Here is a 288,358-nt window from a genome sequence, read left to right as displayed (position 1 = left end):
AGTTTCTGGTCTAACATCCAAGTCCTTGATCCACTTGGAATTTACTTTTGTATTTGGTGAAATACAGTGATTCAGCTTCATTCTTCTGCATGTTTCAACCCATTGTTTCCAACACCATTTGTTGAAGAGACTCTTCTTTCCCCATGTAATAGTCTGGGCCCCTTTGTCAAAGATTAGATGTCCATAGGTGTGGGGCCTCATTTCTGGGCTCTCAATTCTATTCCACTGGTCAGTGTGTCTGTTCATGTTCCAGTACCAAGCAGTTTTGATGACAATGGCCCTATAATATAGTTTGAGATCTGGCAGTGTGATGCCTCCAGTTCTGTTCTTTTTTCTCAAGATTGTTTTGGCAACTCTAGGTCTTTTCTGGTTCCAGATAAACATTTGTAGCATTTGTTCTATTCTCCTAAAAAATGTGCTTGGGATCTTGATGGGGATAGCATTAAATTTGTAGATGGCTCTGGGTAATATATTCATTTTGATGATGTTAATTCTTCCAACCCATGAGCATGGAATATCTTTCCACTTCTTTGTGTCTTTTTCAATTTCTTTGAGTAGTGACTCACAATATTCAGTATACAAGTCTTTCACTTCTTTGGTTAGGTTTATTCCTAGATATTTTATTGTTTTTGTTGCTATAGTAAAAGGAACTGATTTCTGGATTTCAATTTCTTCTTAGTGTTTGCATAGAGGAATGCCACTGACTTTTGAATGTTAATTTTATAGCCTGACACATTACTGTATTGCCTGATGATTTCCAAAAGCTTCTTGCTAGATTCCTTAGGTTTTTCCATGTATACTATCATGTCATCTGCAAATAAGGAGAGTTTGACTTCTTCTCTTCCAATCTGTATTCCTTTAATTCCTTGCTCCAGCCTGATTGCTATGGCAAGAACTTCCAACACTATGTTGAATAGTAATGGTGATAGTGGGCAGCCCTGCCTAGTACCTGATCTGAGGGGAAATGCTTCGTTTTTCACCATTGAGTATGATGTTGGCTGTAGGTTTGCTATATATAGACTCCACTATCTTCAGGAATTTTCCATCTATTCCTATTTTTTGTAGTGTTTTGATCATAAAGGGATGTTGTATTTTGTCAAAGGCTTTCTCTGCATCTATTGATATGACCATGTGGTTTTTGGTCTTGCTTTTGTTGATGTGGTGGATCACATTGATTGATTTACGTATATTAAACCAACCTTGCATGCCTGGGATAAACCCCACTTGGTCATGATGAACAATCTTTTTGATATACTGCTGTATCCGGTTGGCTAGAATTTTGTTCAATATTTTCGCATCTATGTTCATCAGAGATATTGGTCTGTAGTTTTCTTTTTTGGTTGTGTCCCTGTCTGCTTTTGGTATCAGGGTGATGTTGGCTTCATAGAAGCTGGCAGGGAGTATTCCAGTGTCTTCAATCTTCTGGAAGACTTTTAAAAGTAGAGGTATGAGTTCTTCTTTGAAGGTTTTGTAGAATTCATTTGTAAAACCATCTGGTCCAGGACTTTTATTTTTGGGAAGATTTTTGATAACTGTTTCAATTTCATTAGCTGTGATGGGCCTGTTCATGTTTTCCACTTCCTCTTTACTTAGTTTTGGAAGTTGGTAGGTATCTAGGAAATCATTCATTTCTTCCAGGTTCTCTAACTTGGTGGCATATAGTTGTTCATAGAAGCCTCGCATGATATGTTGAATTTCTGCAGTGTCTGTTGTGATATCTCCTCTTTCATTTACTATCCGATTTATTTGGGTCTTCTCCCTTTTTTGTTTTGTGAGTCTGGCTAAAGGTTTGTCGATTTTGTTTGCTCTTTCGAAGAACCAACATTTACTTTCATTGATCTTTTGTATGGTTTTCCTATTCTCAATGTTATTTATTTCTGCCCTAACTTTAGTGATTTCTGTCCTTCTGGTTGCTTTAGGGTTCCTTTGTTGTTCTTCTTCTAGGTCTTTAAGATGTGCAATCAGGCTGTTTATTTGTGCCTTTTCTTGTTTCCTAATGTGTGCTTGTATAGCTATGAACTTCCCTCTTAGGACTGCTTTAGCTGTGTCCCAAATATTTTGATAGCTTGTGTCTTCATTTTCATTGAACTCTCGAGACATTTTGATTTCTTCCTTGATTTCCTCTTTGACCCAGAAGTTGTTAAGAAGTGTACTGTTGAGCTTCCACATTTTGGGACTGTTACTAATCTTTTGTTGATTGTTAAGTGTTAGTTTAATTCCACTGTGGTCTGAGAAGATGCTTGGGATGATTTCAGTACTCTTGAATTGGCTGATGCTGTCTTTGTGGCCTAACATATGGTCTGTCCTTGAGAATGACCCATGTGGATTTGAGTAAAATGTGTATTCCAGTTTCTTGGGATGAATGACTCTGAAAATGTCCAATAGTTCTAGTTTATCTATCTCTTCATTTAGCTCCCTTATGTCTTTATTGATTTTCTGCCTGGATGATCTATCAAGTTGAGAGAGTGGGGTGTTGAAGTCCCCTACTATGATTGTGTTACTGTTAATATGTTGCTGTAGCTCTTTCAGTAGAAGTTTGATGTATTTAGATGGCTTCTCATTGGATGCATAGATGTTAATAATTGTTAAGTCCTCTTGATTGACTGATCCTCTGAGCATTAAGTAGTGTCCATTCCTATCTTTTTTAATCTCATCTTTTTTCAAGTCTATCATGTCAGATATGAGAATAGCTGTTCCTGCCCTTTTTTGTGGGCCATTGGCTTGTATGATAGTTTTCCATCCTTTCACTTTAAGTCTGTGTTTGTCTTGTTGAGTTAGGTGGGTTTCCTGTAGACAGCATATTGTTGGGTTTTGTTTTCTGATCCATCTTCCTACGCTGTGTCTTTTAATAGGTGAATTCAGGCCATTGACATTTATTGATATCAAAGATTGAAGATATTTTAATGCCATTCTTGTAGAGTTTTAGAGTGTTTTGATATATGTCCTATTTGTGGTGGTCTGATTGTTTATAGGAGACCTTTCAGAACTTCTTTCAGGACAGGCTTGGTGATAGTTGATTCCTTCAACTGTTGCTTGTCTGAGAAGGTTTTGATGCCTCCATCTAGTCTGAATGACAGTCTAGCAAGATATAGTATTCTTGGCTGAAAGCCTTTCTCATTGAGCACTCGATAGATATCTTGCCATTCTCTTCTGGCCTGTAGTGTTTGTATGGAGAAGTCTGCTGCTAATCTTATGGGTTTTCCTTTGTAGTGGACTCTTTGTTTTTCTCTTGCAGCCTTGAGGATCCTTTCTTTATCCTTATTCCTTTCCATTCTAAGTATGATATGTCTTGGTGTCTTTAGGTCTGGGTTAATTCTGTTTGGGACCCTCTGGGCTTCTTGAATCTTTATGTCTTTGATGTTGTCTAGACTAGAGAAATTTTCAGCTATTATGGCCTGGAAAATGCTTTATTCCTCTCCTTCTCTTTCTTCCTCTGGTATGCCAATTATGCGCCAGCAGCCACTTTTTTTCTTTATTTTTTCTTCCTTTCTATTTTATTAGGTAGGGTAGAGAGAAATTGAGAGAGGAGGGAGATGGAGAAGGAGAGAGAGAGAGAGAGACCTGTATACCTGCTTCACCACTCATGAAGCTTTTCTCCATGCATGCAGGGAGCAGGTGCTCGAACCTGGGTCTTTGTGCATGGTAACGTGCACTAAGTTGGGTACGCCTAGCTCCCAACCATCGTTACTCTTAAATGTACACAACGATGCCTCAAGATCATTTGACAACAGGAAGCAGAGTGAACCCAACTTTTAAGCTCATCAGTTTGGGAGCATGAGTTTCAAAGGTGAACATAGGGACATCAGAACCAGAGCCCTACAGGGCGATGAGAGAATAGAGATAGATTTTACTCCTGGAAAGTAAAAACCACAAGATAATTATTTTAACTTTATTTTATTATTTATTCATTGGGTAGATACAGAGAGAAATCAAGACAGAAGGGGGATAGAGAAAGAAAGAGAGAGAAGAGATAGAAAGAAATCAAGAGGGAAGTGGATGATAGAGTGGGAGAGAGAGATACCTGCAACACTGCTTTACCAGTTGTGAAGCTTCTCTTCTTACAGGTGGGGACAAGGGTCATGAACCCAGGTCCTTGCACATTGTAATGGGCACTCAACTGGATACAGCACGAAGATAATTCATTTAACCCTCTAAGGTGCCTGCAGTGATTCCCTGCAAAGACAGACTTGCACTGACTACAACTGGTTCCAAAGGGACATTAGCAAATATAAAAGACACCAGATGATGAGTGTGGAGAACATCCAGATATGTACCTGTGATTTCTCACTTGGGGCAAAATGACTTATGTCCCCTAAAAATGCTCTGGATGCATTATTTAAATTCTAAATGAGGGGACTGAGTGCACACATTACCATTCGCAAAGACCAGGATTCAAACCCCTGCTCCTTTCCTGTAGAGGGGAAGCTTCATGAGTGGTGAAACAATTCTACAGTATCTATCTTTTTTCTTTCTCTGTCTCCTCCTTCCCTTTCAATTTCATCCTGTCCTGTTTAATAAAATAGAAATGAAAAAAGGGGAAGATGGCTATCAGAAGTGGTGGATTCATGGTGCTGACATCAAGCTCCAGAAAAAATCCTAGTGGCATCACTGGTCACTTTCATCAGAAATGTCATCATAAGCCCTCTTGTGGGCCTCTCCAGGACCATGCCCTCACTAGAAAATAACAATGGTAGGGACTACCCCACTCTCCAAAAGGAGGCTGGATCATACCTTGCCACTCGAGGAAAACTGGTCCTGAAATGAGTGCAACCTACAATGTTCCCAGTTGTGACCATGACCTATGACTCAGACTGACAGGGACTCAAAGATCACACATATTCCTGTGCTAAATACGAATGGATATGGGAGCCTAGGTGAGATAGATGGGGTAAACAGTCAATTATATTTATATATTTTCTTCACATTTGGGAGCTACTCTCTGCCCTAACCCAGCTTTCTAGTCCTATTCTCAACTTTGACACCATCTTCCCAGACAATATTTTTATGTCACCTGCATGTTAGCTATCAAGCTTAGGCCAAAATCACTAAAGTCATGGGCTCATAGGAACATACCTAAAATAAATTTCCCAGTGTCTCTCCACCATAAGATCCCAGCTGTTCCATTCCTACTTTTTGGTTTTTGTTGATTAAACATTTTGTCCTGCTTCATCTCTTACCAACTTTCACCTACCAAGTTGTAGATGCTACTATGATCTATGATTACATTCTGACCTCCCTGGGCAGAAGACCTCACCAATGTGCCCCGGAACCTCACCTCTCCAGAGCACTACCCCATTAGGGAAAGAAAGAAACAGGCTTGGGGGTATGGGTCAACCTGATAACATCCATGTTCAGTGAAGAAGCATTCATAGAAGCCACAACTCCCACTTCTGCACACCATAAAGAATTTTGGTCCATATTCCCAGAGGGGGAGAAATATTAGAGGAAGATAACCAGAGGGCTCTGAACTTCAATTGCATCAGGATCCAGAAAGAGAAGAGGAAAAAAGAAGGGTATTTGGAAGTATTAGTTGTATAGGTGTGAGTTAGAAAGGAAGAAAAGGCAGAACCATAGAAAAATGGGCAAATATATACAAATATAGATAGTTACAGAAATAATAGTCAACTCATATCTGTGACCTTGAGAGAAATACAACAGTTTCCAATGAGGGGAATGGGGACACATAACTCTGGTGGTGGGAATGACATGGAATTATACCTCTGTTATCTCATAATTTTGTAAATCAATATTAAATCAATATAAAAATTAAAATTAAGGAATCCTGGTGGGCCTCTTGGACTCCCACACAAATAATAATGAGCCTAGACCTGTAACGACGGATCCCTCTCTCCACCATCACTAGTCACTTACATCAAGAACTTCATCATAAGCCCTCTTGTTGGCCCTCCCAGAACTTTGCCCTCACCATAAAGTAGAGATGATAGGGATAGCCCCAGTCTCTGAGGAAGACTGGGGTATCTTGCCCTGCTATTTGAGGAAGACTGGCCCTGAAATGAGTGCAGCCTGCAATGTTCCCAAATGTGACCATGAGCCGAGAGCTCAGACCAGTAGAGACTCAGAGATTACACAGGCTCTGGGGCTAAATATAAATTATATATAATGTATATGCATGCCCTGGGTCAGGTGGATGGCAGTAAATAGTTAATTGTATCCACAGATTTTTTTTTTCAAGAATGGGAGCTATTCACTTCCCTAATACGACTTTCTAGCCCTTTTCTCTGCTCTGACATCTTTTTCTCAGACTGTATTCTTTTCCAACTTCAGGCTAGCTATTAAACTCAAGCAAAAGTATCATAATTGTGTGCTCCCCAGAACATGCCTAAGATGGACTTTCTAGTTTTCTTCTACAGAAAGATCCCCAATCCCATCTGCTCTATTGCTACTTTTTGGTTCCTATTCATTAACCATTTTGTCTCAGTTTATGACCTGCCACCTTCCAGACACCAATTTGTAGATGCTACCATGATGCCATCCTGACTTATCTAGGCAGATGACCTCACCAATGTGTCCTTGGAACCTTACCTCTCCAAAGCTCTGGCCCACTGGGAAGGATAGAAATAGGATGGAGGTATGGATCGACCTGCCAACACCCATGTCCAGTGGAGAAGTGATTACAGAAGCCAGAACTCCTACCTTCTGTACCCCAAAAACAACTCTGATCCATACTCCCAGCGGGGGAGAAGTGATAGGATGAAGATAAGAGGGCTCTGAATTCCAGCTTCATGAGCACCCAGAGAGAGAAGAGGAAAAGTAGAGGGACATAGGGAGGTCGTAATGTTGTCATGAGTGACTCGGAGAGGAAGAGAGGATTGAATCAGGTAGAAAAAAGGGGCAATTGAGTATAAATGTAGACAGATAGTTGTAAAGATGATGGCTGGCCCATGTGGTGGCTTGCAGTGGGGCGACTGAAGATTCAGAACCCTGGTGGTGGGAATGAAGTGGATTAATACCCCTGTTGACATGTAATTTTGTAAATCAATATTAAATCACTAATAAAATAAAAAATACCGGTGGAAAAAACAAACAAAAAATCTGAATGAATCTGTAGGACATCTGACTGTGGTGACTAAGAGTGTTGACACATATAGCTAAATTCTTATCATTTAGATACATGAATCTGACTATGAATAAGACCCTGTGATGCCAATCTAATATCATATCCTGTTGAATTTACCATTACCCAAATCAATGGCTACTATTTAGTTTTTGCGTGATCAGAACTTTCTGACTCCATCTGACATGGCTAACTATTCCTTCTAGAAACAGCTCCTTGACTTTCATGACACTATCCATGGTTGCCCCATATTTCCCTCACTATTCCTTCTTGATCTCCTCCCTAGATTCATTTTCTTCTGCCCACTCTCTTGGAAGTTCATCTATCTGCTGTTTTCAATACTGCCTGTCAGCTAAGGACTTTCCTGACTCTACCTCTAGCTTACCTGTTCCACTTAACTTCTGATAGCCAATCATTTGCTGACCCTCCATACCAAATGTCCTTTAAGTCCTGTAAACTGAACAGAAGAGACTCCATTTTCATTTTTAACTTTACTACCCTCACTAGGCCTCATCTTCACTATATGTTTTCCCTTGCTATTTTTTTTTCTTTACCATAACAGCCCTCTCTTTAGCTTTCACATTGTGCTTTCCCATGTTATTTTTACTTTGCTGTAGCCACTAGGAAAGGAATGTTTTCACTGTGTATTTGTGTTTGACAAACCAAGGGCAGAAGACAGATGAAAAGCATATAATACAAGACACATCCCTCAGGGTGTTTCTGATGTCCAGCACAAAGATCTGAAAAACGTGCACAACAGTGTTACCTTAAATTTGATTTCAACACTTTAGCAGCCAGCTTGAACACACTGAACACTCCTGTTAGAGAGATGATCTCTCGAGGCTGACTGCACATACTACAATGCACAAGGACCTGGGTTTGAGCCCCCAGTCCCCACCTGCAGGGGGAAAGATTTTTGAGTGAGGAAGCAGTGCTGCAGGTGTCTTTCTGTCTCCTTCCCTATTATCCCCTTCCCTCTTGATTTTTGTCTGTCTCTATCTGATAAATAAATAAAGATAATAGAAATAAATTTAAAAAGAGAGATGATCACTCTGATGAACCTCTTCACACTCACCAGCAGAAAAGCCCAAGCTCTCCCTTCCCTTCTAGCTCCACAAAGCCCTAAAACTCCAGCTTGACAGCTTGACAGTGAGATGGCTTCTGGAGATATGAGTCTTCCATCTTCTTTGATGAATTTACTGAATATCAATCTAGCTGCTGGCACCTGAATAAGGTTGTTTTCTTCCCACCAATCCTTGTCTCTTAAATATTGACTTTCAAGTGGTGAGAACACAAGCCTTGGCATTCACTAACACTTTGAACATGTGTTGTAAATTAAACAGTCATTTCCTTATAACCCTACTCTATTTCAGTTAGTAGCAATACTGTCTGTGTAGATACTCAAATCAGATCCTGGGACTAATGTCCTCTTAATCATCTGATCAAAGCTATTGATTTACCTCCCGCTTATTTCACCTCTCTTTCTCAACTTTCTATGATCACCTCCCAAAATCTGTAATCTGTTGTTTTAAATTTTGCAGCTGGTTCTGTCACACAGATGGCATATACATATACATACACATACACATACACATACACATACACATACACATATACGTTACCTACAGTGTTATCACTGGGGCATAGAACCTTCACAATAAATCTACTGCTCCCACAAGTCATTCTTTTCTTTCCTTTCCTTTCCCTTCCTTTCCTTGATAGAGACAGAACTTGAGAGGGAAGAGGGAGATAGGGAGAGAGAGAACTGCAGCACTACTTCACTGAGCGTGAAGCTGCCGCCACCACCCTCCCCGGCCACAGCTGGGGATCAAAGGCTTGAATCTAGGTTCTTACCCATAATAAATCATGCACTCTACCCCATGCATGACTACCTGGTCCCTTATTTATATGCTATGTGCTGCCGAGTAATTAATCCAGCATTAGGCTGCATCCCTGGAATATTTTTTTCTCTATATTTTTGAAGAGAAAAAAGAAAGAGACCAAAGTCTTTTTGCATAACTGTTATTCTGTCTCCCAGAGTCAACAACAAATAATTTTTAAACTATTTATTCCCTTTTGTTGCCCTTGTTGAACAACAAATAATTTTTAGTTTAAGTATCTCCCATGCAATATTTGGGACACACTTATACTTTGAAGTTTTCTTTTTTATATACTTACACTTTAAAATTACTTATTTATCCAAATTCATAGCTGAGTTGGCATCCTGTATTTTTTTTCTTTCTTTAATTTCTTTATTGGGAGATAAATGCTTTACATATGACGGTAAATAAAATAGTTTGTACATGCATAACATTTCTCAGTTTTCCAAGAAACAATACAACCCCCACTAGGTCCACTGTCATCCTTTTTGGACCTGTACTCCCCCACCCCACCCCAGAGTCTTTTACTTTAGTGCAATACACCAACTCCAGTTCAGGTTCTACTTGTGTTTTCTTTTCTGATCTTGTTTTTTTTTTTTTTCAAAATCTGCCACCAAGGTTGTTAGATTTTCCTCCTCAGGCTCCTATTGTATGTATATCTCTGAACAAGCACTCACTTTCTGAGAGATCAGGGATTTATTTTGATTTCTGTATCCTCAGCATCATACCAAGGACCTGACAGAATAGATGGTTGGTTGTAGTGGCCAGGCAGTGGTGCACCTTGTTGAGTGCACATATTACAATGCACAGGGTCCTGGGGTTCCAACCCCCCAGACCCCATCTGCATGGAGTAAGCCTCAATAGTGAAGCAGTGCTGCAAGTGTTTCTTTCTCTGTCCTTTTCTACCCCCTTCCTCTTTCAATTTCTCTCTGTCCTATCATATATATATATATATATATATGTATATATAGATATATATAGATGGTTGTCTTTTCTGAGCAAATGAATGCATGCGCACAACACTGCAATAAGCCCTCATTGATCGGTGAAATCTATGTGCTTCTTCTTCTTCTTCTTCTTCTTCTTCTTCTTCTTCTTCTTCTTCTTCTTCTTCTTCTTCTTCTTCTTCTTCTTCTTCTTCTTCTTCTTCTTCTTCTTCTTCTTCTTCTTCTTCTTCTTCTTCTAGCGTTTGCCCTTCTTCCGTAGCCAGTCAACAGCATCAGGTTGAGCCTGATGTAAAGTTTCGAGACCTCCTTTGAATCTGGAGAGGTGGCAGTCGTTGACTATGTGGATCATAGTCTGTCTGGAGCCGCAGGGGCAGTTCGGGTCGTCTCTGGCTCCCCAGCGATGGAACATAGCGGCGCACCGGCCATGGCCTGTTCGATAGCGATTGAGGAGGGCCCAATCATAACGTGCTAGGTCAAAGCCGGGCTGATGCTTGCAGGGGTCTGCGATGAGGTGTTTGTTCTTTACCTCAGCTGACTGCCAACTCTGTTTCCAAGAGTCTGGAACAGAGAAGTTCAGTGTAGGCGTAGGGGACCAGATTGGGTGACGAGACGTCAAGCGTTGGACAGGGTGGGCGAAGATATCTGCGTATATTGGCAGGTCCGGTCGAGCGTAGACGTGGGAAATGAACTTAGATGATGCAGCATCCCGACGAATATCTGGCGGGGCGATGTTGCTAAGAACTGGCAGCCATGGAACCAGGGTGGAACGGTTGGTTCCAGAAATTATCCTCATGGAGGAATATAATTTGGAATCGACCAAGTGGACATGGGGGCTACGGAACCATCCTGGGGCACAGTATTCTGCAGTGGAATAGCATAATGCCAGAGAGGATGAGTAGTGTGGAAGCGCTCGCGCCCCATGAGGAGCTGGCCAGTCTTGTAATGATGTTATTCCTCGCGCCCACCTTTGCTGCAGTTTTTATGAGATGTTTGTGAAATGACAGAGTGTGATCGAGAGTAACGCCAAAATAGACTGGCTGGGCTTCATTCCGGATTCTCGTATCGCCAAGCTGCACATTAAGCTCACGTGAGGCCGAGGCATGGTGTAGATGGAAAACAGATGATACCGTTTTAGCAGTGCTAGGAATTAGTTGCCATTTTTTACAGTAATCAGCTATGATCAGTTTTTACAGTAATCAGCTATGATCAGTTCACAAAGTCAGTTCCACTTATATCCACCTACCCTTCACAACTTTGGAGGAAATGCCTTATGGTTTCCACTTCTGCCCATCAGGGGAGCTAGAAAATTGGGACTCATCTATTGGTTTAGTGACTCCATTATAGGAACAGTTGGGAGATTTTATTTTTCTTTTTTGGAGGAAGGTGGAAATATGGTGGTTTGTGGGTCCTGCCTAACTCAACCACAACTGCACAATTTCCCAACACCTCCCCCTTTCTTTTTATCTAATGGCCATAGTATAGGAAATTTAGAGTGGAGCAGGCTTAATGTTTTTTAAGGAATGTCGGGCTCTGGTGGGAAGATGTAGGATGTTTTTGTGGGGGAGGGAAGACTTACATAGCCGCCAACCTTGTGAGATTTATGCTCAACCCCTCTGTAGAGAGAGAGACTTACCTGGAGGAACTAATCTCATAGGTTGAGCTCTGCCAGGCTTCACCATCTCCTCACAATATTCCTGCATCTTTCCCTTGTCTTCTTATCTAATTGTCACATTTAAATGGGTCAATGTCTGTAAAAGACTATTTCTGTCAGGGAAATAGCAGTGTAGGGGTGAACAGAAACCTTTTGGGCAGAAACCTGAATGATATCATGCAGGCATTTTTTAAAAAGGACTGGAATAAGACAGGGAGTGATAAGTAAGAGTAGCAAGAGATAGCGTGAGACTGAAGAGAGGCCTGGTAGGTGGAGAGGGGCTGTCTGATGGGTAGAAAGGGGGCACTTCCTGATAGGCGGAGGAGTGGGGGCCTGATAGTCTGAGGGGTGAGAGGAGTGATCTGGTGTTGCAGAGCCCCGAGACAGCTGGATGCAAAGTCCATGAACTGCTACAGTCAGTCCTCGAGAAGTCCAGCAGTGTAAGGGGAGTGTCCAAAGGTGTACCAGCAAGTCCTATAAAAGCATCAGTCCAGTGCCAATGACCAGGGGAAGAAATGCCACACGTCTATCTCGATGGGGGAGGACAGCCACTGTGACTTTGCTTCTCTGTAGAGAGTGAGCTGGAACCGGCAAAACGTGACAGGTGAAGCAGAAGCAAGAAGGGCAGACAGCAATGGGTGAGAGAAAGGCAGTAAGAAAGTTCTATCCTTGGAGTCTGTGAATCAGGTTCTTCAGATCATGTCAGGGCACATCATGGGTTTCAGGGGGAGCACTGTAGTCGTACCATCTAGTGGGCGATGTCAGAGTGTGCAGAGGTCCAGATGATTTCCCGGGGATTCCTGTGAAGGAAACACAAACAAATCTGCTTCCCATGGTTAGCAGGGTGTCTCGTTCGAATTTTTTTTTTTTTTTGCGTCACTAGTGGTGAAACAGTGTTGCATGTGTCTTCTCCTTCTCTCTCTCTCCTTTCCCTTTCAATTTCTTGCTGTCCTATCAAATAAATAAATAAAAATAAAAATGGAAATAAGTATATTTCAGTAACTTACTTATTTTTATTTAGCATAATGAGTAAATCTTCCAAGGCAGTTCTCTTCTTTTTAATATTTATTTATTTACTTATTCTCTTTTGTTGCCTTGTTTTATGGTTATTATTGTTGTTTTTGATGTCATCGTTGTTGGGTATAACAGAGAGAAATGAAGAGAGGGGGAGGAGACAGAGAGGGGAAGAGAAAGACACCTGCAGACCTGCTTCACCGCTTGTGAAGTGACTCCCCTGCAGGTAGGAGGAGGTTGAACTGGATCCTTAAGCTGGTCCTTGTGCTTTGCATCACCTGCGCTTAACCCGCTGCACTACCACCCAACTTCCAGAAGTTCTCTTCTTACCAACATATCAACATAGTGATCTCTAGGATTGAAATATGACACAATCCAGGGCCAGGCACCTGGTTAAGTACACACATTACAGTGCACAAGGACCCAGGTTCAAGCTCTGGTCCCTACCTACAGGGGGAAAGCTTTATAAGTGGTAAAACAGTGCTGCAGGTATCTCTCTGTCTCTTTCCCTTTCTTTTTTTTTCTCACTCTTTTTTTTTATTTATTTTTTTTAAGGAAAGGATTAATTAACAAAACCATAGGGTAGGAGGGGTACAACTCCACACAATTCCCACCGCCCAATCTCCATATCCCACCCCCTCCCCCGATAGCTTTCCCATTCTCTATCCCTATGGGAGCATGGACCCAGGGTCATTGAGGGTTGCAGAAGGTAGAAGGTCTGGCTTCTGTAATTGCTTCCTCGCTGAACATGGGCATTGACTGGTCGGTCCATACTCCCTAGTAGGATGGGTCTCTGGGGAAGCTGAGCTCCAGGACACATTGGTGGTGTCTTCGATCCAGGGAAGTCTGGCCGGCATCCTGATGACACCTGGAACCTGGTGACTGAAAAGAGAGTTAACATACAAAGCCAAACAAATTGTTGAGCAATCATGGACCCAAAGCTTGGAAAAGTGGAGAGGAAGTATTAGGGAGGTACTCACTGCAAACTCTAGTATACTTCTGCTTTCTTACTTTGGTGCCATACTCCAAACACAGTCAATTTTTGCTTTGCGTTTCTATTTCTTCTTCTTTTTTTTTTTACATGCATAACATTCCCCAGATTCCCATTTAGCAATACAACCCCCACTATTTCATTCATCATTTTTCATGGACCTGTATTCTCTCCACCCACCCACCCACCCCAGAGTCTTTTACTTTGGTGTAATACTCCAATTCCATTTCAGGTTCGACTTGTGTTTTCTTTTCTAATCTTGTTTTTCAACTTCAGCCTGAGAGTGAGATCATCCCATATTCATCCTTCTGTTTCTGACTTATTTCACTCAACATGATTTTTTCAAGGTCCATCCAAGATCGGCTGAAAACGGTGAAGTCACCATTTTTTACAGCTGAGTAGTATTCCATTGTGTATATATACCACAGCTTGCTCAGCCACTCATCTGTTGTTGGACACCTGGGTTGCTTCCAGGTTTTGGCTATTACAAATTGTGCTGCCAAGAACATATGTGTACACAGATCTTTTTGGATGGATGTGTTGGGTTCCTTAGGATATATCCCCAGGAGGGGAATTGCAGGGTCATAGGGTAGGTCCATTTCTAGCCTTCTGAGAGTTCTCCAGACTGTTCTCCACAGAGGTTGGACCAATTGACATTCCCACCAGCAGTGCAGGAGGGTTCCTTTGACCCCACACCCTCTCCAGCATTTGCTGCTGTTACCTTTTCTGATGTGTGACATTCTCACAGGAGTGAAGTGATATCTCATTGTTGTCTTGATTTGCATTTCTCTGACAATCAGAGACTTGGAGCATTTTTTCATGTGTTTCTCGGCCTTTTGGATCTCTTCTGTGGTGAATATTCTGTCCAAGTCCTCCCCCCATTTTTGGATGGGGTTATTTGTTGTCTTGTTGTTGAGTCTGGTAAGCTCTTTATATATGTTGGTTATTAAACTCTTATCTGATGTATGGCATGTAAAGATCTTCTCCCATTCTGTGAGGGGTCTCTTGATTTGGGTAGTGGTTTCTTTTGCTGTGAAGAAGCTTTTTAATTTGATGTAGTCCCATAGGTTTATACTTGCCTTAGTCTTCCTTGTAATTGGATTCGTTTCATTGAAAATGTCTTTAAAATTTATGCGGAAAAAAGTTCTTCCAATATTTTCCTCTAAGTATCTGATAGTTTCTGGTCTAACATCCAAGTCCTTGATCCACTTGGAATTTACTTTTGTATTTGGTGAAATACAGTGGTTCAGCTTCATTCTTCTGCATGTTTCAACCCATTGTTTCCAACACCATTTGTTGAAGAGACTCTGCTTCCCCCATATAATAGTCTGGGCCCCTTTGTCAAAGATTGGATGTCCATACGTGTGGGGCCTCATTTCTGGGCTCTCAATTCTATTCCACTGGTCAGTGTGTCTGTTCATGTTCCAGTACCAAGCAGTTTTGATGACAATGGCCCTATAATATAGTTTGAGATCAGGCAGTGTGATGCCTCCGGTTCTGTTCTTTTTTCTCAAGATTGTTTTGGCAATTCTAGGTCTTTTCTGGTTCCAGATAAACATTTGTAGCATTTGTTCTATTCTCCTAAAAAAATGTGCTTGGGATCTTGATGGGGATAGCATTAAATTTGTAGATGGCTCTGGGTAATATATTCATTTTGATGTTAATTCTTCCAACCCATGAGCATGGAATATCTTTCCACTTCTTTGTGTCTTTTTCAATTTCTTTGAGTAGTGACTCATAATTTTCAGTATACAAGTCTTTCACTTCTTTGGTTAGGTTTATTCCTAGATATTTTATTGTTTTTGTTGCTATAGAAAAAGGAACTGATTTCTGGATTTCAATTTCTTCTAACTTAGTGTTTGCATAGAGGAATGCCACTGACTTTTGAATGTTAATTTTATAGCCTGACACATTACTGTATTGCCTGATGATTTCCAAAAGCTTCTTGCTAGATTCCTTAGGTTTTTCCATGTATACTATCATGTCATCTGCAAATAAGGAGAGTTTGACTTCTTCTCTTCCAATCTGTATTCCTTTAATTCCTTGCTCCAGCCTGATTGCTATGGCAAGAGCTTCCAACACTATGTTGAATAGTAATGGTGATAGTGGGCAGCCCTGTCTAGTACCTGATCTGAGGGGAAATGCTTCCAGTTTTTCACCATTGAGTATGATGTTGGCTGTAGGTTTGCTATATATAGACTCCACTATCTCCAGGAATTTTCCATCTATTCCCATTTTTTGTAGTGTTTTGATCATAAAGGGATGTTGTATCTTGTCAAAGGCTTTCTCTGCATCTATTGATATGACCATGTGGTTTTTGGTCTTGCTTTTGTTGATGTGGTGGATCACATTGATTGATTTACGTATATTAAACCAACCTTGCATGCCTGGGATAAACCCCACTTGGTCATGATGAACAATCTTTTTGATATACTGCTGTATCCAGTTGGCTAGAATTTTGTTCAATATTTTCGCATCTATGTTCATCAGAGATATTGGTCTGTAGTTTTCTTTTTTGGTTGTGTCCCTGTCTGCTTTTGGTATCAGGGTGATGTTGGCTTCATAGAAGCTGGCAGGGAGTATTCCAGTGTCTTCAATCTTCTGGAAGACTTTTAAAAGTAGAGGTATTAGTTCTTCTTTGAAAGTTTTGTAGAATTCATTTGTAAAACCATCTGGTCCAGGACTTTTATTTTTGGGAAGATTTTTGATAACTGTTTCAATTTCATTAGCTGTGATGGGCCTGTTCATGTTTTCCACTTCCTCTTTACTTAGTTTTGGAAGTTGGTAGGTATCTAGGAAATCATTCATTTCTTCCAGGTTCTCTAACTTGGTGGCATATAGTTGTTCATAGAAGCCTCGCATGATATGTTGAATTTCTGCAGTGTCTGTTGTGATATCTCCTCTTTCATTTACTATCCGATTTATTTGGGTCTTCTCCCTTTTTTGTTTTGTGAGTCTGGCTAAAGGTTTGTCGATTTTGTTTACTCTTTCGAAGAACCAACATTTACTTTCATTGATCTTTTGTATGGTTTTCCTATTCTCAATGTTATTTATTTCTGCCCTAACTTTAGTAATTTCTGTCCTTCTGGTTGCTTTAGGGTTCCTTTGTTGTTCTTCTTCTAGGTCTTTAAGATGTGCAATCAGGCTGTTTATTTGTGCCTTTTCTTGTTTCCTAATGTGTGCTTGTATAGCTATGAACTTCCCTCTTAGGACTGCTTTAGCTGTGTCCCAAATATTTTGATAGCTTGTGTCTTCATTTTCATTGAACTCTCGAAACATTTTGATTTCTTCCTTGATTTCCTCTTTGACCCAGAAGTTGTTAAGAAGTGTACTGTTGAGCTTCCACATTTTGGGACTGTTACTAATCTTTTGTTGATTGTTAAGTGTTAGTTTAATTCCACTGTGGTCTGAGAAGATGCTTGGGATGATTTCAGTGCTGTTGAATAAGCTGATGCTGTCTTTGTGGCCTAACATATGGTCTATCCTTGAGAATGATCCATGTGGATTTGAGTAAAATGTGTATTCCAGTTTCTTGGGATGAATGACTCTGAAAATGTCCAATAGTTCTAGTTTATCTATCTCTTCATTTAGCTCCCTTATGTCTTTACTGATTTTCTTCCTGGATGATCTATCAAGTTGAGAGAGTGGGGTGTTGAAGTCCCCTACTATTATTGTGTTACTGTTAATATATTGCTGTAGCTCTTTCAGTAGAAGTTTGATGTATTTAGATGGTTTCTCATTGGGTGCATAGATATTAATAATTGTTAAGTCCTCTTGATTGACTGATCCTCTGAGCATTAAGTAGTGTCCATTCCTATCTTTTTTAATCTTATCTATTTTAAAGTCTATCATGTCAGATATGAGAATAGCTGTTCCTGCCCTTTTTTGTGGGCCATTGGCTTGTATGATAGTTTTCCATCCTTTCACTTTAAGTCTGTGTTTGTCTTGTTGCGTTAGGTGAGTTTCCTGTAGACAACATATTGTTGGGTTGTGTTTTCTGATCCATCTTCCTACTCTGTGTCTTTTAATAGGTGAATTCAGGCCATTGACATTTATTGATATCAAAGATTGAAGATATTTTAACGCCATTCTTGTAGAGTTTTAGAGTGTTTTGATATATGTTCTATTTGTGGTGGTCTGGTTGTTTATAGGAAACCTTTCAGAACTTCTTTCAAGGCAGGCTTGGTGATGGTTGCTTCCTTCAACTGTTGCTTGTCTGAGAAGGTTTTGATGCTTCCATCTAGTCTGAATGACAATCTAGCAGGATATAGTATTCTTGGCTGAAAGCCTTTCTCATTGAGCACTCGATAGATATCTTGCCATTCTCTTCTGGCCTGTAATGTTTGTATGGAGAAGTCTGCTGCTAATCTTATGGGTTTTCCTTTGTAGGTGACTCTTTGTTTTTCTCTTGCAGCCTTGAGGATCCTTTCTTTATCCTTATTCCTTTCCAATCTAAGTATGACATGTCTTGGTGTCTTTAGGTCTGGGTTAATTCTGTTTGGGACCCTCTGGGCTTCTTGAATCTTTATGTCTTTGGTGTTGTCTAGACTAGAGAAATTTTCAGCTATTATGGCCTGGAGAACGCTTTCTTCCTCCCCTTCTCTTTCTTCCTCTGGTAAGCCAATAATGCGTATATTGTTTCTTTTGAAGTCATCCCATAGGACTCTGTTGTTGTTTTCAGCATCGCTTAATCTCTTTTTGAGGTCTCTTACTTCTTTTTTAGTTGTCTCTAATTCATCCTCAATCTTGCTAATTCTGTCTTCAGCCTCATTGATTCTATTCTCTCTGCCCTCTACTGCTTTCTGGAGTTCATTATTTTGTTGCCCTGCTCTGATACTGTTTTAGCTTGTTCAGCTAGTTGCCTTCTTAGCTCAGCAATTTCAGCTTTCAGCTCTCTAATAACCATGAGATTATTAGAATTTTCTTCCATATTCTCATTTGTTGTTCCTGCAGTTCTGATTACAATTTTTTCAAATTCTTTACTCACTCCTGTTATTATTTCCTTAGCTAATGTTTGGATGTTGAACTCGTTGTTTTGTGCTTTGCCCTCTGGAGGACCTTTAGCTGGACTCTTGTTCTGGTTCGAGTCTCCATTATTTTTTCTTGTTGTTTTAACCATTTTATATAAGTTAACAGTTTTTTCAATCCCTGAGTTGGAGTTCAGTGGTGTAAAAGCCTTTTTTTTTCTCCCCTTTAGGCTATGGTAGCCTGAGGGCTTTTAAACTATCAATAGGCTTCTTGGCTTAATCAATGACTCCTGACCAAGAGATAAAGCAGGGTGTGGCAGAGATAATCCAGTGGTTATGCAAAGAGACTTTCACAGCCCTTCAGCTATGCCACCGAGGTATAGGTCTTCTCCTGAGTTTCCCGGTTAGATCTCTGTGCCCTGGTGTCCCTCCCTGTTGCTGCTCCAGATTCTGAGGGTAGTAGCAATGGAGACTCAGAGTTGTACTTGGTGAGTCTCTGGGGAGTCCTTTCCTCCCTTCAGCTGTCCCCTTGTTGGTGGAGCAGACTGGAGGTGGTGTCTCCACTGACAAACTGTCGAACTGTTAGCAGTCACTTAATCTCTTCTTAGGCCCCTCTCTCCTCTCTGTCACCAGCCACGCGTGTTTGTACTCACGGGTGATTTACTGGGTTTCTGTGGTCATTCTAGTCCTGTCTTGTTTCGGTCCGGGTGGTCTCCTTTGGTATTCCTAGTTAATCCGGGAGAGGAGAGGAGAGGAGAGAAAGCGATCTGCTGCTCATAGCTCCGCCTCCGGAAGTCGAATGACCTGGTTCGAATTTTTATAGATATTAAAAGAGGTTTAATGTAGTTAGTGAATTAGCCAACTGAATATTGGGGGGATGTATCCCCCTTTTTTCTTTACTTAATTGGGCCTAGGTGTTTGGCGGGCCTTCTCAACAACCATTTGTCTTTGGAGTTTGTAAGGGATGTCTGTGGCATAGGAAAAAAGTCTTTAAATTGTTGGCTGACAAAGGCAGGCCTATAGTGGCAAAACAAGATACACCAGTTAAGTGTAGAAAAATATGTGAATGTTGTTGTCAATTTACATAAGTTGTATATGGGGGAACTTCTTATATAGTTTAATATCTTACCATATGAGCAGATGCTTTTTCATGTTAAGGCTTTGACATAATTGTAATCAATTACTTGTGAAGAAAAAAAAACTTTTAACAAGTTAGAAGTTTACTATAATTGATAACTTGATGATTATAATTGGTTTAAGTATCTTTATAATTTTGTTTAAAAGTCATCTTATGTGACCTCGTGTAGCAGTCTCTGTACAGCAGGATCTTCAGACCAAATTTAGTTAAAATATATTGATTTTTAACTATTTTTTACTTTGGACTTTAAACAAACTCAGGTTACTTAGAGAGTTAACACATGTTAGTGACAATGTTTTTGTTTTTTTTTTAAAGAACATTTACAATGTCAGATTGATGCCAGATTTGTTGTGGATTAATTTCCACAAGATTAGTTTACAGGGCACTTTTGGGGGCCCTCCAAAAGTGACCTGTATAGAGAATTTGTATTTTAATTTTGGAGATGAATTGTCATATTAAATATTTAGACTTTTACCTTAAATACTCAGTTACTTTAGCAAATTAATTTAACCTTTATAAGAATCATGTTGAAAACTTCTTCATTTAACCCTTCCTGGTAAGAATGTAGCTTCAAAGTTACACTTTTAACGTTAAAGTAAATGTTTACCAAACTTCAAACACACACATAAACATGTAGTCTTTAACACACAAGAGGAGAAAAACTTTTGTTATGAAGACATATCATTTTAAACACAAATTTATATCTGTACTGTCCTAGTTGAACCATTTCTACTCACACAGTTTAAGACTAAAAGTTTCACATTTATACCAAGACTAAAAAAAAATTCAAAAGAGGAAAAAACAAATTTTTTGGACTGTTTCTGGATGTCTCCAGAAACTATGGCTGCATTCAGCATTTTTATATAAAGTCAATTAAGTTTCAGAGTACTCTGAGCAAAATGGGTCGTACAAACAATTTTGGTCATTCAACTCACTCAAAAAAATTTTTTAGTCATTCAACTCACTCACAAAACACAACTGAAAGCAGAGGGGGCAGACAGCAAGCTTAAGATATTCAGAGAGAGTGAGGGGGCAAGAGAGAAGTGGTAGGGAGGCTTTTTTTTTTTGCTCTGTAAACCAGATTTTTAGATCCCACTATGTCGAATTATGAGTCCTTGAGGGCGTCCTACTTCCAGCAAAAGTGGCAGGGGGAGGGGCTGCAGAAGCAGTGGTGGCCTGAAATGTGTCTGCCAAAATGGGAGCTGCTGAGTGAAATGCAGAGGCTCTGCAAGTTAGAGTCACCCTTCTCTGCAGGAGATACAGGAGGGGGAGTCGAGGCAGTCCCAGGGGAAATTTCCACGCATTTCCCAAGCTCTATGATCATGGTCAAGAGGAACCAATGTGTGGCCCAGATCAAAATGTCCCAGAAATAGAAAACCTGTCTCATGAAAAAAGAGTGGAGGGTTTGGGAAACCTCTTCATAAGGAGGAAGGTCGCCCATGGTGGAGGGGTCTCAGAAAAATAAGAGGGAGAAAAGGAACCGCAGTGCCTTCGTTAAACACGAGGCTGCAGAGAGCCAAGTGGCTGTATACTTATCTGGAGCGCCTTTGTATGTCTGCTGCTTATGTGGAGCCAGTGGTCCCTGTTCAGGCGCCAGATGTCAGGGTTGCATTGTGGAAAAGAGAGACCAGGAACTCATGGTGGAGCGGGAACTCAAAGCTTTATTCATGCGGACACCCCAGAGTTGGATGTGAGCATAGTGGGTTTAGGCCACGTGGAGCTGGCAAAATGGCCGCCTCCCTCTGTGCACACCAGCCCTTCTCCAAGTCTTCTCCAGGTCGGGACGAAGAAGAGAAAAAAAGGGGTGAAACCAGGAACCACAGGGGGGTTTATAGGGTAAAAACGGAAGTGGCAAGTCGCGATGGAATTGGCTAGGGAAGAGGGTGGAGAAAAGAAAAAGGCATTCTGGGAACTTCCTTAGTTACGGTTGCTACAGTTTTTACTGGTGGGAACGGGCAATACTCTGAGGGGATAACGTGGTGGCAGAGGATTCATCTTTAAAACAAGGCAGAAGATTGATATGTAAATAATAATACTCACATGGAAATATGGTGGTTTGTGGGTCCTACCTAACTCAACCACATCTGCACAATTTCTCAACAGAAGGGAGGGAGGAGTAGGAAGGGAAACAATTGACTGCATTCTGCCATTCTGAAGGTAGAGAAAGACAAAGAAGACAGAAGGAAGGGAGGAAGTGGGAGAGGAAGGGAAGAAGATAGATATCCCCCTGTGGTCTGGGAGGTGGTACAGTAGATAAAGTACTGGTCTCTCAAGCAGGAGGTCTTGAGTTCTATCCCCAGCAGCACATGTATCAGAGTGATGTTTGGTTCTTTCTCTCCCTCCTCTATCATTCTCATTAATGAATAATAAAAAATGAGTTTAAGAAAAAAGATAGATAGCCAGAAGGAAGGCAGGAAAGCCAGAAGATAGGCATAAAGGCCTGGGCAGGAGAGCTAGCTGGCACCACAGTGAAGGGGGGAGTGGGGGAGAAGGGATGAGGACATGCTGAAGAAAGGCAGGAAAGTCAGCAGGTAAGAATGAAGACAAGGCCAAGGAAACCAGCTGGCAATAGAGATGTGGCAAACAGGACAGGAGCAATGTGGGTGGGATCTTTCTTTTTCCCTCCAGTGCTCCTACCCCACCCTGTTAGTGGCCCCGGAGCTCAGATTTCTTTAGGCCTCTCATCTCTTCAGGAGGGAGTTGGACTAGTTTCTTTTTTTTTCAATTATCTTTATTTATTTGTTGGATAAAGACAGACAGAAATTGAGAGTAAGGGGGGGATAGAGAGGGAGAGAGGCAGAAAGACAACTGCAGCACTGATTCACCACTCTCAAAAGGTGGGGGCTGGGGGCTTGAACCCGGGTCTTGGCGCATTGTAACTGCACTCAACCAGGTGCTACACCACCCTGCTCCTGGACTAGTTTCTCTAACAGCTCCCCTAGTCTCCAAATAAAGAGGAAAAAAAGGTTCTGGTAACCCATTTTCTTCCATATTCACCCAGGTCGAGTTAGGAAAGGAAGAATGTACAGGAAGAGAATAAAGAATAGAACAAACAACTATGGGGGAGATAAGTCAACCCGAGAGGTGCAGCCACTGCCAGTGAAACCCCATGCCAATTTGAGTGGACAATATCCATAAATTGAGAGAAAGGACATGGGAAGGGTGTCTCCATTCTAGGCAGGTGGCTATAAGGGCTGTGTTTGCTTTGGAGAAGCACCCACTGTAAAGGAGACTGAGTGACCTGAGTTGCTTCCCAGTCCCAAATTCCTCTGCAGTTCTGTGAGCATAAAAATAGTGTCTGGATTCCAGTTTGTTAGGTCTGTCATAATAGCTGGTCAGTCAGTTGCGACAGCGGGGTTGAAGTTTATAAACCTCTTGCTCAGAGTGAGATTGGCCCAATGGTGGGGGCGGGGGGAGGACGGGGCGGAGGGGGTTGTCAAAGTGAGGAGTTCCTGAACTGTCACTAAAGAGGGCTCCAATCTACAGAGAGTCTGGGGGAACCCAAAGAATCAGGAGAAAGGGCTCAGGTAGGAGGCAAGTTCCTCTTTTAGCTATGCCACTTACAGGCAGAGAAGAAAGTTGCCCCTTCTGGAGCCAAGGACTGGGTGGCAAGGTACAGGGCAAGCTCCAAGCAAAAGCGCATTTTACATTCACTTGCCTGTCACTCACAAGACAGTTTTATTGGAGGAAACAGATAGCTAAATGGGAGAATTCATACTAAGGCGTCAAGACAGAGCTCTGTCCCAAAGACCTGCCTGAGTGTGGGAAGACAGGACCCAGAGAAAAGAAGCAGGGCTGCAGGGGGTGGGAACCCACAAGTTGGGCTAGGAGTCATCTCCCCAGCTGGAGGGGTGTGCAGCAGCTGCTCAGGAGTTCTCCACTCCTCACTAGGCCCTCCTACAGGGTCAGCCTGGCTTCTGGGGAGATGCTGTCTGTGCATACCCAGACAGGGGTGCAGTTACAGCCCCTGTGCAGAGAAGAACAGCGCCCAGGGAAGTGAACTAACATTAGCTGGTGTTTGGCAATAATAGGTCACAGAAGTAGGAAAAGGGATGGTTTAGAATCTATAGCTTAGTTGCAGGGTGAGCTAAACAGATAAAATTCTTTTTTTTTAATCGTTTTATTGGGCAGTTAAATGGTTTACAGTACAGTTGCTGACAAATGGGTACAAACTCTCATGTCACCATGATAGGTGTCTGCAAAATACTTTCACTCCCAGTTTAGGTCCTCTTTCACCAACATACACCAGTACCCTATGACCCACCCATTCCTCCTTCTTCCTCAGAGTTCTTTGCTTCGGTGCAATACACCAAACCCAGTCCAAGTTTTACTTTGTGTTTTTCCTTTCTGTCCTTATTTCTCCAATGACTGAGATGATTGGTTTTCATCCTTCTCTTTCTGGCTTATCTCATTAATGATTCCTTCAAACTCCATCCAAGATAAGGCGAAGGAAGTGATTTCATCATTCTTAACAACTGAGCAGTATTCCATTGTGTATGTATACACCACATCTTTCTTAGCTACTCATATGTTGTTGGACAGCTGCATTGCTTCCAAGTTTGAGTTTTTATAAATTGTACTATGAACATAAGTGTACATATAGATCTCTTATGACTAAGGCAGGCTTACAGAGCTAGACATTCCAATCTAATTCAAGAGACTCTGAGACTTAATCAAAGTAATGTATCCAGTTGGCCATGGCATCATGGGGCCTGCACAGTGATTTTATTGGGTTTTTGGAAAAGCCATAATGTATTTTTCTATGTTTTCCTATGCAAAAATACATCATGACTTCTCCTACAACCCAATACATCATCTGTTCTCCAATCCGTTTCATTCTTCCCTACCCTCTTTTAAACCACATACTGTTTTCTTCCAGAAAGCTTAACTTGTGAAAATTAGAGACTGAATATTACACTTGTGGGATCCTTGCTGATAATTACAAAGTATCCTTTCATGTTTGCTCAAATGGAGCTTAAATGAGAATGTTAGTCACTTCTTCCATTCACCAAGCCACCCGTTTATCCTCCTATGTATGTAATCAAAATTTCCAAGTGTCTATTATGTGCCATGCACTGTCTTTGCCTTAAAGTTGTTTTTGTTTGTTTTTTTTTCCTGTGGCTAGTTGCCTGCAATACGAATAAACCATTCCTGGTGGCCTTTTTTTTTTTTTTTTTATTTGACAGGACAGGGAGAAATTGAGAGGAGAAGAAAAGATGGAAAGAGAGAGAAACCTGCAGCACTTGTTTCACCACTTGAAAAAGCTTTCCCCCTGCAGGTGGAGAGCAGGAGCTCAAATCCAGGTAACGTGTTATGATTATATTTTGATATTAGTTCAGCTATGGAAAGATAAAGGCCCAAAGTAGAGAGACTGGTAAATAAGTCAGCCCAAATGGATGCTCTGAAACAGTATAGAGTGACAGCATTAGTAGTCAGAATGAAAGGAAATCAATAAATGGGAATTAAAGTGATATAGGCTGAATAAATACAAAGACATGATGACATGACAATACTTGGAAACAACAAAATTTTGAAATGAAAGAAATTTTGAAACTGCATATGGAAATGTACAATGGATTCATAGTTTTACAGATCAAGTTTTGTAGCTTGCCCTGGTTTGTTTTGCATAATTGAGATTTTTTTCTTTTTTACTTTTATTTAATAAAATAGTATATATCCTATTGAACTCATTTTTTTCTTTTTTGCCTCCAGGGTTATTGCTGGGGCTCCGTGCCTGCACCACGAATCCACTGCTCCTGGAGACCATTTTTTCCCCTTTTGTTGCCCTTGTTGTTTTATCGTTGTTGTAGTCGTTGGATAGGACAGAGAGAAATTCGAGAGAGGAGGGGAGACAGAGAGGGGGAGAGAAAGATAGACACTTGCATACCTGCTTCACCGCCTGTGAAGTGACTCTCCTGAAGGTGGGGAGCTGGGGGATTGAACCGGGATCCCCATGCAGGTCCTTGTGCTTCGAGCCATGTGCCCTTAACCCGCTGCACTATCGCCTGACTATTGAATTCTTAAATGTAGCCCTTATGTTGGTAGTAAAACTCTAAGTCTTTTTTAAATTACTTATTTTTTTTAAACAGTGTGCTTTTTAAAATATTTACTAATTCCCTTTTGTTGCCTTTGTTGTTTTATTGTTGTTGTTATTGATGTCGGTGTTGTTGGATAGGACAGAGAGAAATAGAAAGAGGAGGGGAAGACAGTGAGGGGAAGAGAAAGGCAGACACCTGAAGACCTGCTTCACCGCTTGTGAAGCAGGGAGTCTAACCGGGATCCTTAGGCCGCTCCTTGCACTTCGTGCCACGTGCGCTTAACCCGCTGCACTACCGCCTGACTCTCACTTAATTATTTTTTATTGCCTACAGAATTGTTGCTGGGGCATAATGCCTGCATGACGAATCCACTGCTCCAAGCAGCTATTTTTTATTTGATAAGACAGAGAGAGTTTGAGAGGGAAGGGGGAAATAGAAAGGGTGAGAGAGAGGTAGTATATCACTGCTTCACCATTCATGAAGCTTCCCCCTTGCAGGTGGAGACTGGGGGCTTGAACACCCATCCTTGTCCATGGTAACATGTGCTCAACCAGGTGCACGACTGCCAGGCTTCTAAAACTCCAAGTTTTATAAATCAATTTATTTTTATTTCAATTTATTGAAAATTCAAATTTTCCATTCAGGTTTAATATGCTTTATATTCTCTTTGGTGCCTCTCTTTAAAAAAATTTTATTAGTGATTTCAAATGATTAGTAAGATTGTAAGATAATGGGGGTACAATTCCATACAGTTCCCACCACCAGAGCTCCATGTCCCATTCTTTCCATTGGAAGCATCCCTATTCTTTACCTCTCTGGAGGTATGGACCAAAAAATTTTATGAAGTGCAGGAGGTGGAAAGTCTGTCTTCTGTAATTGCTTTTCCTCTGCATATGGACATTGGCAGATGGATTCATACTCCCAACCTACTCCACTTTCCTAGTGGGATAGTGCTCTGGAGAGGTGAGGTTCCAGGACACATTGGTGAGGTCATCTGCCCATGGAATTCAGGATGGCATCATAGTAGTGTCTGCAATTTGGTGGCTGAAAGGTGGTAAGATATAAAGCAGGACAATTTGTTTAATGGGCAGGAGCCCAAAGGTAGGAATAGAGCAGATGAAATCCGGCGTATTCATGTGGGAAGAAGGCAGAAAGTCTTTTTTAGGCATGTTCCAAGGGGCCCATGACTGTAGTAATTTTTGCGTGAGCCTGACAGCTAACATGCAGATGGGAAGATGGTGTCAGAGTTTTGAACTGGGCTAAAGAAGTGGACTAGGGAAGAGAGTAGCTCCCAAACATAAGGCAAGTATATAAATAAAAAGGCAAGTTTTTAAAAAAGAGATTAATTTATTCATTAATGAGAGAGAGGCAGAGAGAGGAGGCAAGAGAAAGAACGAGAGCATTATTGTGGCACATGGGATGCCTCACATGGAGATCAAACTCAGGACCTCATGCTTAAGAGTCCAACACCTTATCCACTGTGCCACTTCCTGGGACATTGGTGCCTCTCTTTCCTCACTCTCATACTCTATTCTTCTCTATACAGTTGTTTACATTGGACTATAATACTTTGAATGTTTCATTTTTGTTGTTAAAATTTGGAAGCTCTTGCTGGCCGAGTAGCTTCACAGCGGGTAGGTAACAGAGACGTGGAGACAACGGCTGGGCAGGGAAGCTGTATTTCTTTATTCAGGAACAACGATTCATAAACTAAGACAAACTAATCACCAAACAGAACTCTGCTGTCTCTTTGCGGCGGCGCAAGCACTCTCTCTCTTACTCTCGAACTCAGGAACTCTCCAACTCTGGAACTCTGGAACTCTCGTACTGGGGAACCCTCTGAAAACTCTTGCACTCTCGAACTCAGGAACCCTCTCCCGGGGTTCCTTGGGGCGGGGCCAAGCGGGCCCACGAAATTAACTGGACTGATCCAATTCTCTTGGCAGGGGAGGGCTAGAACAAACCAATGTAAAGCATACGACACATTTTCTAATTTCCAAATACAGCAGCAAATGTTTGACTTGACCATAATGCTAATAACATATTCTTTTTTTTTTTTTTTTTTTTTTTTTTTTACCAGAGCACTGCTCAGCTCTGGCTTGTGGTGGTGCAGGGGATTGAACCTGGGACTTTGGAGCCTCAGGCATGAGAATAACTTTGCATAACCATTATGCTATCTACCCCTGCCCAACATATTCTTTGTAAGAGTGAGAATGTCCAACTACATCTTATAGCCAGTGTATAGATGTTCATAGATACTAGAATCTGAATTTTTTTAATGTTTTGCTGAACACTGTGCTTTCCTGTTACTAGTAGATAAGTCCTCATAAACATACACCAATGGCAGGAATTTATTTCTTCCAAGCTGAATTAAAACAGTAGTACAGAATTCTATTTAGTCTTTGATAAAATCTGTCTTTTTATGTGCTCCGACTAATCTTTATCTCATTCTTATGCAGACTAATGAGATACAAGTGCAGTCTATTTTAAACTGCCTTCAAGTTGAAGAGGGATAGTTTCATATTTTTCAAGTGTAACATACTCAAACCAATTACTAGACTCTTTACATGAGAGTGCTTACATTTTGCTCTCTCATTTTTTTGAGAAAACATTTGCCAAAAGTTAATCTAAATTCAATAGCACTTTACAATAAATCTCTTTCTATGAACTATTAGAGTGTATACTGATCTCATTTTTTTAACATGGGTTAGGGAAATAATATTTCTGTGCATACATCTTCTGCTGCTTTGTATGCATCTGTGGTAGAGAAATAGGGAGCTATTTTTCATAGTTGTCATACTATCAATAAAGGATCTCATAATATTTTCACAAAATAAAATATATAAGTTGTGAAAGGTAACAGTGTTTTCTACTGATTGAATAGCTTTTACAGTATTCCTTTCAGTTCTCAAACACATTTAAAGAGAGGCAAACACACACGAAAAAAAATATCCAAAGATATTTGATGCTATATAAAATATAAACAAGGCCACAAAGTAGTAGACCAAGTTGGCAAAACAACTGGACTCAAGTAACAAACTCATTGACAAGATAAATGTTGGGGGTTATATAGCATAATGGTTATGGAAAGAGACTCTCATGTCTGAGGCTCCAGAGTCCCAGGTTCAATCCCCAGCACCAACATAAGTCACAAACAAGATAAATACTGACGGTAAAAATCTAGATTTGTTCCTGCATTTTAATAAACATTTATTTGGTTATTCATCAAATGTGGGTGTGCCAGATATTTTGGGATGACGATTTGGCCATAAAGAAAGTAGGTATGACTACTGCCCTCAAGTCTCTGAGGATAGAGGTGGGTGGTATCAAAGATAAACAACGATGTGCAGTAGTTAAAACAATAAGAACATGGGAGTTGGGCAGTAGTGCAGCAGGTTAAGTGCACATAGTGTGAAGTGCAAGGACCGCCATAAAGATCCCGGTTCGAGCCCCTGGCTCCCCACCTGCAGGAGAGTCACTTCACAGGTGGTGAAGCAGGTCTTCAGGTGTCTATCTTTCTCTCCCCGTCTTTGTCTTCCCCTCCTCTCTCCATTTCTCTCTGTCCTATCTAACAATGACAGGATCAATAACAATAATAACTACAACAACAGTAAAAAAACAATAAGGGCAACAAAAAGGAAAATAAATAAATATAAAAAACAATGAGAACATGTTTTGTTTGTTTTGCAGATCAGGGATTATTTCATTGCTTTTGGTTGCTTTTTTTTTTCTTTTTCATTTCAATAGAGAGATAGGGACAAAGAAGGAGAGTCACCATGGTGCTAGAGCCTCCTCCAGTAATATACCAGTTCTCATATGGTGCCAAGGCTCAAACCTGAATAGAACACATGGCAAGACACACACTCTACCCAGTGAGCTATCTCTCCCTGGCACAATGAAAACATATTTTTTTATTTTTTATAAAATGGAAATATTGACAAGACCTTAGGATATGAGAGGCACAACTCCACACAATTACCACCACCAGAACTCCATATCCCATCCCATCCCTTGATAGCTTTCCCATTCTTTATCCCTCTGGGAGTATGGATCCAGGATCATTATGGAGTGCAGAAGGTGGAAAGTCTGGCTTCTATAATTGCTTCCCCGCTGAACATGGGCATTGGCAGGTTGATCCATACTCTCAGCCTGTCTCTCTCTTTCCCTAGTGGGGAAGGGCTCTGGGGAAGTAGGGCTCCAAGACATATACATTGGTGGGGTCATCTGTCCAACAAAGTTAGGTTGGCATCATGTTAGCATCTGGAACCTGGTGGCTGAAAAAGAGTTAAGATATAAAGCAGAACAAATTGTTGATTAATCATGAACCTAAAGGCAAGAATATTACAGATGAATATTTGGGGTCTCCATTTTGGAAGAAGCTAGTAGTTTTTTTCCATGACTTTACTAGTCATGGAAAAAGGGGCCCATGACTTTACTAGTTTTTGCCTAAACCTGACAGCTAATATGCAGGTGGATTCAAAATATTGTCTGAGGAAATGGTGTCATAGTTGGAAAAAGAACTAGAAAGCTGGATCAGGGAAGAGAGTAGCTCCCAAATATGGGGAAATTATATAAATATTGTTAACTGTAAACCTCAATGATTTGATATGGGACCATAGTCAGTGCAGGAGTCTATGTAACCTCTGCATGGATCATTGTGCTTCTTTCTTCCTTCCTTCCTCCCTTCCTTCCTTTCTTTCTTCCTTCCCTTTTGTTGTTCTTGTTGTTTTATTGTTGTAGTCATTATTGCTGTTATTGATGTCGTTGGATAGGACAGAGAGAAATGGAGAGAGGAAGGAAAGACAGAGAGGGGGAGAGAAAGATAGACACTTGCAGACCTGCTTCACCGCCTGTGAAGTGACCCCTGTACAAAGGTCTGTGAAGGAAAGCAGTATGGAAGGAAAAGCCCAAGAGCGGGAGTGAAGCTTGTGTTCCTGAAGTCCAGATAACACTGTAAGCACAATGATTGAGAGCTAGGACAGGGGAAGGTGGGACAATTGAAGTATGAGGTGTTGGGGCTAGTCAAGGCCCTATTATAAGTACTTATCCTGTGGTTGCACAGCAGCCTCACTGTGAGGACATCCTGATGCAGAACTGCATGGCCCTAGAGAGCGGGGTCTTGTTTTCAAATAACCACAAGCCAAAAAAGCTATCTCCCAGAAGGGCACCCCTGTATAAATCAAAAGAAAATGGTAGCTAGGTACTGAGTTGGCAGTTATTCATGTAGCAGATCAGCTCTGAGGTTGCTGAGAAAGCTGAGGCAGCTGTGAAGCTGTCTCAAAAACAAAACTCCATGAACAAAGAATTTGTCATCTTATTAAAGCATCCACAGAGGCCAAAATGTAAGCATGTTCAACTGCTTCATGGAAATGAAATGGAGCTCTGAAAGGAACTCATCTCTTCACCCCTCCCCTACCCGTTTGTTTCAATGGAGAGTAATGGAAGCTTTATCCCAGAGGGAGGAGTCATGGCCCTGTGGCAGGAAGAGTGTGGGAGGAGAAAAGTGTGTGAGAGGCAGGAAGAGGCCTTTTCTCTCTCTCCTATTTTCCCGATTTGTATAAAAGGCAGCCATTCCTTGGAGGAGGGAGACCTGATTTTAATTAAATGAACTCAGCCTCAGATTGTACAATAAAAGTAGAATTTCCCTTATGTAAAAGGTTAATATGACAATTTGACTTTCTACAGAACTGGGCAGTGACCTTTTGTTCTACTTCAGAGAAGCTGTGGGCACCATTCAACAAGAGAGAGTATAATACATGCGAACACTCTCTTGAGCATGACTTATTCCAAGTGAACAAGCTCCTCTTCCCTCTCCTTCCGTACCCTCTTCGGTCTTCTCTTTCGGGATCTTTCTTAGTCTCTCTCACATTCAGTGGGGAAGCAATTACAGAAGCCAGACCTTCCACTTTCTGCACACCATAATGACCCTGGGTCCATACTCCCAGAGAGATAAAGAATAGGAAACCTATCAGGAGAGGGGATGGGATATGGAGTTCTGGTGGTGGGAATTGTGTGGAGTTGTACCCCTCTTACCCTGTGTTTTTTTGTCAGTGTTTCCTTTTTATAAATAAAAATAAAATAAAATAAAGATTTACTTTGAGAGGAAGTGAAGGAGACCAAAGCACTTGCAGGATTAGAACTCAGGTGTTTACATATACACAGCATGCATTCCACCAGCTGAGCCACCAATTTTTCTCTTTTCTTATTTATTTATAAGGGAGGTAAGAAGGGAGGGTTCGCCTCTATGACCCTGTCTTTACTCCCTTTCTAAGTCACCTACACCTATACCTATTACTGTTTCCAGGTGTCCTTCCTTTTTCCTCTTCTCTCTCATAGAAGAGAAACAGTGGCTGACTTCCTCTGGTGTTTTCTTTTCCCTTTCTGTCACTGTACTCTTCATTCCACTAATTACTATTATAAACTTATCTGGAAATTTCTTGATTATTTTCTGAATTTGTTGTGGCCCTCCTCCATAGTTCTTTTTGCAAAAATGTTTTTTTCTTGCTTTTTTAAAATATTTATTTTCCCTTTTGTTGCCCTTGAATTTTTATTGTTGTTGTAGTTATTAATGTCATCGTTGTTAGATAGGACAGAGAGAAATGGAGAGAGGAGGGGAAGACAGAGGGGGAGAGAAAAATAGACACTTGCAGACTTGCTTCACCACTTGTGAAGCGACACCCCTGCAGGTGGGGAGCCAGGGGCTCGAACTGGGATCCTTACTCCAGTCCTTGCACTTCGCGCCACATTTGCTTAACCCCACTACGGTACCACCCGACTCCCGTAAAAATTTTTTTTTTATATTTATTTACTTTCCCTTTTGTTTTCCTTGTTTTTTTACTGTTGTTGTAGTCGTTATTGTTATTATTGATGCCATCATTGTTAGGACAGAGAGAAATGGAGCGAGGAGGGGAAGACAGAGAGGGGGAGAGAAAGATAGATACCTGCAGACCTGCTTCACCGCCTGTGAATCCACTCCCTTGCAGGTGGGGAGCCGGGGCTCGAACCGGATCCTTACACTGGTCCTTGTGCTTGGCGCCAGGTGCGCTTAACCCGCTGCGCTACTGCCTGACTCCCCCGTAAATATATATATATATATATTTAAATTTATTTTAAAAAGGAGACATTAACAAAACCATAGGATAGGAGGGATATAAATCCACACAATTCCCACCACCAGATCTCTATATCCCATCCCCTCCCTCGATAGCTTTTCCATTTTTTATCCCTCTGGGAGTATGGATCCAAGGTCATTGTGGATTGCAGAAGGTGGAAGGTCTGACTTCTGTAATTGCTTCCCCGCTGAACATGGGCGTTGACTGGTGGATCCACATTCCCAGTCTGCCTCTCTCTTTCCCTAGTAGGGTGGGTCTCTGGGGAAGCGGAGCTCCAGGACACACTGGTGGGGTTGTCTGTCCAGGGAAGTCTGGTCGGCATCATGCTGGCATCTGGAATCTGGTGGCTGAAAAGAGAGTTAACAAAGCCAAACAAATCGTTGAACTGTAAAAGTATTTTTAACTTTATTTATTTAATTTGGTAAGACAGAGAGAAACTGAGAGGGAAAGGGGATGGAGAAGGAGAGATAGAGTGACAGACAGACACTTGCAGTATGGCTTCATCACTCTTTCCCTCTGCAGGTGGGGACCAGAGGCTTGAACATGGGTCCTTGTGCATAGTAACATAAGCACTCAACCAAGTGTGCCACCACCCAGCCCCCATAGATCTTCTAACTTCTGTGAATGTCTTTAGGGCAACAGCTTTGAGGTCTTCATCAGGAGACTATGTTGACTTTGGAGTTTTCTTCAGGCTGTAGGAAAACTACATTGTCTTCCATTACATGAGTCTCTGCAAAGGTGCCAAGGCAGAGGGGTGATAGGACTTTAACCAGAACCAGATTTCAATTACACAGACAAGGGTCTAGCTAGAACCAGGTAAACATCAAGCAGGCTGCACTGGCATGGCTTGAGCCAGGAACAGGCTTAATATGGCAGACACCACTGGTACAACTGGCCCACACAAAGTGGCCATGACAGAATAGGAGCCCACACAGGCAGCAACAACTGAAGCAACTGGGCCAAAGCAGCCAGAGGCGAAGTGATGAGAGCCTAGCAGCAAGATCCTAGTCTGGTGGCTCAGAAACCGAACAGGAAGTGAATTTTAACCTTAGTTACAAGTTCCTCTATTTTCGCCACCTGGATTCTGAGGGTTCCCCCCCCCCCTTAACTTTTGTTGTTAGTTCACCTGAGCTCCAAACTCATTTCTTGGCATGTATGTTGTACTTTTTTTTTTCCTGCCTCCAGGGTTGTCGCTGGAGCTCGGTGCCTACACTATGAATCCACTACTCCTGGAGGCCACTTTCTCCATTTTGTTGCCCTTGTTATTGTTGTCATTTCTGTTGTTGTTGGATAGGACAGAGAGAAATAGAGAGAGAAGAGGAAGAGAGAGGGGGGGGAGAGACAGACACCTGCAGACCTGCTTAACCACATGTGAAGCGATCCCCCTGCAGGTGGGGAGCCGGGGGCTCAAACTGGGATCCTTATGCTGGTCCTTGTACTTTGAGCTAAGTGCATTTAACCTGCTATGCTACCACCCAGTGGTATGTTGTGCTTTTTTGTTGTTGTGGTGGTGTCAGCAAGAACAAAAAGAAGCTGTTAATCAGCCACAGCCTAGGTCAAAGTCTCTGTATTTTCATTTTATACGAATCTGTGCAGTACTTCATGTAGGTCTGGGTTAATGAATTCTTTTAGGTGTCACTTGTCTGAAATGTCCTGTCCCTCCTTTAAACCTGACTGTCAACCTAGTTGGACAAAGTGTTCTTAGGTGGAGGTCTGTCTTTTCCATTCAAAACTTTGAATATATCCTACTAATAATTTCTAGTCTTTAAAGTTTCTGTAGGAAACGCAGATGTCAGTTTTATGGGATTTCCCTTATAGATGATTCTTTGCTTTTCTCTAGCAACCTTCAGAATTCCCTATTTGTCTTTGCTTTTAAGGCCAGTATTCTAGCCACTGTACTACTTTCCAACTTGCCTTTCTTTCTGAATCTTTGGCATTTTTTTTTATTGCCACCAGGGTTATTCATAGTGCCACCACTATGAATCCAGTGCCCCTGGTTGCCATCTTTTCCCATTTAATTCTAATTGTTCTTAGCTAGGACAGAGAGAAATTGAGAGAGAACATGAAGATAGACACCTGCAGACCTGCTTCACCGCTTGTGAAGTGTACCTCCTACAAGTGGGGAACAAGGGCTCAAACTCAGATCCATGCACTTGTGTGCTTAATTGGGTGTCACTGCCCATCCCCCTATTAAATTATTTTTAAAAGATTTGGTTTATTTGTTAACACTAGATATATAGAGAACCAGAATATCACTCTGGCACATGTGATGCTGGAGATTGAACTCAAGACCCCATGCCTGAATGTACAACAGTTTACCCACTGAGTCACCCCCTAGGCCACTGGATGTCATGTTTTCAAGTCTATTCATTGTGCCACTTCCCAGGACCATGCCATTTTAACTGTTTTGTGCCTTGATGAACATAGGTTCAGATTCTTTTTTTGGAGCTCTTTGAAGTTCCTCTATATGGGAGTCTATCTTCTCTAATTTGGAGACATTCTCCCCTAATGTTTCCTCAAATATCTATTCTTCCCTTTCTCTCTCTCCTCCTCCTTGTGTCCCTATGGTATGGATATTTCTCCTCTTAGTGCTGTCCCATTTGTTTTAGTTTTAATTTTAAATTTGGTTTAGTTTCTTTGTTTTTGTTTTCTTTCTTCTTTTTTTTTTAGACAGAGATAGAGAGTGAAAGAGACCACACAGCCCCGAAGCTTCCTTCAATGTGGTGGGGGCCTGGATTGAACCTGGGCTGTACATATGGCAAAGTAGTGCACTATCCAGGGGAGCTATATTGATGCCCTCATTTGTTTTAATGCTTTTTTCTTTTGTTGCTTTTTTTCCCTGGGGGGGTGTTGGGGATGGGAAAATCACTTCTACCTTATTTCCCTGCTTTCCACTTTGACCTTCAGCATCTGTCTTCTTGCAAGTGTTTCCCTCTGCTGTTTGTATTTTTATTTATTTTTAACTCAGCCACTGCACTGTTTCTCTGATCATTGTTATGTGTTTTTTTTTTTTTCTGTAATTTCCCTCATCATTTCCCTAAATGTGCTGTAGTCCTCCTCTATTGATTTTCTCAACATGGTGAGCATCTTTGGGAACACAGTTTTTTGTTTGTTCACTATTATTATTATTATTGAATAGAAACAGAGAGAAATTGAGAGGGGAGGGGACATACCACTCGTGAAGCTTTCTCCCTGCAGGTGGGCGTCAGGGGCCTATACCCAGGTCCATGCACACTGTAATGTGTGCACTTAGCCAGGTGCACCACCATCTGACCAGGACCACAACTTTGGCATATCCATCAGGAGGTCTGTTGACTTTTTTTTCCCAAGCTCCTGCCTTGGTCCATCATAGTAGGTGCCTTCCCATTAGGTTTAATTCTCTGTGAAGACTAAGACAGCAGTCTGTGCTTGAGCAGGTATGGGCAGCGACCAAGGATTCCCAGTCACACATGCCTTGCTAAGGCTATATTGTCAAAGCTCTGGCAAACCTGAAGTGTAAGGTTAAAGGGATATCACTGGTGGGAGGACTCAACCAGTCTCCACCTACCTATGAGATGTTTCTCTGTGGCTCCATTCCCAGACTCCTATTGCTATGACAAATGAGTTTTGCAATAATTGCTTTCACCTTCCTACACTTGCCTTGTTATTTATAGTTTTTCCCCTCTTTCTAGCCCCACCCCCACAAAGTTGTGGACACAGAGTTATAATAGAGGCAGAATAGACCAGGTCAACAGGGGTGGACAGTATTAAAAGTGATTGGGCACAAAGGTGGCAGGGACTGGGCCACAGCAGGCAGCAAGTGTGGAAGTCCTGGTGGTCACTGATAGAGCACAGAACTTACATGTCTGAGGCTGTTGGTTCAATCCCTGGGTGCTGCAAGTACCAGAGTGGCGTCTGGATCCCCTCATCTCATATATAATTCAAATAATAAAATAAATGTTGGGATGGGAAGGCATGGCTATGCAAAAAGTTTTTTTATGCCTGAAGCTCTGAGGTCCCAGGTGCAATCTGAGCGCCACCAGAGTTGAACAGTGCTCTGGAAAAAGAAAAAGAATTATTTCGATTTTTCAATTTTTTATTTTTATGTATTGGATAGAGAAATCCAAAAATTGAGAGGGAAGGGGAAGCCAGAGAGGGTGAGAGAATGAGAGAAACCTGTAGCACCGCTTAACCACTCACAAGCTTTCCCCATTCAGGTCGTGCGGGGGATTGAACCTGGGACTTTGGAGCCTCAGACATAAGAGTCATGTCATCTATCCTCTACAAAAATATTTATGTTATATATTTATGTTGTGGATTGTTCTTTCATTATTTTCTTTTCAAGTGAGTTGACAAATTAAGAGTAAATCACCCTGTTTTATCAAAACTTTACATTTGATCATATCAGATTTTATCTTTTTAAATATTTATTTACTAATGAGAGGGGGTGGTGAACAAACCAGAGCTTCACTCTGGCACATGCGATAGTGGAGGAATCAAACTGAGGACTTCATGCTTGAGAGTACAGTGCTTTATCTACTGTACCACCTCCCAGGCCACCAGATCTTATCTTTGACAAAGCATTTTACTGTTATAGTTGAATCCCCTAGCAGTCTTCCCTAGATGTATGCCTTACTTCTTCCACTTGCCCTTGTGCTGAGTTGGGGGCATAGAACTCATTTCCCTGCATGTTTTGATTTTCAACATTATGTGCATATCTTCATGCATGTTTCATATAATTAAAATATTTTATTTTATTTCATTTATTGGATAAAGACAGAGAAATGGAGAGGGAAGTGGGAGATAGGGAGAGACAATGAGAGACAGACACCTGCAGTTCTGCTCCACCTCTCATGAAGCTTCCCCCCTACAGATGGGGGGACCAGGGACTTGAACCCAGGTCCTCGCATTTTGTAGCATGTGCAATCAACCAGATGTGCCACTGCCCAGCCCCTTGTTTGATAGAATTCTAAAAAATATTTATTTATTTATTCCCTTTTGTTGCCCTTGTTGTTTTATTGTTGTAGTTATTGTTGTTGTTGTTATTGATGTCATTGTTGTTGGATAGGACAGAGAGAAATGGAGAGAGGAGGGGAAAACAGACAGGGGGAGAGAAAAATAGACACCTGCAGACCTACTTCACCGCTTGTGAAGGGACTACCCTGCAGGTGGGGAGTTGGGGGCTCAAACTGGGATCCTTATGCTGGTCCTTGTGCTTTGCACAGTTCATAGAATTTTTATAAACATTTTAAAACAGTATGGCCCTTCCTGAACTGCAGATTGCTTATTAGCTTTCATCATCATATGTATATGTACATGTACATATATGTGTGTGTGTTTATACTTGTATACAACTTTAGACATCTCCTTTATATACACAGTTCTTGCTAGCACCCAAAGGATTTTTTAAAATATTTATTTTCCCTTTTTTGTTGCCCTTGTTGTTTTTCACTGTTGTTGTAGTTATTGCTGTTGATGTCGTCGTTGTCAGATAAGACAGACAGAAATGGAGGAGGGGATGACAGAGAGGGGGAGAGAAAGATAGACACCTGCAGACCTGCTTCACCGCCTATGAAGTGACTCCCCTGCAGGTGGGAAGCCGAGGGCTGGAACCGGGGTCCTTGTGGTTTGTGCCACGTGCGCTTAACCCGCTGCCCTACCACCCGACTCCCTGCACACAAAGGATTTTAAGGTTCATTATTTCCTGGTATCTTCACATATCCCTATTGAGTAGGCAGAACGAGTGCCATTAAACTCAAGAAGAAATGAAAAGGCAGAGAACAAAGAGGGCTTTTCCCCGGCCAAGCACACAAGGGGGTAAAAGCCCAGACTTACAGATTCCACTACAATGCAATTTCTGTAATTTAGTTGTTATCTGGGTGATACTGACAGTGAGTCTTCTCATCAAGACAAATGTAAATAGAGAGCAGGCAAGTGGAAGGAGGAGAGGAGCCTGGGGAAAGGGCAGAAAGGAAAGGTAGGGGAGAAGAAAGATATACAGGGGAGCCAGTGAAGGGTCTGTATAGCTTTAAATCTGCCGGTGAGTCTCCACCCAGGCTGCTCTTAGTTAAAACCTTTGAAAGCTTCAAAAAGCACTGAGACCTGGGACCCACCCCCAGAGATTCTCTTGTAATTGGCCTGCTAGGGGGCCTGAGTAGAAGGAAACAGGAAAGCTTTCCAACTGATATTGAATGTATAGTTAAGGCTGTGAACTACTGACTAAGCAAAGCAATTTGTCAGGCAGTGAATTGGTTGAGGGGGTGATGCTCAAAGCCTGTCTTGTTAACATTAATAAGATCTTAGACCTCAAAGGTTGGCTTGATAATGTAATATAAATAAGGCATTGAGATCTGAGCCTTAGATCTTATGGACAAAATGGGCTAAAATGAAAGAGGTGATAATCCAGTTTCCTCAGCATTGTTCACACTAGTCTTAGACTTTTGTGTTCAGTTATTGGGGTTTTAACTTGAAGGAGAGAGCAGCAATTTTCACAACAGATGAAGTTAACCCCCACAGAGTGACAGAATCCAGTGAACATTTTCTGAGTACCTCCTTTGTGCAAGATCTGCGCTAAAGGGAAGTAAGAGATGGGGGGGGGGACCCAAAAACCCACTATCCTTGTCCTCCAGAAACTCAGACTAATAGGCAACCTAGACAAATACGCAACTGACACAATGTTCTACATTCTAGGAGATATACCCAAAGTGTGAGGGAACACCTGACTATTTGTTGGGGGAAACAAGCATAGGGACTCAGATTGACTGGAGAGGGAAACTGAATCTTGGATGGGAAGATGCTGGGTATGGATGTAACTGGTGTTGGGGATTAGGAGCATTTATAAAGATTCAGGCATTACATGTGGCTACAGAATGGCAGATGGATAAATGTGGGAGAAATATGGTCTAAACATGTGATGGGAAAGAAACATCATGAAGCTGGAAAGATGGGCCTGTGAGCCTTACCCAGGAGTTAGGACAGCATGGAAGAGCATGCAGGTAAGTGTATTGTCCTTCCAGAGGGGGGGATGTGTAAATTAGGCCTTGGGGTATGAGTAGAAATTCGACAAGCAGCAGTGGAGGATAGGGAACCAGTGGAGGTGGAGAGAGGAGGGAGAATAACTTAAGTAGAGGTTTCCAGGCAGAAACAAGTCAGCCATGTGTCAGGTGCAGTGAGGGAGCCAATAATTAGGTAGGAGTGATCAAACCATCTGGGATGCTTTAGGAAAAAGTCATGCTGGGTCAGCAAGATAGCTCACCAGGACAGTGTGCCTGCATTGCCCTGTCCAGGGCCCAGGTTTGAGCCCTGCTCCCACTGCACTGAGAGGAGCTTCGGTGCTGTGATGCCTTTTTGATATATTTTGCTCTCTTCCTATCTAAAAAAAGTCACCCTAGAGGAGTGAAGCCCTGCACCAACAACAAAACTTATCAAGAGAACTTTATTTTTATTTATTTTAGAGACAGAAAGCAAGAGAGACAAAAGGGATAGAGTGAAAGAGATAGAAACTGAAGCTTCTTTCAATATGGTATGGGCCAGACTCCAACCTGGGTCACCCACATGACAAAGCAGAGACCTACACAAGCAAACTATTTATCTACCTATCTATCTATGTATCTATCATATATATTACTAGAGCACTAGTCAGAGCTCATCTCTGACTTGAGGTGGTGCTGGGGAACTTGGGAACTTGGAGACTCAGGTATGAGAGTCATTTGCATAGTCATTATGCTATCACCCCAGTCCTTTATTTTCATTATTTTTAAGTTTTTATTTATTTTGATAAGACAAAGAGAAACTGAGAGAGGAGTGGTAAATAGAGAAGGGAGAAAGAGAGAGACCCCTCAAGCACTGCTTTACCACTTGTGAATCTTCCCCTCTCTATGTGGGGAATGTGTAATGTGAGCACTCAACCCTGTGTGCCACCATCTTGTCCCTTCTTATTTTATTTTTAAAGATATGTTTAATTTATTTCATAATGAGAGAGAGGGGATATATATACACATACACATACACATACACATACATATACATATATATATATATATAGAGAGAGAGAGAGAGACAGAGAGAGAGGCTGGACTGGGGGCTGGACTTGAACCTGAGTTGCACACATGACAAAGCAGCACACTATCCAAGTGAGTTGTTTTACTAGCTCAGAAATAGAACTTTCACTTTATTTTCTACCAGCTATGACTTATGGTAGTTCAGTGGATTGAACCTAGGACTTCAGATCCTCAGGCATCAGAGTCTCTTTGTATAACCTCCACCATCCACTGATAGAACTTTTAAAACACATACAAAAGTAGAGAATAACTGTGAAAGGGCCAGATCAGTCTAAGACCTATGCTGGATTATATAGTAGCCCTTGTTTCATTTTATTAAAGACCCTCCACAGGGAAGTTTTTAAAAATGTATTTGTGAGAAAGAGGGAGGGAGAGAGGGAGAAAGGAAGGGAGGGAGGAGTGGAAGGAACTCGAGCATCACTCTGGTACATGTGATACTGGGATTTGAACTTGGAACTTCATGCTTAAGAGTCAAACACTCTACCTGCTGTATCACCTCTTGGGCTTTAGGAAGGAAGTTTATAAAAATATTTAATAAATAAACAAAAGAGAGGTAGAGAAAACCAGAGCATCACCTTGTCACATACAGTGCTGGGGATTGAACTCAGAACTTCATTATCTAGAGTTTAATTCTTTATCCACTGCATCACCTCCTCTAGTGCCACTAGAGGGGCGCTGAAGGGAAGTTTTAAGATAAAAATAAATAAATGGAAAGCGTCTAATTTTGACTTGAATGTGCAACAGAACAGAAGGTCAGAAGCTCCAATTATTTCAGCAAGAACCTAACAATTTTATGACAGGAATCAAATTAACAATTGTATGAATTCATAAGAAAACTGAGATCACAGGACAGATGGTCACCTTAAAATCTGGAGAGAAACTTGCACCTGCAGGAAGACAAAGTACTGCATTTGTTCACTTGGGACAAAAGCCAGTACATTATATTTGAGCTGAGAAGAATATCAAACTAGAAATTTTGACAAATTACTGGCAACGGGGTGTAGGTTAAGGTGAATATAAAGCTTTTGAGGGTCAAGGTACAGGTTTTTACTCCAGGAGCCCCACTAAATTCTAGGCATCCCCATTGGAAGGAAAAAGGAAAATCTACAGACTGCTCCCTTCTTGCCCTATAACTTGAGAAGAGAGACAACCATAACTCTGGACCCCTTAGACTGTCCCCTTTATCTACAGGGATCAGAGTAATTCTTCTTCTTCTAGCGTTTGCCCTTCTTCCGTAGCCAGTCAACAGCGTCAGGTTGAGCCTGATGTAAAGTTTCGAGACCTCCTTTGAATCTGGAGAGGTGGCAGTCGTTGACTATGTGGATCATAGTCTGTCTGGAGCCGCAGGGGCAGTTCGGGTCGTCTCTGGCTCCCCAGCGATGGAACATAGCGGCGCACCGGCCATGGCCTGTTCGATAGCGATTGAGGAGGGCCCAATCATAACGTGCTAGGTCAAAGACGGGTTGACGCTTGCAGGAGTCTGTGATGAGGTGTTTGTTCTTTACCTCAGCTGACTGCCAACTCTGTTTCCAAGAGTCTGGAACAGAGAAGTTCAGTGTGGGCGAAGGGGACCAGATTGGGTGACGAGATGTCATGCGTTGGACAGGGTGGGCGAAGATATCTGTGTATATTGGCAGGTCGGGTCAAGCAAAGACGTGGGAAATGAACTTAGATGATGCCGCATCCCAACGAATATCTGGTGGAGCGATATTGCTAAGAACTGGCAGCCATGGAACCGGAGTAACCAGCCATGGAATCAGAGTAATGATTCTAGATATTTGAGAGACCACATCCTAGGTATGAAAACTGTTGAAAAACAAAATTCATCTGAGTAAACCTGAGAATCTGATTGATTTTAATATTTTTATTGTTATACTTTATGAATAGGGAAATTAAGAGGAAAGGGAACTAAAGAGGAAGAGAGAAAGAGAGACACCTGCAGCACTGCTTCACTGTTCATGGAGCTTTCCTCCTGCAGGTAGGGACTAAGGGTTTGAGCCCTAGTTCTTGCTCATTGTAACATGTTTTCTCTTCCAAGTGTGCTACTTCCTGCCCCCTGACTGATATTATTAACTAATCATCTACTTGCTAGGATCCAGCAAGTAAAAAATCAGTCTGAGGAGTTGTAAAAAATAGAAAGTTTATGTACGCAGAGAAAGGGTGGGACAAGGAGGCTATTAGCACAAGACTAGAAGATATTGTTTCAAGCAATGTTACCTTCCCTTGAGTGTGTGTGTGTGTGTGTGTGTGTGTGTGTGTGTGCACAGCACGGTGGGGGAGGGGGGTCTATCAGGAGGATTACTTCACTAATGCTGACCCCAGAAATTTGAGATTAGTTGGTTTAAAACTCCACTTCTGGGAAGGGTTGAAACTGCAATTAGATGCTAAGTCTTGATGAGCACAGATGATTCCTTTTTGTATCTGCTATCACTTTTCAACAGATCTTTGAGTTGTTTGGTGATATGTATCCTAGGGTTTACAGTCTATGATCTGCTTGGGATTTTTTTTAGTATGTGAAGGCTTGGAATTTCAGGGTTCATATTACTAAAATGTGAGTCTCTGAGGTAGTTGGGGGGTTACTGACCCATGTTATAGAGTCTTGAGGTATTTGGGAACACTGAAATATTTGTTTCTCTGTTCCAGCTTGTGAACTCCTTAGGATGTAGAAGAGGGCCTGAGTTTCATGGTGTGGGGTCTCTAGGTGATATCTCAGGTTGTGACTTTCTGAATCCCTTAGGGTTCTGCATCGCAATATGTAATAGTGCACACTTGCTAGAATGCACATTCTTAGAGCTGTTTTTTTTTTTCTTGGAATAAGTTCTCTGAATGACTTATGTGTCTGTTTCCATGATGTGAAGTATTTGAAAATCAGTGTCCTTGAAAGGAACCCCCCTGCACTGCTGATGGGAATGTAAATTGGTCCAACTTCTGTGGAGAGCAGTCTGGAGAACTCTCAAAAGTCTAGAAGTGGACCTACTCTATGACCCTGCAATTCCTCTTCTTGGGATATATCCTAAGGAACCAAACATACCCATCCAAAAAGATTTGTGTATACCTATGTTCAGCACAATTTGTAACAACTAAACCTGGAAGCAACCCAAGTGTCCAACAACAAATGAGTGGCTGCAAATGTTGTGGTATATATATGCAATGGAATATTACTCAGTTATTAAAAATGGTGAATTCACCTTCTTCACCTGATCTTGGATGGAGCATGAGGAAATGTTGTTAAATGAGATAAAACAGAAACAAAAGAAAGAATATGGGATGATCTCACTCATAGAAGTTGAAAAACAGAATTAGGAGGGATAACACTAAGCTGGAGTTGGTGTATTGCACCAAAGTAAAAGATTCTGGGGTGTGGGAGAGGGTTCAGGTCCTGGAACATGATGACAGAGGAGGACCTAGTGGGGGTTGAATTGTTATATGGAAAACTGGGAAATGTTATGCATGTACAAACTATTGTATTTTACTGTTGACAGTAAACCATTAACCCCCTAATAAAGAAATTAAAAAAGAAAGGAAGGAAGGAAGGAAGGAGGGAAGGAAGAGAAGAAGTAAGAAAGGAAGGAAGGAAGGAAGGGAAGAAGGAAGAAAGGAAGGAAGGAAAGAAGGAAGAAAATCAGTGTCCCTGACTGAAAACATCTCTTGAGGTTTCTCACTGTATTTAAGGCCATGTTGCTGTTCCAAGGTATGTCTAGCCATGTTACAGATTTCTGAGCTGACTTAACAACTGGGCCCAAAATGTGAAGTCTGTGAGCCTTTTAGTCTCTCTTGTAGACTGTCAAATGTACAAGTATTTGGGGAGTCTGTCTTCCAAGTTGTGAAATATCTAAAACTGACAGGGACAGTTTACCATATGGTGATAATAGTTATTCGGAGCATCTGTTTCCCAGAGTATGAGGTATCTGAGGATCTCTGACCAGGACATGATATGTTTTGTTTGCTTATTTTTGTTTTAAAGTAAAAGTCACTTATTCTAATTTATTTGAGAGAGTAGAGAGAAATAAAGAGAGAGAGAGAGAGAGAGAGGAGAGAGAGAGAGAGACCCAAAGCACTGAAGTATCCTTCAGTGCAGTGAGGGCCAGACTTGACCCTGAGTTGCATGCAATGGTAGCTCACTATCGTGACTGGGTGATAGTGCATCCGCTTGAATACCTTGTTACCTTGTGCAAGGACCTAGGTTCAATCCCTGGCTCCCCACCTGCAAGGGGGACGGTTCATTAGTAGTGAAACAGATCTGCAGGTGTCTATCTTTCTTTCTTACTCCTTCTCTATATACTCCCCTCGATTTTTCTCTGTCCTATCAAATAAAATAGAAAGAAAAAAAGGTAAAAGTGGCTTCCAGGAGCAGTAGATTCATAGTAGTGACACTGAGTCACAGCGATAACCCTGGTAGAAATAAATAAATAAATAAATTAGCATTCTATCTGAATGCGCTATCTCCCTGACTCCAGTCATACCATTTTAAATACTTTACTTACTTATTTATTTATTTATTTATTGGTTAGAGACAAAGAGAAATCAAGAGAGAGAGGGAGAGAGAGATATAACCTGCAGCACTGCTTCACTGCTTATGAAGCTTTCCTCCTGCAGGTGGGGACCAGAGACTTGAACCTGGGTCTTCACACATGTTTGCTCAACTGAGTACACCATCACCTTGCCCCATTACATGTTTTGTGATTTTCTTTAATATTAAAAAATAATATTTATTTATTTTCCCTTTTGTTGCCCTTGTTGTTTTTCATTGCTGTTGTAGTTATTATTGCTGTTGTTATTGATGTCGTCATTGTTAGATAGGACAGGGAGAAATGGAGAAAGGAGGGGAAGACAGAGAGGGGGAGAGAAAGATAGACACCTGCAGACCTGCCTCACCTCTTCTAAAGTGACTCCCCTGCAGGTGGGGAGCTGGGGGCTTGAACCAGGATCCTTACACCAGTCCTTGCATCCATTACATGTTTTTAAAAGAGATTTATTTACTTATGAGAGGAGGAGGAGAAGGGCAATGAGGAGGAGGCAGAAGAGGAGGAGGAGAAGAGAAAGGGAAGCAGAGCATCACTCTGACAGATATGACGCCAGCAATCAGATCTGAGAGTCCAACGCCTTACTACCACTGTGCCACCTCCTGAAAGACTTGGTTTTTATTTAAGATAGAGATACAGAGACACCACAGTACCAGAGCTGCCCTCAACACCATGACACTCACTTGTAGTGCTGAGACTCAATTTTGGATTGTGTGCATGATAAGGCAGGTGCCCTACCCGATGAGCTATTCCTCTACTTATAGGAGAGATTCTTGCTCAAAAGATGAACCTGTTGCAGGTCAACCTCTAGATCAACCTGCTAGTTTATAGAAATCCAGGCCATAGAGGAACATGTTTAACAAGACTATGCAAAGGAATCACTCTGATAATCTAGAATTCCTGCAGGCCTCTGCTGGAATGTCGCCTTACCAGTCAGTTCTGCCCTGATCATGTCATATAAAAGTAGTAAGTCTTGGGGCTGGAAGATAGCTCAACCAGTAGGGAGCACACTTCCTTTCTTTTTAATTTTATTAGTGATTTAACATTGATTTATAAAATTACATGTCAGCAGGGGTATATTTCCACACCGTTCCCACCACCAGAATTCTGAATCCCTGGTCCTTCCATTGTAAGACACTAGAGTTCTCCCAAGGTTGCAGACATAGGTTAACTATCCCCTCTACATTTGTCTACATTTATCTGTCATATAACTGTCTATATTTTTACATAATTGCCTCCCTTTTCTTCTAGGTCCAGTCCTCTCTTCCCCTCTAAGCTACTCATGACTGTATTACAACATCCAAATGTCCCTCCATTTTTCCTCCTCTCTCTCTGGGTCCTGATGGAGCTGGAGTTCAGAGTCCTTATATCTTCTTCCTCCTATCACTGGCAGTGTGAATCAGAGTTGTTTTTGGGTTACGGAAGGTAGAAGTTCTGGCTTCTGTAATTGATTCTCTACTGGACTTGGGCATTGGCAGGTCAATCTACACCCCCATCCTGTATCTGTTTTTCCCTAATGGGGTAGAGCTCTGGAGAGGTGAGATTCCAGGACACATGGTAGCATCTACAACCTGGTGTCTGGAAGATGGCAGGACATAAAGTGAGACAAAATGTTTAATGAACAGGAACCAAAAAACAGGAACAGAGCAGATGAGATTAGGGTGGAAGAAAACTAAGAAGTCCGTTTTAAGCATAAAAGGGGCCCACGACTACTGTAGTTTTTGCTTGAGCTTGCTATCTAGCATGAAGTTGGAGAAAAATATTGTCTGAGAAAATGGTGTCAGAGTAAAGGGTTAGAAAGCTGTGCCAGGACTGGGAGTATGGACCGACCAGTCAACGCCCATGTTCAGCAGGGAAGCAATTACAGAAGCCAGACCTTCTACCTTCTGCAACCCACAATGACCCTGGGTCCATGCTCCCAGAGGGATAGAGAATGGGAAAGCTATCGGGGGAGGGGGTGGGATATGGAGATTGGGCGGTGGGAATTGTGTGGGGTTGCACCCCTCCTACCCTATGGTTTTGTTAATTAATCTTTTCTTAAATAAAAAAAAAAAGAATTTAAAAAAAAAAAGAAAAAAGAAAGCTGTGCCATGTGGTGGCACAACTGGTTGAGCGCACATGTTATACGCAAGAACCCAGGTTCGAGCCCCCGGTCCCCACCTGCAGGGGGAAAGCTTCACAAGTGGTGAAGCAGGGCTTCAGGTGTCCCTTTGCCTCTCTCCCTCTCTATCTCCCCCTTCCCTCTCAATTTCTAGCTGTCTCTATCATCCAATAAATAAACAAATCAAGATAATAAAACAAAGATAATAAAAAAAAGAAAGTTGGATTAGGGCAGAGAGTATTTCCCATTCTTGAAAAAAATCTATGGATAAAATTGACTATTTACGTCCATCTCCCCGACCCAGGGCATATATAGAGAGCACCAGAGCCTGTGTAACCTCCAAGTCCCTATTGGTCTGAGCTCACAGCTCATGGTCACAGCTGGGAACAGTGCAGGTTGCACTCTTTTCAGGACCAATATTCTTCAAGTGGCAGGGCAGGATACCCCAACCTCTCTTAGGAGACTGGGGTAGTCCCTACCATCGCTGCTTTATGGTGAGGGCAAAGTCTTGGGAAGGCCTGCGAGAGGGCTTATGATGAAGTTCCTGATGGAAGTGACCAGTGGTGGTGGACAGTTGGATTCATTAGAGGTCTAGGCCTATCCTATTTGTTTGGAAATTCAAGGGTTCTCTGATGATGGGGCCCCATATGATGAAGTGGTGTGATACTGACCAAAAGGACCATTATTAAATGAGCGAGTCTCTTGTCCTTATCCAAATTTTGTAGTCCTCTCTTTATCTGATGACCTTAGACTTTCTCCCAGTTACTTAAGCATCGAGTGTCATTTGTTGAATCCAACCAGAATTAGTTTTTTGGGATCTGTCTTCTTTGGGCCTATCTGCTAGATTACCAAGCCACTTTGGTCTAAGTCTAATTGATTAGAGGATTTATTATGCCATCTTTAGGCACTTCAACTAGGATACCAGGTTTATTAGCTCTAAGTCTAATCATCAAGGACTACTGAACACTTTTACTTTGAGTTATATAATTGCCCCTTGAGGAACACACTTTTCCATTCTTGAGGGCCTGGGTTTGAGCCCTTGCTCACCACAAAGGAACACCATTCAAAGGGGAAGCTTCATGAGTGGTGGAGCAGTACTGTGGTGTCTCTCCTTTCTTGCATTTCTCTCCTTTTCTGTGTCTCACTTTTTAATCTAAAATTCATCTCGGGGGCCGGGTGGTGGCACACCTGGTTGAGCGCATGTATTACAATGCACAAGGACCCAGATTTGAGCCCCCCGGTCCCCACCTGCAGGGGGAAAGCTTCATGAATGGTGAAGCAGTGCTGCAGGTGTCTCTCTGTCTCTCTCCCTCTCTGTCACCCCCTTCCCTCTTGATTTCTGGTTGTCTCTATCCCATAAATAAAGATAATAAAAAAATTTAAAAAATAAAATAAAATTCATCTCACTCTTAAAATCTAAAATACTTGTACATTTGACAGCCTATAAGAGAGACTAGAAGGCTCACAGACTTTACATTTTGGGCCCAGTTGCTAAATCAGCTCAGAAATCTGTAACATGGCTAAACACACCTTAGAACCTCCATATGGCCTTAAATACAGTGAGAAACCTCAGAGATGTTTTCAGTCAGGGTCACTAATTTTCGTTCTTTCTTTTTTTTAAATTTCTTTATTGGGGGATTAATGGTTTATAGTCAATAACAACAACAACAACAACAAAAAAAAACCACCAAAAAAGAGCGACCCTGGAGATGACACAGTAAAGTACTGGACTCTGAAGCATGAGGACCTGAGTTTAATCTCCTACATTACATGTGTCAGTATAATGCTCTGGTAAAGAAAGAAAGAAAGAAACCTTTGGGTTGGGGGGGGAAGTCTACCAGGGGCAGTAGAAGCCTGCATATGCAAAGTCTCAGTAAAAAAAAAAAAAAAACTCTGGTGGCAAAATAAATAAATAATAAAAGTAGCAAGCTACCACCCCTAGTTCCAACCATCTGATGTTCCTTCTCTCCTTGCTCTGCTATGCACACAATATCATCATCTGCATGTCTTATTTCTTATCTTATTGTTAGTTATGTATATATTATCTTGTTTACTAGTCTTTTCTGTCTTCTGAGAAGTTGGCTTTCATGAAGGCAAGAGACTTCGTTTAGTTGTTGTGTTGCTCTGTCCCCAGCCCTAAGAACATGATTTGGTGTAATGTCCCCAATACCATTGATATCTGTGGAGTGAATGATCTGGTGGAGGGAGTGTCAGAGAAGTATTGAGTCCAGCTCAGCCCCCATGATTATTTTCCCACCTGCTTTCCATCTTTCCGAAGCAGACAGGCACCTTATTGCTAAGGTGTCCATACTCTCTGCTAGGCCATTAAGGCAGAAGTGGCGTTTGTGGAGAGAGGGGGACGGGGTGCTGGTGCATCTGGTGGAGCACTCACATTCCCCATGTGTGCTCAAAGGCCCAGGTTCAAGTGCCTGGTTTCCCCCTGGGGGGGGGCAACTTCACAGTTGATCAGCGTATCAGGTGTCTCTCCCTCTCTCTGTCTCTCTCCCACTTCATTCCTGTCTCATCCTCTGTCAAAAAAAAAAAAAAAAAAACAGGACACCAAGAGTGATGAGGTTGTCATGTATACAACAAGCCCCAGAGATAACTCTGGTTGTAAAATAAAAACAAATTAAACAAAAGCCTATTGCAGGGGCTGGGGAGATAGCTCAGTGTGTTAAAGCACACTATTTGCCTGTTTGAGGTACCACTAATACCACAACAAGGCAGAGCTAAGCAGTACTCTGGCCTGCATCTCTCTCTCTCTCTCTCTCTCTCTCTCAAGTAAATAATCTTATACAGACTATTGTACTCCTTGGTATAAAACATACTTCTTCAATCCTAAGCACAATAAATATGACTTCTAGTTATCTTTTCCTGGGATCAGAGAAAGTGGGGAACTGGGCCTCAAACAGAGCCCATGACAGTGATGCAGTGGTGGGGAAGGGGGTTATCAGGGATGTTTTTAAAGCCCCTATATCCACTGTGGAAGTGGAAACCTAGGCCAAGGCTATAGTAACTACGGTAGTTACAGAAACAGGAATTAGAAATTATGATCTGGGGAGCCGCGGGATAGCGCAGCGGGTTAAGTGCAGGTGCCCCCAAGCACAAGGACCGGAGTAAGGATTCTGGTTCAAGCCCCCGGCTCCCCACCTGCAGGGGAGTCGCTTCACAGGCGGTGAAGCAGGTCTACAGGTCTAGCAGGTCTTTCTCTCCCCCTCTCTGTCTTCCCCTCCTCTCTCCATTTCTCTCTGTCCTATCCAACAACGACGACAACAATAACTACAACAACAAAATAACAAGGGCAACAAAAGGGAAAATAAGTAAGTTTAAAAAAAAGAAAGAAATTATGAACTGGTGCCTTTAAAACATATCTTTTAGGGAGTCGGGCGGTGACGCAGTGGGTTAAGCGCACATGGCGCAAAGTGCAAGGAATGCCATAAGAACAAGAGACACTGATTTTAAAGCAGATAAGTGACTCACTAGAAGGTAAGTGATAGTTCACAGAATCAACAGAAAGGCCTAGAGGTCTACACTTAGAAAAAAAGAAAACCAGGATGCCGCTTGGGGCCCCATGGCTCCTCATCTGCAGGGGAGTCACTTTACAAGCAATGAAGCAGGTCTGCAGCTGTCTGTCTTTCTCCCTCTGCCTTCCACTCCTCTCTCAATTTATCTCTGTCCTATCTAATGACAAAGACATCAATAACAACAACAGTAATAACTACTACAACAATAAAAAAAACAAGGGCAACAAAAAGGAAAACAAATAAAAAACACATCTTTTAAAAAGGTAAATTTAGGAATAGCCTCTCAAATCAGGAATAAAGTCATATTGTCTAGCAGGAAAAAAATATCCAGCTTTATTTTGGATTAAGACTAATAAAAATTCAATTACTTGGATTTTTTTTCTTTTTTGCTAAAATATAAAGTATGAAGTTTGTGGGCCAGGTGGTGGCATACCTGGTAGAGTATCCATGCTATCATGTGAGAGAACCTGGGTTCAAGTCCCCAGTACCCATCCTGCAGGGGAGAAGTTTCACAAACAGTGTAATAGTGGTACAGGTATCTCTCCTCTGTCTCTCAGCCTCTGTCAAAAAGAAACAAGAAAGGAAAACATGGCCACTGGAAATGGTGGAAACGTGCGAACACTGAGCCCCAGCAAAATCCCTGATGGCAAACAAAGAAAAATAATTAATATTGATGTCCTATAGTCTCTCATGCCTTTGGTTCTACATGTTGTATCTGGATCTCCAAGAAGCCAGATGAGTCTGAAAGACCTGTGCCTGGATCACTGAGTTGCTTCCATTTGATGCTCTAGGTAAGGTTCAGGCAAAATCTTTTGAGTTCCATTTGGTGTGAGCTAGAAAAAAAGAGGATAGTTAGGACTCCGGGTGAGATTATTAAAGGGGTGAACTGAGAAACTCAAGTACAGGAGGGACTCAAGCACAAGAACAGTCCCTATATTTCACCGAGAGAAGAGACAACAAATATTGAGGCATGTGGAGATTTTCAGTGTGTGTGTGTGTGCGTGTGCGTGTGCGTGTGTGTATTACAATCATTTTAGTAATTCTACAACACAGTGGCAGGTAGGCAGCATCCCCCCTCAACCTAGTATTATCTACATTAAAGTAACCAAGCAAGATTAAGCAAGATTAGCGTATTTTCCTACCTACCTGCTAGTCCAGTTCTTCTAGGAACTGGGGGTGGGGCATTCTGAGTTGTTCCTGCATCCCTTTTGGCTCATAAAGATCACGTCTCAGGTCCTTGGTGCCCCTGCTCCTCCTCAGAACCAAGGAGTTTGAAATAAGGCCTTTTCACAGAATCAGTTGAGCTGAATTCTGACTGTTGGCTTTGATGATTCCAGTAAGGATAGTGTTTGGATATTTTAGATTTATTTATTTATTTATTTATTTATTTATTTCAATGGAAGACAGAATGAGAGAGACCAACACACTGCTCAGCTCTGGCTTACGGTCTTGATAAGGACTGTGCTGGAGATGGTGGTCTGATTCAGAGTTGACAACTCACTGTTCTCTAGCAAAGCTCATTCTCTCAGTCACCATAATCTGTGGGATCACATTGTTGTTTACATAATTACTTTGTTCCCAGTTTCTGTTGTCCTTGGCTCTGATAACTCACCAGGGTCAGAGAGATAGCTCAGCCTATGATAACACAGACCTTGCATGCCTGAGGACCCAGCTTATGCCAGAGCTGAGTTGTGTGGATATCTATCTATCTTTCTTTCCATCTTTTTAAAAAATTTAAAAAACTTTTTAAAAATTTGATAGAACAGAGAGTAATTGAGAAGGAGTGAGAGACAGAGAGACACCTGAAGCACTGTTTTACAGCTTATAAAGTTTTTCTCTCTATAACTGGGGTCCAAGGGCTTGAACCCAAGTCCTTGTGCGTGGTAGTACTTAACCAGGAGTGCCATGATCCATCACTCCTCTCTTCATCTTATAATCAATGAATTGTATTATATATAATATATATAATATATAATAAGATAAGGCTGATAATAATAAGATAATAAGGCTGCTTGAGTAAGAGGTGTGGACTGGCAGAGGAAAATCGGGAATCTGTTTGCAAGCAACACTGGTCTCTTCTCCTGTAACGTCCCTCCCAACATCATGAGGAGTGCCCTAGAATTTAGCCTGAACCAGGGCATAATTTTTACAATTTTTTTTTACTGTTTATTTAGTTTCCCTTTGTTGCCCTTGTTTTTTTTTTATATAAACATTTTAGGTGAGAGAAAAGAAAAACAGCTGAGCAGATAATCCTACCTGTCTATTCAATTTGTGGTCCTCCCACACCTTAGGTACTTAACCCAATGACAGATCACTAGAAGGATGACTGTAACAAGGGTACAAAAGAGGCAAAAATAACTGGAAGTCAGGTTTTGCCAGAGACACACTCCAGCTTGAGTCAATCTGGTGGCACAGGGAGGTGGAGGGAGTGGAGAAAGAGGGGGCAGGAGACAACTCACCCTGGATAGTATATACTTTACCAAGTGTGAGGACCTGGGTTTGAGCCTCCAGCCCCGACATGGGAGCCCCATGCAAGGGAGAAGTCTGTGATGGCTCTCCTTCTATTTCTGTCTCCTTTTTCTTCTCTCACTCAGTCTGGAAACAATAAATAAAATAGTTCACGAGGGGTAGTGGAACAGCTCAGGCACAAAGCCCCAGTGAAACCCTGGGAGCAGAATGAATGAATGGATGGATGGATGGATGGATGGATGGATGGATGGATGGATGGATGAATACATGGAAAAGGAGGTAAAGGAGGATTACCCAGAGCAGGAGAGGTACAGCATGAAGGCTAAGGAAACCAGGGCCTAGAATGGGGTAGATAGAAGCTGGGTAAGGAGGGTTGGTTCCTGGACCATTAGGGAAACTCCAAGGGACCACTTCACTTCTCCCCCACTTAATTCTTTCTTCCTTCTCTTCCACAGAGGACGCCCTGTCTCTGCAGAGATTCTAGGACAAAGGTGGCAGGTGAAAAAAATAATTGTCAGGCATACCTACAGGAACCAGGACGCAAATTAACTTCCCTTCCTGCAATGTCTCTCTACTGTCCTCTACTGGCAAAGCTTCAGAACCAGTTGGAAAATGAAAAATGATTTTAATGGGCCAGATCCATTTTCACAAAGCAGGCATTCTGACTATGAAGCCAAGAGGCAAAAATCAGTAAGTGGCACAGTCCACCTTTTGACTACTCGGCTTTCACATGCACCCTTCTGCACACATTAAAATCATTGTGCAACAGAACAATTTCATTTCTAACTAATAAGATAAAGTTGATTTTCTCACAAGAGAAGTTACCACTCTTTCCCCCTAGAAAATGAAGAAATACTCATTCTTAGTAGGCATTGTGTTCCTTTGGGCCTATATTAATTATTCCTCAAATTAAGTCATATTCCCAATGACTATCTGCCACCTCACAACTAAATTATAAAAATTAACTTCTAGCAACTATTTTTTTGTATATACCTGTTAGGGAGGAGAGAGAAAGCAAAATGGCTGCATAGATAAATAAACACAAAAGATATAACGAGAAAAATTACACAAGTACTCGTTTTATTTTATTTCTTTATGTATTTGGATAGAGACTGAGACAAATTGAGAGGGAAGGAGATAGAAAGAGAGATGCCTGCAGCCCTGCCTTACCCCTTATGAAACTTCCCTCCTTGCATGTCAGGAGTAGGGGCTAGAACCTGGGTCCTTGAGTAGGGTAACATGTACACTCAACTAGATGTGCCACGATATAGCAGAAATCCAAAAAAAGCCCCTCCCACGGATGAAGAAGACTCATTGGAATATGCAGAGGGGGCTGAGTGGTAGTGCACCTAGTTGAACACATATCTTACAATGCGCAAAGACCGGGGTTCAAGCTCCTGGTCCCCACCTGCAGGGGGAAAGCTTCAAGACTGGTGAAACAGGGCTGCAGGTGTCTCTCTGGTCTCTCCCTCTGTGCCCCCTCATTCCTCTTGATTTCTGACTTCCCATCAAATAAATAAAAATGTTAAGTTTTAAAAACAATATATTTTTAAAAAGGGATACTTAGGGCATGATGTCCCCAACTTCACCAGTTACAGGATTATATTCCCTCACCATCAATGCCCTCCATGCAGCGGTAGACTTTATTATTATTATTATTATTATTATTATTATTATTATTATTACTAGGGTTACTGCTGAAGCTCAGGGCCTCCCAGTGGCCTTTTAAAGTTCTTTTTTCTCCATTTTCCCTTTCTTTCTAATACAGAGGGAAATAGAGAGGGAAAAAGAGAGACATCTGCAGCACTGCTTCACCACTCATGAATCTTCCACTCTGCAGAGAAGGGGCTCGGGGCTCAAACCAGGTCCACAAGCACGAAGCATGGTAGTATGTGTGCTCTACCAGCCTCTAACAGTAGACATCTTGTTTTTTGTTTTTTTTTTCTTCCTGAGCACTGATCAGAAATGACTTATTGTGGTGCAGGGGATTGATCCTAGGACTTCAAAGCGTCAGCCATGAGTGTCTCTTCACATAACCATTATGCTATCTACCCCATCCAACTTTTCAATTTATTTTAGATGTTTTATTCATTTTATTTTAATGAGAGAGAGAGAGAGAGACAGAGAGAGAGAGACAGAGAGAAAGATGCAGGGAGGGAGAGACCAGAGCATTACTCAGCTCTTGCTGGGGATTGAACCTGGGACCTCAGAGCCACAGGCAGGAAAGTCTTTTGCAGAACCATTATGCTGTCTCCCCAGCCCCCAGCAGTAGACATCTTGTGAAGCTGAGAGTTCTCTTGCATTATAGTTCAGCCAGTGGTACGCTGGTATTCTGTATTTGAGTTTTAGCCAGCTCGTTCCTGTAACTACAGGATTTAAGAGTCTCCTTTGTGGCACACACAGAATCTTTCAAGTCACAGTATCCATTTCTGTCTATATTAATTATTCCTCAAATTAAGTCACAGTCCCATGGATATGGTACTACCTAACGACTACATTGTAAAACTAACTGCTAACAACTATTTGGATAGGAAATTAATTTTTATTTACTTTTTAAGATAGAAAGAGAGAAGGAGGGGGCCAGGCAGTGGCACATAAGGTCAAGCACACACAACATCAAGTGCAAGGACCCAGGCTTGAGCCCCAACTCCCCACCTGCAGAGGAGAGGCTTCACAAGTGGTGAAGCAGGTCTGCAGGTGCCTGTCTTATTCTTCCCCTCTAGATTTCCCCTTCCCTCCTCAATTTCTCTGTCTCCTATCCAATAAAATAGAAAACAAAAAAGAGGAAAAAATGGTCACTGAGAGCAGTGCCAGAGCCAAGCCCCAGTGATAACCCTGATGACAGAAAAAAGAAGGAAAAGAAAAAAAGAAAGGGGAGTCGGGATGTAGTGCAGCGGGTTAAGCGCAGGTGGCGCAAAGCACAAGGACCGGCATAAGGATCCCGGTTCGAACCCCGGCTCCCCACCTGCAGGGGAGTTGCTTCACAGGCGGTGAAGCAGGTCTGCAGGTGTCTATCTTTCTCTCCCCCTCTCTGTCTTCCCCTCCTCTCTCCATTTCTCTCTGTCCTATCTAACAACAACAATAATAACTACAACAATAAAACAACAAGGGCAACAAAAGGGAATAAATAAATAAAATAAAATATTTTTTAAAAAAAAAGAAAAAAGAAAGAAAAGAACAAATAAACAGAGTTGGAAATTAAGAAGGAGAATGAGAGGGAAGGGGGAGAGTGAGAGAGAAGTAGAGAGGGAGAGGCAGAGAGAGAAAGGCCAAGAGACTATAACACCAAAGCTTCCTTCAATGCTGAAACAAAAGTACCACGCTATCTAAGTGAGCCCCAACAGAAAGAGATAGGAAAATAAAATGTCATCATGACCTAGTGGGGATTATCCCAGGGATACAAGGTTGGTTTAATATATATAAATCAATCAACATGATCCACCACATCAATAAATGCAAGACCAAAAACCACATGATTATATCAATAGATGCAGAGTAAGCCTTTGAGAAAATCCAACATCCCTTTATGATCACAACACTACAAAAAATGGGAATAGATGGAAAATTCCTCAATATAGTGGAATCCATATATAACAAACCTACAGCCAACATCATCTCAATGGTGAAAAACTGGAAGTATCCCCCCCTCAGATCTGGTACTAGACAAGGTTGCCTACTAGCACCATTACTATTCAACACAGCATTGGAATTTTTTGCCATAGGAATCACACAGGAGCAAAGAATTAAAGGGATAAAGATTAGAAGAGAAGAAGTCAAATCCTCACTATTTGCAGATGATACGATAGTATACATAAAAAAAAAACCTAAAGAATCTAGCAGGAAGATCTTGGAAATTATCAGGCAATATACCAAGGTGTCAGGCTACAAAATTAACATATAAAAGTCAGTAGCATTTCTCTATGCAAACACTAAGGTAGCAGCAGAAGAAATCCAGAAATCAGTTCGTTTTACTATAGCAACAAAAGCAATAAAATATCTAGGAATAAACCTAACTAAAGAAGTGAAAGACCTGTATATTTAAAATTATGAATCATTATTCAATGAAATAGAAAAAGACACAAAGAAGTGGAAAGATATTCCATGTTCATGGGTTGGAAGAATTAACATCGTTAAAATGAATATACTACCCAGAGCCATATACAAATTTAATGCAATCACCAGCAAGATCCCACCCATTTTTTTTAGGAGAACAGAACAAATGCTACAAATATTTATCTGGAACCAGAAAAGACCTAGAATTGCCAAGACAATCTTGAGAGGAAAGAACAGAACTAGAGGCATCACACTCTCAGATCTCAAATTGTATTATAGGGCCATTGTAATCAATACTGCTCAGTATTGGAACATAAATAGACACACTGACCAGTGGAATGGAATTGAGAGCCCAGAAATAAGCCCCCACACCTATGGACATCTAATCTTTGACAAAGGTGCCTGGACTATTAAATGGGGGAAAGGAGAGTCTCTTCAACAAATGGTGTTGGAAAAATTGGGTTGAAACGTGCAGAATAATGAAACAGAAATACTATATTTCACAAAAGTAAATTTTTTTCACAAACACAAAAGTAAATTCCAAATGGATCAAGGACTTGGATATTAGACCATAAACTATCAAATACTTAGATGAAAATACTGGCAGAATTCTTTTCCATCTAAATTTTAAAGGCATCTTCAATGATACGAGTCCAATTACAAAGATGACTAAAACAAAAATAAACCAATGGTACTACACCAATTAAAAAAAAAAAACTTCTGCAAAGCTAAAGAAACCACCACCCAAACAAAGAGACCTCCCACAGAATGGGAGAAGATCTTTACATGCCATACATCAGACAAGAGGCTAATACCAAAATATATAAAGAGCTCACCAAACTCAGCAACAAGAAAACAAATGACCTCATCCAGAAATGGGGAGAAGATATGAACAGAATATTCACCACATAAGAGATCCAAAAGGCCAACAAACATGAAAAAATGCTCAAATTCATTGATTGTTAGAGAAATGTAAATAAAGACAACCATGAGATACCACTTTACTCCTGTGAGAATGTCATACATCAGAAATGGTAACAGCAACAAATGTTGGGAAGGTTGTGGGGACAAAGGAACCCTCCTGCACTGCTGGTGGGAATGAAAATTGGTCCAATCCCTGTGGAGAGCAGTCTGGAGAACTTTCAGAAGGCTAGAAGTGGAACTTCCCTGTGACCCTACAATTCCTCTCCTGGGGGTATATCCTAAGAACCAAACATACCTATTTAAAAGATTTGTGTATACCTATGTTCATAGCAGCACAATTTATAATAGTCAAAACCTGGAAGCAACCCAGGTGTCCAACAAAAGATGAGTGGCTGAGAATGTTGTGTTATACATACACAATACTACTCAACTTTTAAAAATGGTGAATTCACCTTCTCCATACAATCTTGGATGGAGCTTGAAGGAATTATGTTAAGTGAGATCAGCCAGAAAGAGAAAGAAGAATATGGGATGATCTCACTTATAGATAGAAGTTGCTTCAGCTCAGACTGTGTCCAGAGACTCCAGGAGTGGAATGACAGCCCTTCAGCTTCATTACTTGGGTGAGACCTTTCCTTTCATAGTATTCTCTAATTCCATCCCAGGTGGTTCACTTTCTAACAAAGTCCCAAAACCTAGATATAGACCAAGTTCTGTAAGAGAGAGCATATGTTCACACGTATCCATAAAGTACTGCAAAATATATACCTGAAAGCAGAAGTACACCAGAGTTTTCAGTGAGTACCCCCCTAACACTTCCTCTCTACTATTCCAACCTTTGGGTCCATGACTGCTCAACAATTTGTTTGGCTTTGTATGTTAACTCTCTTTTCAGCCACCAGGTTCCAGATGCCATCAGGATGCCAGCCAGGCTTCCCTGGACTGAAGACCCCACCAATGTGTCCTGGAACTCCACTTCCCCAGAGACCCACCCTCCTAGGGAAAGAGAGAGGCAGACTGGGAGTATGGGCCAACCAGTCAACGTCCATGTTCAGCGGGGAAGCAATTACAGAAGCCAGACCTTCCACCTTCTTTAACCCACAAAGACCTTGGGTCCATGCTCTCAGAGGGATAGAGAATGGGAAAGCTATCAGGGGATGAGGGGATGGGATGGGATATGGAGATTGGGTGGTGGGAATTGTGTGGAGTTGTACCCCTCCTATCCTATGGTTTTGTTAATTTAACCTTTCTTAAATAAAAAATAAATTAAAAAAAAGAAGTTTAAAAATAAAAAAAGACAGGAAAACACAAAGCAGAACTTGGACTGGCGTTGGTATATTGAACCAAAGTAAAAGATTCTGGGGTGTGGGGGAGGGTTCAGGTCCTGCAACATGATGGCAGAGGAGGACCTAGTGGGGGATGAGTTGTTATGTGGAAAACTGGGAAATGTTATGCATGTACAAACTATTGTATTTTATCATTGACTGTAAACCATTAATCCCCCAATAAAGAAATAAAAAAAATAATGTTCACCTAATCTCCAATTTTGGAAGCAAAAACAATTTTGTGTATACCTATGTTCATAACAGCACAATTTGTAATAGCCTAAACCTGGAAGCAACCCAGATATCTAACAACGTATGAGTGGCTGAGAATGTTGTGGTATATATACACAATGGAATATTACTCAGCTATTAAAAATGGTTATTTCATATTCTTCACCCAATCTTGGATGAAGCTTGAAGGAATCATAACTGAGATAAGTCAGAAACAAAAGTATGAATATGGGAATGATCTCATTCATAGAAGTTGAAAAATACTACCACAACTTCCCTTCCCTGGGCAGATGACCTCACCAATGTATCCTACCTCCCCAGAGCCTACACCACTAGGGAAAGGTAGAGACAGGCTGAGGGTATAGAATGACTTGTCAACGCCCATGTCCAGTGGAGAAGCAATTACAGAAGCCAGACCTCTGACCTTCTGTGCCCCATAGAGATTGTTGGTTCATACTCCCAGAGGGATAAAGAATAGGAAAGCTTCCAATGGAGGGGTTGGAATATGGCACTCTGGTGGTAGGAATTGTATGAATTGTACCTGTCTTGTCACACAATCTTGTCAACCATTATTAAATCACTAATAATAAATAAAGAAAATAATTTGAAAAACGAGAAAATACAAAGCATAACTTGGACTTAGTTTGATGTATTGCACCAAAGTAAAAGATTCTGGGGTGTGGGGGGTGGGGGAGGGTTCAGGTCCTGGAACATGATGGCAGAAGAGGACCTAGAGTGGATTGACTTGTTATTTGGAAAACTGAGAAACTTTACAAATGTACAAACTACTGTATTTTACTGTTGACTGTAAACCATTACCCCCCCCCCAATAAAGAAGAAGAAGGAGGAAGGAGGAAAAGAAGAAGAAAGAAAGAAGGAAAAAAGAGGAAAGAAAAGAAGAGAAAAGAAAAGAAAAGAAAAGAAAAGAAAAGAAAAGAAAAGAAAAGAAAAGAAAAGAAAAGAAAAGAAAAGAGAAAACGTGTTTCATCTCTAAAGGGTTTGAGTTCCTAACCATCCTGCGTGCTTTCAGTTGCTATAATTCTCCATTAATGTTTACAATTCGGCATGGGAGTACAAAGAGGCACCCCAGGTCAGAATCAGGGAGGCAGTGTATAGAACTACCTGTGAGAAGCTTTCAAGTCATGTGGTGCTTGAGATGGGAAGTGAAACTCCTGATTTAGTTCATCCTTTTCTTTTCTTTCCTTTCTTTTCCTTTTCTTTCTTTCTTTCTTCTTTTTCCTTTTTTTTTAAATAGGGCACTGCTCTGGCTTATTGAACCTGGAAATTTGGAGCTTCAGGCATGAGAGTGGTTTTGCATAACGATTCTGCTATCTACCTCTGCCAGTTCATCTTTTTCTCCTTCCTTCCTTCCTTCCTTCCTTCCTTCCTTCCTTCCTCCCTTCCTCCCTTCCTTCCTTCTTTCTTTCCTTCCTCCCCTCCCTCCCTCGCACCCTCCTTCCTTCCTTTTTTCCTTCCAACTCTCTTGTCTCTTTTTCTTCCCTTTTTCACTGTTTCAAGGGCTTTACCACTCTGGGCCAGTTTTTTTTTTTTTTAAGATTTTATTTATTTATGAGAAAGATAAGAGGCGAGAGAAAGAACCAGACATCACTCTGGCACATGTGCTGCCGGGGATCAAACTTGGGACCTCATGCTTGAGAGTCCAAAGTATTACCACTGTGCCACCTCCCGGACCACTCGAGACCAGCTTTTTCAGAGAGAGAACCACAGCACCCCAAAGCTTCCCCCATTGTAATAGTCGTTGGCTTCAAGTTCACCCTTTTCTTCCACTCCTTTGTCCAGTGATATTAGGAGCAACTGGCCAAGCTCATATTCATTAGTTTTCAAAAAATGCTTGAAAGTATCATATACAGAATCACTCAGCTCTGGACTCATTATAAGTGGTTGATTACAAGTATCCAGTGCAGATATTTTGCATAGCTCTACTGTCATACTATCTCCTGGACTGATGGTGCTCTTTTTAAATACTGGAAATAGTAATTAGCATTTTAAATTTAATTACAGTAGAGAACTAATTCCAGAAACCCCAGAAGCAATTCAGAAAACTCATCCTTAACATTTGTTTCCTCTACCCCCACTCCTGGTACTAAAATCTGATTGATCAGAGTGTTTCAAAGAAATCAAACCCACCTTACATATTTATATAGAAAGATGTTAATTGCAAGAAATCAACATTATTGGAGTCAGACTGTAGCACAGTGGGTTAAGCACACGTGGTGCAAAGTGCAAGGACTGGCTTAAGGATCCCAGTTCAAGCCCCCGGCTCCCCACCTGCAGGGGAGTCACTTCACAGGCGGTGAAGCAAGTCTGAAGGTGTCTATCTTTCTCTCCCACTCTCTGTCTTCCCCTCCTCTCTCCATTTCTCTCTGTCCTATCCAACAATAATGACATCAACAACAACAACAACAATAATAACTATAACAATAAAAAACAAGGGCAACAAAAGGGGAAATAAATAAATATAAAAAATTAAAAATGTGTTTTAAAAATCAGTATTATAAGAATTGGCTCATAAATATTATGAAAAGGGGAAAGTTTCAAGAGCAGCAGCCAGCAAGCTAGAACCCTGGGAAAGCTTATGGTATTGTTTCAGTACAAACCTAAGATCAGGAGAGCCAAAGGGCTCATTCTAGTCTGAGTCTGAGTGTTGAGTCTGCGTCTGAGTCTAAGTCTGAAGGTGGGAGACTATGCTCCAGCTCAGAGAAAGTCTCGGGCACACAGAGACAAAGAGTGAATTCATCCTTAGTCAGGCTTTTTTTTTTTTGGTCCTACTCAGGTCTTTAAGGGGTTGAATAAAGCCAACCTATTACCAGTGAGAACAGGTTCATTGCCCACTGCACAGAAAATAGGTACTGACAGGGGCTTGATCATAGAGGAATATGTTTTTGTTTTTCAGGAGTGTGAGAACACCTCTTCGGTAGAATTGTCTGTTACATACTCTGAAACTGTCATCTCTCTTACCTGAATGACCAGATTTTAAAGAGGGAAGAGAGATAGGCATGTGAAAATCCAGGAATCTCTTTGATTTCTTGGTAGCGGTCACTGTTAGGCTTGCTGGCAATAAGATTTAGGTATAAAAAATGACCTTCAGTAGCCAGTTTAAATTACTTATTATTATCATCAGCATCAACATTGGCAGCAGCAGCAGTATTACCATTATTCTTTTTTTATTCCCTTTTGTTGCCCTTGTTGTTTTATTATTGTAGTTACTATTGTTGTTGTTATTGATGTCGTTGTTGGATAGGACAGAGAGAAATGGAGAGAGGAGGGGAAGACAGAGAGGGGGAGAGAAAGATAGACACCTGCAGACCTGCTTCACCACCTGTGAAGTGACTCCCCTGCAGGTGGGGAGCTAGGGGCTTGAACCGGGATCCTTACGCTGGGTGCACTTAACCCGCTGCGCTACCGTCCAACTCCCAGTATTACCAATATTAGTGTTGTTATTATTTTTGTTGCCACCAAGGTTATTACTTAGATTCTGTGCTTGCACAGCAAATCCACCGCTTCAGCAGTCTCCCCGCCCCCACCCTTACCCCTTTATTTGATAGAACAGAGAGAAATTGAGAGGAGAGAGGATGGAGAGGGAGGGCTGGGGATACAGCACAATGGCTATGCAGAGTCTTTCATGCCTGAGGCACCAAAGGTCCCAAGTTCAATTCCCAGCACCACCATAAGCCAGAGCTGAGCAGCGCTCTGATAATAAATAAATAAATAAATAAATAAATAAATAAATGTTTAAAAAGAAAAGAGAGGGATCATTGCGGTTGTTGCTTCACCACTTGTGAAAAAAAGGCAGCCATTTTCCCTTTTTTTAATTTGATAGGACAGAGAGAAATTGAAAGGGCAGGGAGAGACAGAAAGGGAGAGAGAAAGAGAGACACATGCAGCACTGTTCCACCACTTGTGAAGCTTCCCCTCTTTGGGTGGAGAGCTCTCAACCAAGAACCTCTGGGTCTGTGAATTGACTTTAGACTGGAAATATTGAGAGACTGATTCTTCACTGAAGTGACTTCAGTCATATTTTCTAATACTAGATCCAAAATTTCTCCTTTATATGGAATTTGCCTATTCATCCATGCTGTCTACCTTATATTTGACAGTTAATGCTACTTCTTGTCCCCTACTACTTTGGGATTTCATAATTCCTAATGTGGTCAGAGCATTCTTTCTCTCTCCCCCCCCCCTTTTTTCTATTTTCTTTCTTTCCTTTCCCTCCCTTCTGTCCTTTTTTCCTTCCTTCTTCCTTTTTTTTTTTTTTTTTCCTACCAGGGTTATTTCTGGGACTTGGTACCAGCACAAGGACTCTACCACTCCTGGTGGCCATTTTCCCTTATTTCTTTTTTTTTTATTATTATCTTTATTTATTGGATAGAGACAGCCAGAAACTGAGAGGGAAGGGGGAGATAGAGAGGGAGTGAGACAGAGAGACACCTGCAGCCCCACTTCACCACTTGAGAAGCTTTCCCCCTGCAGATGGGGACCAGGAGTTCGAACCCAGGTCCTTGTGCACTGTAACCAGTGCGCTCAACCAGGTGCGCCACCACCCAGCCCCAATTTTCCCTTATTTTTTTGAGAGATGAAGGTAAGGGGAGAGACTAAGGGAAAGAGAGACACCTGCAGCACTGCTCCACCACTCTTTTAAAATATTTATATACTTTATTTATTTATTTATTTATTTATTTATGAGTTAGATTTATGAGTTAGTTTATTTATGAGTTAGATTATGAGTTAGTTTATTTATGAGTTAGAGAGCGCAAAAGAGAAACAGACATGATTCTGGAACATGAACTGACACAGATTAAACTAGAGACCTTTTGCTTGACAGTCCCATGCTTTATCCACTGTACCACCACCTAGACTATAATATTCCACTACTCTTGAAGCATCCCCCCCTACAGTTGTGGACTGGGGACTTGAACCAAGATCCTTGCACATAGTAATAACACGTGTATTCTACCTGGTGAGCAACCACCTGGCCCCTAGGGAGCTTGTCTTAATTGTTTCAGGTTGCCATAACAGAATAGCATGGACTGTGATTCACTTTACAGTCTAAAGGCTGGGGAGTTCAAGCCTGATTCATAGATATGATGTTCTTTCTGTGTTTTTACATGGTGACAGAGGTGAGGGAGCTCTCTGGGGTATGAGCATTATAGTGAGTTGGTCTTAGCCAGTCAGTAGTAATGCTATCTTCTAGAAATGCCTGGGAGCATTCACCTGGGTTCTGATGAGCATCTCCCAGATATTTCTCCTTTCCAAACCAGTGTTGTTGCTGAATCAGTGTCATGGTTTTTATTATGCTTGCATAATAAAATTACTCTTCAACAATAAATATAAGGAAACTTTGAAGAGAATATGAAGGCTTATTACTGGGCCAGAGAGATATCTCACCAGGTCTCATTAAAAGGAAGCTTAGGGGAGTCAGGCGGTAGTGCAGCAGGTTAAGTGCACGTGGCACAAAGTGCAAGGACCGGCGAAAGGATCCTGGTTCAAGCTCCCAGCTCCCCACCTGCAGGGGAGTCACTTCACAAGCGGTGAAGCAAGTCTGCAGGTGTCTATCTTTCTCTCCCCCTCTCTGTCTTCCCCTCTTCTCTCCATTTCTTTCTGTTCTATCCAACAATGACGACATCAGTAACAACAACAACAACAAAAACAATAAGGGCAGCAAAAAGGGAAAATGAATAAATAAGTTTTTTTTTTTTTAAAAAAAGGAAGCTTAGGTCCTTGCCATCCAAAAGACCAACTAATCAAGAGGCAAGGGCTGGTGCAACTCTGACACCATCTTCCCAGACAATACTCCTAGTCCACCTGCATGTTAGCTGTTAGACTTAGGCAAAAATTAGTAAAGTCATGGGCCGCTTGGAATATACCTAAAATAGACTTCCTAATTTCTTCCAACATGAAGACCCCAAATTTCATCTGCTGTATACTTACCGTTAGGTTCCTGATTAGTAAACAATTTGTTCTGCTTTTTATCTTAATGCTTTTCAGCCACCAAGTTGCAGATGCTACCATGACGTCAACCTGACTTCCCTGGGCAGATGACCTCACCAATATGTATGGAACCCCACCTCCCCAGAGCCCTACCCCACTAGAAAAAGATAGAAACAGGCTGGGGATATGGATCTACCTGTCAATGCCCATGTCCAGTGGAGAAGCAATTATAGAAGCCAGACCTCCCACTTTCTGTACCCCATAAAGATATTTGGTTCATGATCCGAAAGAGATAAAGAACAGGGAGACTTTCAATGGTGGGGATGAGATATGGAACTCTGGTGGTGGGAATTGTATGTAATTGTACCCTTCTTGTCCTACAATATTGTCAATCATTATTAAATTACTAATAAAAATAAATCTAAAACTCCCAAATTTTAATAAGGTTTTAGCAGGCTCAGCTATCAAAAAGTCATCTTATGCTCAACAGGGGTTTAGGGTGAATTTGTGGGGGGTTGGGGTTCAGTCATCATCTATCTAAGTAATTCATACAGCTTCCTTTCTGCCATAAGGCGTCTAGTTATGTGGAACTTAGTCACCTGAGGGGTGGAGAGTAGATAGCACAATGGTTATGCAACAGGGACTATCTAGCCTGACTTTCATGCCTGAGGCTCCAAAGACCCAGGTTCAATTCCCCACATGACCATAAGTCATATCTGTGCAGTGCTCTGGTAAAATAATAATAACAATAATAATAATAATAAATAATATAAAATAAAAAAGAAATTAGTCACCTGAGCTTAGTGATCTTGTCCCCTGTGAAAGCCTAGATAACGTCCTTAAACACTGGAGCTTGATAATCTAAAACTTTGAGATAAAACCTTGAATGATACCTCTCTGAATAGAAACTCCTAGTTTATTATTTTCTATCCCCATAAGACAGAGCAAAGGGCAGAAATACTTTGTCAATCAGTACCTTTTACTATGTGACAGATTCTCACAGAAGGTAGTGTGAGGATAAAAGAAAAGAAACACAAACATACACACCCACTCAAACACAGAGAGAGCAAGATAAAGTCCAATGCTTGTGCACTCATATCGCTTTTCCCTTTGGTGTGGGAAATAAATTCACCTAGTTTTCAGGATGGTTTTGGTGTAGATTTTCTGTGTTAGCAAGTGGAGGTTAATATAGGTTCTCCTTATTTAGTCATGTACCTCATCAAGAAATTTTGACAAAATAAGTATTTAGTACTTACAAGACCTGCAAGTCACAAAATATACCTTGGGAGAGGAAGAGGGAGAAGGTGAGGGAGAGGGAGAGGTGACCTAGAACTGGGGTTCTGCATTTATTTCAGGGTGGCGACATACGGTTTTAAGGGGCTCGATCTTTATTGGTTAATTTAAAAAATTAAAACAAAAATACAGGACAAGGTAAAACCTTAATGGTCAGTTATTAAAAGTAACCAAGATCACTAAAGTAAATGAGCCATAGTGAAGTAGTCAGCCTAGTTCTTTGTAGCTGCCAATGTGTTTATTCCAGGTAACCCTCTTTGAACTGGATGCCTCCCAACAAAAGGTTTATTTTTATTTATTTTTGTATCATTGTCACCAGGATTATTGCTGTGGCCTGATATTTGCACCAATCCTGGTAGCCATTTTTTCTTTCTTTTCCCCATCTCCCTTTTGTTTGCTAGAACAGACAGAAATTGAGAAAGGAGAGGGACTTAGAGAAGGAGAAAAAAGATACCCATAGTACTGCTTCACCAGTCATGAAACTTCCCCTGCTACAGTTGGGGGACCAGGGGCTTGAACCCAGATCCTTGCATCAGTCATCAAAGTTTAAGTCAGGAATTTGCATTATAAAAAGAAAAATCCTTAATTAAACTGTTCCCATGTGTACATTAAACCATTAACTTTCCCATAAAAATGAGAGGGAGAGGGGGAGGGAGAGGGGGTAGGGAGGGGAGGAGAGAGGGAGAGGGAGAGGGAGAGGGAAAGGGGAGAGGGAGAGGGAGAGGGAGAGGGAGAGGGAGAGGGAGAGGGAGAGGGAGAGGGAGAGGGAGAGGGAGAGGGAGAGGGAGAGGGAGAGGGAGAGGGAGAGGGAGAGGGAGAGGGAGAGGGAGAGGGAGAGGGAGAGGGAGAGAGAGACCCTAGTTGTTAGGGTTCACCATAAAAGTATTAAATGTGGGAGCCAGGCGGTGGCGCACTGGGTTAAGCGCAGATGGCGCAAAGCGCAAAGACTACCTTAAGAATCCCGATTGGAGCTCCTGCTCCCCACCTGCAGGGGTCCCTTCACAGAGGGCCCCTTCACAGGCGGTGAAGCAGGTCTGCAGGTGTCTATCTTTCTCTCCCCCTCTCTGTCTTCCCCTCCTCTCTCCATTTCTCTCTGTCCTATCCAACAACAACATCAATAACAAAACAATAATAATTACAACAACAATAAAAACAAGGGCAACAAAAAGGAAATAAATAAATATTAAGTTAAAAAAGAAGGGCAACAAAAGGGGGGGGAATCACATAATAAAATTTTTTTAAATTAAGTATTAAATGCTTTTTTTAGGTTTTCAGGGCCCAGCATGGCACACCTGGTTGAGCATACATATTACAATGTGCAAGGACTCAGGTTCAACCCCCCCATCCTATCGGGAGGGGGGGAGGCTTTACACATTGTAAAGCGGTGCTGCAGGTGTTACTCGCTTTCTATCTCTCTTCTTCTTTATCTTCCCTCTTGATTTGTCTCTTTCTCTGTCCAATAAATAATAAAGTATTTAAAAAGAATGGTCTCAAATCAATGACCTCAGCTTTCACTTTAAGAAGTATGATAGGGAGTCGGGCCGGTAGCCCAGCGGGTTAATCAGGTAAAGCGCAGGTGATGCAAAACGCAAGGACAGTCATAAGAATCTCGGTTCGAGCCCCCGGCTCCCCACCTGCAGGGGAGTCGCTTCACAGGTGGTGAAGCAGGTCTGCAGGTGTCTCTCTTTCTCTCCTCTCTGTCTTCTCCTCCTTTCTCCATTTCTCTCTGTCCTATCCAACATCGACGACATCAACAACAATAACTACAACAATAAAACAACTAGGGCAACAAAAGGGAATAAATAAATACTAAAAAAAAGAAGCTGTGATAAGGGACTGGGTGGTTGCACACCTGGTTAAGTGCACATGTTACAATGCACAAGGACCCAGGTTTGAGCCCTTGGTCCCTGCCTGCAGAGGGAAAGCTTCGCAAGTGGTGAAGCAGTGTTGCAGGTGTTTTTCTGTCTCTCTCCCTTTCTATCACCCCCTTCCCTCTCAATTTCTGGCTATCTCTAGCCAATAAATAAAGATAATTTTAAAATAGAGAGAAGCTATGATAAGGGGTATGGAGGTATCTCAGTGGTAGAAGACCTGAATTACATATGTGAGACTCTGAGTTCAAAAACAAGCCAGAACTCCATGAGTGGTGGAGTAATGCTTTACTCTCCTTCTCTGAGTATCCCTTCTGCCTTTATATCATGCTTATAAAAATAATATAAAAATAAAATTGGAAGGGTCGGGTGGTGGCATACCTGGCTGAGCACACAGGTTACAGTGTGCAAGGACCTGAGTTTGAGCCCATGCCCCGCCCCATGCAGAGTGAAAGCTTCACAAGTGGTGAGGCAGGTCTGTAGGCATCTCTCTGTCTCCCTCTCTGTCTCCCGTATCTTCTCAATTTCTGGATGTCTCTCTCCAATCGATAAACAAAGATAATAATTTTTTTCAAAATAAAAATAAATTTGTAGGTATGTGGTTGTTCAGCATCAGCATACATATGTGAGATTCTGAATTGGATCTCTGGTATCACACTTATTCAATTTTTTAAACTTAGGGGCTGGGTGGCCTGGTGGTAGCTCACCCCATAGAGCACACATGTTACCATGCACAAAGACCAAGATCCGAGTCCCTGGTTCCCACAAGCAGAGAGAAATCTTGATGAGCAGTGAAGCAGTGCCGCAGGTGTCACTCTCTCTCTGTCTCTATTTACCCCGCCTTCTCAGTTTCTCTCTGTCCCTATTCAAGAAAGGAAGAAAGAAAAAGAGAAAAAAAGAAAGAAAGAAAGAAAGGAAGGAAGGAAGGAAGGAAGGAAGGAAGGAAGAAAAGAAAAAGCAAAAGAAAAAAACCATGGCTGGTGGGAGCAGTGAGTTTGTTGTGCAGATATTGATTCCCAGTGATAACCTGGATGGCAATAAAAAAAAATTAAAAAGTTAAAAATCAGATAAAATTTAATAGTTTTTATTTGTTCTTGAGGCAACTGGTTCACAAGTCTATACATGTCTTAGTCACAGTATCCAATGATCATTGCAGAAATCCACATATTTTTCCATCTACTTTCTTGTATTTATTTTTCATTTCAAGCTTTTTGTTGTTGTTGTTCTTATAAATTACTATGAATTTGAAGGTCAGAGATACTGTTCAACAGAAAATAAAATTAGTGAGAACTATGATAGAACATGGGGAAAAAGATAATAACCAAGTATAAGCTAGTTAACCGTGTGTCTGATCTCACCACTAATGCTTAGAACAATGATCTCTACAACAGTGAAAATGGAGGAAGCTATTAAAGGAACCAGTGCTATTAGAGATGTGAAGACTATGACTAAGCAAAGGTCACAGAAGTAGAGAAAGTGTTGTAACTGGAAAACAGTAGGTGATAGTATTTCTGAGGTAGTAATTTGCAAGAAAGTAAAACACTTGCATGCTGATCTGTTAAAAGACAATCCTGGAACAAGTGGTGAGAGAAGTGAAGTGTTAAAAGCCAGTCATGGATGGTTTGATAAATTTAAAAAAGAGAGCTGTTACTCACAGTATCATGAGACAGGGAGAGGCAAATAGTACCAACAAAGAGGCTGCCCAGACCTCTGTGAATAAATTTAGTGGCTATGTAGAGGCTGAGAGTTTTATTCCCCAAATAAGTTTTCAATTGTGACAAGACTAATTTATTTGGGGTGGGGAGGAATGCCTGACAGAATCTCCATTACTCAAAAGGAGAAGGCATTACCAGGACAGGCTATCTCTTGTGTGGGAATGCTATGACAACTTAAAACGAAAGCTTTTACTTGTCCATCACAGTGGAAATCCCTGAGTTTTCAGAAGAGAAACTTTGGCCAAAGGTAAGCAGAATGTGGAAGACTAACAGTGAAGCCTGAGTTCACTGTTCTTCATCGAATGGATGAAATACTTGGTCCCAGTTACTCTATAAGATACAGTTATATATAATGACAAAGGACATAAATTATGGTGATGTTGTGTATGATACAGAAAATCCTAACAATGGGATTTTCAAAGTTAACCCAATTGCCAAATAATTTGATTATAGCAATAACTATCTATTGCCTTCTTAAACCCAAAGACAGCAGGCATCCCGCTTCCTCTATAAAGCCCGTATTTCTCCCAGTCCAGGAACCTTTAGGGTGGAGCTCACTTTCCTGCATGCTTCTCTCAGTTCATACCAAATGATACTGCATCTCCTGATCCCAACCTAATCAACATTAAAAACAACAATAACTACAAATTAAAAACAACAAGGGCAACAAAAGGGAATAAATAAATAAATATTAAAAAATATATTAACCATAATCAAGAAGATATCTGCCTAGCACACAGGTACATGAACAACAAAAGACATAGAAAGTGTAATGTTATCTCTAGGGAGAAAAATATCCCCAGAATGAAAGAGTTGTTCCATGAAACAAGTAATGGTCCCTACCTGTACTTTTCTTACTTGGTGATTTTTGTTTTAATAATCTATGCCTTGATGATTTCTGTTTTTTATTTTAAGGATCTAAGCCTTATGCTTCACTTTGGACTGTGTCCAGAGATGTCAGGCATAGAATGTCAACAGAAACCAGACCTTCCACCTTTTATACCTCATAATGACCCTGGGTCCATATTCCCAGAGGGTTAAAGAATAGGAAAGCTATCAGGGGAGGGAATAGGATACGGAGTTCTGGTGGTGGGAATTTTGTGGAATTGTATCCCTCTTATCCTATGGTCTTGTCAGTGTTTCCATTTTATAAATAAAAAATTTTTTAAAAATACCTACCTCTGAGGATTCTCTTAACAATGGACAATATATCTGCTTACTCTCCAAGCTTGGAGGACAACTTGCTGGAGAAGTTTAATCATAACTCTGAAGTACTTATCCTCTGACACAACTCTGCTTCAGTCCATGGACCAACAGGTCACCTCACACTTAAAAAAAAATTATGCCAAGGCCCTCTTCCAAAAGTGCCTTGAGATAATCTTGAATTCTGAGGTGGCAATGAAAGAGTATTCTGGAAGAACCATTTCAATACCCTTCACTATGTTGTCCTGATAGGTAAGGTTTGCTGCACAGTCTCTATGAACTCTGCGTGAAGGAAACTGTGGCCAGAAGCTGTAACTCCAAGGCAATTTGAAGGCTTTGGGGCTAAACCTAACCCAGTAGTTGAGGACTTTGTATCTCTGTGCAAGTCCATGGACCAGGAGGTCAGTGATAAAGACAATGGAGAATTAGTGGAAGAGCTCAGCACTCAGTAGTTGCAAGAACTACAGAAGAAATAGCAATAGATAGTGTGACTGGGGAAATTTCTTCAGGTGAAGAAGAGAGGAAGACCCCACTGCATTGCTAAAAGAAATTTGATCTAAATGGGGTTGGATTACCAATGTCTCACTTCAGAAATGTTTTGAAATGTAGGCAGAATCAAGTTTCTCTTGATAGGTTTCTAGTGAAACCCCCTATATCTGAGTCTGCAGCAGGGTTCAGTGGTGTTGAGACAAAAAAGAGAGGGATGGTGGCACACCGAATAAAGCACACACACTACCATGCTCAAGGGCCCTAGTTCAAGCCCCTGGACCTACCCTCTGCAAAGGGGAAGCTTCACAAGTGGTGAAGCATGTTTGCGGCATCTTTCTCCCTCTTGATCCACCCCTCCCCAATTTCTGTGTTTATCAAAAAAAAAAAAAAATCAAGCAACAACAAAAACTCCAGAAGCAGTGTATTTATTGTTCAGGCACTGAGCCCTGTTAATAACCCTGGTGGCAATACTAATACTAATAATAATAATAATAGTGTATAGGGAAGAGGAGATAGCATAATGGTTATGCAAACAGATTCTCACAGCTGAGGCTCTAATGTCTTGGGTTCAATTTCTGGCACCACCATAAACCAGAGCTGAGTAGTGCTCTGGTTAAAAAAAAAAAAAAGATTAAATTTAAAAAGAGAAAAAAGAAAAAGACAGAAAAGAGAAAGAACCAGTGTGCAAGAGTCTGATATTTTACTGGAAGGGAACTCTTTTTTTCCAAGCAGTAAGATCCCTCCTCCCTTCCCCCTCCCCCTTCACTTGCCCCTCCTCATCCTCACCATCATCCCATTAGGCTGTCAACTCCTCTTAGTACAGGTAAAGTGAAGTTAAATTTTGTTTTATGTAATTATTATTTTTTCTTTACTTATGTCCATTTTTAATAGTTTGTATCAAAAAACAGCCCCATCAGTTTATACATCTCCAAGTAAAATGTGAAATTTCTGGGATTCTGAAATGGATTACTTAAATAGTGAATATATTCCTTATAAGAAAATTTTATTTGGTACTCATCATTTTTGCCACTGGTTCTTCTAATCAGTTGATGATTACTGGTGATACCACTATATGAAAAAGTGAGGCAACCAATACCAAAGTAAATATAAGAAAGGAAACAATATAGGTAAGAGCAGAAATCACTGAAGTAGAAATAGAAAAAAATAGATAAAATAAAAGAAACCAATAGTTTTCTCGTTGGAAAGGTCAATAAAGTTAAGCCTCTATTTAGAATGATGAGGTAAACAAGAGGGAAGGCCCATATGACTGCTAGGAATGAGATACAGAACAACACTACAAATTCTACAAAAATTTAGCATATAATAAAAAGATGGTATAAAGTACTTTATGGGGATCCAGGTGGTGTTACACCTAGTTAAGAGCACATAGTACTAAGCCCAAGGACCCAAGCAAGCATCTAGGTTCAAGCCCTTGCTCCCCACCTGCAGGAGGTTCACTGCAGGTGTCTATTTTTCTCCCTCCCTCTCTATCTCCCCCTCCTCTCTCAAATTCTCTCTCCAGACTGTTCTCCACAGAGGTTGGACCAATTGACATTCTCACCAGCAGTCAAATTATCTCTGTTTGATCTAATAAAATGGAAAAAAAATGGCCTCCAGGAGCAGTGGATTTGTAGTGCCAGCACCAAGCCCCAGTGATAACCCTGGTGGGGGAAAAAGTATTTTATGCTTCTACATTTGACAAATTGGACAAAACAGACACATGCCTTAAAAGACAGAAACTACTATAGCAAAGGAATGAATATCACTATATTTTTCAAGAAATCCATTTTTCAGTTAATAACTATTCCAAGAAAAACTCATGGCCAGATGCCTTCACTGATGTGCTTGACCATAAAATTAAGGAAGCACACAATGGGGGCTAGGCAGTGGTGTACCCGATTGAGTGTACATGCTATGTAGAAGGACCTAGGTTCAAGCCCCAGGTCCTCACCTGCAAAGAAGGGGGGGGCTTCACAAATGGTGAAGCGTGCTACAGGTATGTATGTGTCTCTGTCTTTCCCTATCCCTCTCTTCCCTCTTGATGTCTCTGTATCTAGCCAACAAATAAATACAATTTTTAAAATTTTGTACACAGGGGGTCAAGTGGTAGCACAGCAGGTTAAGCGCACATGGCACGAAGCGCAAAGGACTGGCCTAAGGATCCCGGTTTGAGCCCCCGGCTCCCCACCTGCAGGGGGGTCGCTTCACAGGTGGTGAAGCAGGTCTGCAGGTGTCTGTCTTTCCTCACCCTCTCTGTCTCCCCTCCTCTCTTGATTTCTCTCTGTCCTATCCAGCAACAGCAATAACAATAATAATAACGACAACTAACAAGGGCAACAAAAATGGCAAAATGGCCTCCAGGAGCAGTGGATTTTAGTGCAGGCACTGAGCCCCAACAATAACCCTAGAGGCAAGAAAAAAAATGTTGCACACAGAGTCTGGGATGGGAGATGTAAAATAGGCCCAATTTCCCCCACACACACACACACACAGTACCAGGGCTTTGTGATTTCACTGCGCTTGTACCAACTTTTTCTTTCTATTTATTTCAAAAATGAAGAGAAACAGATACAAAGAGAGGTGAGGGAGAGGGAGAGGGAGAGGGAGAGGGAGAGGGAGAGGGAGAGGGAGAGGGAGAGGGAGAGGGAGAGGGAGGGAGAGGGAGGAAGAGGGAGGGAGAGGGAGGGAGAGAGAGAGAGAGAGAGAGAGAGAGAGAGACCAAAAATGGTACCAGCCCTTTCCCCAGTTCCATAACACTTTCCATGTGATGCTAGAACTTGACCACAGGTTCCACACATTCTACCCAGTGAGATGTCTCCCAGTCCCAATAAGCTCATTCTTATTGCTAATAAAGTTTAGTCCCACCAAAGCCCCGCATTCTTGGTGTCTGTCATCTAAGGCTATTTCGTCCTGTAGAAGTCATTCATATTCTTTGCCTTGTGTTCCACGACATCTTCCATTCAGGAACAATGTATCAAATAGTTCTTGTTCTTCCTTTCTCTCACCACCAGATCTAGATCTACAGGCTTCATTTAATTAGGTTAGGCCTGAAGTTCGGGAGGTGGTGCAATGGTAAGAGTGTAAGAGTGTGGGATCTAAGAGCATGAAGTCTTCATCCCCAGTATTGTATGTACCAAAGCAATAACTCTGGTATTCTCTCTCTCTCTCTTTAACAAATAAATCTTTGGTCTGGACAGTGGTGCACTGGCTTAAGTGCTATATTTACAAGCGTGAGGTTTTTAGCTTGATCCTCAACATTGTGTGCCACAGTTCTCTTTTATAGTCACCAGGGTTATTGTTGGCGGTTCGGTGCCTTTCTATTTTATTTAATAGGACTGAAAGAAAGGGAGAAGGAGGGAGGGAGGAAGAGAGACACCTGCAGACCTGCTTCACTGCTCATGAAACATGCCCCTACAGGTGGAAAGTGGGAGCTTGAACATTTTGCATGATAATGTGTGAGCTCAACCAGCTGTGCCACTGCCCAGCCCCATCTCATCTCATCTCATATCTCTTTCTCTCCCTCATTAATAATTTTCTTAAAAGAAGAAAAAGGTTAGGCTTGTTCAATCTGGTTAAGATTATCTGATGTGGGAACTTGATTGCATATGTAAAATTTCTTCACAACAATAGCTACATTTATGTTGAATTAAATAACTAGGATAAGGTTATGTATATATCAGAAGCTAAGAAGAGGAAGGAGGAGGAGGAGGAAGAGGAGAAGAAGAAGAAGAAGAAGAAGAAGAAGAAGAAGAAGAAGAAGAAGAAGAAGAAGAAGAAGAAGAAGAAGAAGAAGAAGAAGAAGAATAGGAAGAGGAAGAAGAAGAAGGGGAAGAGGAAGAAGAAGAAGAGGAAGAGGAAGAATAAAGAAGGAGGAGGAGAAGCCCATTCAGTCCCCATCACCATCATAAGCCAGAGCTGAGAAAAAAAAATCTTGGGGCACAATTTGAACTCTGAGAGGACACTTCCCAACATATTCTATGAGTTCAGCATTGCCATGATCCTGATATCAATATTAGAAGAAAAATGCAGCTTCAGGGGTAGATAGCATAATGGTTATGCAAAGAGACTCTCGTGCAATCTCATTCAATCCCCCACACCACCATAAGCCAGAGCTGAGCAGTGCTCTGGAAAAAGAAAGAAAGAAAGAAAGAAAGAAAGAAAGAAAGAAAGAAAGAAAGAAAGAAAGAAAGAAGGAAAGAAAGAAAATGTAGCAGTTATGTCAGTAGCTATCAGCAATCAGCAAACTCATGCTAAAATATATACCAGGGAGGCAAAAGGTCCATAATAGCACATATGATACTGATGGAGAAGATCAGCAACTCTATGAAGCTACAATAATTAAAACAGTATGATATTTACAAAAGACTAGACAAATATGTTAGTGGACTGGAAAAGAGATACCAGAAACAGATCCACGTAAATACTGTCAACTGACAAAGGAGCAAAAGTAATAATGAAGTAATGACAGTCTTTAGCAGGTTCTCACACCTGTCAGGATGGCTAAATAAAGTACTAAAAAGTTTTGATAAGGATATGAAAAAATTGGAATCCTGTACACTATTACTAGGAATGCAAAAATGGTTTTGGTGCCATGGAAACCAGTATGAATGTTCCTCAGAAAATTAAAAATGGAATTATGATGTGATTCAGCAATTCTGTTTCTATTTATCTAAAAGAATTGAATCCAGGAGTCAGGCTGTAGTGCAGCGGGCTAAGCGCAGGTGGCGCAAAGCACAAGGACCGGCATAAGGATCCCGGTTCGAACCCCGGCTCCCCACCTGCAGGGGAGTCGCTTCACAGGTGGTGAAGCAGGTCTGCAGGTGTCTATCTTTCTCTCCTCCTCTCTGTCTTCCCCTCCCTCTCTCCATTTCTCTCTGTCCTATCCAACAACAACAACAATAATAACTACAACAATAAAACAACAAGGGCAACAAAAGGGAATAAATAAATAAAATAAAATAAAATAAAATAAAATAAAAAAGAATTGAATCCAAGGTGGCCCGGCAGTGGTGTACCAGGTCGGCACCAAGCTCTAGCAAGAAACCTGGTGGCAATAAAAGTTACAAAAATAGGGAGTCAGGCAATATTGTACTGGGTTAAGCACATATGGTGCAAAGCACAAGGACTGGCGTAAGGGTCCCGGTTCCAGCCCCGGCTCCCCACCTTCAGGGGAGTTGCTTTACAGGTGGTGAAGCAGGTCTGCAGGTGTCTATCTTTCTCTCCCCCTCTGTCTTCCTCTCCTCTCTCCATTTATCTCTGTCCTATCTAACAATGACATCAATAACAACAACAATAATAACTACAACAACAATAAAAAAGGGCAACAAAAGGAAAATAAACAAAAAAGTTACAAAGAATATAATTGAAGCCAAGATCTATTGTGTTTATTGTAGCACTATTCACAATAACCAAAATGTAGAAATGACCTGAATGTGCATTGATAGATGAGTAGATTAAGAAAAAAATGTGGCATCTACATACAAATGGAATATTATTCAAACTTTCAAAAAGAAAAAGAAAAAAAGTATGCAATATGTGACAACAAATAAAACTGGAATATATGTTAAGTCAACTAAATCAGTCACAAATACTGAAAGATTCCACTTGTAGGAGGTACCCAGATGCTACCATGATGCCAACCTGACTTCCCTGGGCAGACAACTTCACCAATGTGTCCTGGAATCCCACTTCCCCAGACCCCTGCCCCACTAGGGAACAAGAGAGACAGGCTGGGAGTATGGACCAACCTGACAATGCCCATGTTTAGCAGGGAAGCAATTACAGAAGCCAGACCTTCTACCTTCTGCACCTGGGTCCATACTCCCAGAGGGATAAAGCATAGGAAAGCTACCAAGGGAGGGAATGGGATATGGAACTCTGGTGGTGGGAATTGTGTGGAACTGTACCCTTCTCATCCTATGGTCTTGTCAATATTTCCATTTTATAAATAAAAAAAATTTTAAAAGAAAGTCAAAGGAGTTGGGTGGTAGCGCAGTGGGTCAAGCACAGGTGGTGCGAAGGCCAAGGACCAGCATAAGGATCCCAGTTCGAGCCCCTAGCTCCCCACCTGCAGGGGAGTCACTTCACAAGTGGTGAAGCAGGTCTACAGGTGTCTATCTTTCTCTCCCCCTCTGTCTTCCCCTCCTCTCTCCATTTCTGTCTGTCTTGTCTAACAATGACAACATCAATAACAACAGCAATAATAACTACAACAATAAAACAACAAGGGCAACAAAATGGAATAAATATTTTTAAAAAGAAAGTCAAAATCAGGGCAGGGGTAAATAGCATAATGGTTATGCAAAGAGACCCTCATGCCTGAGGGTCCAAAGTCCCAGGTTCAATCCTCTGTACCACCAGGGCTGAGCAGTAATCTGGTTAAAAAAAAAAAAAGTCAAAGTCATAGAATTAAAGAATGGACTGGTATTTGTAAGTATATGGAATGGCGTTTGTAAGCATTGGGAGTGAGAGGGACATGGCGACCTACTAATAAATGGGCACGAAGTTTCAGTCAGACAGGATGAAGATCTAGAAAGCTGGGTTACAAAATTGTAGATAGAGAATCAACAATAGGGGGGCCAGGTGGCGGTGCACCAGGTTAAGCACACACATTACAGTGCAGTGCACAAGGACTCGCGTTCAAGCACCTGGTCCCTTCCTCCAGGGGGAAAGCTTCACGAGTGGTGAAGTAGGGCTGCAGGTGTTTCTCTGTCTCTTTCCCTCTCTATCTTACCCTCTCTTCTCAATTTCTCTCCGTCTCTATTCAATAATAAAGAAATCAAAAAGAAAGAAAGAAAGAAAAGGAGAGAATCAACAATACTGTTGTATACTTAGAAATTTGTTAATATGGCATCAGCCATATTAACAGTTTTTATCACTGGGCATGGAGATAGCTCACCTGGTACAGTGCACTTTACTGTATGAGAAAACCTGGGTTCAAGACTCTGGCCACCACTTTAGAGAACCACATCAAGGGGAAATTTCATGAGTGGAGCACCTTGCACAAAAACTTTATTCAAAATGGATCACAGACCCAAATGTAAATTGTCAAACTACAAAACTTCCAGAAGATACTGCCAAAACTTTTGGCGGTAAGATTTATATGGATTATTCAGTGTTAAGACAACCAAAATTTGATCTTTTAGTTTGGAGAATGTGACAACTCCTCCCTGGGAGCAGACATTCTTTGGTGGAATGCCTTGCTGATGAAGGACCCTAAACCTCTAAATGGAGTTTGAGTTATTATGATCTATTAATGGAAGCTAAGTGACTACAATTAATGTACCATGTTGGTTTTTGCTTGTTTGTTTGTTTTACATTTAGTGACAGGGGATGAACCCAGGGACTCATATATGCATGATATCCCTGAGACACCTTTATTTTATTTATTTATTTTGGACCTTAGAGCCTCAGGCATGAGAGTCTGTTTGCATGACCATTATGTTATCTATCTCACTGGCCTAGTCTTCTTTTTTATTATTATCTTTATTTATTTATTGGATAGAGAGCCAGGAATTGAGAGGGAAGGGTATAGTAGAGTAGGGAGAGAGACAGAGAGATACCTGCAGCCTTGCTTTACCACTTGCAAAGCTTTCCCCCTGCAGGTGGGGACTGGGGCTCAAACCCGGGTCCTTGAGCATTGTAACATGTATGCTCAACCAGGTATGCCACCACCTGGCCCCCTGGCCTAGTCTTTATTCTACATATTTAGAACAAGAAAGAGGGAGAGACACCAAAAAGCACTGTTCCACCATCATTGGTATTCTCCTGGTGTTATCCTTGGTACTCTCACATAGAAGTAGGGCTCAACCCCAAGGCCTCACACATGGTAAAGCATTTACACTACCTGCTGAGTCATCTCCTAGGTTCCTGGTAGGGTATTTCTGTAACACGGGAGGCTATGCATGTATAGAGAGGCAGGCAGGATATAGCTTTTGCTCAGTTGCTGCTAATCTAAAACTGCTCTAAAAACAATTTGTTTGATGGAGTCAAAACCACCATCTTAGTCTTAGATCATACACCATTTCATGGATGGACGTAGAGGACAAGGGAGAGGGAAATAGAAGCTGTGAAGTTTAATGAAGTATAAGCTGTGGGCTCAAGCATTAAAGTTCTCCTCAGTCACTTTAACAACACATATATAAGCATACATAAGCCAATTTAGGACTCCTCAAAGAGTATAAGTAGTTAATTTGTGGCCTGCCTGGAAAAGGAAGCAGCAGCCTCCCTCAGTCTTTCTAGTCCTTCTTGCTGGTCCTTTTCAGTCACTCTCCACAGGCTCAAATTTTCAACCATATATGATTTGTACAGGATTTATTTATTTCATATGAAATCAAGTTTCACATGAGAAAGATAGCACCACTCCAGCACATAAGACTCCAGAATTAGAACAGGAGCCTCAAGCATACAAGTCCTATACTCCATCAACTAGAATTCTCTCTCTCTCTCTCTCTCTCTCTCTCTCTCCTTGTCTGTCTCCCTCACCCTCACTCTCCTGTTGCCCATGTCTAAGATTTTAATCTTTCTGAAATTTTTTAAATAAGAACACAAAAGAAAAGACTGTCACAACTACCTCACTACCCATTTTTTCCTATGGCATGACAACCATAACCTTTACACAGGCACTCCCTCACTTCCCATTTCCCCTTTTGTCGGAAAATTAGCATTAAACAATTCTCCCATGTCCCTGAACACAGTGAAAAAAAGGTTGGACTGCCAAGCATGAGGACCTGAGTTTGATTCCTGGTGTTCCATGTACCAGAGTGGTGCTCTCATTCCTTCTCTACACTCTCTTTCTCCCATTAACAAAAATAAAGTCTCCTTAGCTTTCTTATTTTATAGGAAATTACCTAACTGTTCTGCAAAGTATTTGTATTTTGTTTAAAACAATAATTTTCTTTTATTATTTAATAAATATGGTGAAGGATAATTTAAGTGCCCTATTTCATGGGATGTGAAAGATGCAACAATAAAAATAATATTTTAAAGTAAAAAAATTCCAAATCATATTTTTAACCAGAGTACTGTTCAGCTATGGTTTATGGTGGGATAGGGGATTGAACCTGGTACTTCAAAGCCTCAGGCATGTGAGCCTTTTTGCTATAACTATAACCATTATGCTATCTTTCCCATCCTTATTTTTTTTTCAATTTCCAATATTGTGGATGAAGTTCTTCTTTAAAGGTTAAGTTTTGTTTACTTGGAAAAGTCAGTGATTACATCTTTTTTTTTTAGAATTTCTTTTTTATTTATTTACTTTTGTTGACCTTGTTGTTTTATTGTTGTCATTGTTGGATAGGACAGAGAGAAATAGAGAGATGAGGGGAAGACAGAGAGGGGGAGAGAAAGATAGACACCTGCAGACCTGCTTCACCACTTATGAAGCTACTCCCTTGCAGGTGGGGAGCCGGGGGCTTGAACCGGGATCCTTACTCAGGTCCTTGTGCAGTTAACCCACTGTGCTACTGCCCGACTCCCGATTACATCTTTATAAACAGTTGAGGTATGGGCCGAGGAGACAACATGGAAAAGATTTTCATGTCTGAGGCTCTGAAGTCCCAGGTTCAATCCCCAGCACTACCATAAGCCAGAGCCGATTGGTGCTCTGTTGCCTATCTATTTATCTATCATTTATCTATCTCATAAATAAATGTTTTATAAGTATTGAGATTCTGGTTTTTCTTTTCTTAATGTTCCTTTACTAGATTTTCCAAAATAAAAGATGCTCACCTGCATCTTCCGGCAGAAGGCTTATTCTCCTCTCTTCCTTCCTCCTATACTTCTTTCTTTCTTTCTTTCCTTCCTTCCTTCCTTCCTTCCTTCCTTCCTTCCTTCCTTCCTTCCTTCCTTCCTTTCTTCATGGCTATGGAGTAGCAGCAGCCACGTTTTACTTTCCCCCATCAACTAGAAAAAGCAATGAAAATCACCTGAAAATGCAACAAAATACAGCCAGGATTTATTCAGAAACTCACCAAGCTATAGGTGAGTATAGGCATATGTAGATCATGGACAGAAAAGGGGTGAGGGAGAGATTCCTGGGACTAAATGGCTGTACTCAGGGACAGCGGGCACCAATCTGCGAGAGTGATAGCTGAGGCACACCACTTTCAGGTCTGAGTAAAAGAAACAGCTGCTAAAAAAGAAAGCAAACAAAAATAAAACCACCTAAGCCACAGATGATTACAGACATGGAAAGGAGGTGAGAGAACAATTCCCAAGACTAAAAACCAGTGCTGGGAGCGGGGTGGGGTTAAGCGCACATGGTGCAAAGCGCAAGGACTGACGTATGGATCCTGGTTCCAGTCCCGGGCTCCCTACCTACAGGAGGGTCATTTCACAGGTGGTGAAGCAGGTCTGCAGGTTTCTATCTTTCTCTTCCCCTCTCTGTCTATCCCCTCCTTTCTTGATTTTTCTGTCCTATCCAACAACAACAAGGGCACAACAAGGGCAACAGGATGGGGAAAATGGCCTCCAGGAGCAGTGGATTCATAATGCAGGCACTGAGCTCCACCGATAACCCTGGGAGGAAAAAAAAAAAAAAAAAAAAACAGTGCCCAAGGACAGCTGACACCAAATTGGGAAATTGTACTTTGAGTTCAAGAAACTCATTATGAAGTCACTTCTAGAAATTAAAGGGGTCAGACAGTGGCACACCAGGTTAAACCACATAGTATGACTCACAAGGACCTGTGCAAGGATCCTGGTTCAAGCCCCTGGCTCCCCAACTGTGGGGGGTCACCTCACAAGTGGTGAAGCAGGTCTGCAGGTGTCTATCTTTCTCTCTCCCTCTCTGTCTTCCCCTCTTTTCTCAATTTCTCCCTGTCCTATCCAGCAACAAAGGCAACAAAATAGGAAAAATGGCCTCCAAATGCAGTGGATTTGTAGTGCAGGCACCAAGCCCCAGCAATAACCCTGGAGGAAAAAAAAAACAACTCTTGGAGAGGAAAGGTTTACAAAAAATGAAGCATTTCTCTTTGAAATAGCAGACTCCATCAAAAAGATGATTATCAGGGGTGGGTGGTGGCGCACCTGGTTGAGCATACATTTTACAGTGCTAAAGGACCCAGGTTTGAGCCTCCGGTCCCCACCTGCAAGGGGAAAGCTTTGCAAGTGAAGCAGGGCTGCAGATCTCTCTCTCTGTTTCTCTTCTTAACACCCCCTTCCCTCTCATTTTCTGGCTATCTCTACCAAATAAATATATATATAATTAAATCTTAAGAATGAGTATCTGAGTTATTGGGATCCCTCAGGAAGAGGAGAGAGAGAGAAGTAGAGAACATAAAGAAATTTTAGCAGAAAATTCCCATACCTGAACAATGTCCAAAATATAAAAATCCAAGAAGATTAACACACACCTAAATTTTTGAATTCAAAATGACACACACATCACTGTAAAACTATCCAGAACCAGGGAAAAGGAAAAAAAATATTGCAGGCTGCCTGGGAAAGGAAGAAAGTCACATACAAAGTCAGAACTCATCAGGCTTTCATCAGATTTCTCATTACAAACCATGGAAGCAAGGAAGGAGAGGAATGGCATATTCAAAGTACTAAAAGATAAGAATCGCCAGGCATAAATTCTGTATCCTGATAAATTACCCTTTAAATATGAATAAGAAAAAGATCTTTGCAAACATTCATAAACTCAAGGTATTTGCCACAAAATCTGCCTTGCAAAAATTACTGAGATGGGTCCCACATGAAAAGAAGCAGCAAATGAATCCCAACATTTTTTTAAATATTTATTTTCCATTTTGTTGCCCTTGTTGTTTTATTGTTGTAGTTATTATTGTTGTTGTTATTGATGTCGTCATTGTTAGATAGGACAGAGAGAAATGGAGAGAGGAGGGGAAGACAGAAAGGGTGAAAGAAAGATAGACACCTGCAGACCTGCTTCACCACTTGTGAAGTGACTCCCCTGCAGGTGGGGAGCCAGGGGCTGGAACTGGTTTCCTTAAGCCAGTCCTTGTGCTTAATCCACTGCACTACTGCCCAACTCCCCCAACATTTTTTTTTTAATCTTAGTAATCCCAACTTTAAAAAAAATGATTATTGATTTAATATTGATTTACAAAATTACATGTTAAAGGGGTATAAATCCACTCCATTCCCACAACCAGGGTTCTGAATCTTTTTAATAGGGATTTTCATAAATTTTTATTTTTCCAAATATATTCTAGACAATGAAGCACAAATTCAGTAAGTGTAACACAGTTCATTTTTATTAGAGTACTAAGATAATTTTTTGTGAAGTATTTTATTTCAAAGTTTCTGACTATAGCTTCAGAGTAAATAGTTGATAATACATTTTTATACTCTCATACATTTTAATACTCTTTAAAAGAAATTAACATTCCAATAATTGAAGTATATAATACAATTTGAAGAATTTCTGAATAATATAATAAAGTAAAATTAATACATATAATATTAGAAATAAATGTTTCAAGTTCATACATACAGATAATAAGGAAGACAAGCTATCCAAATTGGCAGAAAGTCTGATATTTTTCCACCAATGTTTTTGCTGGGGCTCAGTGCCTACACAGTGACTCTGTCATTCCTCATGGTCATTTTTTTCCCCTCGTCACCAGGGTTATCACTGAGGCTCAGTGCTGGTGTGTGGTGGCTATTTTTTTTTCCTTTTTAAAAATTTTTATTAGTGATTTAACAATGATTAAGAATGTGGTAATATAACAGGGGTATAATTACTCAAAGTTCCCAACATTAGAGTTCTGTGTCATATCTCCTCTATTGGAAGCTTTCCTACTCTTTTACTTTTCAACTATTTTTTAAAATATTTTTTAACTCAGAAAGCAAGATTTCTTATCATTCTTAACTACATAACATTAGAAAACTTAGAAAATAATTTAGAAATTTAATTCTCCTTGAGACTATACTCCATAGAAATTCCAAGTGAGTTAAAGTAAAAATGTAAACATTTAACAAATTGATGTAGATTAATCTTTGTTTAATCCCTAGATAAATATTTTCATAAATATATAACCTTTAATATATATTTCAGTAAAAATAACAATACATAGTTTTGAACAATTAAAATTACAAAGCCTATGTAGAACCCTAAGAACAAACACTAACATAAACAAAGACACAGTAAAATACAAATTGTAAAACTTAAATATTGACAGATTGACCATAAGGGAAAAAATATAGCATCAATAATGAACCACTTCTTTCTCTTTAAAAAAAAATTTAAAATAGAAATATTGACAAGACTATAGGATATGAGGGGTATAATTCCACACAATTCCCAGCCCCTAGAACTCTGTATGCACTCCCCTCCCTTGATAGCTTCCCTATTCTTTATCCCTCTGGGAGTATGGACCCAGGATCATTATGGGATACAGAAGGTGGAAGGTCTGGCTTCTGTAATTGCTTCCCTGCTGGACATGGGCATTGACAGGTCAATCCATACTCCCAGCCTGTCTCTCTCTTTCCCTAATGGGGCAGGGATCTGGGGAGGCAGGGCTCTAGGACACATGGTGAGATCGTCTACCCAAGGAAGTCAGGTTGGCATCATGGTATCATCTGGAAACTGATGACTGAAAAAAAGTTAAGATATAAAACAGAAAAAATGTTAATTATGAATCTAAAGGCAAGAACATTGCAGATGAAGGTTTGAGGTCTCTGTTTTGGAAAAAGCTAGTAGAATACACTTTACGTGTATTCCAAGGAGCCCATGACTTTACTAGTTTGTGCCTGAGCCTGACAGCTAATATGCAGGTGGACCCAAGCTATTGTCTGGCGAGGTTGTTTCATAGTTGGAAAAATGACTAGAAATATGGATCAAGGAAGAGAGTAGCTTCCAAATATGGGGAAAGCATATACATATTGTTAACTGTAAAACTCCATCAATTTGATCTGGAATCCATTTTCAGCACAGGAGCCTATGTAACCTCTGCATCCCTGTAGGTCTGAGCTCACATTCTGTAGTCACGGCTAGGAATATTACAGGCTGCACTAATTTCAGGGCCCATCTTCCTTGGGTAGTAGGTAGAATATGTTATCCAACCTCCCTTTGAAGAATGGAACATTTCCTACCATTGTTTATCCACACAGAGGGCAAGGTCCTATGGGGGACAACAAAGAGGTCCATTATGTTGTTCTTGGGGGAGCTGACCAGTGGCAGTGGAGAGAGAGGGATCTGTTAGAGGTCTAGACCCATCATGTCTGTGTGGGGATACCAGGACTCCCTGTCTAGGGTTTCAGGTGATGGGGTGGCCTGGTAGTGACTAAAGAGTCATCATTAAAGTATGCCAGTCTCTTGCTCTTATTCAGCTTTTGTAATCCTTACTTCGTCTGACAACGTTAGCTTTGGAGTGATTGAGAGATGTGTAATAGGAGGTATGTGAAGAGGGTATCTAGGTCCAAGTAGAAACTGTTTCATTAGGTACTTTAAAATCTTTATTTATTTATTGGATAGAGACAGCCAGACTTCAAGATGGAAGGCGGTGATAGAGAGGGAGAGAAACAGAGAAACACCTGCAGCACTGTTTCACCACATGTGTAGCTTTCTCCCTGCAGGTGGGGACCAGGGGCTTGAGCCTGGTTCCTTGTGCATTGTAACATGTGTGCTCAACCAGGTATGCCACAACTCGGCTCCACTTTCCTACTCTTTATCCCTCTCTGGGAGTATGAACCAAAATTTGTTTTTGAGATGATCAGTATTAGAATAGAACCAGGAACACAAATAACAACAGTGAAACCCAGACACAGCAAAGGGGAGAGCAAAAAATAGTGTCATGGTCCAATGTTGGTGAACCAAGGCCAACAGACTCTTGTAGATATTTTAAGTTAGAATATTCATGATAACTACAAAACAAACTATAGTACAAAGACAGATAGGAGACATATATACAGTAGGCAAGACCATTATAGGAAAACATAGACATAAAAAAAAAAAAACAGGATTCGACTTCCGGAGGTGGAGCTACGAGTAGCAGATAGCTTTCTCTCCTCTCGTCTCCTCTCCTCTCCCGGATCAACTAGGAATACCAAAGGAGACCACCTGGACCGAAACAAGACAGGACTAGAATGACCACAGGAACCCAGTAAATCACCCGTGAGTACAAACACGTGTGGCTGGTGACAGAGAGGAGAGAGGAGCCTAAGGAGAGATTAAGTGACTGCTAACAGTTCAGCAGTTTATCAGTTGAGACACCACCTCCAGTCTGCTCCACCAACAAGGGCACAGCTGAAGGGAGGAGAGGACTCCCCAGAGACTCACCAAGTGCAACTCTGAGTCTCCATTGCTACTACCCTCAGAATCTGGAGCAGTGACAGGGAGGGACACCAGGGGACAGAGATCTAACCAGAAAACTCAGAAGAAGACCTATACCTCGGTGGCATAGCTGAGGGGCTGTGAAAGTCTCTTTGCATAACCACTGGATTATCTCTGCCACACCCTGCTTTATCCCTCGGTGAGGAGTCAGTGACTAAGCAAAGAAGCCTATTGCTAGTTGAAAAGCCCTCAGGCTCCCATAGCCTACAGGGGGAAAAAAAGAGGCTTTTACACCACTGAGGTCCAACTCAGGGATTGAATCAACTGTTAACTTCCACCACTGTGAACCCTTTAATTAACTTACTTAGACACAAGTCAATCCAGGCAATAGTGATCAATAATTTGAAAATTACTGATAAAGGGAACTCATAACATAATATATAAAATGGTTAAAACAACAAGAAAAAATATTGGAGAATCGAACCAGGACAAGAGTCCAGCTAAAAGTCCTCCAGAGGGTGAAGCACAAAATAACGAGTTCAGCATCCAAACATTAGCTAACGAAATAATAACAGGAGTGAGTAAAGAATTTGAAAAAAATTGTAATCAGAAATGCAGGAACAACAAATGAGAATATGGAAGAAAATACTAATTATCTCATGGTTATTAGAGAGCTGAAAGCTGAAATCGCTGAGCTAAGAATGCAACTAGCTGAACAAGCTAAAACAGTATCAGAGCAGGGCAACAAAATAGATGATCTACAGAAAACAGTAGAGGGCAGAGAGAATAGAATCTATGAGGGTGAAGACAGAATTAGCAAGATTGAGGATGAATTAGAGATAACTAAAAAAGAAGTAAGAGATCTCAAAAAGAGATTAAGAGATGCTGAAAACAACAACAGAGTCCTATGGGATGACTTCAAAAGAAACAATATACGCATTATTGGCTTACCAGAGGAAGAAAGAGAAGGAGAGGAAGAAAGCATTCTCTAAGCCATAATAGCTGAAAACTTCTCTAGTCTAGACAACATCAAAGACATAAAGATTCAAGAAGCCCAGAGGGTCCCAAACAGAATTAACCCAGACCTAAAGACACCAAGACATATCATACTTAGAATGGAAAGGAATAAGGATAAAGAAAGGATCCTCAAGGCTGCAAGAGAAAAACAAAGAGTCCACTACAAAGGAAAACCCATAAGATTAGCAGCAGACTTCTCCATACAAACACTACAGGCCAGAAGAGAATGGCAAAATATCTATCAAGTGCTCAATGAGAAAGGCTTTCAGCCAAGAATACTATATCCTGCTAGACTGCCCTTCAGACTAGATGGAGGCATCAAAACCTTCTCAGACAAGCAACAGTTGAAAGAATCAACCATCACCAAGCCTGCCCTGAAAGAAGTTCTGAAAGTTCTCCTATAAACACCAGACCACCACAAATAGGACATATATCAAAACACTCTAAAACTCTACAAGAATGGCATTAAAATATCTTCAATCTTTGATATCAATAAATGTCAATGGCCTGAATTCACCTATTAAAAGACACAGAGTAGGAAGATGGATGAGAAAACACAACCCAACAATTTGCTGTCTACAGGAAACCCACCTAACTCAACAAGACAAACACAGACTTAAAGTGAAAGGATGGAAAACTATCATACAAGCCAATGGCCCACAAAAAAGGGCAGGAACAGCTATTCTCATATCTGACATGACAGACTTGAAAAAAGATGAGATTAAAAAGATAGGAATGGACACTACTTAATGCTCAGAGGATCAGTCAATCAAGAGGACTTAACAATTATTAACATCTATGCATCCAATGAGAAGCCATCTAAATATATCAAACTTCTACTGAAAGGGCTACAGCAACATATTAACAGTAACACAATCATAGTAGGGGACTTCAACACCCCACTCTCTCAACTTGACAGATCATTCAGGCAGAAAATCAATAAAGACATAAGGGAGCTAAATGAAGAGATAGATAAACTAGAACTATTGGACATTTTCAGAGTCATTCACCCCAAGAAACTGGAATACACATTTTACTCAAATCCACATGGGTCATTCTCAAGGATAGACCATATGTTAGGCCACAAACACAGCATCAGCCAATTCAAGAGCATTGAAATCATCCCAAGCATCTTCTCAGACCACAGTAGAATTAAACTAACACTTAACAAGCAACAAAAGATTAGTAACAGTCCCAAAATGTGGAAGCTCAACAGTACACTTCTTAACAACTTGTGGGCCAAAGAGGAAATCAAGGAAGAAATCAAAATATTTCGAGAGTTCAATGAAAATGAAGACACAAGCTATCAAAATATTTGGGACACAGCTAAAGCAGTCCTAAGAGGGAAGTCCATAGCTATACAAGCACACATTAGGAAACAAGAAAAAGCACAAATAAACAAGCTGATTGCATATCTTAAAGACCTAGAAGAAGAACAACAAAGGAACCCTAAAGCAACCAGAAGGACAGAAATCACTAAAGTTAGGGCAGAAATGAATAACATTGAGAATAGGAAAACCATACAAAAGATAAACGAAAGTAAATGTTGTTTCTTCGAAAGAGTAAACAAAATCAACAAACCTTTAGCCAGACTCACAAAACAAAAAAGTGAGAAGACACAAATAAATGAGATAGTAAACGAAAGAGGAGATATCACAACAGACACTGCAGAAATTCAACATATCATGCGAGGCTGCTATGAACAATTATATGCCAACAAGCTAGAGAACCTGGAAGAAATAGACGATTTCCTAGATACCTACCAACTTCCAAAACTAAGTAAAGAGGAAGTGGATAACATGAACAGGCCCATCACAGCTAATGAAATTGAAACAGCTATCAAAAATCTCCCCAAAAATAAAAGTCCTGGACCAGATGGTTTTACAAATGAATTCTACAAAACCTTCAAAGAAGAACTCATACCTCTACTTTTAAAAGTCTTCCAGAAGATTGAAGACACTGGAATACTCCCTGCCAGCTTCTATGAAGCCAACATCACCCTGATACCAAAAGTAGACAGGGACACAACCAAAAAAGAAAACTACAGACCAATATCTCTGATGAACATAGATGCGAAAATATTGAACAAAATTCTAGCCAACCGGATACAGCAGTATATCAAAAAGATTGTTCATCATGACCAAGTGGGGTTTATCCTAGACATGCAAGGTTGGTTTAATATACGTAAATCAATCAATGTGATCCACCACATCAACAAAAGCAAGACCAAAAACCACATGGTCATATCAATAGATGCAGAGAAAGCCTTTGACAAAATACAACATCCCTTTATGATCAAAACACTACAAAAAATGGGAATAGATGGAAAATTCCTGGAGATAGTGGAGTCTATATATAGCAAACCTACAGCCAACATCATACTCAATGGTGAAAAACTGGAAGCATTTCCACTCAGGTCAGGTACTAGACAGAGCTGCCCACTATCACCATTACTATTCAACATAGTATTGGAAGTTCTTGCCATAGCAATCAGGCAGGAGCAAGGAATTAAAGGGATACAGATTGGAAGAGAAGAAGTCAAACTCTCCTTATTTGCAGATGAAATGATAGTATACATGGAAAAACCTAAGGAATCCAGCAAGAAGCTTTTGGAAATCATCAGGCAATACAGTAAGGTGTCAGGCTATAAAATTAACATTCAAAAGTCAGTTGCATTCCTCTATGCAAACACTAAGTTAGAAGAAATTGAAATCCAGAAATCAATTCCATTTACTATAGCAACAAAAACAATAAAATATCTAGGAGTAAACCTAACCAAAGACGTGAAAGACTTGTATAATGAAAATTATGAGTCACTACTAAAAGAAATTGAAAAAGACACAAAGAAGTGGAAAGATATTCCATGCTCATGGGTTGGAAGAATTAACATCATCAAAATGAATATATTACCCAGAGCCATCTACAAATTTAATGCTATCCCCATAAAGATCCCAAGCACATTTTTTAGGAGAATAGAAAAAATGCTACAAATGTTTATCTGGAACCAGAAAAGACCTAGAATTGCCAAAACAATCTTGAGAAAAAAGAACAGAACTGGAGGCATCACACTCCCAGATCTCAAACTGTATTATAGGGCCATTGTCATCAAAACTGCTTGGTACTGGAACATGAATAGACACACTGACCAGTGGAATAGAATTGAGAGCCCAGAAATGAGGCCCCACACCTATGGGCAGCTAATCTTTGACAAAGGTGCCCATAGTATTACATGGGGAAATCAGAGTCTCTTCAACAAATGGTGTTGGAAACAATGGGTTGACACATGCAGAAGAATGAAACTGAATCACTGTATTTCACCAAATACAAAAGTAAATTCCAAGTGGATCAAGGACTTGGATGTTAGACCAGAAACTATCAGATACTTAGAGGAAAATATTGGCAGAACTCTTTACCACATAAATTTTAAAGACATTTTCAATGAAACGAATCCAATTACAAAGAAGACTAAGGCAAGTATAAACCTATGGGACTACATCAAGTTAAAAAGCTTCTTCACAGCAAAATAAACCACTACCCAAACCAAGAGACCCCTCACAGAATGGGAGAAGACCTTTACATGCCATACATCAGATAAGAGTTTAATAACCAACATATATAAAGAGCTTGCCAGACTCAACAACAAGACAACAAATAACCCCATCCAAAAATGGGGGGAGGACTTGGACAGAATATTCACCACAGAAGAGATCCAAAAGGCAGAGAAACACATGAAAAAATGCTCCATGTCTCTGATTGTCAGAGAAATGCAAATAAAGACAACAATGAGATATCACTTCACTCCTGTGAGAATGTCATACATCAGAAAAGGTAACAGCAGCAAATGCTGGAGAGGGTGTGGGGTCAAAGGAACCCTCCTGCACTGCTGGTGGGAATGTCATTTGGTCCAACCTCTATGGATAACAGTCTGGAGAACTCTCAGAAGGCTAGAAATGGACCTACCCTATGCAATTCCTCTCCTAAGGAACCCTACACATCCATACAAAAAGATCTGTGTACACATATGTTCTTGGCAGCACAATTTGTAATAGACAAAACCTGGAAGCAACCCAGGTGTCCAACAACAGATGAGTGGCTGAGCAAGTTGTGATCTATATACACAATGGAATACTACTCAGCTGTAAAAAATGGTGACTTCACCGTTTTCAGCCGATTTTGGATGGACCTTGAAAAAATCATGTTGAGTGAAATAAGTCAGAAACAGAAGGATGAATATGGGATGATCTCACTCTCAGGCCGAAGTTGAAAAACAAGATCAGAAAAGAAAACACAAGTAGAACCTGAAATGGAATTGGCGTATTTCACCAAAGTAAAAGATTCTGGGGTGGGTGGGGAGAATACAGGTACAAGAAGGATGACAGAGGACCTAGTGGGGGTTGTATTGTCAAATGGGAAACTGGGGAATGTTATGTATGTACAAACTATTGTATTTACTGTTGAATGTAAAACATTAATTCCTCTATAAAGAAATAAATTTTAAAAAAAGAACAGGAGAGACGACAGGACCATAGAAAAACAGGGCAAATATATATAAATACAAAGAGTCATAGAAATAATAGCCAACTCACATCTGTGACCTTAGGGGAACCACTGCAGTTTCTAGTGGAGGAAATGGGGCCATGGAACTCTGGTGGTGGTAAAGGTGTGGGATTATACACCTGTTATCTTATGATTTAGTAAATCAGTATTAAATCACAAAATATTAAAAAATAAAAAACAACAAAAATATTGTTTAAAATTCAAAAAAAAAACAGGAAAATAGTCAATAAGAATACAAAGCCTCAAAACAAAAACGAGAATGGCTATAAGCAAAGAACATTTATCAATAACCACCCTAAATATGAATGGCTTAAATTTTCCAGTCAAAAGACTCATAGCTCTTTACACACAAAGACCCCTAGTTTCATCTCTATTCCTACCTTTGGGTTCCTGTTTATTAAACAATTTACCCTACTTTATATCTTGCTGCCTTTCAGTCACCAAGTTACAGGTGCAACCATAATGTCATCCTGACTTCCTTGGGACGACTACTCCACCAATTTGTCCCAGAACCTCACCATTTCAGAGTCCTACCCTGTCGTATGCTTTACATTGGCTTGTTCTAGCCCTCCCCCTCCAAGAGAATTGGATGAGTCCTGTTAATTTCGCGGGCCTGCTTGGCCCCGCCCCAAGGGACCCTGGGAGAGGGTTCCGGAGTCCGAGAGTTCCTGAGTTCCCCAGTGACCGAGTTCCTGGGTTCCGGAGTTCGAGAGTGCGAGAGTGCGAGAGTGCGAGAGTTTCTGAGTTCGAGAGTAAGGGAGAGGGTTCCTGAGTTCCAGAGTAAAAGAGAGAGTGCTTGCGCCGCCGCAAAGAGACAGCAGAGTTCTGTTTGGTGATTAGTTTGTCTTAGTTTATGAATCGTTGTTCCTAAATAAAGAAATACAGCTTCCCTGCTCAGCCATTGTCTCCGCGTCTCTGTTACCCACCCATGAAGCTAGCCGGCCCGGCAAGAGCCCCGGAAATTTTAACAACAAATGGCGCCCACGTGGACCTGACCTGTGCATCTCTCAGATAAGTAAAGACAATTTGGCTACCTATGTACTATGGCCTTCTCTTCTGCTTGTGAAGAGATCTCCAAAGGCCTCTGCTCTTTCTTCACGAGACTGTTTTGCTGTTTCTGGAACATTTATCTCTGGACCACTCTGTGGTTTCCACTCGCTCGAGCGAACTCAGAACAGCCAGCGGGAAGAGCCAGCGGGCGGGAGGCAAGGCGCGGAGCTGCTGTTTCCACCTGGTCAAACAGCCAGCCAGCCGGCTGCGCCCAGACAACCCCGCGCACCGCGCCAGCAACCCCGCAGCCCCGCAGCCCGCAGGAGGCCTACGCCACCATGCAAGAGCCCGATGCCAGCCCGCTAGAGCCCGATGCCAACATGCTGGAGCCCGATGCCAACATGCTGGAGCCTGAGGCCAACATGCTGGAGCCCGATGCCAACATGCTGGAGCCTGAGGCCAACATGCTGGAGCCCGATGCCAACATGCTGGAGCCTGAGGCCAGCCCACAGGAGCCGGCTCTCCACCGCGTGGTGCAGGGCACTGGACACGTGATCCCTCCACGCTGCTCGGCCACTGCGAACAGGGCAGCAGACATGGCAGGGCCATGGGGCAGGGCCGCGGCGTTCTATCATGGCCGCCACCCCTGGGCACCTAGGCTCACGCCTTCTACAAAGATGGCCTGCCTGCCCTCTTTCTATGAATTCTGGAACCATCCCGGGCCTCCCGGACCCCCGGGCTCCCTGCCAAAACTGGGCACAGGAGATCTCCAGCCGCCGGTCCGGTCTGAAGACAGACAAGCTGGAGTACGCAGAGACTTGTGCAGAGATCGCAACCTGCAATTCCTAGAAGTGGAGCTGCTCGAGAATGGAGCTGCGCGGGAAGCCACCTCCGGATGGTGAACCCCCCCCCCCAACAACTAAGACAGTACAGACTTAAATTCGTGTTTAAAATGACATGTCTTCGTAACAAAGGTTTCTCTCCTTGTGTATTAATGACCATGTTTATGTGTATGTTTAAAGTTCGGTAAACAGTAGCTTTAAGGCTAAATTCTTACTAGTCAAAGTTAAATGAAAAAGGTTTTCAATATAATCCTCATAAAGATAAAAATTAACTTACATTTAAAGTCTGAGGTAAAATTTAGTTAACAATCAATATATTTTAACTAAGTTGGTCTAAACAAAAGGTTAAATAGACTTGTTGATATGTAAAACACTACCTTCTCTATTCGAAATGGTAGATCGCACAATGGCTATGCTAATTATTCTCATGCCTGAGGTTTCCTCTCCGGCCCACACCTAGGGTGTGTCTCCATCTTGAATGGGTGTAACAAAAGGTTAAAAGACGTTGTTGATATGTAAAAGTCTCAAATTCCTTCTCTATTAGAAATGTTAGATCGTGCAGTAGATATGCTAATAACAAGTTTTGTTTCATAGTAAGTAAGTTGCAGCCAGCTGCCTTTGGGACCCTAGGCCGTTCCCCGCCCCCATGCAAATGCCCGTCGAGGCAAGTAGCCCCCCAGAGGCAAGAAATGTTTTTTTTTTTCAGATATGGCCCCCTCAGGCCTTCCCTTGGCAACATGCTGGTTTTGGTTATATATGTTTCTGTTCACCCCACACCCTTGATACTATAGTCATTTAGTTAAAAAGAAAAGGGGGAATTGTCGTATGCTTTACATTGGCTTGTTCTAGCCCTCCCCCTCCAAGAGAATTGGATGAGTCCTGTTAATTTCGCGGGCCTGCTTGGCCCCGCCCCAAGGGACCCTGGGAGAGGGTTCCGGAGTCGGAGAGTTCCTGAGTTCCCCAGTGACAGAGTTCCTGAGTTCCGGAGTTCGAGAGTGCGAGGGTGCGAGAGTTTCTGAGTTCGAGAGTAAGGGAGAGGGTTCCTGAGTTCCAGAGTAAAAGAGAGAGTGCTTGCGCCGCCGCAAAGAGACAGCAGAGTTCTGTTTGGTGATTAGTTTGTCTTAGTTTATGAATCGTTGTTCCTAAATAAAGAAATACAGCTTCCCTGCTCAGCCATTGTCTCCGCGTCTCTGTTACCCGCCCATGAAGCTAGCCGGCCCGGCAAGAGCCCCGGAAATTTTAACAACACTACCCCACTAGGGAAAGATAGAAACAGACTGGAGGTATGGATCAACCTGCAACATCCATTTCCAGCAGAGAAGCAATTACGGAAACCAGACCTTCCACCTTCTGCAACCCATAAAAAATGTTGGTCCATATTCCCAGAGGGATAAAGAATAGGGTAGCTTCCAATGGAGAAGAAGGGACATGGAACTCTGGTGGTGGGATTTATATGAAATTGTACCCCTGTTATCTTAAAATCTTGTTAATCATTATTAAATAACTCATATTTTTCAAAAGAAGGTCTCTTCAAAAGATGGTGCTAGGGAAATTGTACAGTTACATGTAGAAAATTGAAACTACTCCACCATGTAATACCATACACCAAGGTCAAATCGAAATGAATTTAATATCTGGGTATTTGACCGGAAACTCTAAAATTTATAGTAGAAAATGTCAGTGAAACTTTGCAGGATCTTCACAGCAAAGATTTATTTGGAGATTTAACCCCCTGGGTATGGGAATTAAAAACAAGAGTAAATAAATGTGATTGCATGAGACTAAAAAGCTTCCACAACATAAAAATCAAACTAAACAAGTGGGAGAAGATATTTGCACATCACACATCAGGCAAATAATTGGTGTCAAATATCTATATAGAACTGGTACAGATATGCAAAACTAATTTAATAGAATGTGGGTTGAAAATCTAAGCAGTTTTCTAAAGAAGAAATACACATGGCCCACAGACACATGAAGAAATGCTCCACTTGATTTATCACTTGAGAAAGGCAAATTAAAACTGCACTGAGATACCATCTCACACCTGAGAGAATGGCTTATATCAACAAACCAGGAAATGACAGGTGCTGGAGAGGTTGTGGAGAAAAGAGAACTCTGCTATGTTGCTGATGGGAATGCAAACTGGTACAGCCCCTTTGGAAGACTGTATGGACAGTTCTTAAACAGATAAAAAATGGAAGTACCTTATTATCCAGTAATACCACTCTTAGGCATTTATCCAGTGACACTAAAACACTAACTGGAAGATATAGCTTCACCTCTATGTTCATAACAACTCTATGTTCTGCATTATTCACAGTATCCAAAGAGTGGAAACAGTGAGTGTTCAGGTCCTGGTGGAGGACAACCTAGGTGAGAGGTTAGAGTGTTTTGTGGAAAACTGAGAAATGTTACACATTTACCAACTACTGGTATTTGACTGCTGACTGTAAACCATTAAACCCTCCAATAAAGGGGAAAATGAAGATAAGTCAATGTAAAGGTAAACATATATGCTTACTATAAAATATTTATGTGAATAAACACACATAAAGACGAATAATTGGAAAAAAAAGACTGGAAGCAGCCCAAGTGTCCATCAACAGATGACTGAATAGAGAAGTTATATGACTGAATAGAGAAGTTATGGGATATACATTCCATGGAATACTACTCTGCAATAAAAAGATGATATTGTATCTTTTGGGACAAAATAAATGTAACTGGAAGTAGTTAGGCTTAGAGAAATAAGTAAAGAGATGAAAGATAACTACCAGAAGGTTTCACTAACATGTAGAATCCAGAGATCTAGTCTACATGAACTTGGAGGGGGGGAATCTAAACAAAACAGAAACAAGCAAACTGTAAGACTTGTGAAAACTATGGTGATTATCTTTGGGAGGTTGGAGGGTAGGGATACAGAACTTTGATGGTGGGTGTGGTGTGGAATTATACATTGTAATCTTATAATCTTGTAACAAACTATTAATTTCAAATTAAAAATTATTTAAAAAAACTGGAAACTCCAAAAAGCATGCTATACTACTTCCACCTGAACCAGTTGCACTAAAAATTTGTTTATCAATGCTTTCCAGAAGTGTAGGATCAATATAATTATGTTTATCACAGGTTCCAACGTAGAGCAACACACTGAATGCTTTTGTTTGGGGTCTTTCAGATTAAAAAAAACCAACAAAATCCCAGTCATAGACAGAAGATGAAAAATAAGAACAGAAGAGAAAACACAAATCAGAATTTGGACTGGCTTTGGTGTATTGCACCAAAGTAAAGGACTCTGGGGGGTGGGGAACATGATAGTGGAGGAGGAACTGGGTTGGGGCTTAGAATATTATGTGGAAAACTGATGAATGATGCACATGTATCAACTACTGTATTTTACTGTTGGCTGTACATCAATAATAAAAAGAAAAGAAAAAAGAAAAACCAAACAACAACAACAAAATGACTGTTCCACTAGGGCAAGATAGAAACAGGCTGGGGGTATGGATTGACCTGTCAATGTCCATGTCCAGTGGAGAAGCAATTACAGAAGCCAGACCTTCCACCTTCTGCACCCCATAAAGAATTTGGGTCTATACTCCCAGAGGGGTAAATGTTAGGGGAAGATGACCAGAGAGATATGAACTTTAATTCCTTCAGGACCCACAGAGAGAAGTGGGGGGGGTTAAGGACACTCAAAAGTAGTAGGTGTGACTTAGAAAGGAAGGGAAGGCAGGACCATATAAAAATGAGCAAATATATATACAGATAGATAATTATAGCAGTAGTAGTCAACCCATATCTGTGACCTTAGGAGAACTACTGCAGTTTCTAGTGGAGAGAATAGAGACAAAATAACTCTGATAGTTGGAAAGGTATGGAATTATATCCATTACTGTTTTGTAAATTAATATTAAATCACTAATAAAAATGACAGTGTGGTCATTTTCTTTGAAGTCAAGGTATGCTTTTATATTTTCTTTTTCTTTTTTTTAAAATTTTTTATTTAAGAAAGGATTAATGAGCAAAAACATAAGGTAGGAGGGGTACAACTCCACACAATTCCCACCACCCAATCTCCATAGCCCACCCCCTCCCATGATAGCTTTCCCATTCTCTAGCCCTCTGGGAGCATGGACCCAGGGTCGTTGAGGGTTGCAGAAGGTAGAAGGTCTGGCTTCTGTAATTGCTTCCCCGCGGAACATGGGCGTTGACTGGTCGGTCCATACTCCCAGTCTGCCTCTCTCTTTCCCTAGTAAGGTGTGTCTCTGGGGAAGCTGAGCTCCAGGACACATTGGTGGGGTCTTCAATCCAGGGAAGCCTGGCCAGCATCCTGGTGGCATCTGGAACCTGGTGATTGAAAAGAGAGTTAACATACGAAGCCAAACCATTTGTTGAGCAATCATGGATCCCAAGCTTGGAATAGTGGAGAGGAAGTGTTAGGGAGGTACTCACTGCAAACTCTAGTGTACTTCTGCTTTCAGGTATATATTTTGCAGTAGTTTATGGATACGTGTGCACATAAGCTCTCTCTCACAGAAACTGGTGTATATCTAGGTTATGGGACTTTGTTAGAAAGTGAACTACCTGAGATGAAATTAGAGTGTACTATAAAAGGAAAGGTCTCACCCGAGTAATGAAACTGAAGGGTTGTCATTCCACACGTGAAGTCTCTGGACACAGTCTGAGGTAAAGCATGTTGAGGTGGCAATTGTTGCATTGGTTAGGTTGTGATCGGCGGATGCAATATTATTTGGTTTGGATTGGGAGATGCATACGGGAAAGTGGGCCCTATCCAAGGGTTCCAGGACTGGGGGAAGTAGGGGCTCTATAGTGGAGATGTGAGGTTCCTGCTGTCTTAGGGTTCAAAAAGACAATGGATAGTTAATGTTATCATCACATTATTTGTTAATTGGGTTAACTTTGAAAAGTCCTTTTGTTATGGTTTGCTGTACAGTATCCAGTATCTTGTATATAGCTGTACTATTGGATGCTTCTAATCTACTTGGTCTAGGCTTTTGAGAGAGTCCGCGTATCAAATACACAGCCTATATATTAAAAGGATTCAGTTTGTGTTTTGAGAAACTTTGAGACATACAATTGATTTTCCCCCTCTCATATTAATTAACTACTGATTTATATGTCTACATTTTTCTAGGAGTGTACATAAACACCATTCCCTCCACCAAAGGACTGTGACCCATCCCTCCCGCCCACTCCCACCCCCCACTGGCCCAGGAAGCTACATGTCTACCCCTCACCACTGGGTTTTTACTTTGGTGCCCTACTGCTTTTATATTTTCTTTCTTTCCTGCTGGCAGTCTACATACACCACCCCCAACGCAACCCCCAGGATCTTCAATAAGAGTTACAACACTTTCAGACTTGCCTGAGACACCGCGGTGCTGCCCTGCTGCAGCCTGTGATGTATCTCGCCTGTGTATTAATTAGAGAAACTCCCCTTTCAGATCAGGGACCCATAATGCAAAACCCACTATCTTTCCAGGCTCTGTGCTGTGGCAGGCAACTGGTGCTGTGGTCGCTTATTTCTTGTTTTCCTTTTTATTTAATAGATAAATAAATTCAATATTAAATTTCCCACTTTATTGGAAAATATTGATTTATAGGACTTGACCCTTCTTTCAGTAACACTCAGAGACCTTCCTCTGATCACCTCAGCTGAAGTATCACTTTGGTCCCCCAACTTGATTCTTTCACTTTTCTTCAGAAAAGATTATTTCCCCCATTCCCTGGAACATTTTATTTTCTGCTTTCCATTAACATGTCAGTCTCGTGGGGCCTGTCATTGGTGCACCCGGTTAAACACACATAGTTTTAAGTTCAAGCACCTGCATAAGGATCTGGGTTCGAGTCCCCGGCTCTCCACCTGCAGGGTGTATGCTTCACAAGTGGCTAAGCAGGTCTGTATATGTCTATCTTTCACACTCTCTATCTCCCCATCCTTCTCTCAATTTTTTTCTGTCCTAACCAATAAAATCAGAAAAAATGGCATGCCAACAATTGTCCTACAAACCATTATTTCCCTAATAAAATGATTTAGGGGAAAAAAAGAAAAAGGACAGAAATGGTACATGCATGGTAAAACATGAACTGGATATGATCTTTTGCAGCAAAGTAAAGGACTCTGGGAGATGCAGGATGGGGTAGGGAGGGTGTTGGGGATCAGTACAAAATGGTGGAGAACACTGCCACACGTTGACAGCAGGACCAGTCTACAGATACCTATTATGGGGAGATAAGAAACTACTTATGTGACAACTGTCTTGTTGATCATTATCCCCACCCCAATAAAATTATTTGAAAGAAAAAATCATCCCACTGGAAAAAGGGTATATATATTAATAAGGAGAGGGGATGTTTGTTTGTTTTATTTATTTATTTTTGCCTCCAGGGTTATTGCTGGGGCTCAGTGCCTGCACTATGAATCCATTGCTCCTGGAAGATACTTTTGTTGCCCTTGTTATTTATCATTGTTGTTGTTATTACTGTTGCTATTGCTGTCATTGTTGTTGGATAGGACAGAGAGAAATGGAGAGAGGAGGGGAAGACAAAGAGGGGGAGAGAAAGATAGACACCTGCAGACCTACCTCACCGCCTGTGAAGCAACTCCCCTGCAGGTGAGGAGCCAGGGGCTACAACCAGCATCCTTAACGCCAGTCCTTGTGCTTCACATCGTGTGCGCTTAACCTGCTGCACTACCACCTGGCCCCCGTTTGTTTAATTTTTAATGGTTTAGACAGTGTATTGCTTTCAGGCAGGATTATGGAGTGATTACACTTTTGTCTTAAATCCATTATAGTCACCGAGTGGACTTGTTGATGATCTGTGAAATTGTGTTGAACAGGAAAGCACTAAGATGAATGCTAAATTAGCTATGAGAAGTAAAAGGTTGCTTTTCTCATCCTTCGATTTTCTTTTTAATCCTATGCCATCTGGGGTAGTGGTGGTGCAGTGGTAGAGCTTTGGACTTCCAGCAGAGGATCCTGAACTTGGTCCCAGCACCATATGTGCCAGAGGGCTGCTCTGACTTCTTTCATGAAATGCATGTTTTTCAAAAAAGAATACATCAGAAAGATGGTGTCAGGGGCCTGGGCAGTATTACTAAGTGCAAGGACCCAGGTTTGAGCCTCTACTCCCTACCTGCAACGGTGAAGCAGGTCTGCAGGTGTCTTTCTCTCCCCCTCTCTGTCTTCCCCTCCTCTCTCGATTTCTTCTATCCAGCAACAACAAAAGCAATAACGACAATAACAATAATAACAAGGGCAACAAAAATGGGAAAATAGCCTTCAGAGGCAGTGGATTCATAGTGTGGGCACTGAGCCTCAGCTATAACCCTGGAGGGAAAAAAAAAGGAAGGAAGGAAGGAAGGACGGAAGGAAGGAAGGAAGGAAGATGGTGTCAGTTTCTCCAATAGTGTCAAACAGTGCCTGTTTCTTCATTCTCCTCTATTTGCCACAAATACGCATGCAAACATATTTCTGTTTTCAGTGTGGTTTTCACTGTGCTTGCTTATTAGAGGTAATGGTTTTGTATATATATACTGATAAAGGGTGAGATATAGGAGACAGACTCTAAGTATAGGAGAGACATCTACAATACTGCTCTCCCATTTGTGAAGCTTCTGTCCTACAGGTGGGGATCAGGCTCTTGAACCTGGATCCTTGTGCATGGTAATATATGCCTTCTACTGGGTGTGCCACCACCCAGCCTCTTAGAGGGGCTTTTGTACCCCTTAATTCATGGGAGAAAGCATCTTACACACGTATTGCTCATTTGTATTTCTTTTGTGAATTAACCTTTCGTTTCTTTGCATGTTTTCCTATTGGGAAGTTTGTCTCTTAACAATTTGTAAATAAAAAGAAAGGGGGGGGCAGAGATAGCTCACCGCCTATATCGACTCCTCTAGCACCATATGGAAGATTCCACGGTATCAGAGGAAGAATCTTTGTTTCTCTTGCTATGTAAATGAAAAAGCATTCTTGGAATGATAAAAATCACAGGTGATGTAAGGGCCTGGCTAGGCAACAAAACACCCACCCTGCCCCTGCCCAGCAAAAATTTGCATGTAGGTGCACGTGCACACGCACACGCACACCACACACAATCTCATCCCTGTTAGAAATACATTTTTCAACCTAGATTGTCGTTGCTTTCCGATTTTATTCATGCTGCTACAGGTGGTGTCTTGTTTGCAGGCTTAGATTTCCCATATACCAGATATTACTCGTCCCTATTTTCATTTTGTGCTTAAACAAGTTCACATTTCTCATGCTTGAATTTTCCATTTGGAATTTATTTAGTGTATAGTGCAGAGGAAGCTTTTTTAAAAAAAATTTCTTTATTGGGGGATTGATGTTTTACATTTGACAGTAAATACAATAGTTTGTACATGCATAACATTTCCCAGTTTTCAACACAACAATACAACCCCCACTAGGTCCTCTGTCATCCTTTTGGACCTATACCCTCCCCCCACCCACCCCAGAGTCTTTTAATTTGGTGCAATACACCAACTCCAGTTCAGCTTCTACTTGTGTTTTCTCTTCTGATCTTGTTTTTCAACTTCTGCCTGAGAGTGAGATCATCCCATATTCACCCTTCTGTTTCTGACTTATTTCACTTAACACAATTTCTTCAAGCTCCATCTAAGATGGGCTGAAAACAATGAAGTCACCATTTTTGATAACTGAGTATTATTCCATTGTGTAAGTATACCACAACTTGCTCAACCACTCATCTGTTGTTGGACACCTGGATTGGGAAGCTATTTTTTTGATTAATAAGACAAAGGAGACAGAAATAACCAGAATATCACACTGGCATGTTCAGTGTTAGGGACTGAACTTGAGACATCCTCTACCCAGTGGGCCACTTCCCAGGTTACTAGAGCAAAGTTTTGGCAAGGTTTCCAACCTTCACACTAACAAACCCATTCTTTCTCCAGCTAGCTTTTTGGAACTTTTTTTTTTTAAATACAGTAAATAGCAGCTCATTAGATGTGCATAGTGAGGCCATTCTGTCAGGTCTGCCCTTTTTAGCTCTCACCTTAATGTCCTGTTACCACAAAGTATCAAGGCTATCTTTACTTGTATTTTATGCAAATGAACAGTCTCTTCATTTATTTGTTTCCACACATCTTGAAGAGTTTTGCACTTTTTCTTTTGCAGTGCTCGGGTTGGGATCTTACACACATCTGATCACACTGCCCTGTCATGTTTTTCATTCTTTTTTAAAAATCTTTTAAAAAAATATTTATTTCCTTTTTGTTGCCCTTGTTTTTATTGTTGTTGTTGTTGTTGTAATTATTATTGTTATTGATGTCATTGTAGTTAGATAGGACAGAGAGAAATGGAGAGAGGAGGGGAAGACAGAGAGGGGAGAGACAGAAAGACACCTGCAGAACTGCTTCACCGCTTGTGAAGCGACTCCCCTGCAGGTGGGGAGCCGGGGTCTCAAACCCTTGTGCTTTGTGCCACGTGCGCTTAACCTGCTGTGCTACTGCTGGACTCCCGTTTTTCATTCTTTTAGGCAGAGAGACACTACACTACTGCTCCCAAATCCATAGTGCCAAAATTTGAACCTAGGTCCTTCAACATGGTAGGGCATGCACTCTACTGAGTGACCTGCTTCCTAGCTGATAGTTTTTCTTTTTAATAATGATTGGTTTTTCATGAGACACAAAAGGGCACCAGGCAGGGACTGAATCCAGAACCTTTGTAACCTCAGGCATGCAAGTCCGGTGTGCTACCCCTATACTTACTCTAGCCCTTATAATTTTTAAAGATGTCTTTAAGAGTAACAAAATGCTTTGTCATATGCAGTGCTGGGGGTTGAACCTGGGACTTCATGCATGCAAACTATGTACCGTACCTGTAAGTTCAGCAGTTTCTTCATGTTGAGTTCCAAGCATTACTTCCTTTCTCCCTGTATTTAGTGTTGTGAACATAATATTTACTGTTGTTTCTTTCCTTTCACCCTCTCCTCTGCACTCCTGTTTTATTTTTTTATATTTATTTATTTTCCCTTTTGTTGCCCTTGTTTTTTGTTGTAGTCATTATTGTTGTTATTGATATCATCGTTGTTAGGATACAGAAATGGAGAGAGGAAGGGAAGACAGAGAGGGGGAGAGAAAGACAAGACACCTGCAGACCTGCTTCACTGCTTGTGAAGTGACTCCCCTGTAGGCGGGGAGCCGGGGGCTCGAACCGGGATCCTTACACCGGTCCTTGTGCTTTGCGCCACCTGCGCTTAACCCGCTGCGCTACCGCCCAACTCCCGAGGCCATTTTCCCCCTTTTGTTGCCCTTGTTGTTGTAGCCTTGTTGTGGTTATTATTGTTGTTGATGATGTCGTTCGTTGTTGGATAGGGCAGAGAGAAATGCAGAGAGGAGGGGAAGACAGAGAGGGGGAGAGAAAGACACCTGCAGACCTGCTTCACTGCTTGTGAAGTGACTCCCTTGTAGGTGGGGAGCCAGGGCCGCAAACCAGGATCCTATGCTGGTCCTTGGTCCTTGTGCTTTGGACCATGTGTGCTTAACCCACTGTACTATCGCCCAACTCCCACTCCTGTTGTTTTTTTAATTGGCTATCCTTTGCATTTGTGAAAACGTTTAGCCCTGATATCACTAAGAACCCATTTGTGTACCCAGTCACTCTTTTTGTTAAAGTTTCCTTTTCAGTGAGTTTCTGAAAAGCAAAAGGTTTTTTTTTTTTCTTCCAGCTGTCAGTACATAATGAGTGCCAGGTTAAGATTTTCAGTGTTTGTATTGGTTAACAGTTGTTCCTGCAGCTCAGACAGCTTTGCATCATAAGCACAGTCATACACTATTCGATTTACTTAGATCTGTGGTCAACATAATTATTGTGCTTTTCCCACCCCAGAGCCATGGTCTTTTATATTCTTGATTTCACTGCTCCTGGACCACATTTACATTAAGATAGATTGAGGGGGAGAAACATGACAGGATCGGAGCTTCCCTGGTGCCATTATGGTTCTGGGTTTTGAACCTGGGCTATGCACATAGCAAAGCACACATACTACCCAGTGAGTTTTTGACCCTTTTAAAGAATTGATTAATTTTTAGTGAGGGAGGAGAAAGGGAGAAAACTAAAGCACCACTACTCTGGCACAGGTAACACACATAGGGGGACATATTCAGGATCTCATCTCTTTTTCTCTTAAATTTAAACAATATTGGATGATTGCCCTAATTGTTTTATTTATTTATTATTGGATAGAGACTGAGAGAAATTGAGAAGAGATAGAAAGAGCAAGACAGAGACACCTGCAGTTTGAATCTGGGTCCTCACACATTGTAATGTGCTCCACTGCCTGTCCCTTTTATAAAAAATATTTTTAAATTTGTCATTGGATAATGTCAGAACTTGATAGGGTTGGGGAGATAGTGAGATACCTGCAGCCCTGCTTCTCCAGTCATGAAGTTTCTCTCCTGCATACAAAAATATTGTAGTATAGGTGCAAGTTCTTACAAATCAAAAGAAGGTTTGTGATGACCCCACATTGAGCCACTTTCCCTCTAAAGTGCATGATTACTTCATGTCCATCACATACTTATGAATATTACTATATAATTTTTTTAAATTAAAAAATTATTTTTGGATAGAGCTAAATTGAGAGGAGAGGGGAGATAAGACATCTGCAGCATTGTTTCACTGCGTATGAAGCTTCCCTATTGTAGGTAGGGACCAGGGTCTTAAACCTAGGTCCTTGGGCACTATGTGTGCTCTCAACCAGGTGTGCCAGTCTGGACTCTTGTTACATACATTATTCTTTTTCCTTATTGCTTTTGGTTTTTTAAATTATTTTTAATTGGGGAAGCTTACAGTAAATACAATTATTAGTACGCGTGTAAAATTCCTGTTTTTTGCATAACTCTAACCCCTCCCACACCTAGGTCCTACTACACAGGCTACAGAATAAGATTAATTTATTGTGAATAGCCAACATATTTATGTGACCCATTTGTTGTGATCTGAAACTGAACCTGTACTTTCAAATGTGGCTGTATAGATGACATTAGTAAAACAGCCCTCATCTTAGTAAAACATCACCTAACTAGTTGAAGCCTAAGGTGTATCTCTTCCCAACTGAGTCCCCCTCTGTCCTTCATAGCTTATCCTAAACTTCATGCATCAGTCATATTCATGCACTTCTTTTCATTTATATGTAGGCTTTCATGCTCTTGGCACTTGTCTATGTAGTCTAGCAACTGTATTGTGTTTATACCAGGTCCTTGTGCATTGCACTCAGCCCATTATTTCAGGCAGGTGTCCAAGCAGGTGAGCTGTTTCTTATAGCACACTTGGCAACTTTTTAAAACAGACCTCATACTTTAACAATGAGATTGCATATATTGCTATATGCAATGAATACTTTGTTTATAATCAAGCCTCTATGGGGACTCAGTTTTAAGTTTTCTACTCTACTGACATAGTTAGAACTGGCAGAAGTGTTAATGGTGATTAACTGGCCACTTTATGCTCCCAGAATAATGTTGGTCTGGAGTAACAGTAACTTTAAAAGTATGTTTATATTTGGAGTGAGAAAACTGTAATAGGAAGCAGGTGAGGAAGGTATCTAAGTCTAATTAGATACTATTTCATTAGGAACTTTATACTGACTCACTGCAGACAATTGCGTACTTTTGCTTTCAGGTATATATTTTGCTCTAGTTTATGGATACGTGTGAACATATGTCCTATCTCATGGGACCTGGTCTATACCTAGGTTTTGGGACTTTGTTAGGAAGTGAACCACCTGGAATGGAATTAGAGAATACCATGAAAGGAAAGGTCTCACCCTAGTAATGAAGCTGAAGGGTTGTTCTACACCTGGTCTCTGGACAGTCTGAAGTGAAAAAGCTAACCTTAGCAAAGCAAGGACTGCAAAAGCTGAATAAGGGCAAGAGACTGGCATACTTTAATGATGACTCTTTAGTCACTATCAGGCCACCCCATCAGCTGGGGACCTATTCAGGGAGTCCTGAGATTCCCAAACAGATATGATGGGCCTAGACCTCAAGTAAATCCCTCGAACCATTGTTACAGGTCATCTCTATCAGGAACAACAAAAAAGACCCCTTTGTGGGTCCCCATAGGACCTTGCCCTCAACTTGGATCAAAAACGGTAGAGAATGTTCCATCCTCCAAAGGGAGGCTGGACAACATACTCTATGCTACACCTGAGGAAGATGGGTCGATATTGGGGCTCCTTGGAATGTTCCTACTCATGACCACAGAATGTGAGCTCAGATCTACAGGGATGCAGAGGTCACATAGGCTCCTAACCTGAATATGGGCCCCAGACCAAATCAAATGGATGAGGTTTATAGTCATTATTTATACCCCTTCCTCATATTAGGGAGCTACTCTCTTCCCTGATCCAGCTTTCTGTCCCTTTTCTAGCCATGACATCACCACCTCAGACAATAACTTGGATCCACCTGCAGGCTCAGAGGGAAAAAAATAGTATAGCTACAGGCCCTTTAAAATATAAAATATGCCTACTAGCTATCTACAAAATGGAGGACCCCCCAACACTTCATTTGCACTATTCCAGTCTTTAGGTCCGTGATTGCTCAACAATTTGTTTGGCGTTGTATGTTGACTCTTTTCAGCCACCAGGTTCCAGATGCTACCATGATGCCAACCAGAATTCCCTGGATAGATGACCCCACCAATGTGTACTGGAGCTCCGCTTCCCCAGAGCCCCACCCTACTAGGGAAAGAGAGAGGCACGCTGGGAGTATGGATCGACCAGTCAATGTCCATGTTCAGCAGGGAAGCAATTACAGAAGCCAGACCTTCCACCTTCTTCATCCCACAATGACCTTGGGTCCTTACTCACAGAGGGATGAAGAATAGGAAAGTTATCAGGGGAGGGGATGGGATATGGAGACCTGGTGGTGGGAATTGTGTGGAGCTGTACCCTTCTTATCCTATGGTTTTGTTAATCTTTTTTTTAAATAAAAAATGTAAAAAGTATCTATATATGTGTATTTATTTTCTCTTTTTTGTTGCCCTTGTTTTCATTGTCGTCGTAGTTATTACTGTTGTTATTGATGTTGTCGTTGTTGGATAGGACAGAGAAATGGAGAGGAGGGGAAGAGAAAGAGACACCTGCAAATCTGCTTTACCGCCTGTTAAGCGATTACCCTACAGGTGGGGATCCTTACGTCGGTCCTTGCACTTTGTGCCACGTGCACTTAACCTGCTACACTACCGTCGGACTCCCACTTTAACTACAGAAAGTCTTTCCTGATCTTTTCAGCTAGAGAAACTTTAACTCTGGGCACCCAGAAACTCTTTCTTACACCCAACACAGATTAATTAACCCCTGCCTTGACTAGAGAAGCTCAATAGCAAGGGCAGAACAGATTCAGCTGTCTTCTTAGTCATCAGCAGGGCCAGACACAAGTAAGTATAGATACTGAAGGAAAAAAGAAAGAGAAAAATGTCTAGTAGTATTGTGTATGAGGTTAAGGGCATATCACCATTTTCCAAGATCCATATTTTGGGACATGATCAATGGGAAAATAGAATGAGAATGAGAAAAACCACACAAAACAAAGCACCAGTTGTTTATTTTTCTAACTAAATTTTTTATTAAATGATTTTTTTTCTTTGAAGGCTAGAACCGTCAAAATCTTTAAATCAAGTTTAAGTGGAGTAAAAACCAAGAGGCGATGTGATCTGTGAACAGACAGATGACAAGAGGGAGAGACAAAACAAAATTAAAGAATGAAAAGGGCACCCCCCCCGAAAACTAGTAAAATATTTATTAAAATGTTAGAAATGAACTAAAAGAATGAAATAAACATTTTGAAATGAGTCCCAAAATTCGAGACTTATGTAGGCTCAGCAGAGAAGAACCACTGGTTCTCAGAATGTTTTGTACAACCTGCTGCCTTATTTCCTTTAAACAAGGCTGTGATATCTTAATACCATACCATCACTGTGCCCAAATGCAGATCCCATTTTAAAAGAGTAGGCCACCCCCTTCTGCTGATCTTTACTGACTGTGGGGAAGTTGACTTTAAAGTAGCAGTGGTAGCAGAGATGGCTTTCTGGAGAGCTCATTTGGATCTATTCTTCAGACAGCTGTCATGTGCACAATCATTCATTTTTTAAAGCTTGAAAGAAACTCCATTGTGAAAAGTGAGTTATGAAGAGTGCTCTTTATTTGAAACCTCCACAACACAGACGCCAATCTTGTCTCGCATTGAATCATTAGCTGTGCACATCAACACATTCCAAGCACAAATTAAGAAATGCAAACAGAACAAAAAAATATATATATATATAATTTTTCCCCTATCCAAAGGTTTCAAGTCTCAATGCAGCAAATCCTTCTGAACACAGAATCTGAGGAGCACACTGTTCAAACAGTTGGGACAAACAGGTCCCTGCAAAGGCTACTGCCTTAACACATGGGGTGGGGACCATGGACGGCATGGAATGGGAGAGCTGAGGAAAAAGGCGCAAGGAGAATGAACAAGAGAGCAGGAAGAGGGATGCGCTGGGGAAGATGGAGCAGCTGGGACACACTCATGGTTAAGTTGGTGGATTTCATTTATTGGTTTTTGACATTTTCTTTCTGTTTCTTTCTTTGTTTTTAATTTCCCCCTTCACCAGGTCCAACAATGGTAGAAAACCCCCACAGTAGTGGGTGGGGCCTTATTAGGCCAGGCCAAAGCCTTCAGAGCACTCCTGGATGGCCAATAGTAGCATGTGGCGGAGTTTCTCAAAGCTCTCATAGGCAGGTAGGTCCAGCTGATTAAAACTATGGAAAGAAGAAATAACCAGTTTCTGACAAAAGATGACAACCTATGTCCCCATGGTACCCATTTAACTTCTCCCTTAAACAGAACTTTTCTTTTTATTGACTCCCAACTGTATCTTAGCATGGTCTGGCTTACTCTAATCTGGACCTAGTACTGGCCCCCCCATCAGGGGCCAAAACCATAAATCTGACCCTGCCATTACTCCATAAATAAATACCATGGCCCTCCCTATGGCTAACACTCAACCTCCATGAAGCTCCATTCAGAGTCACTGATCTAATCTCTACTAAGTTCTTTTTTTTTTTTAATTTTTTTTACATTTATTTTATTTATTTATTCCCTTTTGTTGCCCTTGTTGTTTTATTGTTGTAGTTATTATTGTTGTTGTTGCTGTTGGATAGGACAGAGAGAAATGGAGAGAGGAGGGGAAGACAGAGAGGAGGAGAGAAAGATAGACGCCTGCAGACCTGCTTCACCACTTGTGAAGCGACTCCCCTGCAGGTGGGGAGCCGGGGTACGAACCGGGATCCTTATGCCGGTCCTTGTGCTTTGCGCCACCTGCGCTTAACCCGCTGCGCTACAGCCCGACTCCTCTCTACTAAGTTCTTTAGCCATCTGTTTCCTATTCCTTGCCCAGTCATGTTGAACCCTTAAATATACTGTGTTTCATGTGTGGTGGTTTTTACCTGCAATGTCTCCCCTGGCCCCATTCTGAATCTAGATCTGATTCTCATCTTATGAGCTAGCCATGGTCCAGGGTAGCCAGGGTCAGATCTAGCAAATTTACAAGCTTATTCTGAAAATAACTGCCTTTCTTCTTACCATGTGTGAGCTGAAGGTAAGCGATCTGTCGACCTGTCATCTCGATGGATCTGAAACTTCTGAATGCCATTCATGCCTTCAAGGGCAGCAAAACCTTGTAGGGGCACTTTGGAAGTACCCGTGACAAACTGGAGGAACTTGGCACGGTCAGCTTGGTCAAAAGAACGCAGTGCTCTCCAGAACCACTGAATCTGTAGAAAGGGACATAAGAAGCCAACATCAGGTAGGGAGCAGCTAGAAGGAGAGGTGATGAGATCTAATAATACGATAGACTTGGAATCTTAGGCCAGACCATTAACTGAAAATATGCTCCAGAAAAAAGAAGTTAGGTACAGATTAGCTGCCATCTAGACATCCCTTCTCTTGAAAGTACTGGTTTATTTAGTATCATACCAACTACCACCATTATTAGGGATATAAGGAGGGTTTCCAGCAGTAACTCACCTGAATAGAATTGGATTGGTACTTGTGGTATTCGGTGTTGGACTTCAAATCATCAATGTCAATCGTGGGTAGTCCTGATATGAGCAGCTCTAACTCCTGCTCCGTGAAGATGGAAATGAGGCGCTTTGGAATGATCTCATAGAAGCCTTCTAAGAAAGCTGCCAGTTGTTTACGGATGGCTCCTGGGGAAGAGAACGAACAAACCACTTGGCACATGAACTCATGTAACTATTAAGGTTATAGTGAGTGGCTTTACAGTGGCTGCTAGGATGCTGAGTGGTTGGTCTACTGTCTCATCTACCACCCTGCTTCAAGGTCTGTGTAGGTGTAGGTGAAGGATGTTTCAGGTTTTTAGAATTCTTTAAAAAATCATCTAATTGGGGAGGGAGTATACAGTTATTGATATGGGTGGGGGTGGAGAGGGGCTTTGGAGTCCTGATGCATGATGGTAGAATCCTTTTGTATATGGCATTTGTGTCTTGGAACAAGTGAAGAGAAGAAACAATGTATGTGAAATGAGTAAGGCAGGCCTCTTTTCATACTGAACATAGGGTCTAAGGGACATTTCCCTTACCTGTCATTCTCATCTGGCACACTAAGTGTACATACTCCTTTTTATTCTCTTCTGTTACCAAGATGTTGGCCCCATTGGGTTTGAGGTCACGGACTTCACAGACTCCAAACTCTTGAACCTACAAATCCAAAATGTCAGCCATACAAATAAAATTTGCTCTAGAATAGAACCAATATAACCTGGACTCTTTGCCATGTCTCAGAAAGAGGAGATAGCATAATGGCTATGAAAAAGAAAAGGAAATGACAGACTATATGTAATACAATCTTCATGGAGAGGGGACACTAGTATTAAAAATCTTCTCAAATTATCTCTATTTGTAAACCTTTTTTTAAAAGATCTTTACATACCATTGAGATCATCTTTTATTTTTATTTTTATTTTTTTCCTTTTGTTGCCCTTGCTGTTTATTGTCGTTGGATAGGACAGAGAAAAACAGAGAGGAGGGAAAGACAGAGAGGGGGAGAGAAAGACAGACACCTGCAGACCTGCTTCACGGCCTGTGAAGCAACTCTCCTGTAGGTAGGGAGTCAGGAGCTCGAACTGGGATCCTGATGCCAGTCCGTGCACTTTCTGCCATGTATACTTAACCCGCTATGCCACTCCACTGCCCAGTTCCCTTGTATACCTTTCTTATAATTACCCATCTTTGGGAATGAAGACTATTATATTGAAGCACTTTACACCCCCCTTTGCCAGGGCTTCACTAGGACTTTGTGTCAGCACAATTCCATCATTCCCCGTAGACCACTATTTTCTTCAGATAAGAGGATGAAAGGCAGAGAGGGAGAGAGGGGAGATACCACAGTACTGCTTTCACCACTTAAGAGGCTCCAACCAGAGTCCCAGAGGTGATACCAGAATGGGTTTCTTAGATTAACTAGGATGCAATAATATCTAGGTTTTCTGACCTACCTCAGTGCTAAAGGTGAGATCATAGCCTAGTGTAGAGACATCATTCTCTAGCAGATAAACTAGGCCCTGGTAGAAGTGGTAATCTTCACTCTCCATATCGGTATATCTGGAAAAAACACAATTAGAAAGTGTTATGGGTTTATACCAAAGATTTTCATGCCTGAGATTCTAATGTCCCAGGTTCAATCCCCAACACCATCATAAAGCAGAGGTGAGTAGTGCTCTGGTAAATACAAACAAACTTGATTCTCAGAACCGTGCCATATCCTTACCTGACAGATTTGCCCAGTATGTGTTTGTAGAAGGAACGAGTAAAGTAGCACTCCAGGAGACGGTTATCATATACAGCTTTGGCCACAATGCGTCCAACAAATTTAAAGTAGCTAAGGTGATTGGGGTTGCAGTGGGAAGAAGGATTGATGGTGTAGGTGACCCGATCACCGGGTGAAGTACGGAACAAGGCATACATAGGGTTAAACATCTCCCGAGAGATGATCATATACCACTCGCGCAGGAGCCCTCCAGCATCCTGCCCTTCTTCTCCTTCAAACACTATATACCTGCAAAAGAAAGCAGGACACAATGTATGCAGGGATTTCAGGGCAAATCCATTAATCTACACAGCATGACTCCAGTGAAGGATTGAAACAGTGGTTAGGAAGAGCAAGGACAGAGATGAAAGAAGTACTGGGAGGGAGGGAGAGAGAAAGAGAGAGAGATGTGTGTGTGTAATCATTGGTAAATAATGTCCTGAAGCATCAAAAGATGCTGCCCAATATTCCAGAAAACAATGACAGGAAAAGTAAAGAGGCTTCAATGAGGAGTTAGGAAAAGCAAGGAGAGGGTGATTCAGGTGATATCTAGAGAACTAAACTTGAGCATCAAACTTCGATAGGTCTATTATCTTTATTGCTTCCTATGACACTTAGTATTTAAAACTTACTGATTATCTTCTAGGTGGTTTCAGAATCAAGTGTAAGATCACCTATTTGGTGAGGGGTCACTCACAGAAGTGTGGTCTCCTCTAACCTAACTGCAAAGTCATTAGACTTCTATCTGCCTGGGAATTATTGGGTACCTAAGGGTTGGTCAGCCAGTCAATCAGAAGATGGGTCTCAAGAGACTAGACTGAAAAGATGGGAGACAGTTCAGTGAAATTATGAAAGCCAGATTCCTATTGGGAACTTTTGTTGTCTAGGGCACATTTGAGCCTCAGTAAGCCTTCACTACTATGAACAAAGACATGTTCCTCCACCCATCCTGTCTTCTCTTACAATCGATTCTTCATTTCCTCAGGAGATTTCCGATGCAGCTCACGATAAGAGTCTTCAAACACATGGTCCCGGCGGACATGCACAGCCATGTCTTCTTTCCGAAGGCCCTCATCCAAACGTTCCAGCTCTTGGCGGAAATATCTTGGGAGGTAGGAAGAAAAACATGATTGGGGATAGCAGAACAAACTTAGTTTTGCCTGTTTAGGATGAAGATTCACAATAATGCTCCCCACCTGTTTGCCTGGGAAATATCTAGTAGTCGAGAGTTGTCATCAACTCACCAACATTTCCCTTTTCCAATGAACCAGGGAATAAAAATTTCTGCAAGAGCAGGTATGCATGTGTTTGTGGACAGTAAGGGAGGACTGTAGGGATGACAGGAGTGTTGTAGAGTAGCCCCCCACCCCAAGTTCTGCTGTAAGAGAATGATGGCAACTTGCATTTCTTACATTACTCCAAAGGATTAAAGCATGTTGAGAATCATGCAATTCAACAAAGATGCTCATTTATCTTATGAAGAATGGAGACTGGGGTGGAAAAGGCAAGGGAGTATTTAAGTACAATGCCTGTCAGTGGCACAGTTGAGTTTCTTCCCTTACTCCCAGCACCATCCAAAGAGGTGCCACCAAGGGGAACTTCTTTTCCTGAAGACACAGCTGGAGGAGAAACTAGACATTTTTTGGGAAGGGTAGATACCATTAGGAGAGTTTTTGTCCCCCTCAACATTCAATGCACATACTTGCGCTTGACATCAAAGTCGAGGACACGAATGTAGTCTACTAGAACAGCAAAAGGGCCATCAGCAAGGTGGGTGGTGGACTGTCGTAGGATCTGGTTTAACACAGTGCGATGAGTCTCTAGAGGAAGAAAGGACAGGAGTAATAATTAGCACATCATGGGTCTTGGGAAATTGGATGATAGTCAGTCAGTCAGCAAGTGTTTCTCCCTTGTTTAGGGGGGAGGGCAGTAATGTGACAAAGGATTTCTAGACCTTTTCATACCTCACTAGTCTTTCTTTCTAGAACACTCTTTCATTATCCCTGAATCAGCTTAGGATAAAATGCTATTGCCTGTGAAAATGAAGCTTTTTATACTTGAGAGCTTACCTGCAAATCGAAGGAACTTTTGTGTGTCAGGGGGTAAGCTTGAGGAGATGTGCATAGATGAGGGTTCCCGGGAGAAGAATGGGTCAAGGGAGGAAGGAGTGGCTGGGGTCAAGGGGGCAGGGGAGAGTGGAGGAGGTTCATCTTTTATGTGCGCCAGCTGGCTTTCACGGGTGTCTCGGACAGGAGGTTTGCTCTCCCGCTCTGTGGCATGGACCAGAAAGAAGGCCTCAACAGCAGGCTGTAGCACTAGTAGCAACAATGAAAGAGAAGTGAAGTTTTACTTTATAAACATCAACACACAAACTTCTCCATAACTAAATTACAAAAGTATGATAAATATTAACTTGTAGAAGAAACTAATGACGGAACAGAAAAAATGAAGTCATAGAAGAAAACATAAAGAGCTTCCTTGAAAACAAAGGGAAAATGAGAGAGTCAATTAGTTCTAAAGATACCCTAGTCTAAAAAAGAAAAAGATACCAGTTACTGAAAAACCCAACAGACTGATGGGTTGAGACCTTGGCCTCTAAGCCACAGCTCACCTAGCACTGCATGCTGGTCATGGGATTCTTCCAGTTCCTTCAGACACTCTCCCAACATGTCCCACAACTCATCCAAGCTTAGCTGCTCACTGAGTAGGGGTAACTCAGGTGGCCTTTCCTCCTTCTCTTTCTCTCCTTGTTGGGTCCCATCTAAATGAACAGGACACAAAGAGGATAGAATCAGATAGACTTCAAAGCTTTTCCTTCTCTTAGGTTTTATTCAGGCTAAATGTGCAGGTCATTAGATCAAGTAAGCTGGTTGGCTGGTTACTAAGTGATATTTGGAATGAAACTCTGGTTTTATATTGAATGAACACCAATTTTTTTTTTAAAAAAAGGTTTCTCACATTCAATACCCATATTTTAAATGTTCAATAGTCCAATGTGGCTAATGGCTACTGTACCAGAGTTCTGGTGAAAACACAAAGTTTTGACAGTTGCTCTTGGAACTAGGTTGCTGTCTATTTTCTTTTCCAATGACCAAAAACCAAAAGCATATCTTTCTGAAATGAAGCTTGATAATTTTTGAATTTTTAAAACCCAAATAAGTCATGGTGTAACATAGATCCCTGATGGCTAATACCCACTGAAGGCTTATTGTAAACTCTGCTTGGAAGTCAAGAAACAAGATTCAAGCCATATCATTTGGGCAGGGAAGAAGCAACCACTTCCTGGCCAGTCTTTCTTTCTCGACACCTGACCCACTTAGGCTCATTTCTGGTGTGTGTGTGTGTGTGTGTGTGTGTTTGATCTCGCCACTCCTGGGTCACTTTTTCATTTAGATGGAGAAATACCACAGCACCAGAGTTTCCCCTAAAACCATGGCACTCACATGTGATGGCAGGGTTTGAACTTGGGCTGTGTGCCTGGTAAGGCAGATGCCTTGCCTGGTGAGCTACTACCTCTTTGGTCCATGACCTTTGCTTTTCATTCTCTATCCAATCACTATCCCTCAAGGTTTTGATAGCACTCGATTTAATTCTGGTTCTGACATTTGTAACCATAGGTAAAATAATATGGGGTGGTGAGTAGGTAGTAACACCTATCTAAGTCCTAATGAACAGTAAATTAATATATTTCAAATATGGGATGACTTATGACAACACTATGGGAAACTGTTAAAAGGGTGCCAGAAGTATTCTGTGTACAATTAATTTTCAAAAATACTGCAAACAGAGTAATACTGTATGCTAGATACTGCTCAAGTCATGAGCATGCGTGTCTGTGTTTGTTTATGCAATCCTAACTATAAACATCTCCATGTTAATTACAAAAACTTGAAGCAAAAAGGTTCACCTCAAGTCCCCTTATTAACGAGATTGAATAACAACCTTTTAATGGATAGTATCATAGTACTTTTTTAAATTACAGGAAATGCAATGTGTGCTACACATTTCCAAGGGCGGTGAATCTTCAATGTGGTGATGAACAGTTATTGTGGATAGGAAAATACCTATTGTTGGAACAAACTGAAAAATTCTGAACTTATGTATGGTGAGGTCCTTGGATCTAGCAGGCATTCCAAGAAGATTGACTCCTTGTTGCTGGGTTAGAAACAGAAAATAATACTGACCAATGGACTGAGTATCTTGAGCACTGGGAGATGGCTGATCCACATCCATGGGTGACTCCTCCCTCCGGACAGATGCCTCTGACTGGTTTGACTCCGACTGGATAAAAGGGAGACAAAGTCACATAAAGGGTGCAGTTCTGCTTTCTTCAGGGATAGGCTAGAAGTTGTCTCTACCACTTCTTACATATCATATGCTTAGAAAAGAATCTTCCCATATCTGGCCAGGAAACCTGGCAATTCTCCAGAATAAAAAGAATAATCTTCCCATTTCCTTTGGTGTTTTCAACCCTCAGTTTGCAAGCTTTTCCAAAGAGCTGCCTGAATTCCCATATTTCCACTCTACTCTAGATCTATGTCCAATCAGACATTAGTCTTGTGGATACAGAATTCAACACTCTTCTAGGGACAGGTTAGGTGTATGTATGTATGTACGTACACACACACACACACACACACACACACACACAAACACACACTCTCTCTCTCTCACACACACACACACACACACACACACACTCAAATGGGTAGAAGTAGGTTTGCGCTCTTGGGTTTCTGTTTGCTCACAAAAAGGGGTGGTGTAGACTATGATGGGTAAAGATTACTTAAAATGCTAACATATGTCTTATTAAGTTTGAGTATGAGATTAGGCAGAAAAATAATTATCTAGGATAACAGCTATCTTCCCTTTTAATCCAGCTACTCAGAGTTTCCAAATTCTGGGTTATTCCTAGCATGCCCAATAGCATTTTTTTTTTAAAAAGTCCCAGGATATATCTTTGTTTCCTGGATTTTGGAGAGCTGATTTGCATGTTGAAAGGACAGAAACGATGAAAGGGTGCTATAATGGTATACACGCATGTCAGGTATTTCCTGCAGTTTCCCTGGGAACCTGAAGATTTCCTCCTAAAAGCACCTAAAAGTATCAAGTATATAGAACAGAGGCAGGGGCCAGAGTGGAAGTATTGATCACAGACAGGAGGCTGTGTGGGATGTGTAAGCATGGGGGATTTTCAAAGGCAGGATCCCTGAGGTATGTATCTGATGTACTTGCACTATTCCAAGAGACTGAAAATTTTTCATCTCACATGCCCTCAGAACCCAGACACTCAGCATTATACAATTTGCAAAAGCGATACTATTGATTGGTGGACTGGGAGTGAGGTATGATGGCCAAGCTTAAACCAAACCAAACCAAACCAAACCAAACCAAACCAAACCAAACCAAACCAACAAACCCACGAATAAACAGTAACACACAAACAAAACTAGAAAATAATCCTATTGTTCAAAAGCATTCAAGTAGCAAACAATGCAAAAGCATATAAGGGTAGTAAAGCCCACTGGTGGTGTGGTGGGGAGAAGGGGGAAAGACAAATGAATGAGGGACCACAGGCATCATGCTAACCGTTGCTGCTTGTTGCTGTCTCCGCGCCCTTTGACCCTCACGTACCATTTGTATAATGGCATCAGCCTCAGCCTCCAGCTGCCGAACAGCTGCCTGGATGCTGCTAGCTGAGCCTAAACCGGAAGAACCTGGGAGAAAGGAAAAAGAAGGCCAGATATAAAATACAGAAAGACATGAGAAGGTCAAAATTCTCTCCTGCCTCCTGGGCCACCACAGGGCATCTTGCTGAGGTCTGAGTTTGAGCTCAGGTAGCTTCAGAATGGCCATCACCAGGCACATAAAGTACCTACAGTTAGAAAGCAGGTGGACAGTGAGAGAGTTCTGTGGGAGAGGAGGGTAGAGATAGGGTTTGGTAGGCCACAACTGCAGTAATATGACCACCATGTTTTAGTCAAGAGTGATCAAGGAATCAGAAAAGAAGGCACATTCAGTGAGTTAAATTTTGTTCAATAAAGACCCACCCCAAATTTCCTTGCCAGATTTCCATTCCCCCTTAATTCCTACCACTTGCCCTAGTGAATTTCCTATGCAGACAGCTTGAGATACAGAATGCAGCCATCAACATTTTAAGAAAGGATCATCATTTCCTTTTGAAAAGGTTAAACAAGAAGGGGACATGACATTAAGTCTTGTCCTCCAGTGACTCTGGGTTTTCCACCACCAACCCTGCCCCTCAACTGGACACTCCAGTTTCATACCTAGCCTGCCTGTCTGCTTGGCTTTCTTGTTAGCTCGGCGTGTGTCGTCTCGGAGTTGGATGATGACCTGTAGTACCCTCAAGAAGAACTTCTGGGTAGATGTCTTGGATGTCAACATGGACATAGAAGGCAGCTGGAGCTCCCGGCCACCCAGGGGTCGCTTCTGAGATGCCACAATTACCACATTCTCAGCCATGTCAAACCTGGATAGTGTAGAGGTGGCTTGCGTATACTGACAGCATAAAAGCACAAACTCCCAGAGCAAGCAGGGTTATCTGGTGTCAACCAGAGGGGTAAGGAATCTCACAAGGAAATCTTACAAGCAGGAAAAAGTAGATTCAAGTATGTATAGGGCAGAAAAAGAAAACCTGCCCAGAGAGGGGAACCAGCAAGAGTCACCTTTCAGAAGGTCATAGAATCCAGCCCCACAAATGGGCAGCTAGCACCCACCTGCTTTGCATTTTGCCTTTCAACTTGGTGGTCTGTGGCTGTTCTTCAGGAAGCCCATCAGGAGAGAGGGTCTCAGACTGGGCTCGCCGCTGCTGTTCCAGGTTGTATTCCCGTAATTCAGCCAGAAGGGTACCTGGGCAGGCAGAGGAACAAGCAAATATTCAAATATTCACTGGTCAAGTGGATGAAGGTTAATGTTTCCAAAAAGCCTTTGTAAGTCATCCTCTTTGTCCAGCTGCAGCTGGAGTGAAAGGACTTACTCTCTTCTCATCTACTTGTGCTATTAGATCCAGGGATTATCAATTTACCTGGCCTAGAAGAAAGTCCCCTTCACCCCATGGTTAAGCCCTGCAAATGACCAAAATCATAAACACCTATTCTCTGCACGTAACAGTTTGGGGGTGGTAGGTGGGAGCAGGGGAGAAGGATCCGTTTTGGACCCTGTTTAATGCTTATACTTCTGAGGTTTTTGTAGGTGATTTTAGGCAAAATGTTTATCCCTCTCCAAATGCCTTATCCAACTTATTAATGTTCTAATACTGTCCAATCTCAAAAGGTTATTGAAGATAAGAAATAAGCAACAATAGTCGGGCGGTACAGGTTAAGCACACATGGTGCGAAGTGCAAGGTCCAGCTTAAGGATCCCGGTTCGAATCCCTGGCTCCCCACCTGCAGTGGAGTCGCTTCACAGGCAGTCTGCAGGTATCTGTCTTTTCCTCCCCCTCTCTCCATTTCTCTGTCCTATCCAACAACGACATCAATAACAACTACAACAATAAAAAAGGCAACTAAAGGGAATAAAAAAAAAAAGAAATAAGTGACTACAGTAGGATATACACCAAATTTACATGCTTTACAAATCTCATGCAACAAAAAAAAAAATCCTGGATCATATAGTCCAGCTTATATTATTATCTTAGATTCAGAGACATTTGTGAGAATGAACTAATAAGGTAATGAAGAGCTAGGAAGAGTCCTGATTGATATGGATGTAAGAGATACCAAAGAGACTCTTTATGTTGAAGGAATTCTATTTTTTCATTAAATCAATCAACGTTGGTGCCCTGGATCTGTTTTCTTCTTGGTGAAACAGGAAGATGAAAATGAGATGATTTGTCAAGTGATTTTATATGTTCTGCACCCTCAAAATTGTACAGAGAGGGTAATACTTGGATTTCCAATTCCTGAGTCTGCATACAGTACAGCTTTATCTCTGAGGTGTCAAAACTGCTTCAGCAAGCTCATCTTGGGTCTCTTAAGTATGTCAGAATGGAGAATAAAGAGGGTACCACGGGCTATATGAACACTTGTTTCCCTTCAAGCATTGGGGATATAGTCAGAAAACCCATCTTTTTCAGAAGGGAAAACTCTATAAACAGAACTTGGACTGGAGTTAGTGTATTGCACCAAACTAAAAGACCGGGGGGGGGGGGTGTTGGGTCCTGAAACATGATGGCAGAGGACCTAGTAGGGGTTGCATTGTTACGTAGAAACATTATGCATGTACAAAATACTGACTGTAAACCATTACTCCCCCAATAAAGAAATTTAAAAAGACCATCTTTGCTCTTAAAGAACAACTGAACAAAAGTAAACCCATTGCTAAGTAAACCCAGCACTATGACAGAAAATGTATGAAGGCTGCTCTACAAAAGCACTTAATACAGATTGGGTGAGTTCAGGGTTGGGTTCTAGAAAGAAGCAACACATAACTAAGAGATTTACAAAAAGTAGGAGATTTCATTCCTATCATTACCTATCTGTTTACAGAGAGTATAGCCCAAATGGCGGGCTCCATTCAGTAGCAGCTTGAGAACAGTGTCCCGGGTCCCAGAGTCCCCTCGAGAGAGCTGTAGTAATACATTGGCAGCATCTTCTAGGCCTTCTTCAGAACAAGAGTGGGATGTCAACACCTAGTTTAAGAAAAAAGGTGATAGGAGTGGGTTTTAAAGCCATCTTACCCATTTACCCTTTTTCCCCCAAACCTTGGACGGTCAGACCTGGTCTTACCTCCACAGAGAGCTGTAGTTGGTTTTCAGTGAGGCCTGATGATACCATCTTAAAGTCTGTACTACTGCTGCTCCCATCACCAACCTTTGCTGGAGACTTGCTGACCTTAGTAGTAGAAGCTTTGAGGAAAAAGATACAACACTATAATCTACTGAAACTCACATGCCAGAGATTTAAGTGACAGAATCAAGAACTCCTATGTTATTCAGGACTTTTAAATGGTAAAAGTAATGAAAACAAAAATCTACAAAACAAAACCAATTGACTTGGGAAAACAAGTACTCTCAAGACTGTACTGCATTTTTGGTGATGCTGAGAACTCATATATGCATGATCCCACTGCTTCTGGGCTGACTTTTTTTCATATATACATACACAGGCGGGTGGGGGGTGACTGACAGGAGGAGACATACAATACTGCTTCACCTTCCATGAAGCTAGGCCTTATGCCATGGTGCTAGTGCTCAAACCCCAGATTAAAGCATATGCTTAGATCTACTAGGTAAGCATCTCTCAACACCATAATTCTAGCTTGTAATATGACAAAAATCCCACTCTCTCCGTTACTGACAGAACCCCCTATGAAGAGACCCTCTACAAAACTTACTTCTTTAAAGAATTTTAAACTAGTCTGTTACAGGATTCATTGATTTTACTTTCAGGAATGGCTAGGCTACTCTTTCCTACTGATTCACACTATATCCTGTCCTTTCCTCTGAGAATTTGGTTCCCTCAACAGAGTGGAAAGATGGGGAGCTCTTTGAAGGCAAGGACTTTCTTCATTCTTTTTGGTGGTTAGCCTAGGGTGGCCATTTATAGTGAATACTTGCTAGTCTCTTGTTTGTGTGGGAGAGAGGGAGTGGAGTAGGGATGACTGAGACTGATTAGGGTGAGAACGAATACATTTAGCTACTACAGACAAAACAAGCTGATTGCTATCATTTAGAAAGGAATATTTGGATAGGGGTAGATACGGGTGCACACACCCCACAGTGCTTAGCCTGTATAACTTACTTGAAACAGTAGTGGTAGCAGTTGTGGGGGTAGTCACTGTGGTCGAAGCAGCTATAGTAATGGTGGATATAGCTGTGGCAGCAACCAGGGCCGGAGCACAAGTGACAGGGGTGCTTATAGCAGAGGGAGTGGGCGTGGTAGAGGCGGCAGTGGTAGTTGTGGTAGAGGTGGCTGAGGTGGCAACAGTGGTAGAGGAAGCACCACTGCCAGAATTTGTCTGTGTTTCTGACACTTTGTTTTCTGGGAGAGCAATTGAGATGAGAGAAAGGAGTCTGAGAAGTTTTTCAGTTAATAGAGAGCTCCGGCGGATGACTGGGTGTGACAACATGTTCATAAGCTGCCCCAGTGGAGAGGCTTCAAGGCTGTATGGAGAGGTTTCTCCCTCACCACCAGCGCTTACTGGCACTGACTTTACAGAGTTCTTGCCTTTCCGGCTGACATTCATGTTGTCCAGTTTTACCAACAAGTCCCAGAAGTCTGTGCAAATGCCACTGCTGCTGGACTGCGAAGAGCATGGACTGCAGGCCTGCTTACTGCCCTTTTCCCGATCACTTTCACAGTTTGTTTCTTTGGTCCGCTGCTGTGTGAAGTGGCTGGGAAAAACCTGTGGGGTAAAGGAACAGACTTGATCTGGGGGTGGGGGTTTCCTACACAGATATAAAGGAAAAACATCTAGTTCCTATACTCTTATATCCTTTGGTAGTGTGAAAGACATGGCATATAGGAGTCTTATGTAATCAATGGCAGAGAAATCTAGAAAAATGAACAAAGACCGTAGGGAGAGAGAACTTTTCTGAGCCTCAGCCTTTATAGTTTAAAACAGCAAGAACATCTACAATGCCCTACAAACTCTTGAGATTAGAGATTATTTAGCATAATGCCTGGCACAAAGCACACAGTTAGTTACCTTTTATCAACAAATACTCAAAAGATCACTGAACTAAGTCCTATATCTAGTTCCACAACACGTATAAGGCACCAAAATGTTGTGTCCCAACTTCGATTTTTTATTATTTTGACAGAAACAAAGAGTGAAAGAGATCATAGCACCAAAACTTCCTTCAGTGTTGTGATGGGGGCTAAGCTTGAACCAGGATTGTGCACATAGCAAATCAGTTCAACAATCCAAGTGAATTATTTTGCTGGCCCCTGTGTCACAACTTTTCAAAAATCTACAAAATATGACTCATGGGGGGGGGGCGCTGGGGAGTAGTGTACTGGGTTAAATGCACGCAAGTTGAAGTACAAGGATCTTTGCAAGGATCCTGGTTTGAGGCCCCAGATCCCCACCTACAGGGGTATCACTTCACAAGTGGGGAAGCAGGTCTGCAGGTATCTGTCTTTCTCCTTCTCTATCTACCCCTCCCCTCTTGATTGTTCTCTGTCCTATCCAATAAAAAAGAAAAAGAAAAGAGAAAAAATAGCCTCCAGGAGTAGTGGATTCACAGTGCAGGAGCAATGAATGCATAGTACAGGCACTGAGCCCCAGCGATAACCCTGGAGGCTAAATAAATAATATGGCTCATGCAAACCACTGAGGGTTGATTTGATGTCCAAATGAGATAATGCATAAACATTATAAAGTCAAGGTAAAAACCCCAAAGTTATTCATTATATAACTCCCCAGGAACACTAGATTTGGCATTGGTACCAAAGCAAGACCCTGACTCCTGCAGCACTAAAATTTCACCTAGGCAGTGTCTGCCACCCCTCTCCTATCCCCAGGAGTTGAGCTTCTTTAGGTTCCTCACCTTGGCCAATTGAATGAGTGTGTCCAAAACGTGTCTGCAGACCACGGGAGCAGCTTGGGGGTGGATGTGAACAGTAGAACCACTACTTGCATGCTTCTCAGTATGCTTGCGTCCTCCTGAACGCTGAATCTGAAATATATTAGTCCTGCAGCCTAGGGCTGCATCCATGGATACTGAGAGCCAGGAAAGTTGATTGGAGCTTTTAGATTCCATCTTGTGTAGCAGATCCAGGGGGCGGTTCTCATGGCTGCTTGACCCAGAGCTCTTACTTGACTTTTTGCCCTTTTCCTCACTTGAGGTGAGTTTGGGTGTTTCAATGCATAGCTCACTCTCACTACTGCGCTGCAGGATGGACAGCAGACTACGGATGACCCAGTGACGAGTCTGGGCATGGTAGCAGAGATTTCTCAGTACTCGGTGTAGACGACTAGTATTAAGTTTTGGCTCATCCACAAAAAGTAGGACCAGGAGACAAGACAGGGCCTCATGGTCCAGAAGGAGGCGTCCTCGAAGGCGAAGGAGAGTGTCCACATTACTGCCTGAAGGCCTGGAACAGAGCATGGTTCCTGGGTAACACTTGAACTAGAGCTTTGGGATCATGGATAGGATTAGGGGAGGGGAATGAGTGGAATGGCTATAAGAAAGTTTGAGTAGGGTGTTTAGTCCAAAAAAGGTAGCTTTCTGAGTGCCTATTTACCAGGTACTCTACAATGTTTATAACAGCTTCATCATGGGGCTGCTGTAAAGACCAGAGACAATGTGTATTTGTCTTTTCCAGACTGTCAGCAGGCTGTCTGCTTTATAGAGACCAATGACTCAATATTACGGCATCCTAGGCTCACTTTGTTTCAGCCTTCAACAAACACTACTCCTCCAGTCTAGACACTATACAAGGCAAGTGGATTTCTTCCTTATTACAACCAATCAGTGACTGTTGTCTGACTGCCTTTGTGATTATGGCTTGTCAGTTAATTTGCCTCTGAAGTTTTCTGAAGGTGAGCTCCAAAGATTTGTGCCTCTCCCCCATGACTCAAATCATCTGAGAGTTTACCCAGCCTTTTCACTTAGAGATGAACGAAGTAGATGTGAGAGGTGGTATGGCAAAGTGACTAAGGTACCTGTTATGGCTACTGCCACCCCCCATCTGGAAGGTGCCACCTCTCTGCACAGCAAGGCGAGTGTACTGGACACCACGGTTGCCACTCAGGCGACTGGTGAAAGCTGGAAAGAAAAAGGGAATTGAAATTAGGGAGTGGGGGTAAGCTGGGCTCAAGTAACCTACCAAAGGAAAACAGAGCCTCATCTGATTCAAACTGGATTATTTCCAAGTCCTTGCACTTGCCCTCCTCTGTACCTGGGCTTCGAAGAATGGCTGACAGTGCAGAGGTGCTGCTGTGTCCAAAGAGGCGCTCATGCATAAGCTGCCGCTGCCTGGCTTCCTGTTCTCGCCTCAGGGCTTGAGCCTCAGCAGCAATGTCAGGAGGCATCACAGCCAACACACTGTCCTCCATATCCTCCAGGACACTACGGCGTAGGTCTGAGGGCAGAGTTTGGATAAACGTTACAGGGTCCATGGGGGTATCTGAGCTGGCATTCTGTGCCAGTTCCCGACGTTGTTGCTCAGCTCTCTGCTGTGCCAGCACCTATGGGACAGAAAAAAAATCAATAGAGATAGACCCACAGCTAGGCAGTCTGGCCCCACTAGCTCCCTGCTCACATACTTCCTCCTGGATGGCTGGAGGCAAGGCAGCCAAAAACTCAGGGCTCACTTCTGTCACACCAGGATTTCCCACCACTGTAGGAGTTGAGCTATTCGTCGAGGGAGCAGTTCGAGTTGGTGGACGGATGCCCAGCTGGTTCTGTAGGACTTCTCGGCGGATATCATCAGGTAGAGCAGCCAAAAAGGAGGGATCCACACCTTCAGGAAGACTGATACCTGAGGAGAGATGGAGGGTGACAATAAACTCACACCTTTACAAGTGCCAAAGATCTATTTGGAGGGAATAATCCATAGTTTTGCTTAAGTAAAACCAGCTTGGTTTATTCTCTCTGCATGCAAAGGACATAGGAATCATAAAGAAGACCCAAATACCCTCCATAGGCGTAACTTTTACCAAGAACCAATTATATAGCTACTATTATCTTCCTCAAAAATATTAGAGAGTCAAGTAGCAGTCCCAGTTCCTAAAGGCCTTAGAAGGTGGTAGAGGGGAGATTTGAGCTAAAACCAGTTTTAAATACAAATACAAAGCCTGGACTCATTCCATTATGCTTGAATGGCAGACATTTCTAAGTCAAGGGTTACTAGACACCCAGACAATCCCAGGATGGCCTGAAGTCACACAAACTTCACCTGCAAGGGGATCTTCTTCTTCACTGCTTGTTGAAGGCAGTGGCTCTTCTAGGATACCTCGGGAATCTGCTCCAGAAATGGCCACAGCAGAATCTCTGGTGGAAGAACTCTCAGAAGATGCAGGGGGGGAGCTGAAGGGAATCATTTTTAGGTTGTTCTCTGTACTGGCTTTTCATTTATGAAATACTCCTAAAATCATCCCTTTTATAGAAGCCAAGTTGATTTCCCCCATGCACCCAGCAACATATCTTGCCCTCCTCTTTCCCACACACTGCTTACCCATCCTCAGAGGGCTGGGTAGGTTCCACTGACCCATCACTCCTGCCTTCAGTCACAACTGGTGGGGCATCCCCAGGAGTGGAACTGCCTGCTGGGGGTTGCTCAGAACCACCAGCTGCAGAGGTTTCACCCACAGCCTCCTCCAGGGTACAGGAAGCCAGGCTACTGGTGTCCATAGGAGAACCTTCTAGTTGACTGCTGACAGCTGTTAATGCATCAGAATCTTCAGCTCTCTCTGGGGAAAGAGAGGCTAGGAGGAAGTCATATGAAGAGGTTAGATCTCTGCCTGGAAGATGGGGTTGAGTTAAGAAGCAGCAACACAATAGACAAAGTCCTTGATAGGGCTGCTTATTGAATGGCAGTTAGATCAAACCCTTCTCATTTTTCCACCCTTATTCTAGAATAAGGTATTTTCTTTAATCTCATGTGCTTTATAAGGCTTAAGTTCTTTCCATCATCCGTTGGATATTTACAGTGTTCTAGACGTGTCTATGAAATACTTTCTCTAAGCACCATAAGAAAGAAATTTTGCCACTTTGATGCCCTGCAGGCATCACTTGAGTGTAAATGTTCTATTTATGTATATAAACAAGGATGTTTGAAGAAAAATATCCCCCACATCTAGCTTCTTCACAGTACATCCACAGGTAAATTAGTATAGGAGTAAGGACAGCAAATAGGTTTCAGTTTATCCAGTTGGAACAAGAATTTTGAGGCCCCATTTCAATCCACTGGGAAATAATGCCATGAAATAAATGGTGTCTGCCAGGATGGGAGACATGGAGGCTCATGCACTTACCATCCTTGGAACTGAAGGAGATGAAGCTTTAGAGGCACATATCTGAAGGATAATCTCAGATCAACCACTTAATGACTGTACTGATTGACCCTGGACTAATCAATTCACTTTTGAGTAACTTCTTTTGTAAAGACAACACAATCTACTTTGGAAGGCTGATTTAAAAGAAACAATGTAAGTCTGGCTCAGGAATAAAGTAACTTAAGTCAATAAACTGATAGCAAAATCACTAGATCATTACACATCCACTTGAGAACACAGAAGAAACCACAACTTTAGCTAAAAAGCTAACAAGCAAGTCTACTCTGAAGACTTGAGCTTCTACTATTTTCTCTAAAAGTCAGAGAAGAATGAGAAACTACAAAAGATGGTCATTCTTTCTACCCACCAACCTAGGAATTCTACTCACTTATAGTGGGAGCTGGGGATAACTCCATTTGAGTGGTCTCTGCTTCTCCACTTGATCGTGTAGGACCCAATTCGTCTGGTTCTACAGGCATCAATAGCTGTGTAGAGCCACCCCCTTCTGCTGTTGGGGACTGCAGCTCTTGAGGAATCTCTCCCAAGGCTGGTGGGGGTGGAAGTGTTGGCTGCTGTTGTGAGGGCTGCAGAGTGACAAGAGTCTCCTTGGACTCAGCGGTGGCTCCATCAGATGAAGATGGGGTAGTTGGGTAGCTCTCAGGTATAGGAGTCCCATCTTTTGGGGAAAGAATAACAATGAGGATATTAAAAGGCAGTTAGCCAAGGTCCTGAGGAGCCACCCAGTTAACACATGTAGTTTAGCAAATATCCCACCTAGCCAGTGATGCAGGACTTTCCCCAACCACCAACTGCTCCTAGGAAAATCTTGTATAGTCTCACATACCTAGGATGAGGGCTAAGGCACACTGTAAGCTTAGTCCCAAAAACTAAAGATCTGAATTTTTTAAATTTAATTTTTTATTAGTGATTTAATGATGATTAACAAGACTGTAAGATAACAGGGGTACAATTCCACATAGTTCCCAACATCAGAGTTCTGCATCCCATCCCTTTTATTATTTTTTTAATTGTGGAATTAATGTTTTACATTCAACAGTAAATACAATAGTTTGTACATGCATAGCATTCCCCAGTTTCCCCTATAACAATACAACCCCCACTGGGTCCTGACTTTTTATAGCTTCTAGAATTAAATTTTGGTGGCACTGGGGTGATTCCACAGCTCTTAGGGTTGACTTTTTCTTGCTTTTTATCTCAGATAATTCTGCCTTATAGAGGGACTACTGTCAAGACTAAAGTGTGAATATGCCACACACCAGGGAAAGTAGTAAGTTGTATAGTTATCTTCTAATTGGGGTCTAAAATCCCTACCCCACAACAATACAACTTACTACCTCACCCTGACATGAGCAGAATTCTTTAGCAGGGATATCAGGGAAAAGGGAATTTTATCTAATGACAAACAATTTCAAAGATTAACAGCACTAGGTCACCTACCCTCTTTCACTGCTTAAAAACAAAACAAAACAAAACAGAGTAGGCTTTGGTACACTCATTTCCAAACTCAACTGTCAAAGGTATAGGGATGCAGATGAAAGTTCTGAGGACAGGGTGAGGATGAACCACAAAATATTATGTGGACTAGTTCTTACAAATACAAAATGGCTATCATTTAGATGGATAGAGAACAATAAAGCATATAGTAGTAATATCATTTAGCTCAGTTACCATCCCCAAAACAGGTTGCTCAAGACAAATTTTCCAAGACTTTCATACAGAAAGGGGGAAAAAAGCCTATGAATATCACTTAATATAACTATTTTGATATTAATCAGGATGAATATAATCTATAAATGTAAAAATATCCTTTAAATATTCAGCTTTCTGAAAATCTCATCAAACAATTCTTATTTTATTTCTACTGGAAACCAGTATTTGGAAATGACTATCACAGTGTTCTCATAAAACACCATACCATGATGGCCACACAAAAGGGACAGGATGCAGTCTTGCTACACATGCCCAAATGGAACACAGCATAATCAGAACAAGAACCTGAACAGAGCACATCGGAGGCAAAGTGTACAACCGTGGGAAAGACAGTAGACTGTATAGTTATCTCCAAGATGGGGTATGACCCTAAAACTATACAATCTACTACCTCATCCCACAGAGCACCAGTGTTCATCTTCAGCCCACTTAAGGCTAGCTACTTGGAAGGATCAAGAGAGAGAACCAACCAATTAGTAAGAAGATAAAAGGAGGAGAATTACCTGAGAGGTTCTGGTCAGTGGAATCACTTGATTTAGATGTAATGCACTGCAAAAATAAGGGAGACTACTGTGGGACATTGGAAGCTTACAGGGTAGAGGCAAAAGGTAATAGTCATCGCTTCACATACATGCCACCTATGAAAGCTTAATGATTTGGATGGAAAATGACAAGTTAATATGTAAATACATCTCCAATTTCCTCTACATATTCTTGTGTTCAAGGATGACTTGAAAAATAGAGGAAACTGCCAAAGGACTTAATGAAGAATCAAAGAAAAAGGCATTTAAATTACTTTAGGTCTGGTCATCGGATGTAACTCCAACACAGTTGTGAAATCAATTGAATTTCCTTTGTACTTTTTCATGTCTGTCTCTGTCTTTCTCTGAATTTCCTTTCCTTAGGCTAATTATGTCCACTTCAGCTTCTCAATCATATGCTAGGCTGCTTTATTTTTATTCTTTTTGAGGTGTTTGAAACAGCATTATTTTCTATTATGCAATGGTTCTATACAATAGTATTTGTGAGGACTAAGTGGTGACACACCTGGGTTGAGTGCACACATTACAGTGCACAAAGGACATGAGTTCAGTCCCCTGGTCCCCCCCTGTATGTGGGGGGCTTAAGAGGTGGTGAAACAGAGCTACAGGTATCCCTCTCCTCACCTCTCCTTTCTCTCTCAATTTGTCTCTATCCAAACAAGTTTTTTTTTCAAAAAAAGTATTTGTACCCCCTTCTTATCCAACAGACTTGTTGATCATAATTTAATCAATTAAAAAAAGCATCTGCTAGATTAAGCTTGTATATCCTTAATTAAGTTTTTCTTTCTTTTTTTTTTCTTTTGTAATTCCAGACTCATGCATATACAATTCCACTGTTCCTGGGCCAAAATAAAGCTGAGATTTCTCAGTATTTTTATTTGAAATAGAAGGAAAGCCACTTTAGTACTGTTCCACCATCCACAGATTCTTCTGGTGCCATCCATGGTGTTCCCATGTGGTGCTGGGGTTTGAGCCCGATCCTCACAAAAGGTAAACAACTGCGTGCTTATTGAGCAAGCTATCTCCCAGTACTTGCATCTTAACTTTTAAAAATATCATTTGTTTATTTATTGGATATATACAGCTGGGGACTGAGAGTTTGAACCTGAGTCTTTGCACATTGTAGTATGTGCACTCAACCAGGTATGTCACCACCCAGCCCCCCCCCATATCTTAATTTAATCTGACACCTTCAGTGCTAAGTAGGATACAATAAAGTCTTTCAATCAAGTATTTTAATTTCTTCATAATTATATCAGCTTATACTTCATGTATTTTAAAGCTACACTGCTGGTGGTCTGGTAGAGGTTTTTACAAACTGAGTCTTCCCTAGAAAATGACTTGTGGTGATGGGGTTTAGGGGAAGAATGTTTCCCCTGATCTGATACCTAAGTCATTTATTCAAGTCATGGAGTGGGGCCATCTTGTTAAGATTTCTCCCATAGTCAATATATGACTGAACCACAATGATCTTAGTTAAGATCATTTTTGTCTAGTCACAGAAGGAAGAGACTCCATAGTATGACTGGTGAGTCAGAAACCACTCTGGTTTTGACATGACAGTAGAGAAATAATTTTCCCACAAGTGCTAACTTCTTTCTCCTAACAATCATGTGAAGTTGTCAGGAATCTTGAATGGAAATTTTTTTAAGTTCACTGTGAACAACGCTAGGATTCTTCAATGACTCAGGGTGACAGGTGCATGCTAAAACTGAATGAAAGTTAAAGCAGACACAAAGATGAATCTGCTCAGTCTTTGAGAATCACCTGTGCACTCTGATCCTTGTTCTCCTTATCTTCTTTGCCTTTGTCAGTTATTTTTGTTTCTTCCTCAGCCAGTTGTTTCCTGCGTTTCTCCCTCCTTTCCTCCAGCTCCTCATCCCTCAGGAATTCCAGGTGATTGACAATGGGCACTTTAACAACTGGATCAAAAAGGCAAAGATCAGAGGCTGTTCTTGGAAGGTGGGAGAGGAAGTCAACAGGCAGCGATTTGTAGCCACAGAGAACCAGAGAAACAACCTTTCATGCATGTGCTCCACCCCTGGAAGGCTCACCATTTCCCTGATCATCAAGCTGCTACACACCTGAAACACAGTCGTGCATGCTCTCAGCATCAAGAACTTTGCATTCCTCTGTCCAGCGGGTCAGGGCTGTGGGGATACTGGACAGGGTCCCTATAGAGGAACAAAGGAGAGTCAAACTCTTGGCCTTGTCTTGTGTGAACGGATCCAAGTCATGGTATTTCTATAACAGAACCCAGTCTCCATTATATGGCTTGCAGATCACAGGTATCAAGAGAGAAATGTTTTTGATGCCCTTGGCTAGGTCACTATAGCTCAGGTTGCTATTTTTTTTTTTCCTTTTCTTTCTAGGCATGGCAGATCCTGTTCTGTTGTCCTGCAGCAGGATAAACTGCACTCGCCTGTTCACCACACAAACTTGCCTGCTTGGCTGGTAGCTGTGCTTTGGTCATGGAAAAAGTCATCCAGCAGTTCATCATCAGACCTGGCAATGATGTGGACGTCATCATTGCCAACCAAGAGGCGGGCCCGGCCCCGGCTTTGTAGGGGAAGACTGCTGCTCAGCTGAAGAATGTCAGCAGCAGCAGAGGGACCAAGCAACCTGTGGGGCAATGGTAGGGTAACACAGTCACTGCATATCCGTAGGGGTCTTGTAATCTGTTGTTGTGATATCCTGTTTGTAATCTTTAGGAAATGCATAATACTATCATGTCCTTTATCATAAAGTATAAGTCTCAGTTACTTTTCAAATTATGTCAGATGTTTGAGAATTTCATTAGGGCTTGTGCTGTACCTTATTCCAGTTTCTAGCACTGTCACTGATAATTCCAGGAACGGTGTTAGGGTATAACACCTGCCTTGTATACTATCAAAGTAGTCATGCACTGACCACTATGATCCCTACATTCTTTCACTTCTACCTCTAAGCTTGAGGGCAGGGATTATGTCCTATCATTAAAGTGTTATGTACTTGGCATATGAAATTCTTAGTAGTGCTGAATACTAAGCAAGAGAATTTGGTATATAATTTAGTATTATTCTTGCAAAAGCTGCATATGTAATCTGCAAAAATAACAAATGCATTATTTATGTGTCTGACTAGAAAATTTATGTGTTTCCCCAAGGACAAGACAAGGCTGAAGTTCAATGAACCCAACAATCTTTCCAACTCACCTCTGGAGTATAAGAGGAGGGTTGGGCTGACGATTCCCAGGGTAGTGAACATGAATGGTGTGGCCGGTATTGGCTGTTAGTTGCCGTAAGGTTCTCTGACTGCGCCCGATGCCCTGCGTCAGACGTGTTGTAGAGGAACCACTGCCCAGTGTCAAGGAACTGTGGTCAGCATGCCGTACCATCAGTGGGTGGGTGGTAGGGATATTTCCTGGGGATGGGGGGATGTCTGCTGCAAGGACAACATGCAAAGGAGTCAGTGCCCAAAACAAAGTTCTTCCTTCCATGGTTGTTCAAGCAGAACCATGTCCCCTGGGCCTTACTTCCTCACACAGAAACCTGACCTTTGTCTTTCTCCCTCTTTCCTAAGCCTCATCTGTGTCACTGACACTAACTTATCTCATGCCAGCATTTCTCACCTAGATGGTGTAACAGTCTCCTAAATGGTACCTTCTCCCAATCCATTCTCAGCTCTATAGCCAGTGATTCTTCTAGATCCCCTAGAAACATGCTGTTTCCACTACCTCCACTCCTTTCCCTCTTCTTTATCTGCTCTTTTTGTTCATGTTTACTGATTCTACATATCGGCTTAATAATCCTCTACTCTGTAATTTTTCCCCTATATAATCTAGTCCCTACTTCCTATAATTTCTAATAGACCATAAGTTTCTATGAGAGAAAAGTATTTTTATTTTTTACTGCACTATCACTAATAATTAGAACACAGTGCATACGCCTCACATTAAATTGCTGTGTAGGCTAAACATAAGACTCATGGAAATTACAAAAATAAAGAGGTCCACAAAAATGAGGTAACTTAAAAATTATGTAATCGAACCCATTTTTTTTTCTTTTCAAACTTTTTCATTTACAGGCGATAAACTGAGGCTCAAAGAGGTAAGAGACTACTTGGCCAAGACAACAGACCAGAACAGTTCAGTGTACTCTGCTTTATCATGCTTGTGATTTGGGGGTCAAGACCTGCCTTCTCAAGAAAGCATTATTTTAAGAACTTGATGCTAGAACTGAACTTTGACGTTGATGGGGGAGGAGGGAAAGAGATTCACTCTCTCTTCTGAAAAGACGCATCCTTGATGAACAGAGTGAATGTGCTCAATTCTACTCCCCAATGCCAAGCTCAATGGTGCTCATCCAAACTCTCAAGATCCATTGTCACAGACATAAGGATTATTGGTTGCCCTGTCACTGTAGAGTGCACATGGGTGCCTGATGCAGTCAACTTGGTCCCCCCCCTTTTTTTTTAATTCACGCAAATCATCAAGTTGTCCAGGTTCTAAAATGGCTGTCTATTTATTGAGGTGGAGAGAACAAAAGCAGCCTCTCACATTTCCTTCTTCTAAGGATACTTATTGAGAGAGATGGATTCAGATATCCCTTGCCCCAGGAAGTCAGCATAGGTAAGGAAGTGCTATCTGTATCAGATTGATAGCTGCTCTGGTTCACTGCTTGGCTTACCCTAAAGAAGGGTATAAGAATTGAGATAAAACCCAGCTGAGCCCCTGTATCTTACTAGCACTGGAGAACATGTTGTCAAACTCAATGATGAGATCATCCTCCCGGTCAAAGCGCTCAAATCGGACCAAGGGAGAAGCGTTCATATCAGGGTAATCCTCATCCAATTCCATTTCAGAGCCATCGTCGTCATCGTCTTCATCTCCCTCTTCACCTTCATCATCCTCCTTAAGGGGAAAATAGGAGATGGAGAATTGCTGGAGGTAAGGGTTTGCTGGAGGTAAGGGTTTGCTGAAGTCTGATGTATGGCCATATTTTTGCATGAGGGAGGGAGGCGCTGAAGCTAGCAACCCAGACTGTTGGTTTTCTCTAGTTGTGTTCCCATGGAAGAGGTTGTCTGAACCAACCCAAACACAGTCCCCCCTCACCTGATCATCTTCCTCATCTTCCTCCTCCTCCTCCTCTTCATCCTGACTATCATCCTCATCCTCGTTACTGCCACTGCTGTCCTCTTCCTGAGTGTGCTCCTCCTCATCCTCAGGGTCCAGGATATTCATGGAATCTAAAACAAAGGGAGCACATTGGAGGACTATACTGAGTAGCTAGAAAACAGGCTACCGTGAAGGTCGGCAGATTGAGTGGGAAGGCAATGGGATATCTGACTCTAGGAGAGGAAGAACCAGATCTGGGGTGATAACAGACTTAGCAAGCCAGCCCTGATTCCCTGAGAGCCAGTCAAGGCAGCAACATGCTGAGCAAGGTGGCTGAATGTGGAGGCTGGCTGGCTATGGGGTGATTCTTGAGGAGCCATGGTCTAGGACTTGGCCAAAGTCTGCTGGTGGCCCCTTGCCTTTCAGCCCTACTTTGCTATTGACTGCATCCTGCTGGTAAGAGGGAATCTGGAACGATGATAGCAGGTAGGTGAGAAGAAAGTGAACCAAGTGAGAAGTGACAATTTTTGGGCAAGCAGCAGTAATGTTATTTGAAAAACTGGCTGAGGATAAAGTGGATGGTGTGTGTCAGCACATGCAGACAGATGCTTCCTTATTCTGCACATGTGGGCAGCTGCCTTGAGGAAAACCCTAGTGTAGTGTCTGTCAAGACGTGCAGGGCAAGAAGGGAGGCCTTTCTGGCCTCGGCACTCTCACCTTCTCTGTTGGCCTGCAAGGTGGAAGCTTGGCTGAGGTTGGAAGGAGCTTCATCCATCAGCACGTCCTCTTGTGATTCATCCTCTCCACTTCTGCTCACTGAAGGTTACAGAGCAGAGCCTTCACTGAACAACAGAGGACTTCCCTTTCCAGATTGGGTGCGCCTAAAGTAGCTATGCACACCCAGCAGATATTCACTTTTTTTGGTTGGATGAGGGGGAAGACCTGGCTGGGTTCTTTGCTGTTGACTAGCTAGGTGAGCTTGGCCAGTCACTTTACCTGTCTGAGTCTCAGTTTCCTCATCTGTAAAATGGGATGATCACATCTACCCTGCCAATTCTCCTAATTGTGAAACCACAAAGAATAGTAGGTGTGAAAAAAAGCCTTGCCAAATTTACAAACACATGTCTACTTTCATGTAGTCTTTGATTTCCTTCATTAGTAAAACAAAAACAACACAACTCCCATTGGAGCCAGGTGACAGCAGGCTGTCTTTCCACTTTTCCTCTGAGTCATAAAAAGGGCCACCCTTAGGGTAATGGTCACTCTTTTTACACTATTGAGATTCAGAGGCTAAAAGCCCCCGGATTTCACTGAAGATCTGAAAAGGAAAGCACTTTCTCACTTTATAGCCTCTACAGCCTGTTCTAGGTCTTCATGACTAAACACTATGTGCCTGACAAATCAACTACACTGATGGCCACCCCCTCTAGTAACACCCCCTCCGCCCCATAGACAACACCAGAGACCCACCACAAGTCTGTAGATGGCTTAAGAATTTCTAATCTGAGAGACCATTCTACATCAAGATAAGCAGCAATCTAGGCTGGCTATGAGCCCTTAGGCAGAGCTGAGCAAGCAGATGATGAGAAAAGGATCCTCCCAAGACAGACTGAGGCAACAGAAGAGGCTATACTCAGTTCTGGGGCTCTCACCTATAATTGTACTGTTCCCAGATCCGCCATCCCTCTCAAGCAACTCATCTATCAGGTCCTCCAGCTCATTCTCAACCTGGAGAGAAATAGAACATATACATGGATGCACACAAGTCTATCATTGTACAAGCACTGAAACCCTTAAAACAGCCAGCAAGGAAATATACCATTCTAGGAAAGGGTGTCAGAATGTTACATAAAATACCATACACTTGGTACTTACAGCACAGTAACTACCATGTGCTGTGAATCCACACTCAAACTTATCCTTCAAATGGGTCCTTATCTGAGACCAGGTCATGCTTTATACTGTCTAGGAATACATGCAAACCACCTTAGAGCTAGCAGGTTAAGGCTGTAGGCCTCATGTTGTTTGGTTTTTAAACCAGTGTAATCCATCTCCAAAAATTACAATGCTTTGATTAAGGGTCTTTTAAAGACTGCCGTTTGAATGCCTCAGTGAGATCACAACAGTGATGTTAAGGAGTTCCATTAATGACCAAAACCAAGAAATCAAAGAACCTGGGCCCAAATGGTGCACAGGCCAGCTTCCTCTATCAACATTTCACCTGTGCTTATTTTCCTGTTTGGATCTATTTCATTTCATTTCATAGTACATGGAATCCTGACCACACCCCCATCCCTCATTTAATACAATTCAAGCATATTTGCTGAACATCTACTAAGCACATCACCTGCACTCCTCTGCAAAGAAGATAACATTGATGCAAAGATCTCAAGTACTCACCCACCCACAACACTTGGGGATTTGGTTTGACGCCGCAATAGGGGTATGCTGGGTGATCTGCCTCCCTACCTGCATCTCTTGTGAACTGAGCACCTCAGGTTGCCCAGCAATCACCACTGAGTCGTTTTCAGCCTCCCCATCCATGATATCCCCATCTGCCACCTCTGTCTGAGTGACATCATGATCCTCCTCCTGCACTTCTGCTTCCCCAGGCTCGCCTGAAAACAATCAACCAACCAGCAAAATAATCAGTGCCTATGTACAGGGCACCACAAGGCAAGCATGAAGACAATAAAGCCCATCCCCCGGGCAAGTTTGCAAGTTCTCAAGAGAATAAATGAATAGGTGACAAAGGAAAAGACAAGGCGACGTGCGAGGCCAGCAAATACAGCTGTGATTTTAAGGAATTCTATGTGGGGCAGAGTTCCACACCAATAAAACAGATCTCTGGAAGGCCAGCAAATTCTCAGGGAAACAATACCAAGTCAGAACAGCTGTGAAGCCATGCCCATAACATATCTCTACCCACCAGTCAGTTTTCTAGTCCTCTGGCTGATTCCCTACCTGGGTCCTGCTGGTTGCTACTGGAGTCCTGAGAGGCTCCTTGGGCATCCTGCTCAGACTTGCTCTTGCTGGAAGCACTCTTGCTGCCAAAAAGGCTACTGGGTTGGTTCACAATCCGGGAAAGTGTTTCCAAGGGCTTCAAAGCAGCATTGACTGTGTTGGCCATGTTGGGACTGAGATAAAGATACAGAATGCACTGAACAGAAACGTACACTAAAAAAAACCATGCTCATCAGAGAAACAACTGTTCCCAGGGATTGAGCATGAAAGGTGTAAGGTAGAGTTTGCGAAATCTTGTTGTAACAGAAGGTGTTAAAAATTACTAGAATCAATACCACAGGTCAATTATAAGTCATCTGAGCACTAAAATAAAGAATGTTGGAGAGGCAGCATAATAGTTATGCAGCTTTCATGCCTGAGGCTCTGAGGTCCCAGGTTCAATCTCTAGCATTACCATTAAGTCAGAGCTGAGCAGTATTCTGACCTTTCTCTCTCACTAAAATAATAGGAATATATATATATATATATTAAAAGGAATGATGGCAATGGAATTATAACACATCAGATATATAAATGTAATCTGAAAATTTAAAAAAGTGTAATCTGAAAACCATAGTAGTACAGAAGCAGGCATAGGAAAGTTTTTACTTTAAAAAAGATTGTCTGATAATAATTGGGAATTTGACAGAGGCACAAAATCAGAACCAGCAATATAAGTGACCCAGGCAAAAATCACCAATGAATGCTTAAAACTACCAAGTTAAAAATCTTTAGGGCACAACATATTCACATAATCCTTACATGAGCTCAAAGCATTATTTCACAGATGATTTATTACATGTAAAGGGAAAATCTACAAGACCAAATATAGTATAACCAACAATGAGGTAGCTTGGTACTGTCTTCTGAGATGATGTAGTAAGGAAGGTAAACATCATCTGTACAATTATTTTAGCCAAACAAATTTAATCTGGACCTAACTACCAGAAAGCAATGAGATAAATTCAGATTATAGGATATGCTTTAAGACGTCTGGTCTCCTGGAGTCTTTTAAAAAGTCATATATCATAAAGACAAACACAACAAAAGAGACATTAACAACCAAATGTAATGCATGAAGTCTGTCTGATGCTGGATCAAAGCACTCTGCCCCCAGGCTATAAAGACACTCAGTATAATTGTATTGAGTATCAGTTATAAATTTCTTTGGATACAGTGAAGGTATTCAAGCCAAGTCGGGGAGTATTTCTTATGAGATATGTTGAACTATTCAGGAGTTATGTATCATAATGTTTGTAATTAAATTCAAATGATTTGGCTGCGGAAAGGAGTGAGGAGAAACTAAAGTATATAGGACAACATGTTACCCAATGGCTGACTTAGATGAGACAGGGTGCTTATAGAGCTGCTGTAAATTTGAAGTTTTCAACATTTAAAAAAATGATGAGGTTGTATCAGAAAGATCAAAGAAGTTATACTGAGAAGTCTCGGGACAAAAGTGTCATTTCAGCACAGCAAAGAATGATGACCATAGCAATCCAAATAAATCAGTAACTGGTTATTAATATAAAATTTTCAGGTGAATACATAAAGGGTGAGCTCACTCATAGATGTGATCTAAGAAAGACAACAAAGGGTGAAATCTCAATGAACTGTGTTCTACTGCAGTAGATCTGGTGAATCAGAAGAGAGAAGGGTGGAGTGCTATGGGAAGGTTAGACAGAACGGGATGATAGTTTGGAGGGTTAGATGTACTGACATCTACCTTGGCAAAATGTGTAAATGTACTCTCATGACAACAATTCCCTCAATAAAGTGATACTGAAGTTGAGAAATAGAAAGTCAGGTGAGGTTTAGGGTCTTCATGTTGGAAGAAGCTAGGAAGTCTATTTTAGGTATATTCCAAGGGGCCCATGAGTTTATTAATTTTTGCCTGAGCCTGACAGCTAACATGCAGGTGGGCTAAAAGTTTTGTCTGGGAAGATGATATCAGAGTTAGACATAGGACTAGAAAGCTGGATCAGGGTGGACAGTAGCTCCCAAATATGAGAAGAGTATATAAATACCATTAAGTGGATACTTCATCAATCTGACCTAGGGCCCAGGTCTATTCATATTTAGCACAGAAGCCTGTATAACCTCTGCATTCCTAACTGTCTGAACTCATAGTCAGTGGTCCTGATTATTAAACAATTTGTTCTGCTTTATATCTTAATGCTTTTCAGCCACCAACTTGCAGGTGCTACCATGATGCCAACATGACTTCCCTGGGCAGAAGACTTCACCAATGTGTCTGGAACCCCACATCCCCAGAGCCCTACTTCACTAGGGAAAGATAGAAACAGTCTGTGGTTATGGAACAACCTGTCATTTCCCATGTCCAGTGGAGAAGCAATTACAGGAGGCAGACTTCCCACCTTCTGTACCCCAAGTAAGGATCTTTAGTCCTTACTCCCAGAGGGATAAAGAATAGGGAAGCTTCCAGTGGAGGGGATGGGATATGTATTTCTGATATGGAATTATATGTATTTCTGTATGGAATTGTATCCCTCTTATAATCTTGTTGATCATTATTAAATCACAATAGAAAAATAGAAAGTCAGATAAAACACATTTAAGCCCATTTTGGACTTTACTCATACAACTGAAGCTAAGAGGAAAATTAAATTTCCACCCCTGCATTTCCATAAGAACACTGTTTCTGGGTGACCCTCTTGGACAGGGGCTATATCACAGAAAAACTCAGTGACAGAAATCAGAAAGTTGTGGCTAAAAACCCATTCAAAGAAAAGGTTTATTAACTACTGTTGTTGACACTGTTGATAAGAAATAAGACACATTATGCAGTGTCAAAGTAATGATACAAGATACTTTTAGGGAAAGGGGGTTGGTGGGGATTATTCTACCATAGAGGTGAACATTCTTCTATTAATGGCAGTTCAAAGACATGTCTCCCCATGATGTAATATGAGGTAGCAACCTAACCAATGTTTTTTTATTTATTTAAAAATTTATTATTCTAATTTGAAAGGACAAAGAGAAATTAAGGGGGGAGGGGAGTCAGAGGGATAAAGAGAAATACCTGCAGCACTGCTTCACTGCTTGTGAAGCTTCCCCTCTGCGATGGAGACCATGAGCTTGAAGCTATGTCCTTACACTTGGTAATGTGCGTTCACATGGTGGCCTGAAACAGTATTAATTGTGCCACTAACCTAAAGCTCTAACTCCAAATTTACAGAAAATAACAGGCAGTAAAGGAACAAGCTAAACTATATTGTAAGGTGAAGCTTTCTTTGGAACAGCAGGTTTGGTTATTTCAATAAGTGTTATGAGCAATAGCAACAAAATGATGATTAAATTATTTAAGAATCTGTTAGAATAATGGAAAATCAGAAAATACAACCAGATGAAAATACAAGATCTGTAATTACAGTTTATACAAAAATTTTAGAAGCTGAATTTGCTCTTCCCACCATGTCACCTATCAGGTTTTCCTTTTAATTTTTCTTTACTACTTTTTGTTGTTGCTAGGGCCTCACAACTCTGGGTTAATCTTTTCACAGAGAAGAACAGAGGTAGACCAGGTATGGGGGAAGCAATAAAGCTTTTCCCAGTGGTAGAGGTCAGGCTCTAACCTGTATTATGTGAATGATAAAGCACACACTTACAGGTATGCTATCTTGTGGTCCCTTTTATTTATTGAACTAGCAAAATAGCTCACTTGGATAGTGTCCTGCTTTGCCATGTTGTGTGTAATCCAGGTACAAGCCTGCACTCAAGGAAGCTTTGTTGCTGTGGTCTCATTCACTCTCTGTCATTCTCTCAAAATATGGATTATAGGGGGGGGGGTCGGACGGTGGCGCAGCAGGTTAAGTGCACATGGTGCAAAAGTGCAAGGACTGGTGCAGGGATCCTGGTTCGAGCCCCCCACTCCCCACCTGCAGGGGAGTCGCTACACAGGCAGTGAAGCAGGTCTGCAGGTGTCTCTCTTTCTCTCCCCGTTTTCCCTTCCTCTCTGTTTCTTTCTGTCCTGTCCAACAACATCAGTAACAACAACGGCGACAATAATAACCATAACAACGATAGAATAAGAAGGGCAACAAGAGGGAAGAAAATAGCCTCCAGGAGCAGTGGATTCATGGTGCAGGCACCGAGCCCCAGCAATAACCCTGGAGGCCAAAATAAATAAAAAATATATATATGCATTATATTTATTAACTCATACAAGAGAGAATCAGAGCATCACTCTGTGCACATAATGCCAGAGATCAAACTTGGGACCTCAAAAACTGAAATCTGGTGTTCTACCTGCTGCAAACCCCCTGGGCTACTACACAGTCTTAAAATAAAAAGGCTAATTTTATTTCTTTTTTTAAAAATATTTATTTTATTTATTTATTCTCTTTTGTTGCCCTTGTTTTTTATTGTTGTAGTTATTATTGTTGTTGTCGTTGTTGGATAGGACAGAGAGAAATGGAGAGAGGAGGGGGAAGACAGAGAGGAGGAGAGAAAGACAGACACCTGCAGACCTGCTTCACTGCCTGTGAAGCGACTCCCCTGCAGGTGGGGAGCCGGGGTTCGAACCGGGATCCTTATGCCGGTCCTTGCGCTTTGCGCCACCTGCGCTTAACCCGCTGCGCTACAGCCCGACTCCCGCTAATTTTATTTCTAATGAGGAAATGTTTTACTAGACTATTATGGTCACAAGGCTATGATTTCACATCTCCCCCAAACAGACTGCAGTTCACATTACCAATTACCAAAATGGCTTCTCCTTCCACTGGGTTCCCAACCTCCTCCCCATTCCTTCCTCCCTTGTGAGTCCTCAGAACTACTGAAATAGACCAATTTACTAATGCTTCACCCCGTATGTTCCTATGTTATGTTTCTTTGATTACTAGTGAGATAATCTGTTATCTACCACTCTCTTAGATTATTTCATTTAGCACCCCTCACTAGTTCCATCTATGTAGCAAAAAGTGACATATAAAAGGTAAATTTCTTTTCTTCTTTCCAGGGCACTGTTCAGCTCTGACTCATAGAAGAAATGGGGATTGATCCTGGGAGCTCAGAGCCTCGGGCATGAAAGTCAATTGCATAACCATTAAGCTTCACTGCAGCACAAAAGGTTACTTCTAATGAAAGGAGGGGAAACTGGGGTGTGTGTGTGTGGGGGGGGGTGAGGTGGGATTTACTGATTTAATCTCTTAAATTTGCACTAAATGAGGCCTAAAGAAACAAAAATGCCTTGCTGAAAAACCCACAATAATAAAAACTCAGGTTTCCTTCTACACTCAAAATATGACTGAAGACCTGGGGTTAGAGGTTAGAGCCTTAGAATGATCTTACCTGGACAGGTCCAGACTGTGAGGCACTCTGGCAAGGTCATTAACCAGCCCCTTCTTCAGAAAGAGTCGAATGATATTGTTCATGCCATTGTGCTGAGTCTTGGCTGTGGCACTGCTATAGAAGCTGGAGGTGGAAGGGCAGGACTCCATGATGGTACTGATGATACACATTACTGCTTGAAGCCTGGGAGAAAATTTTGATACCTCTATCATGTGAATATAGTCCATTTGTAGGACATCTTTATGAAACCCACTCAGAGAAAACTCTGAGTTCTGTGTTTACTTATTTTTTTTTTCTGGAAGTAACAAATGAGAACTCATTCTCTGGGTAACAGCAGTCTTCATTTTCTTTAAGAACAATTAAAAAATACTGAATAACCTGTTTAACTCATTGACTGTCTTAGAAAAAAAAAAAAAACTCTCCTACAAGTTTTTTACTCACTTCCCCAAAATGAAATTTAGTATTAGTATTATATTTTGATACATTAGAGCTGCCTGAAAAAACTAGACAAAATATAAACATTATAAACAGTTTTCTTGGTCAAGTTCAAGAATTTCAAGGAGTCAAGAATGGATTAAGAGGATGCTATCAGTTATCAACACTAAGTCAAGCACAAATTTTACCTGGCATGTTTCTCTGTACTCTCAGTCATAGCCAGTGCCCGTCCCAGGGCTGCTTTTACTTCATTCACTAGGGCCACCTGGGCATCTGTGCCACTGCCTGCAGCAGCCAGGCTTGCAAGGAATAGGCGAGCCAGGGCAGGTGTGTCTTTGTCTTCTGCATTCTGGGTATGTGGGAGTAGGTGGTCCAGGACAAAAGCAAGTACACTGCAGTCCTAGAAAGTTATTAGCCATGACATTTACTCACAAGTATGTTTATTTCATTTACTCACAAGTATGTTTATTTCATACTTAATGTATAGTAACAAAATGCACATATAGAGTTGATCCCTGAAGTAAGTTAGTGATCACCATATTTACTTTTTGATAACAAAACAAAGGTTTTAAGGTACAAATGAGTAGCAAATCCAGATTTTATGCTTCCAAGTTCCATTCACCCCCCCCCCAGCACAAGTTTATATATGTTCCTTCAGATGTTAAACATTTTAACTTGAGATAGTCAACAGAACTATTCACAGTATATAAAATAATTAAGACACATTCATTATTTTTCCCATCTGACAGTTGGGTAGTCTGAGGTTCAGTAGAACAGGATTTGCACAAAGAACTCAATCAATGGAAAACACTGAAATCTTGATTCCTAATTTTGTGTTATATAGTCCTTCTTGTACTGAATTAAATCTTAATAGTCAGTGATAGCTATAATATGTCCAGAATATTGCACTAGAAACTGGTATAAGCCATAGATATTTATATCCAAAACTACTCTCAATGCAGGCTTAATTAAAAAAGAAAAGGTCTAAAAATATGGAAGGAAATTTAATCAGGTTCTTCTTTTATCAAATATTTCTGATATCACTCAAGCAGATTTAGGCCAAAATTCACTGAAAAAAATTTTGGAGCTAAATATACTGGGTATACAGCTATCAATATACTAAATGCCACTTACTTTCTATAAGTTTATATATATATATATATATATATATATATATTAAATAGAGCACTGCTCAGTTTTGGCTTATGGTGTAGGGTTTTGAACCTGGGACTTTGAAGCCTCAGGCATGAAGGTCTCTTTACATACTATTATGCTATCTACCCCCACTGCCACTCAGTTATTAGTGCTTTATTCTAAGTAAACTTTACTTCAGTAAAAGTACATTCAAGAAGCCCAAAGTTTGGAGGAAAATTTGCAATTTAAGAAAACAATATGATCAAGTAGACAGGATTTAGCTTTGAAATCAAGAGACTTGGGTCCAATTCTGTAGCTGTTACTCTTTTAAGAGCTGTTACTCTTTAAGCACGTTACTAACCTCTCTGAGCCTTCTCTTTTTCTCTGCTAAGGGGAATAATACCAAAAACCTTTTAGAGTTGAGATGAGGATTATCAACAGAATTTGTATAGCACCTGTGAGTATCTTGTACTAGTATGTCCTTAATATATATTAAGAGGGTATTGAATAACATTATAAAAAATGTATTAATCCACAAGTATTATTATAAATTATAACTACAGCTGGGAATAAAAGCTCTGAAATGTGGGCCAGGAGATAGCTCACCTGGCAGAGTGCCTACTTTACCATGTGCAAGGCCCCAGGTTTGAGCCTTGGCACCACATGCAAGTACCATGGCACTGAGAAAAGCTCCACAGATGGTGGAATAGTGCTGGTGTCTTTCCCTGTTTCTCTCTCTGAAATAAAATGAAGGGGGGAAAAAAACAAAAACAAAACTCGGGCCTCGGTCATGGGTGGCACACCTGGTTAAGCACACATTATCATCATGCAAAGACCTGGGTTTGAGCCCCTGCTCCCCACCTACAGGGAGGATGCTTTATGAGCAGTGAATCAGGTCTGCATGTGTCTATCTTTTTCTCCCCATCTCAATTTCTCTCTGTCCTGTCTTAATAAAAACAGAAAGGAAAACAACAACTCAGCTCAGAAGCAATACAACTGTGCAAGTCTCAGTCCATGGCAACCACCAGGCAAAACCTCTGGAACACCTAACATTTAGTATTATCCACAAAGGACTTTTATCCAGAAAACATAAGTAACTCAAATAAATGAAAATAGCAAATAATTTACAACATGTCACAAAAGAGATTATTCAAGTAAGCAATTAGACCACTAAAAAGCCACTAAAATGGCGAGAATAAAGGAAAAATATGTTATTAAAAGTGTTGTCTCATATTAAATTTTAATTTGAATATAATTCCTATTAAGAATTTTTCAACAGCTCTACTGATCAACATGCACTGCTTTTACTTATATGATCCACAGATTGCCTGCCGAGTTTACATTTTCTCTAACAACCTCACTCTTCCAATATAAAAGGAATAAAAACCAAGAAATATCTTTGACATTTCCCTCACCTTCCATATCCAATTCACATTCACCTTTATCTTCAAAACTTACCCATTTCACCTGCTACCCGCACGCCCTCCCCTCCCCACCACAATTTAACCAAGATCTGGCATTACTCAGATTACTACACATCAGTTTCTTAACTAATCTGTCATGATGATCTTGCCTTCTATAGCCGCTACTGTTTAGAACAAGTGCTTTTCTATAAAACAAACTGTAGAAACTCAAGTCTTAGCAGAAAGTCAAGTCTGACAACTCTTTATTCTGTGTCTTAAGCAGGTTCTAGGGAGTTAGGCGGTAGCGCAGCGGGTTAAGTGCAGGTGGCTCCAAACTCAAGGACCGGCGAAAGGATCCCAGTTTGAGCCCCCAGCTCCCCACCTGCAGGGGAGTCACTTCACAGGAGGTGAAGCAGGTCTGCAGGTGTCTATCTTTCTCTCCTCTCCATTTCTCTCTGTCCTATCCAACAACAATGACATCAATAATAACTACAACAAGGGCAACAAAAGGGAATAAATAAATATATTAAAAAATTTAAAAAAAGAAGGTTCTGGCTCTTATCCTTGGGTTGGCATGCACAGGTTATTAGTAACCATAGCAGACATTCACATGGCAGTATAAAATCTTTATTACCTCTTTGATCAGCTCAGACTGGCCCACAGTGTAGCTGTAGTTGGCAATCAGCGTAGCAATACCAACATAAGATCTCACTAATTCTGCCAGAAGACGAAGAATAGTAGATGTGGGCATTAAAGGTTTGCTGCCCTTTCCTTTCTGCTTGCCTTCCTCAGAGGCCCGGTCCCCTTCTTTATCTTTCTTCCCATCTCGAGCCTCCTCTGGTGTTGAAGCTGTGGAGAAAAAGCCAAACACTGTTTCAATTTTACATTAGAATACTGGCAAAAATTAAGCTGTAAGTGGAAAGTGGCTACTTTACACCAATGGCAAAATCTCAATGTCTTTCTCACATTTCAATGGAAGGTTAGATTAAGTTAGAACAACTCATCCTGAGACTTTAAACATAGTAAAGCAGGACTAGGCTTTGCCAGAATGGTCACATACCACCCTTCATTTCCCACCTCTATTACATAATTCTATAACCAAGAAACACTGTAGTTATTTTCCAAATACGCCTGGTCTTCTTTAACTTTTTCCTTTACCAAAATGTCTGTCTGGCACACATTTATTATCTAGCTCAGCTCAAATGCTTAACTCTTCCCTCTTAAAAAAAAAAAAATCAAGGGGGTTGGGCAATGATGCTCTAGGTTAAGTGCACAAAGTACAAAGCACAAGGACACACACAAGGATCCGGATTCAATTTCTCTCTGTTCTATCTAAAAAAACAAAGGAAAAAAGTGGCTGCCAGAAGCACTGGATTTGTAATGCAGGCATTGAGCCCAAACATTAATCCTGGAGAAAAAAGAAAGAAAGAAAAAAAAAAAGATTGTCCTTCCTTTCAGCTGGAGCAGCCATCATCCAGTAAACTGCCAAAATGACTAACACAAAGGGAAAAAGGAAAGGAACCCGCTATATGTTCTCTAGGCCTTTTAGAAAACAAGGATTTGCTCCTTTGAACACATATATGCGGATATATAAGAAAGGTGATATTGTAGACATAAAGGGAATGGGCACTATTCAAAAAGGAAAGCCCCACAAATGTTACCATGGCAAACCTGGAAGAGTCTACAGTGTTACCCAGCATGCTGTTGGTATTATTGTAAACAAACAAGAAAAGGGCAAGATTATTGCCAAGAGAATTAATGCTCCCATTGAGCATATTAAACACTAAGAGCAGAGACAGCTTCTTGAAATGTGTGAAGGAAAATGATCAGAAAAAAAGGAAGCCAAAGAGAAGGGGATTTGGGTTCAATTGAAGTGCCAGCCTGCTCCACCCAGAAAAGCACACTGTGAGAATGGAAAGGAACCAAAACTGCTGGAGCCCTTTCCCTATGAATTCATGGCATGATCAATATAAAAGCCTAATAAAACACCTGAACTATAAAAAAAAAAAAGATGCATTTCATGAAAGGAACATATACTACATTATTGAACTGAAGGTTTTACACATGTAAACCCCTCTGTTTTTAATTGCCACTAGGGTTATTCCTGGGGCTCAGCACCTCCATTACAAATCCATTGCTTCCCGGGGCCAATTTTTTTTTGTTTGTTTGTTTGATAGGACAGAGAATTCGAGAGAGGGAGAGATAGACACTTGCAGTACTTGCTTCACTATCTGTGAAGCTTCCCCCCTGCAGACTGGGAGCTTGGAGGTGGGAGCTCAAACCAGGTCCTTATACATAAGGTGCTTAGTCATGTACGCCACTGCCTAGCCCCATCATGCAAGTCTTGTAGTCTACCCACTAAGCCAACTTTCTAGTCTGCTTTTCTCTAGAAATGCTTTCCTGTCTTACCCAGGCATACTGATTATGTACCAATAGCTTATCCCAGTATGCTTCAATATTGAGTAGTCACTCACTAATATGTGTTAACTATTTGTTAATTACTAAACTTTTAATTTATCACCAGGGACTAGTCTGACATTAAATACAATATAGCCTAATTTCGATCTCAAAAGATCTTTCCCTGAAGGGTCTCACTGGAATTTTGTCCACATGAAAAAAAAAAATAAATAAATGCTGTGATCCGGGAGGTGGCACAGTAGATAAAGCACTGGATTCTCAAGCATGAGGTCTCGAGTTCAATTCCCGGTAGCATATGTACCAGAGTAATGTCTGATTCTTTCTCTCTTCTCCTACCTTTCTCATTAATAAATAAAATCTTCAAAAATAAATAAATTGCTCCCACATGGCATTTTTCTGGTTTAAGGCAAATAGCCAAGAGATTCTTTTGACACAGCTTCAAGGCCAAGATCCATCATAGAAGTCTTAATAGCTAGAAGTGTCACTGACACCAAAGCTTTTAAGGCAGCAGAGAAATCACTGAAAGAAATATATGGGGAGACTTAGAGTAGAACTAAAGGATATTACCATAGCAACCACTGCTGAGTTAAGTGACAGTTCCATTAACATTAGCATATATAAACCTTTTATTTACAGAATACTGCACCTCTTACTTAGACAAATAAACATGCCAATTATGTCTATATTTCTCTACCCCCTGCCTAAGACACCCACAGTTTCTTCTATTTGCCCTCTCAAGAAACATGAACAAAAAGAGAGAGAAAAGAAAAACATTACCTTCTCCTTGGGATGTCACAGATGTGGGAGTCTCAGTGGAGGCACCATCTGCTGCAAAAACCTGACTCTATGGAATAAGAAAATTCCTGAGCCATTATAAATTAAAAAAAAAAAAAAAACTGTACCTACTCCCAAAGCAAGATTCCTTCCCAGAGTACTAATTGTGAATGCCAGGTTCTCTTCGGACAATGTTTTAACCAATACTTCTATTGCAGTACTAAAATCTATGGAGTCATGCTATAGGCTATAAACAAAGTGACTAAGTAGTTGGGGAGAAGAAATGGGGAAGATATGAATGAAAAATGAGCTAAGGAAACATTTCTGGTTCAGGTAGAGAAAAGAAAATCCCTGGGACACCGCAATTTCATGGAACATATGCTTGATAACTATATCAAAGCTCTTAACTTCATAATTTAATTCCTTTGCATAACCACAAATTCTGAAAATACAGAGGTATCAGAATGAGAGATGAACGATAGGCGGTTAGAATTTACTTACATTAATGGAAAAACCTGACTGTGTATCAAAGTCACTGCTCTGACGAGTAAGTGACCTGTACTGCTGATATACATCATCACCCATATCTTGCAGGAGCTGGCCAACCTCCTGGGTCATAACCCCAGGTTTAGTATCAGACTTATCTGCTAAAAAAACAAAACGAAACTCTTATAACTATGCAATACCTACGTGTTATATGGTAACTTAGTCAATTTCATTCTAAAATTATCACAGCTCTTCACACAGTGATATTCCCAGGCTTTTATTTAAGAGGAGCCAGTTTGTTACAGTATAAACAAGATAGCCTAGCTGAAATCTCATTCTGTCATGAGTCTTATAGCCAATCTATGTGTTTCAGTTTTCTTATGTCCCTAGTAAACCTAAATGAACACACCTGATATTTATTATGTCTCTTGCAGTGAGAGAACAGTAAACAGTTGCTACTGTTACATTGTGAGGTGGGGAGGAAGGATCTTCCAGATGGGTTAAAGAATTGTGGTTGCAGAAGCATCCAGGAGTTCTATATAGGTCAGAGGAATATAAAGACAAAAAGCACTCAGGATTCATTTTTTCTTGATTAAAGGTACTATTTAGTTTTTAGCAACTCCTTTAAAAATTGTTTGTGACGTGGCCTCACACTGGCGCGATGCCAATGGCTCTGGACCATTTTTTTCAAAAAGAATTTAAGTTACATAGTTTATTAGAATAAACCAGTTAAGACATAGTCATCACCATGAGAAGAGATGGGCAAACAGTAAAAAGGAGCCATCTACCTTACAGGCAAGATGGAGGTATGTCAGGAGAGAGTAAACTGACTTTTTCATGTTTTATTTTTTTTAGATAAAGAGTGAAAGAGATAGCACAGACTTCTCTATTGGTGTTGTGGTATTCCCATAAATTACTGGGGCTTAAACCCGTGGCCTTGAGTTTAGTAGGGCATGTGCTCTACTGAGTAAGGTATCTTCAGGCCCCCACATATTTATATTTGAAAGAGAGGGAGATTAGAGCACTGTTCAATTCTGGTATATGAAGACGCTAAGTATTAAACCGGGGCCACTGGCATGCAAGTCCTGTGCTCTAATAAGCTGAAGTCAGTCATCTCTTTGGCCCAGTGGTTACTTTCTTTAGAATTTATCAGATAAGCATGCATTGACAGAAGTACTTGGTTAGAGTGAAATCTAGGGTTCCAAGTAATTCACTTATGACTTCCAGAACTTAAAAGCAGCACCTTAACTAGGAATAAAGATGGACTGTGATGGTGTTCTCAAAAGTCAGGAATCTACTCATATCTTTCAATATTCCTTTGCACTTCCTTGGAAGTAAAGATACACTGTTTCTGAGATATTGATGCGCCTGATAGAGCACACACATTACTATGCAACAAGACCTGGGTTTAAACCCTGGTCCCCTACCTGTGTGTGTTAATTTCATGAGTAGTGGCGCGATGCTTGAAGTCTCAGTCCCCCCAACTCTCCCTTTACTTTCTAACACACACACACACACACACACACACACACACACACACACACACACACACACACACACACACACACACACACACAAATCAATGAAAGCCTTAGTGATAATTCTGATGGCAGTAACATTAATAATCAATAATAAAAATCAAAGACTTGCATAAATTCAAAAGGACATATGCTCCCACATGATTACTGAGGCATTTTTTTTTCCTCCAGGGTTATTGCTGGGCTCGGTGCCTGCACCATGAATCCACCGCTCCTGGAGGCCATTTTCCCCCTTTTTGTTGCCCTAGTTGTTGCAGCCTCGTTGCGGTTATTATTGCCATTATTGACGTTGCTTTGTTGTTGTACTGAGGCATTTTTATAGTAAAGACATTTAAAATATTTATTTGATTTTTAAGACAGAAAGTAAGGCAGATCAGAGTACTATGTGACATATGTGATGTCGGGACCTGAATCAGAGGTTTCAAGTAGGTTAAGTCCCGTGTTTTACCCAGTGAACCACCTCCTTGATTGCTAAAGTGTATTTTTTTCTTTTGAATGCATGAGAGCTGGTTTTGATCCTCAGCACCACATGTTATATACAAATAGATAAATATATTTGGTACTGCTGATATCATGTATAAGCAAACATTTAAAAAAAACAACTAGAGACATGCTAGTATTTTTTGACATTGCTCAAGATACATGCTTTTATATACAGATGCACACATTCTGAATAGAGTACCACATCTCGGGATACTGTTGGTACTGAAACGGAACTGAACCCTCGTGCATGTAAGTTCTCTATACTATGGTTATTTCAAAAGCCTCTAATGTTTTTAAATCTCTTTCATTCTTACGTCTAAGTGGGACATAATGTCATAGGACAGAACTCTGGTAATTTCACCCAAACCACTAGAGTCTTATTTAAGATAATTAATTTTTTAAAAAATATATTATTTATCATTGAATAGAGACAGAGAGAAATTGAAAGGGGAGGGAGGATAGAGAGGGAGATACAGAGACATCTGAAGCCCTGCTTCAGCACTTGCAGGACTGCAGGTGAGGACCAGGGGCTTGAAGCCGGGTCCCTGCGCACTATAGTGTAAGTGCTTAGCTAGGTGCCTCACCACCTAGCCCTTATTTATTTTAAGAATATTTCCTGTACTCCCCATAGACCCCCAATTAGACACTCTGCTTTATGACTCACTACCACCTTCACATCTGTTATACTGTACTAAGCGTCTTCAGAAGTATACCGTTTCTTATTCATCTAGATTCCCAAAGTATAAGCACAGTACTCCCTAAGCCACAAGCTTTGAAATGAACAAAGAAAAGTGCCCAGCCTTCTGAGGCAAGCTAGTTACATACCTTCCTCTGGAGCATGGTATGCAGCCAGGGCATTAAGCATATCATAGATCACATCCTTGATAGTCTCAGGAATCACAGGCAATGGTGAGGGTTTTAAAGGGGTTGTCTTCACCAGCTGTACAGCATTAGGACCTTTAATTCTAAGATTCTCAAATTCATCATCTGATGCTAAGCCAAAATGAGAAAGAAAAAAAAAAAAAATCAGTTGAGAGCTTGTATAATGTACCAGCTTTGGATGAAAGGACATTTCTAAATAATATCCAAAAAGCCTACAAGAAAAGCTGACTTTTACCTTTCCCAACCCCTAGAGGATTTAGCAACCAATAGTAAGGAAAGAGTGCAAGGCTTAGAGTTCGAAAGACTTAGTTTTGAAATGATTTTTACAGGATCAGATCCTAAATTAAATGAATAAACATAATTGGGTGCTTCTTAAATTTTGAGGATTAAATGAAACTGCAGATAAGAAACACCAAGCATATGGGAAAATTGGACAGCCAATTGTAGAAAAGTGAAACTAGGACATCACCTAACACCATACACCAAAGTCAAATCAAAATGGATCAAAGATCTGGATATTAGACCCTAAAGAAAAATTTATAGAAGAAAAGACGAGTGAAACTTTGCAGAACCTTCACATCAAAGATGTATTTGTAAACTCAACCCCATGAGCATGGGGAGTGAAAACAAGAGTAAACAAATGGGATTACATGAAAATAAAATGCATCTACACATCAAAAAACAAGCTATAGCCCCCACACCTACGGACATCTAATCTTTGACAAAGGTGCCCAGACTATTAAATGGGCAAAGCAGAGTATCTTCAACAAACGGTGTTGGAAAAAATGGGTTGAAACATGCAGAAGAATGAAACTGAACCACTATATTTCCCCAAATACAAAAGTAAATTCCAAGTGGATCAAGGACTTGAATGTTAGACCAGAAACTATCAGATACTTAGAGGAAAATATTGGCAGAACTCTTTCTGCATAAATTTTATTTATTTAAATTTTTTATTTACAAAAAGGAAACACTGACAAAACCATAGGATAAGAAGGGTACAACTTTGCACAATTCCCACCACCAGACCTCCATATCTCAACCTCTCCCCTGATAGCTTTCCTATTCATTATCCCTCTGGGAGTATGGACCCAAGATAATTGTGGGATCTGCATAAATTTTAAAGACATCTTCAATGAAATGAATCCAGTTACAAAGAAGACTAAGGCAAGCATAAACCTATGGGACTACATCAAATTAAAAAGCTTCTGCACAGAAAAAAAAAAAAAAAACCACTGCCCTAACCAAGAGGTTAATAACCAAAATATATAAAGAGCTTGCCAAATTCAACAAGAAAACAAATAACCCCATCCAAAAAAATGGGGAAAGAACATGGACAGAATATTCATCACAGAAGAGATCCAAAAGGCCAGGAAACACATGAAAAAATGCTCCGAGTCTTTGATTGTCAGAGAAATGCAAATAAAGAAAATAGTGAAATACCACTTTGAAATGAGATACCACCCAATTTGAAAAAAAAAAAAAAGTGGGTCAAAGAACTAAACAGTTCTGTAAAGAGGAGATATAGACACATGAAGAAATGCTGCATTTCACTTCTCATTAGAGAATGCAAATTAAAACTATATGGAGATACCATCTCACACTTGAGTGAATGGAATTTAGAGATCTGATATACATTAATTTGCAAACAAAATAAAACAAGCAAAAAAATCAGAAACAAGCTAATTGTTTCAAAGACTTCTAAGAATTATGGTGGCTATCTGTGGGAGGTAGGAGGGTGGAGATGCAGAAGTTTGGTGGTAGGTGTGGTGTGGAACTATATACTGTAATCTTATATTCTTGAATTTACTCTTAATCACAAATAAAAACAATGTATCCATGTGTCAACAACTATACTGTAATCCTTTAACAACACACCCATAAAGAGTTGGGGAAAAGAAGTGCCCAGTACAGAGAAAGATAGTTGAAAGGTCAGTAAAATAAATGTACTTAAGCTTTTCATACAGAACTATGATTTTCTATCCCTAAGTACATTTAATGCTAGAAGAAGTACATTTAACCTGTACTTGCTAAGATTAATGTCTTTCTACATAATTATAACTCAGCATCCAAGAAATTTAACAGGGATGCTACATTATCTAATACACAATTAATATTTAAGCTTCTACAAACATATATCATTTGGATGTAGAATCCCTTCAGGGTTGTTCATGGTTTGGTTTATCTTTCTCTAGTTTACTTTTATCTATTATTATACCCTTGCACTTTCCCCACAACACTAATTTTTAAAAAGACTATAGGAAGGTGTGTTACATCCATATCTCTATCTGTTTCTTTATAATTATATATAGGTCAAACATTGTGGGCAAGAATACACAAATAATAAGGTGCGCTTCCTGTGGCAACATAAATCATAATTCCATGTGTCCCTCCCTCAATTATCACTCTATCTGTAAATCATTCACTGTATTGTATGTTGTCGTCACAGCAAGAACTTTACGATGGTATCTCTGGCAGATTTACCATAGGCATAGCCAGATAAGCTACTGAAATAAGTACCTCTGAAATGACCCATATGATCTCAGTCAGTACCTCAATACTTGAAGACTTTGCAAGTTACACATCTCCTCACAGAAAATCTCTGGGATTTTATCAATCATATACTTTAAGATCAGAAGGTGAAACTAACCAGTTCCTGAGCCTCGGGGGGCTGGAAGGGCAATGCGGATACAACAGTTGGCCACTTCTGTAAAAATGTCTGGATTACGACATGCAGCTGGCCCAAGGACCCGAAGAATGTAGTTAATCTCTCGAGAACCAAGGCTGCCAGATACAACACCAGAGGTAGTGCTACCAGCTCCACTTGTAGCTGCTGAACGAACCACCTAGAGGGAAAAAAATTTAAAAAGGAGAAGCACTGCATATTAAAGATCATTTTCTTAAAATACATTTGTATTCAAGGAGGAATAAAGAAGGATTAAATACTAACCCAGTTCTGCATCAAAAAAGTGGATGACAGCTTTTGATTTTGGGAAGAAAGGCACACCTTCACAAATGTGGCTTATACAAAAAGCATAGCATTCAGTACACATCAAACTATCACTTAGACCAGATGAAATGTGATCTTTAGTGAAACTGGGAAAAGTACGAACACCATTGATATGATCAGATTATGGCTACTGTATTAAGTGCCACCTAAGCCTTCCCAAATGTTGTTACAACTTTAAGAGTAGCTAAAATTCTAAATGTATCCAATACACATAATTTTTATAAATAGACTGAGATAAATATGATGTACTCCTAAGAAGGGATGGTGTTTAGGACATAAACTTGGTAGATGACATCCCAACAGATGGTATAGTGACCAAAGTATAAGGACCTAAGTTTGAATCTTGGTATCGAATGTGCTATATTGATGTTCTAGCTCTCTCTTACATAATTATTTTAAAAATCTTTAAAGAAAATCTGGATGAGGGCTGGGTTGTGGTGTACCTGGTAGAATACACATGTTATTATCATGCCCATAAACCCAGGTTCAAGCCCCTGGTCTTCACCTGCAGGTGGTGGGAAGCTTCAGAGTGGCAGAACAGTGTTGCAGCTGTATTCCACCTCCCCCACAACCAAGCAAGCATCATGTGAGCATTAAGTCCCAGAGATAACTCTGGTGGAAAAAAGAAAACTGATGAAACAAACCTACATAGATAAGAACTATTAATAACTTTTGGGTAGAAAAATCTATATATGTAGCTATGTACCACACAAGAACAAGAGAGAGAGAGAGAGAGAGAGGGTTTGTTTTAAGGCCAAGGAGAACAAGTCATGGTATAAATCTTTAAAAAAAAAAAAAAAAAAAGCATCTGAAACTGAAAAGACCCACCTTCTCCATGGTATGACGAAGCGTGCAGGGGTCTTCAATGATGTGTCTTAAGAGAAGAGTGACCAGGGGAGTAAATCCATTAAAGCCTGAGCTTTGGGTTAAATTCAAGATCATGCGAGTACTCTTAAGCTCTGCAAACATCATGGCATATTTGTGGTCTCGGGTAAGCCTCAAGCAGAGGCGAAGGGTGGCATGCAAAGTATCAGGGTCCACAGGTACTCCTAACATGCTGACGCAGGCGCGGATTAAGACAGTCACCATATCCTCTGTCAGACCCTGGATCAGAATTTCCCCAACTTTTGTTTCTTCTAGGCTTGTTTCCTTTTCAGTATTTGTATTTTCCAGAGCCAGGGGGCTATCTACAAATAGCAAAAAGTTCATATACTTTAACTTAACATTTCCATCCAGACCTCTACCTCCTATGTAATCATTCAAGCACTTGGTTGGTGTTAAGAGAGACATGCCAAACACCAATTCTTAGAATTCATAGACATAAGCAGTAACTGTAAGAAACCAAGCAATTAGAAACCACTCATGACATTAGTGGACAGAGCCATATACAATCTATAAATACATATAAAACTTTATCTAAAACACTCCTTGAAAAGATTCAACTAGGGAGTTGGGCTGTAGCGCAGGTTAAGCGCAGGTGGCGCTAAGCACAAGGACCAGAGCAAGGATCCCGGTTTGAGCCCTGGCTTCCCACCTGCAGGGGAGTCGCCTCACAAGTGGTGAAGCAGGTCTAAAGGTGTTTATCTTTCTATCCCTCTGTCCTTCCCCTCCTCTCTCCATTTCTCTATGTCCTATCCAACAACAATGACAACAATAATAACTACAACAATAAAACAGCAAGGGCAACAAAAGGGAATAAATAAAATAAATATTTTTTTAACTAAAGGTTCATACCATTGGCTTTGATTTCTTTACGTTTAATATCCATCTCTTTACTTTCTTCTAGTGTCTTTTCTAATTCTTGTCCATTGCTATTTTTGGAGTTTTTATTCAGTCGTGGTACTCTCAGGAGAGTTAGCATAACAGGGCGCCTATTCCCTGTTTCCTCATTAACCTAAGAAATCAAGCAGACAAAAACATCTATTACCTCTCCAAAAAAGTAATCAGAAGGTAATGGGATGGAGGAGCTCTCTCAAGTCAAAAAGCTGCAATAGGAAGGATTTCTAACAATTTAACCTATTCTTAATCATTTATAGACATCCCAGAGTTATCTGAAGGAGAATAAACAAGGCTTTCTAATGAATTCCAACAGAGCAGAAATAATCTCTAATCACTACTTAAACCTTAACTAAACATTTAAATCTTACAGGTAGAACAACAAATGGTCAGTGTTTAATGGTGTGGCTACTGACTTCACACATAATACAACTGCTAGTTTAAGAAGAAACAAACCAAAATGCAACACCCCCACACACTTTTTATTGCTACCAGGGTTTACACTGGAGACTGGTGTCTACATGTTGACTCCAGTGCTGAGAGAGATCTAAGAAAGAGGAGGGATACCTGGCAGCACTGTTCCACCACCTGTGATGCTTTCCCCCATGCAGGTGGGGACTGGGGGCTTAAACCTGGGTCCATGTACATGGTATCAGATACACCACAGTTCAGCCTCTTGTTTAATAAAACTTAAATCAACGATTGATAATGTACCTGCACCATTGTAGTGAACTGGACAGTATATCTTCTTCGGCCTGCAGTAAAGCGAACGCTAGTCTCTCCAGATTTCCAGGCAGAATCAATAGTGCTGTTATTACTTGCACTGTAACTACACCAACGCCCAGAGCGGTCATCAAACCAACGCCAGTTGTTGTTGTTAGACTGTAGGTACTAAATATAAAAGCATAAAGTTTCTTTGTATTTATTACACCAGTGTTCACTGTTAAAGATACTCCAGGAGAAGTATTTTGGATACTTCATATATTTTTAAAAGTACGATTTATCCTTACATTCCTGAGTTTCTTCATAGCTAGGCACACTCTAAATAATATATTCCTTTTACCACAAAAAGAGAAAAGTTTATTTTAGATGTATTGCTTCTGAGAAGGCTTTGAGGTAATGTATCATATATGATACTCATATCAGGAGCACCTCCTTTTGGAGAATATGCTGCATACTCATTTCATATAACAGAAAAGCTACTCCTTTAGAGATAGTAATTTATTTAAAAATATGTTCTAATTTGACAGAGACAAAGAAATCAAGCAGGAAGGAGACAGACACCTGAAGCACTGCTTCACTATTTACAAAGCTTTCCTTCTGCAGTGGGAAATGGAGGCTTGAACTTGGATCCTTGTGCATTATAACATGTGCACTCAACCAGGTCAGGTGTGCTACCCTAATAGCACACATCTTTTAACATTTATATTTTATGTATGATTCTTTTTTCCCCCTGTAATTAATGCTGCACTGGTGAAGGAAACCAGGGTCTTATGCATCTAACGATGTTGAGTGGCCTCCATAGCCATTTAAAAAATTCATTATTTTAAAGGGGGTGGGAGGAAGTACCAACATCTGTGGAATTTTGCTAGTACTCATCCCTAGTACTCCCATACAGCTGGGGCTCAAACTCAGGGTCTTGTGCATGGCAAGACCAACTCTACCTGGTGAACTATCTTCTGGCTACCCAAGATAATGTCTTATGCCTTTTAGCAAGAAGCTCTATAAAAAATATCTCTAATTCTCCATCACCCACCCAGAAGAAATATCTAGCTTATCACAATCCATCAGATTTATATCAGTTTTATATTCATGGCTGTCATATTCCATTCTGGGCTATTCTAGTCTCAAGAAGCCAAGCAGTGGGTCAGGAGATAGCTCACTCAGGAGAGTACACATCTCAATATGCTCAGTCTTGGGGTTGAAACCCCAGCACCACATGGGAGTACCATTATACAGGGTAAGCTCCAAGGATTGTGAAGTAGTGCTGTGGTGTTTTTCCCTCTCTCTGAAAAAGAAATAAAAAGAGGTGGAAATTTGTTCATACATGGGGCTATGGTCACACACACACACACACACACACACACACACACACACACACACACACACACACACACACACCCTAAACAGTTTCCTAATTATATATACCATAGCACATACCTTAGTCATCTGAGCTCTTCTTTTTGAGGAGATAGCTGTCTTTTCATAGAAATCAATCAGAAGCAACACCGGGGTGATCCATCTAAAAAAGAACAAAGGACTTACTCTGGACAAACCAGAAACTTATATAACATGTGAAAGATTGTACTGATCCATCAAGTATTTCCCAATTTCCAAACCACGAAAGCATTCAACATTTGCCCCATTCCTGCTGCAGAAAAGCACCTAAGACCCAAGCTGAGGACCCAAGTCCCTAGAAGAGATACAGTGCCACTCACTTTGGGGTCTGCACCTCCTTTTGTTCTTTGGCGGCCTGGAGGCAGGGTTGAACCACTTCCAAGAGTTTGATTAAGACATTAAGGATGCCACTAGATTCAACCACCCAAGCACAAGGAAGTTTCAATTCCTAATTGATTAACCAAAGGAAAAAAAAAAAAAGAAATAAAACATCAGCTTCAATTCACAGTATAGGATATCTAGTATTAGCATAATATAGGATAACATAAAGGTGAACACTAACGTAGTTGGTTGAACTCAAATTCTACCTCCACCATATATCATACGATTAAAGAAAAAAATTTGGGAAGGCAAGATAGCTCACTTGGGATAGTGTATTGCTTTGCCATGTACATGATTTAGGTTTGAGCCTGGTCCCCAGGACATTGAAGGATGCTTTGGTGTTGCAGTCTCTTTTTCACTGTCTCTCTCACTGCCTGTCTCAATATACAAATAAGAACACATACTATAATGAGTGATTAGGAAAGTTAATTTCTGCCTCCAGTGTATTATGCATAGATGAGACTATGTACAATTATATCCAAAGATAATGCCTGCCAGTTCATAAATACTTAATATGGAAACTATTACAAGTACTACATGGCAACTCTAAGAATAACTTCTTTTATTTCTTTTGAATGTTAACTTGTGTTATTTATTTCCAAATTATAAAACAGTTCACACATGACAGAAAATAAATTAAATGGCAAATGTAACCCAGAACTAATAATGCTAACTTTTTATCATAATTCCTTTATGTCAAGTCACCCTCTTAAAAAAAGAACTGCCACTTAATTCAAATCTTAACAGTCTAGAAGATAGCTTCCAATTTACAGAAACTTTTCATAATTAGAAGGTGCTGAAAAGATTAAAACTGAGTAATAAAAAGTTCTTTGCAGTATTATTAATTATTAAAATGCATAGAAAAACATGAAGAAAACAAATACAGCTGTACCTTTCAAGTTTTGGGGGGGCCCTCATGACTGATTTTCTCTTATGTTACCTAAGGATTCAGCACTCAATACTTTGCGACCTTAATCACAAGTAATACAATAAGAAATCACCATGTTGATCTCAAAGAAAAAAAAACTAAAAACTGTTCACACATATATCGGACTTAGCTGCCAAAGTGCTGTTAAGTGATCCCTAAATAAAGTTCAGGCTGTCCTACATTAGCTACAAATAATAATGAGTCATTTGTTTAAGGATAATTGCCTCCTTTTAATTCTTATGGTAGAAGGAAAGAATGCCCTAGATAAATCACTCTTTTTGCTTCAAATCATTAGTTAACTTATCAAGTAGGTAATAAACAGTTTCCATTGATGCTCAACCCCCCCCCCCCCGTAAGCCAGTGCTTTGGTTAAACAAAACAAAATAAAAAAACAACAAAAAACAATAAAGGGCAGATTACATTTGATGTATAATTACTCCATTTCCATATCCTACCTTTACAGAAGTCTGGAGTATTTCATAGCCAAACTATATGTACCTTCCCTTTAACTACCTCCTCTTAATTCTTTAAGATGTCATTTCATTATTATTATTTTGCCACTTTCCTTAAGTGATGCACAGGTATGTGTAAACCCAGATAAAATTGTTTATACCCATCATATGGCACAGAACACTACATTCTGAATTCAATCATGTGCTATAACCTATTGGAAATTGTAGCTTTGTGAAATGCAGAGATTATGGTTATATTTCTCTTTATCTTGTCCAATGTCTAAAATAGTAGGCACTGGAAAACTATATTAATCAATGACCAAGGATCTATATCTTACCTCAAAAAGCAGTGTTAAAAGCAAGATTCGAGTAGCCAAATTGGAGGCCTGAGGCAGTGTGGCCATCTGACTGATCCACTCTGACACTGTTTTTGTGTCGCTAGTTGTCAGGGGAAGAGCAGCTTTGATCAATACATCAGCAGCTTCCCAAACCTAGAGAAGCAGAGACGTGGCCATGTCAGGTTAACTATGAGAGTTTGATAAGGATTATCAAAAAGAACCTCAACTTGGTAAAATACTCCACCTTCCCAAAAACATTCACTGAAAGAGGCTTAAGGCTCTTAAAAGGCTACCCATTATGCTACCTCTCCGGTATTATACCTTGGCCTTATTTTGTAAAAAGATAACATCCAAAATATGGAAAAACACTGTATAGACATTTCTACAAAGATAAACATGGATAGCCTAAGATACATGAAAAAACGCTCAACATCATTTATTTGTTAGAAAAATCAAAACTGTGATGAGATACCACACTACTTCAGATCAGTGAGAATGGTCTACATGAAAAAGACTGGAGGGCTGACAAATTATAGCTTACTTAGGAAGATCCCTAATTTGCTATGTGCATGATCCAGGTTCAAGCCTGGAAACTGCTACATAGGGGAAGACTTTGTTGCTGTGGTACTTTCCTTCCTTCCTTCCCTCCTCTCGCTTTTCCTCTCTGAAAAAGTTGGCCTGGAATCTTGGCAATAACCACCATCAACAAAAGGATCAGAAACAAGTACTGGATAAGATGTGGATAAAAAGCATCTTAGAACTCTGGGACACAATTAGTGGGCCTATAAACTGGTATAGGCTCTACAGAGAACAGTATGAGTATTCCTTAAAAATAAGTGAAAACGGAAATATAGCTTCTGAAACAGCAATACCACTGCCTAAAACATGCATCAGATATATCTTCAGGACATGAACAAACTAATATGAAAGGATATTTGCACCCAGAAATCCATAGCTGATAATATTACTGATAATAGCTCTATCACGGAATAAATTTTTTTAAAGATTTTTAAAAATATTTATAGGAGTCGGGTGGTTGCCCTTGTTTTATTGTTGTAGTTACTGACGTCATTGTTGTTGGATAGAACAGAGAGAAATGGAGAGAGGAGGAGAAGACAGATAGGGGGAGAGAAGGACACCTACAGACCTGCTTCACCGCCTGTGAAGCGATGCCCCTGCAGGTGGGGAGTTGAGGGCTAGAATCAGGATCCTTATGCCCGTCCTTGCACCTTGCGCCATGTGCACTTAACCCACTGGGCCCAAGTCCCCATGGAATCAATTTAAATGTACATCTGCAGATGAATGGGTGAAGAAATTGTAGAAGTGTTTATTGAGGTGGTGCAGCAGAAGAACACAAGACAAGTGCATGAGGGTAGATCCCAAGCACTGCATATGCATAAAATGATGCCACTCAGAACAAAATAGATGGAATGTGAAAAAGTTAATTATTGGATAGTTTCATTCATATGTGGAAAAGATATATATATATATACACACACACACACACACACAATTAAAAAATCACTGGAAAAACAACAAAACTAAGTTTTAGTCAGTACTGGAGGGGGAAGTCCAAAGGTAGAAAGGGTAGGGGGCAAGTGTCTTCCCATATAGAGTCTAAGTTTGAGGTCCACCACCACATTGGAGGTACTATGGCACAGGAAGAAGCTTTAGTATCCAGTCTTTTCTTAGCTACATGGAAAAGCAGCCAAGGAGCAGTGAAATCATGCATATGTGAGGTTCTGGCTATAGCCCTCCCCCACATATTATGTTAATAAAAATGGCTTGTCAAATTTGCCTACTTATATGTTTTTTCTATACAATAAATATGTGCTTACATTTACTTTAAGGATCTTTAATCGAGTATTAACTCGATTAAAGATCGAAGAAATGGAGACATTAAGTAATTTATTTTTATACTACTTTTATACTTCTATTAATTAGCAGATATGTATTTTATAATTATTACACCACTTTTAAAAAGATAAAACACAGGTTGAGGAGACAGCATAATGGTGATGCCTGAGGTTCTGAGGTCCCAGGTTCAATCCTTAGCACCATCATAGCCAGAGCTGAACAGTGCTCTGGTCTCTGCATTTTCCTGTATATCTCTCTCATTAAAATAAATAAAACATTAAGAAAAAAGGTAAACACCAGGTCAAAGTATTCATCATTTGTCACAGTGCTCACTACATATGGAACTTAACTTTGGTTCAAGAGTGAAACACATTTTAGATGAGAGTAAGAGCCATTAAAAGGGAGGGGGGAGCTGGGTGTGGCCAAGGAGTTAATAGTGACTAAAAGATTAAACCCTGAAAAAAACAAGTAGAACAGTAAAACAAACAAACAAAACCACCCAGAACCTCACACCACAACCTATAGTTTGAGGGCCAGGTACATGCAAATGGGTGTGTAGAAAGTAGTGAGGAAAAGCACAGTGGGGCAGAGGTGGGTTGACTGCTATATATACCAGCAGCTGAGAGAAAGCAGATGGAGCTATTTTGAAGTAGGACTGGACCCTGAGAGGCAGGCAACAGCATGAGGACACCTAAGACCACAGATAGGGTGGCCAGAGACTACAGTACAGTTTGAAAATGCAGGCATAGTTGGGCCCTGAGCCTTGGACATCCATATGGAAGCAAATGAAGCCATACTGAAGTGCCCACCACTGAAGCATGGGCTCACCCTAACTGGAAATGAGTAACAATGAAGACTCTCCCCACCCCCACATACAAATAATACAACCAGAGCGCCACCTGCAGGTTGAACAGCAGAAACCACACTCGGGGGAGGGGGGGTGGCGCAGATTCAACATCACAAGGACTTCCTTGAATACAAGAATCACAAGAAATGCCTGAATTTGAATTCAGAAAACTAATTATGAAGGCAATTCAAGACTCCAACCATAACATGCAAACATAAATTAAAGAACCCAGAGATCTCTTCACCAAAGAACTAAAAGCTTCACAAAGAGAACTCAGGCAGGAAATACTGAAAGGAAACTATTGATAGCACTAAGGCCTATTAAGAGGCTTTGTACCCTGAATAAATTAGCTTGAGGATAGAACAGTGGAACTAGAAGATAAAATAAGCAAACTCAATGTACAAAGCTGCTGAGGAAGAAAGGTTCATGAAAAATAATGAAATTCTCTGTGAAATAGCAGATCCGTGAGAACATTATTGGAGTGTCTTAGGATGAAGAGAGAGGAACACAAAGCATACTTAAAAAAATTTATTCCAGGGGTCGGGCAGTAGCGCAGTGGGTTAAGCGCACGTGGCGCAAGGCGCAAGGACCCCGCGTACGGATCCCGGTTCCAGCCCCTGGCTCCCTACCTGCAGGGGAGTCGCTTCACAGGCGGTGAAGCAGGTCTGCAGGTGTCTATCTTTCTCTACCTCTCTCTGTCTTCCCCTCTTCTGTCCATTTCTCTCTGTCCTATCCAAAAATGAACAATATCAACAATGGCAATAACAATAACCACAACAAGGGAAACAAATGGGAAATGGCCTCCAGGAGCGGTGGATTCATGGTGCAGGCACCGAGCCCAGCAATAACCCTGGAGGGAAAAAAATTTGTTACTCCAGGAAACTTTCCACACCGGAGAAATAACCAAAATATAGATAGAGGAAGCTGACCGGAAAACAAAACTACTGAACCCCAAACAGTAAACACCACAAGACATAACAGCAACACATTCCAACAGAAGGGACAAGGAAGAAAATATTGTATGCTGTAAGGGAAGAAGCTGATAGAAGCAGAACCTTCAGGTTTTCACCACACTTCTCAACACAATCCTGAGAAGCAGGAAGGAAATGAATAACATTTTTATAGTATTAAGAAATGAGTGGTCGGGGTAGATACCATAATGGTTATGCAAAGAGACTCTCATGCCTGAGGCTCCAAAGTCCCAGGTTCAATCCCCCCTACCACTATAAGCCAGAGCTGAGCAGTGTTCTGGTGTTTCTCTCTCCCTCTGGATCTCTCTCAAAAATAAAATAAATAAAAAAGAGAGAGCGAGATAGGAGTTATTAGCCCTGAGTACTCTATCTGCTAAACTATCCTTCTAGTATACCCGTGAACCAAGGCCAACACCAAACACTTAGACATCAGAACAGCTCTAAAATCTCAATCTTTGTCTCACTTTTTGCTGAAAGCAGAAAGAAAAATGTTGGTTGGGATAGGTCAGGAAGAGAGAAATGATTCCAAGTGTAGATGGAACTTGGGAGACAGAGTAAGAAAGGGAGAACACGGTATGAAACTTGGATTGGGGTGGTGTACTGCACCAAAGCAAGGGATTCTGGGGAGGGAATGCAGTAGGGGTGGGGGAAGGGGAGTTTGAGTTCTTAATGGGAGAGGGACAAAGGCAAGTGTAATGCTTAACTGGGAAGTCATACACATACATAGACAAATGTGCTGTAATTCATGAACCCTCCCATTTAAAAAAAAAAAGCTCTTATTTTTTTCCCTTTAGTTTTTGTAAGAAACAATTAAGAGAGAGCTAGATTATGAACTCCCTGGAGAACTTACCTGATTGACTACTTGCTTTAAAATCATGTCTCGATAGTCTGCTCCATTACGTTTGATAGCTGTCATGATCAGATCACAAACCCGGTAAACAGTGTCTGGCAATTCATCAAGAAGGTGGAAACAGCCTGGTAACATGGTATCTGTGAAAGTGTGGAGCTCATCTTGTTCCAATGGATCAGCATCCTGGAACTTTTCTAGACATTTAGCTTCTTCCTCTTCCTGCTTCTCCCGAGCTTTCCGTTCCTCCTCTTCCTTTCGGCAAGCAACTTCCTGGAGGAAGAGAGGGAAGTGATGTCATCGGAGTAACTGAGGGAAGACTAATAAGAAAACTAAATAAAGTATTTGCCCTCTTCCTTTTCCTCAAGCAGGTGACACATTCTTTTGGATTTGGTAATTAGTATGTGGGACAGCCACAAAGGATAAGGTAAGGGAAACAGTGGTAAGACACCTACAACTCTCAAAGCAAGGTCAATACATTCATAGCACTTTATCTTCCACAAAATCATTTATAGATAATGCCCTTCATTTTTAAAAAATATTTATTTATTTTCCCTTTTGTTGCCCTTGTTGGATGCCCTTCATTTTTGACTAACATAATAAACAGCCTCAGCCAGGTTAACTTGAGGCTAAATAATGCAGGTCAGAGATGACAAAGTTCGGATGAACAAGTACTCCCATATCTTTCTAAAGATTTTTAACTCTACCAATATTCTGCAGTAATAGCCAAATGTTCATAAATAGCACAATTAGTGTTTTAAAGCCTCTTGGATATTATGACTAATTACCTCAGGTGACTCTGCCCTTTGATCCATTGGAATATCCTGTCCCAGAGACATGGCAATTGCTCTCATCATCTGGTCCTCTTCAGACATACTCAGATCCTATAGGAATAGTAACAGAAAATCCAGTAACTACATATATCTGTACTAATAAGGAATCAGATATACTGTGCTTGAGTTTCATTAATGACAAGGGCCACTCAAGGCTACTCACTATTTGTCAAAAAGCCAACCAGGCTTACCTGGTCATGAGAACAGAGTGAAAACTGAAACAGAAGTATAGATAGGAGACTTCAATGGGATCACTTAATTTGAATCTCAGTAAGAGTCTTTTGTACCACTTTTTCTTGGGGTGTGTAATTTCATAATTTTCTTTATTAAGAACGTAATAATATTTTTAAGAGTTAAGAGATGTCAGGAATATAACTCAGACCCATACAAGGCATGTGCAAGTCACTGCACCATCCTACCACAGTTCTGTGGCTAAATGTGTGCATTTTTTGGCCATTTATAATTTTTTATCAGCAAACAAAGTTTACTAGTTTATATGGCTGGGAGATAGGAATTTATATTATTTAAAAAAGGTTTGTTTTAGACAGAGAGAGACCCCACAGCACTGCTCAAGTCTGGCTTATGGTGAGGCTGGGGATTGAACTTGAGCCTTAAGCTTGAGAGTCTTTCTGTATAACTATCATCTGTGTCCTTAGACTTGAAATTTTTATTTTTAATATTAAACAGTGATGAGAGCTGAAGTAAAAACATATGGGGCTGGAGGGATATTATAATGGTTATGCAAAAAGACATTTGGGGGTATGGACCAACCTACCAACACCCACTTCTAGTAGAGAAGCAGTTACAGAAAGCAGAACCTTTTACACTCCAAAAATAACCTTGATCCATACTCCCAACTGGGGAGAAGTGTTAGGAGGAAGAAGATAAGAGGGCGTTGAACTCCAGCTTCATCAGCACTCAGAGGAAGAAAAGGAGAGGGACATAGGAAGGTACTAATGTTGTCATGAGTGGCTTGGAGGGGAGGAGAGGATAGGATCAAGAAGTAAAATGGGACAATTATGCATAAATGTAGACAGATAGTTGTAGAGATGGTGGCTGGCTCATGTGGTGGCTTGCAGTGGGGTGACTGAAGATTCAGAACCCTGGTGGTGGGAATGGAGTGGATATGTAATTTGGTAAATCAATATTAAATCACTAATAAAAATTAATAACAAAAGCCATAGACGAACACTGCTCTGGGGGAAAAAAAATACTGGTATGGAGAAATTAGAAAATTAGTTTATAGGAGGGAAAATCAGTGATAGAAACATAAAAGGAAAGCATATAAACAATCAAGCCAGTGTTCTGGAAGAATAGAGCTCCTGAGCCAACTCACCCGAACAACTCCTCCCATGATTGGTGGAGGGTGGGTTAGAAGGTATTCTGTGGCCTGCTCCATGGTGCTAGTATTCAACAGGGCCTCCATTGCATGTTCCCTTGTGAAGCCCATATCCATGAGCTACAAAAAGAACACAGTAAAAAGAAATTCAAATGAACTTTAAAAAGTGAATTGTTTTTAGAATGGAAACAAGGTTTTCTAACCAAATATGAATAACATTTAATTTTTATCAATAATTTTTATTATCTATTTATTTGATAGAGACAACCAGATATCCAGAGGGAAAAGAAGACAGAGAGACACCTACAGACCTGCTACACCAATTGTGAAGCTTTCCCCCTGCTGGTGGGGGCTGGTGGCTTGAACCTGAGTCCTTACACATTGTAACATATATATGCGCAAACAGCTTACATGTTACAGTGCCCAAGGGCTCAGGTTTGAGTCCCCAGCTGCAGGGAGAAAACTTCCCTTCCCTATCAATTTCTGGCTGTCTCTATCCAATAAATAAAGATAATAATAAAAAAACATATAAAACAATGCTCCAAGTCATTGATTGTCAGAGAAATGCAAATAAAGACAATGAAATACTACTTCACTCCTGTGTGAATATAGCAGAAAAGGTAGCAACTATAAATGCTGGAGAGACTGTGGGGACAAAGGAACCCTCCTGCTCTGCTGGTGGGAATGTCAACTGGTCTAACACATGGGGAAAGTAGTCCAGATAACTGTCAGAAAGCTAAAAGTGGAACTACCCTATGACCCTGCAATTCCTCTTCTAGGGATATAACCTAAGGAACCAGACACACCTATCCAAACAGATCTGTGTATACTTATATTCATAGCAACACAAGTTTTGATAGCCAAAACCTGGAAGCAACCCATGTGTCTAACAACAGATGAGTAGCTGAGCAAGTTGTGGTATATATACACAATGGAATACTACTCAGCTATTAAGAAGGGTGAATTCACCCTTTTCACTTCATCTAGGATAAAGCTTAGAAGGAATAATGTTACGTAAGATAAGCCAGAAAGAGAAGGATGAATATGGGATGATCCCACTCATAGACAAAAGTTTAATGGAAAATTGAGAAGTGTGACATTGTTCAAAGTACTGTATTTTACTATTGAATGCAAACTTTTAAATTCCTCCAATAAAGAAAAAAATACAAATCTTTAAAAAAAATAAAAAGAAACAAACAAAAAAATGTGATCATTCCTGTAACAGACTATGAATACAAAGTGAACACACATGTACACATGAAGTCATGGTATGCATCTACCTTCCTAGATTGTGGATTTCTTTACAGATAAGATGTTTTGTAGGTAAGGTGTTTTGTTTGCTTATTTTTTGCCACTAGGCTGGGGCTTAGGGCCTTTACATTGAAAACACTGCTTCCAGTGGACACTTTTTTTTTGGGGGGGGGGGGAGACAGACAGAGACACTGAGAAGTGGGGAGACAGAGAAAAGGAGAGACATGCAGCACTGCTCCACAGCTCATGAAGCTTTCCGCTTAAAAGTTTGTGTAGGTAAGATTTTAGAAACTACCTATTATAGAACGAAATTTAGTTCACTATATTCTTTTCCCTAAATAAACAATTATTAAGTACCTGAGGATCTTTACCTCCAAGGAACATAGCAACAGAAACCTGCTGAAAATACTATAAAATAATTCAAATAGTTTAAAAAAAATGTTTGGGGGGGGGGGGACGACATATTCTTCACATGCTAGGAGCACCAGATTTCACCAGGAAGAAACAATAAAAGATAGGTCAAACTACAAACAGTTACTTAGGGGCCTAGGAACTTAGAAAACTCACAAGTTGGAGCTGCAGAGTATGGGCAGTTCTGGAGTGTGATGTCAATACTGTACCTGTTGAAGTTGTTGCTGGTTGACTTGAGGTTCTCGGCGGGATCCACCTTCATCTTGTCCTGTATCTTCTTCTCCTCGAGATCCCTCCTTCTCTTTGCATAGTCTCTCTCGGATCACAGGTTCTCCTCGTAGGATGTGACATAGGATGGCCAACATGGACTCAGCCATTCGTCCTCCATATACCTTCAGGGGTTTACGATTCCACAGGTTCTTGATGCAAGTAAAGGCTGCCTGTAAGTCATTTGAAAAGCTAAGTCAAGATCATTCTGCCTTAACTAAAAACCCAAGGATGAATAGATCAAGAAGTGAACAGTTCTTTTACAGGCAATGCCAACAACAAAATCCCTAATTGGTACTTAATGTTAAGGAAGGTCATCAATTTAATCCTACTGATATATACACTTTATGATTTCTTTTTGCTTTCTACGTGGCAACCTTTTCTGGCAGTAGGACCTAATGGTTCTCCAACGATCAAGCAATTTCACTATGGAGGACAAAACAGTAAGAATGAGATATTACTCTTGATTTTAAAAACAGTGAATACTCACCTTCTGAGTTACCACAAGAAAGCGAAGGGCACTGAATTGTGGAAAATTCTGGACACCTCCAGGCAATTTAACAGGCAGTGAATGTGGAGATTCAAGCACTGTGGTGGGATTCACCATCTTCTCCACCAGCATAAGCCAGGCATCTAGGAATTCTCCTGTACCATCAGGTAAGTCTGAATGTTCCAATCCTTCAGCGACAGGAACTTTGCCTCCCATGGACAAAGCCCAATTGAAAGTTCTAAATTTAAATAAAAGAAAGACTTCAAAGAAACTGAATTTAAATGGAGAGAGTGTTTTTAAATGGTGTGTGTGTGTGTGTGTGTGTGTGTGTGTACGTATGAGAGAGGGAGAGGGAGGGAGGGGGGAGAGGGTGGAGAGAGGGGGGAGGGAGAGAGAGGAAACACTAAAAGTCCTAGTCTCTATACCAGCACTATGTATCCTTCCTCTTGGAGCAACTACTTTGAACTTGTCCAATACTCATTATATTTACCTTTTTTAATGGCTTGCATTCCACCTTTATTGATCTTGACATGCAACAAAGAGTTTAAGGTGTATAATATGCAAAAAGTTTAAGGTGTATAATATGATGATTTGATATGATGTGCATATTGCAAAACTCATATTTTTCCTACTCAAAGTCAAAACAAATAAAATCCCAGTAAAACTCTGCTTAGAAATGTCTAACAGAGAATTAGGCAGTAGCACAGTAGGTTAAGCGCCGCACGTGGTGCAAAGCCCAAGGACCAGAGTAAGGATCCCAGTTCGAGCCCCCTGCTCCCCACCTGCAAGGAGGTCGCTTCACAAGCGGTGAAGCATGTCTGCAGGTGTCTATCTTTCTCTCCCCTCTCTGTCTCATCCTCTTCTCTCCATTTCTCACTGTCATATCAAACAACAATGATATCATTAACAATGATAACTACAATAAAATAAGGGCAACAAAAGGGAATAAATAAATATTAAAAAACAGAAATGGCTGGGAGTTGGGTGGTAGTGCAGAGGGTTAAGCGCAGGTGGCACAAAGCCCAAGGACCGGCTTAAGGATTCCAGTTCAAGCCCCCGGCTCCCCACCTGCAGGGGAGTCGCTTCACAAGCGGTGAAGCAGGTCTGCAGGTGTCTATCTTTCTCTCCCACTCTCCTCCTCTCTCCATTTCTCTGTTCTATCCAACAACAATGACATCATCATCAACAACAATAACTAAAACTAAAACAATAAAAACAACCAGGGCAACAAAATGGAATAAATAAATATTTAAAAATTCTTTAAAACAAAAAAGTCTAAGCAAGAAAACCAGAGAATACTATAGTCAGAGAAATAACAGAAAAGGAGTTTTCCAGAAAAATACATCCCAGGCACTAGAAACTAAATAGAAGCACAGACACAAATATCACTAGTCAGGCTAGATCCCACCCTCTAAGGAAGATGGAGACAAATGTTACCACAACATAAAAGGTCTCTCTTTGTATTTCACTGACATAGGGCAGGTGACTTAGCAAGTTGTACACACAGTATAAGACCAAAATGCAAGAACTGCTTCTTTGTGAAGCAACTGGATACTTACTCAAAAAGAGCATTGTGGCCTCCAGAGCAGAGAAATTTCTGCAGCATGAGGTGGTAGGGATACTTCCTCTCATCAAACAGCATTGGTGATGTAAATCCAACTGAACAGATGAAGAATGTCAGCCTGAAGAAGAGGAAAAGTGTAAGTTTAACCTTCTCTGAGGCAGACACAATCAATGGGAAATTCATGTAGAAGCCAAAAGTCAAAATAGTTTTAAATGGGTTTCAATTTTTTTTCTTTTCTTATTTTTAAGGATTTTGAAGAGACAGAAAAGGGGTGAGAGAGAGACAGGAAGAAAGAGACATTGGCAACACTGTTTCACTGCTCAGGAAGTATTCACTCCTGTAGGTGGAACTGGGGGCGGGGATTCAACTGTGGTCCTTGTACATGTGTTCCAAGTGTGAGACCATTTGGATACACCAAAAGTAAAATTTAACATAGCACTGGAGTGACTGACAATTGTTGGGAATATAGGCAGGCATCTAGTCTGGTTACTCAAATTTCTAAGGAATATAGTAACATCTCTCATCTATGAAAAATACAAAGTTATTGAAATACAGTTTGATTATAAATGCCTGAAAATTTCTACATTTAAGACTAAGACAAACACTTTAAACTTCATGTGGGGTACATCTATTGAGTAAACAAGGGACCTCCAAGGTATCTATTTTAGTGTTTCACTCTTCATTTTAAGGAAGGAATCAATGTGATTCTTTGATGCAAACTTTATAGTTCCTAAATCTCACCTAAAGCGTGGAGTAGGTGTATATGGTGGAGGCTGCCAGGATAAGCCCTTTGTGAGAAGTTTAGTGAGAGCTGAAGCAGTTGATCGTGCAGCAGGTGTTGGTGCTGTGGTAGTGCTAGCAGAATGATGGCTTCTTCTTTGGCGCACAGGAGACCCTACACAAAGTTTAACAAGTAGTCCAAATAGCTCAGCAAGTGCTCGGCCTAATCTGGAGGAAGCTGGAACATAAAAAGAAAACCAGGATATAGTATTATCAGAATAGTGGCATTATAAAGGACACACTAATTTTAATTTTACCATTTTGGTGTACATTCTTTAACACATCCCCACTATGGTAAAGAGGAAGAGCCATTGGGGGAGAGAGGAAAGACATCAATGTTCCACCGTTCATGAAGCTTCTCCTTTGTGGAATGGTATTCCCATGTGGTGGCCAAGGGCTCTAACTAACCTGTATTCTTGTACATGATGAAGTGTATCCTCTACTAGATAAGCTATCTCTTGACCCCCCCCACTATGCAAGATCCTTTTGACTGTATTGTTCAATCAGAAAAAAGCAGAATACAAAAATAAAACCTATAGAAATATACAGAAAAATTATGTGTATGTATGTATGTATGTGTATATATATATATGACACTTGTTTTCTTATTTCGCTGTACTTCTACATTGAATATTACTTTCAAAATCATAAATGAAAATGCTGCAACAGACCTTCTTGAATATTTCATCAGAATCCACAGACAAAAAGCTAGTATCAGTATCTCTTTAATTCATAAATGTACATATAACCACTGTAAAGGAAATATGTTCTATTTGACTCAAACTACATTCTCATACTCAAATCTTGAGTTATGAGGTATTCAGCATAAAAAAGTGACGCACTTATTCTTCCTAGTCTATCAAAATTAAAGAGTTCCTAATTTTATTAGGGAATAAGCCAAGTATAAGTTCAATAAGTTCAATAAGATATTGAACTACCTGTCAGGAGATTGGGCATGCTCAGATACTGAAATCTTAAAGCACACAAACATTAAGATTTTTTTAACACTATTGATTTTAGATGGAAAAATTATCAAAGTGGCTCAAAGATAGTCAGCAAATCAGTAGAGGAAAACAAAGGCTTGTTAGTATACATAATGGGATAGGTCCACACAGAAACCCAAAAATGTTCCCAAGGATATGAAGAAATGTAACAAAGAAAGATGAGGTAAGCATAAAACAACTTACTGAATACTCAATTTTCTTTCAATTTAGGGTTAGTGCTGATATAATTCCAAATTAAAACGAGTGTAATTAAATTAGGACAGAAAAATTCATAGGGGTTTAAGATGATACATGAAAACACCAAAAGATGCATTTGAGCGACCTGATTCCCAGGAGTCATGCTTTACTTTAAGGAGCCAGATAGCAACAAATATTGAGGAAGACACAGAATAGGTTCAAAGGGCATGAATATTAAAGAACAAAAAAAGAGTACATATTTTATGTGGTCTTGTATAAAACCTTACAAAGATCTGCACAGAACTGTTAAACTGGTTTCATTAAACCACAGATTTACAAAATGTCACTTGCTTGACAGCTACTTTTTAAGGAACAGAGAAAGCAATGGGAGACTAGCTAGAGTGACCCGAAAGGCAGCAGATACAAAAGTAAAAATATATATATATTTTTAGAAGGTAGTGGGGGTAACCCATTATGCTATAGGCAAGTGAAAAGATGAAAAATATCCAAGGGACCTAGTAACATTATAGGGGCTTTGGCTTTAAAAAAAAATTCAATGAAATAGTAGAAGTATAAGTCACTTATTTGCTGTAACTAAAGAATGAGAGGAAGGAAGGAATTAAAGATGGGGGGATGGGGCAGGGCAGCACCTGCATGATGAGCACACTAGTGGCTCCTTGTGGCCATTTTCCACTCCTCCCTCCACCCTTCCTGATGGGGGGCAGGGAAGGAGCATTCCAGGAAGCTGAACCTGGGTCTTTGTGCATACTACTAGGAGAGCCACTAGCTAACCCCACGGGAAAGATTTTATCTCTGTGTCCCCAACAGCTAGAACAGAGACTATCACATAGTAGATACACAAAAAAAGCATACCTGAAAGAATCACCAAAGTTGAAAACTTCCTTAAAGGGAACAGCTTTACCTATACAACTGGAGAACTGTTAAAGGCTCTGAAAGCCAGAAAAGGAAGCAGTAAGAAGAGAAGAGTATCATTTACCTGATAATAAGGGCTTGATTTGCTTGATTCTGGCAGCCATGGCAGGTGTGATTTTAGATTTGCCCTTAGCGTCTGAAGTTGTAGGTTCGTCTGTTTCCATGGGAGCCAAAGTATCACCATCTAGTCCAATGCCTTCCAATAAGCCTTGGGTAGAAGCATCCATACTTCCAGCTGTTCCGTCCTGTTCCCCATCTATGCATCAGAAGGAAACAGCGAAACTGTGCTAAATAAGCACTCGGCTGGCTCCTTGTTGTAAAGACTCTCAAGAAAGCTATCTAAAGTACTAGTACTCTTTAAATGTGTATAACCACCTGAACGTATAAAGATAAAACAAACTGCCCACTCATATGCTTCTGTCATAGGAGTCTTTGTAAGTAGCTAATACTGAAATCTTTCAATGAAGCATTTAAATAGTATTAACTCAGGGCTACCTTGGCAGACAATAGATACAAGACTCACAGGGTATCATATATAGAGACTGCAATGTCCTCTGTATTCCTTTCAAGTAAAGGTGCATGCCTTACTAGAATTTAATAGTTGTTTAAATTAAAAAAAAAAACTTCAATTAGATACCAGAAATGTATACATTACTAGAAATTATATTTTTTAGCATTTAAGATGTTGTATATAAAGAAGATATAAATGACTCCCCTTTCCTTCTTTTTCTGTGTATAATGAACGAAAAAATAACCTGGAATGCTAAAATGGAGGCCTTGGCTTCATGGGGGGGGAGATCACACACACACACACACACACACACACACACACACACACACACACACACACACACACACACACGAGTATTAACTGTAAGAGATGAAGTCTTTCCATCTGTGATAACATGGATAAGTGCCTCCATGGGTGGCCAACACTATATCGTTTCTTCTCCAAAACAGAAGATTCCGGGTGCATCTGGGTGACAAGTCTAGCAGATGGAGACTTGTCTCAAGTGGCCTCCTCCAGGGCTCTGTTCTGGCTCCTACGCTATTTAATATTTACATCAATGACCTCCCAGAAACTTCCTCAAGGAAGTTCATCTACGCCGATGATATCTGCTGTGCAACTCAGGCATCAAAGTTCGACATCCTTGAGGAAACACTCACGAAAGACATGTCTCTGATATCTGATTACTGTAAAAAATGGCGACTAATCCCTAGCTCTGCAAAAACGGTATCATCTGTTTTCCATCTACACCATGCCTTGGCCTCGCGTGAGCTTAATGTGCAGCTTGGCAATACGAGAATCCGGCATGAAGCCCAGCCAGTCTAGAGAATCCGGCATGAAGCCCAGCCAGTCTATCTTGGCGTTACTCTCGATCGCACCCCGTCATTTCACGAACATCTCATAAAAACTGTAGCAAAGGTGGGCGCGAGGAATCACATCATTGCAAGACTAGCCAGCTCCTCATGGGGCGCGAGCGCTTCTACACTACGATCATCCTCTCGGGCATTATGCTATTCCACTGCAGAATACTGTGCCCCAGTATGGTTCTGCAGCCCCCATGTCCACTTGGTCTATTCCAAATTATATTCCTCCATGAGGATAATTTCTGGAACCATCCGTTCCACCCCGGTTCCATGGCTACCAGTTCTTAGCAACATCACCCCGCCAGATATTCGTCGGGATGCGGCATCATCTAAGTTCATTTCCCACTTCTACGCTCGACCGGACCTGCCAATATACGCGGATATCTTCGCCCACCCTGTCTAACGCTTGACGTCTCGTCACCCAATCTGGTCCCCTACGCCTACACTGAACTTCTCTGTTCCAGACTCTTGGAAACAGAGTTGGCAGTCAGCTGAGGTAAAGAACAAACACCTCATCACAGACCCCTGCAAGCGTCAACCCGGCTTTGACCTAGCACGTTATGATTGGGCCCTCCTCAATCGCTATCGAACAGGCCATGGCCGTTGCGCCGCTATGTTCCATCGCTGGGGAGCCAGAGATGACCCGAACTGCCCCTGCGGCTACAGTCAGACTGTGACCCACATGGTCAACGACTGCCACCTCTCCAGATTCAAAGCAGGTCTCAGAACTTTACATCAGGCTCAACCTGACGCTGTTGACTGGCTACGGAAGAAGGGCAAACGCTAGAAGAAGAAGAAGTGTTGAAGGCATATACACCAAGTAAAATAACTCTCATAGAGAAAGATGTTATTTTATGTTTTTCACTTATATGTGGAACCAAGTCACAATAATAATAATAAAAAGTAAATCCAACTTAAAACATTTTAAGAACAAAATGGTTAACAGAAGAGAAAAAGGGTGGTGGGTAAAACAGACAAAAGGACAATAGTATGGTGAAGAATGGAACTTATTCTTTTGGTGATGGACATAATGTATATACAAATGTCTAAGTATTACACTATATAACTGAAACCTATGTTACAATTCACTGTTAACTGAAGGTAAAGTAAAAAAAAAAAAGTTCATGAATGTGTAACATCTTTTTCTTGGTGCGGAGAGTTACTCATAGAAACAGCTTTAGAAAAGAAACAGCTTTAGAAAAAACATGAAACAATCAGTAAGTCTCCCTTTTAGTATTCTAGAGACATAGGTGAACTCATCTTGTTTAACGTGTAGTTGTTTAAGGTGTAAAAGAAATTGCTTGGAAAACTCTGGATTATTAGATTAGGACAATTTTTCAAAGTGAACCTAATTTAACAGAATTTCATAATTCTTAAAAAATTAGATAAAGGGGGGTGAGAGCATCAATCTGGCACAAATGATGTCAGGGATCAAACCCAGGACCCTGTGCTCCCCCAAATCATATAAGCTAGCAACTACACTTGTTCCTGGTCAATTCACAATTCTTTATAAACTTATTTTCACCTTTCCTTACGTGTAATTTGGTACATTTGACTATATCTTAGATTCTACATTTTGTTTCAGTATGCTTTCTCTAAAGGCAACCTTGCCAGAAGTTAATGTATATTTTATTAATCTTATAATTTTTCCCATAATAACCAGGTGTTGTTTCACATGCTTTGTCTTCTTTCATTAGTTCCTTAATAGTTTCCCTATTTGGTAATCTCAGCACACTTTTTTTTTTTGCTCTCAATTGTTTGTTTTTTTTTGAGGTAACTGTGGCTTATATGTCTATACTTTAGAAGTACAATTTCTCATCTCAAAATGTGTGTAACACCACTACCCTTATACCAAAGCACCAATAGTACCACCCTACATCCACTGAATCAATCTCTCCCCTCCTATACAACACCTACAAAACTCTTTGTGAACCTTAGTTCTGATGTCCAACTCCATATATTTTGTTGGGTTTTATATGCCTTGTCCTCCCCTGGTAAGTCATTCTATATTTTCATTTAGTATATCTTATAGGTCTGGTTTAGTATAAATAAACTCATTTTTTTCTGGTAAAAGGGTTTTTTTTTAAATTTATTTGATAGGACGGGGGGAGAGAGAAAAAGAGAGAGGAGAGGAGAGGGAGGGAGGGAGGGAGGGAGGGAGGGAGAGGGGAGAGAGAGAGAGAGAGAGAACTGCTCATGAAGCTTCACTCTACAGGGAAGCCCTACTGGGGGCTTGAACATGGGTCCTTATATATGGTACCATGTCACTTGACCAGGTGAACCACCTCTTGGTCCCTATGAATTTCTTTAGCTGCTGTTTGTCTAAAAACAATAAATAAACTTCATACTTTCTTAAAGCCCAATAAATAGCCAAGCAGAATAAAGTTATTGATTATATCCTGACAGCACATATGTAACCATTTACAAGCAACAGGGTTAGTCCCAAGTCCCCGCTTGTAGGAGGAAAGGTTCACAAGTGGTGAAGCACTACTGTAGATTATCTATTCCCTCCCTTAATTTGTCTCTATCAAAAAAAAAAAAAAAAAAAGCTGTCAAGAATGGCAGATTCAAGATGTAGGTACTGAGCCCCAGTATTAACCTTGAAGTAAAAATATATACAAAATTAAAACAGCTCTCCAATAGATATAGTAATTTAAAATTTTCAAATAGCCATATTAAAAAGCAAATAAAAACAAATTAAGTGAGTTGAGGAGATAACATAATGGTTACGCAAAGCATCTCCTATGACTGAAACTTCAAGGTCCCATTATGCAAAATTCAATGCCTGAGGCTCTAAGGTATCAAGTTCAACACCCTACAGTGCCACTATATATCAGATGCGGATGATGCGCAAGTTTTAGTCATTGTATCTCTCCAATACTAAAAAGTAAAATATTTTAAAAGCTATTATTTTAGTAGTATACTTCCTTAACTCAACATTGTAAAAGTTAGTATTTCAATATGTAACAAGTGCTGAAATTATTATTTTAATTTTATGACAATAATAATTATTATTTAATATAAACTGAAAATTAGGTGCACATACCCAATCTTTGCCAAAGTCTTCTCACAATTTAACAGTCAATGGCTCTCGTATTTAATAAAAACTCAAAATCCTACTTCTAAGTTGCACTAACCACATTATAAGTAATTTTGTAAGTCAAATGTCACTGCATTATCAGGCAACTTATGACTGTATTCTACAGATATTTTTAAATGGTAATTTACTATTTTCACTTTTAGCTTATGAAATCAAGTTCTGGAAAAATAAGCATACAAAAATCCAAAGCTTTCCCATACATACCCCTTGATAAAAGTAATTTTAACAACTACGTTTGCATAAAGCAATACAAGTAAAGTTTCATTAGAATAATCATTAAAGAAAATGTACTAATTTAAAACTGGTTTCTAACATATAGAGAATATACAACACCGTAAATACCATGTGTATATAGTACATTATGTTCAAAAGTCTAGTATCAATAGTAAATTCAAGATGTAGCAAGGGGCTGGTACTTTTTTTGTGAGGACTTGGTACCATGTTTGTGAAGTGTTCACCATGACCAACGAAAGCCCAAGGAAGGAGTCAAGACTGAATAACAAGCATATTAATCTGAAGGCGGCAGGACAGGATGGTTCGGTGGTGCAGTTTAAGATTAAGAGGCATACACCACTCAGTAAACTAATGAAAGCCTGTTGTGAAGGACAGGGATAGTCAATGAGGCAGATACACCTGCATAGTTGAAAATGGAGGCTGAAGATACAATTTGTTTTTCAGCAGCAGACAGGAGTTGTCTACTAAAAAAAGCAACCTGCTACTTTACTCCAGAGCAAGAAGACATTGTTAATTAGAAAAGGGCAATTTGAGGGGCCGGGTGGTAGCGTAGCAGGTTAAGCACACATGGAATAAAGAAAGCACAAGGACCACCTGTGTGTGTGTGTGGGGGGGGGGGGCTTTGCTTCATAGGCAGTAAGCAGGTGTGCAGGTGTCTATCTCACCAGTGTTCCCCTCCATGTATCTGTCCTATCCAAAACAAACAAACAAAAAAATCAAAAATTAATTTAAAAAGGGGCAATTTGGTTCCACCACATTCTGACTTATTATAGTATAGTGTTTCTCTGTTCTTTTACCCCTGCCCCATTCCTTTATTGTACATAAAGTAACTGGTGTATATGCTCAAGTATATTGCATTTTTTTAAGACTAAATGGTCAAGCGTATGTTTTGACTAACACCAAATGGGGATGGGATGGGGAAAAATATTGGCTTTGTGAAAATAACCCCTTTCTCCATTAGTGGCATGCTCATTCAGCTCTTTATATTCTAGTAAGTGATTTTGCTCTCAATGTTTAACAAAAACAACATAAAAATTCTTGCATACCTTGTTTGATCTGAGAATCTTAATTTTTTATTATTGTAAAACAAAGGACAATTTTATAACTTTTTTTGTATATAGCTGCTACATGTAGGGCAATCTGTCTTTAAGTAGGGGTAAATAACTCTAAAAGAAATGAATCAGATAGTTTTCCTTTCAAGTGTCTTGTTTAAATATAATTTTCTATTTTTTAATGTTTTGTGTGTGTGTGTGTGTGGTACAAACATGGGTGACTTTTCTTTCACTTTTCTGTTTTTTACCATTTATCTGTGTATCTTCTATAAAGAAAGTAACCAAATAATTTAGTGTTTTTTAACAAAAACTACTTAATGAGGGTGTGAGAGATAGCATAGAGGATTTGCAATTGAGAGATCTCAAGCTTAGTCCCCACCACATCACCAAAGAGCTGAGTAGTGTTCTGCATAAGAAATGGTCAATGCAAGATGATGAATGACATAGTGGGGGTTGTATTGTTAAATGGGAATCTGGGGAATGTTATGCATGTACAAACTCTTGTATTTACTGTTGAATGTAAAACATTAATTCCCCAATAAAGAAATAAATTATTTAAAAAAAAAAAAAAAAAGAAGAAGAAAAAAAAAAGGTCAATGCAGGGGTAGGTAGCATAATGGTTATGCAAACAGACTGTCATGCCTGAGGCTCCAAAGTCACAGGTTCAATCACCCGTACCACCATAAGCCAGAGCTGATTAGTGCTCTAGTAAAAAAAATAAATAAATAGATAAAATAAAAGGGAGTCAGGCTGCAGCGCAGCGAGTTAAGCGCAGGTGGCGCAAAGCACAAGGATCGGCATAAGGATCCCGGTTCGAACCCCGGCTCCCCACCTGCAGGGGAGTCGCTTCACAGGTGGTGAAGCAGGTCTGCAGGTGTCTATCTTTCCTTCCTCCTCTCTGTCTTCCCCTCCTCTCTCCATTTCTCTCTGTCCTATCCAACAACGACAACAACAATAATAACTACAACAATAAAACAACAAGGGCAACAAAAGGGAATAAATAAATAAAATAAATATTTAAAAAAAGAGAACATTTCTTAAAAAAAAAAAAAGAAAAGAGAGAAATGGTCAATAAGAGGGTAAATACCCAAGGACTAAATATGATAGAGCCAAGTAAAATTTCATAATATACCTAATAAAACAGAACTTAAGAGAATTGCTGACTAAGATTTTAGTTTCTTAATTACCTGATCTTTTTCCGCCCTGGGTTGTACCTGCCTTCTCATCCTTTGGAACCAGTTTCTGCATATCAGCCTGTCCAAATTCACAACCAGTTGGTAGACTGTAAGAAGAAAATCAGTAAGAGAAAACCCACATGCAAATATCACATTATTTTATTAAAAGTAAAAACCATGTAATACTCAGTTGTGGCTTATGGTGGTTTTGGAATGGAATGTGGAATTTGCAAGCTTCAAGAATGAATGAATATTGTGTAACTGCTGTGCAAGGTATCGCCCCAGCCCTGATCTTCTTTTGTGTTGTGTTTTGTCTCTATCTTGCTAGGCCAGCATTATTCGTCCTAGGTAAGCTAACCTAACAAGCAAGCACTCAACAATTTTCCAAGAACCATGCTGACAAAGCACAACTGGAATATCAAAACAAAGATGTATTTTTAAAAGCCCCACAGAAAAAGATATATAAAACAAGTCTGGAAAGTAGCACAGTGAACTGTTGAACCCTCAAGTACTAGGTTCTCAAGATGGACCCCCTACCATAACATGTGCTACTGTGATGTTCTGGTTTATTCTCTCTCCATTTTTCTCATGAACAAATAAATCTATTAAAAATATAGAAATTTTAAGCAAGTCCCTAAGCTTAGGTAAAAATGAAAGGCAGGGTTAAGTACTAAAACAAACTCTCAAAATTTATGTTAAAATTCTAATGCCTACTTTTGATAGAGTTAGCAAGTAAGGCCTGAGTTCAGCTCTCTCTCAGGAAAGTTAACAGACACAAGCTAATAAAAGATAACTTTTCCATTACCTGTTTGGGGTACACAGCGAGAGGAGTACGGTGCTTTCCCACACCAGGGAACAATACAGCTGGCTCAGTTTGCTCAACACATTCAAACCCAACTGAGAGCCCCACTGGTTTACAGAAATAGATCGAATTTCACTCTGTAATCAAAGGTAAAACAAGTTAATCTGAACAAGAAATAAAAAATAAATTAGGAATGTAACAAGGAATGGTAAATTCACAATGCCCTTATCAATGGCATTTAATATTAATGAATGAAAAGAAATCTATGAAATATTATAGTACAGCTATATTAGTATCCTTAAGGAGAAAGATTAGGCAAATAATTTTCAAAATACTGTTTTGTCTATGTGTGATACAAGCATGAGTAACTTTTCCTTTCAATTTTCTGTTTTCTGAACAATTGTAGTTGCTATTTCTCATTCTGTCACTTTGACAAATATTTAACTTTCATGATTTCTTGAAGTGAATATTGACAGATTTTTTTCATATATAGATGAAAAATAATTACTATAGGAAAATGAAATTGGACGGCAAACTTTAAACAAAACTAAGTCACAAAGTCTAAAACAGCAGATATTTTTTTAAAAAATCCTAATTCAGGAGTGAGGTGGCAGCACATCAGGTTAAGTGCAGGTGGCAGGTGGCACAAAGAGCAAGGACTGACGTAAGGATCCCAGTTTGAGCCCCTGGCTCCCCACTTGCAGGGGAGTTGCTTCACTAGTGGTGAACCAGATCTGCAGGTGTCTATCTTTCTCTCTCCCTCTCTGTCTTCACCTCCTCTCTCCATTTCTCTCTGTCCTATCCAACAACGACAATAATAATAACTACAACAACAAAAACGACAAGGGCAACAAAAGGGGGGGAAATCCTCATTCTTCATATAGTGGTTAGCCCAGGTAAAACTGCATATAAATAGTGATCTAGTTGCCAGGTATATACTGTAGCTATTTCACTATCTTTAAACAAGATATTCAGTCCTAAGATAAGTCTTACCTGTCCAACTCTGCAAGTATGAACAAACATCATGATGTAGGCGTGAGCAGCAGTAAGTGCATGCAGTAGAGGTGTAGCCTGAGCAGATAGCGTAGCATCAGCAACATTCCCAGCACAAGCCAGTTCTCGTAGTAACACTGAGCCACCAGGTGATTCAATTGGGCGGTGTAAGGGCTCTAGAGAGGAGAGGATGGAGTCTAATTGAAGAAGACCTTCCTGAAGAACCTTGGGTTCATGTGACAGTGTCTGAAACAACAACAATAATAATAATTAAAAGCATCAATGTATAATGAAATTCACATGCACCTTATGGTGAAGTCATTATGGAAGTGGAAGATAAGTCTCACAAGTTTAAGAACTCGTTATGGGCATAATGGTTATGCAAACAGACTCTCATGCCTGAGGCTCCAAAGTCCCAGGTTCAATTCCCTGCACCAACATAAGCCAGAACTGAACAGTGCTCTGGTTAAAAAAAAAAAAAAGAAGAAGGAGAAGGAGAAGAAGAAGAAGAAGTTGTTATTATCAATGATTTAGTCTTCAAAAGGAATGTCTGCGGCTGGGCTGTGGTGCACCTGGTTTAGTGCACACTTTACCATGTACAATGACTGGGGTTTGAACCCCCACTCCCCACCTGCAGGGGGGGATTGCTTCACAAGCACCTAAGCAGGGTTTGCAGGTATCTCTCTCTACCTCTCAATTTCTTTTCAAATTTTTTTATCTTTATTTATTTATTGGATAGAGACAGCCAGAAATCAAGAAGGAAGGGTCAGACAGAGAAGGAGAGTGAGAGAGAGAGACACCTGCAGCCCTGCTTCACCACACAAAGCTTACCCCATGCAGGTAGGCTGGGGCTCAAACTCTGGTCCTTGTGCATTATAACAGATGCATTCAAACAGGTGTGCCACTGACTGTTGCCTCAATTTCTCTCTATCCTATCACATAACAGAAAGAAGAAGAGGGAAGAAGGGAGGAAAGGAAAGTGAGGGAGAAAGAGAGCTAGCTACAGGGAGCAACGAATTTGTAGTGCCAACACTAAATTTCAGCAATAACACTGGTGACAAAAGAGGGAAAGAAAAAAATGAAACTGACCAATGCTATGAAATAGATAAACTTTAAGGAGATTATTATTATTTATTGTAAGATTACTTAAAATAATTGCCATAAAAATAACCGAGTGACAGTAATAGTGCTAGTGCAACAGAATACACTTTCATGCCAAAGATACCAGAGGTCCCAAATTCAATCCTCAGAACCACCATAAGCCAGAACCCATCAGTGGTCTGGTATATAAAAATTTTCCACTTATACAAGATAACAGAGTAGTCAAATTCAGAGACAGGATGTCCATTAATGGTTACCAGGGTCTATGAGGGGGAGGGAAATGGGCAGCTATTGTTTAGTGGGTACCATTTGTACAATAATGTACTTAGCACAGTTACTTAAGTAAAAACTTAAGATGACAAGTTGTATGTCTTGCATATTTTACCAATATTTAAAATAAAAAGAGCATTATTCAGGACAAAATTTGAGAAATCAGAGATCCATTATACTTAAAATACATGTCCAACAAAGTTCAAAAATAAAAATACAGACTACAGCTAAACAATACCTGATTATGTTAAGCATTTATGAACAAAGGCATATTAATAAAACCCTAAAATTTCCTTAGAGATACATACTCTTCCAACAAATTCACATATACACATACAATCCAGGAATAAAGAACAAGTATTTATTCTTTCAATGAGAAATACCGTGCATACTACTTATCCCTTGTAAAATCCCCCATTATTTTTTAGCTGAGACCACAGTAAAAACATATATAGAAAAACAATTTTTTTAAGAGACGATAACATTTGGCCAGATGCTTCTTACCAATATGGATTTGCAGACACCTGCAACAGCCTGACAGGCTGCAGATGTGGGGAAGTCAATGGGCAGATTGGGAAGACCCAAAATAGTAACCAATGGCAAGAGTCCTTTTTGATTCACAAACTCCTGGCAGTGATCATCTGTTGTATTGTTGCTCAAAATAGATTCCACAAATTTCATCTAGGTTATGAAAAAAATAAAAAGTGAGACACATGGAACTGAAAGATCAACCTGAAATAAGGACACAGGTAGCTTTATAGAAAAATAAATTACTTTCTAAAAATAACAAAACTTCAAGGAGACAGGGGTAAAATATCTAAGCATCAAGAAAGTAATGAGTAAAACAGAAAGTTCTTCCCAATTTACCTCATCAGCCACACCTCTAGTTATATAATTTGATAACACAGAAATTTAAAATGTTCAGGCCACAACATGAATCAATAGTGGAACCAGGAATAGTCCTTCATATCACTCATTTAGTGAACTTTGCATGCTAATGCCTCGCTGCTGTAAGAAAACATCATGGATATTTTCCCTTCAATATGCTCTGACAAGAACTCTGACAAGCAAGCCAAACATATGTTTTAAGAGTATAAAATGTGGGCAAAAGAGAAATCATCTTGCAAGTGTTTGATGGGCTACAACAAATGTTAAATGGGCTTATCCTTATTAGTAAACAATTATGGGATAATTCATGTGGTTCTCTATTTCCGGTGAGTCACACAGACATGGAAAGGTAGCATTAATTCTTTAAATTAAAGATTAATGGAAAAATAGCACGTGAGACACAGGAAAATATACTCATTAGATACAAGAAGCATCAACACTAGATAGGCATAAAATTCTTTTTTTTTTTTTTGGCCTCTGGCCTCCAAGTTGGAATGGTAATAGTGAACCAAAAAAATTATGAATACACTAATTTTTGGGAAACCAATTCTAAAATGCAGACTTCCTATCTTTTCTTACTGTTCTGTTCTCTGAGGAGTCCCGTGAAAATAAACACAAGGCCAGGTAGGGGTGCACCTGGTTCAAACCTGGTGGTGGTAGTGGGGGGGGGGCTTCACTAGTGGTACAGGTGTCTCTTTCTCTCATTAGCTCCCCCCTTCTTTTTTTTAAGATTTTATTTATTAATGAGAAAGATAGGTGGGGAGAGAGAGAAAGAACCAGACATAACTCTGATTGATATATGTGCTGCTGGGGATTGAATTCAGGACCTCATGTTTGAGAATTCAATGCTTTATCTCTCAGTGCCATCTCTCGGACCACTCCATTCCCTCTCAATTTATTCCTCTATCCAAAATAAAGAAAAAATAAAACAGAGAAATCAAAGGACTATTTGGTAACCACACATTTTCCAGAAAAGCACAGTCACTACCATGAATCTTACCACATTAAGAATATAATCCATGAGGGGTATAGGTATACGCTCCTCTGTACCAACAACCCTATTGAGAGAGAGAATAAATTTTAGTAAATTACACAGAAAAAGTTGAGGTAAATGCTGAAGCTAGTTTTCCTATCCTGACCAGGTTGATAGCACAACCATGTGTTGAGATCAAATTAAAAAAAAAAAGAAAAGAAAACAAAAAACCACTTTTCAAATAATAGCTGTTAACACCAAGGAAAAAAATAAAGTAAAAAAGCATTGCTAAGACAGTGTAGAAAAAGTTCAGAAATGCAAAATTACATCAATAGGAGAATGGATAAACTCTGCAGTGTATTAATACAATAAGAGCTTAAATAGCAACAAAATGCCACAACCTGCTGCTAGGTAGATAGAACATGGCATAATCTTAGAGATTATGAACACTGAACAATAGCTACCTATTAGATAATGATAAAACTAACTTCATTCCATAACAGTAAAACTTACAAAGATTAAGTAGTTGCCTGTGTTTAGGGTTGCGCAATTACAAGTCTAAATTCTATGCAGCTGGGAGGGAGTAAATAGCATAATGGTTATGCAAAGAGACTATTCATGCCTGAGGCTCCCAGGTTCAATCTCCTGTACTGCTGACCAGTGCTCTGGTTAAAAAATAAATGTTGGGAGTCGGGCGGTAATGCAGTGGGTAAAAGATCCCGGTTCGAGCCTCCGGCTCCCCACCTGCAGGGGAGTCACTTCACAGGTAGTGAAGCAGTTCTTCAGGTGTCTATCTTTCTGTCCCCTTCTGTCTTCCCCTCCTCTTGATTGCTCTCTGTCCTATCTAACAAGGATGACATCAATAACAACAACAATAAAAAAACAAGGGCAACACAGGGAAATAAATAAATATTAAAAAATGTTATGTCTCAATAAAAACTTTATTTGAAAAAAACCTTTATTTGTATGCACGTAAGGAGCTGGAAATCAAAATGAAGGTACATGAGGCAAGATTGTGTTTGGGATTCCACTTAAAGAATTCAGGATCAGGATAGCTCAATGGAAAGAGCATGTACACTCGTCCCAGCAAAGGATGAGGGGGGACCATCAAATATAATGGAGTGCTGCTGTTATGCCTGTCACTTTCTACCCCTATCCAAAATTAAAAGAAAAAAAAAATAAAAAGTAGGCCTGGGAGGCATGCTTGAGGCACTGGTGCTGTTAAAAAAAAAAAAAAACGTGCATTGGGTAAGGATGTTTAAGACTTGTGGCAAAAATTTTTCAAGACTTTCCTTTTTGACACAGAAACTCCCACCCCCCCCACCCCCAAACACGTATGAGATAAGGACATGGAAGACTCCTTCCCCTTAATATATATTGGTTTTCACAAATAGGTAGTGATTTTAGACAGTCTCTTGCATTTCTTTACAGTCCTAATCCATAGTCACTCAACCACAACTCCTAAAGATGGCAAAGGTAGAAAAGTATGTAGGTAGATAGCATAACATTCAAAGGCTTTCGTGTCAGCGCTTCTTAAATCCCAGGTTTAATCCCCTGAACCAATATGAGCAAGAACTAAACAGTGCTCTGGTAGAAACATATGTATGTGACAACATTTATGAAACACAAATTAATTTAAAAATTATAAAACACACATGATAAACATAAAGGTCCAGATTTTTATTCTTTTCATTTTTGCTAAGTCCAGTTCTCCTGGCATTTTAAGATTCTGAAAATTACTTTGATCTGGATTCACTCCATCAAGCCACTAAATAAGAATTTTCTGTCAATACTGATATTATACAAAGTGACTGCAACACATTTAATGAGTTATTGTCCAATACTTGCCCTGAAGAAACAATCATATTAATTAGTAGAGAAAAGCATTGAAATGCAGTTGACCTTTAAACAAAATCCACTGAAAATGCACATGCTGATTTATAATGAACGTAATTCATGGAGGAAAAAAAGAATTATTTTTTTAAATAAGTAAAGTGAGCCATCTTCATGTTTGTGAGTTCCATCAGTTGATTTAATCTATGGACACAGAAGTATAAGGGACTTGAGTATACAATACATATTGACATTTGCAGAGATGAGAAATAATAGTGGAGAAGTTCAAATTAATAAACAGACCTAGGGGTAGGGCAGTAGTGCAACAGGTTAAGCATACATGGCGCGAAGCACAAGGACCACTGTAAGGATCCCGCTTATCCCAGTTCATACCTGCAGGGTTCATACCTGGTTATACCTGCAGGGGGGGTCGCTTCACAAGTGGTGAAGCAGGACTTCAGGTGTCTATCTTTCTGTCTATCTTCCCCTTCTCTCACAATTTCTCTCTGTCCTATCCAACAATAACATCAATAACAATAATAATAATAACCACAACAATGATAAAACAACAAGGGCAACAAAAGGGAAAAAATAGTCTCCAGGAATAGTGAATTCACGGTGCAGGCACCAAGCCCCAGCAATAACCATGGAGGCAAAAATTAAATAAATAAATAAATAAATAAATAAATAAATAAAGCAAGCAAGCAAGCATGACCATCATTCACATACAAGCAATCCTCTAGTTTGGTGCCAGGAAAGGGAACCCTATCCCAGCAGATCGACTAAAAAAATAAGCACTAAGTATCTGACTCCTTTACAATTAAAGTCTTATTTTATTCCAGTGTGTCATCTTCTTCCAGAAAGAACATTTTAATTAAAAGATGCTGTTAGAATGACAGTTTCCTTTTCAGACAAAGATAGTTGCTGAATGAACCAATGTACATAGTAGTTAATATCTCTCCTCCCTCTTTTGGAACAACAACAAACAAACAAAGCCAAACAAAAATAAACACTAAGAGGCTAATTAAGTTCTAATTTACAAGAGAGTAATTTTGTGAAGTCCCAAAAGCTGACAAGACAAGAGTCAAATGCATTCACATTCAAACTTAAAACACACTTTTCATAACATGACTGTACAGAGGGAATATGTTACATGTACAACAGTTATTAATTCATGTCCTGCATATGAGTAACGGTTAAGCTCAAAATACCTGATGCAAAACTAGCCTACAATCTTTCTCTTTAACCCGAGGATTGCTCAGTTCTGGATTATGGCGGTGCTATGCACTGAACATAGATCCTCATAGCTTTGGCATGAAAGTCTGTTGTGTAATTGCGGTGCCATCTCCTGAGCCCAAGCCTGTAAACTTTAATTCATCTTTATGGCTGCCTCACCATCCTGGCAGCCAGTTTTCAGAATTTCAAAATTTAGAAATAATAAGGAAAGCTAGCTGTGCCTGGGTATAATCAGATAGCAGTCTAAAACTTCTTGGGTATCTGGAATGAACTTACAGCAATCAAACAAAAGCAAACAACTGTACTATAAATAATCAACATTCCAATAATGTGTGTGTTGAGCGGGAGGGGGGGTGTTAACAAAGAACAAAAAAACTCATACATTTCTTATATGAGATTCAAATTTACATTGTTTTATATGTGCTCATACAATAAGGCAGTCATTGATATGGAATAACTAATGAACACAGGCAAAATAACTCCTCTAATGAAAGCCTGACATCTACAATATGAAATTGATTAAATTTCATGAACAATTTTAAAGAATGACAGCTTGCTAGTATTGTAACCAATACAATTAAATACCAACACACATGATAAACAAGGATCAAAGTAAAGGAAAAAATGTACTTTTATGGTCCTGAAAACATTACAGTGATGTAGTCCAATTATTTTTATAATTGAAAACTAGATGCCTAACATAATATGGCCTGAGAATGTGTTTTAGAACACTTACTGCTGATTAGGCTCAGTGTCATTCTGCTGGGTAGAATTAAAACTCTGCATGGCTTGTACCTCCTCTTCCTCCTCATCCTCACTGGAGGCCTCTTCTGCAGCATGATTAGACCTTGGGGGAGGAGCAGTGGCAGTACCATCTGCCTTCTGGATTGATGGTTTCTGACAGATGTATTTAGGGTCTCGTCCAAGATTACAAATTTCTTCAAGCAACTGAAAGGATTATTTGTAATTACAGAATGGGGTGATGGTTAGCATTTTGGAAGCATTTTGGAAGCATTTTCTGTAGATAGACCAACACACTTTCTATACATTATGTACACTGTTTCTGATGTAATCATTAACGTGATTTTATAAAAACAAGTAAACTTAAACTCTGGGAAGTTAGCAACTCGTTTAGAGTCAAATGGCTGTCAGTGACTGGCTGGTCTCATTCCATGTCCTAATTTTAAGTACCAGGAAACTCATATAAGTTTCAAAATTCTCAACAGGCAGCTGGCAATGTCAGCAAATGTGGGGAAAAAGTGAAGGAACAAAGAACAGAAAGGACAGTATGGTTTTTACAAACACACTAAATCTTAGCAACTTGCTAATGTTCTATACAATAAAGGAAAACTTAACTGTATTATTTTGGTATGTACGACAAAGAAATAGCCCAATGACACATAATGAGAACACGATCTTTTCACAGGCACACTTCAAAGAATACATATAACCTCCAGTAGACTGAGTCACCCCCCCCCCCGAAAAAAAGAAACCATGCATTAGTATTTCATATCCATGGCCACACACAGCTTTTATCATATCCCACCTTGATAATTGCAGTTGTTGCATCTGTTTTAAGTGTGGGCTGATGTCTCATGAGCTCATCAACAGCACTTCCTAAATTGGATGCAGTATCCCCTTGAAGGGAAAAAACAAATGTTAAGCCAAGGGAAGGGAGAAAAAAAAAATACCTTAAACTGTATTCTGTGTCAATATAAGAAAGACATAACCAATGGCTGTTTTAATTTTCCTGAAGCTGTGCTTTCCCCAATTAATTTACACCAAACCCTAAAGCTAAATCACTATTTATGAGGAAAGAAACTATCAACCTAATAAACCCTATAAAGTAACCATATGTGCTACATTCTACCCTAACAATTTCTACTGCAAAGTCTGAATTAAAACAGCAGAGCAGAGAGAGGGAAGAAGCATGCATACAAACTCTGACTGCTCAGAAAAAGAGTAATAGTGTCCAGAATGCTACAGTGGTGATTTAAGGTACCAAGCACATTTTTGAAAACTGGAATCTTTCTGGAGTACTAACATTTTGCATTTCTATAATGATTCAGTGAGAAAAATCTATTCATCTGTGACTATCTAACAGTCTTGAATATTAAAACAGAAGATGATGATGATAACATAATAAATGGAATAATTCTTACTAATCTTAGAAGAGTAAGTCAGAGAAATAATGTGAGGCTAAGGAAAAGTTTCCTTGTAAAATTTGTAGCTTGATAACTGTTTAATTTCTTGGCACAGAAGCAAGCTAGTAACATAAAAATAAATACTGTTATTTTACCAAGGGGATCAGAACTCCTCCTCCTCCGCATGGCTGGAAGGTAATCTGGAGATAGAAGAACTTTGAAGAGACGTTCAAATGGCTGACACTGTACAAATGACTGAAGACCTCGGGCATTCAAGCAGAGTGCACTAAATACATTTGGGAGGGAGCCAAGGACCTCACGAGTAGCAGGGACCTAAAGATACAATAAAATGAACTTAAAGACATTAAAAGTTATGCTCAGGGTTTATATAGATATGAATTATTCATGATGACGAGTTCCAAGTAGCCTCAATACTACATGTAAATAAGAAATTTTTATGCTAGAAGATTCTTTTGGAAGTATACATGTATGTACAAGCGTACCTCAATTTACAATGCTCCATTCTATTTTATTTCACAGATACTGCTTGACCAGCAAGAGGATTACAATTTACTGAAGGTTCTGATGATATCATTATTAAGCAATCAATTACTTTATATTGGGAGTACTATAAGGTTATTTCAGACATAATGAAATTGATATAGATTAAACACAACTTTCATATGCATTGGGAAAAAATGCCGTATGATTTAACTTTCCTTTTGGTTGTTTGAAATGGAAAGCATAATATAAGTGTTTTGTGGAGAGGATTATGTATCTAACAGGAAAAACTCACATCTTTGATAAGTAGTGCATGCAGCATGACATCCGTCAATCCATTGTCCTGTAGTGAGGAGAGGAGTGATGGTTCTTGAAATACAAATACAGTCACTACTTCAGTAGCTAAAAAACAAAACAAAAACAAAAACAAACAAACAAACAAAAAAAAAACAGAGAGAGAAACATGGGAAACCGAAAACTCTTCACACATTAAAAGCAGAATCACAGGTTAAAAATAACTATAAGACATCCAATAATAAAATATCAAAATACTTATATTAAAGTATAACATAATAGTATCAATAATATAAAATAACAAGACTTATTCAATTAGTAGCATATAATGTTTTTTATTATCATGGAAGGGAAGCTTCTGCTATTGCTCAGGAGGGATAAATCACTATTAAGAATTTGTGATGGGCTGCAGTAGTACACCCACCAAAGCACACACCTTAGCCTGTACAAAGACCTGGGTTCAACTTCCTGCTCCCAACTTGCAGAGTATGAAGTTTCTAAAGTGGTGAAGTGACACTGCAGGCTTGTTATTTCCCTAGTCTGTTCCTACCCTCAAGTTGAGAGACAAAAGGAGGGGAGAGGATAAACAAAAACTTGTCATAAGGGCAGGAACACTGACTTTGTTGTGCATGCACTAGATTGCTAGGGTATGATGCATGCATAAGGAATTCACCCTAGTGGCAATAAAAAATGGATTGTGGTGAGTAACTAAGGGGGGGGTGAGTGAGCAGGATGGATACTGGACAAATAATACAACAGTAATCCACAAGATTTGCATGTGAGACGATCCAGGATCAATGCTAGGTACCAGAGTCAAGAAGTTCTCTGGTTTCTCACATATTAAAATGGATTTTTTAAAACATAGCCCCCCCCCCTTGTAGCCTCTACTCCAAGGCCAACTTTTTTTATTTAGAGAGAGAGAGAGAAACAGAGAGGAAAAGAACACATAGTACTGGAGTTTCCACAGTGCCATGGCAGTCCCATATAGAATGGGCCTGGGTAATGAGCATTATCAAGGGAAACATCCAATCTAATGAGTTACCTACCAGTCCTTCTTACAAGATTTCATGGGCAATGTATAGATGTGCTGTTTCTAGTTAGTAACACTGCATTGAATACTGGAAATAAGTTGAGAGTAGGTATGAGGTGCTCTCATCATAGTTTTGAAAAGGTAGCCATTAGGAGATGTTCACTAGCAATTCTCATTGTGTATAACATAAAATCATTTATAATGAAACATATTAAGTTATTATTACAAAAATATAAATAACATTAAACAATACTTTATAGGCACATTTTCACAAAATGAAGTCATGCTGTTATATCTTAACACAAGACATATCACAAAATCCCCATTATCTTTCCATCACTATAACAAATTCAATTTGAATGGCTCCACTCTACTCAAAAAATGCACATGCCATCATGTGTATAAACTGTTCCTAATTATTAGAACAGGTAAACCTAAAATCATCTCCTATCTCTACAAGATAAAAAATTGGAGGGGGGTTTTCTGCTAGATTAAAGTGAATATAAATTTTTAATGGGGGGCAAGAATGTAAACTTCATTGCTCTTTTTACAAACATACACTAAGTCTTAGCAACTTGCTAATATTCTATATAATAAAGCAAAAACTTAAGTGTATTTTTGTGGACAAAAATGCACTGGGTGGAATAGAATTGAAAGCCCAGAAGTAAGCCCCCAAACCTATAGACATCTAATTTTTGAAAAAGGTGCCCAGACTAGTAAGTGGGAAAAGAGGAGTCTCTTCAACAAAAGGTGTTGGAAAAAATGGGCTGAAACATGCAGAAGAATGAAACTGAACCACTGTCTTTCACCAAACACAAAAGTAAATTCCAAGTGCATCAAGGACTTGGATGTTAGACCACAAACTATCAGATACTTAGAGGAAATTATTGGCAGAACTCTTTTCCGCATAAATTTTAAAGACATCTTCAATGAAACGAATCCAATTACAAAGAAGATTTAGGCAAGTATAAACCTATAGGGCTACATCAAATTAAAAAGCTTCTGCACAGCAAAAGAAACCACTACCCAAACCAACAGACACCTCACAGAATGGAAGAAGATCTTTACATGCCATACATCAGACAAGAGGCTAATAACCAAAATATATAAAGAGCTTGCCAAACCCAACAACAAGAAAACAAATGACCCCATCCAAAAATGGGGAGAGGACATGGGACAGAATATTCACCACAGAAGAGATCCAAAAGGCTGAGAAACACATGAAAAATTGATCCAAGTCTTTGATTGTCAGAAAAATGCAAATAAAGATAACAATGAGATACCACTTCACTCCTGTGAGATTGTCATACATGAGAAAAGGTAACAGCAACAAATGTTGGACAGGTTGTGGGGTTAAAGGAACCCTACTGCACTGCTTGTGGGAATGTCAATTGGTCCAACCTCTGTGGAGAGCAGTCTGAAGAACTCTCACAAGGCTAGAAATGGACCTACCCTACGATCCTGCTATTCCTCTCATAGGGACATATCCTAAGGAACCCAACACATTCATCTAGAAAGATTTGTGTATATCTATATTCATAGCAGCACAATTTGTAATAGCCCAAACCTGGAAGCAACCCAGGTGTCCAACAACAGATGAGTGGCTGAGCAAGTTGTGATATATATATATATATATATCGGAATACTACTCGGCTATCAAAAACAGGGACTTCACCATTTTTCAGCCCATCTTGGAGAGAGCTTGAAGAAATCATGTTAAGTAAAGTAAGTCAGAAACAGAAGGCTGAATATGGGATCAAATAATCCTGTAGTTGTCCTTCATTTCCTTACTTCACTAATCGGAATCCCTGTCAGTCCCATCCATTAGGTCCCAAATGCCACATTATAGTTTAACTGCTGACTAGTGCTTCATTGAGTGTATATATTCCATGACATCCCCTCCCTTTTTGTATTTATTAAGAGAGAGAGAAGGGGGGGAAGGGAGAAGAGAAAGAGAGAGGGGGAAGGGGGAGAAAGATTAAATAACTCTTTAGCTTATGGTAGAGCTGGGGACTGAAACAAGATCTCAGATGCTCAGACATGAAATTCTCTTGCATAACACATATTATACTGTTTCCTAAGCCCCAAAACAATCGTTTAACATCAAACTTATTGATGAAATCTTAGATGCTTCTTCTTCTGGAGTCAGACCAAAGCAAAGTGGACCATTTTTGCTACTCCTATTTAGTACTATATTGGAAATCTTTGACAAACACAGATCAAGAGAAGAAAGCATAATGGCTATGAAGAAGCAAAAATGTCTAATGGCAAATATCAAACAAGATAATAAGATAACTTATATCAACAACACCATATGAAGTGAATTTAGCAAGATCCCAGGATAGAAAATTAACATACAAAAATAATCAATTGCTTTATCAGTGGACTAAGTGTGTACACAGTAGCCAAAATATCCCTCTCTCAGACTCCACAAAGTATAAAAAAACTAATACAAAGAAGGTTTTACAATTTCTACAATGCCAACTAATACTTTTGTTTTGAGGATAATTCTATAAATATATGTGTCTAGTGTACTGCTCTGAATGTATATACCAATCAATAACTATAAGTCAATAAAAAAATCTTGACAGAATATTTAATGTGGCAATGTAAGATTACAAAGATGGTTTGATCTTTTTGACTAGGTCTGGGGCCTCATGCATACGTGCTTTTATCATCCCTCAGCAACTTTTCCATTCAGATAGGGAGAGGGTGAATAACACAGCACCAGGGTTTCCCCAGATACCACTACAACTCTGATGGGGTGTTAGTGCTCAAACCTAGGCTACATACCTTGCAAGGCATGCATCTTATCTTTCTGGTTCTACCAAAAAAAAAAAATCTATCCCATTAACTGTAAGTGCCAAGAGGTCTTTAAAAGGGTGTTTTCTTGTCTTTCTTTTCATTATTATTATTTTTCTCCAGGGTTATCTCTGGGGCTCAGTACCAGCACTATAAATCCTCTGCTTCTGGTGGCTATTTTTTCCATTTTATTGAATAGGACAGAAACTGAAAGTGGAGGGGGGGAGATAGAAAGGGAGGGAGAAAGACAGACACCCATAGACCTGCTTAGCAGCTTGTGAAGTGTCTACCTGCAGGTGGGAAGCCACAGGCTTGAACCCGGATACATGCACTTCGTACTATGTGCATAATGGGGTGTACCACTGCCCTGCCCCCCAAAAGGGCATTTTACACAGTGAGAAACATTTATTTTTAAAGATAGAGATGGGGGAGGTGCACTACAGCACCAATGCTTGCTTCAGTGTGGTGGAGGCTGAGCTAGAACCTTGCACATGACAAAGCAATACATTATTAAAGGGAGCTGTTTTGCTGAGCCAAGAAATAACTTTCTGTATTATACTTTGCAGGACTGATATTTAATTCTTTTTAGTTAGTTAATTTATTTTACAAAAGCATTACTCAGCTTTAGTGTGGGGAACTGAACCTGGTGCTTTGGAGGCTTGGGCATGAGAAATTTTTTGCCCAACCATTATGCAATCTTCAAAGATACTTAACCCTTAAAATGAAAATAACTGTGACTCAAGTTTCTAGACCTAGGTTAGAGACTAGTAACAACTGAGTAAAGACATGCTTTCCATTATCCTTGTAGTGTAAATGTAGTTCAAAAAAACAAACAAAAAATGCACACTATGACTACTTATAAATGATTCGTAACATATTAGTTATAGAGTATTATTTCAATAAATGCAAATTTACATGAAAATTAATTATCTTTCTCTTTTTTGTTGTGAGGTAAAAAAATCATCATCACAGGGAGATAACGTAAAGGTTGTGCAAATGATTTTCATTCTTGAGGTTGCACACACACCACCATAAACCAGTGTTGAGCAGTGTTCGGGGTTGGGGGTTAGGGAGAATCATAAAGATAACTCTACCAGATCACGTCAGACTAAGATCACCAAGTACTAACTTCTCTTACCTAGGAGAAAGAGTGATGGACCATAGTATTCTGCATTGCTGATGATGTGTTTCAGGGAGGTAGGCAGAGAACCATCCATCACTAAGAGAAAAGTGAACATAAGAGAAATACGATTAATCTGGAAGCACTGATGTAATAATGTATATATTACATACATATATAAACATTGTGGTACGCTAAGACTGTGTTGACTACCATCTAATTCTCTTAATTGTATCTTCCTTGTATTTCATTACTTTTCCATATGATAATCTTATACATTAGGGTAGAAGAATATCTAAGGGGTGGAGAGATTAGCAGGTTGTAAGCTGTACAGAATCAAAAGCCAGAGATGTGTGTATGGAGTGTGGGTGGGGGTTAGTAAGACGAATCATTAGGAAAATAGCTAAATGATCCTAGGAAAAGTGACACCAAATGACTAAATGATATACAACATGGAACCATGGCTTTTCCTAAGCCTATCTTATAATAGAATAGAAAACCTGACTGCAAATTAGGCGAGTAGTATAATAGATAAATGTTTGATTCCAAACATGAGGTCCTGAGTTCTACCCCTAATATGCATATGCCAGAGTGACGCTACTATGGCTCTGGCTCTCGCTACTTCACAGCAACAAATAAATCTTTATAGAATCTGAAAAAGACTGATCTTCTACAAGACATTCTAATGCCCCACCAAAAATCCAAAACAAAAGACAAATCATCTAGAGTTACATATCCTTCAAGGAAATATCTAGAACCAAATACCATGCCGTATTCCATCTGAGAAAGCAGGATCTTGAATGGCCTTCTTAAGGAAATTCAACATGGATTTAAGAAGTGCTGCCCGTTGTGGAATACACTGGACTCCTAGTATGGAATAAAGACAGGATTATACTGGGCCTAGCACCAAAAAATAATGAGCATGTAAATGAGCAAGTTCTAAAAGATCTATATACACTACAGCAACACTAACAGACATTCAAAATGACATCTCTAGATAATGGGGGAAACACCCAAGCTTTAAAATGAGATTTAAAAAAAATTAAAATGCCCATGTAAAAAGGTATAAAGTAAAAATTATCTGATCTTCAGTTCCTACTTCAGGTATTACTTGATGGCCAATATGTCTTTTTTTTTTTTTTACCAATATGTTTATTTTTATAAAGTAATTAAGGCATGAGCATTTCGTGATGTTAGGAAAAACTAATGGTGAATATGAGAAAATGGACACCAGGATGGCAAAACTCATGGCTAGTCAATGAAGCAAACATCGTTTTTCTTTTGGAAAGAAACTCTGCTCCCCCCAAAGCACTCTACAGAAGTTTAATATTTTATTCAGTAGAAAAACCTGTATCTGAATGTTTACCCACCAGGGCGGGGGCAAGGGCCTGAGGGAATGCTCCCACTGCTGTTGGAACATGAGGCCCTTAATTCAACATCTAGCCGTTGCTCCATAGAGGCAGATGAGCCTGGGCTACTTTCCATAGTCACATCTGTAACTAAAAGTTATAACAAGCTATAGTTAGGATAAAAGGCATCATCAAAAGAAAGATAATTATTAGACAAAAACTTAACCCACTTAGTTAAAAAGGAAAATATATAATATCACTAGAATCCAAGACATATAAAATAAAAATAACGCTACTACACCAAATTTGGACAAAAGAAGAGTAGCGAACTATGCAATTTCATCTATTGACACATAGGAGATAGCAGGTAGGGCTTTTGGGAGGAGGGTACTGAATGATAAATATTAAAAAATTAAGAAATTAATACTTCATGCATCGACTAGAAGGATGTCTATGATACACTGACATGTTAATAGCATGTTAATGATACACCTTTGAAAAAACTGTAATTACTTCAATATACACTTGAGTATGCCTAAAAACACTGTAAAATAGTCCAAAAGAATAACTATGGTGGCTGAAGAATAAGCATTCATTTTGACTTTATACACCTGAATGATTTTCATTGAGTACAAGATACACAATTACATCTTAACATTCATTAGTACAGAAGATAATGGAGCTCCTTTAGTAATAAACTTCTAATCAAGTTTCAAAATACTGTGAAAATCTTATGATTTTGATAAAGAGAGAAAATAAAGAGACCACACCACCAAGGTTGCCTTCAGTGTAGTGGGGGCAGAGTTTGAACCAGGGTTGTGTAGGTGGCAAAGAGGTATACTATATTCAAGTAAGCTATTATAATAGCCCTCTTAGAATAGTTTCATACCCATGCAAACATACATGTATGGACCTACACAGAAGCACAAACTCCTGCACTAAAAACAACAAACAAACAAAAAACAAAACAAAACACAGGAGTCTAGTGGTAGCACAGTGGGTTAAGTGCATGTGGTGTGAAGCACAAGGACCAGGGTAAAGATGCTGGTTCAAGCCCCCAGCTCCCCACCTGCAGGGGAGTTGCTTCACAGATGGTGAAGCAGGTCTGCAGGTGTCTTTCTCCCACCTCTGTCTTCCCTTCCTCTCTCCATTTCACTCTATCCTATCTAATGACGATGATATCAATAACAACAATAACCACAACAACAAAAACAACAAGGGCAACAAATGGGAAAATAAATATAAAAATAAAGTGGGAATTGGGCGGTAGTGCAACAGGTTAAGCGCACGTGGCGCAAAGCACAAGGACCAGCGTAAGGATCCCAGTTGGAGCCCCCAGCTCCCTGCTTGCAGGGGAGTCGCTTCACAGGCAGTGAAGCAGGTCTGCAGGTGTTTATCTTTCTCTCTGCCTCTGTCTTCCCACTTCCCATTTCTTTCTGTCCTATCTAACAACGACAACATCAACAACAAAAAAAATTAAATTTAAAAAATAAAAAATAATAAAGTAAAAAAACCATGCTAGTCATTAATTTAAAACTTTCTTGGAGTACATCAGAATCACCTGAATTGCTAGTCTTGGAAACTCACTAAACTAGCCTTTGCAAGTGAGGTCTAAATGTTTAGACCAAGTACTCTTTTAATAAACAGTGAATCTTCAAATAACTTTCTATATCAACCATTTAGTAGATTTCACATTTTAATGAACAATATGGCATCTCATCCATTAAATCAAAATCTAGCTTGCTCACTACAAATCAGAAAAGGAAATTGGGCAAAGGGCTCTAATTGACAGCAACACCAATAGTTAGTATATTCAGACCCCCCCTCCCCGGGGCAACTTACATTATAAATTTAAAATGCACCTTTATATCAACACAGAAAGATACATGCATCATCCCAGGTCAAGTTAAGATTAACTTAAAATCTAAGAAAGTTTTGGATACTAATGCTTCTACAATTTTTATCATTTATTTATTTAGGTACTATTGTTATGGACAGTGGGTGGGAGGGCAGGCAGATCAGCGGGGAAAACACTTATATGATGGATATAAAGATTAAGAATACGTGGTGTTCTACATTACTGGTTATAGTTTAAAGACTATTTCTCACCTAGCAACATTTTTCAACTCTCCATTTTCAAAATACAAAGATAGTTTCAGTTATCTTTCCCAGACACATATTTAAACTATACATAACATGACAGGCACCGTTGGAGATCAGATATGAACAACACAGTATGCTGGTTCATGGAGATTGCATTTTAGTGGGAATAAGATAGTGAACTAATACTAAGGAAACAGAGTGACTGTAGGGCTCTATTGCAAATCTACCAAATGCTACGCCTTCCATCTCTAATCCTAACAACTAACATCTATCTTTCCTAATTATCCTTATGAAAAACATGCAAATCTTATGTGCAGGAAAACTATTTTTTGGTGAAAAATAGTTATGTAATTTGCCAATTCCTAAGAATAAAAATTGGTGTTGAATGATAGGAGAGTGTCAAGCATAAAATATTGACTTAGTAAACATTACTAACCATCCATATCAGTTTCCATTTCTTCTCCTTCTGGTGCAGTACTGGGTCTCTGGATCTTTGGTTTGATCACAAATGGACATTCCTTCCGGCACAAATCTACTTCATGCTAGGACCAAGAGAAAAATAGTAAGAAGGTCCTACATATGAAACAGGGACAAGAAATAAATACAGTGAAAGAATGTCATAAGCAGATACAGAATTGGTTTCTAAAAACAGAGGACGCATGGCTAGGGAGGTGGTTCAGCAGGAAAGAGTGCAGGACTTGCATGCATGGGGCCCCAGGCATGATTCCCTGCACCGCATATGCCAGAGTAGTATACTGTTCTGATCTCTCATAAAATATCAAAAAATTATTTAAAAAGTAAAAACAGGAAATGTAAGTTTTTGGGGTTTTTTGTTTGTTTGTTTTGTTTAATGTGAGATAGTTCCTAGGCTCAGTTCTTGGTATAAATCTATATAAAGTAACTCTTATATAATAATACCTCAAGTCTATAAATGAAGATAGAAAGTCCACTATGGGATTGAAAAGCTGCCATGTCCAGGTTGGTGATGAGGTCAACAACTCTGACGGCTCTCGTGACAAATGTTATCTGGTCCTGTTCATCACCAAGAAACTTTATGACCTACCAGGGAGAGAATGAAAAGGTAAAACCAACCAAATGAAAAGACAAAGCTGTAAATAATATATTCCTTTGGATACATACTTTCTAGGATCTTGAGAGGGAGCGTCATGGGGGTAAGATACCTGTGCTTGTTTTTAGGTGTTTGCCAAATTGTTTCTGGGACTCAACCTCTTGAATGCAGTAGGGTCATAAACTATAAATCACAAATGAGTATTTATCCTTGGTACAAATACACTTCATGCTAAGATTTTTAAAAAAAAAAAAAAAAGCACTAAGAAAATCCTAAATATGATAGGGATTGAAAATAGGATTAATGTTCAGGGGGGGAAATATTGTGTCCAGTGCCTAAAGTTAAGTGATACCTATTAACATAACAGAGCAATTTTATGTACGTATGTTTACAATCATTTTGTTTCAGGGTCATGCCAAAGGTTAAAACCAGTCTTTTGACAATCAAACTATTTTCAATTCTTAATAATGAAGAGAACCCTTAGGAGTTTTCAATGTAATAACTAGAAAGCTAAACTAGAAAATTAAGTGCAACATTTTTCTGGATAAGTTTTCTGGTGCTAACTGCTCTCACTAGGAAACATTCATAACTTTATGCCTCATCTTAGTTTATTTTCCCACAGATGTATTAAAAAAAAAAAAAAGTAGAGCACCTTCAATAAGGCTTCCATCATTCCACAGGAGACCAAAGCTTCACCACCAGCATCATAGCTAGCCAGATGGTATAAAAAAGAGAAGAGAGCAGTGGCAAACTGGTGAGGGTATGGATCCATGGAAGGATCTACAAGGAAGGTTGGGAGAGGGAGAGAAAAGGCAAGCTCAGAATTTGGTGTTAAGCTGGCAGCATGTTAAACAAAGGCAGACAGGCAAAGGGTTGGTTTCTTTTTTGGTCTAGGATAATTACCAATCATGGCCTGGATACAGTTCCGTACAAGTACAGGCAAAAATCCATGGTAGGAGGCAGTTCCAGTACAGTCAATAATACTGCTAAGTTTGGGAGTTCTTTCCAAATGGACAATTGATGTTAATGTCCGTAAAGAAGCAGCTTTAATCTCCTATGAAAATGGAAGTTTAAATAGTATAACAACCAAGTTGCTAATTCTACTGATTAACTGTTTAGGCTTAAAAATAGACGCAACAATTTACTAACTTTGGGATCAGCATGGGAGTTTTGACCTGCTCTGTTTCTGATCTGGGCCAGTTCACTCCTCTTTAAGCATCCTGGTGGTCCCCCACTTCTGGGAGGTCATCATATTGATGCCAAACTTAGTGCATAGCACATTAGTCTAGAAATCCTAGGTTCAAGTGTTCCTCTAATCTTGGCCTTCTGAATAGCTGGGACTACAGGAGAGCCACCCACCCAGCAACTTTGAAACTAAAATATACAAGGAAGAAGATATAGAAGGATCATGTTTCTAAATCCTTGGCAGAAACCACCCACAAATACATGAGTTATATATACAGAATATTAATGAAGACTTACCATAAGCTGCTTATCTGTTATCTGAAGAACATCTACCAACTCCTCTATCAATCCATTATACAAGATACTGTTTGCTGATTCCTGTAAGGCATTGGAATACACTGCAAAAGGAGAAACAAACACTTTAGGCAAGAAGGCTGTGGTCAAGCCACTGCCTAATGACCACCTTTAGATGTTTATTGGTTCTGGGGAGGGGTTCAATTCCAATCAGCACTGGATAGCAGAATCAACAAATTCTAGAGGATCAGATTAAATATGGTCAAAGTACCCACCAAACTGGCATATTTCTCTATTGATGGTATCTGTAACCTTGAACAAAGATTTTAGGAGACCGGATATATGAAAAGAGAATACATTTAAAAAGAGAGTAAAATTAAAAAAAAAAAAACACATCACTACTTGAGATATAACTTTTGTTATGCCCTCAACAGAGACTTCCCTTTTAGTCTCTTTAAGTGCTTCTGTTTATTGTTTGCTTTGTTTTTAAAGAAATGAATGGGTTTATTAGCAAAAAGAAGTTTAAAAGTGTTTTTGGAGATACCTATCATAGACAGATGTTTCTGGTTTTTTTACTTGAAACATTTATAAAATTAAGGTTTATGGGCAATTGCAGATTAAGTCTGAAAACAACATGATATTGGATAATCTATGAGTATATATAATATACTTTCAATGAATACTACAGGGATGTAATAATGGTAAACCGATAATAAAATGTTTACTAATGGCATCTGAACACAATTTTGGTTTGTTGTTTTTTTTTTATCAACACTAGGGTTGCAATGCTCCATACTAACTGTTTCAGAGAGCGAGACAGAGAGGAAGAGGAGGAGGAGAGGGTGAGAGACAGAGACAGACCACAGCTCCAAAGCTCCCTTCAATGTAGGAGGACTGGGCTCAAACCTGGGTCACGCGCATGGCAAAGCAGCGTACTATCCAAGTGAGCTAGTTTGTTGGCCCCACAAAGCTGTTTTTAAACAAACATTTCCTGAGCAATCACCAACATGCCAGAAATCATGCTATTTATGAGTAGGAATTTCACAATTTTAAAAAAAGAGCATACAAACAATATAATGAAGGCTGGTAAACAAACAGCGGCTAAATTTTTTTTTAAATGTTCAACATTGTTTTACAATTGTATACAATTACAGGGGGTAGATACACACCTCTATTATGTGTACATGACTGAAGGTTAACAGCTATGAAATTTCTAGTGTTCTCTCACTATCAAAAGATACTTCTATCTGTTCCTCCTATCCATTCCTCCAGTTTGCTTTCTTCAGCTATTTACATTTTGAGAAAATAGCTACCACTTTATGCCTTGTAAGTAGCTGGCTTATGCTAGGTGTTTGTAGTTCTCATTTACTCCTCAGACCAGTCAATAAAATAGGTTTTTTTTTCAATATTAAACAAGGAAACTGAGGTAAAGAAAAAATATATATGATGCAAACTCAGTGTGAAAACCAAGGGAGAAATTTAAATGCTAGTGTGCTTTCCACTCTATTCTCCACAGAAAAGTAAATAGCATGGACTACTTAGTGAATAGTTATTTCAAACTTATATTCTTGATGGACTAAAGAAAAAAACTGAAATAACAAAAATAGGTGACCAATGGGAGATAACACCTATGGAAAGACTAAAATCAGGACTAAGTAAACTAGTATCATATCCTCAAAAAGGATGAATATAGTGAACACTAGGAATGTTGGTGATTTTACACCTTAACTTGCCTCTTAGGTAACTGCTATAAGCCAGATAACAACAAAGACTTGATTTCAAAAGAAAACAAGTCAAACTGCCTAACCAGGGCCTGTTAATTATAGTGTTGTTCCCTTACCTAATATAGATATTGCATGCAGCCTAGCCTGAACAGCTTGCAATCGCTTCCTGTGGTTAGAAAAGCCATGGGCCAGCCGTATGTGTGTAAATAACAGCATCTGTAAAGAGATTAAGACCCAAGTTAAGAAATCAATAGAAGAGGTAAGAAGAGGTTGAAAGGGTGTTGGGATCTCAGTGGTGTAGAAAGATGCCAGATGGTGGTGGGTGTGGTGTGCAGACACCTATCTCAGGGGAATAAGAAGCTGTACTCATGTAATCATTATTCCAAACTACCTTGGAAATCATTAGTGTCCTCAACAAAGAGATAATATTTATCATAAAAAGAGAAATAAATGGAAGCCAGTAATTTACAAGGGCTAAATCTTACTTACCTGTGGGGGCTTAATCAAAAGACTTAATATTTTGTTGTTAATTGTTACAGTATATAAATGAAGAGTTTATTCTGAGGTTAGCAGAAAAATGGCAGCAAAAAATAGAGATCACAGAATTCTAATATCTCAGCATCAGATAAGAGTTAGTCCTATACTGATAGGCAGCAAACTGAGGGCATTTGGCAGGAGTTGATTGTTACTAATCAAATTTCTCAATGAGCAAGAAAAAAAACCACAACTAAATGTTTTATCTTTCTGTATTTAGTACCGCATTGCCACCACTTATAATAGAAACTCATGGTGAATAAGGTAGCTTGTTATCTCTCAATCTTATAAAAGATTAAAAAACTTGAGGATGGGAACTGTGTGGAACTGTAGCCTAGCCCTCTTATCCTATAGTCTTGTCAATATTTCCACTGGAAAAAATATTAGAAAACTTAAAGCATTGCATAAATTGACTCTAAGCTGATATCCTTTCAGCTATGCTATCTTCTATCTCAGTACACTTAAGATACTTTTTAGGACATATCATACCTGCTTATCCTTAGGAATGCTGTACATCTTGGTAAGAGATTCCATGATTTCAGATGGGCTTTCTGAAATCTACATTAGGAAAAACAATAGTTAGCAGCAAGAAATGAATCAATTGTTAAGAAATTAAACAGTAGGCAAGGGAGCTAGGTGATTGCACACCAGGTGCATTATTATGTGCAAGGACCCAGGTTCATGCCTTTGGTCCCTACCTGGCAGGGCAAAAGCTTCATCAGTGGTGAATCAGGGCTGCAGGTGTCTCTCTGTCTCTTTTTATCTCTATCTTCCCGTCCCTTCCCAATTTCTGTCTCTATCCAATAATAAATATTTTTCTAAAAAAGTGTCTTCTTACCTTGTCAAGTTGTTCTATGTGAATATAATGTAGTGTGTTGCTAGTTGTCTGAAATTAAAATAAGAGAGTTAGACGAACTATACATCCTAGTTTGCCAGCATAAGATTAAAAAAAACATAGAAAAACATAGATGTCACTCTAGACTAAAAACTAAGTTGACTGCTCTCAACAAAGTTAACATCAGAGTAAGCAAAATTACCAGCTTTACAAATATAGGCTCAGGGAGATATTTTAAAATTAGCAATCAAAATATACTGCACACAGCCATATTCTTTCTTTCCCTTTTAAATATTCATTGATTCAACAATCAATTCTCACAGGCTCTATATTCACATAAAAGAGTGAATCTGTGAAAATGGTTTCCTGCTAAATAGATTATCTGCTAAATAAAGGTAGAAGAATAAAAGATCTTCATTAGGTCACTTCTAAGTCTAAATGAATCTTACTATTGGCTTAAAAATATGAAGTGGTCAAATAATGGAAGAACACAGTAAGCAACTGATTTCTGGTTTATATAGAGGAAGTTAAGATATCTATACAGACTATTATAATACAATGAATGTTAGAATTCTCAACCAAGACTTAGAAACTGCATGTCATATTGTATGCTGCATAAAAAAAGATCTGCCTTTTAGGAGTTACAAATTAAGACCCACATCCAATGTTTATGCCTGAGAAGCTGGCAGGAATGCTTAGTTTGGAGTGCAATAATGCAACTCAAAAAAAAAAAAAAATCCCTCATTTAACTGAGGATTCCTAGGGGAAAAAAAACACTAAATGCCGATTAATAGATTACAAGACACTTTGTTAGAATAAGTCTAAATAAAACTCACCCTTTTCTCGATTTTTACCTCGGCCACAGGGTCTGCATAGAATTCAAAGTGTAGTGTGGTTGCACTAGGAGGGTATTTCTATGTATAAAACACATGAAAGAATCAGATACTCAATTTCAACTGGTTATAGACAAAACATGTAATATCTCCCAAATCTACCCTCAAAGTATGATTAACTGTTCATCTCACTAGGCAGTAAAATGAGTAGTGTAGCCACTTCATGTGTCTTTATCACTCCTTGTGATAACAGAATTCAGGTATTTTATAGCAAGGTAAGAATCAAAATGGAGGTTCCCAAAGATTCAACAGCTTCCATACTTTCTCTATGTAGTGACAGGGAATGAACCAAGGCCTTCTGTATCCATGATACTGTAGTGGTACTTCCTGGTCAAAGTTTTACTCTATACTTTTAGAGTGAAAGAGGGGAATGCTAAAACATTGCTCCATCATCCACGTAGTTCCCCCCTTACTTCTTTCACATAGGGTATGGGACTGAAATGAGTATCTCATATATGCATGACAAGTATTCCCTGGCAAACTACCTCCCTGGTGCTATTTTTAAATATATGAGTTGTCTGGGAGATGGCACAGTGGATAAAGCATTGGACTCTTAAGCATGTGGTCTTCAGTAAGGTCCCTGGCAGAAGATGTACCAAAGTGATGTCTGGTTCTTCCTCTACTTTTTCATTAACAAATAAAATTTAACAAAGAATTTAAAAAATGAAATAAAATATATTTGAGAGACCAAAAGACTTCATCACAATCCATGGAGTTCCACTTGTTTGTCTGTTGGTCTCTTAGACGGTGCCAAGAATTAAACTGCATGATTCATACATGTAAGGCATATGATATACTGGAAAACTACCTGTCAGGCCGTTTGATCCATTTTTTCCCCACACTATGTCTCATGAACATCTTAATTTTTCATCAAGTAGCCCTTCTATAATTGTGTGCCATTTCTCATGATAGTTGACTACTTTTCTGCATAGGCAGATCTAAATCAATATAAGCCAGACACTGATAATAAATACTCTTCAAATCTATACAAACTACATGAAAAATATGTAATAGGTGGTTGGGAGGTGGCGCAGTGGATAAAGTACAGGACTTACAAATATGAGGTTCTAAGTCATCCCAAGCATAGAATGTACCAGAATGATGCTTTGCTGCATCTCTCCCTCTCCCTCTCCCCAGTCTTGCCTATCATTAAGAAATAAAGTCAAACAGAATGCAACAGCATGCTGATAAAATGTATCCTTGAAGAAACTGGTAGCAGCTGTCTCTGGGAATTGAGATTATATAGCAGTGTGTAAATTCTTTGAATTTTTAAAAGTATGTTGATGATAATTATTATTATTTCCCTTTAAATAACATTTAATGTATTATAACACTATATATATTAATATTTTTTAAACCAAAGTACTAATCAGCTCTGATTTATGGTGGTGCTGGGAATTGAACCTGGGACCTTTGGTGGCTGAGGCATGAAAGTCTTTTTTTCAAAGCTACTAGGATACCTTTCCAGCCCACCAGCATCAAATCCTTTTTTAAAAAAATTTTTTAAAAATATTTATTTTATTTATTTGTTCCCTTTGTTGCCCTTGTTGTTTTATTGTTGTAGTTATTATTGTTGTTGTCATTGTTGGATAGGACAGAGATAAATGGAGAGAGGAGGGGAAGACAGAGAGGAGGAGAGAAAGATAGACACCTGAAGACCTGCTTCACCGCCTGTGAAGTGACTCCCCTGCAGGTGGGGAGCCAGTGCTCGAACCGGGATCCTTATGCCGGCCCTTATGCTTAGCGCCACCTGCGCTTAACCCGCTGTGCTACAGCCCGACTCCCTCAATTCCTTTTTTTTTTTACATTTATTTATTTATTTCATTAGCTAGAGATAAGAGGAGGAGCAAAAAAAGGTCTGAGCAACAATCTGGCATAAGCAATGATTGAGACTGAACCTGGAATGTCATGTTCCCAAGCTCAAAGCTCTACCACTGTACCATCTCCCAGGCATCGGGTATTAATTTTTAACTCAGGCTGTAATGAATATGTCTATAGATATCATGCATGCCCAGTAGTGTCTCATACTGCTTTGATAAGGAGTAAAGAATACCTTCAGGGAGTCGGGCGGTAGTGCAGCAGGTTAAGTGCACATGGCGCAAAAGGCAAGGACAAGCATTAGGATCCAGATTCAAGTCTCGGCTCCCCACCTGCAAGGGTGCTTCACAAGAGGTGAGGCAGGTCTGCAGGTGTCTTATCTTTCTCTCCCCCTCTCAATTTCTCTCTGTCCTATTCAACATCAAGAAACCAGTAACAACAACAATAATAACTACAACAATAAAACAAGGGCAACAAAAGGGAATAAATATTTTTTTTAAAAAAGAGTATCTTCTGTACCCCATAAAGAATTTTGATCCATACTCCCAGGGGGGATAAAGAATAGTGAACCTTTCAATGGAAGGGATGGGGTACAGAACTCTGGTGATGGGAATTATATGGAATTGTACCCCTCTTATCCTACAATCTTGTTATCATTATTAAATCACTAATTTAACAAAAGGAGAGAAAAAAGAATAAGCTTGATATAAGAGACTTGGAATTAACTAAATATTTTTTTTAAATATTTACTGTATGTATTTATTCCCTTTTGTTGCCCTTGTTGTTTCATTGTTGTAGTTATTGTTGTTGTCGTTGTTGAATAGGACAGAGAGAAATGGAGAGAGGAGGGGAAGACAGAGAGGAGGAGAGAAAGATAGACACATGCAGACCTGCTTCACCGCCTGTGAAGCGACTCCCCTGCAGGTGGGGAGCCGGGGTTCGAACCGGGATCCTTAGGCCGGTCCTTGTGCTTTGCGCCACCTGCGCTTAACCCGCTGCACTACAGCCCGACTCCCTTAACTAAATAAATTTTACATTGAAACTTATTTTCTTAGAATTATGAATTGAATGTAATTTAAATATATGTGGCTTTGATTTTAAACAGATAACACCTCCATTTACCATAACCATTATGCTATCTACTCCCACTCTGGGTATATTTTCTTTAGTGTACCTTGTACACTAAATACAATGTGCACAAAGAAAGTATATCCAGGGTAGGGGCAGACAGCATAATGGTTATGCAAAGAGACTCTCATGTCTGGGGCACTGAAGTCCCAGGTTAAATCCCCACCCCACCATAAGCTAGAGTTCATTAGTGCTCCCTTAAGAGAAAGAAAGAAAGAAAGGAAAAAAAAAAGAAAGAAAGAAAGAAAGAAAGAAAGAAAGAAAGGAAAAGAGAAAGGAAAGAAGAAAACAAGACAAAAGAATAATAATAATAAGTATACCCACTAGGACAGGAAAGTAATTTGTTCCCATTTGAAATTTTCTTTGACCAGAAAGAACACAATTCTCCAGGGGAAGAAATGCTTGTCAAGATGTCAAATTTCACAAAACTAAACATGACAAACTGACAATAGAATCAGTACATGTACTAGAAAAAGTCACTTATTTGCATAGAACTGCTTTAGCAAATTTGACTGTCTTATGGTACTACAACAATGCATTAAAGCAAAAGGAAGATGGTCTTAACTCATAACCTAAGCATAGGCTAAAGTTATAAGCAGGACTGGGCAACAGAGTAAACATGGAAAACACATTAGGTGCTTCAATAATACTAATGATGATAAAACTGTTCTCTAAGCAGGCATTCTTAAATAATGCCAGTTCCCACTGTTTTAAAAAATTATAGTGGAAGAATGCAAGCAAATGTACTTTCTGCTCAAGAAACAGGTATGAACAAATACTGTATTCCTGAAATTCCTTACCAATGTCAGCAAACTGAGGATACCCAGGCATTTCTAGACAAAATGTGCAATATCTCAACTAAGCCCAGGTTCCTCAAAGGCTTTGATGTGTCAATTTTAGATAACATTATATTAAAAATAAAGAAAAGCTCAATAGAGGTGACATACAGCTCTGCCAAGATACAGCCCCATACCAAAGTGATACTCACCATCATATGCAAGTCTCTGCAACATTCTGCAAGTCCAAAGCCATTCTCCTTTCCACCCCAGCTCTTAGAAAAGGAAAAAGATATGGTTAAAACAATGCTTAAAATATCTACGATATAAACTATTAGAATACAAAGCTGCTTGGAACACTAAAAAAAACACACATCAAAGTGAAAGTCAAATAGTAACAAGAATTTAAGCATCAAGGCAAAATGATTTTCCAGAGGTCTATTTCATATTTCTTTGAGGGTGCTACTGTGAATAATAAAGTAATAATCATAAGCAACTGCACTCTAAATTATTGCAGTAATGCTTGCCTATAAGTCAGTCTTATTAAATCAAGCTTTCAATGCTCTTAAGCCTTTTCCATGTTAAGAATGCTCATCTTCCTTAGTAAGGTGGAATCACAAGATCTCATGACCCTCACGTTCAAAAAAGAAATTCTCACTTTCTGACATACATCAACTTGCAAAGCACTGCTTATTATGACCATGCTTTGCCACCAGTCTAGATATTCAACAAGACTAGCCCGTAATTTTGAACCAGAGAAAGGTTAACTTTATACTGTGTATAGTTCCCAGACATCACCCACCTAACTTACTAAGCAATCCTGCATTTCCACTTAAGATATCAATAATTTCTGCCTAATTTGAAACTCCTAGGGGTGGATGGAAAGTTGTTGAAAATGTTTTAGTGGCCATCTCTCCTGGGACAAGGCACAATAATAAGTAATAAGTAAACTGAAAACTTGGGAGGAAAGACAGAAGACTGAGATGAATCCACACCTCTTTCTGGCTGTGTAAGCAGGAACTGAAGGCTGAGGTAGAGCTATAAATTCCTGGTTGAGTAATGAAGATCCTGACTACTGAAATTAGAAATCAACATTCACAAAGAAGACACCTGCAATGGGACTGGGGAAGTGTGTGCGGGCACACTGGGTGATCCCAGTTTAAAGCAATTCACTGACCACTAGGTTAATACAACAGAGACTTTAGTGGATATATGAACTGTAAAATAAGTTCAGAAAATTCTGAACAACTGTAACAATGAAATCATACAAAGACCTACAAAGCACAACCTACACTACAAATCTACACTAATCAAAAGAATTAAATGCTATTCAAATTCTCCAGTGTTAAAAAATTATGATGCAAATAAAGAGAACACTAGGGAACAGACAGGAAATAGAAAACAACATGATGCTATCAGGATGGTAAATTATGTCCTTCACATATACACTTCCCACTTAGAACAATTTGGCATACATCTATGGAAAAAATAATTGCTGTTCTGGAAGTTGTGGAATCTAAGAGCAGTCTCACCAACTCATTCAATAGGTAACAGATTTCAGTCCCAGCTGTGGACTACACACTGGCCTATGAACACTTAGCAACATTTGAGAACCCCATACAAAGAAGGTATAAATAGCATAATTATTATGGAAAGAGACTCTCATGATTGAGGCTCCAAAGTCCTAGGTTCAATCCCCTGCACCACCATAAACCAGGGCTGAGCAGTGCTCTGGTTGAGGAGGGAGAGGGCAGGCAAAGAGAGAGAGAACCCTAGAATACCATCTTAATCACCCACACATGACAGATAATGGTTAAAAGTATTTAAAATATTAAGAGCTAAACTAATGTTAAAGCAAAATATTAAAAAGTTACTAGTGACATAAATCTAAAATGGAAAGGAAAGAGTAAAGGGATAGCTTCAATGTAATTGGATTTATCTGATTGTCATTTCAAAATATTGTAAAACCTGAAATTGGTTTATGTAAGCTACATAGTAAACACAAAGCAAAAACCTAGCTTAGATATACCAAAGTTATGGAAAATTATTGATACATAAAAGGTAGCATGAAAGGAACATAAATAATTCAAAATAACTAGAAAACAAGATGGCATTAATAAGTCATTGTCCATCAACAGATTAATACATGCTTGTGGGACTAGACATATAGCATAATGGCTATGCAAAAAAGCAATCATGCCTGCTGTTTCAAAAGTTCCAGGTTCAATCTCAAGCATCACCATAAAGCAGAGCTGAGCAGTGCTCTGGTAAAAAAAAGTGAGAGAGAGAGAGAGAGTGTGTGTGTGTGTGTGTGTGTGTGTGTGTGTGTGTATGGAAATCAAAAGAAGAGCAGGGAAAATACAAAGTGAGTGAGAGAGAGGGGTGTGTGTGTGTGTGTGTGTGTGTGTGTGTGTGTGTGTGTGTGTGTGTGTGTGTGTGTGTGTGTGTGTATGGAAACCAAAGGAGAGCAAGGAAAAATACAAAGACAAAGTGAGTGAGGGGTGTGTGTGTGTGTGTGTGTGTGTGTGTGTGTGTGTGTGTGTGTGTGTGTGTGTGTGTGTAAACCAAAAGGAGAGCAGGGAAAAATACAAAGACAAAGTGAGACCATAAAAAAAGTGAGAGAGAGAGAGAGAGAGGTGTGTGTGTGTGTGTGTGTGTGTGTGTGTGTGTGTAAACCAAAAGGAGAGCAGGGAAAAATACAAAGACAAAGTGAGACCATAAAAAAAGTGAGAGAGAGAGAGAGAGGTGTGTGTGTGTGTGTGTGTGTGTGTGTGTGTGTGTGTGTGTGTGTGTGTGTGTGTGTGTGTGTATGGAAACCAAAAGGAGAGCAAGGAAAAATACAAAGACAAAGTGAGTGAGGTGTATGTGTGTGTGTGTGTGTATACCAAAAGGAAAGCAGGAAAAAATACAAAGACAAAGTGAGACTATAAACTAAAAGCTCTAACAAGAGACAAAAAAGATCTTTATATACTGATAAGTTTTAGTTCAAAGGATATAAACCATATATACACACAGTATATTTAGAAAAGTCTAAATATACTAAGTCAATATTAACAGATCAGAAGGGAGAAAGACAGTACTATTAAGGAATATCAACACCCTCTTTTAAACAATGAGTAAATAGACCTGACAAAATCATTAAAAATGTTAGATTTTAACTATACTTTAGACCAGTGGAACTAAGAGGCATATATAGAACATTTCATCTAACACATACAGAACACACATTTTGTCAAATATGAACATTCACCTGGACAGATTATATGATAGACCACAGAACAAGTCTTAGTAAATGTAAAGACAGAAATCACACCAAGTACTTTTCTCTAGCCATGATGGCATTAAATTAGAAATTAGTAAGAGATAAGGTGGGAAATTTTTTATACAAATGCAGACATTCAACAATGTCAAGAGATGAAAAGGTATCTTGAGACAAATGAAAATGAATGCTTAGCATACTAACATTTATGGAAGACCACTCTGACATGGTGGCATTTAGAAATTAGAATTAGAGATGGGGGGGGGAGGAAAGCAAACATAAAAATTAAAGATTGGGAAGTACAGCTTTCTGGATACCCTAAAATGGCAGAGACTACCACTGACCAGTAGAACGAGGAGTACAGGTACCTGGAATGGACTGAATCCAGGTCAAAGAAATGAAAAAAATCAGATTAGGAGTTTGATTTTTGGACAGGTTACACCTGAAATATCTGTTATCCAAAAGATATTTTGACAAGGTGTAAGTGAAGAATGGAGCCTACAGTGGAGTCCTAACTCACTCTAGCATTTAGCAAGGGACGAAGCAACAGCTAGGCCTTAGAAAGCAGTCATGAAGACTCAGGAGAGTAGTTTAGAAGCCAAGACTACTATCCTACTTTTTACTATTATTGCTGTGATGGAATGACAGTGCTCTGAGGTGACTTTTTTTTTTCAGAGACAAACAAAAAACTTCCAAAAATATCCTTAGTATAGTGAGAGATGGACTCAACCCTAACTGTATGCATGACAAAGCAAATGAGCTATGCAACTATGTGGTAGAATGATCTTGCTGTTCCTGTCCTACTGTTTTAATGATGATTTCAAAATCTATAATTACAATGTGTGAAAATACTATAGGTTACATGGTAGGAAAAAGTAGTACATGAAACACAGTATTAGAGGCTGGAAAATATGTTACATGGTAGAACATAGATTTAATCATGCACAAGGACCTGGGCTCAAGTACCTAGGAAAACATGGTAGCATCATGTACTACACCAGAAACTCTATGAATAGAGGAGAGGTATTGTGATTATCCTCTTTCTGTGAAACTAAAAGAAAAATATGGCCAGATGGTTATGTACCTAGTAGAACACACATTATCACACACGAGGGTCTAGGTTCAAGACCTTAATATTCTGAATTAAAAAAAAAATCAAACCTTTTTGTTCAAAAGTGTTACTGTAACTCACCACCAACAAAATTCCTAAACCAAACTCCACAGAAGCTCCTTTTACTCCAGCAAACCAACCCTTTCCCAATTCACTTTGCTAAACTTGGTTCTACAGTCCGTATTCAAGTCTGTTTTCATTTGACTGTTATTCTGCTTTGTTTTTACCCTATGTGAAAGAGGACATTTAGTTTATTAACTTTTTACATAAGTTCCCCTCTCTTGTAGGGCTGATTTAGTGATAAGAATTCCTGTAGCTAGTACTTATCTTAAAAAGCTGCTTGTCCCTTGATTATTCCTTCAAAACTGATGCCAAGCTGATAAAATAATCTTTTGAATGTCTTTTTCTATTCAAAACTTTGAATATATCAAAGTTGCCAAACCTTTCCACTCTTGAGTTCTGATGAGAAATCATCTGATAGGAGTGTGTGCAATTTTGTTTTCTAAATGCTTCCTTTTCCTATGCCACTTTATTATGATCCTTGGTGAACTTAAGTTCGATTTTTCTTGAAGCTTTGAGAACCTTCTGGAACTGAGGAGCTGTATTGTATACTCAATTCCAGAATGTTAACATTTTTGGCTAACATATCTTTCAAATAAGAATTCTTCCTTTTTTTCCCCAGTTGTGAACATTGTTCCTCCTGATGTACAATAGTTACTATATTAAATTCAATTTTTTGGGGGTGCATTTTGGGGATGGTTTCCTCTCCCTGTCCTAAAGCGCACTATTTTGACCTGTGGTTTCTTCTTGCTGGCATTCCTCCTCTATGGTATTTTCTATCTCTGACTTGAAATTACTTTCATCCTTTCTCTGACTTTGTTGTCAATTCTATTTTGTTGCTTTCTCTCATTCTGGTGGAAGGAGAGAAAGATATACCACTGAGGTTTCTTCCATTGTCATAGCACCTCAATTGTGATGTAAAGAGCCTGGTTTTTGTGCATGGCAATGCAGGCACCTTATCTAGTGAACTAATTCCCTAGTCCTCCATTAAACAGTTCATTGACTTGGGTCAGAGTTTTAAAGTTTTCTTTGAGAAGTTTACTTAGCTCTGTTGAATTTGGGGTTTTCCTCTGTTGGTGCTTTCACCCCAGGGTCTGTTACTATGGAAACTGAATTCTGAAATGAATTAATCTATCAGGGTTAGTCTCAGAAAATTGCCTGGGTTGTTAGGGAAGGTTGCCAATATAGTCAACAACTTTTAATATCCTGTTGCAAAGTTGTAGGCACAAAATCTGAATACGTTTGGGATGCCAGGGATATGGCAAACCCTGCATTCTGCTCAATAGACTAATGCTTCATATGTAATGGATCTCTTCCTGACTGTGACACAACTATCTTGCAAAGCAGATTTTTACCTTTGGTAAGGGCATCAGAAATCTTGCTGCCTGGATGCTTATATTTGTGTCCCTTTGTCTCTTGCTGTATAAGCTTGTGTAATTTCCAAACCCATTTCTGTACATTCCCATGCATGTTGTGGCTTTGTTGTTGTTGCAGGTGTGAAAGAAAATAGATCCTTCTATTTGGCCATCTTGGAGCTTTCACTATCAAACTTCTTTTGCATGGTACTTGCTGATGATCATTCTTTCTGCTCTATGTTTTTTTAAAATTCTAAACAGTGAACATAATGTTACTTGTGTAAAGTCTTAGACAAGTACATTTAAAAATCAACAATAAGGGCATAACAAAAATCAATGAACCTAATGAAAGATAGCTCAATCAAGATTACCACAACAAGAGTAGATAGAAAGAACATCAAGCATACCATCATATACATAATGGAGTCCCAGAAGGCAAGGAAAGAGAAAATGGAGTAGAGAGAGATTACTTCAATAATGGGTCAGAATAACTCAAATTTGATACAAATCTAAAAGGCTCAAATAAATCCTCTAGAATGAAACAGAGATCCACAAAGACAGTTAAAATTGTCAAAGGCAAAGACAAAGAATCATCAAAGCAGCAAGAGAAGTGACTTGTCAGAGGGATCCTCAGTGAGCTCAACAGCTGGAGGTCATAATGCAGTGGAGAAGACAATGTGCAAAAATCGACAACCAATCAATATTTTTTAACTAGGACATTTCTTCTGCAAATCTGTAGAACATAAGATATTCCTAGACAAAAACTTAAGAAGCTTGTTCCTAGCAGTTCGGTGTACAAAAAAATGCTCAAAAGATAGTATCTTATGGTAAACAATGGTACAAAAAAATAACATTCTTAAGAAGAAATCAGAAAGGAAACTACATAGGCAAATACAAAAGTCAGCAGTAATATAATTTAATTAGTAATTAAAGTAAAAAGTTACAAACCAAATACACATTACTATTGATTTTTGTATTTACCTATTTAGTTTCTATAGTGGCTTGTGATTCCTTCTTTGTATATGTTTAACAAGAGAACTTTATAAAACAGGAATTATCAATGATAGACACATAACAAAACTTTAACTTGTGGCAATTAGTAATAAATTATGTGTGTACTGAACAGAACAATTATACAGGAATAATTTTTTGGGGGGAGGGAGGGGATTGCATAATTTCCTTCATGCATCTGCATAGTTTTCCTATTGCTGTTTTTAAATGTTTCTATTTCTTTCATCAAAAAAATCTTCCTTTCAATCATTTATGATATAATAAAAATTAAACACCCAGTATTGGAAAGTTGTATTAAGTTAGAACTCTGGGGGAAGGGCAGTAGCGCAGCATGTTAGGTGCAGGTGGCGCAAAGTGCAAGGACTGGCCTAAGGATCCCGGTTCGAGCCTCTGGCTCCCCACCTGCAGGGGAGTTGCTTCACAAGTGGTGAAGCAGGTCTGCAGGTGTCTATCTTTCTCCCTCTCGGTCTTCCCTTCTCTCCATTTCTCTCTGTCCTATCCAACAACGACAACATTAATAACAACAAATATAATAACCACAACAATGATAAAACAAGGGCAACAAAAGGGAAAAAAAATGGCCTCCAGGAGCAACAGATTCATGGAGCAGGCACCTAGCTCCAGCAATGACCCTAGAGGGAGAAAAAGAAAAAAAAGAAAAGAAAAAATCCTTGTAAGACCATGTCAAGCCAATTCTGATTTATGAAAGTGTATGATATGGCACTTATGAGATATGATAACTATATAAGAAAGACATTGCTTAAAAGTTTATATATAAAGTTAGCATGGAAGACACTGAATCTAGTAGGTTAAGTATGCAAAATAGGATATTAAATTATACTGGGGGCAGGTTAAGATGTCTTAGCAGGAAAGTACATGCCTTTCAGTGTTTATGTTTGGCGTTCAACATCCATATAGCATATGGTAGGGCAGTGCTCTGGAGTTGTCATACACACACACACACACACACACACACACACACACACACACACATACATACATATACCAAATTTGCTGATTTGGATAGTGTGCTTCTTTGTCATTTCTGCAACCCAGGTTTGAGCTCAGCCCTACCAACAGTGTAGTTTTCACCCTCCCTCCCTAAAAATAAAAGCCATGTATAGAAATATGCAGAAAAAGATGTGAGCTGATGCGATCATGATAAATTTTCTTCTATACATTTCTAAACATTTTAATAGAGTACACATTTTTACTGTGTACTCTATTTTGTAGTCAATATGCTAATCCTACAATGTGTTTTTAAGATTCTCTGGAGCTTACTAGTACTATTCAAAATTCTACTTCTTCACCCTTTGATACTGTGTTTTTGCTTTCTAGTTCCTATGTGAATTTTTTAAAAAGTAGGTTACAGTATACCAGCACAGGATTGGTCATATATTCGAGTGGTATCCAATAACTTTATCATATGGTTCCAGAGGTAGGTCTCAAGTTGACACTAAGGACTGAACTTAAAAAAAAAAAAAAAAACTATGCTCTAGAAAAAAATCATACTTTTATGTTAATAGCCAAAAATGAAAATATTAAAATGTACTGTTCATCAGTTAAGTGCCAATCAATCAAGGTTAACATGAAGAAATTTGGAACTCTTCACAGAAATCAAAAGGACTGGGGGCTTAGGAGGTAGCATAGTGAACAAAGTTCAAAGTTTTGGACTCTCAAGTTCAATTCTGGACAATACATATGTCAGAGTGATGTTTACTTCAGTGTGTGAGTACATACAAATAAATAAGTAAACCTTAAAAAATGTTGGGCAGGAATAGATAGAATAATGGTTATGCAAACAGACTTTTCATGTCTGAGGCTCTAAAGTCCCAGGTTCAATCCCCTTTACCACCATAAACCAAAGCTGATCAGTGCTCTGGCCAAAAAAAAAAAAAAAAATTAAATAATTACAGTACAAAACAATATATATGAACAATATATGTAAAATAATTTAAGTTTTACTTGCTGATGATAATCTGCAATGATATGTCTTATTTAAGTTACTATGACTTAATTTAGCTTAATCCTAAATGTTGACAGAATGAAGTTCACTTTCTAAATCTAGGTTCTTAAACATATGCAAGTTAATGTGTGTGGTTGATGCGAAGGATATGGATGATAAAAAAATTCAGAATCAGAATGCTATCTTAAAAATGAAGGAACATCGGCTGAGAAACACATGAAAAAATGCTCCAAGTCTCTGATTGTCAGAGAAATGCAAATCAAGACAACAATGAGGTATCACTTCACTCCTGTGAGAATGTCATACATCAGAAAAGGTAACAGCAGCAAATGCTAGAGAGGGTGTGGGGTCAAAGGAACCCTCCTGCACTGCTGGTGGGAATGTCAATTGGTCCAACCTCTGTGGAGAACAGTCTGGAGAACTCTCAGAAGGCTAGAAATAGACCTACCCTATGACCCTGCAATTCCTCTACTGGGGATATATCCTAAGGAACCAACACATCCATCCAAAAAGATCTGTGTACACATATGTTCTTGGCAGCACAATTTGTAATAGCCAAAACCTGGAAGCAACCCAGGTGTCCAACAACAGATGAGTGGCTGAGCAAGTTGTGGTATATATACACAATGGAATACTACTCAGCTGTAAAAAATGGTGACTTCACTGTTTTCAGCCGATCTTGGATGGACCTTGAAAAAATCATGTTGAGTGAAATAAGTCAGAAACTGAAGGATGAATATGGGATGATCTCACTCTCAGGCTGAAGTTGAAAAACAATATTAGAAAAGAAAACACAAGTAGAACCTGAAATGGAATTGGCGTATTTCACCAAAGTAAAAGACCCTGGGGAGGGTGGGTGGGTGCGGAGAATACAGGTCCATGAAAGATGATGAATGACATAGTGGGGGTTGTATTGTTAAATGGGAATCTGGGGAATGTTATGCATGTACAAACTATTGTATTTACTGTTGAATGTAAAGCATTAATTGCCCAATAAAGAAATAAATTATTTTAAAAAAAATGAAGGAACATCTCACCTGCAGGAGATAAGCTTTATAAGTAATATAAAGAATATTAAAATGACATAAATAACAATAATAATAAAGTAAATATAAATAATAAAACCAAATGAGTACACATGTTACCATGAGCAAGAACCCAGGTTCAGGCAGGGGAGAGTAGACTTCACAAGCTATGAAGCAGTTCTTCAGGTGTCTTTCTTTCTCTCCCCTTAATGTCTTGATTTGTCTCTATCCAATAAATAATTTTTTTAAAGAATATAAAAAATGATCTAAGAACATTTCCTCTGAAATAACCAGCTTTCCCACTATGTTTGTTTTTTATTGCCACTAGAGTTATTGCTAGGGGTGAATCAGCTGCTCCCAGTGGCCATTTTTTCCTTTTTTCTCTTATTTGATAGGATAGAAAGAAATTGAGATGGGAGAGGGAGATAAACAGGTGGGGAGCTGGGGCTGAAACCCAGGTCCTTAAGCATGGTAATATGTATACTCAACCAGCTGTACCACCAACTAGTACCCAATCCCACTATTATATATGATAGGATGAGGCCTATAATTTCATTCCATAGACATAATTGACTGTTCCTGTGCAACTGGAAAAAAAAATAATGAGGTGTTAATAGTTTGTCACCTCTTTTTTTTTCTTTTCTTTTTTTTTGGTAATTTTTATTTATTTATCTTTCCTTTTGTTGCCCTTGTTGTCTTTTTATTGTTGTTGTAATTGACGTCATTGTTGTTGGATAGGACAGAGAGAAATGGAGAGAGGAGGGGAAGACAGAGGAGGAAAGAAAGACAGACACCTGCAGATCTGCTTCACCGCCTGTGAAGCGACTCCCCTGCAGGTGGGTAGCCAGGGGCTCGAACCGGGTCCTCATGGATCCTCATGCCGGTCCTTGTGCTTAGCGCCACCTGCACTTAACCCGCTGCGCTACCGCCAGGCCCCCAGTTTGTCACCTCTTTTAACAAAGGACCCTGAATCTTACCAGTGTCTCCATAGTTGTCTAAAACCTCACTCATATTAAGGTGTATACTCTACCAGGTGAATTATCTTCTGGCCCTAGGTTTCTTTTTTACATTTTAATACAATTAATCAGTCTCACAATTGGCTATTCATATTCTTTTCTCCTCACCAAATAAAAAATTATTCATGCTTGATTTCTCTTCAACCCTTACTCGATTTTCACAACACTATACTGCTTTGTGAGCACATTTTACATTTTTAGCAACTGCACTGAGCAAAACATGTCAGCAATTTTTAAAAAAATCTAATTAATAGTGCTTTTAAATGCTGTTGTTATGTGTATTACTTAGTCCACTGTCTCTAACAGCTACAATTTATTCAGAAGACGTACCATAATTTTATTTAATTTGAAAATATTGGACACCTGGGCTGCCTACAATATCTTATTGCCACAATAATGCAATTGTCCCATTGATGTCACCTTATGCAACAATGATAGATACACAGGACTACAAGTGTACACTCCTAAAAGCAATGCATTAGAGTTCCATCATCCTTATGCATTACCACAACAAATGCCAGCACCTAACCATTATATTGTTTATATAATTATATGGTGTTCTAATTTCTGCTAATATGTTTATAAAGCTGTATTTTACTTACATTTCTCTCATTACTAATTATTTCATCCATCTATTTGATGCTTGACCTACTTCCTGGCCTGTATATACGCATTGCTTCTGTTTATCTTTGTGATTTGCAAGTGTTCCTTGCATATTCTACATCAACAGAGGCTCTTAGTTTTAAAATATTGCTAAATATGCATTAAGGTTTCATTAGTCTATTAACTTCTGTCTTGGTGGTGCTATTTAATGTTGTTCATAGATAAGCTACTATTCTAATTTTTTGATTACCTGATTGGCCTGACACATAGTGGAGTTTGCACCTGGATGTCATCATATCACATCAATAGGTTTAGTAGTCTCTCATCCATGATTTTGCTTTCTGTCATTTCAATTACCCACAGCCAATTATGGTTCAAAATTATTATATATATAGAGAGAGCAAGAGACAAACAAGCCACATTCACAGAACTTTATTGTAGTACATGTTGTGATAGCAATTGTTCTATTTTCTCCAGGGGAGAAAATTAGACAAAAATGGAAGCATCATACTCTGACTTTAGTCTACACTACAAAGCTATAGTGACCAAAACAGTATGGCATTAAAAGAAAAAGATATACAAATCAATGGAAGAGAGCTGAGACCAGAAATAAAAGCACATATATGTGGACAACTAATTTATGAAATCAGAGATCAACAAAACAGAATTGAGAATCCAGAAATAAACAGGCATATATGGAAAACTAATTTACAGTAACAGAGGCAAGAATATAGAATGGACAAAGGAAAATCTTTTCAATAAATGTTGGGAAAGATGAACAATTACAGGTAAAATAATATTAAGTACGTCACTATCATATTACACACAAAAGTTGATTCAAATGCATTAAAACTTGAATGGAAGAACTGAAACCATAAAACCACATAGGAAAACAAGGCCTGTAAGCTCCCTGATTTAGATCTGGGAATTATCATTGGAATTCAACTCTAATGGCAAGGAAAACAAAAGAAAAATTAAGCAAATGAGACCACAAATTAAAAGCTTCTACTCATTGAAAGAAATCATCAAAATGAAAAACCAACCTACTAAACATGAGACATTATATTTTCAAATCACACATTTGGCTAATATCCAAGATATATAATGCAATAATGTAACTCAACCTATGTTGTAATGTTACATATATTATACAGTATATTCTTAAAATAGATAAAATCTTATTAAAAATTAAGAAAAACATTTATAATACTGTATTATTATATTATAAATACTATTAAGTACATATCGATCTGCTTCTAAGAATCTGAGCATAAGTGGACCTAATACAGTCCAAACCCATACTATTCAAGAGCCAACCTTTATACAAAATTGTTCAAATTATATATACACACACACACACAGAGAGAGAGCTAGAGAGAGAAGGGGGACATTAAATCTTGCCATGGATAACTCTTGCAGAATATTTGGCTAAGTTAAGTCAGAATAGCAGGACCATATAGGTCACACATATGAAACAAAAACAAAACAATCAAATAAGAACAAATTTTTAAATACAAAAAAAAAAATAGTTTGGGAGCTGTGGCAGACAGCACAATGGTTAAACAAAGAGACTCATGCCTGAGGTTCCAAAATTCCAGATTCAATTCTATGCACCACCATAAACCAGAACTTAGCAGTGCTGTGGTGTGTGTGTGTGTGTGTGTGTGTGTGTGTGTGTGTGTGTGTGTGTGTGTGTGTGTGTGTGTGTGTGTGTGTGTGTGAGATAGAGTGAGAGAGAGAGAAAGAAGGAGGAGGAGAAGGAGTAAGAGGAGGAAGAGAAGGAGAAGAAGGAGGAGAAGGAGGAGGAGGAGGAGGAGGAGGAGGAGAAGAAGAAGAAGGAGAACAAGAAGCGGAGGAGGAGGAGAGATAAAGAAAAAAAGTTTAGTAGTTATCAGAGAAGAGATCTGGGTGGTACATAGGTTAAATTAATAAGGGGAGAGGAATCAGCTGTATGGGGACAAATAGAAAGTAGGGTTTTGGTCATGATGGTGTTACAGAGTACATACAAATGAAATATATTAAATCAAGCAAACTTGCAAAACAATGATACATTAATAACTAAAAAAAGTTAAGTGTTGGGAGTGGGGCAGTAGTGCAGAGGGTTAAGCACAGGTGGCACAAAGTGCCAAGGACTGGCATAAGGAATCCTGGTTCGAGCCCCCAGCTCCCCATCTGCAGGGGAGTCAATTTTTAAAAATATTTTAAGAAAGTAAGTGTCATCAATTTGGTTCTGAGAACACTGGATAAAGTTTTGGCTAAGTTAAATTATATGAGTTTTAAACTTCAATTAAAATGGGTATCATCATAAGCTGGTTACTGAGTAAAGCACTAAGTTTTTTGTTTGTTTTTATTTAGCACTAAGAACTTTTTATTTTCTAAACCTCCATGGATACTTAATTATTAGGAGAAACTTGTTAGGGAAGCTCATAATAAGCAAGGTCAAGACTCAAATCTAGGTTTTTTTTTTTTTCCTCCTCCAGGGTTATTGCTGGGCTCGGTGCCTGCACCATGAATCCACCGCTCCTGGAGGCCTTCCCCCCCCCTTTTGTTGCCCTTGTTGTAGCTTCGTTGTGGTTATTATTATTGCCCTTGTTGATGCAATTCATTGTTGGATAGGACAGAGAGAAATGGAGAGAGGAGGGGAAGACAGAGAAGGGGAGAGAAAAGATAGACACCTGCAGACCTGCTTCACCGCCTGTGAAGCGACTCCCCTGTAGGTGGGGAGCCAGGGGCTCGAACCGGGATCCTTATGCTGGTCCCTGCGCTTTGCGCCACATGCGCTTAACCCACTGCGCCACCGCCCGACCCCCTCAAATCTAGGTATTTTATTGAGGCAGACCTCCTTCCAAATAGAACTTGATTTTCAGCTTTCTTTGTGAACAAAAGAGAAGCTATCACTTTCAAATGGAGAGATTCTAGTTTGTGAGTAGAGATTCATGGATTCTTCAAAATTACATAGTAATTGAGAATACTTGCTAGGCTTTTGTGGAACATACCAAGGTAGGGCCCAATAGGTAGGCAAGTATTACTAAGTTGGAGCCAGGTGGTGGCACACCTGGTTAAATACACATATTAAAGTGCACAAGGACCTGGGTTCAAGCCCCTGGTCCCCTTCTGCAGGAGTAAAGCTTCACAAATGAATTAGAGGTGCAGGTGTCTCTGTTTCATTACCCCTTTATCTCCTCCTGCCCTTTCAATTTGTCTCTATACAATAATAATTTTTTTTTAATTATTTGGGTGACTCAGGTAGTAATGCAGAGGGTTATGTGCAGGAGGTGCAAAGCTCAAGGACCGGCATTAGGATCCTGGTTCGAGCCCCCGGCTCCCCATCTTCAGGAAAGTCGCTTCACAAGTTGTGAAGCAGGTCTGCAGGTGTCTATCTTTCTCTCCCCGTCTTCCCCTCCTGTCTCCATTTCTCTCTGTCTTATCTAACAATGATGACATCAGTAACAACAACAATAAAAACAAGGCAAAAAAGGGAATAAATAAAATATAAAAAAGAAATTATTTTTTAGAAGTGATAGTAACTTAAGGATTCCTATCAACTTTGATACAAGAAACAACTGTGATGAGTGGCTGAGCAAGTTATGGAACATATACACAATGGAATACTACTCAGCTGTAAAAAATGGTGACTTCACCGTTTTCAGCCGATCTTGGATGGACCTTGAAAAGTTCATGTTATGTGAAATAAGTCAGAAACAGAAGGATGAATATGGGATGATCTCACTCTCAGGCAGAAGTTGAAAAACAAGATCAGAAGCGAAAACACAAGTAGAACCTGAAATGGAATTCGCGTATTGCACCAAAGTAAAAAGACTCTGGGGTGGGTGGGTGGGGAGAATACAGGTCCATGAAGGATGACAGATGACATAGTGGGGGTTGTATTGTTAAATGGGAAACTGGGGAATGTTATGCATGTACAAACTATTGTATTTACCGTTGAATGTAAAACATTAATTCCCCAATAAAGAAATAAAGAAAAGAAAAAGAAAAAAGAAACAACTGTGAACTATGCAGTCCCACTCCTGTGCCTTTCTAAGCTCTTCATCCATAACTCACCTCTGCCAAATGTTGCAACCGGGTTAGCAGTGGGGTTCTCTTGTCAGACCCAAGGCGTGTGATGTAGTTTGATCTTTTGCTAAATACATACAGAAGATTAAGGACTGCCAGCACCACTTGCATATCAGAAGAAGCCAATAAAGTTGTCAAATGCTACAAGGGATTTGAAAAAAAAAAAAAAAAAAGCGAGTTCATGTTACCAAGCATACCATGTCTTAGAAATATGGAAATACAGTAAAAGATTAGTCAACTTAAACTTAAGATGCACAAATAGATTAAAAATGAATAAAATGTTCAGCAATATTTAACATTTACAACAAGCAACATGTCTCGAAGAAGCTAACAATCTGAAGAGAGAGAAAGTCCAGTAATAGTAGAATAAATGTGAAAAGCAGTTTGAAATTACACAGACTTCTCCACAGGAATATACAGATTACTTAAGGGACAAATATGGTCTAGTACATAGTGAAACTCAAGAACATTATTCTTCCAACTAGACTGAAAATATTGTGAACTATAACTTTATGACCTTTTGTATTCTTTATGAAAATAAGAAAATGAAAAATTATTAGAGGTTAACAGTAATCAGTAACTACTTTTTAAAATCATAACTTTATTTATTTATTTATTTATTTTGGTTTACCAGGGCACTGCTCGGCTATTTATAGTGGTGCTGAGGATTGAACCTGGGCTATGGTGCCTCAGACATGAAAACCTCCGCATAATAATTATCTCCCCAACTCTGTTTTGGTCTCTTAATACAATCAAATACAAACTATCGTATTTACTGTTGAATGTAAAACATTAATTCCCCAATAAAGAAATTTTAAAAAATTACTAGTAGATGGAAACATTCATCAGCATTAAAGTGGGTATATAAATTTGGCTGGAAATAACACAGGTATTTCTGATTTCCAATTGTCACAAAAACCATGAAACTCATTTTGCAGTTCATCTATTTTCAGAATTCTAATACCATCATGCTGTCTCCCCATCCATTCTGCTTGCTATAATCATGATCCTTTTTATTTCTTTACGAAAGAATTAGGAATGCTGGGAAAACTGGGTTGAAACATGCAGAAGAATGAAACTGAACCACATAAAGTTCACCAAAAACAAAAATCAACTCCAAATGGATCAAGGACCTGGATGTTAGACCAGAAACTATCTAATACTTAGAGGAAAACATTGGTGGAACACTTTCCCACCTAAACCTCAAGGACATCTTTGATGAATCAAACCCAATTGCAAGGAAGACTAAAGCAGAAACAAACTAATGGGACTACATCAAATTGAAAAGCTTCTGCACAGCCAAAGAAACTATCACACAAAGAGACCCCTCACAGAATGGGAGAAGATCTTCACATGCTATACATCAGACAAGGGACTAATCACAAAAATATACAAAGAGCTCAGCAAACTTAGCACCAAAAAAATGCAAATGACCCCATTAAAAAATGGGCAGAGGATATGAACAAAATATTCACTTCAGAGGACATCCAAAAGGCTAACAAACATATGAAAAACTGCTCCAGGTCACTGATTGTCAGAGAAATGCAAATTAAGACCACACTAAGATACCACCTCACCCCTGTGAGAATGGCATACATCAAAAAGGACAGCAGGAAAAAATGCTGGAGAGGCTGTGAGGACAGAGAGAGGAACCCTTCTGCACTGCTGGAGGGAAAGTAAATTGGTACAGACTGTGGAGAGCAGTCTGGAAAACTCTCACAAAGCTAGACATGGACCTTCCATATGACCCAGTAATTCCTCTCCTGGGGATATACCCCAAGGATTCCATAATGCCCAATCAAAAAGATATGTGCACACCTATGTTCATAGCAGCACAATTCATAATAGCTAAAACCTGGAAGCAACCCAGGTGCCCAACAACAGATGAGTGGCTGAGAAAGCTGTGGTACATATACACAATGGAATACTATGCAGCTATTAAGAACAATGAACCACCTTCTCTGACCCATCTTGGATGGAGCTAGAAGGAATTATGTTAAGTGAGCTAAGTCAGAAAGATAAAGATGAGTATGGGATGATCCTACTCATCAACAGAAGTTGAGAAAGAACAGAAAGGGAAACTAAAAGCAGGATCTGACCAAATCTAGAGTACGGCACCAAAGTAAAAGCCCTGTGGTGAAGGGGGAGAGTGGACATTCGACTTCCCTGGGCAGCGGAGGTGTAGGGGGTTGGGACAGTCTTTTTGGTGGTGGGAATGGTGTTTATGTACACTTCTATTAAATTGTAGTCATAAATCACTATTTAATTAATATGAGAGGGGAAAAACTTATGTCTCGAACTTTTTAAAACACAGACTGAGTCTTTTTAATACAAAGGCTGACTCTCTAATATGTTGACTCTCTCAAAAGCCTAGGCCAGGTAAACAGAAACAACCAGTGGCACAGCTATATACAAGATGCTGGGTATTATACAGCACACCCTAACAATGGGACCTTTCAAAGTTATTCCAATTACCAAATAATGTGATGATAACAATAACTATTCATTGTCTTCTTGAACCCTAAGTCAGCAGGAACCTCACATCTCCACTATAGAGCCTGTATTTCCCCCAGTCATGGAACCTTAAGGTGGGGCCCACTTTCCTGCATGCTTCTCTCAATTCATATCAAATAATATTGCATTCACCTATCCCAACCTAATCAACATGAGTGCTTCACTTCAGACTGTGTCCATAGACTTCAGGTATGGAATGACAACCCTTCGGCTTCATTACTCGGGTGACACCTTTCCTTTCATTTTCATTTTCCTTTCCATTCCAGGTGGTTCATTCCTAACAAAGTCCCAAAACCTAGATATACACCAGGTCCCCTGAGATAGAGCATATGTTCACACGTATCCATAAACTAGGGCAAAATATATACCTGAAAGCAGAAGTACACAACAGTCTGCAGTGAGTATCCCTCAACACTTCATCTGCACTATTCCAGCCTTCAGGTCCATAATTGCTCAATAATTTGTTTGGCTTTGTATGTTAACTCTCTTTTCAGCCACCAGGTTCCAGATGCCAGCATGATGCCAACCAGACTTCCCTGGACAGACGACCCTACCAATGTGTCCTAGAGCTCCGCTTCCCCAGAGACCCACCCTACTAGGGAAAGAGAGAGACAGGCTGGGAGTATCAATCGATCTGTTAATGCCCATGTTGAGTGGGGAAGCAATTACAGAAGCCAGACCTTCCACCTTCTGCAACCTACAATGACCTTGGGTCCATACTCCCAGAGGAATAGAGAATGGGAAAGCCTATCAGGGGAGGGGATGGAATATAGAGATCTGGTGGTGGGAATTGTGTGGAGTTGTACCCCTCCTATCCTATGGTTTTGTTAATGTCTCCTTTTTTAAAATAAATAATAAAATAAAATAAATAAATAAAAATAATTAGGAAAAAAATAAAAACAGGATACTTAGCAAAAACGATTTAAGAAAAAATCTGTGATTAAAGAGGAATCTTCTTAGTCATTTCTAAACTGTGGAAACACTTACTGGTTGCTGTCTCCACTTTAGTCTTTGAAAACAAAGGAGGGCCAGGTGACCCAGTAGAACTCACAGTTTACCATGTGAGGTACTACATTAGAGTCCCTGGCCACCACATGGGAGCACCATGGAAAGGAGAAATTTCAAGAGTAGTGAGGCAGTGCTGTAGTGTGTCTCCTTTCTATCTAAAAATAAATTAATAAAAAAGTAAGAGAGGCCAAACTCATGGAAATGTGCAGGGATGAAACCCCTGTGAAAATATTAACAACAGAAAAGGGAGAGAATACATAGGATACTATTATTTTAAGTTTGAGGGAGAAAATTAAAACACTAAGAAAAACAGCAAAAAATTCAACTATTTCCAATATTTCTAAAGTAAAGTGGCTCTGAACCTGGGGCAAAGATCAATTCATGATTAAAAATCGTTTTAATCATGTATTATATTCTTCATTCCTTGAACCTTCCGAAGCAGCATAATGGAGATAATAAACTAACTTTCTCATAGGAAGCCCCTGAGCTCCCTTGAAAAGAGATCACAAATAGTAATTTATTTATTTCTGAACATGAGCAGATCATATAGGGATAATTAAACCTCTCCTACCTCAATAGAACTGTACAGATGCCGGGAAAAGCTATACTCAATGAGCAACGCTGTGAAGTTCAACACAGCTAAGAGAAGCATTTTCAGTTGTTCTCTTTCTGGTCTATCACACACAAGCATCCATGACATATTCTCCACTGTTTGTCCAGCATCTGCCAGGATTCCATCAAAGCGGTCCAACAGGTCCACCCAGTGGTATAACTCGCACTGGATAGAAAGAAGAAAATAAAATTAAGGTAAAAGTACTGTGTGGGTGCTTTGTAGATGTGCTTTTATTACAGTGGATTGCTAAGCATGGCAACACTGCTTCTCTATAATATTCTACTGCATAGAACCTCATGAGAAGGACCACAAGGAAAAAGCTCATTGTAATTAATATACATCAAGATATATAATAGCAGATATCACAATTATATCTGCATAATTGTTATTATCTAGTTATATCTTTAGAGGGAGAATTCTGGCTATATTCTGATAGCCACAAACACAATGATTCACCCTGCCATTTTTATCAAGTATTCATTTTAGAGTTATCTAAACATACTCTCAAACCATCTATTTCAGTAAATCTAAAGGAATTATGTGATTTGGATTTATTATCAATACCAATGTTAAGGAAGGCTCTTAACAGTCAAATTTATCTTTCACATTTTTTTTTTCCTTCTGAATTTTCATGAAATCAGGCTAAAAGCTACTGGTCTGGGGCCAAAAGATTGCATGAGGACCTGGGTTCAATCCCCTGCAACCCCATGGGAGCACCCTGTATGGCACCAGGGGGACAGTCCATGGACTCTGGAGTAGTTCTACATGATAGAAATCCCTTGACTCTTTTTCTATCTGAAACTGAATCAGGAGGATAAAGCCCAGTCTGCCAGGAGTGGGGGGGGGGGGGGAGACGGGGGCAGTACTGGTATCACATTTCTACAAGATCTCAGCACAAAATAAAATAATACAAAAGTTACTGGTTGGAACTGTGCTACATACACGAAATGTTTACTGCATAGATGTTGAATGAAGATAACTCACTGTGATTTATCAACCTGATCAGAACGCCAAAAAAAAATTAAAAAGACAAGTACAAGAAGCATGGGTTACATACCTTTCCAATGTTCCATGTTTTGATTTGCTGCAGTTCCAAAAGGAGTTGCTCATCATTACAAACTTTGAGCTTGTCTATTAAGGCTCTGCAGTCTGCAGGCTGAAATAATACATTCATAAAGAGTGTTATAAAATATAAGGGAAATACAAAGAAGAAAAATAAGGACATCTTTATGTTAACACCAAGCAATTTATATTGTGTGTGTGTGTGTGTGTGTGTGTGTGTGTGTGTGTGTGTGTGTGTGTGTGTGTGTGTGTGTCCAGGTGGAATTAAAGTGAAAACAACAACAACAAAAGTGTGGGTAGTATTTTTTTTTAATTTTTTATTTATAAAAAGGAAACATTGACAAAAAGAAACTCCACACAATTCCCACCACCAGAACTTCATATCCCATCCCCTCCCTTGATAGCTTTCCTATTCTTTAACCCTCTGGGAGTATGGACCCAGGGTCACTGTGGGATGCAGAAGGTGGAAGATCTGGCTTCTGTAATTGCTTCCCTGCTGAACATGGGCATTGACAAATCGATCCATACTCCCAGTCTGCCTCTTTTTTTTTTTTTTTTTTACATAGACAGACAGACAGACAGATGGATGTTGACAGCTACTTGGAAAAGTATGAAAAACAAATACAGGAAGCAAACTAAGTATAAATGAAAAGAAAATGAAGTAACCTACACCAGGTACAGCCTCAAACCTAATGAGAATGCATGACAAAGTATATTTTACTAGGGGTCCTGAGCTTTGTAAACTAAGACATCCATTACTAAATATTCATGCTTTCTTCTTAATGATGAAAGGGACTGTCTGGTAACAAGGTGTGAACTGAGAGTTTTTAGTAAGATCTGGTGGGTTGGGTGGTGAGGATGGGAAAGAGTTCAGACAGAGATACTGTCTACTAAAGGACTATGGCCACTGGAAGTGAATTCTCAAAAACAATATGGTATCCAAGGAATAAGCTTGGATATGAAACCAAACAAATCTAAGTTTAGTTTGTATTTTGATACTTGTTAATCATTTGTTTATGAGCAAGCTCAATCTCAGTTTTCTTAACAGGAAAACAGATCTATAGCTACCTCAAAAATGTGAAGCTCAATGAATGTCATATACATAGAACATTATTTCACATAACAGAAACTTAAAGTTTGAGAAATAGCATATGGAGGATTCGACTTCCGGAGGCGGAGCTACGAGCAGCAGATCGCTTTCTCTCCTCTCCCGGATCAACTAGGAATACCAAAGGAGACCACCCGGACGGAAACAAGACAGGACTAGAATGACCACAGAAACCCAGTAAATCACCCGTGAGTACAAACACGCGTGGCTGGTGACAGAGAGGAGAGAGGGGCCTAAGGAGAGATTAAGTGACTGCTAACAGTTCGACAGTTTGTCAGTGGAGACACCACCTAAAGACTGCTCCACCAACAAGGGGACAGCTGAAGGGAGGAAAGGACTCCCCAGAGACTCACCAAGTACAACTCTGAGTCTCCATTGCTACTACCCTCAGAATCTGGAGCAGCAACAGGGAGGGACACCAGGGCACAGAGATCTAACCGGCAAACTCAGGAGAAGACCTATACCTCGGTGGCATAGCTGAAGGGCTGTGAAAGTCTCTTTGCATAACCACTGGATTATCTCTGCCACACCCTGCTTTATCACTTGGTCAGGAGTCATTGATTAAGCCAAGAAGCCTATTGATAGTTTAAAAGCCCTCAGGCTACCATAGCCTACAGGGGAAAAAAAAAAAAGGCTTTTACACCACTGAACTCCAACACAGGGATTGAAAAAACTGTTAACTTATATAAAATGGTTAAAACAACAAGAAAAAATAATGGAGACTCGAACCAGGACAAGAGTCCAGCTAAAAGTCCTCCAGAGGGCAAAGCACAAAACAACGAGTTCAACATCCAAACATTAGCTAAGGAAATAATAACAGGAGTGAGTAAAGAATTTGAAAAAATTGTAATCAGAACTGCAGGAACAACAAATGAGAATATGGAAGAAAATTCTAATTATCTCATGGTTATTAGAGAGCTGAAAGCTGAAATTGCTGAGCTAAGAAGGCAACTAGCTGAACAAGCTAAAACAGTATCAGAGCAGGGCAACAAAATAGATGAACTCCAGAAAGCAGTAGAGGGCAGAGAGAATAGAATCAATGAGGCTGAAGACAGAATTAGCAAGATTGAGGATGAATTAGAGACAACTAAAAAAGAAGTAAGAGATCTCAAAAAGAGATTAAGAGATGCTGAAAACAACAACAGAGTCCTATGGGATGACTTCAAAAGAAACAATATACGCATCATTGGCTTACCAGAGGAAGAAAGAGAAGGAGAGGAAGAAAGCATTCTCCAGGCCATAATAGCTGAAAATTTCTCTAGTCTAGACAACACCAAAGACATAAAGATTCAAGAAGCCCAGAGGGTCCCAAACAGAATTAACCCAGACCTAAAGACACCAAGACATGTCATACTTAGATTGGAAAGGAATAAGGATAAAGAAAGGATCCTCAAGGCTGCAAGAGAAAAACAAAGAGTCACCTACAAAGGAAAACCCATAAGATTAGCAGCAGACTTCTCCATACAAACACTACAGGCCAGAAGAGAATGGCAAGATATCTATCGAGTGCTCAATGAGAAAGGCTTTCAGCCAAGAATACTATATCCTGCTAGATTGTCATTCAGACTAGATGAAAGCATCAAAACCTTCTCAGACAAGCAACAGTTGAAGGAAGCAACCATCACCAAGCCTGCCTTGAAAGAAGTTCTGAAAGGTTTCCTATAAACAACCAGACCACCACAAATAGAACATATATCAAAACACTCTAAAACTCTACAAGAATGGCGTTAAAATATCTTCAATCTTTGATATCAATAAATGTGAATGGCCTGAATTCACCTATTAAAAGACACAGGGTAGGAAGATGGATCAGAAAACACAACCCAACAATATGTTGTCTACAGGAAACTCACCTAACGCAACAAGACAAACACAGACTTAAAGTGAAAGGATGGAAAACTATCATTCAAGCCAATGGCCCACAAAAAAGGGCAGGAACAGCTATTCTCATATCTGACATGATAGACTTTAAAATACATAAAATTAAAAAAGATAGGAATGGACACTACTTAATGCTCAGAGGATCAGTCAATCAAGAGGACTTAACAATTATTAATATCTATGCACCCAATGAGAAGCCATCTAAATACATCAAACTTCTACTGAAAGAGCTACAGCAATATATTAACAGTAACACAATCATAGTCGGGGACTTCAACACCCCACTATCTCAACTTGACAGATCATCCAGGAAGAAAATCAGTAAAGACATAAGGGAGCTAAATGAAGAGATAGATAACCTAGAACTATTGGACATTTTCAGAGTCATTCAGAGCAAGTTGTGGTATATATACACAATGGAATACTACTCAGCTATAAAAAATGGTGACTTCACCATTTTCAGCCGATCTTGGATGGACCTTGAAAAAATCATGTTGAGTGAAATAAGTCAGAAACAGAAGGATGAATATGGGATGATCTCACTCTCAGGCCGAAGTTGAAAAACAAGATTAGAAGAGAAATAGCACATGAGCACAAAAATTATGGGATTTGGAATTAAGTGATTGTTAAAACTACATCTTTATGCTGAACTGTCGGGAAAGTCATGATGCACTTTTGCATAGAACAAAATACACCAAATCAACTGAACAAACAACACATTGAGCTATGTTGTTGTGAAATTTAAACAGGATTCTTTTTTATGGTATACAAATCAGAATATGGAGGGGCAGGGGTTTAAATATAACATCAAAAATCCCACACCTACTCTTTTTTTATTTTTTTTTAGCTTTTTTTTGCCTCCAAGGTTATTCCTGGGCCTCGAATCCACTGCTACTAGAGGCTATTTTTTCCCCTTTTGTTGCCCTTGTTTATCGTTGTTGGTATTGTTGTCATTGTTGATTAGGACAGAGAGAAACTGAGAGGGAAAGAGAAAGAGAAACAACTGTAGACCTGCTTCACCACTTGTAAAGCAATCCCCCTGCAGGTGGAGAGCTGGGGTCTTCAACTGGGATCCTTAAGCCGATCCTTGTGCTTCACGACATGTGTGCATAACCTGCTGCACTAGTGCCCAGCCCCCACCTACTTTTTTTTTTAAGATGATTTTATTTCTTAGAGACAGAGAAATTGAGAGGAATGGGAGACAGAGAGGTAAAGAACAGAGAGACACCTGTAGCCCTGCTTCACCACTCATGAAGCTTTCCTCCTGAAGGTGGACCGGGGGCTTGAACCTGGGTCCTTGTGCACTATGTGTTTGCTTATCCAAAGCACACACTGCTCAGCCCAGCCCCAGCCTTTTTTCCATTCCAAAGCAAGCATAAAGTGCATGCAAAATCAAGTCTGCACTTTTGCCTCTTCTCCTTGAATCTGTGCGTATTGAAACAAACAGGCAACATGGGAATTTAAATGACCTGTTTGTGTCGTTAATATTTGTGTCTTCTGGACCTACTCATGCCTAGTATACTATCAAAAACAACTGAAATTTCTAATAAAATGAAGCTATACAGATTTACTTTTAAAATTTTGTTGGTTAAAGAATACCAGGTTTATGATAAACACTGGGGTCCTAAAGTCACTTTGAATCTCATCATAGGGCATTTTAGTCTTTATCAAGGTTCAACTTTTTTGTCAAATGTTAAAATAACTGTTGGCAGAGAAGTAAAACCAAAGTTACTGAGGTGGTTTTTTGTTGTCCAGAAGACACAAATATTAACGACACGAACAGGTCATTCAAATTCCCATGTTGCCTGTTTTGTCATTTGTTTGTATATCTACAGTTTTACTATTGTGGCTTGTTAGAGGCATCACACGGCATTTTGTTAACTTTTAAGTTAGGAACCTAGATCTCTTAGGTCATAATGTCAATATGGTAGGCTACCTTCCATCTTAAGTGTAAACCTTTTGCATTCTTTTTTAGTGATTCAGGCCTCACTACCACTTCAGAGGCAATCTAGTAAATAGATCAAAATAGTATGCCCAAGAGATATTAGTTCAAAACTTGTTTCCTTCATGTTACATTGTACTTATCTTTCTGTATCAAAGAAAAAGAGAAACATTTACCAGACTTCTGGACCCTAATGAGGCAAGGCCCTCAAACTTCCATGTGTGTGTGTGTGTGTGTGTGTGTGTGTGTACACACACACACACACACACACACACACATATATTCTGTTTCTGTCACATCAATGCCTGAGGCATCTAAAATTCTTGTGTTTTTTTGCTCATAAACTCCAGGTTCCATAGTGACATCAGTTTAACATACCAGCACAATATTGTATTCAGCTTTATTAGGCAACCAAGGACCTGCACCTTGTAATTTGCAAAATGCAATATGGAAAAAAGTGTATTTCTACTGTATTCTCCCTACTACATAAATAAAAATCGGCTATGATTCTCTTATTTATGATAATGTGAAGAAAAGCATCTGCAATTTAAGTAGCTATTTACCTATGATTTCTATTGATTTATTCCAATAATTACATCAAACATAACGAGAAAATACCTTATAAATTGCTGACATGCAAAGTGATTAATAAATAGCTCTCTAAAAATTATAACTACTGTATGGAAAGTTGGGGCCTGCAACTCAAAAAAGTCAAGTCTTAAAAATTATCTACATTCAATGTAACCAGTACCACCTCAACATGTTTTGCTTCAGATTGTGTCCAGAGACGTCAGGTACGGAATGTCAATCTTCCAGCTTCATTACTCTGATGCTACCATGATGCCAACCTGACTTCCCTGGGCAGACAACTTCATCAATGTGTCCTAGAGCCCTACCTCCTTAGATCCCTGCCCTACTAGTGAAAGAGATAGACAGGCTGGGAGTATGAATTGACCTGTCAATGCCCATGTTCGGCTAGGAAGCAATTACAGAAGCCACACCTTCCACCTTATAAGGATCCAGGGTCCACACTCCCAGAGGGATAAAGAACAGGAAAGCTATCAAGGGAGGGGATGGGATACGAAGTTCTGGTGGTGGGAATTGTGTGGAGTTTTAGCACTCTTATCCTACTGTCCTGTCAAAATTTCCATATTTTAAAATAAAAATTAAAAAAATATTCACCTACAAATATTTCTCCTACAGCTTATATCATTAAACAATACAACATATTTAACTTTTTAAATATAAAAGCAGATCCACAACCTTAACAACTCAAAGAAATGTCTTGGCACAAATTCTAACATATAACAGGTGTGATTAACTTATGTCAAGTTCATATGTATATACACACTAGTAATCTTCTAGTTATTTCATTTAACTATCTTATAATGCTGTCACTGTATTTTTAAATTTTCTTATCAGTAGTACCTGAATGACAATGTTACCACTCCCAGAAGTCATTTTCTCCCTTTTTGGTAGATGATGAGAAAGAGATTAAGAGAAAGAGAAAGAGAAAGAAAGTAACAGAAAGAAAAGACACCTGCAGTATCTCCCTATGGGTGGAGACTGAGGGCTTGAGCCTGGATCCTCAAGCATGTGAGTTCTACTGGGTATGCCTCTGCTCAGCCCCTAATGCCACTGTTAAAATTTGTGTGATTTCTTTTTTTATCTTATCTTAGTTTTTATTTGATAAAACAGGGAGAAACTGAAGGAGGTAGCAAGGACAGAAACAGAGACAGAAAGATCTATAGCAATGCTTCAATGCTCATGTAGTCCTAACTGCTAGTAAACGGGGACTAGTAGCTTGAATCAGGGTTTTTAAGCATAGTAACATGTGTGCTCAAGCAGGTGTACCACCACCCAGCTCAGAATTTGTGTACTTTCTTTATGCTCTATTTTGAGAGCAATTTGTGTATATTGTGGAATATTTTAGATACCAAAACCCATCAAAAACAATTGAAAATTTCTACAAGAGATACAAAAAACAAAGATATTTAGTATGTATGATATTCAATAAGAAACAGTGATATTGAGGAGAATACAGGTCCAAGAAGGATTCAGAGGACCTAGTGGGGGTTGTATTGTTATATGGGAAACTGGAAAATGTTGTGCACGTACAAACTATTGTACTTACTGTTGAATGTAAAACATCAATACCCAAAAAAAAAAAAAAAATCAATACCCCCCCAAAAAAGAAACAATGATATCAAATAAAAAATAAATAGCATAAATGGACAACATATAGAAAGTACATGTATTAAGGATGTTTTAATTTGTGTTGTTTTAATACATGTATATTTTATAGAGTATATTCATTTTTCATAGCTACTACAGATTATTTTTTTAAATTTTGAAGTGTGTTGGCATCTAGAACTTTTAGTGAAAATAAATCTATTAAGACTCAAACTCTTGCCCAATTCTAAAGTAATACTCCTTGAATCATAAAGCATGAGGTCTATAGAAGTATCCTAATAATATTTTTCCTTTAAAAGATTATTAGAGAATCAATAATTTTCATAACATAATTTTGGGATGAAACTTGAAAGCATAATATTAGGAAAGATAAACTAGAGGGAAAATTATGAGTACCAGATTATCTCACAGATTGTACTTAAGAGAAGAAAAATAAAAGATACAGTGAAATGGACTAGATGGGGTGTATCATACAACATAGCCAAAGGACTCTGATTTGGAGAGAGACAGAGGTAGGGTACTGGCTAACAATACTTTCTTAACCTTAGACTGTAGTTTCAACTAGCTAATAAGAGTATTGGACTAAATCTGGGATTTCTACAATTGATGTAAAACCAACTAATATAGTTATACATTGTATAATTAAAAGTTAGTGATAATGAAAATCAGAACACTGTAGACACCTGGTAGTGCACACATTAAAGCTCAAGCATTACCATGTGCAAGGGCCTGGGTTCAAGCCCCTTACCACACCTGCATAGGGAAAGCTTCAAGAGCAGTGGAGTGGTGCTATAGGTGTTCCTCTCTCCCTCCCTCATAAAATTAAAAAAAAAAAAAAAAAAAGACTGCCAGGTGTGGTGGAGTCACATTGCAGGTACCAAGCACCGGCAATTATCCTATTAGCAAAAAGAAATAAACAACCAGAAAGTCAAAGCAAAGGCATCAAATGAAAAGTAGTTAGAAAAGTGCTATTACTTTCATTTTCTTTTTAATTTTTTGTATTATTTATTGGATAGAGACAGTCAGAAATCAAGAGGGAAGGGAGAAATAGAGAGGGAGAGAGACTGAGAGACACATACAACACTGATTCACCACTTGCAAAAATTTCCCACTGCGGTGGGGACTGGGGAACTCGAATCTGCGACCTTGTGCACTGTTAACATTTGCAGTGCACTGTTAACATTTGCAATCAATCGGGTGCAACAAAATCCAGCCCCCACTTTCACTTTCTAGAACACAATATCAAGAGATTCTATAAGTAAAATCAGAATTTTAATCTACTTTTCCTATTTCCATCTACCTTTCAATGCAAAGGAATATAAAAAGTCTATCAGATATAAATCCGTAAATCTATTTCATTAAATGTCATTCTGTTATGACACTGAATTTGAAAAGAAGCTATTTATTTTACTGCATTTTATATAAGTAAGTGATAATATATTTGGAGGGTGCCTATAGATGAACTGATAGAAATGAAAATATAGGTAGAGAAAACTTTTGGATACTTACAGCCTCAGTAGGTGTTTTTTTCAGTTTAGTTCTGTCTACTTTCATGTTTTCGATGTTTTCCTTTTTGTTTTGTTGTTTCTGGTTTTATGATCTGAAATGAAAATCCCCAAACAGAAGTGAGAAAGTTGCAACACTGAATTTTTATATTTAATATATAGAATAAAGAACATGCAAAATGTGTAAAATTTTAGTTATTATGCTTTGTCAATGCATATATATATATATATATATATATATATATATATACACACACACACACACACACACACACACACACACATATATATATGGCATAAAGAATCTCTCCAGATAAAACTGCCCAGCAATCATGTTATATAAGACAAAATTAAATGCCTTTTTAAAAAAAACAAGTGTTTCAAAATCATAATAGAAAACCTTTAAAAAACAAGTGTTGTTTTGTTTAAACACATTTTGGGCTGAACAATTTACTATAACCCAGTAGTTTTCTTGAAAACTTACCAATTCCACTCTTGGGTATTTATTCAAAGAAAATCATAAGTTTATACACAAATATTTAGTCACAACACTCCTTATTACATAATTATATATAAAAATGAAACATTAATTATATATAAAAATGAAATATTATAAAGGGTCAAATATTTTAAATATATCTAAAACAGAATGTAACACAACTGTTTAAAATTCTGAAGACAAATAATCACACACAAAAATATTCGTGGTAAGCTGAACAATTTAAGTATATATCTAATTCAACTGCTAACCCAAAAGCATACTATACAACTTGTTGCCCCTGTACAACTCTTACTATTTTAAACATTAAAAATATATTAGTTTTGATATAAGAACAAAGGCAATACAATATTTTTTACCTAGAAGATGAAAACTCCTTAAAAAAAAAATCCTGAGACTAGTACATACTATGTAGTTTGGAAGTCTCAATGTTGACCAATCCAAAGTTATGTATTTTATGCAGCTTTTGGCCTAAATTTTGTCCAACATACACTCACTATAATGGAAATATCTCCCTATCTGATCTGCACCCAGTCAACCAATGGGCATTTAAGAAGAGCTAGTGAACTATGTAGAATATGTTCTAAGATGTTCTTGTAGAAAACATTCAAATATGTCTTCCCTCCATGATCCACACTTGGGGTTTGTGATTCCAGATAACTTTTAAATTACCCCAGTAACTAACAAATAGAAAATGTGTGCTGCCAATAACCTCAAAATATCTCAAATGAGGTAAACTGTATTCTGAGAACAATGTGATGCATGAAGTAGAAATTACAAGGGAGAGTAGAACTTAATAAGTTCTCATCACGGGAGTTGGGCGGTAGGTAGCACAGCGAGTTAAGCACAGGTGGTGCAAAGCGCCAAGGACCAGCATAAGAATCCCGGCTCAAGCCCCAGGCTCCCCACCTACAGCGGAGTCGCTTCACAGGCGGTGAAGCAGGTCTACAGGTGTCTTATTTTTCTCTCCCCCTCTCTGTCTTCCCTTCCTCTCTCCATTTCTCTCTGTCCTATACAACGATGACATCAATAACAATAATAACTATAACAATAATAACTACAACAATAAAATGACATGGGCAACAAATAGGGAAAATGAATAAATAAATAAAATCTTTGGAATTAAAAAAAGTTCTCATCACAAAAAGAAATACTGCAACTACTAATTATACATTGTGAAGATCATTTTTCAGTATACACAAATACATTGTTGGTATGCTTCTAAATTCTGCTTCTAAGACCCCTTCTGTTACATTGCTTGATGAGGCTGTGGTCAATTTACATAATCATTGTTTTCATTAGTTTAATCCCCACTGGTTCACGCTATTTTCCTTCTCCCCACCCCCTATCCTACATACTTCCTCTTCCTGACACTTCCACCTCAGGAGACATAAAAAACAGGGCTTTCGAATGAAGAAAGATTGGATTGCTGAACTGCATCCCCGCTCATCAATAAAGATTGACCTGCGTTCCCAGCTCAGCCATGAGTCCCTGGTCGTCTCTCTCCCGCTCGCCAAGCTAGACTGGGAAGCTAGACTGGCAACTGGTGCCCCAAACTGGGACCGGCAAATGGCGCCCTCAACAGGCACTGGCACCACATCATTATGTTATATACTTAAGACTAATGTGTTGGGAGTCAGGCGGTAGTGCAACAAGTTAAGCACACATGGTGCAAAGCGAGAGGACCAGCATAAGGATCCCGGTTTGAGAACCCCAAGTCCCCACATTAAGGGGAGTTGCTTCACAGGCGGTGAAACAGATCTGCAGGTGTATATCTTTCTTTCCCCGTCTTCCCCTCCTCTCTCCATTTCTCTCTGTCCTATCTAACAACGGTGACATCAATAACAACAATAAAAGACTAATGTGTTGATTATACCAATTAAAAAGTTAATAATTTAATCCACTATTCAAGGAAACATACCCAAACTGAAATCATCACACTCCTAGACCTTAAATTACATTTATTTAAGGGCCATTGTAATTAAAACTGCCTGTTACTGGAACAAAAATAAACACTCTGACCAGTGGAATAGAATTGAGAGACCAGAAGTAAGTTCCCATACTCCTGTGGTTATCTAATTCTTAACAAGGAAATCCAACCTATTAAATGTAGAGTCTTTTCAACAAATTGGTGTTGATAAAATTTGGTTGAAACATGCAGAAGAATGAAACTGAACCCCTACATTTCACTACACACAAAAGTAAACTCCAAATGGATCATGGATTTGGATTTTAAACCAGAAACTATCAAATTCTAATAGAAAATATTGGCAGAACTCTTTTCAGTCAAAGTTTTATAGGGATCTTCAATGACTCAAGTACAACTGCAAGGGAGACAAAAATAAAAACAAACCAAAGGGACTACATCAAATTGAAACGTTTCTACATAGCAAAAGCAGCTACCACCCAAATAAAGTGACTGGCTCCTTACAGATGGGAGAAGATCTTTGCATGTCATACAGACAAAAGGCTAATAACCAAAAAACATAAAGGAGACTCACCAAGCTCAGCAACAACAACAAAAAGACCCCATCCAAAAGTGGGGAGAGAGTATGAACAGAATATTCAAAGAAGAGATTCAAAAGGCCAACAGACATGAAAAAATGCTCCAGGTCATTGATTGTCTGAGAAATGCAAATAAAAACAATGAGATGCCACTTCATCCCTGTGAGTATATCATACATCAGAAAGTACAGTAACAATGAATGTTGGAGAGGTTGTAGGAGCAAAAAACCCTCCTGAATTGCTGGTGGGAATGTAAATTGGTCCAACCCCGGTGGAGAGCAGTATGGAAAACTCTCAGAAAGCTAGAAAGGAACCTACTCTATACCAGAAATTCTTTTCCTGGGGATATATCCTATTGAAACAATCACACCTTTCTAAAAAGATCAATGCACACTTATGTTCATAACAGCACAACTTAGAATAGCCCAAACTTGGAAGCAACCTAGGTGTCCAATAACAGATGACTGGCTGAGAAATTTGTTGTATATATACACAATGGAATACTGCTTAGCTATTAAGAATGATGAAGTCAACTTCTTCTGTTCACCTTGGAGCTTGAATGAATCATATTAAGTGAGATAAGCCAGAAAGAGAAGGATGCATATGATATATCACTCATGGGAAGAACTTAACAAGAACAGAAAGGGAAAATACAAATACAAAGTAAAGCTTTATAGGTTTGGTGTATTACACCAAAACAAATGTCTCTGGAGAAAGGACAAGGATAGAGGTAGTGGTGGTAGGGTTTCAGGTCCTGATAAACAATGATAGACCTCATTTGAAGGTAAGAGTGCTTTGCAGATACCTATCTTGGCAAGATGAGAAACTGTACCCATGTTCCAACAACTACATTGTAAACCATTAACATCACAATAAAAAACCCATACAATGTATCTAAAATACACAAACTCTCCAGAGTCTGAGCTAAGAACAACAGACACTGATTTTAAAGCAGAGAATTGACTCACTAGAAGGTAACTGATAGTTCACAGAATCAACAGAAAGGCCTAGAGATCTACACTTAGAAAAAAAGAAAACCAGGATCCTGCTTCAAGCCCAAAGCTCCTCACCTGCAGGGGAGTCGCTTCACAAGCAGTGAAGCAGGTCTGCAGCTGTCTTTCCTCCTCTGTCTTCCCCTCCTCTCTCCATTTCTCTATCCAACAACGGCATCATTAACAACAATAATAACTACATCAATAAAACAAAGGCAACAAAAGGGAATAAATAAATATTAAAAATTAATAAAGAACGAAAACAAGAAAAACAAACATAGGCAGCCTAGAACTACAGTTAAGGATCTGCCAGCCACAGCTTAAATGGGAGTATCTTTACTGTCATTTACTGCCAGGATCTGGATGTCTAGAAGCTGTATCAGACAAAATGGTTTCTAAATAATCTCAGACTTTACATCAGTGGCTCTAGATGCAAAATTAGAAGAGCAGCGTCTGTTTGGTCAAGCTTAGTCCTATAAGCAGGCCAAAGATATCAAGGTTCTAGAAGAGGCATTTTGGCTTTTCTCAGTTTCTAGTGTCTGTGTTCCAAACTTTTCACAGAGGTTCAAATAACAGGTGCACAATGAAAACATAAGACCACAACAAATGGATTGCATACATGTACTTAAAAGGATGCAAAGTTAACCCTACCTCTATAGATTTATTGCTAAAAACATTTCACTGCTCATGAATAAATTCAATAAATAAAGAAAATTCAAATGTTTGTTCCCACTTACTCTTTATACCTGGTCACACAATGAGAATGAAGAATATTTGAGTGCCGACTACAAGCCATTGTTTTATTACCAAAAGACGTTTAGAGAATCCCCCTCCATGAAGGAAAAAGGGGTTTCAATAACTTAAGAAATGTTGTACATGGAATTTCCCTTCCATTAAGGCAAGTTTTACATGGCTGAGTGACACTATTCAAGGTCCCAGAAATATTGAGTATAGCATACCTATTAGGGCAAAGAATGATTTTTAAGTGGTACCTACAGAAAGTTCCAATTCCAAAGAATAGACATTCTGTCCAAGGGTTTCATCTAATATCCTTCGACATTCACTATTTTAAACCAAGTTTTTTTTCCAATCTATTTTCCCCTCATACTCATTAGTGATATATAAGACTGTAAGTTAATAGGAGTGAATATTAACACCATTCTCACCACCAAAAGTCTGTGTCCCTACACCCACCCACCTATAGTGAAGCTGAAATCTACCTTCCCCATCCCCATGTGTGTTCATATGACTAAGAGTTTCCCTATAAGTACTGTTTTAACTGTGTCCCAAATATTTTAGTAGATCGTGGTCTTCATTTTCATTTGATTCTGGGAACATTTAAATTTCTACTTTGAGTTCCTCTTTGACCCAGTGGTTGTTCAGCAATGTGTTGGTGAGTTTCCACATTTTGGAAACTTTTACTAATTTTCTGTTGTTAAGTATTAGCTTAATTTTACTGTGGTCTGAGAATATGCTTGGGGTGATTTCAATGCTCTTGAATTTGTTGATACTGTCTTTGAGGCCTAAGATATGGTCTATCCTTGAGGGTGTTCTGTGTGGATTCAAAAAGAATGTTTATTCCTGTGGTCCAGGAGGTGGCGCAGTGGCTAAGGAACTAGACTCTCAAGGATGAGGTACTGAGTTCAATCCCTGGCAGCACATGTACCAGACTAATGTCTGGCTCTTTCTCTCTTTCTCATTAATAAATAAAATTTAAAAAAAAGAACGTGTATTCCAATTTCTTGGGGTGTAGAACTCTGAAGACTCCAGAAGGTCTATTCTGTCTAGTCTATCTCTTCAATTAATTCTCATTTCTTTGTTGTTTCTCTGCTTAGATGATCTATGTGTGAGAGTGAGATGTTGAAGTCTCTATTACTTAGTTACTATGTATTTTTGTAACTAAGTAAGTGTTATGACATATTTACATGGGCCCACATTGAGTCCATATATGTTAATGATGGTTAAGACTTCTTGGTTGATTGATCCTCTGATCATTATGTAATGCCCATGCCTATCTTTTATTACTTTATTCATTTCATTATTTTTTATTGTCTTTATTTGATAGACAGCCAGAAATCGAGAGGGGAAGGGAAGATAGTGAGGGAGAGTGACAGAGATACCTGCAGCCCTGCTTCAACACTCATGAAGCTTTCCCCCTACAGGTGCAGACCAGGGACTTGATCCTGGGTCCTTCCACACTGTAACGTGTGCTCAACCAGGTGAGCCACAACCCAGTCCTATTTTATTTAAAGTCTATTGTGTCAGATATGAGAATAGTTTTTCCTGCCCTGTTTTTGTGCTCCAGTAGTTTGTATGATAGTTTTCCATCCTTTCACTTTGAATCTGTGTTTATCTTGTTGAGTCAGGTGGGATTTCTACAGACAGCCTATGGCTGGGTTGTGTTTTCTGATCCATCTTGCTAATCTATGCATTTTAATGGGTGAATTTAGGCCACTGATATATTTTTCTTTTTTAAATATTTATTTTATTTATTTATTCCCTTTTGTTGCTTGTTGTTTTATTGTTGTAGTTATTATTGTTGTTGTCGTTGTTGGATAGGACAGAGAGAAATGGAGAGAGGAGGGGAAGACAGAGAGGAGGAGAGAAAGATAGAAACCTGCAGACCTGCTTCACTGCCTGTGAAGCGACTCCCCTGCAGGTGGGGAGCCAGGGTTCGAACCGGGATCCTTATGCCGGTCCTTGTGCTTTGTGCCACCTGCGCTTAACCCGCTGCGCTACAGTCCGACTCCCCACTGATATATTTTTCAAGATTTTATTTCTATATTAATGGGGGAGGTAGAAAACATGAACACCAGGCATCACTCTGGTACATATGCTGATGGGGACTGAACTTGGGGCCTTATGTCTCAGAGTCTAATACTTTATATCCACTGTGCCACCTCTTAGACCACGACATTTCTTGATATTATGGATTTATGGCATTTCAGTGCCATAATGCAACACTTTTTAATGAGTATTTTTTAAATTTTTCATTATTAATTTATTTATTAGAGACAGAGAAACTGAGAAGGGAAAGGAGATAGAGAGGGATACAGAGAGGGTCAGGGGCTCAAACCCAGGTCCCTGTGCACTGTAATGTGTGCACTTAGCCAGGTGGGACACCTCCTGGCCCCTATTCAACACTTTTTTGAGTACTCCAATATATGGCTAGTTTTTTGGTGGTGTTAATGACAGTCTAGCAGGATATTCTACTCTTGATTTGAACGTATTTTGGGTGTGTTTTGTAGTTTTGTGTCCTGGTTATTGCTGTTTAGTTATTGTGTTGTGCAAGGGGAAGCCACACCAAACCAAAGTCCTCTCACAAATGATATTGCAATTTCAGCAAATACATTAACAGCAACAAAAGTGGAGATTAATTAAGCCAAAAAAGTAAATAAATAAGATAAAAAGGAGGGGGGAAAAAAAGCAAAAGCAAAAAATCCCAGCCAAGCCAAACTAAACCCACTAAAGAGAACACAATCCACCACTAGATGATGCAACAACTAGAACAAAAGGAAAGGCAAATACTTGATCAAGCCAGAGCGAAAAGAAGGCAAAGCCATACCACACCATAATCCTCTCATAAATGAAATCACAAATAAGCCTCAGCAAATACAACAGTAACAGCAAAATCAAAGGTTGGTTAAACCAGAAGAAAAAAAAAAAAAGAGCAGAACCAAGCCTACCCAAGGGAACCAAATCAACTACCACCTAATAGAATTACAATAACCACAACAAAATTGAAAGATTGATCAAACCAGAAAGAAGGAAATGTGGGGGGGGAGTCAAAATCACACCAACAGAGATACCTTCCATGGGCAAAAGCGCAAAGAACCCTCAGCCAACAACCAATAAACTAACAAGATAACAAACTAACACAGTAACAAACAGCCTGTAAAGTCAAATCAAACTAGGGAAACAGATAACCCACCCACCTCACCCAAACTGTCCCTTGGCACTGTCTTTAGCTGAAATCCAGTGAGGCAGTTTTAGATGCCTCTCCACTGAGTTCTGACAGAAGTTTCAGCTCAAGTTTTGTGTTTTACAAACAGAAAACTAAGGTCCAGAGAAATGAAGTAGACTGACTAGTGAAAATGCCAAAAAATATCTTAATCCAGGCCTTTCTGATTCCCAAGTACATCCTTTAATAACATACTGCTCATTTATCAGATTTATTACAATAAATGCTTGTAGATAAAAATACAAATTTGTGAGATTCTTCAATACTGTTGGATCCTAAAGTTATTCTAAGACAGCAAGAGGGGACATAAAGTGAGAAATTGAGATGTTGTCAATCTTGCTGATGATGGGGACACATGACTATATAACTAAGAATTAGGAAACAAGTCCTGCCTACCTCTTAGAAGTTAAACCAGGAATACATTTCATTATGTGAAGTCTCCAATATGTGAAGTTTCGTCTAAACAATTCCCTGGAATCTGCCTTTGTTGCATCACAACTAGAACTCTGAGCATGAAGTAATCTGTGTAAAAAATATTTCTTCCTAAACCTTGCTTAGAAGACCAGCTTTATGGAAGATATCATGAACCAACAGTTATTTAAATACTTTTATTTATCCTTTTTTCACTTCCTCATTCCCTAAAACTTTATTTGCATTTGAGGTTTGAAATCTTGGTTTTGTAGGGCTTACATAAAGTGTGTAAAATTAAAAAATAATGAGGAAAGTCACTTATTTTATTATCTTTATTTACTGGATAGATTTCCAGAAATGGAGAGGGTAGGGTGAGGTAGGGAGGCAGCATTGCTTCACCACTCACAAAGCTTTCCCCCTGTAAGTGGGAACCAGGGGCTCGAACTTGGGTTCTTATGCCTTGTAACATGTGTTCAACTAGGTGCATCGCGAGAAAGTACTTCTTAAAGGGCAATTCACTTCTATTCAGTACTACTCGTTTCCAATTGATCAAATTTAGAATGACTTTAAATAATGAAACAAAGGAAAGAGAACACCTGCAGTCGCCAAGCCTGGCTTATTAGCAGGTAAGTAGCAGCTCACTCGATTAGTCTTACTACTCAAAATATAATCAAAGACAACACTGATATCAACTGTCAGTTGTTAAAAATGCAAAAGGACCATCCAGAGGTAGAAAAAAAAAGATCAATATAATTATTAAGATTTTTCAGGTGATTCCTATACTAATGTTGAAGAAGCACCAAATTAGAAATACAGCTCAGGATCAGGAAACCAATGTTAAAATTCCTGTAATATAACTTCTCACTGCATGATTAATAAATCAGCATCTGTGTGCTTGTTTCCTCAACTGTAAAATAGGGATAACTGACTGACGTAATTCCACACTTAATCAACTGTTTCTCCAGAGTAGAAAAAGAAAACCTCTTAGACCATAAATCAGCTCATGCTACCTTCCTTGCCTGAAACCTTCTGCCAGGTTCCCTATAATATCCAAACTCCAACCATCATCCACAGGATTCTGACATGATTTGGATCCTGGAATTTTCTCCATGCCCTCTCTACACAACCTGATTATTCTTTCCACTTAATTTTTGGAACACTATTCTGGTCTCTAGACTGTTTTAAGTGCTATTCCCACTATAATGACTCTTAACATTTTCCACATAGCTAGGACTATCTGAGGAAGTGACTTGGCCTGTTATTATTTTTTTGGTTACAGTACTGTTTCTCTCATAACAATTACAACACTTCATTTCTACAATGTTTACATTCTTGGTATCTAGCACAGCATTGTACACATAAAAGACTCCCAAATACTTAATAAATGGAGTTCAGGAAAGAAATATGTGTTGAAAATAAAATGTCATTTCCATCCTAATAGACAGTGCATGAAATCAAGGGTCTGGAGATGATTACTTCATAAGAAAAAACTCAGGAAACAAGTTCCTATTTAATGTAATATTTAAAGATAAAGGATGAGAACTCAGCAAAAAGACCAATGAGGCAGCAAAACTCATTTAAGCATGTTATCTTGAAAGGCAAAATAATTGTCAAAATGTGGTAGAACAAAGGATTTGCAAGATTAGGGCCACAGATTTAATCCCTAGGACTACATATGCTAGAACTCAGCAGTTCTCTGATCTATTTCTCACACTTCTCTTTCTTTCATAAAATAATTAAGGAAATAAATCCTAATAATGAGGGCAACAATAGGGAATAAATTAAAAAATGAAAAAGAAAACCGAAATAGTTCACTTTTCTCAAATGTACAAAGGCAAAGTAACAAAAAAAACCCCTAATGTTTTTAAAATAAAGTATACAGAGAAATATACACTGAAACTGGGACAGAAGTAACTTGACAAGCAGTTTCAGTGAGCTGGTGGGAAAGAAAATCAGACTTGAGTTGGTCTATCAATGAGAAGTCGGTAATATAGATGATTTGTGCAGAAAATTCTTTTCAAATGGTTATATGGAAGCAGAGAATCACAGGGTCACTGAAAAGTAAAGAGGAAAGAGGAGATAATGGAAAGAAAATCCCAAAAAAGTTGTACACACAGGATAATTTATTTGGTCTCTCACTAATTCATTCTAACTTAACATTGATGAAAAGCACAAATACTAGCCAGAATTAGAGCAGTTCTTTCTCTAATCTCTTAAATAACCTGACTGTTTCATCTTAAGGGCCTACATTGAACCCTATACCTATCACTTCCCTGGCCATTAATAAGAAAATGTCTGCCATAGTGTAGAGAAGAAAGAAGAAAGAAAACCTGGGAAGGGAAGAACCACAAAATTACTATCAGTGGTTGCCTTTAAATGGTAGGGTAACACACAGTAGCTGTGATTTTATTAATAGACACCAATATTCCTTTTATCCTTATCCACATAAAACAAGCCCGAGGACTGCTGATCTAGTTTTACTGGATGCTGATATAATAATAAATAAAATGAACATCCTTTACTAACCCAAGACAAATCTGAAATTGCTTGATAACAGAAATACCAAGAAAGTCTCCTTCTAATCTGAAATACACTGTAATTCGGATAAGTAACATATGCAGAACCACAAAAGATACATAATAACCTAAGCAGTCACTTTTTTTTTTTAAAGATTTTATTTATGAGAAAGATAGGAGGAGAGAGAAAGAACCAGACATCACTCTGGCACATGTGCTGCCGGGGATCGAACTCGCAACCTCATCCTTGAAAAGTCCAAAGCTTTACCACTGAGCCACCTTCCAGACCACAGCAGTCACTTTTTAAAAATATTTATTTATTCCCTTTTGTTGATCTTGTTTTATTGTTGTAGTTGTTGTTGTTGGACAGGACAGAGAGAAATGGAGAGAGGAGAAGACAGAGAGGAGGAGAGAAAGATAAGACACCTGCAGACCTTCTTCACTGCTTGTGAAGTGACTCCCCTACAGATGGGGAGCCAAGGGCTCGAACTGGGATCCTTAAGCCGGTCCTTGCGCTTTGTGTCACGTGCGCTTAACCCACTATGCTACCTCCCAACTCCTAGCAATAATTTTTAAAGAGGGAATACAAAAAAATAATAAAAAAGGGGGAACACCTGGTTAAGAACACACATTACTGTGTAAAAGGACCCAGGTTCAAGCCCCTGGTCCCCACCTACAGAGGGAAAGCTTTATGAGTGGTGAAGTAGGAGTGTCTAACTGTCTCTTTACTCTCTAATCCTCCCCTCTCAATTTCTGTCTCTATGCACTAATAAAAATGAAAAAAAATTAAAAAATCAAATAAAAGAGGGAATGCAGAAGCAGAGAGAAGTCAAATGAGAGGGAGAGGAGAAAATGTAGCTGGAGGGAGGGTGTAGGTAAGAGGGAGAGGGAGGGGGGTGATACTACAGTACAAAACCAGTACACTATAAAAGTGAGCTACTGGGTTGTCAGAAAAATCATGATGCATTTCTGCATAGAAAAATATATTATGATTTTTCCAACAATTCCAGTATTTCTGCAAGCCTTAATAATCTTAAAAGGATGAAGCTGGCATTACAAAGCTAAAGTAATCAATATAGTATAGTATCAGTATTAAAATAGATCAAAGAGGGCAAAGGAGATAGTAAATGGCTATGAAAAAGACTTTCAGGCCTAAGGCATCAAAACCCCTGGTTCAATCCCCTGCATTCCATAAACCAGAGCTGAGCAGTGCTCTAATTAAATAAATCAGATTTATAGTAGATCAGAGAAACTACTCTCCCTCAAGAAAAATAAATAAAATGTTTATTTACAGAACACACATTAAGAAAGTGACATTTTCTTCTAAATCATGCTAGGAAAATTAGGAAGCCAAATAAAAAGAATGGGGCTGGGGGAGGGTAGCTTGACATGTTAGAGCACAAGACTTGCATGTCCAAGTAACCAATGGTCAAATGTCCATTACGGGCACCACTATAATCCAGAGCTGAACAGTGCTCTGACATCTTATCAAAAGTAATGAAAAGATTTAACTTAAAAATGCAAAGAATGAAACCAGACCACTGTCTTATGCAAAAACTAACTCAAATGAACTAAAGGTTTGATTTAACACTTGAAACCATAAAACTTTAAGAAAATATGGACATCAAGTGGTCCAGGAGGTGGCACAATAAATAAAGCATTGGACTCTCAAGCTTGAGGTCTTAAGTTCGATCCCCGGCAGGCAGCACATGTACCAGAGTGATGTCTGGCTCTCTCTCGCTCTCTCTCCTCCTATCCTCATAAATAAATAAAATATTAATATACATATATATGCATGCAGGGGGTGTAGAACTGTAGCACAGCGGGTTAAGCGCACATGGCACAAAGTGCAAGGATTCTGGTTTGAGCCCCCAGCTCCCCCTCTGCAGGGAGGATGGCTTCACAGCGGTGAAGCAGGTCTGCAGATGCCTATCTTTCTCTCCCCTTCTGTCTTCCTCTCCTCCCTCCATTTCTCTGTCCTATCCAAAAACAACGACATGAACAACTACAACAATAAAACAAGGGCAACAAAAGGGAATAAATAAATATTTTTAAAAGTCTTTAAAATATATATATATATAGACATTAATATTTGGCAATATTTTCTGGATTTAACATAAAAAGGCAACAAAAGCAAAATAAAACTACAAACTAAAGTTTCTGCATAACAAAAGCTATTATTTCAAATGAAAGCATCAAAATGAAAAGGTGCTCTATCAAATGGGAGAAATATTTGAAAATCTGGTAATGGGTTTATATCCAAAATATATAAAGAATTCATACAATTAAAGGAGAATTAAAGTGTTTTGCATAAAATTCAGAAATTTAACACATGTATCAACTGTACTTAAAAAAAAACGAAACCTCATTAAAAAGGACAAAAAACTAGAGACATTTTCAAAATACACAAATGGCAAGTAAGCACCTACAAAGATGTTCACTAATCAGTAGAAAAAATGCACACGAAATGAGAAACTGCGTTATTTATAACAGCCAAGGAGTGGAATTAACCTAAATGCCCACTGATGGATATATTCCTTGAGCTCACCTTAAATGTCATCCCCTATGGTTGCCTTTTCAGATATTCTTTCCTGTCTAGTAAAATTGATCAATCCCTTGTTATACCCCCACTGTTATTTCTGACATATCAGGAGCTCCACTGGAGTTCTGCATGAGTGGGGCTACCTTATATTCTGTCACCAACATACAGACTGTCACCACTTCAAGGAGGGAGAACCAGCCCAGGGGCAGCACGCTCACCTACCAAACTGTCACTTCATAGATTAATACATAAGTAACTATCTAGTGAATGTTTAACAAACCTAAAAAGCCAAGTTACATTTAACTCTTGATGAAAATTTCAACTAAAAACAATTATACAATTCACTCAATCTGCATTTTTTCACTTAACAAACAATTATGAGTAAACTATGCAGGGCATTTTAATGGGTGCTATGAGGTAGCTAAGTACAAAAAATATCAGATAAAAGATAGACAGAAGCAATGGTAGTACCAAAGTCAGGATGTAAAAACACACAAATTACAACTTCTCAGTGGCCAAAGTAAAGTTGGAAACAAATAATTACTAGATCAAAACAGTGCAAAACATAAATCTTTACACAACACAGTTCTGTTGCCTTTTTTAACTGGATTTTTTTAGAGATCAAAACTATATAAACATCTTTAGAAAAATGTGAAAAAAATTAGCCCAGCTTTCACCTCTGGGCACAATGCTGTACTTCTAAACTAGGAAATACAAGAACAAAACTCAGAAATCTGAATGTTTTCTTAATAACACATGGAAAAATTTGAGTTTGGCTTGTCCTATATTAAAGAACTACGATGAACACCCTGAAGTTTATGGAAAATATTATCTATTTATGCATATACATTTTATATATAGTCAATAGCTCTCATTGAGTATTTAGAAATCTGCAACCTTAAAAGCATTAGGAACCATCAACCACAGAAAGATTTCAAAACTGTGTACTTGATATAATATTTTCTCTTTCATTTATAAAGCATAGTTGTGTATGGTATTCTACCTAAAGTCATACAGGTTACTGTCAAATAAAGTAACAATAGTGCAGGAAGCCAAAGAAACAGAATCCCAGCCCTTCCGTATTATTCAGCTCCAGACATCTCATGCTCCTGGTTTTATTAAGAAAGATATAACATTTTAAAAATTCAACTGTATAAGAGAAAACTATGTTCCTGGGAAAAAAATCCTCTAGGTCTTATACCTTAAATAAAGTGGGATCTTCTATGAAAAGTACAAGCCAGAATACAAGATGGAAAGATTAACATAGTGCTTATGCAAAAGGATTTTCATGCCTGAAGCTCTGAGGTCCCAGGTTCACCACCTCCTCCAGCAGCACCACCATAAGCCAGAGCTGAGTAGTGCTCTGGTTTCTTTTTTTTAAATATTTTTTATAATTTATTTCCTTTTGTTGCCCTTATTATTTTATTGTTGTTATTATTGTTGTTGTTATTGATGTTGACATTATTGGATAGAACAGAGAAATGGAGAGAGGAGGGGAAGACAGACAGGGGGGAGAGAAAGATAAGACACCTGCAGACATGCTTCACCACCTTGTGAAGCAACTCCCCGGCAGGTGGAGCCGGGGGCATGAACCGGGATCCTTACACCCATCCTTGTGCTACACGCCACGTGCGCTTAAACTGCTATGCTACCGCCTGACTCCCAGTGCTCTAGTTTCTATGTAACTTTTTCTGTCTCTCTCATTAAAATAAACTATTTTTTAAAAGGTAAGAAGCATGCTCCTAGAAAAAAAAAAAACTAAATTTCAATCACAGAAAATTTGGGGGCAGAGGGTAGATAACCTGAGACTCCAATGTCCCAGGTTCAATCTCCCACACCACCATTAAGGCAGAACTGAAGTGTTCTGGTAAAAAAAAAAAAAAAAGAAGAAAAGAAAGAAAGAAAATTTTGACAAAAGATCTATCTATATGTTGGGAGGAGAAACCCCATCAGTGCATGTTTTTATCTTAATTTGGAGACTGAAGAAACTTGGCAGTAAAGTAAAAAAATAAATAAACCAAGGATATGGAAAAGATAGTGCAAAGACTTGGGAAGCAGACAAAATTGGGGTAAAATTACATTGCAATGTGTATCCTCTTAAAACAGATTACTGTAGCTCTGTCACATCTTAAGTAAGCAGAATGATTTATCTCACAGGATTGTGACTGGCAAAGAGTAAGGCACATTTGTTATTTTATCTATAGATTAATCTAAGGGCAATCAGTATTCTAGATATTAGACATACACCCAACTAAAAGCCCTTATTATATTCTATTCCCATATGGAGGAAAGAATAAAGTATAAAGCAATCTCCAGACTGTTAGTCTTGAGTACCAACTTCAACCAAGAAGTTAAACTCAAAAGTTTGAAGATAAAATTGGGAGGAAACTCTTGGGGCCAGCAGTGGAGCACCTGGTTGAGTGCACATGTTGCAATGTGCAAGGACCTGGGTTCGAGCCCCCGTCCCCACCTGCATGGGGAAAGCTTTGCGAGTGGTGAAGCAGGGCTGCCTTCTCTATCACCCCCTTCCCTCTAGATTTCTGGCTGTCTCTATCCAATAAATAAATATTTATTTAGACAAGTTATACTTCTCTAATGAATAAACAGTCTACTAAATAATATACATAATGATACTTCAAAATCAAGAGCTTTTCTTTTAAGTGTATTTCAACTACTCTGCAAAACAAGACTAGCTGTCACCTTTAGGAATAGCACTTGTTCTAGTAAGTCTGAGAGAAAAAAACTGACCCTTTTTATATGGCGTCAAAGTACAACTTACAGTAACTGTGTGGCAGCAAAACCCCCTCAATATCATGAAAGTAAGTCCAATTTCACAGGTTGTAAGAATCAAATTTATTCATTGATAAAGCTTTAAAACAAAAATTAAAAAACTGTGGAGGTAGATAGCATAATGGTTATGCAGAGACTTTCATTCATGCCTGAGGCTCCAAAGGCTCAGGTTCAACTCCCCCACACCAACATAAACCAGAGCTGAGCAGTCCTCTGGTAAAAAGGAAAAAAAAATCTTTAGGAAAAAATGCTGCATATATAGACAAAACTGGTTCTATCTGAGTAGTTAACATCATCATGTGCATTCTGGCAATCATTTCCAATGTCTTTCAAATAAATCAGTATGAAAAATTGTTTTAAAACATTTAAATCGACATGATAAGTGTCTGCTGAAAATGAACAGCATGCACCAACTGAGCAGCACATTAAGGCAGCCTATGCCACAAACATTCATAAAATATTTACTCCCTGCTAGGAACATACCTTAAATGGAAATCAGTTTCTCTCCACCCTAAGGTTCCTATTCTCATCTGCTCTATTTCTACTTTTTGGTTCCTATTTATTAAACATTTTGTCCTGTTTTATATTTTACCATATTTCAGCCACAAAGTTGCAGATACTACTATAATTCCATCCTGACTTCCCTGAGCAGACCTCACCAATGGGCCCCAAGACCTCATCTCCCCAGAGCCCTACCCCATCAGGGAAAGATAGAATTAGGCTGTGGATATGGATGGACCTGCCAACACCCATTTTCAATGGAAGTCAGACCTTCTACTTCTGTGATGGGAATTGTGTGCAACTGTACCTCTCTTATCCTTCAGTCTTTCTAATTATTAAATCAATTTTAAAAAGAGTTTTGGCCCATACTCCCAGAGGGATAAGGAATAGGGAAGCTTCCAATGGAGGGAAGGGAACAAACTCTGGTGGTGGGAACTATGCGGAATCATACCCATTATCTTATAATCTTGTTAAATTATTAAATCAATAACAAAAACTTTAAAAATAAACTGTATTAGTATATCAATAATTGTCCTATAAACCGTTATTTCCCTCTAATAGAGTGGCTTGGGGAAAAAAAGAGAAAAACAATAAAAGTATAAATATTTAGTAACTAAGATTCCTTAAATCACTCACTCAGTCAATGTTAACACTTTGTCTTCATTTCTTTTTTTTTGTCTTCATTTCTAAATGTTAAATACTAAATAAGCAATCTGAATTACACTTAAAAACTAAAGAGCAACACAACAATTGCCACCTCAACATGCTTCACTTCAGACTGTGTCCAGAGACTTCACGTGTGGAATGACAACCCTTCAGCTTCATTACTCGGGTGAGACCTTTCCTTTCATAGTATACTCTAATTCCATCTCAGGTGGTTCACTTTCTAACAAAGTCCCAAAACCTAGATATACACCAGTTTCTGTGAAAGAGAGCATATGTTCACATGTATCCGTAAACTACTGCAAAATATATACCTGAAAGCAGAAGTACACTAGAGTTTACAGTGAGTACCCCCCCTAACACTTCCTCTCCACTATTCCAAGTTTTGGGTCCATGATTGCTCAACAATTTGTTTGGCTTCATATGTTAACTCTCTTTTCAGTCACCAGGTTCCAGATGTCATCAGGATGCCGGCCAGGCTTCCCTAGACTGAAGACCCCACCAATATGTCCTGGAGCTCCGCTTCCCCAGAGACCCACCCTACTAGGGAAAGAGAGAGGCAGACTGAGAAGACTGGGAGTATGGACCGACCAGTCAACGCCCATGTTCAGCGGGGAAGCAATTACAGAAGCCAGACCTTCTACCTTCTGCAACCCACAATGACCCTGGGTCCATGCTCCCAGAGGAATAGAGAATGGGAAAGCTATCAGGGGAGGGGGTGGGATATGGAGAATGGGTGGTGGGAATTGTGTGGAATTGTACCCCTCCTACCCTATGGTTTTGTTAATTAATACTTTCTTAAATAAAAAATAAATAAATAAATAAATAAATAAATAAAAATTAAAAAAAAAACTAAAGAGCAGGAGTCGGGCGGTAGGGCAGCGGGTTAAGCGCACTTAGCGCTAAGTGCAAGGACCGCCTTAAGGATCCCGGTTCGGACCGCCTTAAGGATCCCGGTTCGGACCGCCTTAAGGATCCCGGTTCGGACCGCCTTAAGGATCCCGGTTCGAACCCCCAGCTCCCCACCTGCAGGGGAGTCACTTCACAAGTGGTGAAGCAAGTCTGCAGGTGTCTTTCTCTCCCCCTCTGTCTTCTCCTCCTCTCTCCATTTCTCTCTGTCCTATCCAACAACAATGACATCAACAACAATAATAACTGCAACAATAAAACAAGGGCAACAAAAAGGAAGATGTAAATAAATATTTTTAAAAAACTAGAGTACAAAACATAACCAAGCCAGTTTTCTGCTCAGCATGATTTTCAACATTTTCTGAACTACAACAAATTATTTTTCAAATAATTCACTTTTACACTGTATTGTTAATGATCAAACAGTCTTTCTCAGAATGAAAGAGGAGCTACTGGCTAATCTCTTAGATAAAAATCAAAGTATTAGTCTACTTTGCAGTGCAAAACATAGAAAGCTAAACTACAAATATTTATTTTTTTACAAAGATTTTTAAAAGATAATGCACAGAAAGTCTCTTAATTTTAGCAAAAAAAAAATCTCCAAGAAAGAAAACAAACTAGAGGGGCCAGGTGGTGGTGGTACACTCAGTTGAATGTACTGAGGATGCAATTCAAGGCCCCAATCCCCACCAGCAGAAACTTCATGACCAGTGTAGCAGTGCTGTAGGTGTGTCTCATCTCATTTCTCTCTCTCCCTCTCCCTCAAAATATAAAGACAACCTAGAAACCATAAACATAATGGAGAAAAAGTCAAAATTGATTATGCAGAAATTCCAAACCATGAATAAAAAAATGCTTACAACAAAGGTTAACATATACTGTCCTATGAAATAAAAAAAGAAAAAAATTTAAAAATGGCAATTGGGAGTAGTGGGTTCTTCATGCAAGCACTGAGGCCCAGTAATAACCCTAGTGGCTATTAAAAAACAAACAAACAAACAAACCTCCCAAAGCTCAGTAAAACAATCTAATTGAAAACCAAGTAAAAGGGTATGGACTTCCAATTTGCAGAGGTTATCAACATTTGCTCATCCTCACAAATAATTATAAAATGCTAATGAGGGCCAGTATAGTATTTTGTAGCAAACAGAGGTGAAGATAAGGTACTCATAGACACTGCTAGTGATAATATTCAATACAGCCACTTACTTTAGCAACAACCTCTGAAAAATTTCACTGTGTACAACTCTTTGACCCAGAATAAATTCTACTTCTAAGGCTCACTGATAATTTTTCAATTATAGAAGACCCATGCTCTGGGGTACAATCCTATGATTAAAAACAATAGTGAAGAAGCCAGGAGATAGCTTACTCGGTAAACCACACATTTTTTTTTCTTTTTTTTTTTATAATTTATTTCTTTATTGGGGAATTAATGCTTTACATTCAACAGTAAATACAATAGTTCGTACATGCATAACATTCCCCAGATTCCCATTTAACAATACAACCCCCACTATGTCATTCATCATCTTTCATGGACCTGTATTCTCCCCACCCACCCACCCACCCCAGAGTCTTTTACTTTGGTGTAATACTCCAATTCCATTTCAGGTTCGACTTGTGTTTTCTTTTCTAATCTTGTTTTTCAACTTCGGGCTGAGAGTGAGATCATCCCATATTCATCCTTCAGTTTCTGACTTATTTCACTCAACTAAACCACACATTTTACCACATGGTGGTTCAAGTCCCCAGTACAGCACAGGAGGCACCATACACTGCAACAAGGAAAGTTCCAGGAATGGTAAAGTAGCATTGTAAAGGGGGGAGGAAGGGAGAGAGGAGGGAAGGAACCGACTATATGCTGCAAAGGCAATATATTCACACACATGTAAGACCTCTGTGGGCACAGAGAGTGGGAGACATAATATATAAAAATAAGTAGTAGGGGGGCCAGGCAGTACACATTACAGTGCTCAAGGACCCAGGTTCAAGTCCATGGTCCCCACCTGCAGACGGAATGCGTCACAAAGTGATGAAGCAGGCCTGCAGATGCCTCTCTCTCTCCCTTCCCTCTAGATTTCTGGCTGTCTCTATTCTATAAATAAAGATAATTTTAAAAAATAAGTAGTAAAAATTTAAAGGTATGCTATAAATCATCAACAGGTTTCTCAGGTGGTGTGGATAAAGAGATTGTCACTGGAGAACTATTTTTAATCAAGTATCTGTTTTAACTGAATTATTTACAGTACACGTTACTAGAAAATTTAAAGCACACAAAGGTGAGGAATGAGTTTAGGAATCATCACTCTAGTTTGAAAGCTTCACAAGCAGGAAAATCTGTTCCAAATGCAGGTTTACAGCATCCAATAAATATGAATGAAACCAGAGTCAAAATGATGCCCCATGAAAGCTTCAAAATGATCCCATGTTGATAAAGAGCCATAATCAAAAGGGGAAAGACATTGAGGTAAAGTATTTGAATTTCTCATTTAGCTTTGGAATCCCTTAAATTTCCCCATTTGAGGGAATAACAATTTTATAAATTTCGATGGTCACTTGATGGCATATTTAGAATTAAGAATGAGTTCAGTTTTAAGAAAGGATATATAGCTGACTGGCATATCTCATTTGGATAGTGTGCTTGCTTTGTTATGCACAGGACCCAGCTCTGGGACCAGGCTCCACCGCACTGAAAGAAGCTTCAATGTGGTGTTTCTATGTTTATTAAAAAAAAAAAAAAAAGTCACCCTGGAGTGGTAAAGCCCCAATGAGGGAGAGACAGGGAGAGGAAGGGAGGAGAGGGGGGAGAGGAAGAGAGACTGACTAGAGCAGACTATAAGCAGCTTGGCTTATGGTGGTGCTAGAGATTGAACCAGAGACCTCAAAACCTCAAGCATAAAGTATTTTTGCATAGTCACCCGCCTCCAGTACAGATCTGAATTCATCATGAAGACAAACATTCTTTTCCTCTTTGCTGGAGCATCACCTCTTCGATACAATATTTTCAGAAAGAAAGAAACAAGAGGGAAAATACACCATAGCACAAATTCCCCTAGAGCAGAGCTGAACACATGGCAAAGTGGGGCAGAAGCTCCCAGGCAAGCTATCTTGCTGGCCTTACCTTCAACTATTTGGAGGGGGGAGGGGCTGCGGGGGAGTAAAACCCTAAAATGTTCTATGTAAAAGGTTGCCTTCAAGTGATACTTGAATCTCTCCAATTTATACTTTCTTTCCAGGATAAGGGACTTGGATCCCCAGACTGGGTCAACAACCTGAAAAGTAGTCTATAATGGAGGTGTCAAGCAAACCTCTATGGAATACAGAAAACATAAACACAATTAAAGTACAAGTCTAATAAGGAAATGAAATAATGATTAAAGTTACTGATTTGCTAAAGAATTGACCTTTCATTTATATAGTACTTTTTGGTACACGATTTACTTCTTATTTAACCTATGTGTGACATCTGATTATCTCCAATAAGTTGCTGTAGCATATTCTGTTCACTCATTCAAGTGAAGAATCAACTCACTACCCTAGTAAAGCAAACTGCCCTGGATTCTCTATTTACATTATTATTATGTTCCCAGTATCTGATTGTACTGAGTGTTCATTCAACAAAATATTTGCATGAATAAATTATCATCACCACCATTTAAAGATGAGAAAACTGAAATCTATTTCCCTAAAATCAGGACCTAGACAAGAGTACCTACTAACATTCAGTGTAGTTCTGGAATTTCTTGCCAGAGCAATCAGGGAAAATAGTAATGGAATCTAAATTAGAAAGGGTGAACCTAAATTATCACTATTTGCAGATAGCATTATACCTAGCAAACTCTTTAAAACTTTACAAAAAAAAATTAGGGGAGTCGGGCTGTAGAGCAGCGGGTTAAGTGCAGGTGGCGCAAAGCACAAGGACCGGCATAAGGATCCCGGTTCGAACTCCGGCTCCCCACCTGCAGGGGAGTCGCTTCACAGGCGGTGAAGCAGGTCTGCAGGTGTCTATCTTTCTCTCCTCTCTGTCTTCCCCTCCTTTCTCCATTTCTCTCTGTCCTAGCCAACAACAACAACAACAATAATAACTACAACAATAAAAAAACAACAAGGGCAACAAAAGGGAATAAATAAATAAAATTAAAAAACTACTAGAAATCATAAATGAACTCAGTAAAGTAGGATACCAATTCTATATGCACAAACAAATCTGTGGCATTTTCATACAGAAATGAGTCAAAGGACAGGGAAATGAAGGAGGCAATCCCATTTACAGCTGAACCCCAAAGATAAAATATCTTGAAAAGAATCTAACAAAGAAGGTGAAGGATCTTTACAATGAAAACTTTAAGATGGACAATGTTAGAAGAAATAGCGAATAATACAAAAATAAAAGTATATCCTTTGTTCATAGATTGGATGAATAAACATTAAAATGTTAATCCCATCAAAGCAATCTACAGATTTGATGCACCCTTATCTAGAGTCCAAAGACATTTTTCCAGGAAACAGAATAAATTAACCAAAAATTAGTGTGGGGAATCAAAGGGAAGCCATGAAGTCAAAGCATTTCTGAGAAGAGAAATGAAGGCACCACACTTCATGGCTTCAGTTTATATTATAAAGCATAGTAAATAAAAAGTCTGATATTTAAACAAAAATGGACACTCAGACTAATAAAACATACTCCAGAGGCCAAAATAAACCCACAAATGTATGGGCACCTAATACATGACATGACAAAGAGGCCCAAACCATCCAGTGAGGAATAGAAGGCATAGTAGTGCTAGGAAAACTGGGCAGCCACATTTAAAAAATGAAACCAGAGGCCAGGTGGTGGCACACCTGGTTAAGTGCATTACAGTACACAAGGACCCAGGTTCAAGCCCCTGGTACCCACCTGCAGGGGGAAGCTTTACAGGTGATGAAGCAGGGCTACAGGTGTCTCTCTCCTCCTCTCTCCCATTCTCTCTGTATCTTCTTTCCTCTGGATCTCTCTGTCTCTATCCAACAAATAAAATAATATAAAAAGATGTTCAAATAAAGAATGATGAGATAAGAACAGTTTAAAAAATGTTAATAAAATTAAAAAAAAAAAAACCTAGACTACCACAACACCATGTACCAAAAAAATAGCTCAAATTGGATGGAAGATCTGCATGTTATACTTGAAACTCCAAAATACATAGGAGGCCAATAAAGTACAAATATTACCATGTGCAAGGATGCAGGTTCAATCAAGCCCTTGGTCCCCACCTGCAGGAGGGAAGCTTCATGAGAAGTGAAGCAGTACTGTAGATGAAAATCTCTTTTTCCCTCTCCCTTTTCATCTATCTCTTTCCTTTCAACTTCTGTCTCTAGCCAATAAATAAGTAAAAATTAAAAAAAAAAAAAAAAAGAAGGCTGAGTCCTTCCTTAAATAGAATACGTAGAAAAAACATTGGTGACCCATTTCAAGACAGAAATGGTAGGACACAACCACATGGGCAACTGAAATTAAAAGATTAAATAGACAGGACATCAAGCTGAAAAGCTTCTACACATCAAAAGCAGAGTCCACAAAGATAAACAGGACAACAGGAAAAAATATTTACACATCAACTATCTGACAAGCAGTTGATATCAAAAATCTAGAAAGAACTCATATAACTGAACAAAAATAAAAGGAATAACCCAATAAAGTGGGCAAAATCTCTGAACAGAGTTCTAAAGAAGAGATGCATATGGTTCACAAACATGAAAAAAATGCTCCACTTCATTTATCATTACAGAAATATAAATCAAAACCACAATGAGAAACCACCTCACACCTGACATGCCAAGTGTTGGCAAGGACTTGGAGAAAAGGGACTCTGTCATACTGTTATGGGAATACTGGAACACACCCTCAGATGACCTTATGATCCAGCAATACCTGTGACAGGGTCCCCACTTCCTTAGCATAACTGACTCCATCTTGACCTGAACCTGAATCTGTGTAACTGCTTTACTTGCCAACAAAAAGTAGATCTTAGTGTTCTGAAATCATTGATTGTTGATTGTTTCCATAATGGGTTGTCCTGACTGCATAACAGACCGCCTTAACTGGATGTTTGGCTTCTGTAACCTAGCTTACTTTCTGCACTTACCCCTATAAATGGTTGTGCTACACTGAGCTCGGGACTGCACTCTGTGCAGCACTTTTAGCTGTTGAGTGTAGTCACCAGCTGGCTTAGTAGACTCTCAAATTTGACTGAACTGGTCTCAGGTGGTCTCTCACATTTCCCCACAACATACCAATCCTAGGCATACACCCAAAGACATGAAAACATTTAAATGGGCATATCCACCATTATGTTCACAGCTACATTATTCACAATAATGTAGTAGTAGAAGTAGCCTAAATGCCAATCAACAGACATCTGGATACCCCTATAGGGCATATATTCAATGGAATGTTATTTTCCAAGAAGGGTGTTGCTATGTCCTTCGGTACAAAATGGATGGAGGTAATTATGGTCAACAAATTAAGAAAGAAGGTGAGGGCTCAGGAGATAACATAGTAGTTATACAAAAAAAACTTTCACGGGGGGGTGGGGGTGGGCAGTAGCATGGCAGGTTAAGTGCACATGGCGCGGAAGTGCAAGGACCTGCGTAATGATTCCTGTTCAAGGCCCCGGCTTCCCACTTGCAGGGGGGGTCGCTTCACAAGCGGTGAAGCAGGTCTTCAGGTGTCTTTCTTTCTCTTCCCATCTTCCCCTCTCTCAATTTCCCTCTGTCCTATCCAACAACAACAGCAATGACAACAACAACAATAAACAAGGGCAATAAAGGGGAATAAAAGATCCATACATCACCTACCTTCCATCTGCTCCAAAGACAGCCCAAGTATCCTCGGAAAAGCGTCCCCAAGAGAAACAAGCTTGACCACTATGCCATCAAGTTCCCCCTGACTACAGAATCAGCCATGAAAAAGATCAAAGACAATAACACACTTGTTTTCATTGTGGATTTTAAGGCTAATAAACACCAGCTAAAACAGGCTGTAAAGAAATTCTATGACATTGATGTGGCCAATGTCAACACCCTGATCAGACTTGAGGAAGAAAAGGTAGCATATGTTCGACTGGCTCCTGACTATGACACCTTGGAAGTTGCCAACAAAACTGGGATCATATAAACTTAGTCTAGCTTCCCAATTCTAAACAACTTTTCACTATATGAAAAAAAAAATTAACAAAAAAAAGAGAGGGAAGGGGAAAGAAGAACACGACAGGACTGGAGAAATAACCTATTTGAATAAAGTGTTGTTTCATCATGCGTGTGTGGGGTGTGTGTGTGTGTGTGTGTGTATGTGTGTGTGTGTCTCTCTATGTGTGGCCCAGCATTGAGACTGTCCTCCATTGCATTGAAGGAAGCTTCAAGGGTGGGAGGGTGGATGTGTGTCTGCCTCTATCTTTAAAAAAAAATTAGTTAAAGCAACAAAGCAGAGGCTGGAGATCAGATATAGGTCTATATTAAGACTGTAAACTGGGTGGGGTGGTCTGGGAGATGGTGCAGTGGATAAAAGCATTGGATTCTCAAGCATGAGGTCCAAGTTCAATCGCTGGCAGCACATATGTCTGGTCAGCAGAGTGGTGTCTGGTCCCTCTCTCTTTCTCCTCAGATCTTTCTCATTAATAAAGTTTTTTTAAAAAATAAATAAACAGTGGCCCAGGAGGTTGGCGCAGTAGATAAAGCGCTTGACTCTCAAGCGTGAGGTCCTGGCAGCACATGTACCAGAGTGATGTCTGGTTCTTTCTCTCTCTCCTATCTTTCTCATCAATAAATAAATAAAATCCTTAAGAAATAAACAAACTGGGAGTCGGGCTATAGCGCAGCGGGTTAAGCGCAGGTGGCGCAAAGCACAAGGACCAGCATAAGGATCCCGGTTCGAACCCCGGCTCCCCACCTGCAGGGGAGTCGCTTCACAGGCGATGAAGCAGGTCTGCAGGTGTCTATCTTTCTCTCCTGTCTTCCCCTCCTCTCTCCATTTCTCTCTGTCCTATCCAACAACGACAATAACAATAATGACTACAACAATAAAACAACAGGGAAACAAAAGGGAATAAATAAATAAAATAAATATTAAATAAATAAACAAACTGTGGGTAGGGGAGATAGTATAAAGGTTATGCAAAACAGACTGTCATGCCTGAGGCTCCAAGGTCCCAGATACAATGCCCCACACCACCATAAACCAGAACTGAGCAGTGGTAGGGGACGGACGGACGGACGGGAACACAGACACACACCGACACACACACACACACGGGACTGTAATCACAGTGTTGACCACATGTGAGTTTGTTGAGGAGGCTTCACTGCTCTCAGTCAACTTTTCCAGATAGAGATGAGTAGGGAATAAAGCTTCATTCACTACCATAGGGGGGGCTGGGCTCAAACCTGGGTCATGTGTATGACAGACCAAGTACATTACAAGTAAGCTATTGTGGCAGCCCAAAACATATCACTGTGAAACCCAATCCTTAGACTGATGAGATAGCTTAATTGGCTGAGCACAGGACTTGCATGCTTCAGGCTCCTGGTTTAATTTCAGTACTTCATGTACTAGAGTGATACTCTAGTTGCTACACATATAGACAACTGATAGATTATAGATAGACAGGGAGAAAGATAACTAAGCTCATTTAAAAAGGAAATTTAATCGTGCTCACTTCAGCAGCAAAATACTTAAAAGGGGGAAGGGGGCTAATCTTGAGGTCCCAGTGATCCCTGGTACCCCATGCGCCAGAGTGATATTCTGGTTCTGTTTGGTGTTAATCTTCTTTAAATCTAATCTCTGCCCAAAGGTTTTTCTCAATTATTACCCTGTATTCATATTCTATAGACTTTCTCTTGTATCAGCAGTCTCAAAGGATGAGTAGAAACATAGAGTTAAGGAGAGTTTGAGAAATAATACACAACTATCAAGCAGGGAAAGAAATGATAAACAAAAAGGGATTTTAAACATAATTTTATAATCCTTAACTAAACTGAGTTTCTGAAGGGCAGCGACCAATTCTCCTGTATTTGTCCATAGTCCATCTATACTAAGAAACACTAAATCCATGCTAAGGAGTACACATGCTTCAATGCACAAGGACCTGGGTTCTAGCCCCCAACTTCCACCTGCTGTTTCATCAAGGAAAGCTTCATAAGCACTGAGGCAGTGCTGAAGATTTATCTCCCTCTCTACCTTCCCCCCTCAATGTTTCTCTTTTTTATTTTTATTATCTTTATTTATTAGCTAGAGACACAGAAATCGAGAGGGAGGGGGGTGATAGAGAGGGAATCAGAGAGACTGCTGCTTTAACACTTACAAAGCTTTCTCCCTGCAGGTGGAGGCCGGGGGCTCAAACCAGGTCCTTGCACACTGTAACATGTTCACTTAACCAGGTGAACCACCACTCGGCCCCTCAATTTCTGTTTCTATCCAATAAATAAAATACTCTTTAACAAAGAAAACTTTAAAAGAAGCTCATATTGAAATGATTAAAGGTGGATGTGACATGAACTAGGAAGATTATTATCATATTTTAAAGTTTTTACTGATTATTCACTATGTGTCATGAACTCCATTTTCAATAACAGGTAAAATGTTAAAAGGGACAATGTGAAAGTCAGGCAGTAGTGCAGCGGGTTAAGCGCAGGTGGTGTTAAGCACAGGTGGTGCAAAGCACAAGGAACGGCATAAGGATCCCGGTTCAAGTCCCCGGCTACCCACCTGCAGGGGAGTTGCTTCACAAGCAGTGAAGCATGTCTGCAGGTGTCTGTCTTTCTCTCCCCCTCTCTGTCTTCCCCTCCTCTCTCCATTTCTCTCTGTCCTATCCAACAATGATGACATCAATAACAACAATAAAACAAGAGCAACAAAATGGATTAAATATTTTTTTAAAAAGGGAAAATGTTTACCTCTCCCCCCCACGACAAGCACTGCTAACTAACCATAATTTCATTACTGCAACTGTCCATCTCTTTAACTACTAGAGAGGTTAAGCAAAATAGTAAATAAATTAGCATCTATTGACACCTATGGCATAGAACTAACATTTCCTCATTTAATAATAGCAACTCTACAAATATAGTATATTTTCACCAGATGAAGTCAACTGATAGGTTAACTTTCCCAAAGTGGCATAACTATTTAAGTAGACGGGACCAAAAATCCAAAGTGCCAATTCTAAGCTTTTTCTACTATTGTCAAGGCTTCTCATTACTTTCCACCTAAATTCAAATAAAGTGGGAGAGAGGGATCAAGGAAGTAGTTCGTTTGGCAGGTAGAACACATATGTTCCATACATCAGACCCTGGGTTTGACTGCTAATACCATATGGAACACCAATGACAGGAACAGGTGGAACTGCAGAGATAGTAGAATAGTGCTTCAGTGTCTCCTGTAGCTTCTCTTTCTCACAAAAATATGTAATAGGAAAATCAGGTCCGAGTGGCTCTGCAGCAGAAATGAGACACTGTGCAGCACTTTTTTTAAAGGATGAGAATGAGAAGCAGTATACTTATAATAAGAGGGGAGGGAGGTGGGAGAGAGATCTGAAGAGATTGGGGAGCTAGGTACACAGAAAATAAATTTCTTTTGACTTCACCTTTTAATCTCATTGGCTAATTCTAGGTCTGGGATACAAAGATGAACCTGAAACCTCTTGATACATAAGACAGTAAGGAAGGTATCACAGACTACTAAGCTCATGTTAAGAATCAGGAGCCAATTTTAAGTGATTCTCATGGGCCAAAAGTAAGACTCTAACTTCATTCATGGTTAAAACTGCATTAGAGGTGGGGCAGTAGAGCACACATACATGAGGACTGAAGTTCTTGCCCCAGGTCTTCACTTGCAGAGGGAAGTTTAACGATTGAAAAAGCAGTGCTCTCTTTCATTGCCTCCCCCTCCCTCTCAGCTTCTGTCTCTATGTAAAAAAAAAATTAAATGCAATAAAATAAAATTTATCAAGTATTTAAACACACAAGTTCATAGTTGTTTTGTTTTTTCTATTGCTGCTGGGACACTGCCACTCCAAACTTACTGTCAGATAGTCAAGGGACAGAAACAGTGGTAGAAAGGTAAAGACACTGTAACAACTTCTACCTCTAGTGAGGTGGAAGCCAGGCTCAAACCTGGGTCAAGCTCATGACACAAATAGTTACACTATCCAGGTGCAAGTTCATAGTTTTATATATACAAAGAAATCTTTTTGAGATGGTCAGTGAATGAATACATTGTATTTAAAGTACTGTTCAAGAGAGAAAGGAGAGAGAAGTAGAGATAGGGGAGAAAGGTGAGAGAGAGGAGGGAGAAAAGAGAAGAAAAAATGTAGGGGGCCAGGAGATAACTTATGCAGTACAACACACTTTACTAGGAGCAAGGACCTAGATTTGCGCTCCTGATCACCACATAATGGGAGAAACTTCCACCTTCTGTACTCCAAAAATAATTTTGGTAAATATTCTCAGAGGGATAAAAAAAAAATAGGCAAGTTTCCAATGGAAGGGATGGGATTCAGAACTCTGGTGGTGGGAACTGTATGGAATCACACCCCTATTACAATTATTCCCCCTTACAGTCTTATAAATCAATATTAAATCACTAATCAAAACAAAACATTAAAAAAGGGAGAAGCTTCACAAGCAGTGGAACAGTGCTGCAGTGGCTTTCCTTTTATCTGTCTCTCTCCTTCCCTCTATCTGGACAAAAGAAAAGCAAACTGAACATGATGTAACTGCACATACATGAAGCTCCAGAAAAATCCTGGGGGGGGGAGTTAAACCATGCATTTGGCCTATCATATATAACCTTACAGAATTATAAAAACAGTATTTATTATAACAGTTGACATCACTACTTTGCAACTCTCAGTGAATTGAAGGGCCTACGCATTAAGCACCAATTACTGTTAATAACCCACCCCACCCAGAAAAAAAATTCATTATAAGTAATGAACATTGTGAATATACACACTACCACTATTCTTCTTGCCAAAGAAATGAACTTTAATTTGTAAGGCCTTCTGGAACTCAATTGTCAATTTATAGGAAAGAGAAATAAAGATGTAGAACTGTCCTAAATATACAATCAGCAAAACTCAGTCTTTGAGAAACCTTCCAGTCAAACAGCCTGAGAATTTCAATAGACATGTATAAAGAAGGGAGAAAGCTATACATATTTAAAGACAAAGTATTTTTCAAAACTTTTTGTCCAGGGAGACTTTTAGATGATAAAACCATAATGGAATGCAAATAAGTAATTACTATTAAGTTAGAATACTAGATACTTAACAAAGGCAGGGGGTGGGGGGTGGAGGGTGCTGTGTTTGGGATGGGCACATGGAAAGAATTTAAGAGTGAAAAGACAATTCCCTTTCTTGACCTGGTAGGTAGTGTTTGTTTTAAAATATCACTGGGGTAGTTTAGAGAGGGGAGAATAGGTACTGGGTTTCCTTCAGAGATGATGAAAATGGTTTAAACTGATGTGATAATGGGAAAACTATGAACATATAAAAAAATCATCATATATCATACTCTTTACATTGGCAAATTGTGTGATAAATGAACTGTTATCTCAACAAACTTTTTTTCTTAAGTATCTAAGACTCTCCAGTTAAGTCAAGACATACCTTTAAAATAAAGACAGGGCAGTGCCTGCAAATCTGCACTTCTAGCCCATTAACAGATGCTGCTGCTGTAACGGGGACCTCACATTGAGAACCACAGCAACATAATTTCAAAAATGATTCTAAATAAAGGCAGTTAAATAACACTAACAATAAAAAGTTTTACTCAATGACTGGGGAAGTCTAGAAGAAATATTAACACCCTGTACCAAGACTATTCTATCCCAGTGTTTCCCTGACCATCAATATCAGCATCTTCTAGGAACTTGTTAGAAATGCTAATATCCCTTCCAGACCAACAGAAATCAAAGTCTGGGAGTGGAGCCCAGCAAACTGTTTTAAGCAAGCCTTCTTTCTAGATGAATCTGATGCTTACTGAAGTTTCAAAACCATTGTTCTAAGCATTTGAAATCCATTAACCCAGCTATATAACACATTCAAAACCTTAAGCAACACTGTTGCTAATATTTTAAAGATTGAGAAATGTAGCAAAGAGATTAAATGACTTGCAAAGAAAAACTATAATCTGAACCCAGTGAGTCTGGCACCAGAGGTCATTTTGGGTTTCTTTCTTTCTTCCTTTCTCTCTTTTGTCCTTCCTTCCTTCCTTCCAACTAGAACATTGCTCAGCTCTGGCTTATGATGGTGGGACCTCAGACGCTCATACATGAAAGTCTTTTGCATAACCATTAAGTTATTTGCCTGGCCCAGGTTGTATTTTTTTTTAATATTTATTTATTTATTCCCTTTTGTTGCCCTTGTTTTATTGTTATAGTTATTATTGTTGTTGTCGTTGTTGGATAGGACAGAGAGAAATGGAGAGAGGAGGGGAAGACAGAGAGGAGGAGAGAAAGACAGACACCTGGAGACCTGCTTCACCACTTGTGAAGTGACTCCCCTGCAGGTGGGGAGCTGGGGTTCGAACCGGGATCCTTATGCCGCTCCTTGTGCTTTGCACCACCTGCGCTTAACCCGCTGCGCTACAGCCCGACTCCCAGGTTGTATTCTTAATCACTGTACTGAAATGAAAGACTTTCCACTTACCAGAACTAAACTAAATCACAGAATGCAATAATAAAGAATTAGTAACTATGGGGGAAGAAAGACTAGGAGATATATGTCTCACAAACAGGTAAATAAGTACAATAATTAATAAAATCAATCACTAAATCCATCTTCCACAATTGTTTCAAAACGTAATTGGCTACCAAATACTATATACCCAATTATGTCCATGGTATATAATCCATACTATATTATATGGCATAAAATCATAAGGACTGAATATCTGCTTTGTAAAATCCTAAACTTAAAAATATGGTAGTTATCAGAAGGAAGGATTAAGTGTTGGGAGGAATGGCAGAAGTGCTCATCTGATAATGAGATATTGATACAGAATTTTTGGTAGTGAGTGTGATAAGACTTCAAATAGGTGTGAAGCTATAATCCTGAAAATTTAGAGCACTGTAACCCATAAAGTCAATAAAACTTTATTTGAAAAAAACAAGTTTGTGCTAAAGGCAGCATACATTCATGTTCACACCAATCTTTGAAATTAGATGATTATACTAAACCATCACTCTAGAAAACACTGTGTTTCCCTACTCCTAGTCCCTTTAAGTCACCACTTAAAAGGTTATTTAAAAAGAAAACCACTTTTGGGGGCCAGGTGGTAGAGCTCCTAACCAGTTGTTCATGTTACAATGCACAAGGACCAGGGTTCAAGCCCTCAGTCCCCACCTGCAGGGGGAAAGCTTTGCAAGTGGTAAAGCAGTGTTGCAGGTGTCTGTCTCTCTCCCTGTCACCCCACCTTCTGAATTTCTGGCTGTTTCTACCCAATAAATAAATAGATAATAAAAAAATTTTTAAAAGAAAAAAAAATTAAATAAAAAAATAATTTTCTTTAAAAAAGAAAACCACTTCTGGGTCCTGGTAGTGGTGCAGTTGATTAAATACACCATCAGCATGTGCAAGGATCCAAGTCTCTGCTCCCCACCTGCAGGGAAGATACTTCATGAACAGTGAACAGGTGTGCAGGTGTCTATCTTTCTACCTTTTCCTCTCAACTTCTCTCTGTCCTGTAAAATAAAAAGTGGAAAAAATGGCCACCAGAAGCTGTGGATTTGTAGTGCTGGCACTGAGCCCCAGCAATAACCTGGCAACCCCACCAATGTGTCCTGGAGTTCCGATTCCCCAGAACCCCGCCCCACTAGGGAAAGAGAGGCAGGCTAGGACTATGGATAGGCCTGTCAACACCCATGTTCATCGGGGAAGCAATTACAGAAGCCAGACCTTCCACCTTCTGCATCCCACAATGACCTTGGGTCCATACTCCCAGAGGGTTAAAGGATAGGAAAGCTATCAAGGGAGGGGATGGGATACAGAGTTCTGATGGTGGGAATTGTGTGGAGTTGTACCCCTCTTATCCAATGTTTCTGTCAGTGTTTCCTTTTTATAAATATAATTTAAAAAAAGAAAAAAATGATTTGATGTAATTCCATTGGCTATTTTTGTTTTGTTTTCCTTGCAATGGACTTAAATCATTAAAGATGCCTGTAAAACTTTAAAAAAGGGGAACAAAAGGAAAACCACTTTATTTAAAAAAATCATTTTTATTTATTACTGGCTAGAGACACAGAGAAATTGAGAGAGGAAGGGGAGATAAAGAAAAAGATACAGAGAAACACCTGCAGTCCTGATTCACCACTCATGAAGCTTTCCTCTTGCAGGTGGGGGACCAGAGGTACCACTTCCTTTTAACATTATATAATCACAATCTTGGAGCTGAAAAAGAATTTTCACATTCACCTCATTCAATCAGCAATCTAGGTTCAATGCCAATTCACATTACCAATGTCAATCTACATTAGAAACCAATCTCCACTTCATGATATATTCAGATGTTGAAAATATAACTTTCTATAAAACCCCCATTCTGAGATTAATCCAAGTCACCATTTGTAATTTTTAAAATCAAACAATTAAAAATACTCAGTAAGTTACTCTACCTGAAAGCATTTCTACACCATAAGACCAAGCTGGTCAACAAGTACATCAAGTTTTAGCAACTCAACTATGACACATCAAATGAGAGGGCTTCCAAACAATCTTCTGAGCTGAATTATCCCTGACATTAACATGTCTACTGGGTTGTCAGAGAAGTCGTGATACATTTTTGCAAAAAATAGAACACATAATTGCTCAGACAACCCAACAGTAACCAGTCCTTGAAGAAACAAGTCACAAAACAATACAATGAAACATCTACGGCCAAAGTCCTTGTGACTATCAACCTTATCATGAGATCACTGCAAAATAGTCCAATATTACAGTTACACATCAGATTTTAATAACTTACTCTAGATGTAGAAGAGGTGATGTGGAATGTGATGGGTAAATATTTTCAAAGCAACCAAACTTAGCATCTCAGTAATACTTTGAACCCAAGCCTGAAAAGCCACGACAAAAGAAAAAGTCAACAGCATTTCCATTATAAGCTTTCAGCTATTAAGACCCATAAAAGTAGCTTTATGGGGAGGCCAGGCAGTAAGACACCTAGTTAAGGACCCAGGTTCAAACCCCTGGTCCCCGCCTGCAGGGAGAAAACTTCACAAGTGGCAAAGCAGGGCTGCAGGTGTCTCTGTCTCTTGCCTTCCACTCTTAATTTCTCTGTCTCTATCCAGAAGTAAATAAAAAATATTTTTTTAAAGTAGCTTTAAAAACTCAGTACTGGGGGGTGGGGGTAGGCGGCATAATGGTTATGCAAAGAGACTCTTATGCTTGAGGCTCCAAAGCCCCAGGTTCAATCCCCCTGAACCACCATAAGAAAGAACTGACCAGTGCTCTGGTTAAAATAAATAAATGAAAATTTATTTTATATTTATTTTTAAAATTTATTTTTATAAATTTTAAAAAACTCAGTATTAATTTAAGTGACCTTGTTCAAACTCCCTAAATACAAATAACTTAACAGCAAGTATCTAATCACTAGATCCAATGTGCTTAATATTTTCTATGTTACTGAACAAGTAGCCCCAAGAAATTCCTACTGTAATACTTAGGCAATTTCCAATTAGTGATTTATCCATTAATGAACAAAAGGACTGCAAACTGTTAAGTCTTAGAATTTATGATCCATAATATTAGTGATTCACAATCATACTTCACTGAAAAACCTCAAATGTTTTCATTCGTAACCTTTACCCTATCTGCCCCTTCAGCCTGGAATCACTCCTTTTAAAGGTAGACACAACTGGCTTTGCTCTAACTCCTACTGGTGCTGAAGTCATTTTCATTCTTAAGTTCTGACCATGGAAGGAATATACATAAATCTCATGATGACCAGTATTGTACATGATAATAAATTAATAGTTTAAAGACCTTTATGCTGGGGGAAGATCATTTCCAGAAGAAATAAAAAGCACCAACCAGAAAAACCATAGCTGAATGCAATGGACAGAAATTTCAGCCTAAGTGAAAGTACCAAAAATTGCTCAGTATTATCTTTTCAAAAGCTGTATGACAATCAGAGAAACTTATTAAGTCTTGTAAGTTATGGATCAGAGTTGAGCCACCAACATTTAAAAAAAAGCAACATTACTGTAAGAATAGCCAAAGCACATAAAGAAATTAAAATGGTGATGAAAATCCCCAAAGGCACAATTAGGTCACTGTCTAGGAAACATTAGCTTCTTCTAACAGAAGGCCTAGTTTTCATGTGGGGCAGTAAGCAGGTCCAAGACATGGAAGTGAAGATAGATACCAATTAAGACTATGCCACCAAAAAAAAAAAAAAAAAGACTATCGTTCATTTGGACTAGGCCAGCAGAATCAACTTCAACTAGATACAGGGGATTACAGTCAGTGTTCCATTACAATGGGGTTGCTCCAAGGTCTTTTAACTTAATCAGAATGGCCTAGAGATCTCTACTGAAATGAAATCACCAAAATAAACTATAGAGTGGTTTCTTCACAAAAGAAGAAAAAAGTGGGGGGGGGGGAACCTGCAGAATAAAATAGATTTAAGATATTTGCTAAATCTACTTGGTGATAAATGATCTTTCTTTGGGACCTAATTCAAGCTGTAAAATGGTAACACTGGTCTGATATTTGGTATTTTAAAAAAATTACATTATTTTTAAGTTTTGATAATGGTTTTGAGTTACATTTAACTAATCCTTACCTTTTAGAGAAACAAGTATTTTTCATATAAAAACATGACATCAAGGGGTTATTTCAAAAGAATGGGAAATTAGTAGACAGAAATAGAGAACATAGGATAGTTGCAAGTAGGTATCTTAAATTCATTAATGGGTGCACATGTTATCATGCAATTGTATGTTTGAAAAAAACAGACATACCTTAAAATTTTATTTTTTAATGATACTTAGCTTGTATAGACAAAATTAATTTCAACAGTTTAATTCAGTAATGAATTCCATTTGAAGTCAATAAAACAACCAAGTGTCACATCAGACCCAGACAAGAGAAGACACCAAAGTTAAATTACAGAATGGAACATCCCCACCATCTCCCAGGGGGAAAAAAAAAAACACATAGAAATACTATACAAAGAAATCTACAAAAACTAACCTAAAACGACAGCTCATCATACTCATCCTGGTGGGAAATTGCAAAACTGCTCCAACAGCTTCCTGAACCTTCCTGACCAAGTTGGTCTGCTGGTCCTCTGGGATGGTAACAGCTCAGGTCAGACTACTGGAGGACCTACAAAAAAAACAGGTGTGTGCTGCGGAGAGATACACAACACATTAGGGAGGGGGGAGTTAATAATAATCACTGTTCAAACATAGTTATTTCTGAAGTGATGCCCTCATATATCAATTTTTATTTTTAGAACTTGCCTTAGCAGTATGAAAAACTGAGTCAATAGCTAAAACAATTATTTTTTAAAGATTTTTTAATTCCTTTTTTATCTTTATTTATTGGATAGACAGCCAGAAATCAAGAGGGGAGGGGAGAGGGAAGAGAGACAGAGAGACACCTGCAGCCCTGCTTCACCACTTGTGAAGCTTTCTTCCTGCAGGTGGGAACTGAGGTTTGAACCTGGGTCCCTGCACATTGTAACATGTGCACTCAAACAAGTGCACCACCAGCAGGCCCCAAAAACAATTATTTTAATCTAAGAGTCAGGAGCCCTTGAAAACCCAGTTCTCAACTCAAATGAAATTAGAGGCCAGTGATTGTCTACAGATAATAATTTCATATCAACTGATACTAATACAATGTTAAATTATTTGTGTGAACAATACACATACAAAAACTACTTTTAACTTCACTCATTTTTGGAAATACTGGGAAACAAATGATAAACACCCTGGAAATCCAGGCTGAACTTTGCTACTGAACCTTAGACAAAGATTTCAACTGGTATTGCCTGCCACTCCTTTTCTTTTCATAGAGCTACATAGAATAAATTACACTTTTTAGGTCACACCGTTATTACTTACATATTTCTATGTTTAATTTTTGATTACTATTTATCCCACTGTGTGAAAAACCAAGTCATATTCTCAATAACAAAGTGATTTGCCTGCCACTGAAAAAGAAAGAACATTCTACTACCACCAAAACACTTCAAACTAAATACATTGTAAAGTTCAAGTTACCAGATGATAAATTTCTAATGTTAAGTAAGCTTTCCAACATTATAGTCCTACCTTATTTCAAATCCCACCATCAAGATAAGGTAACTAAACACTTTAATATTGGCCTAATCAAATAGTAACAGTAAAGAAAATTACCTCCAAAGTGAATGTCAGTATAAAATGGCAATAGCACACAACAGGAAACAGTATATTGAAAAACTGGCAGAGTGGCCCAAGAGGTGAGGCAGTGATTAGAATGCTAGACTTAAAAGAATGAGGTCCAGGCATCACATATGCCAGTGATGCACTGGTTCTCTCTCTGCAACATTAATATGTGAGTATTAAAAAAAATTAAAAACTGCAATCAATTCATTTTGAAAGAGAAGCCCGATATTCTAAACAACCTTTCAAAACTAAGATGGAACTTATCCTGCTCAGAAAAAGCTTAAATAGTTTGAATACTAGTTAGCAAAAGTTCCATTTGTAAAAAAAAAAAAAAAATACGGCGCCAAATGTCATCACTTTAATAGGGTGAATAGCAAGACACTTTTCACAGTAATTTTGTACAAAGTGAAGGATGGGCTTCATTTCACATTCAAACATCATGAACATTTGAAGCTAATGTCTCATCTATTGGGGGGCAAAAGTGACAGAACTGAACTAAAAGTATAGTATAAATTTAGTTAAGGAAACAAAAGTATCTGTCTTTCCCAAGTCATAAAACCACCACACAAGTGCATCTGCCAGTGTATTCTTACACCAAGAAGCCAGGCACTTTATACATTGTCTACTTCTGGCCAACTATAAGCACAATGTATTCATCCCTACTCTGATAAAAAACAGTATTAAAATTTTTGCCCAAGGTCACAAAGTTTAACATTAACCCAAAATACACAGTGTTTCTACCGTGCCAGGATGACTCCTTTTACTAGGGAATGTTGATATGCTAATCTAGGAAACTCTGAAGCTAAGAGAAAACAATGCTGAACATGTAATCTAAAAGGGAACCAAATGATAGGGTATTAGCTGCTTATAGGAGGTTGGGAAACAGAACAGGGCAATGATTGAGGGACAGATGACAAAGTCATTTATTTTCTAGTATAAGGAGAGGGGAAAAAATGCAGTAGACTCTGACAGGCAGAGTACCATCTCTCAGGAGATTCGACTTCTAGAAAAAGCATGGTAGGCAAGAAATAGGATTAGTAAGTGGAAAACATGTAAGAGATGGGTTAGCAGCAAACAGTTGTTCACAGACCAAAAGGCCACAGGACTCAGGGGAAAGGAATCTGGGGGAGAAGGGATGGCAAAGGAAAAAGAAAGGTAAAAAGTTGTTTTATTGGAAGGTTAGCCAAGCCTTTTAAAGATGGGGAGGAAGGATAGGAGGAAGACTAATGAACCCAATCACAAAGAGGCTATGAAGACTGCAATCCTCCATCTACCAAGTCACTCACTGCTCTGCAATATGCAGAGTTGGACAAATCGGTGCCTCGAGCTCGTATCAGGGTCACACAAGCGTGAAGACTTGAGGAAATGGAAGGCTTAATCCACAAAAATGGAGTGAACACAGGGAACTGGAAAGGCTCTACTCAAAGCCTGCGGCAAGGGTACCAGTGGAAGAGGGAGGGATAACCTATGGATCAAGCTCTCCTTAAGTCAGGGAGCAATGACATGTAGTAGTGACAATGAAAACTTTCGACTCCCTCCTTAAATATGAGCCTCAAATTCCCATATTAATGAGGAAGATTCCATGCGGTGATTGACAGAAGTAATGGAGAAGAGGAATCACTAAAGGCTGATTCCCCTAATTTAGTTTAAAGGCCATGGGAAGGCAGAATCCACTTAACTCAAGAATAACTAGGGAATTCATTTGGGTCACTGCAGAACCAAATGAGCCGGCAAAAAGGTAGAAGGGAGGGAACCAGTCCTCTTAGGTTGATAACCATATCCCCCCGGTCCCCCCATAAGGTCCACTGTAATCCCAAGCCACACTCCCCAACAAACTCTAATATTCACGCCCCTCACCCTTCCCAACCCGCCCACTGCGGCGGCGACACTAGTGAGGATGACGGATTGATGGGGCAAAGGCAGGCCCACACGCGGTTTAAGCCCGGGAAATGGTGTCGCCTCACGCTTCTCGGGGACGGGTGGTCTTCGTCTCAGGTTCGGTGATTCGGGCCCCTTGGCATTGCGCGAATCGTCACCCCCTTAACGTAGTGCACCCGAGAAGCGTCACAAACGCGAACAGTCAACAGCTCAGTACCAGGTCCTAGCCGGCCAGACATCAGCTTCCGCCGCCATCTTAACAGCAGGCGAACCGACCCTAGTCACTGCCCCCCCATCCCTAAGCTACCTCCGCCACCGACAACGAATCCCACGAGGACTAAAGCCCGCTCCCGCGAGAACTCACGGGCTAAGAACAGGACGAGCCGAAGACACTGCCACCACCTCCTTGACTGCTGCAGGCGGTAGCAGAGCCCTGACCGCCTCCACGCAATCCCGCGAGAACCACTACAGGACGGGAAAGCCTGAACCCAACCCCTCCTATCAAAGCCTAAGTCACTACGGCTCCGCACTCCCTTAAGCGAAGCTAAAAGCAAATGACGCACAACCTCACTAAGCATCGAGGGGCGGAGCCAATATGCCTTCACCAGATCCAAGCATCCCGAGAATTATCGCGATACTACATTTTAGCCTTAGAGAAACCTCCAAATTCACCGCAGGATGCCGCCCGCGCCTCGCCTTTAGGAAATGTAAAATCTCGCGAGACGTGGTGCACGCTCCTAAAAAAAAGGGAGAGGCGGTGCTTCAAGAAAATGACTGGGAGTTTTTCGGGGGAAAGGGAGGAACCTCCTGTGCTGCAGGGATCTCGCCTACCACGAGGCTTCTGACCCACTGCAGAGCTGGCTGCCAAACCTCGCGATGACACAGCTCAGCGCCAAATCTCGGCCATGTCCTGAAAACTGCCTCCGCCCCGGATCTAAGGTGTCTAGAGCTTAGTGCTTAAGGAAAATTTAAAAAAAGTCAACCTGTTTTTTTTTTCTCACGCTTCCGGGCATAGCTGTACCAATTAGCCAAACTCATTTTAAAAATTTTAAAAAGAGTAATGGGTCCCCCATTGTTACCTGTCTTCAGAAATCACATATTACCCTGGCTAACACATAAAAAGGTGCTTGATGTCACAATAAGCACGCAAATGCAAATGAAACAATGACATAACATTTTTTACCCATTAGATGGTGGTGGGGGGGGATCAAGCCGATAATACCCAGACTCCTTCCCTCGCCGCACTGCAGGCTAACCTGGATCCATCTTAATTTAACTAAAGGCTCATATCCTTAGTCCTAGGACCAAAGCCATTAATGTTAACTCCTGAGGCTTCACTTTAGCATAACCAAAAGATCCAATAAAAGTGGTTTTCAACAAAGGAGTCTGCATTCAAAGGAAAATTCAAGCTTCAGGGAAGGAGGGTGATACGTGCTTGAAGCTTTTCATACGGCAGTGTTTTCACGTTTAGCCAACAATGTTTCAATCCTGGGATCTAGCCTAGTTCAATTTATAGTCTTTTCTATTCATATGTATTGTTCTATCCGTTCTAATTTAAATATTGTTCCTTTAAGAATATTTTAATAGCTAGTTGGACAAACACCCCCATCTTTACTTTTACAATATTTTCTCGGTTATTCTTAGCCATCTTTTTTCCAGATGAACTTTAAAATCATGTAAAGCTCCAAAAACTTGGCATCTGAATCAACATGGGAAAAATGGGCATCACTAATAAAATTGAGCCTTCTTGGTTAGAAACATGGTATCCTTTCTTCGTAGTTGCAAATGTTCATTGTGTTCCTCTATAAAGTTTGTAGTTTAGTTCTAAATTTCTCTACTTCATTTTCCTTGTAATTATTAATGAATTTTTAGCATTAAATATTCAAAATGCTTTATTGCTTATAGGCTATTAATATCTGCTTCTATAATCGGGCAAATAAAAGCATGTCCAATTTCACCAATAGTCAGGGAAATGCAAATAAAAGCAATGACATACCATTTTTTTGTCCTTTAAATTGACCCAAATTACAAAGGCAGGTAAAAAAAATCGCGTAGACACGACTGTGGGAAAATGGGCACTCTCACATTGGTGAGTGTAAATGAGTATTGCCTTTTGGGAAGGTATTTAGACAAATGTACCAAAATTGAAAATGCACATACGTTTTTACCCAACGGCTCGTCTCCTAAGAATTTCTGCTACAGAAATACTCATACATGTGCATGATATATATATATATCCCATTCATTAGACTTTTGCTTGTAATATACCCCACCCCCCGTAAAAAGGAAGCAAGCAATTGTACATCAATCGGGAAACGCGTTAAATAAATGTAGTACAACTACACAATGCCTGTTCATAAATGAGAAAAAAAACAGGTTACCCGATATAGTAAGATCTATAAAACCGATTAAGTTTTCTTTAAGCAATGAATTTTTTTAAAAAAAATATGCATGTCTATATAGTACTGTTTTGATATCAAGACATACATATCCAACGCCTAGTAGTTACCCGGGAAGCCTGCCTGCCTGCCCGCCCCTTACCTTTCCCTTCCTCAGAGGCCAGCCCCCCTCGAACCCAGAAGAGAAACGCCAAAGGCCCAACCTCTCCTCCCTCTCTAGGGCCACTTGGTCACTAATGCCGGTACCTCGCATCCCCACTGTCGGCCGCTGTCTCGCCGCGCTGCCTGCCGGCCGGCCGGCCACTCACCCACTGCCCCAGAAGATGCGGCTAGTTCTCCACTGGAGCCGGTCGAGGCCTGGGGAAGGGGAGAGAAGGCGAGGTTGAGGGAGGGCTGAAGCAGGCCGCCGGGCCCCTCCACCAGCCTCCCTGGAAGGCTCCCCAAGGCCGCCACCTCTGCGCCTCCGCGCACGGTCCCGTGGGAACCACCCCCTGCGAGGAGCCGCGGTCAGCCTCGCGAGCAAAGTCTATTACTGGCCCGGGGAAAGAAGCTCACCTCCACGGGAAAAGCTCTGCGGGGCCCGCAGGAGCGTGCTGGGCTCACTGCCCTGCTTCAGTCCAGCTCCCCTCGTTCACTCTACGCGGAAAACCTCCCCCCTCCAGCCCTCTTCACTCAGGCTCGGAAGCTCCACCCCAGCTCGAGAAGCCCCGCCCCTGCTCCTTGGGAGGGCGCTCCCCGAGTAGAGAAGCAAGGTCCCCTACTGGGGACTGCTCCTGATCTGATCCTGATGCTGCAAAGCTAACCAACGACTAGAGTCTAAGGGTTTGATTCTAGCCACGATGGAAGCCCCTAAAGGGCAGCACGGATTGACTAGCCTTACGCTGAACAATTCATCTCTTGTGAAGAAAGGGGGACAACCAGGCAAACGGGCGCACCGTGCGGAGAGCCAGAGATGTGGTTTACTTATGGGGGAGGGAGAGCTGCAGACCACTGAGTTCCCACTTAACAATACTCACTGCAGATATATAGTACGCTTTCAATAAGAAATCTCTTTTTCTCCTTGATATTTAGGATGGCAGTGCCATTAGCAAGGGTCTCATAAAGGATCTACAACTTTGTTTTTTTGTTTTTTTTGTTTTTTTTTAAGGATCTACAACTTTGAATGCATAGATGTAAGAAGAATCTGGTAGGTTAGTAGAAAAGAATCTAAGTTGGAGGTGAGAGTGTTTCGCAGACACCTATTACGGGGAGATGAGACCTTGTACCCTTGTGTCAACAGCTGAACTGTATACCATTAATACACACACATGCACACAATGATAAAAAGAAAAACAATCTGATAGAAAAGGATTCTATTAACCTTGCTTCAAGTGAGGTGGAGAATGACATGGGAAGGTGAGAGAAGGGGGCCTTTCACTGGCAACTCTAGACAAGGTGTGGAAAGGCAAAAGAAATATCCAAAGTACTATTGCGACAGAGGACATAAAAACTGCAATCGTGCCCACCAGTTCTAATTTCAACCCTTCAAAACAGTGATTCATGTCTCAAACTAAGAATCCAATGACTGTGTTCTTTGCCCGTCAAATATATATTTTACACAATAAGAATGTTTACGATCTCATCAACCAGTCAACCCCATGTTTAGCGGGGAAGCAATTACAGAAGCCAGACCTTCCACCTTCTGCAACCCACAATGACCTTGGGTCCATACTCCCGGAGGGATAGAGAATGGGAAAGCTATCAGGGGAGGGGATGGGATATAGAGATCTGGTGGTGTAAATTGTGTGGATTTGTATCCCTCCTATCCTATGGTTTTGTTAATGTCTCCGTTTTAAAATTAAAAAAAAAAAAAAGAGTGTGTACGATCTCAGCTTTATGGCGCCTTTGAGGTAGATATTTGTATGAGTGGAGTAATGAGGTGAAAAAAGCATTTCTCCTCCAAATACAGAACTGGCTCTTCAGAACGATTGGAGCATTATATAGTACCACCAAAAGGAAATGAAGATTTAAGTTTATTGGAATATATTTCACATGCTTTCACCAATATTGCTAGTACAGTTTTTTTTTAACTTGCTTTAAGAAGTCTTTTGTGATTCCAGTCTCTCACACCATTTGAATTCATTCTAATGACCTGTATTTTCTACTCCTGATTCTCCTATTTACTACTGTTAGTTCCTAGGCCAGAGAAGTCTACTTCCCTAACTCTTAGTTCCCAAATACCAAGTATCCCACAGTCCCACTTCTAATTGTAATCCTGCTCAACTCTGGTTTATGGTGGGGCAGGGGATTGAGCCTGAGATTTTGGAGCCTCAGGCATGAGAGTCTCTTTGCATAACTATTATGCTATCTACCTCTGCCATACAGTCTAATTCCTAGTGATATTCCCAGTAAGCAGGAACTTCCTGGCACTATCTCCCTCTCCCTCTCTCTCTCTGTCTCCTGTTGCTTTTTACTTTTCTTATTGTAGAATATTTGGAAAGTATAGGAAACCTTAAAGAAAACACCAAAATTAAAAAACAACAATTTGTAATCCCATGACCTAGAGAGTACCAATATTGTTTTGCTCTTATGCCTTCCCAGCATTTTCCTATTGTATATATGTTATCATGGATTATTATTGTATAATAACCCAATGAAAATTTACCATGTTTAGTTTTTTTTTTTAAAAAAAGATTTTTTTTATTTATTAATGAGAAAGATAGAAGAGAGAGAGAAAGAACCAGACATCACTCTGGTACATGTGCTGCCAGGGATTGAACTCAGGACCTCATGCTTGAGAGTCTAGTGCCTTAGCCACTGCGCCACCTCCCAGACCACATATCTTTAGTTTTCTTTAACATGGTGACAATTTAATGGTAATTCCTTAATCTACAATTAGCTTTTTCTTGGCTTTTTTGTTTAAAAAATGTATTTATAATACACATTGAGGTATAAATCTTTACCTTCCAAATTTTATACTATTGTATGTGAATATTACATAAATTTTTATGAATAAAAGTATTTTCTGATTCTTTTTTATTTAATTTATTTCTTTATTGGGGAATTAATGTTTTACATTCAACAGTAAATACGATAGTTTGTACATGCATAACATGCCCCAGTTCCCCATTTGTATTTTCTAATTCTAAAGTAGATATATAACTTCTTTTTTTTTTACTTTTAAAAAATATAAATGACATCTTGTTATCTCCTGTTTTTTTGGTGTGTTTTTTTTTCTTCATTCACTTATTTGTATAGATTTTCCTCTACTCACTGTCGAGTTACATCAAGATGATACCACTGTAAGTTGAAAATACCTTAAGTCAGAAATGCATGTAATATACCTAAACTGGTGAGATAAGTTGTATTAAACACAAGGAGATAAGTTGTACTCATGTAGCAACTGTCTTGTAGTCTTCCTTAAATGTTCTCAGAACAGTTAGTTATACTTCAAAAGTATCAGTTGTTTATCCTAGAGATTTCATGGCTGTCTGGGATCTGTGGCTCCTTCCTGCTGCCCTGCATCAGTATCATTAGTCTATCACTAGCCTGGGAAAAGATCAAAATAAAAAATCTGAAATATTTGTGGTCCTGGGGATGGTGCCGTAGATAAAGTATTGAACTCTAGAA

At 39.8% G+C, this 288,358-nt stretch overlaps 1 protein-coding gene and 1 pseudogene across 15 annotated transcripts; one reads left to right on the top strand and one right to left on the bottom strand.

The window, feature by feature from the left end:
- Positions 1-110,370: 110,370 nt before the first annotated feature.
- On the bottom strand, positions 110,371-285,423 carry HUWE1 (HECT, UBA and WWE domain containing E3 ubiquitin protein ligase 1). 15 transcript variants are annotated; one of them, XM_060183492.1, is made up of 85 exons: positions 285,305-285,423; positions 284,996-285,106; positions 279,292-279,426; positions 242,771-242,861; positions 234,133-234,231; positions 233,034-233,240; positions 228,929-229,081; positions 213,673-213,735; positions 209,682-209,759; positions 208,849-208,896; positions 208,500-208,568; positions 207,593-207,692; positions 205,756-205,877; positions 205,177-205,327; positions 204,926-205,053; positions 204,123-204,263; positions 203,641-203,746; positions 201,123-201,251; positions 200,518-200,619; positions 199,771-199,851; positions 194,802-194,908; positions 194,161-194,338; positions 193,408-193,499; positions 192,598-192,809; positions 188,820-188,877; positions 187,436-187,612; positions 185,561-185,806; positions 184,571-184,704; positions 183,778-183,872; positions 176,898-177,089; positions 174,681-174,897; positions 173,935-174,057; positions 172,376-172,613; positions 171,828-172,058; positions 169,954-170,076; positions 168,573-168,668; positions 167,788-168,057; positions 163,263-163,415; positions 161,484-161,611; positions 161,206-161,287; positions 159,760-159,936; positions 159,004-159,163; positions 158,098-158,456; positions 156,910-157,105; positions 154,203-154,370; positions 151,372-151,517; positions 150,874-150,940; positions 148,313-148,527; positions 145,330-145,541; positions 144,707-144,889; positions 139,358-139,530; positions 138,863-139,011; positions 138,046-138,121; positions 137,111-137,209; positions 136,391-136,524; positions 136,021-136,189; positions 134,493-134,721; positions 133,742-133,920; positions 133,383-133,472; positions 133,066-133,220; positions 131,260-131,305; positions 129,414-129,701; positions 128,206-128,491; positions 127,927-128,057; positions 127,295-127,509; positions 126,928-127,216; positions 126,692-126,794; positions 125,574-126,120; positions 123,823-124,426; positions 122,809-122,927; positions 122,555-122,711; positions 120,799-120,931; positions 120,349-120,551; positions 119,651-119,778; positions 118,246-118,342; positions 116,673-116,822; positions 116,131-116,376; positions 115,764-115,881; positions 115,025-115,165; positions 114,023-114,310; positions 113,751-113,856; positions 112,836-112,953; positions 112,262-112,443; positions 111,818-112,008; positions 110,371-110,994 (listed from the first exon to the last, which is right to left on the bottom strand). In XM_060183492.1, exons 4-85 carry the CDS (start codon positions 242,813-242,815, stop codon positions 110,892-110,894), a joined length of 13,299 nt encoding a protein of 4,432 aa, XP_060039475.1. In that variant the 5' UTR covers positions 242,816-242,861; positions 279,292-279,426; positions 284,996-285,106; positions 285,305-285,423; the 3' UTR covers positions 110,371-110,891. The 15 variants fall into 15 exon arrangements, with proteins under 15 accessions (XP_060039475.1, XP_060039485.1, XP_060039486.1 ...); XM_060183502.1 differs by having other exon boundaries at positions 127,343-127,509; XM_060183503.1 differs by having other exon boundaries at positions 128,206-128,440.
- LOC103120433 (large ribosomal subunit protein uL23-like) lies at positions 267,439-268,239 on the top strand (annotated as a pseudogene).
- Positions 285,424-288,358: the final 2,935 nt, after the last annotated feature.

Source organism: Erinaceus europaeus, chromosome X (genome assembly GCF_950295315.1).
Source record: "Erinaceus europaeus chromosome X, mEriEur2.1, whole genome shotgun sequence".
Lineage (NCBI taxonomy): Eukaryota > Metazoa > Chordata > Mammalia > Eulipotyphla > Erinaceidae > Erinaceus > Erinaceus europaeus.
The sequence above is the reverse complement of the archived record's forward strand: the minus strand, read 5'-3'. Positions and strand labels throughout refer to the sequence as shown.

Bases quoted from the DNA above. Each gene is read 5' to 3' on its own strand.
- HUWE1 (XM_060183492.1), bottom strand. From the start codon at position 242,815: ATGAAAGTAGACAGAACTAAACTGAAAAAAACACCTACTGAGGCT. The intron at 229,082-233,033 runs GTAGGAGAGGTT...AATCCCTTGTAG, and splicing joins ATCTGTACAGTTCTATTGAG to CATTTGACAACTTTATTGGC. The intron at 115,166-115,763 runs GTATGTGCATTG...CTACCTCCCAAG, and splicing joins GACTTTGATGTCAAGCGCAA to ATATTTCCGCCAAGAGCTGG.